Source organism: Schistocerca cancellata, chromosome 1, assembly GCF_023864275.1.
Source record: "Schistocerca cancellata isolate TAMUIC-IGC-003103 chromosome 1, iqSchCanc2.1, whole genome shotgun sequence".
NCBI classification, from domain to species: domain Eukaryota; kingdom Metazoa; phylum Arthropoda; class Insecta; order Orthoptera; family Acrididae; genus Schistocerca; species Schistocerca cancellata.
The window spans coordinates 1168786928-1169063417 of NC_064626.1; the positions used below are offsets into that span (position 1 = coordinate 1168786928).

Sequence of the window (276490 nt, forward strand, 5' to 3'; positions counted from 1 at the left end):
AGAAGAAGGTAGGACATGTTCTGAGGCATCAAGGGATCACCAATTTAGTATTGGAGGGCAGCGTGGAGGGTAAAAATCGTAGAGGGAGACCAAGAGATGAATACACTAAGCAGGTTCAGAAGGTTGTAGGCTGCAGTACGTACTGGGAGACGAAGCAGCTTGCACAGGATAGAGTAGCATGGAGAGCTGCATCAAACCAATCTCTGGACTGAAGACCACAACAACAACAAACTGACCATGTGGTTTATTGTAACCTAATAGAACACAATACCAGTTAATTTATGATCCATAGAAATTCTGAAGGAGCATTCCAACTGGCTATCAACAACAGCTCACAGTTCGTCTAGTGCATTGGACACCGTACATTCACACCCATTCAGTGTTACACTCTACACCAGGGTCAGCCACAGTGTGCCAAACTTCATGTGTGCAAGCTGCAGGTGGACCAAGGTCCAGCCAGTCACTTGGCTTTGCTCGGTCCTTCTCTGAGGTCTCAAACAGCACGACATATCATTTAGCATTGCAGTGTGGCACTTTGTGGTTGGCACAACTCTCTGAGTTTGGCAAAATCTTGGTGTCAGCAATGTTTACCTTTCGCTATTTGTTTGTAGTTTGAAGGATGTTCACAAGTGCAGTGGCTGTTGGCACATAAAGAGGCAGTCTAGCAATCTGTTATCACAGTGCTTTAAAAAGCATGGGAATGACAAAAGAGAGGGATGAGAATTCCCAATTTGCATAAGCGACGGGTATTGCTTATTGGCTGTGAAAAGACATTATATTACCACGCAGAAAGAATTTAGACTTTAAGATGATACTGAAAGAGCAAAAACTTACAACGATTGACATATGGGATTCATTGTTCTGTACACCAAGAAGCACTCTGTGCTAAATTTCCAGGCCTGGAGCTCTTGAAGAAACTGGTAGTACAAACAGTAAAATTTCTGAAGTCACAGAAATTATTCCATTTTCAGTTGCAACAGTTTTCCATGAGTAAGGAGACTTCATATATTACTGCAAAGTATGTTGGTTAAATCAAAGGGCATGCCTGGAACAATTTTTTGATTTAAATCTTGCTATTGTTGAAATTATGAAGTAACAAGGACTGCAGGAGCGAAAATTAGAACATCCAGAATGGATTGCAGAATTCACATTTTAAGTGGACTTGACTGCATACTGACAACAGGAAGTCATTGCAAGGTAATTTAAAAAGAAAACTGTCTCGTAGAAGGGACACATTCTGACAGACAATCCAGGTCCCTAAGCTGACTGTCATTATAGAAAAGTGCAAGGTCTGAAGGATTCATTGTGGCCTTACAAGAATTACAATGATAGTATTATAAAGGTTTTGAGGACACTGTCAATCTTACATCTATTTTGAGCTGCTTTCAAGACCATTTGCAGTTTCAGTTGAAAGCACCCCTGTGCATGTGCAAATGTTACTGTCTAACCTGCATGGTAATTACAGTTTTAATTACAAATCTTTTTATGTCAAAACTGTCCAGGATGTCTTCATCTCAGGTAGATAATGAGGTTGCAAAATTGCTACAATATTTTGATTGATGTATTTGTGTGAAAGATCTTTCTTCAATTATGAAAGTAAATTAGTCATGATTATGTGGCAACTTGGGTGTAAAACTTCATGACATTGTCTGTTTCTGCCTGTATACTGACAGTTTGTACCAGATAAAAATTCTATTGAGTGTTCAGCGCACCAAAAATAATTAATTAATACTGAAAACTAGTTTTTTTGTGATCTACATTGTTGAGAAACGTGAAATACAAAACCAAGTCTTCCGCAGTCTGACTGTGCTGCCTTTTAAATGCTGTGCATTCACTGTTTTCCTTCTTCCCCTCCTTGTACTCAGACAGCGCAGCATGGCGATGGGGAAAATGTGAAGCAAGGTTGAGTGCTTTGGCACGCGAGCCCATGAGCTGAAATCTTGGCGACCCCTGCTCTACACCACACACCCAGCAACTGCACTTATCTCCATTGGCTTCTGTGTGCCTCAAATACATACAATGCTTCTTGCTTTTGGATCTGTTATAAATGAGAACCTGTGCCTTTGCTGATACACACTGAGCTGACAAAAGGTTGTGGAATACCTCCTAATGTCATGTCAGACCTCCTTTTGCCTGGTCTAGATTAGCAACTCCATGTGGCATGGACTCAACAGGTCGTTGGAAGTCCTCTGCAGAAATACTGAGCCACACTGCCTCTATAGCCATCCATAGTTGCAAAACTGTTGCTGGTGCAGGATTTTATGCATGAACTGACCTCTCAATTATGTCCTGTAAATGTTTGATGGGATTCATGTTGGGCGATCTGGGTGGCCAAATAATTCATTCAAATTGTCCAGAATGTTCTTCAAGCCAACCGCTAACAACTGTGGACCAATGACATGCTGCATTGGCAGCCTCAAAAATTCCATCATTGTTTAGGAACGTGAAGTCCATGAATGACTGCAAATGGTCAATGATCAGTTCAGTTGGACCGGGATACCCAGTCAGTTCCATGTAAGCACAACTCACACAGTCATGAAGTCACCACGAACTTGCACAGTATGTTGTTTCCCACACCTTTATGAAGTCACCACCAGCTTGCACAGTACGTTGTTTAAAAGTTGGGTCCAGGTCTTCACGGGGTCTGCACCACACCCAAAACCTATCATCAGCACTTACCAACTGAAATCAGGACTCATACGACCAGCCACAGTTTTCCAATTGTTCAGGTCCAACCTATATGTTCACACACCCAGTGGGGGTGCTTCAGGTGATGTGCTGTTATCAAAGGCACTCACATTGGTTGTCTGCTGCCATATCCCATTAATGCCAAATTTCGCAACATTGTCATAACTCAAAACAGATACATTTCTAATATGTCCCACAATGACTTCTGCAGTTATTTCATGTAGTGTTGCTTGTCTCGTAGCACTGAAAGCTGTGCACAAATTCCACTGCTCGTGGTTGTTAAGTGAAGGCCATCGGCCACAGCCTGAAATTTGACATTCTCAGCACACTCTTGACACTGTGGATCTCAGAATATTGAATTCCTTAATGATTTTCAAAATGGAATGTCCCATGCGTCTAGCTCCAATGAACATTCTGCATTCATAGCATGTTAATTCCTGTTGTGCAGCCATAATCACATTAGAAACCATTTCACATGAATCACCTAAGTACAAATGACAACTCCACTAATGCAATGCCCTTTTATATCTTCTGTAGATGATACTAGAACTGTCTGTATATGTGCATATGACTATCCCAGGACTTTTGTCACCTCAGTCTATATGTCATTTGCATTTAATTTCTGGGCATGTTCTTAATTCTTGTTCACGTATGTGTGTTCTGAATATTATGTGTGTGCTTTACTATAATAGAATGTTTCTTGTGTGTTACTTCAAACCGTGATCATTTTACTGAATATTAAAGAAAAGAAAAAAAAGCACGATATGTGCTCAGGCTACCTAGTCCACCCTGTACTGTGCTAAAAATTATCAAACAAAAAATAACTAATAACTAATTTCAGCAATCTACTTGAAGCTGGAACTATGACATTAAATTCATTTCTGCTTACAGAAAAACTGCAAGAAAGAGAGAACTATAATACATGGCAGTCTGTAAAGAAAACATATCTTTAACATGAGAGGCTATGGGAATGAATCTCGGTTGAAGTAAAGGACAAATCGAAAGAGTGTGATTCTTCAAAAGCATATGATGCTAGAGAAAAAATAATATTGTCAGTTAATCCAGCAATTTATGTACCTCTACAGAAAACAACAACCACAAAAGAAGTCTCGGAGAAATTAAAGCAGGTATCAGGATTTTATATAAGAATTGGGTAGCTGACTACACTCTTTCCAACTTGACTGGAGAAATATATATCAACATAAGACTTTGTATCCAAATAATTCTCACTTCTACTAAGTTAAATGCTTCAAATTTTGAAGTGAAAGATGAGTGAGTAGAGTGCATTTTATTGGTAGGGTTACAAGATAACTACAAACCAATGATTACAAGCCTAGAGAATTCCAGTATTTCAATAACAGAAGACTCTATTAAAGATAAGTTATTGCAGGAAGTGAAAGATGTGAAGCATTGACACTCTATAAACAGCAATGCAACTCTTCAAGTGAACATTAAACATAACAGAAGCTTTGCACAAAATTCCTCCAAGGGACTGAGTTGCTATAATTGTAATAAGTCTGTTCATATTGCAAGAAGCTGTTTCATCAAAACCAAAGTAAGTAGCAAGTCATCAGGGAAGACACAAATTACAAGACACTCTTCACTACAGGAGGTATAGTCATCATTAAGACTCATATACTGACTCCCATGTGACATGAACTCATGTACACTCCTGGAAATTGAAATAAGAACACCGTGAATTCATTGTCACAGGAAGGGGAAACTTTATTGACACATTCCTGGGGTCAGATAAATCACATGATCACACTGACAGAACCACAGGCACAAAGACACAGGCAACAGAGCATGCACAATGTCGGCACTAGTACAGTGTATATCCACCTTTCGCAGCAATGCAGGCTGCTATTCGCCCATGGAGACGATCGTAGAGATGCTGCATGTAGTCCTGTGGAACGGCTTGCCATGCCATTTCCACCTGGCGCCTCAGTTGGACGAGCGCTCGTGCTGGACGTGCAGACCGCGTGAGACGACGCTTCATCCAGTCCCAAACATGCTCAATGGGGGACAGATCCGGAGATCTTGCTGGCCAGGGTAGTTGACTTACACCTTCTAGAGCACGTTGGGTGGCACAGGATACATGCGGACGTGCATTGTCCTGTTGGAACAGCAAGTTCCCTTGCCGGTCTAGGAATGGTAGAACGATGGGTTCGATGACGGTTTGGATGTACCGTGCACTATTCAGTGTCCCCTCGACGATCACCAGTGGTGTACAGCCAGTGTAGGAGATCGCTCCCCACACCATGATGCCGGGTGTTGGCCCTGTGTGCCTCGGTCGTATGCAGTCCTGATTGTGGCGCTCACCTGCACGGCGCCAAACACGCATACGACCATCATTGGCACCAAGGCAGAAGCGACTCTCATCGCTGAAGACGACACGTCTCCATTCGTCCCTCCATTCACGCCTGTCGCGACACCACTGGAGGCGGGCTGCACGATGTTGGGGCGTGAGCGGAAGACGGCCTAACGGTGTGCGGGACCGTAGCCCAGCATCATGGAGACGGTTGCGAATGGTCCTCGCCGATACCTCAGGAGCAACAGTGTCCCTAATTTGCTGGGAAGTGGCGGTGCGGCGTAGGATCCTACGGTCTTGGCGTGCACCCGTGCGTCGCTGCGGTCCGGTCCCAGGTCGACGGGCATGTGCACCTTCCGCCGACCACTGGCGACAACATCGATGTACTGTGGAGACCTCACGCCCCACGTGTTGAGCAATTCGGCGGTACGTCCACCCGGCCTCCCGCATGCCCACTATACGCCCTCGCTCAAAGTCCGTCAACTGCACATATGGTTCACGTCCACGCTGTCGCGGCATGCTACCAGTGTTAAAGACTGCGATGGATCTCCGTATGCCACGGCAAACTGGCTGACACTGACGGCGGCGGTGCACAAATGCTGCGCAGCTAGCGCCATTCGACGGCCAACCCCGTGTTTCCTGGTGTGTCCGCTGTGCCGTGCGTGTGATCATTGCTTGTACAGCCCTCTCGCAGTGTCCGGAGCAAGTATGGTGGGTCTGACACACCGGTGTCAATGCGTTCTTTTTTCCATTTCCAGGAGTGTAGATCAATGAACTTCACAAGAGGTAGTGGCATATCCACTGAAGGAAATGACAGCACACACATTGAAGCTGATAGAAAAAAGACAAAGGTTAAAGTAATAGATATTCTTTAAGTGCCATAGTTAAGTACAAATTTACTTTCTGTAAATAAGATAGTGAGGATGGGACATTTCATCACCTTTGATAAATGTGGATGTCGCATTTATAATAAGGAATGAATCTATTTGCAATGCTTGATAATGGCATGAACAAACTAGATAACTAGAATGAAATTTTCACTCTAAAGCGGAGTGTGCACTGATATGAAACTTCCTGGCAGATTAAAACTGTGTGCCCGACCGAGACTCGAACTCGGGACCTTTGCCTTTCGGGGGCAAGTGCTCTACCGACTGAGCCACCCAAGCACAACTCACGCCCTGTCCTCACAGCTCTAATTCCGCCAGTACCCTGTCTCCTACCTTCCAAAAGTACTGGCGAGGTACTGGCGGAATTAGAGCTGTGATGACGGGGCGTGAGTTGTGCTTGGGTAGCTCAGTCGGTAGAGCACTTGCCCGCGAAAGGCAAAGGTCCCGAGCTCGAGTCTCGGTCCGGCACACAGTTTTAATCTGCCAGGAAGTTTCAAACTAGATAACTGTTTAAAGCCAAACACATATCACCCTTAAATGACATGAGCTTGTGGAATGAAAAATTAGAACATTTAAGCCCTGGCAGAATGGAAGCTCTGCAGACAGGTATGGCCAATAGAGCATTAATTATATAGTAACTATCAATTTTTCATGTTGCTTAAAAGGTATATGGACAAGATTACCTTACCAACATTTTGAGTCAAGAACAAAAGGTGTCCATGATTAACACATTCCGACTTGTGTGGACTGATGGAAACAATTAATTGGAGGTTCCAGATATTTCGTAACTGTAATAGATGATTAGTCAAGGAAGATATTTTTATATCCACTAAGTGACAAAAATCAAGTATGGAAACTGTTAGAAATTCCAAGAAGCTAGTGGAAAAACACACTGGTAGTAAAATTCGCGTCTTGTGCACAGACAATGGGAAGGAATTAGTGAACTGAGAACTAGCAAAGTTCTTAAGAGATGAAGGAATGCTTCAATAAACAAGAGTACTCCACACACTCAGAACAAATGGAGTAGCAGAAAGGCACAATACTCATAGAACATCAGTATAAAAAGGTAGTTGCTTATTATTTAATGCAGGTTTACGAAAAGCATATGGGGGGGGGGGGGGGGGGGAGGGGGGAGCAGTCTTTACAAATGCTTGTCTACAAAATCTTTAAAAAGGCTTGACACCAGAAGCATTTAGAATTTAACAGAAGAATGTTTGACAGCAAGGCCTTTGTTCAGCTACCTAAAGCAAGCAAGCTTAAACGGGATAAAAAGAACAATGAATACATACAGGTAGAATATTGCACACAGAGCAAGGTACAAGGGTAAGTCAATTATTGTCCACAATTTAGTTATATTTTTGTTTATTTTGGTAGTACTGTTGTTTTACGTTGATGATGCATGCTTTGTTTATTTGTTGTTATCTCTTTGCAAGTTTTAAGCGGCTAGGTTTGTTGCGTTATCGCTTCCGTGCCTTTAATTGTGGCTGCTCCGTTGTCCATTTGCACCAAAGAAGAGCAACATTCAGTGATCCATTTTTTGTGGTCATAAGGTGTATCAGGGGCCGAAATTCATTGAAGACTTTCAGTACAGAACGGGAACAGTGCTTTGCCACAACAGAATGTCTATGAATGGATTGAAAAATTCCGAAATGGTCACACAAGTGTTACGTACAATGAAGGAGTCGGACGACTGTTTACCACCACAAATGAAGAAACCATTGAGCGTTCACGTGAAATTATTCTCTTAGACAGATGGTTAACTATTGACGAAGTGGCACATTGTCTGCAAATAAGTCATGGTTCTGCCTACAAAATCATCCACAACAGACTTCTGTTTCATAAAGGTTGTGCAAGATGGGTCCCAAAACAACTAACACAGTTGCATAAACAAATGCACTTGGACATCTGCAAAAAACATTTGGATTGCTATGGTAATGAAGGGGACAAATTCTTAGACAGGATCATTACTGGCGATGAAACATGAATCCATCATTACAGGCCAGAGAGTAAACAGCAGAGTACGGAATGGAAACATCCAAAAAAAGGTCAAGACCCAACCATCTGCAGGAAAACTGATGCTTAAGGTTTTTAGGGGCGCACAAGGTCCAGTACTGGAACATTGTGGAGAAAAAGGCACAACAATAAACAGTGTACATTACAGTGAGATGCTTACTGCCAGGCTGAAGCCTGCAATTCAAAGCAAACCCTGAGGATTGCTGTCAAAAGGTGTTGTGTTGTTGCATGACAATGAATGTCTGCATACTGCTGCCCACATTGCTGAAACACTCCAGAAACTCTGGTTTGAAGTACTGGATCATCCTCCATATAGTCCTGATCTTGCCCCTTCTGACTATCACTTGTTTGGTCCACTCAAACAGGCATTAAGAGGCCGTCGATTTGTCTCAGATGAAGCAGTGAAAGAAGTGGTGCATTCCTGGCTTGCAGCTCAACTGAGAACCTTCTTTTATGAGGGCATCAGAAAGCTTGTACAATGATGGACCAAGTGCATTGAAATGCAAGGAGACTATGTCGAAAAATGATGGTCTTGTAAGTTTCCTATTTGATTACAATAAAATTTTATAACTATTTTGCGGATAATAATTGACTTACCCTTGCATATTGGCTACTTGAACCTAACCAATGAAAATTAATAAAGATGAGAGATGGGATATTTAAAGAAAATACTGTTTAGAAGAATGATGATATCACAGTGCCTAAAAAGTCTCAGGAGCCAGGAATAATTCCCAATATTAAGCAATGTGAACAAGAAAATAATGGAATCTGAGGCTATTTCTGATCAGAATAAAAACACCCCAAGATGAATTACCACAAAAAATAAAAATTCTGCATCATCAAAGCATAGTCAAATGCTGAGAAGATCATCAAGGACGCCAAAACCAACAACGCTGAAGGATTATGTTACCTATTACTCTACGAAAACAGAGAATTCAGATTAATCTTCATTATAAGAAACCTCACAAAGTAAAGAATTACACAACTGGCTTCAGGAAATCAAAGAAGAATTGCAATCACCTGCTGGAAATAACTTAACAGGAAAAAGAAATTTTACTCTCAGATACCAAACAGACACCAGACAGACACCAACAGTGCATTGAAACGCAAGGAGACTATGTCGAAAAATGATGGTCTTGTAAGTTTCCTATTTGATTACAATAAAATTTTGTAACTATTTTGCGGATAATAATTGACTTACCCTTGTATAACAGACACCAAACAGATTTTCAAAATTATAATGAAGCCAAGGATACATTCTTTGATACAAAGCATGCCTTTTAGTTAAAGGATGTGCACAAAGGGAAGAATGTATGGCCCTTTCATTTGCTGTAATTCATGAAGGTATTTGTTTGGTTTAGCTGCTAAATATAACCCCGACATAGAGGTTATTCAAGAGGAGGTATTGATTTGAACACTAGAATTGTTAAGAACAAACGTATCATGAGGCTCAAAAGAGGAGGTTATGGTTTAAAACAAGGTAGTTGCAACTGGTACATTAAGCTAAATGACACGCTCTTAAACTTGAACTTTATAAGATGTACATGGGGAAAAAAAAAGAGAAGCGTCAAATTGCTTGGACATCAGAATAACAAGAGATCATAAAATGGGACTATTATGAATGAATAAATCTCATCATATAGAACAAATGAGGAGCGTTTCTTCAAAAGTTGGTAAGTGCTCAATGTTTCAAAACTCAGATTTTTGTGGTTACAAAATAAGCTTGTCACCATGAATGACCTACTAAAATGATTTGGTCAAAATCCGATATTTGCTGTTGTTACAAAGTGTTGAAAACTACGAGTTTTGCAAAACTTGGTATTTGCTTTGAACCAATTAAAGCAGAAGTGGATAAACACAAACTCTGCTTTGCTCCTGAGAGACCTAAAAGGAGAATAACAATGTAGGATGTCACTGTTAAGAATATCAGGAAATAAAAAATTAATAGTGCGTGAGTACACATTTTTTATAAAGTACTTTTAATGACATTTTTTGTGAAAATTCTATAAAATATATGTATATGTACTATCTTTTTGTGACTAGCAATTATATGTAACAGATAGACTATAAATGCAATCATACATAAATTGATAAATATCACTGTACTTTCTGCTATGTATATGCGAGATTTATGTAAACATGAAGTGTCCAATATCGTTGTAAGAAATGATCCACGGGCAAATAAAGAATGTGGAAGAGTTTTCTGGGGGACAAAAACTGTAGACAAACACTTACTGCCAGGCCTAACAATAGACAGGAGCAGGGAATAACATGCGGGTGCACTGGCAGAGGGTGGAGATGATAGGACAGAGTGGATGAAAACTGTTGGGTGGAGGGTGTGGGAGACAATCTGTTACTGTAGGTTGAGACCGGGATAATTATGGGAGAGGAGAATGTGTTGTAAGGATTACTCCCACTGGCACAGTTCACAAAAGCTGGTGGTGGAAAGGAGGATCCAGATGGCTCACGTAGTGAAGGTCATTGAAATCAATTATGTTTTATGTTCAGCTGCATGTTATGCAACAGACAGTCTACATTGCTCTTGGCCACAGTTTGGCGGTGGCCATCCACCCTTGTGGACAGCTGGTTGGTAGTCATACCAATATAAGAAGCTGTGCAATGACCGCAGCAGAGCTGATAAATGATGTGGCTGCTTTCACAGGTGGCCGTGTCCCTGATGAGGTAGGATAAACTTGTGACAGGACTGGAATAGGAAGTGCTGTGTGGTTGGACTGGGCAAGCTTTGCACCTGGGTCTTCCACATGGATATGATTCTTGTGGCTAGGAGTTGGGATTGGGAGTGGCATAGGGAAGGACTAAGATGTTGTGTGTGTGACAGAACACCACTTCAGGAGGGGTGGGAAGGATCTCAGGAAGGATGTGTCTCATTTCATGACATCATGATAGGTAATCAAAGCCCTGGTGAAGGATGTGGTTCAGTTGTTCCAGTCCGGGGTGGTACTGGGTGACAAAGGCGGCATTCCTTTGTGGTTGGTTCTTGGGGTGGTAGTGGGAGGATTGGGTGTATAAGGGGAAATGGCACAGGAGATCTGTCTGCAGAATAGGTCTCGTGGATAGTGTCTGTCTGTGAAGGCCTTGGTGTGACCCTCAGCACACTGAGCAAGGGAGTTGTTCTCATTGCAGATATGCTGTCCCTGGGTGGTCAGGCTGTACAGGAGGGATGGTTTTGGTGTGAAAGGGATGACAGCTGTCAAACTGCAGGTGCTGTTGGTGGCATGTGGGTTTAAAGTGGGCAGAAGTGTGGATGGAGCCATCAGAGAGCAAGAGGTCACCGCCTAGGAAGGTAAATCTCATGTGATTAGGGCCTCCCCTCGGGTAGACCATTCGCCGGGTGCAAGTCTTTCGATTTGACACCACTTTGATGACTTGCACGTTGATGAGGATGAAATGATGATGATTAGGACAACACAACACCCAGTCCCTGAGCAGAGAACATCTCCGACCACCCCAGGAATCGAACCTGGGCCATTTGGATTGACATTCTATCACATTGACCACTCAGCTACCGGAGGCAGTGGATGGGAGAGATGTTGAGATTGTGAAGGAAAGAAGATAAGAGTGTCTTAGCCCTGAGTCCCAGTCACGAAGATATCATCAATGAATCTTAACCACACTAGAGGTTTGGCATCTTGGAAGGGTAGGAAGGTCTCTAGATGGCCCATTAACAGGTAGGCATAGGAGGGTACCACGCTGTTGCCCACAACTGTGTGAAGATATTTTCGTATACCTTCTCTTCAAAGTAGAACTAGTTGTGGGTTAGGATAAAGTTAGTAAGGTGCATGAGGAATGAGGTAATGGGTTTGGAATCTGAAGGACGTTGGGAAAGGTGGTGTTCAGTAGTGATAAGACCATGAGCATGAGGGATGTTGACATATAGGGAGGTGGCATCAACAGTGATGAGTAGGGATCCAGGAGGTAAAGTGGCGTAGATGGTGGAGAGTCAGTGTCTCCAATGTGGGAGTATAGATTAGGGTAATTGATTAGAGGTGTCGGTCAGTGGCAGCCAAAATTCTTTCAGTGGGGGCACAATAACCAGTCATAGTGGGATGTCCAGGATTGTGGTGTTTGGGGATTTTGTGTGGTATAATAGGGACTGACACTCATTGATAAATTGGAGTCATATGATTTGTGAAATGTTCAGTTTCAAATTTCTGGCCATTTAATTCAAGTTGAATTACCTCGAAGGAAACGGTCTATTGACACATAGTCAACATGGGTTTAGAAAACATCGTTCCTGTGAAACACAACTAGCTCTTTATTCACATGAAGTGCTGAGTGCTATTGACAAGGGATTTCAGATAGATTCCGTATTCCTGGATTTCCGGAAGGCTTTTGACATTGTACCACAAAAGCGGCTCATAGTAAAATTGCGTGCTTATGGAATATAGTCTCAGTTATGTGACTGGATTTACGATTTCCTGTCAGAGAGGTCACAGTTCATAGTAATTGACGGAAAGTCATCGAGTAAAACAGAAGTGATTTCAGGTGTTCCCCAAGGTAGTGTTATAGGCCCTTTGCTGTTCCTTATCTATATAAACAATTTGGGAGACAACCTGAGCAGCCGTCTCCAGTTGTTTGCAGATGACGCTGTTGTTTATCGACTAATAAAGTCATCAGAAGATCAAAACAAACTGCAAAACGATTTAGAAAAAATATCTGAATGGTGCGAAAAGTGGCAGTTGACCCTAAATAACGAAAAGTGTGAGGACATCCACATGAGTACTAAAAGGAACTTGTTAAACTTTGGTTACAAGATAAATCAGTCTAATCTAAAAGCTGTAAATTCAACTAAATGCCTAGGTATTACAATTATGAACAACTTAAATTGGAAAGAACATATTGAAAATGTTGTGGGGAAGGCTAACCAAAGGCTGCGTTTTATTGGCAGGACACGTAGAAAATGTAACAGACCTACTAAGGAGACTGCCTACACTAAGCTTGTCTGTCCTTTTTTAGAATACTGCTGCACGGTGCAGGATCCTTACCAAATAGGACTGACGGAGTACATCAGAAATGTTTAAAGAAAGGCAGCATGTTTTGTATTATCGCGAAATATGGGGGGGGGGGGGGGGGAGGAGTCACAGAAATGATACACGATTTGGGCTGGAAATCATTAAAAGAAAGGCGTTTTTCGTTGCAACGGAATCTTCTCACGAAATTACAATCACCAACTTTCTCCTCCGAATGCGAAAATATTTTGATGACACGACCTACATACGGCGGAACGATCACCACGATAAAATAAGGGTAATCAGAGCTTGTACGGAAAGATACAGGTGTTCATTCTTTCCGCTCGCTATACGAGATTGGAATAATAGAGAATTGTGAAGGTGGTTTGATGAACCCTCAGCCAAGCACTTAAATGTGATTTGCAGAGTATCAATGTAGATGTCGCATATCTTAGTGCCATTTTGAGATCTTATCAACATCAGCCTAACATTGGCGCAAAGAAGGTGTCTGGATGATATCTTGTGCTGAAAAGCAACTCGCTGTTACCAGTAAAAGTTCTGCAGTGAACCCTTGCATATTTTTCATAGTTTATGGACAATGTATGTATGTATTAAACACACATAAAAATGCATAGACCTGACCATTATTTAATACGATTTTAGTGACTTTACCTTGTGAATTCTTAAAATATGCCAAAGTGTGTTAAATGTGACTTCTAACGTAGACAACAGGTTGTACTACAGATCATACTGTTACCACAATCTTTATTTCACACTCACAGTCATTGGCTTCCCCAACACAACCATACTGACATCCCAATGTAACCTAGACCTCAGGCTCTGCTACAAATCAGTCTGTCACCACAACCATGATTTTGTTGGAAGGTGGGAGATACTATTTCACTCTACCCATCACTGGAACAAATAGCAGTTATATGCTACATTTATTATGGAAACAAACTGGAAACTTTTCTAACACCAGTTTCTCACAGAGAGGCTGTTGCAGTTAATAGGAAATGTCAGAGTGTAGTGTGTTTTAACTATAAATGTATGTAACAAATCAATGTTTTCCAGAATTATGGAATATATTTTGTACTCAAGTCAGGAGGACAGTCCTGAAATGGGAGGATTTTTTTTTTCAGAATTTGGTAAAGAATATAAAAACAAGTCATGTAAAACCCCCTTCCATACAGACAGCTCGAAATACCAGGAGCCAGAGAAATCTGTTTCACTATAATTCCAAAACAATGAAGGTCAAGTATGATAATTTACAGTAGCAAAAATCACCATGTCACTGGTAAGTGCACTGAGGATTCTGGCTCAAGTTTCATTATGTGGCTTCCTGAAAATTCCTTAAAAATAAGTTGCAAAACAGAGTTCTAGTTTCAAAATACTATCATCACTTTACTCATTTTAACAGGCAATACAAACAGAAAGAAATTACACATTTAAAACAAATTACAAGGTAAAGATACGAAAAGTTGAACACCATCTGACATAGTCACAAGAGATTATTTACTATTCCCTAGACAGCTTTCCGAAAATACTTTGACACATATCTTTAATTTCGTCGTTGTCCGTATATTCTGCTGCTAAAATAGCGTTACCAACGGCAACAGTTTCCTTCACTGTGGATGCTTTGACCCATATTCTTCCATTCATTCCAACAGCTATCTCGTGTGGTATACTGGTCCCTAGGATACGCAGCAATGGACAGTTTTTGCGGAGTATTTTCCGTATAAGATTTAAACTACAGCTGAATACGAATCCACCTTCTGGTACAGGGCCAAGCTTGCCCTTCTTTCCATGGGAATCAACACAAACCAGTTCTGGTTCCATATCCTTACTTGGCAATATCAATTTGGCAAATACGATGTCTCCAACTTGAACATTTGGTCGGTTCTTCTTCGTCGCCCCCTCGAAGGCAAGATAGGACAGAGAAGCTTGTTCGCTGGCACCGATGTCAACTTTGAATATGTCACCAGACTTATTAGTTATTGTTCCAACAACGGTTTCTCCCTTGGCTGGTATGTAGCGTTTCTGATGATAACCATCGACAAAATATGTGTTGGCACCTTTTTGCCTGATTATTCCACACCGTGACACAATCACTTTATCAGTTTCTAACCTAAGCCCTGGTCCTATTACAGATTGAGTTTTACCCGGCGGAGATGGAAGACCTGCGAAATTGTCACCTGGAATAACAACGTCACCCACTGAAACATCCATGGTCCATGTAAGCTATAAAGTCTCGACTAAACCACGCTGTCATATACACAACAGGGAATTGAAATGTGCTTTAACTTGCTGCCAGCGTTAAAACTATTTAGTCTGAAGGTTTCATGGAATAGTATACGTTGCACAGATAAAATAATTGTTGCCTGTCTACCTACTTCTAAACATTAACTGCTAACTGCTTTCATCAAACATCGCACCCAAAAACGCTAGCTCCAAAATTCGTAAACAAAACTTGTAATCAAAACAAAAGACTGTCGCACACTGTGTGCTACCAACCTCCACTCTCACATTATGCTAGGAATTGTGGTGGACATTTAATCTAGGAGGAAAACAAAACAGTTCTGTATTAAAATATATAATAGATCATTAGCGAGAATCTAAAGATTTTCTAGAAGTCCCTGAAAATCACTCTCCGCGTCTATTATTTTCCGTAGTCTACGATGATACATTTTTACCTGAACCATTAATTTACTGAGAAAGACACTCAAAGAATAATTTCCTTCTCGTTAAAGTGCAAGAAACAATAAAGAGCAGAAACTTAGTTTTCAACTTACTATACACAACATCCCTGGTTAAATTGTAAACATTCAAAACCCAAATATTTTAAAAAATACATAATATCCTTGAATTGCCTTTGTTATGACAGAGTGGGACTCGAATTTGACTGGTAGGGTTGTGGTGCCTGGCTCCAGGTCGTAGAACATGACACTTAGGAGGAGGGTAAATTTCACGAATGTGATAGCCTTGATTTATTTATCTGTCACGCGTTGTATAGTGAAACTTTAAACCCACTGTGTAAAATAATATGTCAGTGTGCAGATGCTGAGACGTAAATATTTTGACAAATACCCTTGAATAAAGGTTTGGTGAGTGTGCGTTTGCGTTCTTCTTGTGTATTTTATAATTACATCATAACTATGTACAAAAAGTTTTTAATTATCAGTCTGATGTATGTGTACTATCTCTCAACAGCGTGGTCACTAGTATCATGTTAACCGTAGATATAATCTAGCGGGGAAGACCAAATCTCGTAACAGATTAGTGAAATGGCGTATAAAACAGTAATTAGTATGTTGTACGTTATAATTGACACATAAATGGAGCGAAATATAAGAGCGGTATGAAATCGCGGATAAATTTCACTTCAGTGTCCCATTTGACATATGACAACCTATTTGCGATATTTGTTGGAACAACCTTATCTCTATGCGAGCTCTGAATGTGCACAAGCTTTAGAAATATGTTAATTACCTCTGACAACACTATCGTTCTTATCCAAAACCATGTGTTCAAAAGTCATGCTGGTTGTTATGCAGTAAGCTGTAGTCGTGTAAGTAGTTGGCGAGTCATTGTTTCATTAATCTCTCAATTACTTTAGAGAATGCCTAGAAGAGTGAAGTGGATTAGTAATTTTCACCTTTATGGCTATTTACACACTTGAATAAAGGTATCACTTTTGATATTTTTAATCTTTTGGGGAACACACCCTCAGTGAATGATAAATTAACAACGTGAGCCAAGGGCTCTGCATTTTGTGAAGCAGAACGGATTATACGTGACACTGGAACATAATCTACGCCAGCTGACATTTTGCATTTGAGGTTTTTAATCACATTTACTACTTAGTGTTCTTTGCTAGGAGCTAACCTAATGCTATATGCTAGTGCACAAAATGTAAGTTTATCTTGATTGATGAGATTTAAGCAAAGTTTTTAGGAAGCATTTATAAAGTAATCATTTATGTAATTTGGTTGGTATTTTTTGCCAATATTGATCTCATCAGCCTGCTTAATTTTTTACAATATCCCACAGAAATTTTGATTTGTTTCCCAGCTTCTTATTATGTTACCATTTATGAGCAGCTTTGCCCTTGCAATTACCTGTTCATATATTTTCCTATAAGTCTTTTTGTATTGTTGTGGATGGTAAAGTCGTATTTAACAGATCAGAATAACATCAGATGTAGTAAAAAGAAAGATATTTAAACATTCTTAAATTCCAAGTTCAGTTGTTTGATCTACTTTTGAACAAAAATTACTTTTTTTGGATGTTTAGAAATTTTTGTACAGAATGAAAACAGTGCTTTCTGAGGAATGCCTCTTTTCCTTAAAAACTGACTGGAGCAATATTTATTTCTTCTGCTGTGGTATTTAATGTGATGCAGTAGATACTTTTCTGGTAGGTTGATAATCTAGACACTGTGTGGTGGTCAAAGGAAAAATCCCTAATTCCCCCCCCCCCCCCCCCCCCCCCCACCACACACACACACACACACACACACACACACACACACACACACACACACACACACACACACACACACACACACACTCACTTTCCACTCCACATTTGCAATTCGCGTGGAATTACCGTGAAAGTCTTGACATTGTTTTCTTTTGTTAACTGAAAACATGTTATGTTGTGTGCAGATAGTAAGAACATCGCAACAATTAGATTCTCTAGTGATCAGCACATAGAGGATATGTGTTTGTGAACTAATGCTACAGTTACCATCTAGTTGGAACTGTATATAGATACTCACTGGGAAATCTTGAACTGTTCAAGACTTTTGGATTCCTTATTCTGACAGCAGCAAGCAGTTAAGTCTGTGGTGGTGTCATTGCAGATTTTCTAAAGGATTCTTATAAGAAAAAAAATGATCTGGTAACCTTATTTAGATACCATAATTTGATCTCAGTAATTAACATTACAAGACTGGTGGGTGAAGACAATAGGAATCTAATTGATAGTTTTTTTTTTAAGGAACTACTTTTAAATGATCAGTATGTAGGCATTTGTGATGCAAATATAAAATGATTCATTCCATGTCATTATGATTTATTATTCAAATGATCCATGGAACATGAAACTAATTAGTATCATCAACAAGTAGAACAGATATGTGGGGGTTCATATGTTAAACAAGGTCATCCATAAAAATAGTCTTTTCATGCTACCTCCAAAATTTGTGTCACAGTGAAAAACTCTAGGCACATTGTATCTTATCTTCCACATATTTATGTGGATGAAGCTCCATTTAGCGGTGTCCTTAATAAAGGTGTCCTGTTATCATGTTGGTAATGAGCACAGCTATCACAAATGTGACCTGTGTATGCAAATTGAGAAAAATGCAGTCATTTGGCAGGTTTTGTCACTGTGCCAGCATACACCATAATAAAAACAAATTAGTTTCACATTTCAAATAAAACTACATACGACGTGTCAGCCTCTCTGTAAATCTACAGGCTATTGACCAGACATCGACAGATGGCTGTAGGAGCTATGAACCGTGAGTTGCAGGACTGTCTTCTCCTTTTCTGTTCCTACCCTCATTGAGAATAAGAACTTGCAAAATTACCAGCACTCTAAAGAAGTTAAGAAGAAAAAGAAATCATCCCAGTAGAAGGCTATGCTGGTGACACCAGAGGTGCCAGATGCCCCCACAAGCTTAGTTTGCTGAAGCTGTTCTATCCCCTCTGGTTGCAGATGGTAACCTGTGCTCTTGGTTCCTATACATATAACTAGGATGAACTTTACCTGATAACTCAATGAAACTGCAATGAATATTACGATTACATGCCAAAACTGTGGCAACAAATGTCCTCCTGTTCTGCAGTCTGTGTTTGCTCTCCAAGAAACAAATTTCACTGATGACCCTTTTCCAACTCTTCCTGGTTACTTCACCATCTGTTGGAATTGAACTAGCATCAGGAGTGGTCAGTATATTAGTTCGCACAGAGGTCGTCACTGAGTGGATTCCCCTCCATACAACATTGGAAGCAATAGCAGTGAGAGAGTGAATGACTCAATCAGTCACCATTTGTGGCATCTATTTACCTGCAGACAGGGAAATTAAGTACCTCAATCTGACAACTGCTTTTTCTCCCTCTGTTTGCTACTTGGGGATTTAAACATACAAATGCCTCCCCATGGGGAAGTACCATGTCATCTTGTAGGGCTGTCTGGTTGACAACTTGTTCAGATACTCATCTGTCTCTTCTCAAAGACAGTACTCGCTTTAGTGCCACCCACTGCACCTTTTGCCTTTGTATCTTATGATCTCTTCCACCAATCTCATAGTTTCCCTACAGTGGTTGTTGCTATGCAATGATAATTGTGATATGACCACTTTTTTGTGATCTGTCACTCCTTATGACCACCTGAGGGACCAATTTCCACATTGGGCTCCCCAAAGCACTAACCTCATCTGCGTCCCCTCTGTCAGGTTGTATGGATGAGGTTGTTTAACACATTTCTGCTATGATCACGTGCAGTGCTGGACATTCTGTCTCCTCTTCTATGGTTGGTACAATAGTGGAACAAAGACAATGCAACAGCTATTTGGGACTATCGAAGGTCCCTGTAACATCTCAAGTTGTGCCTTCACAGACCACACCAACATTTTTATGTGGCTCTGTGCAAAGACACACATGAAATTAAACAGAGTAAGAAGGCATGCTGATAGGGATACCTCTCCTCCTGAATGTATACCACTTCGTTTCTGCTGTGGAACGAGCTCCACAGTGTACTGGGCCACTAAGATAAATTGTTCTTGGTCCCCTCATTTATTGTATTTCTACCAGTGCTTAATGCTGTCGGCCTAGTTGCAGTGTCTTTGAACAGTAATCAAAACATCCTTAGTCTTGGGTTTGGACCTAGCCTCTGCTTAATGGTCAGAAATGGTGGCCAAAAACTTCAGGCACAAGAAGACACCCTCATTCTGCCAATGGCCTTTTCAAAAAGGGTGGAGGACTGGACAGTGGTTCACTTTCCGTGGGATGGGAAAGGCAGAAGAATCAGCAATGATTAACAGTATGGGGATGTAGAAAGCAATGGAAACCACTGCATTAAAGACACACAAGGTGTATCCATAGGACATGTGGCCTGCAATTGAAAAAAATTGTCATGATACCCAGAATCTCTTGCCAACGGAGAGATAAAAACCACCCATTCATATCTCCAGGAGGGGAGTGTCAAGCAGAAATTGACCATGAGAAATAAATAGCCAATGAAATGCTAACATTCTAAGAGTTGGTGCATCAAATGTCAGAAGTTTGAATGTGCTAGGAAAACTAGAAAAAGGGAAATGCTAAGGCTGAATCTAGATACAAAGGGGTCAGTAAAGTGAAGTGGAAAGAAGATAAGGATTTCTGGTCACATTAAAGTAGGATAATATCAAAAGCAGCAGATGATGGCATAACAGGAGTAGGATTCATAATGAATAGGAAGGTAGGGCAAAGAGGAAGTTATTGTGAGCACTTCAGTGATAAGGTTGTTGCCATCAGAATCAACAGCAAACCAATGCCAGCAACAACAATAGCAGTAGTTCAGGTATATACGCCAATTTTACAAGCAGATGAAGGAGATATTAAGAAAGTACAGACTGCGACAGTGAGTTGGGCAGTTTGGCAACATTGCTTGTGTTGGTTTTGCAGGAGTGAGGAAAACAATGCTATCACCACCTGGTAGAAAACCGTAAAACATTGTTAATTACAATGGAGCAGTGGACCAGAACACAATGTCTTTATGCTGTAAAGATATTTTATAAAACGGCAACAGTTACGTGATTGCTCAATGTGAATTTTGAAGAGTTCATGGTTCTTCATAATAGGTCATAAAGACCTGGTTGAACAGTAAATGAGAGAGGTGGGAGAAGTGGTAGTGGAAAAACAATGTGTATGTCTGAGAATATAGTGGCAGTGAGGGAGGCCATTGAACAGAGTCTTTGCTGCTCTGTGTGTCCTCATTTTCTGGCACTCAGGCTTTCAAACAGCAGCATTCAATGGATCTTACAGAAAGACCTCCATTTCCATGTCTACAGGATTCAAATTGTTCGTGCACTACAGGAGCAAGATTATGGAAACAGACTTCAGTTTTGCCAGACATTTCTGCAGTGGAGAAATGGAAAACGGAACCTTGTTAACAACATCCTGATAAGTGAAGAAGCCCATTTCCATTTGTCAGGATATGTTAACAAGTAAAATTTCCATTACTGGTCTAACACAGACCTGCAAGAAATCCATGAGAAACAGTTACTGTGTGGTGTGCGATGACATCTTTTGCAATTATTGGCCTGTACTACTCTGAAGATGAGAGGGAAAGGACTGTAACTTTGACACAGGAACACTGTGTTCACATTTTGAAGGACTTCTTAGCAAGTGCAATTGCTCATCTGACATGTGAATAAACACATGTTCTTGTGTGGGGCTACCGATCACACCACATTAAATTCCATCTAAGAAATCTGTTTCCCTGTCATTATCTCCATACATGGGGATATTGGATGGCTAGGCAGATCCCCTGACCTTTCGGTTTGTGATTTTTCCTCTCTCTCTCTCTCTCTCTCTCTCTCTCTCTCTCTCTCTCTCTCTCTCTCTCTCTTTGGGGCTACTTTAAATCACAAGTGTTTAGTTTGGAAGCACCACACGGAATTCAGGTGTTGGAATGTGGAACTCAGTAGAAATCCCATAAATTCCTGTGGAAATGTTGCAACAGTATGTAAAGGGAGATGGAAAATCCAGTCATCGTCGACACTGGAATGTGGTTATGGGGATAGGAGTAGGACAAAAGGCTACAGGAGAATATGTGCTTGGTAGCTGTAATAAGAAAGGATAAAGACTAATTGAATTCTGCAATAAATTTGAGATGGTAATAGCAAATATTCTGATAAAGAATCACAAGAGGAGGAGCTACATGGGAATATTCCAGCTGGAATACATTATAGTCAGGCAGATTCCAAAAGCAAATATTGGATTTTAAGGCATACAGAGCAGATGTAGACTCAGGGAAAAATATAGAATCAGATCACAATTTAATAATTAAGAACAGTAGACTGAAGTTCAAGAGAATCATATGGAAGAACCAGTGTGGTATAAAGTAAAAGACTGAAGCACTGAGGAATATTTGATTGAAGTTCACTAAAGATGTGGCTTCTGGGATAAGGAATACCTCAACTGGCAGTTCAGTTAGAGAGGAGAGCACTTCTCTAAAAAGTTGCAACATTACCTAACATTAATGCTGCTGAGTTGGTCTTCTAAACAGCATCCTATACAAGCAAGCCAGTTGCGTCTTTAACTATGGTTACTCTTGCTTTAGGTACTAGCTATGTATGACTCTGTTTAAGGGGGGTAGGGTGTTAAACGGGCCGACTTGGAGCAGGAGAGGCACCACAGGACATTTTAATTTCCATTGTCTATACTTTTACAAGTAAATTCAATTAAAGCATGTGGTCATAATTTTGTGGCTCCTTAGTGTATATGTAACATTCTTTTGAGAAGTCTACATAGGTGGTAAGTACCGGGTGATTAAAAAGTCAGTATAAACTTGAAAACTTAATAAACCACAGAATAATGTAGATAGAGAGGTAAAAATTGGCACACATGCTTGGAATGACATGGGGTTTTATTAGAACAAAAAATAGAGTCCACAAAATGTTCAACAGATGGTGCTGGACAGCAAAACGTCAGTGACTGTGCATGAAAGTAGTGTATAAAAGGAGCTGTAATGAGAGAGAGAATCAGAAACACCTGCTGGAACGTACAATGTTTATGCAGGATGGCGCTCCACCCCATATTGCTAGACGCATGAAAGATCTCTTGCGTGTGTCGTTTGGTGATGATTGTGCGCTCAGCTGCCACTTTGGTCATGCTTGGCCTCCCAGGTCCCCAGATCTCAGTCTGTGCGATTATTGGCTTTGGGGTTACCTGAAGTCGCAAGTGTATAGTGATCAACCGACATCTGTAGGGATGCTGAAAGACAACATCTGACGCCAATGCCTCACCATAACTCCGGACATGCTTTATAGTGTTGTTCACAACATTATTCCTGGACTACAGCTATTGTTGAGGAATCTTGGTGGACATATTGAGCGTTTCCTGTAAAGATCATCATCTTTGCTTTGTCTTGCTCTGTTATGCTAATTATTGCTATTCTGATCAGATGAAGCACCATCTGTCAGTCATTTTTTGAACTTTTGTATTTTTTTGGTTCTAATAATACCCCAAGTCATTCCAAGCATGTGTGTCAATTTGTACCTCTCTATCTACATTATTCCGTGATTTATTCAGTTTTGAAATTTATACTGACTTTTTGATCACCTGGTATTTTCTCTAGTTTGGCCCAGATGGAGTGGGATCATCAAGAACAGTTCTGTATGTCTTGGTATCTGACAAAGCCCTTTGCCATATACTCCCCACGGTAAAGTACTACCATAATGGAGCCTTTGTCTGCAGGAAGGATGCTAGAGTGGTCTATCCTCAGGTAACAGATTTCTTGGGACTCAGTTTGAGTAAGATTTGAGTAATGTTTGCAGTTTTGGAAATATTTTTCCAGAACATTTGGAAGGTGACGCAGAAATTGAGGAGTTTGTGGAATGCCAGGATAAGGTAATTTTGGAGAAGAGAAAAATCCTTTGGGGTTTGGGTTGGAACTATTGTAGGTAAGCTTTGATGCTCATTCTTTTGATTTTAGTAAGAATTTAATGCTGAGGTTACAGGTGAGTGAGAGTAGGGCTCTGATTAATTCAGTGTGATTGAATTTGTGTGTGTGACCGAATGTTAGATCTGTGGAAAGAATATCTCAGGATCAGAAAGGGATCTGGTTGCTAGGTTAGGTCTGAATGGGGTAAGGATTGTGGTGTGTTAATGGGTATATTTGGGCTAAGGCGAGAAATGTGCTGCTATTGATTGGTTGAGTAAGTAGAGCAGCAGGCTGAGCTTGTTGGCTTGGAGGAGGGGGGGGAGGGAGTTGGTTGGGTTCTTGTGTACTGTTGTTGCGGAGACAGAGATATGGGCACCACTGTAAAGCTATTTGATGAAAATAGTGTGTAATTTGTTTGGGGTGGGAAGGGAGTGAGACATTTTGTCCAAGTTTAATGCTGGCTTAAAGGACAGTTTTCCCCCTGCGGGTCCGGGGTAAGAATAGGCCCGAGGTATTCCTGCCTGTCGTACGAGGTGACTAAAAGGAGTTTCAACCGTTTCGGCCTTCCATGTGATGGTCCCCCTTGGGGTTTGACCTCCACTTTTCTAAATTTCTACAGAAGTATGAGCCTTTTGGGGAAGGACACCTTACGTGGTGTACCACTGGTCCTAAGTGCACTCAGACCTTGGCACTCAGCATTGCACCGGCGTTGTAACCATACCCACTATTACTCAAATTGGGCCTAAACGCCTTTTGGGTTGTCCAAGTTACGCCCATAGTGCGTCTCCATCTGCACCAGCGATCATGATGGACTTTCCATGGCACCAGAAATCCAGCACGGTAGCCAGCCCGTTGTGGTGGGGTCGTCATGTACCCTCTAGGTTGTAGCCCCCTGACAACACAGGGATCGTACTGCCGATACCCGAGCTGCACCCTCCCCACGTCGGCCAAGGAGTAGATGCCCGTCTCCTTGGGGCATCAGGACTCCCGGCAATGGTCATCCTGCCAGGTGGCCCTTGCTGCGGCTGGGTGGCGCCCGTGGGGAGAGCCCCTGGTCGGAGTGGGTGGTATCGGGGCGGACGTTTCGCAGATGAAACGTCACCACGTATCGGGTCGCTCTGCGGCCGAGTCTTTCAAAAGAAAAGGTACCGTTTCTAGTTCTGGTTCTCCTGCCCCTTCCCCCTTGGCCACTCCATGGGAGGAGGGACAGGCCCACCGGCTTGGAGCGAAGTACTTCCCCCGCTATTTGGTCTGTTCTCGAACCGATGGGGGGACATTCGCCACCTCCAAGCCCATGTTCTTTGTTCAGCACATTGAGGACATCTTCGGGGAAATCGAGGCTCTCAGCAAGATGCGTTCAGGGTCCGTTCTTATCAAGACCACCTCCGCCACACAGTCGGCGGCGCTCCAGGCGTGCGACCGCCTAGGGGACATCCCAGTCTCCATTGACCCACATCTGGCACTCAATAGGATGCAGGGGGTTATTTTTCATCGTGACCTCCTGCTACAATCTGATGAGGAGCTCAGGGCCAACCTGGAGCGCCGAGGCGTGCATTTCGTCTGGCGAGTCCAGCGCGGCCCCAAAGACCGTCGCATCGACACCGGGGCCTTTATCCTCGCCTTCGAGGGGGACGTTCTCCCGGAGAAGGTAAAGGTAATGTGCTACCGGTGTGACGTGCGACCCTACGTTCCGCCTCCTATGCGCTGTTTTAGGTGTTTGCGCTTTGGGCACATGTCGTCACGGTGTGAGGCTGAGCCCCTCTGTGGCGATTGTGGACGTCCTCTTCGTGAGGAACATACATGCACCCCACCACCTCGGTGCGTTAATTGTCCTGGCGTCCACTCGCCTAGATCCTCAGACTGCCCCGCATATCAGAAGGAGAAGAAGATACAAGAAATCAAAACTTTGGATCGGCTGTCTTATTCTGAGGCCAGGAAGAAGTACGACCGCCTCCATCCCGTGCCATTGACCACTTCGTTTGCCTCAGTTGTGTCCACTCCTTCCGCGGTATCCTCACCCCTCTCCTGTCCCCCCTCCGCCTCCTCCGCCCATCAGGGGGCTCTGCCTCCGCCTCCCAAATCCCTCCCTTCCAAATCCTCCTCCCCCGTGTCCCCCACCCCCTCTGCCCCAGGGGCCACCCTTCCTCCTCCTTCTCCCCACACGCCACCTGAGAAGCGATCCTCTTCTCAGGCGTCCATCGGGGAAACGTTCCGGACCCCAGCTTCCGAGGTCCGGCGTTCCAAAACGGACCCCGCGCGTGAGGACCTTCTTCGGGTCCAGCCCACCATCCCTGTGCCTCCTCGGCCTTCCAAGAAGGCCTCCAAGAAGAAGTCTCTATCCCCCTCTCCACCCCGGCACGTTTCGACTGACGCTCCATCCGTGAGTCGCTGCTCCCGGCCGTGCTCAGTTTCGCCGGGACGCTCTGCTGCCAGGCGCTCAGCTGGCCTTTCGTCGGCAAATGATGCTGCCCCTCCTACACAACCAGGGACAGCGGCCGCAGCTGGCGACCAGTCGATGGAACCGGATCCGCCTCCCGTCTGTTGTAGCGTTGTTCCCTCGCAACCTGGCCCTCCGCGGCCGTCGAGGTGACCAGCTCTTCCTCCGTCTCGTCCCCCCGACTTTTTGACTCGCGATGGCGTTGTTTCATTGGAACATAAGAGGTATTCGATCTCATCGGGAGGAATTACAACTGCTCCTCCGCCTGCACTGTCCGCTCGTCCTTGGACTCCAGGAAACCAAGTTGCGCCCGACTGACCGTATTGCATTTACCCACTATACCTCGGAGCGGTATGACCTCACCCCTGTGGACGGTGTCCCAGCTCATGGTGGGGTCATGTTGCTCATTCGGGACGACGTCTATTACCATCCCATCCCATTGACCACCCCACTCCAAGCAATAGCTGTCCGCATTACTCTTTCTGCTTTTACTTTTTCAGTTTGTACCATCTACACTCCACCGTCGTCTGCTGTTAGTCGGGCTGACATGATGCACCTGATCGTTCAGCTTCCCCCGCCGTTTTTATTGTTTGGCGACTTCAATGCCCATCATCCCCTTTGGGGCTCTCCTGCATCCTGTCCAAGAGGCTCACTCTTGGCAGATGTCTTCAACCATCTCAATCTTGTCTGCCTCAATACCGGCGCCCCGACTTTCCTCTCGGACTCCACTCATACCTACTCCCACTTGGACCTCTCCATCTGTTCTACCACTCTTGCCCGTCGGTTCGAGTGGTATGTCCTTTCTGACACCTAGTCGAGCGACCACTTCCCCTGTGTCGTTCGTCTCCTGCACCACACCCCATCCCCACGTCCCCCCCTGCGGGTCCGGGGTAAGAATAGGCCCGAGGTATTCCTGCCTGTCGTACGAGGCGACTAAAAGGAGTTCAACCGTTTCGGCCTTCCATGTGATGGTCCCCCTTGGGGTTTGACCTCCATTTTTCTAAATTTCTACAGAAGTACGAGCCTTTTGGGGAAGGACACCTTACGTGGTGTACCACTGGTCCTAAGTGCACTCAGACCTTGGCACTCAGCATTGCACCGGCGTTGTAACCATACCCACTATTGCTCAAATTGGGCCTAAACGCCTTTTGGGTTGTCCCAGTTACGCCCATAGTGCGTCTCCATCTGCACCAGCGATCATGATGGACTTTCCATGGCACCAGAAATCCAGCACGGTAGCCAGCCCGTTGTGGTGGGGTCGTCATGTACCCTCTAGGTTGTAGCCCCCTGACAACACAGGGATCGTACTGCCGATACCTGAGCTGCACCCTCCCCACGTCGGCCAAGGAGTAGATGCCCGTCTCCTTGGGGCATCAGGACTCCCGGCAATGGTCATCCTGCCAGGTGGCCCTTGCTGCGGCTGGGTGGCGCCCGTGGGGAGAGCCCCTGGTCGGAGTGGGTGGTATCGGGGCGGACGTTTCGCACATGAAACGTCACCACGTATCGGGTCGCTCTGCGGCCGAGTCTTTTAAAAGAAAAAGTACCGTTTCTGGTTCTGGTTCTCCTGCCCCTTCCCCCTTGGCCACTCCATGGGAGGAGGGACAGGCCCGCCGGCTTGGAGCGAAGTACTTCCCCCGCTATTTAGTCTGTTCTCGGACCGATGGGGGGACATTCGCCACCTCCAAGCCCATGTTCTTTGTTCAGCACATTGAGGACATCTTCGGGGAAATCGAGGCTCTCAGCAAGATGCGTTCGGGGTCCGTACTTATCAAGACCACGTCCGCCACACAGTCGGCGGCGCTCCAGGCGTGCGACCGCCTAGGGGACATCCCGGTCTCCATTGTCCCACATCTGGCACTCAATAGGACGCAGGGGGTTATTTTTCATCGTGACCTCCTGCTACAATCTGATGAGGAGCTCAGGGCCAACCTGGAGCGCCGAGGCGTGCATTTCGTCCGGCGAGTCCAGCGCGGCCCCAAAGACCGTCGCATCGACACTGGGGCCTTTATCCTCGCCTTCGAGGGGGACGTTCTCCCAGAGAAGGTAAAGGTAATGTGCTACCGGTGTGACGTGCGACCCTACGTTCCGCCTCCTATGCGCTGTTTTCGGTGTTTGCGCTTTGGGCACATGTCGTCACGGTGTGAGGCTGAGCCCCTCTGTGGCGATTGTGGCCGTCCTCTTCGTGAGGAACATACATGCACCCCACCACCTCGGTGCGTTAATTGTCCTGGCGTCCACTCGCCTAGATCCTCAGACTGCCCCGCATATCAGAAGGAGAAGAAAATACAAGAAATCAAAACTTTGGATCGGCTGTCTTATTCTGAGGCCAGGAAGAAGTACGACCGCCTCCATCCCGTGCCATTGACCACTTCATTTGCCTCAGTTGTGTCCACTCCTTCCGCGGTATCCTCACCCCTCTCCTATCCCCCCTCCGCCTCCTCCGCCCATCAGGGGGCTCTGCCTCCGCCTCCCAAATCCCTCCCTTCCAAATCCTCCTCCCCCGTGGCCCCCACCCCCTCTGCCCCAGGGGCCATCCTTCCTCCTCCTTCCCCCCGCACGCCACCTGAGAAGCGATCCTCTTCTCAGGCGTCCATCGGGGAAACGTTCCGGACCCCGGCTTCCGAGGTCCGGCGTTCCAAAACGGACCCCGCGAGTGAGGACCTTCTTCGGGTCCAGCCCACCGTCCCTGTGCCTCCTCGGCCTTCCAAGAAGGCCTCCAAGAAGAAATCTTTATCCCCCTCTCCACCCCGGCGCGTTTCGACTGACGCTCCATCCGTGAGTCGCCGCTCCCGGCCGTCCTCAGTTTCGCCGGGACGCTCTGCTGCCAGGCGCTCAGCTGGCCTTTCGTCGGCAAATGATGCTGCCCCTCCTACACAACCAGGGACAGCGGCCGCAGCTGGCGACCAGTCGATGGAACCGGATCCGCCTCCCGTCGGTTGTAGCGTTGTTCCCTCGCAACCTGGCCCTCCGCGGCCGTCGAGGTGACCAGCTCTTCCCCCGTCTCGTTCCCACAACTTTTTGACTAGCGATGGCGTTGTTTCATTGGAACATAAGAGGTATTCGATCTCATCGGGAGGAATTACAACTGCTCCTCCGCCTGCACTGTCCGCTCGTCCTTGGACTCCAGGAAACCAAGTTACGCCCGACTGACCGTATTGACTTTACCCACTATACCTCGGAGCGGTATGACCTTACCCCTGTGGACGGTGTCCCAGCTCATGGTGGGGTCATGTTGCTCATTCGGGACGACGTCTATTACCATCCCATCCCATTGACCACCCCACTCCAAGCAATAGCTGTCCGCCTTACTCTTTCTGCTTTTACTTTTTCCGTTTGTACCATCTACACTCCACCGTCGTCTGCCGTTAGTCGGGCTGACATGATGCACCTGATCGTTCAGCTTCCCCCGCCGTTTTTATTGTTTGGCGACTTCAATGCCCATCATCCCCTTTGGGGCTCTCCTGCATCCTGTCCAAGAGGCTCACTCTTGGCAGATGTCTTCAACCATCTCAATCTTGTCTGCCTCAATACCGGCGCCCCGACTTTCCTCTCGGACTCCACTCATACCTTCTCCCACTTGGACCTCTCAATATGTTCTACCACTCTTGCCCGTCGGTTCGAGTGGTATGTCCTTTCTGACACCTATTCGAGCGACCACTTCCCCTGTGTCGTTCGTCTCCTGCACCACACCCCATCCCCACGTCCTTCGAGCTGGAACATACTGAAAGCTGACTGGGGACTTTACTCATCCCTGGCAACCTTTCCGGACCACGATTTTCCCAGTTGTGACAGTCAGGTCGAATACCTCTCGGCTGTTATCATCCATGCTGCCGAACGTTCCATTCCTCGTACAACTTCTTCACGTCGCGTTTCCGTCCCCTGGTGGAACGAGGCTTGTAGGGACGCTATCCGTGCTCGACGACGTGCTTTACGCACCTTTCGCCGCCATCCTACGTTGGCGAATTGTATTGAATACAAACGACTCCGAGCGCAATGCCGTAGAGTCATCACAGACAGCAAAAAAGCTTGTTGGGCCTCTTTCACCGGCTCCTTTAACAGTTTTACTCCTTCTTCCGTCGTTTGGGGTAGCCTGCGCCGGCTGTCGGGCATTAAGGCCCACTCCTCGGTACCTGGCCTGACCTCAGGTAATGCGGTCCTTGTTGATCCGGTGGCTGTCGCCAACGCCTTTGGCCGCTTTTTCGAGGAGGTTTCAAGCTCCGCCCATTACCATCCTGCCTTCCTTCCCAGGAAAGAGGCAGAAGAGGCTCGGCGACCTTCCTTCCACTCGCTGAATCTGGAAACCTATAATGCCCCCTTTACTATGCGGGAACTCGAACGTGCGCTTGTACTGTCCCGGTCCTCTGCTCCGGGGCCGGATGCCATTCACGTTCAGATGCTGGCACACCTTTCTCCGGCGGGCAAAAGCTTCCTTCTCCGTACCTACAATCGCGTCTGGACCGAAGGTCAAGTCCCCATGCGTTGGCGTGACGCCGTTGTTGTTCCTATACCCAAACCCGGGAAGGATAGACACCTTCCTTCTAGTTACCGCCCCATTTCTCTTACAAGCTGTGTCTGTAAGGTGATGGAGCGCATGGTTAATGCTCAGTTAGTCTGGATTCTTGAATCTCGACGGCTCCTTACTAATGTCCAATGTGGCTTTCGTCGCCGCCGCTCCGCTGTTGACCACCTCGTGACCTTGTCGACATTCATCATGAACAACTTTTTGCGAAGGCGCCAAACGGTAGCCGTGTTCTTCGACTTGGAGAAGGCTTATGACACCTGTTGGAGAGGAGGTATCCTCCGCACTATGCACAGGTGGGGCCTACGCGGTCGCCTGCCCCTTTTTATTGATTCCTTTTTAACGGAACGAAAGTTTAGGGTACGTGTGGGCTCCGTATTGTCCGACGTCTTCCTCCAGGAGAACGGAGTGCCTCAGGGCTCCGTCTTGAGCGTAGCCCTTTTTGCCATCGCGATCAATCCCATTATGGATTGCATTCCACCCAATGTCTCAGGCTCTCTCTTTGTCGATGACTTCGCGATCTACTGCAGTGCCCAGAGAACATGCCTCCTGGAGCGCTGCCTTCAGCGTTGTCTAGACAGCCTCTACTCATGGAGCGTGGCAAATGGCTTCCGGTTCTCCGAAGAAAAGACGGTTTGTATCAACTTTTGGCGATATAAAGCGTTCCTTCCGCCATCCTTACATCTCGGTCCCGTTGATCTCCGATTCGTGGACACAACTAAGTTTCTAGGGCTCACGTTGGACAGGAAACTGTGTTGGTCTCCACACGTCTCTTATTTGGCGGCCCGTTGTACACGTTCCCTTAATGTCCTCAGAGTTCTTAGCGGTTCATCTTGGGGAGCGGATCGCACTGTCCTGCTTCGCTTGTATCGGTCCATAGTCCGATCGAAGCTGGATTATGGGAGCTTCGTCTACTCGTCCGCTCGGCCGTCCCTCTTACGCCGGCTCAACTCCATCCACCATCGGGGGTTACGTCTTGCGACCGGAGCCTTCTACACTAGTCCTGTCGAGAGTCTTTATGCTGAAGCTGCCGAGTTACCGTTGACCTACCGGCGCGACGTACTGCTGTGTCGGTATGCCTGCCGGCTGTCGTCTATGCCCGACCACCCCTCTTACAAGTCCTTCTTCGCCGATTCTCTCGACCGTCAGTACGGGTTGTATGTGTCTGCCCTGCTGCCCCCCGGAGTCCGCTTCCGTCGCCTGCTTCGACAATTGGATTTTGCCCTCCCTACCACCTTCAGAGAGGGTGAGAGCCCGACACCACCTTGGCTCCAGGCTCCGGTTCATATTTATCTCGACCTCAGCTCACTCCCGAAGGATGGTACTCCGGCTGCAATGTATTGCTCACGGTTTGCCGAACTTCGTGCTCGACTTGCCGGTCACACCTTTATTTACACCGATGGCTCCAAAACTGACGATGGTGTCGGCTGTGCCTTTGTCGTCGGGGCCGCCACATTTAAATACAGGCTCCTCGACCAGTGTTCCAGCTTTACGGCCGAGCTTTTTGCTCTCCATCAGGCCGTTCAGTATGCCCGCCGCCACCACCATTCATCATATGTACTGTGCTCTGACTCACTCAGTGCTCTTCAGAGCCTTGGAGCTCCCTATCCGGTCCATCCCTTGATACAACGGATACAGCAGTCCCTCCATTCTTTGGCTGATAATGGTGGTTCTGTCAGCTTTCTGTGGGTTCCCGGACATGTGGGAGTGCCTGGGAATGAGGCTGCGGATGCTGCAGCCAAGGCTGCAGTCCTCCTGCCTCGGCCAGCCTCCCATTGTGTCCCGTCATCCGACGTTCGTGGGGATGTATGTAAGAGGCTTGTGTCGTTGTGGTGGGATGCTTGGTCATCCCTCCAAGGAAACAAGCTCCGGGCAGTAAAACCGCTACCAACTGCTTGGACAACATCCTCCCGACCATCTCGGCGCGAGGAGGTCCTTCTGACCAGGTTGCGGATTGGGCATTGCCGGTTTAGCCACCGCTACCTGCTCTCCGGTGACCCAGCCCCGCAGTGCCCTTGTGGTCAGGCATTAACAGTGCGCCATGTTTTATTGTCGTGTCCCCGTTTTAGTCAATTTCGTGTTGTCCTGTCCCTGCCATCTACTTTACCGGATGTTTTAGCTGATGACGCTCGAGCAGCTGCTCGTATTCTGCGTTTTATAACTTTAACTGGCTTGTCCAAGGACATTTAATCTTTTTACTTATTTTGTCTGCATCTTTGTCGGGTCCTTCTGGTGTCCCCTCCATCCCCTTGAGTTTTACCAGATTCCATGTGCTCAAACAACAGTGACTGGGCGCTAATGACCTCAGCAGTTGAGCGCCCTTAAACCCAACCAAAAAAAAAAAAAAAAACATCCCCACGTCCTTCGAGCTGGAACATACTGAAAGCTGACTGGGGACTTTACTCATCCCTGGCGACCTTTCCGGACCACGATTTTCCCAGTTGTGACAGTCAGGTCGAATACCTCACGGCTGTTATCATCCATGCTGCCGAACGTTCCATTCCTCGTACTACTTCTTCACGTCGCGTTTCCGTCCCCTGGTGGAACGAGGCTTGTAGGGACGCTATCCGTGCTCGACGACGTGCTTTACGCACCTTTCGCCGCCATCCTACATTGGCGAATTGTATTGAATACAAACGACTCCGAGCGCAATGCCGTAGAGTCATCAAAGACAGCAAAAAAGTTTGTTGGGCCTCTTTCACCGGCTCCTTTAACAGTTTTACTCCCTCTTCCGTCGTTTGGGGTAGCCTGCGCCGGCTGTCGGGCATTAAGGCCCACTCCTCGGTACCTGGCCTGACCTCAGGTAATGCGGTCCTTGTTGATCCTGTGGCTGTCTCCAACGCCTTTGGCCGCTTTTTCGAGGAGGTTTCAAGCTCCGCCCATTACCATCCTGCCTTCCTTCCCAGGAAAGAGGCAGAAGAGGCTCGGCGACCTTCCTTCCACTCGCTGAATCTGGAAACCTATAATGCCCCCTTTACTATGCGGGAACTCGAACGTGCGCTTGCACTGTCCCGGTCCTCTGCTCCGGGGCCGGATGCCATTCACGTTCAGATGCTGGCACGCCTTTCTCCGGCGGGCAAAAGCTTCCTTCTCCGTACCTACAATCGCGTCTGGACCGAAGGTCAAGTCCCCATGCGTTGGCGTGACGCCGTTGTTGTTCCTATACCCAAACCCGGGAAGGATAGACACCTTCCTTCTAGTTACCGCCCCATTTCTCTTACAAGCTGTGTCTGTAAGGTGATGGAGCGCATGGTTAATGCTCGGTTAGTCTGGATTCTTGAATCTCGACGGCTACTTACTAATGTCCAATGCGGCTTTCGTCGCCGCCGCTCCGCTGTTGACCACCTCGTGACCTTGTCGACATTCATCATGAACAACTTTTTGCGAAGGCGCCAAACGGTAGCCGTGTTCTTCGACTTGGAGAAGGCTTATGACACCTGTTGGAGAGGAGGTATCCTCCGCACTATGCACAGGTGGGGCCTACGCGGTCGCCTGCCCCTTTTTATTGCTTCCTTTTTAACGGATCGAAAGTTTAGGGTACGTGTGGGCTCCGTATTGTCAGACGTCTTCCTCCAGGAGAACGGAGTGCCTCAGGGCTCCGTCTTGAGCGTAGCCCTTTTTGCCATCGCGATCAATCCAATTATGGATTGCATTCCACCTAATGTCTCAGGCTCTCTCTTTGTCGATGACTTCGCGATCTACTGCAGTGCCCAGAGAACATGCCTCCTGGAGCGCTGCCTTCAGCGTTGTCTAGACAGCCTCTACTCATGGAGCGTGGCAAATGGCTTCCGGTTCTCTGAAGAAAAGACGGTTTGTATCAACTTTTGGCGATATAAAGCGTTCCTTCCGCCATCCTTACATCTCGGTCCCGTTGTTCTCCCATTCGTGGACACAACGAAGTTTCTAGGGCTCACGTTGGACAGGAAACTGTGTTGGTCTCCACATGTCTCTTATTTGGCGGCCCGTTGTACACGTTCCCTTAATGTCCTCAGAGTTCTTAGCGGTTCATCTTGGGGAGCGGATCGCACTGTCCTGATTCGCTTGTATCGGTCCATAGTCCGATCGAAGCTGGATTATGGGAGCTTCGTCTACTCGTCCGCTCGGCCGTCCCTCTTACGCCGGCTCAACTCCATCCACCATCGGGGGATATGTCTTGCGACCGGAGCCTTCTACACTAGTCCTGTCGAGAGTCTTTATGCTGAAGCTGCCGAGTTACCGTTGACCTACCGGCGCGACATACTGCTGTGTCGGTATGCCTGCCGGCTGTCGTCTATGCCCGACCACCCGTCTTACAAGTCCTTCTTCGCCGATTCTCTCGACCGTCAGTACGGGTTGTATGTGTCTGCCCTGCTGCCCCCCGGAGTCCGCTTCCGTCGCCTGCTTTGACAATTGGATTTTGCCCTCCCTACCACCTTCAGAGAGGGTGAGAGCCCGACACCACCTTGGCTCCAGGCTCCGGTTCATATTTATCTCGACCTCAGCTCACTCCCGAAGGAGGGTACTCCGGCTGCAGTGTATTGCTCACGGTTTGCCGAACTTCGTGCTCGACTTGCCGGTCACACCTTTATTTACACCGATGGCTCCAAAACTGACGATGGTGTCGGCTGTGCCTTTGTCGTCGGGGCCGCCACATTTAAATACCGGCTCCTCGACCAATGTTCCAGCTTTACGGCCGAGCTTTTTGCTCTCCATCAGGCCGTTCAGTATGCCCGCCGCCACCACCATTCATCATATGTACTCTGCTCTGACTCACTCAGTGCTCTTCAGAGCCTTGGAGCTCCCTATCCGGTCCATCCCTTGATTCAACGGATACAGCAGTCCCTCCATTCTTTCGCTGATAACGGTGGTTCTGTCAGCTTTCTGTGGGTTCCCGGACATGTAGGAGTGCCTGGGAATGAGGCTGCGGATGCTGCAGCCAGGGCTGCAGTCCTCCTGCCTCGGCCAGCCTCCCATTGTGTCCCGTCATCCGACGTTCGTGGGGATGTATGTAAGAGGCTTTTGTCGTTGGGGTGGGATGCTTGGTCATCCCTCCAAGGAAACAAGCTCTGGGCAGTAAAACCGCTACCAACTGCTTGGACAACATCCTCCCGACCATCTCGGCGCGAGGAGGTCCTTCTGACCAGGTTGCGGATTGGGCATTGCCGGTTTAGCCACCGCTACCTGCTCTCCGGTGACCCAGCCCCGCAGTGCCCTTGTGGTCAGGCATTAACAGTGCGCCATGTTTTATTGTCGTGTCCCCGTTTTAGTCAATTTCGTGTTGTCCTGTCCCTGCCATCTACTTTACCGGATGTTTTAGCTGATGACGCTCGAGCAGCTGCTCGTATTCTGCGTTTTATAACTTTAACTGGCTTGTCCAAAGACATTTAATCTTTTTACTTATTTTGCATCTTTGTCAGGTCCTTCTGGTGTCCCCTCCATCCCCTTGAGTTTTACCAGATTCCATGTGCTCTAACAACAGTGACTGGGCGCTAATGACCTCAGCAGTTGAGCGCCCTTAAACCCAACCAAAAAAAAAAAAAATTAAAGGACAGTTTACGCTGTGTGTGTCTGCAGATCCAAAGGCTGAAAGGTGGAGGTTTTCCAATAAAACACCAGCTGTTGAGAATGGTGATTGGCGGAGGCAATGTATAAATGAAGAACAAGATGGACAGTGGCTTGGGATTGATCAGTCTGGAATGTAAAGAGGGGTTGGTAGAAAGATGGATTGCAGCCAGAGATGGGAACTTGAATGTGAGATCTCGAGAAGCAGACCAAAGGTTAAGTAGGACTGGAGGAAAATTAGAAAACTTTTGTTTTGGCTATGGTGCCAGTGCACTTGGGAAGTATATTTACTCAGGTGTTGAATTAAGGATAATAATAAGATGAGTGAAAAAAAGATATAAAGACTTACTGATGGAAGTAACAGTGTGAAAGAAAAACCTGGAACTCTGTCACTATCAGTGTGACCTCACTCTATGCAAGCATTTAGCATAAACACTGCCTCTAAGCCCTAGAACAGTACCTCCCCAAATGGCCATCTGAAAATATCTCAGAGACAATATACAATGTCACCCTAGCCAACTTCACCTGCAGCTGAAACTACTTCACATTAATGGACAGACCTACAAACAAATTAGGTGGTTTGCTGTGGGAACAAGGATGGCAACCTTTTCACAGTCCACATGAAAGAGGCGTTCTTCAAGACCAAGAAGCTGCCCTATGGCTTGGTATAGAGTATCTATTATATCTATCTTTGTGGCCTGGGCTTGTGTTCTACTACTACTACTACTACTACTACTACTACTGTTTCTTTCGACAGCTTAACTCCTTTTCTCAACTCATATTCACCTGGTTCTTTATCAAATCCAAACTGCCTCCCTTTATGTTGACTTCCGGTGCTTACAATTTGGTTATATGTTTCCCATTGCAAGGCGAACCCAAAATGCAGTAACTGCGGTCAACCACTCCAGGAAGGTAGTCCTTGTGAATGATCACCTTTGGGTGTCAATTGCACGTAACACCATCTCCTTGAGGCTCCCCCCCCCCCCCCCCCCCCCTGCCTTCATTCAGGAGGCTCATGACTCTTTCAAGCTTTTAGAGCACCTACTTCAGTTCCTGTGCTGCAGTCTCTCATTTCTGATGACCCTTCCACCTTTTGCATGACGTAATTTTTGGTCCCCTTCTGTTTGACCATCAGTTTCCAAATTTTTTCTGTAGTGTATACTGACTGAGGAAGTGCAGTACCTGTGTAGGATCTTACATGCACTTCAAAGTCAATGTGGTAACCAATCTATCATGGTGGGGTCATTACATACCCTTCTGGTTGAGCCCCCTGACAATACAGGAGTCACATTGCTGATGCCTGAGTTGTTAGCTTTCCCACCCCCAACCATTCCTGCATACCAAGGAGTAGATGCCCATCTTTCTGGGGTACCAGGACTCCCAGAAATGGCTATCATGACAGATGGTGCAGCCGGGTGGCATTTGTGTGGAGAGCCCTTGATTAGAGTTTGCAACAACAGGGTGAACATTTTGCGGATAAAACATACTAAATTATACCAAAACAGTGGTCATTCTGATCCAGCCGTATCTTCACACATACAGAAATTTCAGTGCAGACAGTTATAACCATGCTGCTTTCCCCAGCGTGGCTACCCAGTGGGAAGGCAGGCTAGCCGGAGGTCTATGAGAGAAACAATTTATGCAAGACTTAGTATGTACCCAAACAAATGAGGATAATTTAATTTGACAAAGCCTTTGGTTTTAATTAAAAATTTTGAAGATGAATTTGGAGAAGTTGAGTCATTGGGGAAAATGTGCAATGGGTCACTATTGACTAAAGCCTCATCTGTTGCACAGTCTACAGCTCTTCAGGAATATGAATGTCAGGGTGTCATACTACTGACCACTGCCCCAAACAAAACTGAGAATGGTCAAAGAAATCATATGGTTTGTGGAATCATCTTCTGCATAGACCTTACACTCCACACAGATGAGCTAAGAGCTGTCATACACATCCAACACAGATACAGGTGCCTTTGTCTTAGACTTTGAAGGGAATGTCCTCCAGAAAAAGTTAGTCATGATTTAGAGGGGTGATGTGAAACATTACTTCCCACTACCTGTGAGGTGCTACCGATGTTTATGCTTTGGTCATACGTCTCCTACTGCAAGGGGGACCCAAAATGCAGTAACTGCGGTCAATCATTCCATGAAGGTAGTCCTTGTGAACGACCACTTTGGGGTGTCAGTTGCACATAACATCATCCTCCACAGTCACCAGTTTGGTCAGTCTTCAAGAAAGGAAGGAAGGAAGGAAGGAAAATACAAGAATAAAAATCATATTGGAAAAAAAAAAATATGAATGCCTCATCCTGTTGCTACGACCAGTTGTGTAAAAGTCACAGCCATCGTCTCTCTTACATCAGTTTTTTCCAAACCAGTTCTTCCACCACTTTCCTTCTTATGACTGCTGTGGCACCACCTTCGGGAACAACTTGTCCCACCCAGCCAGAGGAGCAGCTCCTTCTCTGGTGTCTACTGGTGACAGGGCTTCCTCTTGGCACCCCTCTCTCCGAAAACCTACATACATATCAGAGGGCTGATGCCAGTCATTGGCTGAAGGAATCCTGGCCTGTGAGCTCCAGGACTGCGTGCTCTTCTTCTATCCCCACACTTATCACAGGTAGGTTCTCACAAGACTCTTGTCCACTAAAGGCTGCAGAGAAGGAGAAGATGAAGAATTGTGATGAGGCTGCTCCAGTGATCCATGTGGTGACAGATTCCCCCATGCCATCAGATTCTGACCCAACGCTTATTGGTGTGGTATTGTTCTTATTGTGACACTGTGATCCTGGGGTATGACCAGTCCTCCTGGCCCCTGTAATTCAGTGGAACTGTAACAAATATTTGTCTCACCTGGTGGAACTACAATACCTTATTTCAGATACTTGTCTCACCTGGTGGAACTACAATACCTTATTTCAGTTATTTGTCTCACCTGGTGGAACTACAATACCTTATTTCAGATATTGTCACACTTGGTGGAACTACAATACCTTATTTCAGATATTTGTCTCACCTGGTGGAACTACAATACCTTATTTCTTCATCTTGTACAATTTGTGTTGTTGTCCAGGAAAAACAGTTCACTGATGACTGTTACCCACTGCTCTGTGGTTATAGACCGAAACCATTCTGGCCCCCGATAGGGCATCTGGAGGGGTCTGTACAATGGTTTGCACAGATGTCATCAGGAAGTAGATTCCTCTTCGTACACAATGACTTTGCTACTTTGGTCATTACATGATGATGACCATGACAGTTGCCACTTTCCAGTGATCCTAACACTTCCTTGATACTACCAAACAGACCAGTTGCCACGGTAGTTGCTTCAAAAAGCCAACTGGCCATTGTATTCCTCGTCCTTTTGCATTGCATTTCCGAGGCTGTGCGGGACATCGCCGACACGATCACCCACACTTCTGGAACTGTTGTGCCTGTTCCATTGCTGGCCCATGACATGGTGGACCAAAGATGTTGCATTAGCGGTTCAGGATCATTAAAGAGCCCTGCTTGCAAAAATTGAGTTGGCATCCTAGGCAGATCAACCTTACCACTTTTAAGTGACTTTGTGCTGAGTTCTCTAATTAAACACAGTAAGAAGGAATGCTGGTAATGTTTTGTCTCCTCCCTGGGAATGTGTGACTCATTCCAGGTGTGGGCCAAGTTTCATAGCCAGCTAGGCTATCCAAGATCCACAACTGTACCTGGTCTCTTCCTTCAGTACGTCTCTTTACTGATGTGGCACTTCTTGATGAACATCTTGCTGCCCACTTTGTGATGGCACCAGTGTCCTCGTCTTGTGCGGCTGCCTCCTGGACCTGTAAGCAACGAGTTGTAGACGTCTCTCGTCCGTTCATTCCTCGGCATGCCGAGTTAAATAATCAACCTTTCACTGACTTGCAATTGCTTCAGGCTCTTGCCTCATTTCACAGTACTGCTCTGGGCCTTCATTTTATTCAGTCATATGATCCAACATCTGATTTACTCAACAGCCTCATCTTCTCAAGCATCTCCATCTCCTTCAGTCATATTTGGCTCAACGGAGTATTTCTTTCAAAGTGTTGGCAAGATAGTGTCATCACTCCAGTCCTTAAGCTGGACGAAAACCCAACATCCATTAACAGTTTCCGGATGATTAGCCTCATCAACATATTGTGCAAACTGCTTGAAAGGATGTACATCTTCAGATTTTTGCGGCACAAAGACTGTTCCATAAAATTTTGGGTGTGCAGCCTTATAAATTTGACCTTCTTCTTCTTCTTCTTCTTCTTCTTCTTCTTCTTCTACTACCATATCATCTGTATACTGTCCAGCAATCTTTAGAGTGAGCAGAGGTGACTGGTGCTACAGCACTTGCTCCATCCTTTTAACCCGTGGACCGCACCGTTGCACATGGGGCAACAGATACACAAGGTGCCAGAGACATTGATCGGCAGCAAAGAGGTATGACATATGGAGGGAATTGAATCTAAGGTTGCGCAGTCAGTCCACACGGTGATATCGATGTATCAATGTGAGCTGCACCATCGTGATGTCTTTGCGAATTTACTATAGAAAGTGCCGGATTCCATGATATGTCCAAGTTGAAGCCGATATCTCTGTTACTTAAATTCATCACCAACTGAATTTCAATTCAATTAAAGATGATTTAGTGCTTTGGAAGCCTGTGAGTGTGGCTGTTCACTCATTGGACAGATAACACATACAGTCCAGGAGAGATGCAGAGAGCACTGCAGATACACCTGCCTCTTAGCAACCCAATAAATCTGTGGTGGCAGAGCGCTGTATTAATGCTGGACACTCTGTGGTGTATGACAACGTCAAAATTTTAGCCTCAACTTCATATTTCTGGGACTCAGTATTGAAAGAAGCAATTGAAATTCTATTGTAATTAATAGACAGCAGCTTCAGCTTGGTCAAATCATGGACTCTGACACTTTCTGTAATGAACTCACTAAGGCGTTGTGATGGTGCAGCTCGCAGTGATACATCGATATCACCTTGTAGATAGACTGCGCAGCCATAGATCTAATGCCATACCTATGCCACACCACTTTGCCACCCTCCAGGGGGTCCACAACTCTTTTGTGGATACGTTCGTAGCGAGCACGGGACCCCGAGCTAATGTGGCCTTCCTTCCTTTCCGGGCTGCATACCTTCCCTTTCTGCATCCTTCCCCATCCCCCATCTTCGCCCCTCCTCTCCTCACCTCTGGCTCTTTCCTTCCCTTTCTCCCCATCTGGGAGTGTGGTTTGTGCCTACGTCCGGAGACAGACGCTCGTAAATGTAACGCATTCTTCGCCTTCTTTGCTTGTATGTCTTCTTTCTTCCTTTGTGCTTCTCTTTTCCTTACCTCTTCTCTTTACCCTTTTCTCCACTGCGGCGTTTGAGACCTTTCTCTTTCTTCCTCCCTGTGCGTGTCTGAAGGCCGACCCACGCATATTTGTGTGTAGCCGGTGACGGGGTAACGTGTAATTCCCTGCCCCGGGTAGACAGGTAGGACACGTACGTACCCCCTGGTAACGGCCAGGCCCAGGGAGGGGTGATTACCTGAGCTGATACCTTCCGAAAGTGCTGATTGGTCCCTCCGTCCGTTTGTCGGGAGGTGTGACCTGAGGTGTGAACAATCACCTAAGGCTGGAGTGCCCTCAGAGAGGGCCCCCACAAGGGAGGAGCGCGCCATCGGAGACGCCGGTAATCATGGGGGATTCTTCCGCAATGGTTTCCTCACCTTCCACTATGTCTGCTCACAAGCGTAAGTATACTGAGTCTCAGCCATAGATGGTTCTTCCATCGTTGCCACAGTTCCTTGTTGTTTCTCGGTCTGATGAAGGTCACGACTTCTCCACAGTCAACCCTTTCATTATTCAGAAAGGTGTCGACGCAATTGCAGGTCCAGTAAAGTCTTGTTCCAGATTACAGAATGGCACCTTGTTGTTAGAAACAGTCAGTGCCCTCCAGGCACAAAAATTGCTGCATACTTCACTGCTCCACACCTTCCCTGTCCGATGGATTGTCTGAAGAAATTCAGCACTACCTGTCTTACCAGGGCGTAACGGCTGTTCATAGAGTTATGAAAAGGGTTGACACGAACATCATTCCAACCCGCACTGTCTTCTTGACATTTGACAAAGTTCAATTCCCATCGACAATCAAAGCAGGCTATGAGATAATTTCCGTTCTCCCTTACGTCCCAAACCCTACGCGTTGCTATCAGTGTCAGCGGTTCAATCACACCAGCCAGTCCTGTTCCAATCCGGCCAAATGTGTTACGTGTGGCAAGGATGCCCATGAGGATGCTTGTCCACCTCCATCCCCTCGCTGCATCAACTGTATGGGTGACCACCCTGCTTCCTCTCGAGATTGCCCCGTTTTTAAGGACGAAAAGCTCATCCAGGAAATCAGAGTGAAGGAAAAGGTGTTGACCTTTGCTGCTCGAAAATTATTCGCCAGTCGACAACCCACCGTGCCTCAGACAGGAAAATACACCACTGTCCTTGCTTCTCCTCGGCCATCAAAGGAGGCGGCCACGCAGACTTGCGACCTCACCTTTAGTGCCACGATCGTCAGATCGGCCAGCGCAAAGATCGCCCGTTCAACCTCACCACTTTCGCCTGCCCACTCTATGGTTCACCCTTCATCGGGTTCTGCTAAATCTCGAGCCCAAAAGTCAGACACCAAGACTTCGAAAAAAGAGCATACTCGTGAAGATTTTTTATGTATCCCAACTTCACAACCATCGGTTCCTCCTTCATCTAAACATCATATTTCCAAGAAGGCTACAAAGAAACCCAGTTCATCTCCTTCTCCGCCAAGGCATGTCCCATCTACAGCACCACCTGGCGGAAATCGCCCTCGGCCGTCTTCTGTGTCGCCGAGGCGCAATGCTGGCGGCCGATCAACCGGCCGATCTGCTGGTGGCAGGAGCTGCTCCTGAACAACCTATGGATCAGGATCTTCTGCCTTCGGCTGAATGCCATTCCATGCTGTCGGTCGCAAGCTCTGAGCAGTCGTTGAGTTGACGGCACCCTTGGTCACATTCCTCCATTTTCTGTTCACCCTATGTCTATTGTCCCCTGGAATATCCGTGGCATTCGAGCCAATCGGGATGATTTGTCTATCCTCTTATGATCCTACTCGCCGGTCATCTTCTGTCTTCAGGAAACAAAGCTGCGTCCCCATGACCGCTTTGTTCTCCCTCATTTTCAGTCCGTCCGATATGATCTCCCCTCTGTTGAAGGCACTCCAGCCCATGGAGGACTCACGATTCTTCTCCATGATACTCTCCATTATCACCCAATCCACTTAAACGCTTCCTTCCAAGCTGTCGCCGTCCGTCTTTCCCTTTCTGGATACATGTTCTCTCTTTGTACTGTATACATTCCATCGTCCACACCAATGGCACGAGCTGATCTCCTTCAGCTTCTTGGTCAGCTTCCACCCCCCTATTTGCTGGTTGGGGACTTCAATGCCCACCACCCGCTTTGGGGATCTCCACATCCTTGTCCACGTGGCTCACTATTGCTAGACGTCTTCCACCAAGCAGATCTAGTTTGCCTCAACACTGGGGTCCCTACATTTTTGTCTGCCTCCACGACAAATTTATCTCATTTGGACCTTGCAGTCGGTACTGTTCCGCTAGCTCTGCGCTTCGAATGGTTCGCCCTTGATGATACACACTCAAGTGACCACTTTCCATGTGTCCTTAGACTGCAGCCTCAACTGTCATATATGTGCCTGCAATGCTGGAAGTTTGCCCAAGCCGATTGGACACTTTTTTCGTCTCTAGCGACATTCGATGACAGTCACTTTCCTAGTGTTGATGATGAGGTCACTCATATTACAGACGTTATTCTTACAGCTGCGGAACGTTCAATACCACGCACCTCCGAATTGCCCCGGCGCCCCCCAGTTCCTTGGTGGAACGAGACATGCCGTGACGCAATACGTGAGCGGCGATGTGCTCTTTGCGTTTTCCGCCACCATCCTACTTTGGCCAACTGTATCCGCTATAAGCAGTTCCGTGCGCGATGCCGTCATGTCATCCGCGATAGCAAGAAGGCAAGCTGGAAATTCTTCATTAGCTCATTTAACACCTTCACTCCCTCCTCGGAAGTTTGGAGTCGGCTTCGACGGTTCTCAGGCGCGCCTAGTTTCTCCCCGGTCTCTGGGCTCACTGTCGCGCATGATACATTAGTGGACCCCGTCGCAATTTCTAACTCATTGGGTCAGCACTTTGCTGAGATTTCGAGCTCTTCAAATTACCCGCCAGCGTTTCTCCCGAAGAAACATGCAGCGGAAGTGCGACGTCTTGCTTTCTCCTCTCAAAATCGCGAAAGCTACAATACTGTTTTCTCCATGCGGGAACTCCAACATGCACTCTCTTCTTCTTGCTCCTCCGCCCCAGGACTGGATGGTATCCACGTCCAAATGTTGCTGCATTTATCAACACATAGTCTGCGTTACCTCCTTCGCCTTTATAATCGAATTTGGACCGACAGTGCTTTTCCCAGACGATGGAGGGAAGCTATCGTCGTTCCTGTTCCGAAACCTGGAAAGGACAAACATCTCCCCTCTAGCTATCGCCCCATTTCTCTCACGAGTAGTGTCTGTAAGGTTTTGGAGTGTATGGTGAATTACCATTTAGCTTGGTGGCTGGAATCCCGCAGTCTTTTAGCACCTGCCCAATGCGGATTCCGAAAGCATCGTTCTGCAGTTGACCATCTTGTTGCTCTCTCCACTTACATCATGAACAATTTTCTCCGGAAACGCCAAACAGTAGCAATATTTTTTGACCTGGAGAGAGCATACGATACCTGTTGGAGGACAGGCATCCTCCGCACACTATTCTCTTGGGGCTTTTGAGGTCGGCTGCCCCTTTTTCTTCGTGAATTTATGGTAGAGCGCATATTTAGGGTGCGGGTGAACACTACTCTCTCCCGTACTTTCTCCCAAGAAAACGGGGTACCCCAGGGCTCCGTGCTGAGTGTTCTACTGTTTGCCATTGCCATAAATCCAATTATGGATTGTCTCCTTCCTGATGTCTCGGGCTCCCTCTTTGTGGACGATTTTGCGATCTACTACAGCTCTCAACGGACCAGCCTTCTTGAACGATGTCTTCAAGGATGTCTCGATCACCTCCACTCTTGGAGCATCGAAACCGGCGTCCGTTTTTCTCCCAGTAAGATCGTTTGTGTTAATTTTTGGCGACATAAGGAGTTTCTTCCACCCTCCTTACATCTAGGACCTGTCAACCTTCCGTTGTCGGAAGTTGCTAAATTCTTGGGTCTTATGTTTGACAGAAAACTGTGCTGGTCCTCCCACGTTTCCTATCTTTCGGCTCGCTGTCTGCGATCCCTCAACACCCTCCGTGTCCTGAATGGTACCTCCTGGGGAGCAGACCGAGTGGTCCTTCTCCGCCTCTATCACGCCTTAGTGCGCTCGAAATTGGACTGTGGAAGCGTAGTCTACTCCTCTGCTCGGCCGTCTATTCTTCGGCGTCTTGACTCTATCCACCACCGTGGATTACGTTTAGTGTCTGGAGCTTTTTACACCAGCCCTGTGGAAATCCTTTATGCTGAGACTGCTGAACATCCGCTGTCCAATCGGCGAGCAGTTCTTCTGAGTCGTTATGCTAGCCATCTGTCTTCCATGCCTGCTAATCCAGCCCATGACATTTTTTTCGACGCCTCCTTTGATGTAGGGTATGCAGGCCGCCCCTCCTCCCTACTACCACCGGGAGTCCGCTTCCGTCAACTGCTCCATTCTCTTTCCTTGCGCTTTCCTAAAGCCTTCTTGACAACTTGGGGTACAGCACCGCCTTGGCTCCGTCCCCGGATCTGCCTGCTCCGTGATCTTTGTTGATTTCCCAAGGATGTTACCCCTTCACTTGTTTATCGTCAGGCATTTGCTGCTCTATGTGCACAAATGAAGGAAGCCACATTTATTTACACCGATGGCTCGAAAACATCGTTAGGTGTAGGGAGTGCCTATGTTGTTGGCGACACCCCAAATCACTTTCGGCTTCCCGAACAGTGTTCGGTTTATACTGCGGAGCTTTACGCTGTTCTCCAGGCTGTCCACTACATCCGCCGCCATCAGCGGATACAGTACGTTATCTGCTCAGATTCTCTCAGCTCTCTCCTCAGTCTCCAAGCTCTTTACCCTGTGCACCCTCTGGTCCACCAGATTCAGGACTGTCTGCGCTTGCTCCATCTGGGGGGCGCCTCGGTGGTGTTCCTCTGGCTCCAGGGACACGTTGGTATCTGTTGAAATGAGGCGGCCTATATAGCAGCCAAGGCTGCAGTCTCTCTTCTTCGGCCAGCTATTCAATTAATTCCCTTCGCCGATCTACGGAGCATTTTTTGTCGTCGTGTTGTTCTTTTATGGCACGCACATTGGTTGACCTTCCCCATAATAAATTGCGGGACATGAAAGCTCTTCCTTGTGCTTGGACCTCTTCCTCCCGAACGCGTCGTCGGGAGGAGGTAATTTTAACTAAACTCCGGATAGGGCACTGTCTTTTTAGGCATCGACATCTTTTAAGTGGCGATCCTCCCCCACTCTGTCCCCACTGCTCTCAGCTGTGGACGGTAAGACACCTTTTAATTGAGTGCCCCTATTTTAATCCGTTACGCTCCCGTCTACAGCTGTCGCCTGATATATCGTTGATTTTAGCAGATGACACACGCTCAGCCGATCACGTTCTCGAGTTTATTAGTGCCAGTGAATCTGTAGAGGATTTTTAAGCCTTCCTTCTGTTTTTAGTTTCTCCAATTTTATGACTTTCGTTCCCATTGCTGCTGGTTTCCATTTTCGGTTTTTTACTGTTTCTTAAGTCCTAGACCGGGCGCTCATGACCATAGCAGTTTTGCGCCCTAAAAAAAAAACACACACACACACCACACACCACACTTTGCCACCGATCCACGTCTCTAACACCTCGTATATCTGTGGCTGCATACGCAGTGGTGCAGTCCATGGGTTTAAAAGGACAGAGCAATTGCTGGAGTGTCAGTCACCTTGGCTCATACTGAAGATAGCTGGACAGTATACAGCCAAAATGTTAGAAAAAGTAGTAGAATTTATTTTATTGAACCGCTTGAAAGGACGATGGCCTGCCGATTACGCTGGATTCTCGAATCTTGGGGCCTTTTGTCTCCCTGTTGGTGTGGTTTCTGGGAGGGATGATCTGTAACTAACAATGTGGTTAGGTTGGAAGGAGCAATCAGAAAGGGTTTTTCTAAACGTCAACACCTCGTTGTAGAGCACTGTAAAGCATGTCCGGAGTTATGGTAAGGCATTGGCGTCGGATGTTGTCTTTCAGCATCCCTAGAGATGTCAGTCGATCACGATACACTTGCGACTTCAGGTAACCCCAAAGCCAGTAATCGCTCGGACTGAGGTCTGGGGACCTGGGAGGCCAAGCATGACGAAAGTGGCAGCTGAGCACACGATCATCACTAAACGACGCGCACAAGAGATCTTTCACGCGTCTAGCAATATGGGATGGAGCGCCATCCTGCATAAACATCGTACATTCCAGCAGGTGTTTATCAGCCAGGCTGGGGATGATGTGATTCTGTAACATATTGGCGTACCTCTCACCCGCCACGGTAGCAGTTACAAAACCAGAATCCCACATTTCCTCAAAAAAAAAGGCCCGATAACGGTAGATGTGGTAAATCCAACCCATACCGTGACTTTCTCGTCATGAAATGGAGTTTCCACGACAGTTCTAAGATTTTCGGTACTCCAAATTCTGCAGTTGTGTGCATTGACAGACGCTCGGAGCGTGAAATGAGCTTCATCGGTCCACAACAAGTTCTCAACCAATCGTCATCTTCTGCCATCTTTTGAAACGCCCACACCTCAACCTCAAATGCCCTCCGCTTGACTAAATTGCCAGGAAACAGTTCATGATGCCAATGGATTTTGTACAGATAGCATTGGAGGGGACACCCAAGTGCCAACCAAACAGTAGTGTATGGAATGCCGGTGCGACGTGCGACTGCACGAGCAATGACTTCCCCATGCATAGACGAACCCACTACAGTCTCCATTTCTTCCTGAACTGTCTCAGCTAAATTACGCCTTGTGCTCGGTCGGCCACTACGGGGTCTATCGTCTAAACAACCCGTGGCTTCGAACTTCAAAATCATTCTCGCCACAACTGCATTTGTCAACGGACCTTTACCCATTCGAATCCCCTTCCAATGGTGATAGGATCGTAATGCTAAACTAGCCCATTCCCAATTCTGATAATACAGCTTCACTAAAAGCGTCTTTTCAGGTAACATCAACATGCTGCGACTGCTGATTCTCTCTCTCATTACAGCTTCTTTTGTATATGATTGTCATGCACAGTCACTGATGTTTTGCTGTGCAGTGCCATCTGTCAGACATTTTGTGAACTTTTTTTTTTTTTTTTAGAAAACCCCATGTCATTCCAAGCATGTGTGTCAATTTTTACCTCTCTATCCACAATATTCCGTTGTTTATTAAGTTTTCAAATTTATATTGACTTTTGATCACCCGGTATGTTTTTGACCTGGATATGGGATATGACACCACTTGGCACCATCACATTTTACATATCCTCCATGACCAGTTCTTTTGAGGCTCCCAATCAGTTTTTATTTATTGGTTTTTATCTCACCAGTTGTTCAGTGTTTGTGTTGATACCTCACTCACCTCTCCTCAAACCCAAGACAGCAAAGTCCCACAGAGCTTCGTGCTAAGTGTCACACTCTTCCTCATCATCAATGGACTAGTGACCTATGTTGGGCCACCAGTCACCCCCACATTGTATGTTGACAACATCTGCATAATTGGTACAGTCCCACTCTGTAGCCTTAGCTGAATGTCTGCTCCATTGTGCCATTTAATGAGCCTCATCTTGGACACTTTCCAGTGGTTTCCATTTCTCTCCTGCAAGATTATAGGGCATGCATTTTTTTCATCATGCCATGATCCATCCTGATCCACACTCTGCTAGGGTACTCAGTGATTGGACATTATTTGTTACCCCACAACTAAAGATTAGCTGCTTGTGAAAGCTTAACACTGTCAGCTTCCTAGTCCATCTCTGGGTGCTCAGATTATGCTACTTTTCTTCGTATTTACCAGGCTCTGGTCCATGGTTGCCAGGTGTCCCCCCCCCCTCCCTTTCAGTAATGCTTTTGGCTTTTAAATTGTTAGATTTAGTACATCATCATGGATTCCAACTGGCCTTTCAGACTACCAGCCTCACAATCCTTTGCCAGGACCTCTGCATAACCTCCATAGAATTTACTCGCCAATTTTTTCAGCTCTGGCATCAGCATTGCCTTCAGTGTCACACTTTTACCAGTCCTACAAACTTTCCTCATCAGAATAAATTACTGGCAAATGTCACATGTCATGACCTCCAGATGACCTCACTGTTTAATCTCTTACCCCCAGACAACCACCCAGCCTTGCAGCTCACATCCAAACCTTAATCCATATGAAACTGACCAATAAGCTACAATACTCCACTTTTACAGGTGCCATCCCTTCCATCAAATGCTCTCTTCCTTACAACCTATGCATCTATGCCAAATGTATCTGCTTTGTCATCAGATCCCTTAACACCTACACCAACCACTATTCCTCTCCCACATGTACTCCACAGATCTTGTCCACAAATCAAACTCTTGGGCAGGATCCTCCCCATGCTCTGTGATAAATACATGTACCACTTTAAAAAATTCAGTATCCCCCATTTGTTATCCACAATACATTATTATGCCAATACCACCTGAAGTCAGTCCCAGAAATGAGATCACATATCCTTGATATCCTCCCAGTAGCACCTACTGTCCCCTTCTGTCACCAAAAACTTCTATACCACCCTTCAAACAATGATGCTTTCAGGCCATTATCCCTACTCCAAGGTTACTACTGTAAAATTTGCCCCATGCAGCCTTCCACTATCACTTACCACTGGTGTATCCTAAAACATCGAAGGCAGAGCAACATGCAGAACCATGTGTTTTGTTTATATGTTAGTGATATTAGTGGGTAGTCACTGCCCAGCACTTATGAAGAGATGACCACCACTAAACAGTCTGGCCACGTGAATGGACATAGAACTACTGTCTGTCTTGGACCCCAATGCCCAGTTGCTGAGTCTGCTCAACAGCAAGAATCAAAGACCTTAGTGCCTGTTACTACACACAATATATTTGGATTCTCCCACTCTATACTAGCTTCCATGACCTCTGAAAATGGAACTTGCTTTCCAGTACATTCCCATGTCCCACTTTCTCCTAAACTTAACTTCTGTTAACATACAATCCTTTTTCCTTTCCTCGTAGTTTTTATTTTATTTAAAGTTTATTCTTTGTTTGTTGTACTTGGTTGTCAGTTATTTACTTTATTGCTTTTTACTTTATTACCTCCAACCCCTTCCCCTTCCCAATCACCACCACCAAAATCTCTCTCTCTCTCTGTGTGTGTGTGTGTGTGTGTGTGTGTGTGTGTGTGTGTGTGTGTGTGTGTGTTTCTTTTTCTTCTTTTTTTTTTCCAACTCCTTTCATCTTTCTCCCTCATCTTCAAAACAGCAGTCTCACACACGAGGTGGCAAGGGTTCCTTCCCTAATCCAGTGGAATGATGTCCCCGCTGTTTGGTCCCTCGCCACAATCAACCAACCAATCAACCTGAGGTCTGCTCATTTCTAACTTCAACCAACTGCTTTCTTCCTGAAGGAAGTAGAGATAGTTCCTAAAGCTAAGATAGCTTTTAAACAATGGAAAGTGCAGGATGGAATAAAAACGTGGAAAGAATAGACTGCTACTCACCACATAGAGGTGGTGTTGAGCCACAGACAGACGCAGTAAAAAGTGAACATGAGAAATATTTTCAGCTTTTAAACAAAAACCTTCTTCAGAAACAGAATTCTCACACATTTACAGAACAGCTCACACACTCACGGCCACCGTCTCCAGCAGGTCTTGGCACCTGGAGACAGTAACACTCTCTCTCTCTCTCTCTCTCTCTCTCTCTCTCTCTCTCTCTCTCTCTCTCTCTCTCTCTCTCTCTCTGTGTGTGTGTGTGTGTGTGTGTGTGTGTGTGTGTGTGTGTGTGTGTGTGTGGTGTTGCTGCTGCTGTTGTTGTTGTTTGAAAAGTTCCACTTCTGAAGGAGGACTTTATCTGGAAGCTGAAAGTATTCCTTGTTCTTTTTCATTTTGCCTGTCTGCGATTCAGAATCACTTCTATGTGGTGAGTAGCAGTCTGTCCTTTTCATATTGTTGTTCAAATAGCCCTTAGATTTTTTGTAGTTCTTTATATGCAGTTAGCAGTAGTCAGAATTGGGCTTCCTAAAGCCAAGTACAGACTTGCCAGTCTGTCTACTTGTAATTTGATAGTTTCCACACGTGAATTCTAAAGTGGGTTACATTTTGGTAGAGGATGTCTGACAAGTGTCAAACCAAATTTAAAATGCAGTCTGACATCATTTCTTCTGGTCAACTCCTATTCCACAGAGAATATTTAATCATTAGTAGCATGGTCAATGTAGTAGAATAGTGTTTACTTTGTTGTTGAATAAATGTTTTACTTCTAACATTAGTTTCGCTTGTGTATCTTATTGCCATCGTAAAATATGCTAATAAGAGTACTGTTTCATTCCCTGATCACTAAGTGGTGGTGGTGTAAAATATGTAATGTGGAGATTTTGATGTCTGACAGGTTATAGTGCAAGCACAATGATTGCGGCTGCAACAGCAAGTGGTTTGGAGCACCACCAAGCAGCAGAGCGCCAGGCACTCATGTCCGAACTGCTGGAAGCTGTCAAGAGATGCCAGGTGAGATTTGGTGGACGTGCTGAGCTGGCCACTGAATCTGATCCTTGTGTAGCTCTTCTCTGCCACAGGATGGAGGCAGCTCTTTCTCATGGTTTACGGTCCCGTGCCATTTCTAAAACAAGCTCTGCTTTTAGGTATGTTGTGTCGGTCATCAGACTGTTTTTCTATTTTAAGTGCATGTGATAAACAACTATATGTTCTTAGATTTTGTTCCTTGTGACAGTTCATATCTACTTAGAATTTTTGAGCTATATACCATAGTTATTTTTATTCCAAAATAATAAAATGGCAAATCTTGGTCACAACAGTTGTAAGCAAATAAAGCAGTTATTTCAAAATTAAAAGTTTGAGGGATGAAGTTATGTTATATTTATCAGTGTCACATTTTTAGAATATGGTTTCAAATAAAATTATCCTAAATTTTCTACCAGTTGTTTCAATGACCCTTTTTTTTTCTCTCCAGGCACATGACTGAGATTGTATCAACTAGCCTTCACATAGGCAGAGGAGGTGCACAAGACCAATTAGGTAAGTGAATGCAGTTTCACCTTTGTTTCAAACATATCTTTGTAACCTTTACAGGACAAAAAAAAAAAAAAAAATGAAAAACTGTAGAACGTTGTAATGATATGAATTAACTTACAGAGAGAGTAAGAAAGGAGCCATATATCTGTATCACCATATTGTTTGTGGAAAATCAGGGCTAGCAAAATCAATCTTAACTTCCCTGTTGTAATGATTTGTGTTTCCTTGACCCATTCCTCTTACATGAAGGCTTTCAAAGATGTAATCTTTGGAAAACGATGTATTCATGGATGGATGGTCGGATGACATCCCACAGTGACACTATAATGCCTGTAAATATATGTAATGGGTTTTAACATGTAGCCTTAAAAGTGTAATGCTATACCACTACCTCTTAAATGTTTGTGGTTTCTGTATTATCCTAAACCTTTGTTAGAGCATAATTGGAACTGTGATATAGTGTCCTCTTCATAATAGTTTAAAAACTGTGCAATGCTAGCATTTATAATACATAATAATATTGCTTGAAGTAATGCCAAAGGCAGCTGTTGTTGAATCATTGTCAAGACAACTTCACCATCAAAAGTTGTATTTAGCATCATAATAGTACATAGTGGTGCCCTATACTGTAACTCAGTTATATAGAAATCTGTGAACCAGTTCTGACCGAAAAGCCTTCAAATTGTGAGTAGACATTTGAGGTCTATACTATCGCCAATAAATGCACATATAACTGAAATAAAGTAATTCCGTGTGAGTCAATAAGGTAACGTTCTTGGAATAAAATTTTGCCAACCTTAAGTCCCTGTTGACCCTTGTTTGAAACAGTTCTGCCCTTCTGCCATCCACGATCGTCCTCACCTTACACCCAGTCATCTCCTGATAATATTTCAGAAATTCCTCACTTCTGATCTGGTATCACTTTTCTTCCCTACATCCCTCCCTGGTGAGTCCAGCATCACTCCTACAAGCACACTGCTATCTGTAATCTGAAAAACAACCTACACCTTATCATCATTCCCTCAGGCAAAGGCTCCATGGCAGTGGTCATGAATTGTAGTGACTGTGTTGCTGAGGGCCTCTGCAAACTTTCCAGCACTTCGCATACAAATCTTACAACCATGATCCCACACCAGAAATCTGTCATGACCTGAAGCCACTCCTCAACGCCTTAGGCCCATCCCAAAATTTCACACCTCAGTCTGTCTCCCTCTCACACCAGCAGCCCCTTGCAGTCCACCTTTTAACTACTCTCCAAACTCCACAAACCCAATCCCACAGGTCTCCGCATTGGTCATCCCATTGTGGCTGGGTACAGTGCTTCCAACAAACGAACCTCGGCCTAAGTTGACCAACATCTCCAAACTACTGTCCGTAATGTCTCATCCTATGTTAAAGGCACTGCTCACTTCCTTCACTGCCTCTCTGCAGTTCCTAACCCATTGCCAACACTCACATTCCCCATGCCAACATTCCCTTGGTACAAAACCCACCACCGCTTCCCTAATCTTCCTAGCCAACCATTTCCTAACACAAAATTATTTCACTTCTGAAGGCCAAATCTACAAACAGATCTGTTGCATTGTCATGGTACTCACATGTTACCATCATATGTAAACTTACACTATGTGATTAAAAGTATCCGCACTTTTCATATTAGGTGCATTATGCTGCCAGGTGCTCCATATCAGCGACCTCAGCAGTCATTAGACATCGCGAGAGAGCAGAATGGGGTGCTCCGTGCAACTCAGGGACTTCAAGCTTGGTCAAGTGATTCGGTGTCACTTGTATCACATGTCTGTACACGAGATTGCCACACTCATAAACACCCCTTGATTCGCTGTTTCCGATGGGACAGTGAAGTGGAAACATGAAGGGACATGTACAGCACAAAAGTGTACAGGCCAACCTTGTCTGTTGACTGACAGACCGCCGACAGTTGAAGATGGTCGTAATGTGTAATAGGCAGACATCTATCCAGACCATCACACAGTAATTCCAAACTGCATCAGGATACACTGCAACTATGACAGTTAGGGAGGTGAGAAAACTTGGATTTCATGGTAGAGTGGCTGCTCATAAGCCATACATCATGCCAGTAAATGCCAAATGACACCTTGCTTGGTGTAAGGAGAGTTAAGATTGTACGACTGAACAGTGAAAAAACAACATGTGGAGTGATGAATCATGGTACACAATGTGGTGATCTGTTGGCAGGCTGTGAGTTTGGCAAATGCCCGGTGAACGCCATCTGCCAGCATGTTTAGTGCCAACAATGTAATTCGGAGGCGGTGGTGTTACGGTGTGGTCATGTTTTTCATGGAGGGGGCTTGCAGCCTTTGTTGTTTTGCATGGCACTGTCACGGCACAGGCCTACATTGATGTTTTAATCACCTTCTTGCTTCCCACTGTTGAAAAGCAATTTGGGTATGGGGATTGCATCTTTCAACATGATCGAGCACCTGTTCATAAGGCACTGCCTGTGGTGGAGTAGTTACACAACAACATCCCTGTAATGGACTGGCGTGCACAGAGTCCTGGCCTGAATCCTATAGAACACATTTGGGATGTTTTGGAACGCCAACTTCTTGCCAGGCCTCACCGATTGATATTGATACCTGTCCTCAGTGCAGGACTCCATATAGAATGGGCTACCATTCCCCAAGGAACCTTCCAGCACCTGATTGAATGTATGCCTGCGAGAGTGGAAGCTGTCGCTGTCATCAAGGCTAAGGGTGGACCAACACCATACTGAATTCCACCATTACTGGTGGGGGGGGGGGGGGGGGGGCACGAACTTGTAAGTCATTTTCGGCCAGGTCTTCAGATTCTTTTGATCATGTAGTGTATTTATGAGGCATCTGGAGGAATCCATATCCAGTCAACACGTAAAACACCTTTTCTGTTTGATTAATTGATAACACTTTCATGGTTTGGATTCAAGGCGACGACACTCTTCGATTTTTCCTACATAACCTCAACATCTATTCCCAAATCCACTTCACCTGGTCATTCCCAACTTGTCGCACCATCTTCCTAGCTGTCAGTCTCCACCTTTCAGATGGCTTCATAAATATGTCCATATCAAATGCACCAACCTCCACTGGTACCTCCACTTTGACAGCTGTCACCCATTCCATATCAAAGTCTTTTCTTTACATTCACCCAAGGATGCCACATGTGCAGTGGATAGCAGGAGTTGTCAAAATATACTGGTAATCTTACCAGAGCCGTGACTGACTGGAGTATCCCGTCCAGTTCATCTATAAACAAATCTCCCTTGCCATCTGCTCCTCTGACTCTGGTAAACATATTAACCAGCACTCTTCTGATTTCCCAGTCCCACCCTGACCTTGAAAAGATCAACCACGTGCTTCACCAGGGCTTAGATTACCTCTCGTCCTACCCTGAGTCAAAACCCTACCCACTTTCTTCAAAGTAGTATTCTGCCACCCGCAACGCGCGCACACACACACACACACACACACACACACACACACACACACACACACATGCACGACCACACCTCACGCACACACGACCACCAAATCCAGCATCTGGGGCCAGAATACATCACCACTTGGGATGCAAGCAACAATCTGGAGGGGCTGGGGAAGGGGAAGGGATAGAAGGTACTGGTGGGGAGACATATGAATGCTGTCTGGTGGAATGTGCAGGGACTAGACTGCCAACAGATCCAGTGTCATGAGGTTGTGGAGCAGGGAGGTGGGGAAGAAAGGAACGAAAAAGGAGTTGGTAAAGGGCTGCAAATAAACAGGGTGGAGATGAGGATGGGGAGGAGATGTTAGGACAGAGTGGGTAGAAACTGTTGGGTGGGGGATATGGTGACAATATTATACCATAGGTTGAGGCTGGGATAATTATGGGAGTGAAGAATGTGTTATAAGGATAACTCCCATCTGCACTGATCAGAAAAGCTGATGGTGGAGGGAAGGATCCAGGTGGTTCAGGTAGTGAAGCAGCCATTGAAATCCAGGGCGTTATGTTCAGCTCATGTTGCACCACAGGGTGATCTACATTGCTCTTGGCCGCAGTTTGGCAGTGGCTGTTCATCCTGGTGGACACCTGGTTGGCAGTTACGCAAATATAAAAAGTTGTGCAATGATTGCAGCAGAGCCAGTAAATGACATGACTGCTTTCACAGGTGGCTCGGCCGCTGATGGTGTAGCCTATACCTGCAAAAGGACTGGAACAGGAATTGCTGGGTGGGTGGATTGGGCAGGTTTTGCGCTTGGGTCTTCCACAGTGATATGATCCTTGTGGCAAGGGATTGTGTTGGGAGTGGCATAGGGATGGACTAGTATGTTGTAGACGTTTGGTGGGCAATGGAACACTACTTTAGGAGGGCATGGGTAGTATCTCGGGTAGGATGTCCCTCATTTTGGGGCACAATGCTAGGTAATCAAAGCCCTGGCAAAGGACGTGGTCCAGTCGTTCCAGTCCAGGGTGGCACTGGGTGATGAAGCGGACACTCCATTGTGGCTGGTTCTTGGGAGCAGTGGGAGAATTGATGTTGTGAGGGGAAATGGCAGAGGAGGTCTGTTTGTTGACTAGGTGTGGGGGGTAGTACCTGTCTGTGAAGGCCTTGGTGCGACCCTCAGCATACTGAGTTTTTGTCACTACAGATAGGCCGCCCCTGAATATCCAGGCTATAGGGGAGGGATTTTTGGTGTGAAAGGGATGACAACTGTCAAAATGCAGGTACGGTTGGTGGCTGGTGGGTTTAATGTGCACAGAAGAGCAGAGGGACCCATCAGAGAGGAGGTGGTCAACATCTAGGAAGGTGGCACACTGAGTTGAGGAGGACCATATGAAGCGGATGGGAGAGAAGGTGTTGAGGTTCTGAAGGAATGAAGATACGGTGTCTTGGCCCTTTCCCATAATCTAGCCTCTCACATCAAATACACCAACCATTTCCTTCACAGACTCTCCACCACACTAACCTCTTTACTTCGTGGATCATTACTCTTCACTGTTAATGCCACCTCCCTGTACACCAACATCCCTCATGCCCATGGTCTTACCACTATTGTACACTACTTATTTTATTTATTTATTTAAATGTCAAGTTCCGTAGGACCAAATTGAGGAGCAAATCTCCAAGGTCATGGAATGTGTCAGTACATGAACTTACAACATAAAAAGTAATAACAGATAAAAATAAATGTTCATGAACCTGAAAGAAAATCAGTCCATAAGTTTAAGCAAACGCTATCAGCAATACAATGAGAATCATCTTAATTTTTCAAGGAACTCCTCGACAGAATGGAAGGAGTGACCCTTGAGGAAACTCTTCAGTTTCGATTTGAAAGCGCGTGGATTACTGCTAAGATTTTTGAATTCAAGTGGCAGCTTATTGAAAATGGATGCAGCAGTATACTGCACACCTTTTTGCACAAGAGTTAAGGAAGTCCAATCCAAATGGAGGTTTGATTTCTGCCGAGTATTAACCGAGTGAAAGCTGCTTATTCTTGGAAATAAACTAATATTGGTAACAAGAAACGACAATAAGGAATATACATATTGAGAGGCCAATGTCAAAATACCCAGACTCGTGAAAAGAGGTCGACAAGAGGTTCATGAACTCGCACAACTTATTGCCCGAACCGCCCATTTCTGAGCCAAAAATATCCTTCTAGAATGGGAAGAGTTACCCCAAAACATAATACCATAAGACATAAGTGAATGAAAATAAGCAAAGTAGACTAATTTACGTGTCGAAATATCACTCACTTTCGATACCGGTCGAATAATATAGATGATAAATACAATGCTTTCCATAACACATTTCTCATGCTCTTTGAGAGTTGCTTTCCATTAGAACATTCTAAACGGGGTACTAGCAGTAATGGACAGCCCGGTTGGCTGACTAGTGGGATAAGGATATCATGTAAAACAAAGCGGGAATTTCCAATATCTCAAAGAGCATGAGAAATGTGTTATGGAAAGCATTGTATTTATCATCTATATTATCGGCACTATAAACATCTTGCCACTCTTGTTCCTTGACAAGTTTTGAAAAACTCTCTATTGCTGATGGATTAACTTTCCTACGTAGTTTGTAATTAAATATGACATTGGTTAGAGTACAAAAACCTTTTAGTGTTAAAATTTGTGCATCATGGTCAGAAAGGCCATTCACCCTTTTACTAACAGAATGCCCATCTAGTAATAAAGAATGAATAAAAATATTGTCTATGACTGTGCTACTGTTCCCCTGCACCCTAGTTTGAAAAAACACAGTTTGCATCAGATCATATGAATTTAGATCTACCAACATCCTTTTTCTTGCTTGATCATGTACAAAATTAATATTGAAGTCACCACATAGAACTACTTTCTGGTACTTCCTACAACGTGAATCAAGAGCCCTCTCTAGCTTAAGCAAAAATTCTCTGAAGTCGGAGTTAGGGGACCTATAAACAACAGCAATTAGAAGTTTAGTTTCACTAAATTCAACTAATGCTGCACAACTTTCAAATATCTGTTCAGTGCAGTGTCGTGATACGTCTATGGTCTCAAATGAAATACTTTTTTTACGTAGAGAGCCACTCCCCCACCCCGCAAGGAACTCCTTGAGAAACAGCCAGCTAATCTGTAGCTTGGTAAAGGAAGCCTCTGAATTATCAAATTATTTAAGTGGTACTCAGATATACCAATAATTTCAGAGTTAGCATCTATTAGCAGTTCACTAACTTTATCTCTAATACCTCTTATATTTTGATGAAATATGCTACCTTTACCAATGTCCTTCAGTCTCCAAACCCACTGCCTCATTCACCTTACTAACTTTATTCTAACCCACAACTAATTCTCATTTGAAGGGGAGGTATATAAACAAATCCGTGGCACAGCCATGGGCATCTGCATGGGACCCTCCTATACCAACCTTTTTTATATGCCATCTAGAGGAGACCTTTCTAGCCTCCAAAAACACCAAACCCTTAGTGAGGTTCAGGTGAACTGATGATATCTTCATGATCTGGACCCTATCTTTGTTCCTTCACAACCTCAGTATCTTCTCTCTCATCTGCTTCACATGGTCCTCCTCAACCCATCGTGCCACTTTCCTACATGTTGACCTTTGCCTCTGTTGGCTCCATCCCCACCTCTGTCCACATTAAATTCACCAGCAGTACCTGCATTTTGACAGTTGTCATCCCTTTCAAACAAAAAATCCCTCCCATATAGCCTGGCTATCTGGGGACAGCATATGTGCAGTGACAAAAAGCTCTTGTACTCAGTACGCTGAGTGTCTTACCAAAGCCTTCACAGACAGGTACTATCCCCCAGACCTAGTTAGCAAACAGACCTCTCCTGCCATTTCCCCCTCACCACCTCAACCCTCCCACCATCCCCAAAAACCAGCCACAAAGGAGTGCCCCCTTCATCACCCAATACCACCCTGGACTAGAACATCTGAACCATATCCTTTGCCAGGTCTTTGCCTATCATTCCCTGAAATGAGGGATGTCCTACCCCCAAGATTCTTCCCATCCCTCCTAAAGCAGTGTTCTGTTGCCCACTCAACCTCCACAACATCCTAGTCCATCCCTATGCCACTCCCAACCCAACCCCTTGCCACAAGGATCGTATCCCTGTGGAAGACCTAGGTGCAAAAGCTGCCCAATCCACTCAACCAGCAATTCCTGTTCCAATCTTGTCCAGGTTTATCCTACCCCATCAGGGGCTGAGCCACCTGTGAAAGCAGTCATGTCATTTACCAGCTCTGCTGCAATCATTGCAAAACTTTTTGTACTGATATGACTACCAACCAGCTGTCCAACAGGATAACGGCCACTGCCAAACTGTGGTCAAGAGCAAAGTAGATCACCCTGTGGTGCCACATGAGCTGAACATAACACACTGGATTTCAATGGCTGCTTACTGCCCGAGCCATCTGGATCCATCCCTTCACCGTCAGCTTTTCTGAGCAGCACAGATGGGAGTTATCCTTACAACACTTTCTCTGCTCCCATAATCATCCCGACCTCAATCTATGGTAACATACTGTCACCACACTCTCCACCCAACAGTTTCCACCCACTCTGTCCTATCATCTCCTCCCCACCCTCGTCTCCACCCTGTTTACTTGCCTCTCATTTCCCCGCTCCTCTCCTTTTTGTTCCTTTTTTCCCCACACTACCCTGACCAACAAACCTCCTGATGCTGTACCTGTTGGCAGTTTAGTCCCTGCACAGACTACCAGACAGCATTCATCCCACCCATACACCACTATTCCTTCCCCTTCCCCACCCCGTCCAGAATGGTGCTTGCATCCCACATGATGTTCCTAACTGGCCTGAGATGCTGGAGTCATGTGTGCTGAGGTGTGTGTGTGTGTGTGTGTGTGTGTGTGTGTGTGTGTGTGTGTGTGCTAGAAAAAGAGCTAGTGCTAAAAAACTACAGTAGTGTGAATTCTGTTTTTTATTGTGTGTTTCTGTGCTTCCAACTTGGTATAGATGAATGGTTGCCTTGCCCTTGTTTTTCATGTATTGCACCATCCATAATTTCCATTGTTATGCATTTCTGAAAAATATATAGCATCCTTAAATCACATGATACAAATATAGTTTTTTGTGGAAACATTTTAATACAAAACTAACATTGTACTGTTATACTTTTGTTAAATTTCTTTACAAACCATAAGTGTAGTTAAACGTTGTGTAGGTAACACTATGTTGATGCCAATTACAGCCAGTGAACTTAACTTTCTTCAGCCAAACTTCATGCATTGTGCACAGACAGGTGGGAAGTTTGCACAGCTGTTTGCTGTGTCAGTGATGTGGCTAACACTTGTAAAAGGGTTCTGTAATAAACAAAAAAGTCAGACAGAAACTTATTTTATTGAAAACATAACTTTGAAAAAAAGTGGGGGTATTTGACTTAAGTCCTGTTTTACTGAGACTTCGTTTAAATACTTTAAGCAAGGCAGTAACTTAGCCCTACCTCACTGCACTCTCTCTCCCCTCTTGGTCTTTCTTTGTCTACCTGTCTGTCAGGTAAATATGGTATTTTAATTGTTGCACTGTCTCTCTCTCTCTCTCTCTCTCTCTCTCTCGCTCTCTCTGGGAAACATTCCACGTGGGAAAAATATACCTAAAAACAAAGATGATGGATGATGTAATTTACCAAACAAAAGCATTGGTATGTTGACACACACACACACACACACACACACACACACACAGACTGCAGTCTCAGTCTCAGGCAACTGAAACCACACTGCGAGCAGCAGCACCAGTGCATGGTGGGAATGGCGATTAGTTGGGGGGGGGGGAGGCGGCTGGGGTGGGGAGGGGGAGGGATAGTATGGTGGGGATGGTGGACAGTGAAGTGCTGCAGGTTGGGTGCTGGATAGGGGAGAGGTGGGGCGGGGGGGGGGGGGGAGTTGCAGAAAAGAGAGAGAGAGGAGAGAGAGAGAGAGAGAGAGAGAGAGAGAGAGAGAGAGAGAGAGAGGAAAAAAGAAATATTTTTTTGTTGGGCCTATCTGCGTCTCAACATCTCCACTATATGGTGAGTAGCAACTGTACTTCTCGTAATACTGTTACATTACATCCCGGATTTTCTGTTGTTTAATTGTAATGACATGTCATTTTGTTCCATTAACATTGACTATCAAACAGTGTCTACATTTTTCAGGACCCCTCAGTGTATCTTTTCCACCTTTCAGTTTTCCTTTATTTGCTTGTTACTGGCATGCCATTTGAGCTCTTGATATTTGTGTAGCTGTTTCCCTTTTCTCCAAAGGTCTCTTTAATTTTCCTGTGGGTGGTATCTATCCTTTCCCTAGTTATACACATTCTTATCCAAAGTATCTGGACACCACTGTGTAGTGTGGAATTGACCACTAGAAATCACGAGAAATGGACTTGCCAATAGAAAAGAAACAGGGTGTATTGTGTTGTCAGTAGCAAATTTGCAACAGTAGAATGGGTTGATCAGGAGAACTTGGTGACTAGAGAACATTACCTGCCGTCATATGTACTGCCAACAGTAAAGTGAGGAGGAGGTGGAGTGACAGCATGGGCATGTTTATCATGGTTAGGGTGCGCTTAAGGAAACACTAAATGTGGAAGAATATGGACACATTTTACAACCTTGTATACTACACACAGCAGAGGAACAGATCAGAGACAATTAGTGTTAGTACCATCAGGTCAATGCATCCCATCATTAAGCAGCATCTGCAAGGCAATTGTTTCTGGGCAATAACATTCCTGAAATGGACTGGCTTGCCCAGAGTCAGTACCTGAACCCATGGGAACACCTCTGAGATGAGTTAGAACGTGGACTTTGCTCCAGACTGTAGTGTCAAACATGAATCACTGCTTTTTCTGGTTTCATCTCTTGAGGACGAATGGACTGCTATTCCTCCATGGACATTTAGACACCTCAGTGGAAGAGTCCCGAGCAGAGTCAAAGGTCTCATAAAGGTGAAGGGTATAGACACCACACAATAATGTCCACTGATAGGGGTCTGAGTGCTTTCATTCAGATACTGTACATGCTGCTGCAGCTTTGTATTTCATGTCTTGCCATTCCTGCTTTGCCATTTTGCCCTTCCTATCAGCTTCATTTTTTAGATGTCTCTACTCCTCTTTGGACACTTTATTCACTGAATTTGTTATTTTTCTCCTTTCATCAATTAAATTCAGTATCTCCTGCGTTGTACAAGAATTTCCGCTGGGCTTTGTATTTTTACCTATTTGAACTTAAGCTGACTTAACTATTTCATCTTTTGAAGCTCCCATTTGTCTCCTATTGTATTTGTTTCCTCTATTTCATTAAAGCATTGCATCATTCTCCCTCTGAAACACTCAATCTCTGGTTCTTTCAGTTGATTGAGGTCCCATCTGCTTCATTTCAATTTTTTGAGTTTTATCTTGCAGGTCATTACCAATAAATTATGGCCAAGAGTCGACCTCTGCCCCTGGAAATATTTTACAGTTTAAAACCTGTTTTGAAATATCTCTCCAACATTATGTAATCAATCTGAAACTTTCAATTTTTCTCCAGGTCTCTCCATGTATGCAACCTTCTGTCAGTATTCTTAAACGTAGTGTTAACAATGACTGAATTATGCTGTGTGCAAAATTCTGACAGATGACTTCCTCTTTCACTCCCTTCCCACAGTCCATATTCTCTTACTATTTTCCTTCTCTTCCCTTTTCTACTATAGAATTCCTGTCCTCCATCACAATTAAATTTTTCTCTCCCTTAACTGTGTGAATTTCTTTTATGTAATCAAACATTTTTTGTCTCTTCGTGTGCAGAGCTACTTGGTATGTAAACTCATACTACTGTAGTGGCTACTGACTTCATGTCTGTGTTGGGTTGAAAAGTCTCCCCTGACTTGGGGGTTCTGGGTGACTTCTCCGAATGCTACCACTTTTCCGAAATCTCTCCAGTTCCTTTCTCTTCACCCTTCATCCTTCCCCTTCAACCCTTCAGCTGGAAGGAGCCACTAGTTCCGAAAGCTCGCATAAGTAAAACCTTCTTTTTTAAATGTGTGTTCTGCCACTCCTTGGTGAGTACATCTTTTATCTATCCATTTACAATATATTGGGTATGATAGTGGTCACTATGCTATTCCAATAGGCTTACCCACATTCCTATTTTCTTATTAGTTATTAAATCTTCTCCTGCAGTCACCTCTATTTGATTTTATATGTGTAACTACAGACCGGTTTGTATGCATTTGCATGTTGCATGTTTGGCTCCTTTTCACCGGTTGTTGCATATTTTAAATAAAAATTAGTGACGACGAATATTTTTCCTCTATGTTTACAATATTTTAAAAATTTAGACGGGTTTTCTCTAGCTCACTCTAGTTTTGATGTCTCCCAGAGTGACTGCAACCTAAAACTGCGTGCAATCGCTAACCGAGAGGCCACTGCCTAGCGAAATCATTACAGAAGAGGATCAGGAACAGGCAGACAGTCGATGCTCCTGCACCCATGCCCCCATTTAATCCCCTCTGTTGTCATACCATACACCTTGCAACAATTAAATTAAACTACTTATGCTTTTAGTCACACATCCATTGTTTCAGTTTAGCTTTCTATTTACTGGTACACAATTGAATGTGTTTATGGTGTGTAGTGTGTAACATGTTGTGCAACATGCCGCCCAAAAAACGAAACGCCATAACATGAATAGCTGACCATTCTGGAACATTTACACATGGCAGAATTGTTTTATATTGTCGAGTTTGCGAGAAAAACGTTTCATGCAAAAAAGTTTCAAATAGACCAGAACGTCAAGACAAGTCTTCATATCGTAGGAATGCAGAAGAAAGGACGACGACAACAACAACTTCTGACAACAGCAAGTTGCAGTATCAGGGATTTGTCCAAAGGTAATTGAAAAAGATGGTTTAACGTGGATCTATGTGAAGCATTCATTGCAAGCAATATTCCTCTTCACTAACTTACAAACCCTATCCTCAAAAAACCCTATCCTCAAAAAACCCTATCCTCAAAAAACCCTATCCTCAGAGGCTTCGTGCACAAATATTGTTTAAATCAAAATATACCAGATGAATCAACATTGTGTAAAATTTAAATACCAATAATTTATTTAAATATTCTGGAAGAAAAACGCAATGAACTCACGGACAGCATTATCTGGATTTCAGTTGATGAAACTACAGACACTTGTGGCAGTTACATTGCAAATTTAATTGTTGGTGTTTTAAAAGAAGAGCCTCCTCCTTCCTATTTAGCGGCCTGCAAAGAGCTTGGCAAAGTAAATCATTCTTCAATTGCCAGATTTGTGAATGAGGGTATTGGAAAAATATTTCCAGAATCTTCTGCAGATGAAAGGGTTTTTGTTTTTACTTCAGATGCTGCTTCCTATACGATCGAAGGAGGAAAAGCCCTCGGAGCATTTTATCCCAATTTGATTCATGTGACGTGCTTTGCTCATGGAGTACATCGCCTTGCTGAAGAAGTATGTTCCATGTTGGTGAACATAAATAAACTGATTTCCTCCAGAAAGAAAGTATTTCTAAAGGCCTCTGCTCGCATCAAGACCTACAAAGAAAAACTACCAAATGTGCCTCTACCTCCCAAACCATTGATAATTATTGGGGTACGTGGGTCAAAGCTATGTTGTTATACAATGAACATTTTGAGGCCATTAGAAGGTAGTTTGCGACTTCAATAGTGCAAAGGCTTTGGCAGTTTGCCAGTGCAAGGAACCTTTTCATGATTCCAGTAAGAAAAGAAAAAAACACATTGCTCTGATTAGAACTCTTTTTCCCATATACCTGCAACTATTAAAAAGCTTGAAACTCAAGGTTTGGTGTTAAATGAATCTATTCAGTTAATTAATAAAATTATTCTAGTGAACTCCTCATTGCTAGAGGTATTTCCAAGAAAACTTACAGAAAAGTTTGAAAACATTTTAAACAATAATCCAGGCTTTGAACCCTTGTGCCAAATTGATAGTTTCATTAATGAGATGGGTGAACATTTACCAGAAACAATAAGTGCCAACATATCACCCAAATTCAAATACTCCCCAGTTACTTCAGTTGATGTAGAACAGTCCTCCTCTGCTTATAAAATGTTTTTGAGTTGTAGAAGACACAACCTTACTACCGAACATTTGGAACAGTACTTGTTCATTTATGTTTACAATAGTAGAAAAAAGTAAAATAAACTGTAAATGATGCTTTGGTCCAATAGTTTTAATTAAAAGTTAATGATATTTAAAAAAATCATGATTGTATGTTTTTTTTTAAATAAAATATTATGGAGTTTTTGAGCGTACCCCTCAGCGTGCGATATATCTCGAAGTTGGTCCTGTTCATATTGATTGTTTCACTGCGACTCACTTGCATTGAATCTGATTGTTACCGACAACAATAGCAAAGAAGGAACAATTCTTGAAACACGGTATGTGTCCCGATTTTGCAGATTTTGGGAAAATAATCCAAGAAACTCCCTCCCCCCCCCCCCCCCCCCCCCCCCCGCCTTACTAATCTCTACCAGAAAGTATTTGGAAAATATCAGTGTTCTAAACGTTTTCGTGTGGCCAGTGCTCTTCCTTGTAATTGATATTCACATGTTCAACTTTTAGATATAAAGCACACAGTAACTACCATGTTCTTTTATTATTTGATCTTGGATATTTTGAAACTTTTTATGCCTTTTTTAAGCATGTTTCGTGCATATTTTAAGGTCTTTATGGTACATATAATCTGTCTCTATTTATAACCCTGCATTCACCTGACCAAAAGTTCTGTTCTTCCTGCCACAGTACATTACTGATTCCCACGATTATTATCTTCAACATGTATCTTTCCCTTTTCGTATTCTCTAGCCTACCTATCTGATCAAGGGTTCTAAGATTTCACACTCACACCAATGGAATATCAGTTTCTTTTTTCCTGTAAACGAGATCCTCTGGAGTAGTTCATACCCAGAGATCAGATTTGGGGACTATTTTATCTATGAAATATCTTACCCCAGAGGATGCCACCATCATTTAACCATAAAGAAAAGCTGCATGTCCTCGGGAAAAAAATGGCTGCCTTATCGCTGTACTTTCAGCCATTTGCTGTACCAGTAACACGAATGCCATATTGGCTGACGTTAAGAGGCCAGAGCAGTCAGTTATCCATACTGTTCTCCCTGGAGAGTAAAAATTGTAAATGATGAGTATGTAGCCATATTTACAGGTGGATGTGTAATGTGAATGTAACAAGACAGTTCCACATCCTTAAGATTAATTTATTAATGAACCCGGTAACACAAAACTACCAGAAAGGGCTGCAGTCCCTCTTCAGGAACTACATGGTTGTCTGTCCTCTCCACAGACATCCCCTCCATTGTGGTTGCACCTACTGTACAATTACATATATCATTGACAATATTATGCAAAGGATAGTTGCTACTCACCATACAGTGGAGATGCTGGTTGGGTCCGTAGTTTGGCTTCGGCTGCCAGAGTCTGTGGTCTCGTGTGTGTGTGTGTGTGTGTGTGTGTGTGTGTGTGTGTGTGTGTGTGCGTGTGTGTGTGTATTTTTGGCAAAGGCATTGTTGGCTGAAAGCTTGTTGTATGACAGTCTTTTTGTTGTGCTTATCTGCGACTCACCATCTCCACTATATGGTGAGTAGCAACTATCCTTTCCATAATATTTAACGTTCCATTCTGGGTTATCTGTATCATCGAGGTACACGAGCCTTTCTACCATAGCAAAATACGTGCTTCGTGGGGATTTTGTATGTTGGTCTCATCAGTATAGTTAATTTAAGTAATGTTTTTCAACAATGCTTTACCCTTTCTAAATTTTTTATGTAGGTGCTACATAGGTGTAGAATTATTGAAAAATATTGCATAAATGAACTATGCCCTTTTGAAAGTCAACATTAGTAGAATTTAATTTCATTCATAATAATTGACACTTTGGAAAGCCTGCAACTGTGTCACTCAGTTTTTAAACAATCAAAAACTATCTGTTACTTGTTTTTTCATACTTGGCACATTGTTTTTCAAGAATTTCTCATTTGTAAGCGCATTTATTTACGTAAATATTTTCTGTGAAGTTTGCATGCGTGATTTTCAGCCTCTCTTGCACTCTAGTTATCTTTTTGGGGTTATACTGCAGCTGGAAAAGCAGACAAAATAAATCTTGAAATGTTTTTTATATGCTAATACACACACACACACACACACACACACACACAGATCATTGTTCATTTTTATAATTAAAGCATGCTACAGAAGTATTACGACAGTTTGGTTTCACAAATAGTTTGTATAGAGTCAGAGTTGTTACATTTCTTGGGGACTGCAGTATATGCATAAAGTTTTCAGTTATAAAATTTATTTTACATTTATTGATGATTGAATTATTGATTGTAGAGCAGATTTTTTATTTCTTTGTTATTTGTAGGGCAGAGTGTGTCAGCAGAAACTTGGGAGCTGCAAAAGTACTGGCTGGAGGGGCTAGGCTAGTAAACAGCATATCCCCCCTGGTGGTGGTTTTTTGCCCCCCACCTAGTGTTCTTGACCATATGAAATATCAACAAGAGCTCCCTTTTTGAACATGAGTGACCTGTGTAGACCAAACCAGTATTGTCACATGAACTATGTTATCAATAGACATCTGATTGATATTACTTATTTCTTTATGATGCTACATAGAAGAGGTAACACTGCAGACATTGTAGAGATGAGAGTAGCTTGTGTGTAGTCGCGTGTCATGTGAAAACATTATTTTCATAGGCAGAAAATAAGATTACTAGAGGAGAGAGTTCATGTACCTCTCCTAGTTAGTTTGTTGCAGTATTCTTTAAGTTTTGTTACTTTTTGCCCCACTCTGTGCCTGCTCCTTCGGGGCGGGGTGTTGGAAGGGGGGGTGGGTCAAGGGGTCAGCTATTTTGCCACTCCTTCAATATAGCTCTGTATGTCTGGTATCACAATATTTGTCTGCTATCCTAAGATGGTTCCTTTGAATCCTTAGAGTGGTAAGTACATATGGACAATCTGGCTGTGTCCCTTTTCAAAGCTTTTGTGTTTGACTATCATATTTAAAGTAAAACAAAACTTATTTCAGATGATTGCACAAGATTTTTACACAAATTGTGCCATTTATTAAAGAGTATAACAGAATACAATTAAGGCTCAATACAGAAGAACCACAGGTCTCTCAATTGTTTCAGTTTTGTGGCACTACATACGTGAACACCTGACTCGCCACGAGTACGAGAGGTACACAGCACTACACAATGTGACTACCGATGTGGGGCGAGGTCGAGCTTGGCTGCGGGCAGCCTTGAATGAACGCTCCCTGGAGCGCTACCTACACATTCTGCTATCTAGTCCCCAGCTGCTCCAAGCATTCTACGAGGACTGGGCATTACTGTTGGATCAAGAAATGAGCAGCACTCTGCCCACTATGGCAGCAGGTAACGAAGTCAAGGATCTTATATATTAGTTGTCAACTGAAAGAGCCCTAAAACTTCAATTGGCATATGTTATACTTTTTGTATCTCCTGTCAGCTCCCCCCCCCCCCCCCCCCCCCCCCCCCCCCCCCCCATCTGCCGCAATGAATAATGAATCATGGACCTTGCCATTGGTGGGGTGGCTTGCATGCCTCAGTGATATGGGTAGCTATACCACTGCACTGTTGCAACCACAACAGAGGGGGGGGGGGGGGTTACCTTTTGGGAGGCCAGACAAATGTATGGTTCCTGAAGAAGGGCAACAGCCTATTCAGCAGTTGCAGGGGCAACAGGCTGGAGGATTGACTGATCTGGCCTTTCAACATCAACCAAAATGGCCTTACTGTGCTGGGACTGTACATGACTGAAAGCAAGGGGAAATTACAGCTGTAATTTTTCTCGAGGGCATGCAGCTGTACTGCATGGTTAAATGATGATGGCGTCCTCTTGGGCAAAATATTTCAGAGGTAAAATAGTCCCCCATTCATATCTCCAAGGGGAGGGGGGGAGGGGACTATTCAGGTGGTTATCTTCGGCAGAGAAACAAAACTTGACGTTCTACTACACGTCGGAACATGGAATGTTAGATTCCTTAGTTGAGCAGGTAGGTTGGAAAATATAATAGGGGAAATGGATAGGTGGAAGTTAGATACAGTGGGAGTTAGTGAAGTTAGGTGGCAAGATTAAAAAGACTTCTGTTCAGATAGATACAGGGTTATAAATACAAAATCAAATAGGGGTATGCAGTTGTTGGTTTAGTAATGAATAAGAAAATAGGAGTGTGGTCAAGCTATTATGAACAGATAGTGAATGCATCATCATAACCAAGATACACAAAGCCAACACCCACCAACTAGCTCCGAAGATGAAGAAACCGAGCGGGGTGGCGCAGTGGTTAGACACTGGACTCGCATTCGGGAGGACGACGGTTCAATCCCGCGTCCGGCCCTCCTGATTTAGGTTTTCCGTGATTTCCCTAAATCACACCAGGCAAATGCCGGGATGGTTCCTCCGAAAGGGCACGGCCGACTTCCTTCCCATTCCTTCCCTAATCCGATGAGACCGATGACCACGCTGTCTGGTCTCCTTCCCCAAACCAACCAACCGAAGATGAAGAATAGAGTGAATAAAAGTAGGATGAGATGAAAGAAATTATTCAGGTAGTGAGGTGTTTTTCTTGTTATGGGTTGATTTTTAAGTGATCTTTCCCGATTTTCCTGGTCATCGTCTTATTTTCTCTTGATGATGTAGTCTGCTGTGCAGTGCTACGTATTTGACCATTGACTTCTTTTCCAGTTGCAGAGGGGTGGGGGCTATAAGAGAGCTCCTACAGTCACACTTCTCACTACAAAATTAAGTTCTCAGCTCTCAACAACAGATATTAACAAAGCTTTTCAAAAAAAAAATGTTCATACATGAAGCTTCAGTGGTTGATTAAAACCATAAGTTTGTAGTTAACACAAGATACCATAGCATAGAGTCTATACAATAACATTCATTTTTCTTTAGTGCTTGACCATTGCCTTCAGGCTCCTTTCTTCCTTGGAGTCCAAACTGCTCCCCCCCCCCCCCTCCCCCCCCTCTCTCCCAGAAGCACAACTGCAAAGAACAAGTGACCTTTCGCTGGCCAGTTCCAATTACACACACATCACCGCTTCCTGCATTGTGCCCACATTTTTTTCTTCTCATATATGCACATAAATTCCAACAAACTTGGGCACAGTAGATGCTCTTTATGCTAATACTTTTTAAAATCACTTTTTTCGCACACACATTTTTCATCGGTCTAATAAAAGAAAAGTGAGACTTACTGTGCTTTATAGCAACATTTACCGCTATAGTAGTTGAAGAAGACAAAAGAAATGAAAGAGGAAGCTGCCTAGTAGAATTTTGCACAGAGCATAATTTAATCATTGCTAACACTAGGTTTAAGAATGATCAAAGAAAGCTGTATACTGAAAGAGACCTGGAGACTCGGGAAGGTTTCAGATTGATTATATAATGGTAAGACAGACATTTTGGAGCCATATTTTAAATTGCAAGACATTTTCAGGGGCAGATGTGGACTTGGACCACAATTTATTGGTTATGAACTATAAATTGAAACTGAAGATATTGCAAAAAAGGTTGGAAATTAAGGAGATGGGACCTGGATAAGTTTACAGAACCAGAGGTTGTTGAGAGATTCAGTGGGTGTATTAGGCAATGATTCACTAGAACCGGCGAAAGAAGTACAATCAGACAAATAAGCAGCTTTGAGGGAGGAAATAGTAAAGGCAGCAGAGGCTCAAATAGATGAAAAGACAATGCCTAGTGGAAATCTTTGGATAACACAGGAGATATTGAATTTAATTGATGAAAGGGAAAAAATATAAAAATGCAGCAAATGAAGCAGATGAAAGAGAATACAAGCGTCTAAAAAAGGTGACTGCCAGGAAGTAGAAAATAGCTAAGCAGGAATGGCTGGGGGAGAGATCTAAAGATTTAGAAGCAAATGTCATCACTGGGGAAATATAGGCACTGGCTATGGAAAAATTAAAGAGGCCTTATGGAGAAAAGAGGGGCAGCTGTGTGAATATAAAGAGCCCAGATGGAAAACCAGTTCTAAGCAAAGAAGGGAAATCTGAAAGGTGGAAGGAGTAGGTAGAGGGTATATACAAGAGAGATGGACTTGAAGACAATATTATAGAAATGGAGGAGGACATAGATGAAGATGAGGTGGGAGATATGATATTGCAAGAAGAATTTGACAGAACACTGAAATACCCAAGTCAAAACAAGGCCCTGGGGGTAACTCTTCCATCTGGCTTGCAAGATGTATGAGACAGGTGAAATACCCTCAGGCTTCAACAAGAATGTAAGAATTCCAATTCCAAACAAAGTAGGCACTGATAGGTGTGAATATTAATGAACTCTTAATTTAATAAGTCATGGTTACAAATACTAACACACATTCTTTACAGAAGAATGGAAAAACTGGTAGAAGCCTTGGGAAGATCAGTTTGTATTCCAGAGAAATGTAGGAACTCATGAGGCAATACTGACCTTACAACTTCTTAGAAAATGGGTTGTGGAAAGGCAAACCTAAGTTTATAGCATTTGCAGACTTAGAGAAAGCTTTTGGCAACATTAAGTGGAATACTCTCTTTGAAATTCTGAAGATAGCAGTGGTAAGAACAGGGAATGGAAGGCTATTTACAACTTGTACAATAATGAGACAACATGTCCATTATAATTATCCGGGCTGTTATGCCGTGGTCGGTTGATGAATTCTGTGTCGATTCCCAACGTTTCGTCTCCGACTGCGGGAGACATCTTAAAGGGGGTCCGTAGCTCAATGGAGCTCGCTACTGACTGCATTTTACTAACGAGGCAACAGTTACAGAGGCATGGAAGGGAAACAGTGGTTGAGAAGGGAGTGAGATAGGGTTGTAGCCCATCGTCAGTGTTGTTCAATCTGTACAGTGATCAAGCAGTAAAGGAAACCAAACAAAAACTTGTAATAGGAATTGAAGTTCAGTGGGACAGAAATAAAAACTCTGAGGTTTGCCAGTGACATTGTAATTCTTTCAGAGAAATGATTAATATTGTTCGCACTGTTAGTGTTCTAAAATTCTTAAGTTTATAGGACAAGTAATTCATAGTGTGTCTATCATGGAGACTAATGTTTCCTCCACTTAGACAATTTCTGTGGCAGGAAAGTGTGGCTGTGTTATTTGCTGTGCATCACCCAGTGTTTATCTTTTTGTACTGCTCATTTCTTTTTTATGTCTGGGTGTAAATTTTTCGTAGATTAGGAAATAAGGGAGTATACAACAACCTCCTATGTCTCATTCCTGTAGGGATTGCAAAGACAAGATTGATTACAGTGCACACAGAACCATTTAAACAGTCATCCCATAAACTGTATGCGAATGGAGTGGTAAGGAACTTTAATAAATGTTTTGAATTGACATACCCACTGCCATGCACTCCACAATGGTTTGCCAAGTTTAGATACAAATGTTCCTGAAAATTGTGGATACACTGCAGTGTGTGTCTGTCTTAGTGTCTCCCTGTTATTTGTCAGACCCAGTTTCTTTATATCATTTTTTATCTCCAGCAGGCAGATGGTGTGGACTGTCGTGCTTTGGCAGTAGGTGAACATATGGTTTTTGAGTGAATTAAGAGATAATCTTTGCACATGATCAAAAGAGCTATCCACCTTTCCCAGCACAGGGTTTCTATATCCCCAGTATTCCTGAACTTCCAATATTGGGCGCAATATGGCATACAAGGCTTCAGAGAAGGTGGCTGTTGTGTAATGTTTCAGCTTCACATGATGATGATATAATCCTTTGTTGTTATGTTTCTTGAATCCATTGGTAGGCTAGTTCCATTTTATTATTATTGCAGGCAGGGCTGCGTCCTCTGACAAGTTCAGTTCAGTCCACTCATAGAGCGCTCTAAATTTTTGTATTATATACCTTACTTGAAGTTGGCACATTATCTCAAGTGTGAAATCTTTGTTTGACTGCTTGCCTTATCAGGCAGTAGACATGCATTGCAACCATTTGCAATACACGTCTCTCAAGTATGCAATTGAAGATGAGTGATCAAAACAGAAACACGTCATCTGATCTGACATCTGATTTAATCTCAGAACTGTCAGAGTTCTCTATAAAATTTTACTTTGGAGAATGGTGTTATCCACACTCTGTAGAATAAGTTCGAGTGTTTTATTCTATAACCGTAATTCCTGAAATATTCTTTCAAAAAACTGAGTCTGCACCTAACTGAGATCAACAAGAGTGATTATTACAGTGCAGTTTGTGATTTCAGTACTAGGCTTGTATTATTTAGAGATTAAAGATGTGTTCAGCACTGCATCAGCTCTTCCTGAAAGATCCATGTTATTGGTACAGTTGAATGTATAATTATCTGTCCATGTTCAGTAAACCTGGGATAGAATCTTTTGCATAACTGTGAGAAGACAGATCGTTCAATAATTATTCACATAAATTACATCATTTCTTGTGAATGTAATGGATTAAAGTGGAGATCCAGTCAGATAGCAAATTGTGTTTTGCAGATATTCTGTACAATTTCAGTAAGGTCATTTACTGTGCTGTTACCAGAACATCTCTAGAGTTCAGCAACTGTCTTCTCAGTTTCCTCATTCTTAAGTACTATGGCAATTTGGAAGGACTTTTCCCACTGGAGGCCCTAGTGATTCTAGGCTTAACATTTCTCTTTGGTAATCAGACTCTTGGACGAAGGATTGAGGATTTTTTTTTAAATACTCAGCTGAAATATTTCAGCTATCATTGTTAATGTGTGTGTGTTTGTGTTTCGAATCTCAGAAATGGTGACTTAGAGGAGCATCTGTTTGAACTCTTTGTAAAGGTCTGTAGACTTGTTTCTCAGAAAACTTTCTTCGATTATAGTTGTTTACATGAGAGATATCATTAAACTCACTACAATATTTTCATTGTAAGCTTATAAGTATTTTAACAAATTTTCCTCAGTTTATAGAAACTCTACATTTGCCATCTGACTGCATTTGGACTGTTGTGTGGTGAGTCTTCAATATGCTGTATGTGTTGCCTTTGTTGGTGAGAGAGAATAGTCAAGTGGCTGTATAAAATAGAGCCTCGTTCACCTTGGTGTCGTTTCATAAGTTATCCACAGTTGAAGTTCTGACTTTGTTTATTCTTAAGTTGTCCTGTGTCAAACTCAATTATGTTAAGGGCATTGTGTGTTGTTTGTCTGGGTAGAATCTAAATTTAGTTTTGGAGAACTACTGACCAGAATTCAAATGAGCACTTCTCAACTTTCATATTCCATTTTTCCTTTTTAGAATTTTCTAGAATGGCCACATGATGTATTTGTAATACTTCCAGTTCAGATTGTATGGTGGATGCATCTTCAGTTTCTTCCGAAGGTGCTTAGAAGCTGTGGACTTGATGACTAAGCTAAAATTTCCATTGCAGTTTTTTGCATGTGTGTTGGATAGCTGGTAACTACATTACAGTATATTCCCTTTACCCAAATATGCCTTGAAATATCCTGTAAGTATAATAGTATGTCTCCTTGGAATCTTTGGGAGAATATCATTTATATCTTCCCAAAATATGATTTAGTAATACTTTTCCCACTTTCCTGAGGGATAAGTTTTTTTGAACTGTGCAGTCCTAGATGGAATAAAAATAGTGGTCAGAGTAAATGTAATAATGTACTTGAGGGTTAAGCAGTCGGCAGGCATGTAAAGTAGATTGAAAAGATTGTGCTTTGCATCGAGCTTTCGTATTCATTCTTTATTAACCATTGGCCACTTACGTCTTGATAGTTTTAGTCATTAGGTATATAATTGATAGCAAAGGTATTTTTACAGAAACAATTCTTAAAATTTAGTGCTACATTATCGATATTGTAAAAAAAAAAAATAAAAAAAAAAATAGATCAATTATCTTGTAGATGGATGTTTCAGTAGCCAGTCATAAAGCTTAAATTTAGAAATATTGTAGGGCAAGAATTTTTGTGGAGTTTAAGAAAATTTAAACATGTTACTTCATGGGAGTTTCTTGTCTTTGCCAGTGTATCTCAGGACAGTAAACTCTAGTTTGCTTCTGGTGTTGCGATGGTGTTAGTTGTCTCTGGTGTTACTCATTTAAGTCGCATGTAATAAGAAGTAATGATACAGCAGCTGATGACTGTCAGTATCTTCAGTTTGATAAAGGGGAGTCACTGTATTCCTTAAGATTCACTTTGCTCATTATTCTGATAACTTTTTTTATTTTAGAACTTTATTTTAGAAAACAGGAATGTCCCCATATCAGTAAGCTGTAAGAGTTGTGTGATAGGTTAAGACAAAAATATATCATCTCCAGATGCTCATTAGTAACTGCACCTGTCGGTTTCCACTTGAAGAAGCACACTAAAAATTATTCTCTTCCAGACATGATCAGTTTTCATCTCTCAGTTTAATTTTGACTCGGTATGAAAGCCTAACAGTTTTACTGATGTATTTTGTGCATATTTAGTTAATCCCAGAATGTGTTCCTGTGTGTTAAGTCACAAAGTACTTCATGAGAAGAAAACCATTTCATTGCTAATTATATATTTCCCAAAGTTCCTGATGCGGTTCTATAGTGTTGTAGTGTGTATTAAGCAGTGTTGTGTCCTCTGTGTATAATATATTTCTAAATTAGTTCCTACATAAGAGACTAAATCATTTATGCAGTTATGAAATAAATGGACTGAGGACTGAGCCCTGGAGCACAACAGTGCAAACTGCAGTGGAGAACATCTGTTTATAACTGATCCAAACTCCCCTGTGTTCCATAATAGGGCTTGATCATAGCAAAAAATGGGCTGTGTGTTTCATAAAATTCTAGTTTTGCTAATAGGATATCCTTGTTGAAGATCGCTACAATTTTACAGACTTGGAGTCCACTGGGGAAAACTCCAGTTTCTAAATATTTATTGAAAATGATAGTACTTGGATGACCAATAAGCTGTATAGTTTCTTTAATTTCAGAATAAATAGCAGTCCATAATTCTGGAGTCAGAACATTTGACACAGCATTAACATACTTGTAAGTGCCAAAATTCCAATGGAAAGCATTCTCACAAGTGGCTTCGCACCAACCAGGTCTAATAGAGATGTACTCTTTGGTTTGATTTATTCTTCCAGTTCACTTACTCTGGTTATTCTGGATCCATAGGTACATGTAGGGTGTTGGTTTCGGAATTTTCGTTTTGCTAACATCCCTTTCTGCTTTGCTGTTTCTGACAGCACTTCCTATGATCTGTTCACAAGTAAGTGTTTTGGCCTGGGTCAGCATATGTTTGTTTGTATGTACATCTTTTTCAGCAACTATTACATATATATTATTAAAATAACTTTTCTGATGCCTTGACCACACTTTTTATTATTTCCAAAATCATCTTATGTGTTTCGATATTGTCATTTTCAAGCATATAAAATACAACACAAAACTGGTATCAGAAAAAGATATGAAAATATTTCCATTTCACCATTGATTAGAGACATAGTATAATGAGTAGCATATGGCTTTCTAGCTTACCAGTCTTATGTTAATCATATAAAATTGTTGAGTCACAGGCAGGCATAATGGAAACACACACACACTCACTTTTTGTTGTGTGTGTCTTTCTGTGACCCAGCTCCTCTGCTGTATGGTGAGTAGCAATCTGTTCTTTTCGTAATATTGTTATTAATCTATCCTGGATTTTCTGTTGTTTAATATAAAATTGTTCATTAGATATATTGTATCATGTCAGAACTTGCAATAACAAGACAAGTGCAAATTGATACCAAGGTAAAAATTGGAAGCCACATGGACTAAACTGCTAGTCGGTGGTACACACTGTATTTGTTTGTGTACAACTACATTTTCATTGTTACATCATATAAAACAATTTCAACAGTAAACAATTGGAGGAAATCGCGTTACAAAGTTTTAGAAAAAGGTATTTCTTTACAAACAATATGTAACAGATCTTTTGAGTGGTTGAAGATAATGCATTGGAAGAGCACGCTGATTGGTGTTAGGGTACATGAGGCCAACTGATATAATTTAACTGGAGTGATAAAAAAATCTGCTCACCATGAGCCTGTGGCTGTGAAAGCTTACGAATTACAACCCTCTTTTGTGTGTGTGTTCTGCCACCGCTTGGTGAGTAGATTTTTTTAATCTATCCAGTTAAATTATTTTGTCAATAATTGATTGTTTTCATTTTTATATACTGATGAAATTGTTTTATACAATGTAACGATGAAAATTTAGTGTAAACAAACAAATGCAGAGTGTAACATGTATCCAGAACTGCCTCGCGGTTTAGTCCTCTTAGCTTTCAATTTGTCCCATGTTAGCAATTTGCACTTATCTTGCTATTGAGAATGTTGACAAGATATGATGTTCCTCATAAACAATTTGATATGGTTGACATAACACTGTGCAAGATGGAAAGCCATATTGTACTCATTATACTATGTCTGAAATCAGTGGTGAAATGTAACCTATTTTCCTATATTCCGATAGTAGTTTTGGTTGCATTTTATAGCCTTTTAGATGTGTGTGATTTAAATGTAGAGGCATTATATTTTCCATATGTCAAGAATTACCACAGAAGATACTTTATAAATAAAAGCAAAATGTCTTTGGAGAAAAAATATGCTTTAATTGCCGTAAGCTCAAGGAGGAGAAACCAGAAATAATTGATACTTCTTGTATATTCTCTAGAATTCGCAAACATGAGTCATGGGTCAGTTTTCTATTTGTGTTGGCCACATCATAGTAACAACAGTTCCACTACTTTGTTTTACTTTCTTTGCAGGTCTCGGGTCAATACTATTTGCAATCAGTATAGATAATAGTGATCTGAATGGTGGTACTGCTACAATGGAGACGGAGTCAGTAGGAACACCTTTGAGTCGCAGTGAACCAGTTATCCCACCTGTAACTATCTGTGGTAAGTTAAAGTTGTCAAATACTGGTACATTTTCTGTTTGTTTTAATGTTATGACTTTTGTTTGAAATATACATTTCCATCAAACTTCACGTCTCACACTGCTAATTCAGCGTTCACAAATTCCTTGGTTTCTGCCATGTGTGAACATAGTGATAAATTTATTTTAGTTCCATTTATCAGATGGTATCTTGACCAATATCTTACCTTTAGGCCACCCATTCTTATTTTTAATCCATTTTTTATTGTGTGTGATTTCGTCATCATGAAAGTGAACTAGGAACTGAATCATTCACTTAATTAAATCTGGAAACTTCATAGCATTTTCAACATTCCACATTTATAATACACTGAACAGCCAAAGAAACTAGTACCCTGCCTCATATCATGCAGGGTCCCCGCGAGCACACAGAAGTGTCTCAACACGACATTGCATGGACTCAACTAATGTCTGAAGTACTGCTGGAGGTAACTGACACCATGAATCCTTTAGGGCTGTCCATAAATTCTCAGGAGTACAAGGGGGTGGAGATGTCTTCTGAACAGCACGTTGCAAGGCATCACAGATATAGAAAGTGCTCGTGGAGCCACTCTGTAACAATTCTGGATGTGTGGGGTGTTGCATTGTCCTGCTGGAATTGCCCAAGTATGTCGGAATGCACCATGGACACAAACGGATGCAGGTGGTCAGACAGGATGCTTACGTACGTGTCAACTGTCACAGTCATATCTAAATGTATCATGGGTCTCATATCACTCCAGCTGCACACGCCCCACCCCTTACAGAGCCTCTACCAGTTTGGACAGTCCCCTGCTGACATGCAGGGTACATGGATTCATTAGGTTATCTCCATACCCATACACGTCCATCCACTCAATACAATTAGAAACAAGACACATATGACCAGGTAACAATTTTCCAGTTATCAACACTCTAGTATCGGTGTTCACTGGCCCAGGTGAGGTGTAAAGCTTTGTGTTGTGCAGTCAAGGGCACACGAGTGGGCCTTCAGGTCCAAAAGCCCATATCAATGATGTTTTGTTGAATGATTCACACGCTGACACTTGTTGATGGCCCAACATTGAAATCTGCAGCAATTTGTGGAAGGGTTGCATCTCTGTCATGCCATCGTTGGTCCTTTTCATGCAGGATTTTTTTTTCGGTTGCAGCGATGTTGAAGATTTGATGTTTTACTGATTCCTGATATTCACAATACACTCTTGGAATGGTTGATGGGAAAAAGGCATTGCCAACCACAGTGCTTTAGTCTGCTGTGTTACATATATCTGTGTTTGAATATGCATGCGTATACCAGTTTCTTTGGCGCTTCAGTGTATATTCCATTCTCACCCAGTGTGTCACCCTCCCCTCTCCCCAATCACCCATACCACTGTTTGGTGAGTTTGTCATTGGCTACCAGCCTTTGGAGCACATCTTCCCTTTCTGTGCTGCAAGTCTATCCTCCTGCTGTTCTTTTTATCCTCTCTTAGGGAATATTTTTTGGGTTTCTGATGGGAATGCATTCTGAAGTTTCGGTACCCCGGCATTAGAATAGTCCCTCATTTGGCCTCCCCCCCCACCCCCCCTCTCCCTCCACCTTTTCCCCTTCCTCGACATCGGTGTTTAAGATCCTTCTTAGTTTCGTCTTCCTCCATGTGTGCTCCTGAAGACACATAACATGTGACCGGGTAACTTGTAATTCCCAACCCTGGGTTGACAGGTATTGTTCACACTTATCCCCTGGTACAGGCCAGGCCCTGGGGAAGGGAGGGGGAGGGGGGCGATTGCCTGAATTCTTACCTTCCCAATTGCCAATTTGTCTTAATGTCTGGAGTTTGGGAAGTGTCAACAATCACCTAAGGTGGGTGAGCCCCCCTGTGAGGGAGGGGGGTGGGGGAAGTCAGAAGGAGCGCACCAGAGATGCTTCCAATCATGGTGGATTATTTTGCAATGATCCAACCTTCATCATCTCAGTCTACGCCTGCTAAACATAAACGAAATGAGGCTAAAGATTCAACAATTCCCCCTGGTGCACCTCAGTTCCTCGTGGTGTCACATACCAAAGGAGGTCAATCTTTTGCTACAGTTAATCTGTTTATTATTCAGGAAGGTTTTGATGCAATTGCAGGCTTGAGAAATCCTGCTCTCATTTATTTAATGGGACTTTGCTTCTGAAGACCAATTGTGACTTTAAAGTCCAACAACTGCTTACATGTCTGCTCCTCCATGGCTATCCACTTCGTGTCAAGGCCCATCGTAGGATGACTCCTTCGTGTAGTGTTGTTTACACTCACCCGCTTGATGGTCTGAGCAAGGGGGAAATCAAGCCAAGCATTTACTCTCTGATCAGGGCATCACTGCAGTTCATTGTGAGTAATGAAAAAGGTTGTTACAAACTTGGTGCCTACAAGCACTTTTTCTCTCACATGTGATCAACTATTGCTTCCAGTTTTGTTCACATGTGATCAACTATTGCTTCCAGCGAAGATTAAGACAGACTGTGTAGTCACCATGGTCTGACCATACATTACAAACTCAATGCATTGTTACCAGTGTCAATGTTGTGACCACTCTTGCATGTCCTGTCAAAACATGGCCAAATGTGTTACTTGGGGTAGGGATGCTCATTAGGGCGATTATCTGCCTCCTTCTCCCTGCTGTATCAATTGTAATGGCAACCATGCCGCCTCATCCCATGAGTGTCCCACGTCCCTCGATGAGTAGACTGTCCAAGAGATCCGGGTGAAGGAAATAGTACCCTACCCTGTTGCTTGCAAGTTGTTGGCTAGTCGAAAGCCCTGCATTTTATCATGTGGCAGTTATAGCACTGTTCTTGCTATGCCTCGCTCCATGAAGAACATGGGCACTCAGATGTGTGACCTCCAGTTCAGTACTGCAGTTACGAAATTGCCCAATTGTCTTCTCCTACAGCTGCGCAACAAGCCAACAAATCTTCGCCTGTGGCAGTGGAATCACCTGCTACACAACTGGCAGGCTGGAAAGCACAAAGGAACACTCCTGCAAGGACTTCCGATGTCCCTCTTATTATTATTACTGTTATTATTATTTATTTTATGGCCTTCATTGGACCACTCTAGTCAAAAATGCAAAGTTGTAAACAAGTTGTTACACAGGGATACAATTTGGTTCAACAATAACTTAATGTGATATTTAGGTAATATAATTATTTGAGTCTATTCTTATATGAAAGGTGATTTGCTCTTCTGTCTGCCCAATATTTCTTCATTCTTTCAGATATTTTCTTTCTTTCTTCATCTGAGACCACTCTTCCTGTACTCCTTTTATTGATTTTCAATTGTAGTCTGGTTTGTGGGTCTTGCAGTATTCGGGTTTTCTCTGTCTTGTTTTTTAGGTCATCTACTGTAATTTGAAGTTCTTTTATATCTTCCTTAATTTCTGTGATCCATTTAATGTCGCTCTTGCTATTCTACAATTTTTGTATTATTTTTTTACTAATTCTGTTTTCTGGAGTTCTCATCAGATGTCCAAAGAATGAGATGCGTTTCTTCCTGATTGTGCTCATGACTGGTTCTATTTTCTTATATACTGTTTCATTTGATGCTATTCTCCAATGTCCATTTATTTTATACTGTTTATTTATACATGTCCTAATTATTCTTCTTTCTATTTTTAGTATTCTGTCAATTTCTGCTGTATTAGTTGTTTTGAAGATAATTTCAGCTGCATATGTTATTTCTGGTTGTGTAACTGTTTTATAGTGTTTTAATTTTGCATCTATAGATAGGCTTTTTTTGTTGTATGTAGTTTTGGTAATGTAATTTGTGTAGTTCAGTTTTTTTAATTCTATTCTTCCATGATGGCTTCTCATTTAGATTGTATGTTATTTTTTTGCCTAAATATTTAAATTTATCAACAATTTTGATTTCCTGTTCTCCTATTGTAATTTTGTTTGCAAGTGGTGGATCAGTTAGCATAATCTCCGTTTTTTCAATTGATATTCTAAGGCCTACTTTCTCTGCTATTTCTTCTAGTGATTTCACTTGTTGCCTGGCTTCTTGAATGGTGTTGGCTAGGAGAGCAAGATCATCAGTGAATCCCAAGCAGTTTAAGCTAATATCATCTTTTGTACTTCCAATTCTTATCATCTTTGGATTGTCCTTGTACCATTCTCTCATTATGTATTCCAGTGCACAGTTGAACAGTAATGGTGATAGGCAGTCACCTTGTTTTAAGCCTGTTTTTATGAGGAATGGTTCCGAAATTTCTCCTCTAAACTTCACTTTTGATTTGGTGTTGGTTAGAGTGAGTTGTATTACTTTAATTAGTTTTGGATAGAGTCCTAGATTTCTTAAAATTTTTAATACTGAAGGTCTGTGGAGACAGTCATATGTCCTCTTAAAATCTACAAATGTTATTGCCAGAGGTTTGTTCCATTTCTTGTAGTATGCCTTAATCAGTTTTAAACTAATTATCTGCTCTGCACAGCTTCTCCGTGGTCTGAAACCTCCCTGATATTCCCCTAACTCCTGTTTTAATTGCTCCTTGATTCTTTGATATAGGATCTTGGATAGAATTTTGTATGTGCAATGTAGGAGAGAGAATCCTCTGTAGTTGTCTGGGTTGTTCTTATCTCCCTTTTTGTGTAGTGGGTGGATAATAGCTGTGGTCCAATGTTCAGGAAATTGTTCTGTTACCCAAATTTTTGTTAGAGCCATGTGTAAGGAGGTCTTGACTGTGTCACTTGCATATTTCCACATTTCAACAAAAACCTGATCTTCTCCACATGCTTTATAATTTTTTTGTTCTTTAAGAATTTTTTCTACTTCTTGGAAAGTTGGAGGGTCTAGTTTGTTAGGTTTGGTTTTTATTGGGGTATTTATGTTGATTTGTAAGGGTTCTTTGCGTTCCTCGCAATTCAGAAGTTTGTTAAATGCTTTTGCCATGATTTCTGCATTTTCCTTGTTACTGTGTGTCATTCTTCCATCTTCATGTTTCAGTATTAGTGTAGGGGCCTCATATTGTTGTAGTTGTTTCCCTCTGTCCAAGAAATGTCCAATTCTTCATCTTTCAACCATACAGGCTCTACGAAATCGAATAAAGGCAAAGGATCTTCTCCTTCCCCAACTCAGAAATCCTCTTCAGCAGTGTCGCTACATGATACTCGGCTGACCGCCATTTCAGTGGTGTGCACTGTCTACCATTTTTCTGAACTAGAGCCTGCGAGCCAACCCAGGGAGTATGCTGATGTGTCTGTAGATTTCGTGGAACAAGATCGCCCATTATCTGGGCCCTGTAGCAGTGAGTCTTCAAAGGCTGGCATTTGGCAGCCGCCAAGGTGACTGTCCTTCATTTGTTCCCACCTCCCCATTACCTGTTATGACTTTTCTCCAATGGAACTTTCATGGCATTAGATCAAACAAGAGGGAATTATGGCTGCTCTTGGAATCACAGTGTCTGGTTGTTTTCTGCCTCCAAGAATCGAAATTGCATCCTCGCAAGCACGTTGACCTCTTGCATTTCCTTCTGGTCCACTTTGGACCCCCTCCCCAAGGACGGCATTCCATTTCATGGGGAGCCGCACTGCTTATTCAGGATGTGCCCATAGCCAAGCCATCTCATTTAACATCCACCTGCAAGCTCTTGCAGTCCACATTTTCCTTCCTCGTTTCACCTTTTCTCTGTGTAACATTTACATCACTCTGTCATTTGCTGTCACCGGGGCAGACTTCCTCCAGCTTATTGGTCAGCTGCCTCACCCCTTTTTGCTGTTTGGTGACTTTATGCCCACCATCCCTTTTGGGGCTCTTAAAAAATCCTATCAGAGAGGTTCACTCTTGGCTGACCTTCTCAGTCAACTCAATCTCACTTGTCTTAACACTGGAACATTCACATTGCTTTCAGACTCCGTGCACACCTACTCCCATTTGGCCTCTCGTTGTGCACTGCCCATTGTCCGTGTGGTTCATTCTCTCTGACACGTACTAAGAATGACCATTTCCTGTGCACTCAGGAGGACGACGGTTCAATCCCTCGTCCGGCCATCCTGATTTAGGTTTTCCGTGATTTCCCTAAATCGCTCCAGGCAAATGCTGGGATAGTTCCTTTGAAAGGGCATGGCCAACTTCCTTCCCCATCCTTCCCTAATCCGATGAGACCGATGACCTTGCTGCTAGTTGGATATTTCCTTTACAAGTTCTTTTAACAATTTCACTCCATCTTCTGTCATGGGGGACAACCTCTGTCAGCTCTCTGGGACTAAGGTTCATTCTCTGATTTTTGGTATGACTGCAGCAGATGATCTCCAATAACTTGGGCCACTATTTTCTGAGATTTGGAGCACCACCCACTATCATCCCGCCTCCCTCCCTTGGAAATGAGTCAGGGAGGCTAAGTAATACACTTCTCCTCTCAGAGGCTACAAGATGCCTTCACTATGAGGGAGCCTGACTGTGATCTCAACTAATCCTGATTTTCCACCCCAGTGCCAGACATTGTTCACATTCAGATGTTTCATTGTTCACATTCAAATGTTCAGCACTTTTCTCTTGCGGGTAAGCACTCACTCCTTCATACATACAATCTCATTTGGACAGATGACACATTTCCCAGGTGGTGGTGTAAAGCCATTTTCGTACCCATACCGAAGCCCAGTAAGGACAAACACCATACTTCTAGCTACAACCCCATTTCTCTCATCAGTTGTTTTCAAGATGATGGAATGTGTGATTCATGGCTGGCAGGTATGGTGGCTCGAGTCTCGGAATTAACTAACCACTGCGCGATGTGGATTCTGTGTGTGCCGTTCTGCAATTGATCATCTCATCTCTTTGTCAATCAATGTCATGAACGGTTTTCTGCAAAAATAACAGACTGCGGCTGTGTTTTGATTTAGAGAAAGCATATGACACCTGCTGGAGTACTGGTATCCCCCACACTCTGTACATTTGCAGCTTCCGAGGCTGCCTGTCCCATTTCCTTCAGGAATTTTTAAAAGATAGTTTTCAAGGTACATATGGGTTTGGTCTTGTCTGACACCTTTATTCTTTTTACAGTAGTTCTTGTCTTGCGACTCATCAGTATCTCTTTATGACAAAATAATACACAGTTGAACAGCTATTTCTCACTATCAAAAGGGATAATAGTTTGGCTTTCACTGTATCAAACACAAGTAGGAACACATTCACCTACCAGACGTCAAAGGGGAACACAACATTTAGACTGTTTGTGCAATGTTTTATTTATATTAAAATGTGAGCAGTGCTTTTTTATTGTGTTAATGCATATTTACTGTAAATATATGGTGTGTAATATTTTCTGATGAGTGTAACTTTGATCTGAGGTATAATTATACCCTCCTCCATCTTAAAAACCATTATTAATTTCATTTTGAGCATAACATTTGCTGAACACTAATTGCATCTTTGGGGATGGGAAGGACTGAAATACATTAGATCTTTATAATGTAGTTTATGCCCAACAAAAGTTTCATTTTTTGCTTTGCTCCGTAAAAACAGTTACAGATGCTGAAAGTAAAAAGAAAAAAGATCAACGAAGACGAAAAAGGGTTCCAGCACAGATTGTAAACTTTGATGATGATCCATCAGAAAGTGAAACTGCTGGATCTCCAGCAGACTCTGAATGCTCTACTGCACCGAAGGAATCTATTGAATCTGCTGAAACTGAAGAAAGACACCAAGTAAGCATAACACCTTTTACATATGTAGTACTAAACCTAATGAATATTTTTCCTTATGCTGATATCTGAGATGGCTGTTAAACCCAAGTGGTTTTGAGGCTGGTGATAACTTTTTGTGTCTTAGAAAAGCATAATATTGATTGATAAATTTGTCTATTTTCAGAATTTCTCTAGAGTTGAGCAGGCGGCTGAGGAAGTTGGCGTGGATGCTGCTGCAGCCAGCCTGACGGCGTGTAGCAGACCATATGATCTGACACTGCCCTCCTCTGCTGGGAGAAGGTACCACTCATATGGGCAAACTGTCCGCATTGTGTGTGAACAGAGGATTTACTGTAGATAGCTGAGAGATAATCCTGCAGCTGCAATCCCTTTGAAGACAATATATCCCTCTGGAGTTCTCTGAAGCAACACCACTGTCATTGTGGTAATCTATCTCATAGCTACCTGTTCCATGTGCTGTCTCAGCAGCATATTCAGGTACTGAGTTATCCCAAGTAAATCCTGATCTTGCTGATAGATAGCTAATTCCAGTCTTGTGTGATTGGGCAGGGTAGTATGTGAAACACAGTGATCATCCTTGCCATTGCCAATGGAAGCAATATACACAAACACACATCAAAAAAAGTTTTGCACCACCTCGGTTCCCATAACTCCTGAAGGTAGACGTTGACTGTGGATATTATATCACAGACACAGTCCCTTTGAATGTTCAGAGATGTCATTAAACCCACTCAAAGATGTAAACAACCATGCTTGAACAGCACAGGACAGAGCGCGTCCAACAGTCAATCCCACAGTTTGATCGCGTCCACATTGTTACTTTGTGCCAGGAAGGGCTCCCAACAAGGGAACTGTCCAGGCATCTTGGAGTGAACCAAAGTGATGTTGTTCGGACCTGGAGGAGATACAGAGAGACAGAAACTGTCAATGAGATGCCTTGCTCAGGCCGCCCAGGGGCCACTACTGCAGTGGATGACCGCTACCTACGGCTTATGGCTCGGAGGCCTGACAGCAACGCCACCATGTTGATTAATGCTTTTCGTGCAGCCACAGGATGTCTTGTTATGGCTCAAACTGTGCGCAGTAGGCTGCATGATGCGAAACGTCACTCCCGACGTCCATGGCGAGGTCCATCTTTGCAACCATGACACCATGCAGTGCGGTACAGATGGGCCCAGCAATGTGCCAAATGGACCACACAGGATTGGCATCACGTTCTCTTCAACAATCGTCAGAGACATGTTTGGAGGCAACCCAGTTTGTCTGAACGCCTTAGACACACTGTCCAGCGAGTGCAGCAAGGTGGAGGTGGCTTTATATGGGGCTGACATATGCCACTGGTGGTCATGGAAGGCGCTGTAACGGGTAACGGCTGTACGATATGTGAAAGCCATCCTCCGACCAATAGTGCAACCATATCGGAAGCATATTGGCGAGGCATTCGTCTTCATGGACGACAATTCGTGTCCTGTATTGTTTATGTCTTACGATGACTTCCTTCAGGACAATGACATCGCTTGACTAGAGTTGCCAGCATGTTCTCCAGACATGAACCTATCGACAATGTCTGGGATAGATTGAAAAGGGCTATTTATGGACGATGTGACTCACCATCTGCTCTGAGCGATCTACGCTGAATCGCCGTTAAGGAGTGCGACAATGTGGGCCAACAGTGCCTTGATGAACTTGGGGATAGTATGCTACAACGAATCCAGACATGCATCAATGCAAGAGGATGTTCTACTGGATATTAGAGGTACCAGTGTGTACAGCAGTCTGGACCACCACCTCTGAAGGTCTTGCTGTATCGTGGTACAACATGCAATGTAATTTTCATGAGCAGTAAAAAGGACAAAAATGATGATTATGTTGATCTCTATTCGAATTTTCTGTACAGGTTCTGGAACTCTCGGAACCGAGGTGATGCGAAACTTTTTTTGATGTATGTGAATTTCATCACAGAACACACTATAATAAAAGTATTGATGACAGTTATTGAATTTTTCCCTCGGAGCTTGGTAGAGCATAGTTACGAAAAGAAGGTAAAAACCACCTTTGTAAATGTTTCACAACATTTTTGATGACAAATTTGTATTTGGTTTATTAGTCATGCTTCACCCAACAGCAAAATCTGGGAAATCACTATGTAATTAATTTGCACACGTTCCCCCAAAAATGGTAAAAATATCCAAAAGCTTGTTTCTAACCAGATGAGAATTGTTTTACGGCATCAGTAAGTCTCTCTCCTTTTTGCCAGCAACAGTGCTCAAGAGGCTCGTATAGTCCTCAAAGTTCTGCTGAAGTGGTTCTCTTTAACTAAACTTGGTGTTAAAAATGTATATAAAGTCAGATAAACAAAAGTGAAGAAAGGCAGTGATTCACTTGTAGCTGATTAATGTGTAGTCCAAAGGCAAGCAGAACAGTAGGGAGACTTCTCTAGCTTTCAAGCTACTGCTCTGTTTCCAGTTTAAGTACTGTGATCGGCTGCAAGTGGGTGCCTGCCATTATTCACTTTTATGTGAATCCAACCTGGAATTTCCATTATTGTAGTACACTAATAAGTTGGTAGATTTTGTAAGATATCTCATGCTCCTTGTGCACATCTTGGATAATAATCTTGGCAAAAGTCTGCTTTTGCGTATACAGGGTGGTCCATTGATAGTGACCGGGCAAAATGTTCCACGAAATAAGCAGCAAACGAAAATACTACAAGGAACTAAACTCGTCTAGCTTGAAGGGGGAAACCAGATGGCGCTATGGTCGGCCAGCTAGATAACGCTGCCATAGGTCAAACGGATATCAACTGCGTTTTTTAAAAATAGGAACCCCATTTTTTATTACATATTCGTGTAGTACGTAAAGAAATATGAATGTTTTAGTTGGACCACTTTTTTCGCTTTGTGATAGATGGCGCTGTAATAGTCACAAACGTATAAGTAGGTGGTATCACGTAACATTCCGCCAGTGCGGACGGTATTTGCTTTGTGATGAATTATCCGTGTTAAATGGACCATTTACCAATTGCAGAAAAGGTCAATATCGTGTTGATGTGTGGCTATTGTGATCAAAATGCCCAACGGGCGTGTGCTATGTATGCATGCTGCTCGGTATCCTGGACGACATCATCCAAGTGTCCGGACCGTTCGCTGGATAGTTAAGTTATTTAAGGAAAAAGGAAGTGTTCAGCTACATGTGAAACATCAACCATGACCTGCAACAAATGATGATGCCCAAGCAGGTGTTTTAGCTGCTGTCGCGGCTAATCCGCACATCAGTAGCAGACAAGTTGCGCAAGAATTAGGAATCTCAAAAACGTCAGTGTTGAGAATGCTACATCAACATCGATGACACCCGTAGCATATTTCTATGCACCAGGAATTCCATGGCGATGACTTCGAATGTCGCGTACTGTTCTGCCACTGGGCACAAGAGAAATTATGGGACAATGACAGATTTTTTTGCACGTGTTCTATTTAGCGACGAAGCGTGATTCACCAACAGCGGTAACGTAAACTGGCACTATTGGGCAACGGAAAATCCACGATGGCCGCGAGAAGTGGAACATCAGTGACCTTGGTGGGTTAATGTATGGTGTGGCATTATGGAAGGAAGGATAATTGGCCCACATTTTATCGATCGCAATCTAAATGGCGCAATGTGTGCTGATTTCCTACGTAATGCTCTACCGATATTACTACAAGATGTTTCACTGCATGACAGAATGGCGATGTACTTCCAACATGATGGATGTCCGGCACATAGCTCACGTTCGGTTGAAGTGGTATTGAATAACATGTTTCACGATAGGTGGATTGGTCGTCAAAGCACCATACCATGGCCCGCACGTTCACCGGATCTGACGTCCCTGCATTTTTTCTGTGGGGAAAGTTGAAGGATATTCGCTATCGTGATCCACTGACAATGCCTGACAACATGCGTCAACGCATTGTCAATACATGTGCGAACATTACGGAAGGCGAACTACTAGCTGTTGAGAGGAATGTCGTTACAGGTATTGCCAAATGCATTGAGGTTGGCGGACATCATTTTGAGCATTTATTGCATTGATGTGGTATTTACAGGTAATCATGCTGTAACAGCATGTGTTCCCAGAAATGATAAGTTCACAAAGGTACATGATTCACATTGGAACAACTGAAATAAAATGTTCAAACATACCTACGTTCTGTATTTTAATTTTAAAAAACCTACCTGTCACCAACTGTACGCCTAAAATTGTGAGCCATGTGTTTGTGACTATTACAGCGCCATCTGTCACAAAGCGAAAAAAGTGGTCCAACTAAAACATTCATATTTCTTTATGTACTACACGAATATATAATAAAAATGGGACTTCCTATTTAAAAACCTGCAGTTGATATCAGTTTGACCTACGGCAGCACCATCTAGCGGGCCAACTAAAGCGTCATCTGGTTTCCCCCTTCAAGCTAGACAAGTTTTTTCTTTGTAGTTTCTCGTTTGACGCTTATGTTATGAGATATTTGGCCCGGTCACGATCAATGGACCACCCTGTACATGTGACAAGCTTAATTTGCCCTTGTTTAGAAATATGTGACAAGCTTTCTGATTGCATTTTATTAAGTATTTTATATCATTGTTTCTAGTTTTCAGTTCTCTTTTGTATTTACTTAATGCCTTCTTGCCAATAACTTCATTATGTGTTTTTATCAAAAGTTTTTTAATATTATTCCTTTGGAGTTTAACACTTTTGCTATTGAGAACTGTTAGTGGGTATTTACTCTCTTTCTTGTAATATAATTATACTTTCTTGTAGCAATAAATAAACTTTATACCTCATGTTCCTTGTTTTCATAGTGTTGTCTTGTATTTTCCATATCATTGTCAAAACTTTAAATCTTTAAGCTGCAATATAATGGTGACTATCAGTGTCAAGGTGCCTCTGAAATAGAAGTATTAATTGCTGTATTACATAAACAGTCAGTGAACCAAGGGCCCATGATCATGAGATAGTTAATTTAGGATTTTCTTCCTTCTTATTGGTAATGTGTTTTAGCAGTGTGAAAACAAGATTCCCTAGACATATACAATTGATTTTTGTCCTGAAGTTCATAACCAAATGAAGAGTGGGAAATGGACAACGGGGTATCAAATTGATCAGTGTGAAGATTAGTTTAGGGGAGACAGACAGACAGACAGACAGAGAGAGAGAGAGAGAGAGAGAGAGAGAGAGAGAGAGAGAGATTTAGAAAATCGGGCAACTGTCTTGTGAAACTATTGGTCTAAAAGTTAGAAATAAAATAGACTAGATGAACATTTTACAAGCGTTTGGTTGATGCTCAATGTCATGTACAGCAAATGAGGTGCTGACTGAAAATTCTAACTTAAACATTGCACCTTTAAATCCTTAATCAGCTCTTCATTTGCTGTACACAATTTCAAGCATCATTCAGAAGCTTGTCAGATGTTTCTCTAATCTGTTTCATTTTGTACTTTCAGATACTTTATTTTAAAAAATTTGATTTTTTTCTAAAAAATTGTTTTGTTTCCTTTTAATGAAGTGTTTATTAGTAAAGCTCTCAATCTTAAAACGTGGCTTCCCCCCCCTCCCCCCCCCCCCCCCCCCTCTCTCTCTCTCTCTCTCTCTCTCTCTCTCTCTCTCTCTCTCTCTCTCTCTCTCTCTCTCTCTCACACACACACACACACACACACACACACACACACACACACACACAAGCTCAGCTTGTGCCCACGTGAACACTGTGTGTAGCTGCCAAGGGTGGACTGCGAGCAACTGCACATCTTGGGAAAATTAGTCTGAGTGTTGGGGGCAAGGAGGAAGCTGGGAGGGAAGGGGAAAGGATAGCAGGGTAGGGGTGAGGAATGCTCAAGTGCTACTTGAGGGAGCATACAGGGATGTGGTGAGAACAAGATAGAGTGGCTTATTGGGGGTGAAGTGTGTGCGGGAGTGGGGCAGGGGGAGTGGAAAAGGAGAGAAGTAAAAATATTGTTGGTGTTTGGTGGAGTAAAATGCCGTGTAGTACTGGGGTGGGAGCAGGGAAGAAGATAGTGGGAGAAAGACAGTGACTAATGAAGGTTGAGGCTTGGGGGCGGACACATTGCAATTGAGAAAAGCTGATGTTGGTAGGAAGGATCCAGAATCACTGCTTCACAGCTTATGCCATCTAGACCCTTCGTACAAACACCAGCTTTTCTTAACTGTGCAGATGAGACCTCTCCCTGCAACCTTCATTAGTCACTGTCCTCCACCCCTGTATCCCCTTCCTTGCCCCCACCCCACCCCACCCCACCCCACCCCACCCCACCCCACCCCACCCCAGCACTGCACAGCCTTCTATTCCATCCATGCACCCATCGTCTTTTTACTTTTTTCCACTCCCCCCCCCCTCCCCAATGCATCTGCCCCACTTCATAACTGCACTTTCAGCCTTTGCATATGGATCTTTCTATGAGTGAGCAGTTGCATATGAGTGCTAGGTATGGAGCTATTGATCAGCGTACTCTAAAAGGAACTTCACTGGTATACAATCTTGACTGGAGGCCTTGTCATTATTGATTTAAGATGCTGTGGTATACTGAGAGTATCTACTTCTAACAATGAAGGGAAAGATAGATTGCTACTTACTGTAAAGAAGACACACAAGGTTGAAGACAGGCACAATTAAGACATTCACATGTAGCTTTAGGCCACAGCCTTAAATCAGTAAAGAGAGACACATGCACACGAAGGCTGTGGCCCAAAGCAACATGTGAATAGCTTTTAATAGTGTCTGTCTGCAACTTGACATCTCTTCTTTACGGTAAGTAGCAATCTATCTCTTCCTACGTTGTTGATATTTCTACATGGAGTTTCCATTGTTTGATTGTATCTACTTCTATGTTACTCATGTTGGCAGTTGTTCATGATTTGAATTGTGGAATATTTACTTCTGTCTTCTTTTGTGAACAAATTTTGGAAAAGATGTTAGTAGCTCTGCTGTGGTGTTACTGTCATTACTAGCATCACTGTTTTTGCGCACTGAAGATATTGATTGTATCTTGCCACTGGTGTAATACACATATGACCAGAAGCTCTTTGGTTTCTCTGCCAAATTTCGATAAAATTTTGAAACATTATAAGCATCTCGCATTGGAGTTCATGCTAAATCCTGAGCTTCTGTAAAGCATTGCCAATCTTGGGGATTTTGTGTTCTTATAATTTGGCCCACTTTTTTCCATTGATTGTGCAGCAATGTTCTGACCTCTTTTGTGTGTCTTGGGGGATCAGTACCATCTTGATATGTATCTCTCAATTGCCATTGATACTCTTTCTTTTAATTCACATGAAATCTGGTCTATGCTTACATAATCAGATTGGAAGGAATGGAGACCATCTCATAGGAAGGTGTGAGACAAATTTTTACTTTTACATTGTGTGAATCTACAGAGGATATTAAATGTATCTGTGGTATTAAGCTGTGTGGCATGATCTTTGGCCCCAAAACATGATGTATTTGATGCATTGAGCAATGCAAATCCCATTGTGCTTCATACTTTCAAAGTATTCAAAGACAATTAATTACAGGAAAGAAATACAAACATGTCATTTTCAGATGCCTCTCATTGTAACCCCCACCTGTAGCAGTAGTAGAGAGTACCTTACACCCACAGTATTTTTATGCAAATAATGAGTCATTATATACCAAATTTAGAGTAGCTTCAGATATTCCTGTGTTGTGCTTTTGTCATGCCTTTTTCATACCAAATACTCAGCCATATGGATGCTTGGTATGTCTTGCTGCCACAGCAAATCCTTCCAGACAGCTAGTGATATGTGTGCGGAAGAAATTCTTTCATATGTAACAGAAAGATTCTGATATGTCACTGTCTTTGCACTACCCCTCTCGTCTCTAGGGGTGAAATATCACCAGGACTTGTCAGCAGTAAGTCTAGCCACCCCAGAAAATCTGGATTTGATATTAACATAGTTTGTTGTTGAATATTTTTACACACAGAGTCGTCTTACCCATCACCTGGGTGGGTGGTAGTGGGTCTCTGCCTCCACAGAAACCTTCATGGGCGTGAGCACAGCAGCTCAGTTTCGTCATAATCAGATGACTGGTATAGAAGATAGAAAAGTAAATATTCATTTTTTATATATTACACGTTAAATTGTTTATGCAATTGTTCATAGAACATGAGTCTTCCTGTCAGGCATTTTCTTGTACAGGGTGGAGCACGATAAACTGCTGATTCGGGAATGAAATTAAAAAATAGTAAACACTTAGAAACTTCTTTTTTATTTTTCTCATATTGGACAATAATGGAAGTTTCTAATTACATGGTTTAAACAGTATATCTGGCAAATGTTTATCTTCATGATCCACACACTGCCGCAGTCGTTTTCTGAAATTCCCATGCACTGTTTCAAGCTGTCTTCAGGTATTCTTGCAATTTCAGCCTCAGTTTTTGTTCTGTAGGTCTTCCAGGGTGTTGGGACAGTTGTAATACACCTTTGACTTCAGGTAACTCCAAAGAAAAAAATTGCATGGGTCTAAGTCCGGTGATCATGCGGGCCAGTTGAGATCCCCCATCCAAGAGATAAGCCTTCCAGGAAGTGTATGCCTCAAAAAAATTCATGGCAATGCCCATTGTGTGTGTGCAGTGGCCCTGTCTTGTTGAAACCAGGTATCCTGTACTTACATTGCCTCTAAAGCTCTGTCCCCTTGTCCGGGTGTGTAACAAACCATCAAACTCTCACCTCATGGGGCGAAGTCACCAGCTACACAAATGGCAGGCTGGAAAGGACAGAAGGAATACTCGTGTGAAGACTTCCTACGTCCTTTCAGCTAACCAACACCTTGAGTCTGCCTCTGCTTACTGGAAAGGCTCAAAGAAGTCCATCAAAGGCAAATGGTCTTCTCCTTCGCTGACTGTAAGATCCTCTTCGAAGGTGTCGCCACTTGGTGCCTTCGCCCGGCCAGCCTCTGTGTTGTCTGTGCACACCACCAACTGTTTTCCTGTGTTGTACGCCATAGGCCAACAGCACAAGAAAGCTGATGCTTCTGTAGACCTCATGGAGCAGGAGCCTCCTGCTTCTGAGCCCCGTAGCGGCTAGTCTTCGCAGGCTGGCACTCAGCAGCAGCCGAGGTGACATCCCTTCATTGTTCCCTCATCATGACTCTCCTCCAATGTAACGTTCGCAGCCTTTGATCCAACAAAGAGGATTTATGGCAGCTTTTAGAATCGCAGTGTCCACTTGTATTCTGCCTTCAGAAAACAAAATTTTCCTCATGACTGCTTTGAGCTTTCGCATTTCTTCCCGATCCATTCTGGCCTTCACCCCAAGGCTGGCGTTCCAACTCATGGGGGAGTCATGCTGCTCATAAGGGATAACGTTCATAGTCAACCCATCTCCCCGACTACCCGCCATCAAGCTGTTGCAGTTCTCCTTTTCCTTCCTCACTTGACCTTTTCCCTTTGTTGCATTTGTATCCCTCCATCATTCAATGTCACCAGGGCAGACTTCCTCCAGCTTATTGGGTAGCTACCTCACCCATTCCTGCTGCTCGGTGACTGACTTTAATGTGCACCATCCTGTTTGGGGTTCTCCCAGAACCTGTCAGAGGTGCCCTCTTGGTTGATCTTCGTAATCAACTTAAACTCTTCTGCCTTAATGCAGGAGCACCCACATTCCTTTCTGAATCCTCACATAGCTATTCCCATTTGGACCTATCCTTCTGCAATGCCCAGCTTGCCCATCGTCTTGAGTGGTTTATTCTTTCTGACACCTACTCAAGCGACCATTTTCCATGTGCTACCCATTTACCAACTCCTATCCCACCTACGTTCATGCCCAAATGGCAGCTTACTAAGGCAGACTGGTGGTTTTACTGCTCTGTGGCAACCTTCAGTGAACAAGATTTCACCAGTTGTGATCACTAGCTGGAATATCTTATGAAAGTTATTCTTACCACTGCAGAACGCTCCATTTCTCGCACTTCATCTTTATCACACTGTGTTCTGGCCCTTGTTGGACTGAGGTGTGCCGCAACACAATTTGCACGAGGAGACATGCTCTCCGTATTTTTAACAGTCATCTTAAGATGTCAAACTGCATTCATTATAAACAGATGCATTCACTGTGTCGTCGTGTTCTTTGGGATAGCATAAAAGCTAGCTGGATTTCATTCCCTAGTTCTTTTAACAGTTCCACTCCCTCCTCTGACCTGTGAGCCAGCCTCCGAAGGCTCTCTGGGACTTAGCTCTACTCCCCAATTTCTGGCCTATTGCTATTCTCCAACACGTTAGGCCACCGTTTTGCAGAAATTTTGAGCTCTTACCACCATCACCCAGCCTTCCTCCACTGGAAACGTGTGGAGGAGGCTGGAGCAATACCCTTCTCTTCTCAGAAATGTGTGTGTATACAATGCTGTCTTTACTGTGAAGGAGCTAGATCATGCTCTCACTTCCTCTCAATCCTCTGCTCCAGGGCCAGATGCTATTCACAATTGGATGTTGCAGCACCTTTCTCTTGCAGGCAAGCACTTTCTGCTTAGTATGTACATCATCATATTGGCAGAGGGCATGTTTCCCAGATGCTGGTGTGAAGCCACTGTCATACCCATACCCATACCTAAGCCTAGTAAGGACAAACATATCCCTTTTAGGTACTGCCCCATCTCTCTCACCATCTGTGTTTGCAGAGTGGTGGAAAGTATGATTCATGCCTGGCTGGTATGGTGGCTTGAGTCTCACAATTTACCAACCACTGCACAGAGTTGATTTCGGCCACGCTGCTCTGCAGTTGACCGTCTAATCACTTTATCCACCCAAGTCATGAATGTTTCCTGTGAAAATACCTGACCGTGGCTGCGTTTTCGATTTGGAGAAAGCCTACGACACCTGTTGCAGGTCTGGTATCCCTTGTACTCTCTACACTTGGGGCTTCCATGGCCACCTGCCCCATTTCCTTGAGGACTTTTTAAAAGATCAAATTTTCAAGGTCTGTGTGGGTTTTGCCTTGTCGGACACCTATATCCAGGAAGGTGGTTTTTGCTATCGCCATTATCCCTATAATGGCCTGTCTCCTGCCGGGCACCTCTGGCTCCCTTTTTGTTGGTCACTTTGCCATCTATTGCAGCTGTCCACGGACCTGTCTCATTGAGCGGAGTCTTCAGCAATGTCTCGATTGTCTTTACTCTCATGGAGCATTGACAATGGCTTTCGTTTTTCCACTGACAAAACCGTTTGTATGAATTTCTGGTGGCGCAATTGGTTTCTCGCACCATCTTTAGATCTTGGGCCTGTTGCGCTTCTGTTCATTGAAACTACAAAATTCCTGGGGCTCAAGCTCAATACAGAACTCTCTAGGTCCTACCACATGTCTTACCTGGCACCCTGCTGTATGCAGTCCCTCAAGTCCTTCATGTCCTCTGTTACTTCCGGGGGTGCAGATAAAACCACCTCAGTTTGTACCAGTGCCTTATCCACTCGAAACTAGACTATGGGTGCTTTGTTTATGCATCTGCATTGCTGTCCCTCTTATGCTGTCTCAATACTATCGACCATTGTGTCATCCATTTGGCCACTGGTACCTTTTACACTAGCCCAGTTGAGAGTCTGCATGCAGAAGCTGTTGAACTACTGCTGTCCTACTGCCATGACTTTCTGCTCAGCAGGAGTGCGTGCTGTTTGTCCACCATGCATGGCCACCCATCTGATGCCTCCTCCTTCGATGACTCCTTTGATTGCCAGTATGGGGCACGTCACTCTTCTCTGTTAGCTCCTGGAGTTTGCTTTCGGCTCTTGCTCCAGCAGCGTAACTTCATGCTACCTGCAACTTTCCCAGTGGGTGTGAACCCTTCACCACCTTGGTTTCATGCGGCAGCCCAAGTTCACCTTGGCCCTCATTCGCTTCCTAGGAACACTACTCCAGCCTCGCTCTATCGCCTTCAGTTTGACAACCTTCACATGGAACTACACGATAATACCTTAGTGTACACTGAAGGCTCTCAGACTGACCTTGGAGTCAAGTGTGCCTTTGTTATTGGCGCCAACGTTTTTCGGTATCTGCTTCCAGCACACTGCTCAGTATTTACAGCAGAGCTCTTTGCCCTGTATCAGGCCGCAGAGACATCCGATTACGCAGGCTTTTCAATTGTGCCATCTGCTCCGACTCGGTGACCTTCAAAGCCTCTGTGCGCTTTACATCGCCTATCCCTTAGTGCAACGGCTCCAGGAAAACGTCACTTCCTCACTCTTGATGGAGCCACTGTGATGTTTATGTGGGTTCCTGGTTATGTTGGCCTGAAGGAAACGAGGCCGCTGACACTGCTGCCAAGGCTACAGTCCTTGTACCTCAGCCCACTAGTTCTTATGTCCCCTCCAATGATCTCTGTGTTGCTGTCTGTCAAGAGATCATGTCACTTTGGCATTGCCACTGGTTCTCCCTTCATGGGAATGAGCCCCAGGTTATTAAGCCTCTCTCAGTGGCTTGGGCGACCTCCTCTCAGCCCTCCTGCCACGAGGAGGCCATTATAAGTACACTCCTGCTCATAAATTAAGGATAATGCTGAAACACGGTGAAACAACGCTCTGGTGGGCAGTCTGCGGGTTTAAATCACCTTGGGGTTTGACCATGCGGTGCATTTGACCTGTGGTCATCGCAAGGTCAGCAGTCCACATATGCAGAGGTGTGTTGGTGCATGTAAGAGTACGGTGCAGCGAATAAGTGTGCAGATGTTTTCAGATGTGCTAATGGTGACTGTGTTGAAAATGGCTCAAAGAACACATATTGATGATGTTACGAGGGGTAGAATACTAGGGCGACTGGAGGCTGGTCAGACACGCAGGCCATAGCACAGGCCCTCTGTGTGTTACAAAGTGTGATCTCAAGATTGTGGCAATGATTCCAGCAGACAGGAAAAATGTGTCCAGGCACTACAGAATGGGACGTCCACAGTGTACACCACCACAAGACCACCTATATCTCACCATCAGTGCCTGCAGACGGCCACGGAGTACTGCAGGTAGCCTTGCCCGAGACGTTATCGCAACCACTGGAACAGTTGTCTCCAGACACACAGTCTACAGACGACTGAACAGACATGGTTTATTCGTTCAGAGACCTGCAAGGTGCATTCCATTGACCCCAGGTCACAGGAGAGCCCATAAAGCCCGGTGTCAAGAACACCGTGCATGATCATTGGAAGAGTGGTCCCAGGTTATGCTCACAGACGAGTCCAGGTATAGTGTGAACAGTGATTCTTGCCAGGTTTTCATCTGGTGTGAACTAGGATGAACTAGGAACCAGATACCAACCCCTTAATGTCCTTGAAAGGGACCTGTGTGGAGGTCGTGGTTTTGATGGTGTGGGGTGGGATTATGATTGGTGCATGTACACCCCTGCATGTCTTTGACAGAGGAACTGTAACAGGTCAGTTGTATTGGGACGTCATTTTGCACCAGCATGTCTGCCTTTTCATGGGTGTAGTGGGTCCCACCTTCCTCCTGATGGATGATAACGCACGGCCCCACCGAGTTGCCATCGTGGAGGAGTACCTTGAAACAGAAGATATCAGGCGAATGGAGTAGCCTGCCTGTTCTCCAGACCTAAACCCCATCCAGCATGTCAGGGATGCTCTCGGTCGACGTATCGCTGCACGTCTTCAAACCCCTATGACACTTCAGGCACTGGTGCAAGAATAGAAGGCTATACCCCAGCAGCTGCTCGACCACCTGATCCAGAGTATGCCAACCCGTTGTGCGTCCTGTGTACGTGTGCATGGTGATCATATCCCATATTGATGTTGGGGTATATGCACAGGAAACAATGGCGTTTTGTAGCGCATGTGTTTCGGGACAGTTTTCTCAACTATCACCAATACCGTGGACTTACAGATCTGTGTTGTATGTGCTTCCTATGTGCCTATGCTATTAGTGCCAGTTTTGTGTAGTGCCACGTTGTGTGGCACCACATTCTGCAATTGTCCTTAATTTATGAGCTTGAGTGTAAGTTGCATATTGGGCACTGCCTTTTTAGCCATCACAGTTTGTGAAGTGACACTCCCCCACCACTCTGTGCACATTGTGTCCAACTTTTAACTGTCCACCAAGCGCGGGCTGTCGACCGCGTTTTACTTTTTATGTGTCATAGCAATATGACAAAGACCACTTAATTTTTAGTTCTTGACCTCCATTTCTCTATGGTGTATTTTATAGACTATTCTCTTTGTCCCTGTTTTTAGCTTTTCTTTGGGATGACAAATAGTTGTTTTTAACTCCTCTCTTTGTCTTCGTGTTTCACAGTTTTGACATGGGTGCGTATGACCCTATTTGTTTTTGCACCCTAAAACAAAACAAACAAATGTTGTTGGAGATCCCAAAGTTCAGTGAAAAGCACCAAGAATGACAGGGTGAATGATTGTTTCTGCTTTGTTTGTGACACTTGTTGGACTTTTCAGCTCTTATTATGTAAATGAATGAGGCTGTAACAATTATTTTTTTTTATGTACTTAATGTATGAATAAGGTATAATTTAGTAACATAATTGATCCTCAGATATTGCCCAGTGGAGTATGGCAGATATTTAAAGTCCTGTTCCCATAGTAGTTTTGAGTGATATACAAACTGTGGAGGCTTTTTCTGTAAATTTTAGCATTTAACTAGTGAAAAAGTCAAATAAGGATGGAACAGTTTTTGTATTTAAGGACCACAAATTAATATAATTTGTGTATTTTGTAGTAATTTAATCTCTCCAACCACACAATCTCATCTCAGTAATATTAACACTATTTAAATGTTATGTGTAACCATAGGAGTGGTAGCCCACCCAGGAGACATGCCCCTCAGACTTTGACTCCTGTGAACAATGTGAATGTCGGAGAACTCATCCCAGTGTCCCAAGGTGTTGCTAGTGAAGAACCACATTCTGAGGATGACTCTCTGTCTGTGCCCAGTTATTCTGAGGTTAGTATGTGTGTTTTTAACATGATTTTGTATTACTGCTGGCTGAACAGAAGCTCTATACAAGTTAAATTTTGCAGAATGTTATGGTCCGAATAAGAGGCCCTTGCTGATTTTAAGGGACAGTAGCTTTTTCTCAGGCTGCTGGAGTTGTAATATTCGATAGTGTTTGAGGTTTGCCTAGTGTATTTCATACTCTGTATCCTGTTCTAGTGACGAATGTAAGAAACTGTGTTGATGAAAGTGAAGAGTGTGGCTCCCATCTACTGCATAGAGTGAATGGTTTTCTCTAACATAAATGGCACCGTCTGTGACATATATCACACAAGTGATAAATATTTGGTGAAGGGGTTACAGGGGAGGTGGTAAGGATGTGTCACATAGTTTGAGAGTTGGTAAGTAGATGAGACATCAGGGTACACCAGCAGCGTCAAAAATTCAATGGAATAAATAGTAGCATACATTATTAAACAGTATCATACAGGAGAGAGAATCTTGCTCTTTTTTGATAATGAGTGTAATGTTTCCATGGACTGGTTGAATCACAAAGAAACAAGTCTGGCTTGAATATTGTAAAGTGACTAGATTGATTTCTGGTAAGAAGTCAAAATTTTTCAATCTGCCTTTATGCTAACCTACACTTCGGTGATGTGAAGACATGCCAAGAACACACACGGATCTGATTTCATTATAAACTGTAGATCTCCTTCCCCAAGCAGGATTACTGGGGTAGGTTAATAACACACAAGTTGCCAACGTGGTGTCAAATTGAAAGGGGGGAGGGGGGGGGGGGCTTTCAAATAGGTGGCAGAACATCCTTCTTCAGGGATTTGCAATCAGTCATGCCGTATGAATTTACTTGTGCGTGTGCGCGCCATTCTTGTTTGCAAAATTAAAAAAAATTCATGCATACTAAGATATTTCTTCTGCTACTATCTCAATTGTTTTTGTACCCTAAATCATTTGCTTTGTTATTGGATTACTATAACATGATGTTGTTGTCATTTGAAACGGAGAAGACAACAAGGTTAATTGTAGTGCTTTTCGCTGTTCAGGAACATGATACTGCAGAAAAACTCATGTTAAAGACCTTTTGACCATTCCAGTCCATTTCGAAATGTATCATGTGGAACATAATAAACTACAGGAGAAACGTGATGATTGTGACAAACGTCTTCTACAGATAGGAAGGATGAGCAGAGTGACTAAAGTGTTTCATCTTTTTCCTTGTTGATTGATTTGTTGTAAGAACAAAAGAGTAGAGCATGGATCTAATGTTATGTGGAAAGTCTTTCAGTTTTATAAGACGTCTGTCTCAGGTTTATTGGCTGACACTTGTTGGATGATTTTTTTGGATGTTTCACCAGCACAAGTGGCTGGTGTTGTCAAAGCTTCACCCTCCATCACTTGTAGTGGACTGGAGTCAAGCTGACGGCCACTGATTATACATACCAGTCGCGCCAAGACCTTTTCCATGGTCAATTCTGGTGCAGTTGCACTCTTGGTACATGCAACCATCATTTGCTGGAGTATGGGAACTCAGAACCCATTCAATTTGAGGCTTTCTTGTTTCTTGTTGAAACTATTCTCATGTTTGTATGTTTCTATAGCTTCTTTGAACAAGCGGGTGTGATAGCTCTTCTCTCCAGCCAGAACTTCCATGTCAGCCAAGTGAAAGGGTCCTGGATTTGCGTGCTGTAGTGAGCGACCATTGAAGGTAGCAAGAGGAGAACCGCACCAAAAATTACCACAGAAAAGCCTTTGGACGTCGACGTGCCAGGTACACATAGTGTGCGGCTGCAACCCCTTCTCCGGTGCACCACCAGCAATGAAGCTCTGACAATGCCAGCCACTCATGCTGCAAAACACTAGAAAAATCATCAAACAAATGTCAGCTGAAGAACCAGAGGCAGAAGTCAACAGACAGCTTGTCAAAGATTTAATTATTATACATGGACATTACACTACTAAATGGAAACCTGATACATTCTGAACACTGGCATTATCATCTGTCGAAACTCTGTGTTAGTTTGCATTCTCTCCCATAGTACCACACAGACCATTTTAATTGCATGAATTTCTTAAGCATGGATTTTATCTTTGTTGGTTTGAGGAACAGCTTACAGTTAATTTTGTAATATGCATTTAATGAGGCAATGGACTGAAACAACTGGACTGTTAGCTCACCATGTTAGTTAGCTAAAATCAAAGCTCGAAGTTAGCTTCTGAATATGAGGACACTTCCACCCAGTTACATTACATCCAGAGGTCATTGTTCACTCTTGGGCATCTGAAAACTAAATTTTGATGACCTGTCTATTAAATAGCTTTACTAGTGAAGTGTTAGGGGAATGTACGGTCTAATGATTTTTAATTTAAAGCACACTGTTAGTGTTCATGTAGATCTCAAAATGTGTAACATTCTGTGACCTTTGTATCTTTTCTCTGTGACTGGGACAACCAGAGATTTAATTTACTAAACGAAACATACAGTGTTGCAAGAAAAACTTTTTAATGTCAAATGGATGTATATCAATTTTATGATTTTTCATCCATTGCAGACTGGTGTATGCAAAACTGTACTATTGTACACAGTTTGCCCATTATGTGTTTAGCAAGAGTAATAGAAGGCAGATTTCAGACTACCTAACAGATCAAAAAGAAAATTTCTGTTCCGACACTTACAATGTTGAGTGTTCATGGAAAAAGTTCAAGGCAATCGTAAAATGCGTTTTAGACAGGTACGTGCCGAGTAAAACTGTGAGGGATGGGGAAAACCCACCGTGGTCCAACAACAAAGTTAGGAAACTACTGCGAAAGCAAAGAGACTTAACTGCAAGTTTAAACATAGCCAAAGCCTCTCGGACAAACAGAAGCTAAACAATGTCAATGTTAGCATAAGGAGGGCTATGCGTGAAGCGTTCAGTGAATTCGAAAGTAAAATTTTATGTACCGCCTTGACAGAAAATCCTAGGAAGTTCTGATTTTACGTTAAATCAGCAAGTGGCTCGAAACAGCATATCCAGACACTCTGGGATGATGATGGCATTGAAACAGAGGATGACACGCATAAAGCTGAAATACTAAACACCTTTTTCCAAAGCTGTTTCACAGAGGAAGACCGCACTGCAGTTCCTTCTCTAAATCCTCGCACAAACGAAAAAAATGGCTGACATCGAAATAAGTGTCAAAGGAATAGAAAAGCAACTGAAATCACTCAACAGAGGAAAGTACACTGGACCTGATGGGATACCAATTCGATTCTACACAAAGTACGCGAAAGAACTTGCCCCCCTTCTGACAGCCGTGTACTGAAAGTCTCTAGAGGAACGGGAGGTTCCAAATGATTGGAAAAGAGCACAGGTAGTCCCAGTTTTCGAGAAAGGTCATCGAGCAGATGCGCAAAACTATAGACCTATATCTCTGACATCGATCTGTTCTAGAATTTTAAAACATGTTTTTTGCTCGCATATCATGTCATTTCTGGAAATCCAGAATCTACTCTGTAGGAATCAACATGGATTCCGGAAACAGCGATCGTGTGAGACCCAACTCACTTTATTTGTTCATATGAGATACAGGCTCCCAGGTAGATGCCATTGTCCTTGACTTCCAGAAGGCGTTCAATACAGTTCTGCACTGTTGCCTGATAAACAAAGTAAGATCCTACTGAATATCAGACCATCTATGTGGCTGGATTGAAGAGTTTTTAGCAAACAGAACACAGCATGTTGTTCTCAATGGATAGACGTCTACAGACGTTAGAGAGTAACCTCTGACGTGCCACAGGGGAGTGTTATGGGACCATTGCTTTTCACAATATATATAAATGACCTAGTAGATAGTGTCGGAAGTTCCATGTGGCTTTTCCCGGATGATGCTGTAGTATACAGAGAAGTTGCAGCATTAGAAAAATGCAGCGAAATGCAGGAAGATCTGCAGCAGATAGGCACTTGGCACAGGGAGTGGCAACTGACCCTTAACATAGACAAATGTAATGTATTGCGAATACATAGAAAGAAGGATCCTTTATTGTATGATTATATGATAGCGGAACAAGCACTGGTAGCAGTTACTTCTGTAAAATATCTGGGAGTATGCATGCGGAACAATTTGAAGTGGAATGATCATATAAAATTAATTGTTGGTAATGCGGGTGCCAGGTTGAGATTCATTGGGAGAGTCCTTAGAAAATGTAGTCCATCAACAAAGGAGGTGGCTTACAAAACACTCGTTTGACCTACACTTGAGTATTGCTCATTAGTGTAGGATCCGTACCAGGTCGGGTTGACAGAGGAGATAGAGAAGATCCAAAGAAGAGTGGCGCGTTTTGTCACAGGGTTATTTGGTAAACGTGATAGCATTACGGAGATGTTTAGCAAACTCAAGTGGCAGACTCTGCAAGAGAGGCGCTCTGCATTGCGGTGTAGCTTGCTGTCCAGGTTTCGAGAGGGTGTGTTTCCGGATGAGGTATTGAATATATTGCTTCCCCCTACTTATACCTCCTGAGGAGATCATAAATGTAAAATTAGAGAGATTTGAGCGTGCATGGAAGCTTTCCGGCAGTCATTCTTCCTGCGAACCATATGCGACTGGAACAGGAAAGGGAGGTAATGACAGTGACACGTAAAGTGCCCTCTGCCACACACCGTTTAATGGCTTGCAGAGTATAAATGTAGATGTAGATATACTAAATTAATCAGTATTACTGAATTAAAAAGTTATTTAATTATATGTTTGTAGAAAAAACAGGATACAAACACTTCCCTAATTTAGTGCTATTGTAATGCACTTTTTAAAATTTGTAACAACATGACTAATGAGGTCATTAAGTGCGCATGCTGGTTTATATAGAGTCATATTTTGTGGCAGCTCTTGCTTTATGCTTCCCAATAAATGGATGGAGTGTGCACTGATTGGAAAATTCCGGGCATATTAAAACTGTGTGCCGGACCGGCACATTTTTAATCTGCTGGACTGATGCCACTCCAGCAAATGGTTGTCGGTGTCCTTTTTCCTTTGAGCTGGTTGACTGCAGCAAGTGGGCCCAGCCTGTATGACTGTATTACTTGTATAAGCAGCCTGCAACAGCCTATCTGCAGCATCAATGCCTTTCACATTGACAGTTTGCAGGATTCATGGTGACGATGACATTGTGTTGAATTGTGACTGCTGCTGCTGCTGCTGCTGCTGCTGCTGCTGCTGCTGACAGTCAAAACATGTCAAGCCTCCTGGGTCCATAGATTGCAGAAGCAAGTGGGAAGGTCACTGCAATACAGTATTGAGCTAACAGTAGCTGAGCATAATTCATTCCAGAATGTTACTCGTAGTGCAAAACAGTCGTTAAGTGAAACACTTTATCCCGTATAAATTGCTGTAAAAATATGATAATACATTCCATGCAGAAATAGTACTAAAAGTTTTATCTTATCCAAGCCATTTATTCAAAGAAAATTATAAATACAGTATTACGTACTTTATTATTTACAATATGTAACTAATTCCTTTTTATTATGATGCTATCTATACACATTTGTTTCTGCCGAAGCTTCAACATTTGGCAAAAATGCGCCACACCATTATCGTCAAATAAATTTGTAGCATGTGTAGCCACTGCTTTAGCGGGGTGATGATTTTCAATGTATGATGCAACCTATTCTATGGTTTCAGCATTCCTCTTATTGCTCCAGAAGATTGCTGCTTTGCTGTTAATGGAATGTAGTCTACTCCTGGAGCATTGTTTCAACTTAGATCTCTTTCAGTGTTGTCAAACTCTACACACATTATCATATCTCCCATTTCATCTTCATCTACGTCTTCCATTTCAATAATATTGCCCTCAAGTACATCACCCTTGTATAGGCCCTCTATATACTCCTTCCACCTTTCTGCTTTCCCTCTTTTGCTTAGAACTGGGTTTCCACCTGAGCTCTTGATATTCATACAAGTGGTTCTCTTTTCTCCAAAGGTCTCTTTAATTTTCCTGTAGGCAGTATCTATCTTACCCCTAGTGAGATAAGGCTCTACATCCTTACATTTGTCCTCTAGCCATCCCTGCTTAGCCATTTTGCACTGTCGATCTCATTTTTGAGACATTTGTATTCCTTTTTGCTTGATTCATTTACTGCATTTTTATATTTTCTCCTTTCATCAATTAAATTCAATCTCTCTTCTGTTATCCAAGGATATCTACTAGCCCTCGTCTCTTTACCTACTTGATTCTCTGCTGCCGTCACTCCTTCATCCTTCAGAGCTACCCATTCTTCTTCTACTGTATTTCTTTCCCCCATTCCTGTCAATTGTTCCCTTATGCTCTCCCTGAAACTCTGTACAACCTCTGGTTTAGTCAGTTTATCCAGGTTCCATCTCCTTAAATTTCCACCTTTTTGCAGTTTCTTCAGTTTTAATCTACGGTTCATAACCAATAAATTGTGGTCAGAGTCCACATCTGCCCCTGGAAATGTCTTAAAATTTAAAACCTGGTTCCTAAATCTCTGTCTTATATGATCTATCTGATACCTTCCAGTATCTGCAGGCTTCTTCCATGTATACAACCTTCTTTCATGATTATTGAACCAAGTGTTAGCTATGTGCAAAATTCTACCAGGCGGCTTCCTTTTTCATTTCTTAGCCCCAGTCCATATTCACCTACTAAGTTTCCTTCTCTCCCTTTTTCGCTATTGAATTCCAGTCACCAATGGCTATTAAATTTTCATCTCCCTTCACTACCCAAATAATTTATTTTATCTCGTCATACATTTCATCCATCTCTTCATCTGCGGAGCTAGTTGGCATATAAATTTGTACTACTGTGGTAGGTGTGGGCTTCGTGTCTATCTTGGCCACAATAATGCGTTCACTATGCTGTTTGTTGTAGCTTACCTGCACTCCTATTTTTTTGTTCAGTATTAAACCCACTCCTGCATTACCCCTAGTTGATTTTGTATTTATAACCCTGTATTCACCTGACCAAAAGTCTTGTTCCTCCTGCCACCGAACTTCACTAATTTTCACTATATCTAACTTTAACCTATCCAATTCCCTTTTTAAATTTTCTAACCTACCTGCCCGATTAAGGGATCTGACATTCCATGCTCTGATCCTTAGAATGCCAGTTTTCTTTCCCCTGATAACTACATCGTCCTGAGTAGTACCCGCCCGGAGATCCGAATGGGGGACTATTTTACCTCCAGAATATTTTACCCAAGAGGTCACCATAATCATTTAACCATACAGTAAAGCTGCATGCCTTCGGGGAAAAATTACGGCTGTAGTTTCCCCTTGCTTTCAGCCATTCACAGTACCAGCACAGCAAGACCATTTTGGTTAGTGTTACAAGGCCAGATCAGTCAGTCATACAGACTGTTGCCCCTGCAACTACTGAAAAGGCTGCTGCCCCTCTTCAGGAACCACATGTTTGTCTGCTCTCGACAGATATCCCTCCGTTGTGGCTATCTGTGTCACTGAGGTACGCAAGCCTACCCACCAACAGCAAGGTCCATGGTTCATGGGGATGTTCATATTGTTGAACATTTCCCCTGCAGTGCGCAAACAGCTGGTGACCTCACACTAAATCATCGTCACTCGTTACACAAAACATCGCTAGTTACGCGAGTTTGGGAGGTGCTCATTAAGCGAGGTTCCACAGTACTGGTTTTTAATGCTAGCAGTGTTACCTTAAAAATATGAAACATATAAACTTCAGAGAATTGTTGTATCTTGAAGGCATAGTAACAGAAAGCATCAAACTTGTTACTTTTCAGATTGGAGGAGAAATAGAAATTTTATTCTGTCATGGTCAAAGCTCAAAAACAAACAGATGAAATGAATTAGGGAACACAATAAAAGTAGTAAAGAATTCTATTTGATTGAATTGTGAAGAAGTCAAATAAAAGAAAGATATCATGGTGTTCTTGCAGTGAAATAAATCAATGTAAGAGTTGATGCCACTGAGTGTGAATTTTGAAGTAAAGGAGTTGTTGGATGGAAAGTTTGACTGTTGTATTTGAGCTGAAATTTTACATGATTTTCTGAAATTATCATCCAAAAGCTTCAGAGTAGTGCATAATACTGTTAGTGCTAGAATATCTTTTGCAGGACACTGACCGAGCTGCTGCAGCTCTTCTGGCGACACAGAAGCTATTGCAGTCAAATCTAGTGGACATGTCCCCACATGAATTGACGTCCTCTAGAAGTACGCAAGACAGCCATGGTCACTACCAAGTTAATGGTGAGTACACTATCTCCTACAGGTAATTTTTGAAGTTACTGTTAATACTGTACTTGTAGTGTTGGATACAATTCAGCTTACTAAGTTGACAGTTTATAATTGAGAGTCCATCTGATAAGATATTGTTTGACTCATTGTATCTTAAATCCTGCTTATTTTGTTATGCAAATTGTTTAAGACACTGGGAAGAGTGGTGTTTAAATCTTTATCCAGCCCTATGGATTTATATTTTGCAGCAGTTACCTTGCTCACTTCATGCAAATACCAAAACGATTCCTTTAAATACACCACAGTAAATTTCGTGTCACTCTGTGTTCAACTAAGCTCATTTCTTATTTTAAGATCCCTATGTTCACAGAACATTATCATCTTCTAACCTTGATTTATCCTCACATTACAGTGTTCATTGTCAGTAACATCATAATAAATGCACGTGAATTCTGAGTTGTATCATCCATTTACATTTTTATCGACCTAACATATATGACAATTCATAGTTGAACATAAGATGTGCATAACAAAATGGGAGTGGCTAAAAGGGAAGTAATGAGGAACACAAATTTCTTAAAGACATTGGCATTTAAATTATCAAGTAGTAGCAGATATAGTAACACAAGTGACAAGAATGCTAGTTTTCAGAATCAGGGGGCTTCCTGTACAGTATCCACTAGCTGGGAGATGACTCATGGCCTCATATTCTCATTCATCAAGAGAGGACAGATTGGAAGAAACTAGACCATTTAAGAATTAATCTGAAAATCTGCAGTGGCAGAAGGCCAAGGAGTAGAGATCATAAAAGGATGAGAGTAAAATTAGCTTCCTTTGGTTCAAAAAATTAAAATATTTTATAAGAGATCTAAAAGTTAGTGATGAAAGATATAGTTTCTGAGAAGAAACTCGGAGGCCAAGAAAAATTAACACAGATTAAGACCAGGTGGATGGTGAGAATTTTGACATGCTGTAAAGCCAGTTCTCACCTGCAGAGTTCTCAGAGGCTAGTGTCTGTAAGAATAATCCAGATGGCATGCATAATGAAACAAGCACTGAGGTCGCAACTTTCATGTTGTACAGCATGCTTTACAACAGGATATTGTGTGTTGCCAATGTACACCCACTGTGTCTGTCCATTCATCCTGACTGATAACTTAGCGGTAGTCATGCCAATGTAAAAGACCGAACATTGTTTAAATAACAGCTGGTACACGACCTGTGTCATTTCACAGGTAGCTCTCCCTTTGATAGTACACGTTTTACTAGTTACAGGATTGGTATAAGTAGTGGTCCGTGCATAGGGCAAGTCTTACAGTATGGACAGTCACAGGCATAGGAGCTATAGGGTAGGGAAATGGGTGCAAGAGGAGGATAGGGTATGACCAGGATATTGCACTGAAGACCAGTATAGTACTGAGTGACAAGAGGTGTACTCCTAAGCTGTTTTGTGGAGGGATCAGCAGTAATAGCATTGGATGTGATGACTCAGGAAATCTGCTTTTCTACTATGCTGGTGGGTTAGTTACATACAGTGCAGGCTGAGATGAGAAAGTTGGTGTGTTGCTGTAAAGCAGGGCCAGCCATGGCATGCCAAATTTAACACGCCTTGAGTGTGAAGGCCACATGTGGGCGAGACTCGCCTGTATCAGCTTTCACATTCGTTCCCAGAAGTACTAGGTACAGCGCAACATTTCATTTACTACTGCAGCGTAGTATTTTTCAGTTGGCACAACTCTCTTCAGCTCGACAGATTCGGACTCAAAGCTATCGGAGGTGGCGGTCATTTGTGTGTGAAGTGAGCTAGCTTGTGTGAATGAATGTTTATGTTTCCATTTCTGAAAAAGGCTTTGGCTGAAAGCTAGATATGTAACAGTCTATCTGTTTTGCCTGTCTGCAACTTAGCTTGTCGTCTTCATGGTGAGTAGGAATATATCTTTTCCTTATATTGTTGTTATTCCACTGTCAGTTACAACAGTTTTTGATGGAACAAAGAATGTGGAGAATTTATATATAGACAAAGTATGTTATTAAGCCAAGGGGCATACATGGAACAATTTTTTGATTTAAAACTCACTATTGTTAAAGTTATGAAGGAAAAAGGAGTGAAGGATTGAAAATCAGGACATCCAGAATGGATTGCAGACCTAGCATTTTAAGTGGACTTGACTGCACCCTGGCCACTGTAAGGCATTGCAAGGTGAGAAAAAACTTCTTTCTGATTTGAGAGGGTTTCATTTAAAAAGAAAATTACATTATTGAAAGGACAAACTCTGATGAACACAGTACAGTTCTCTAAGCTCACTGCCATTAAAGAAAAGAGGTTTGAAGAAATCATTGCGGCCTTTAAAGAATTAAAAGGATAATTAAAAGGATAATTGCTTGCCTTTTCAGTTGAAAGAGCCCTTGTGCAAGTGCAGATATAACTGATTGAACTTGAGGTAATTCCCATTTTAATGACAAATCCTTTTACGTCAAAACTTTCCAGGACTTCTGCATTACTTTCCTCAAGTAGAGTTTTCATGTCCTCATAATGAGGTTGCAAAATTGCTACAAATTTTGATTGATATTTTTATAAGAAAGACATTTTTATTATGAAACTAAATAAATCACAGTTTCGTGGCGTCCCAAGTGCGAAAATCTGAGGAATTGTCTGTATCTTTCCATACACCGACAGTACATACCAGATAAGAATTATGCCTTCATTATGGCAAAAATAATTTGCATGGCTACTTAAATGTGGCACGTTCGCAGTAACCTCTTTTTCCCCTCCTAGTGCTAAGATATCTTGCCGTGACAGTAAGGGAAATGTGTGGAGAGGCCAAGTGCTATGGCACTTGTGCCATGTCATGGCTCATAAGCCTGGTCCTTGGCCATCCCTGCTGTAAAGTCTGCATCTGAACAAATTCCACGGCTGTATGGGAAGTTTTGTCATGGAAAGGACGACAACTGTGAAAACATTAGTGCTGTTTGTTAGTGGATTTAATGTGAACAGAAGTGTGTTGCTGACCTTCAGTGAGGATGAGGTAAACATCGAGGCAAGTGGCATGGGATTTTGAGCAGGACCCTGTGAAGTTTATTTGGCAGATCTGATGTACGAGGGTCATTCAGTAATTAGAGAGACAAATTGGTCTGGAGAAAAAGCATTTATTTTTACAAAACAATACTTTTTCTACTTTTCAACATAATCCCCTTCAACATTTATGCACTTGTTTCAAAGCTTTTTTATTCCAACTGCAAATAACTCTTTATCTCTATGTTTGAACCAACTTCCCACAAACTTTTCATATCCTCGTTGTCCTGGAACCTTATCCCACATAATGCCTCCTTCAGTGCACCAAACAAATGGAAATCACTAGGTGCTAAATCAGAACTGTAAGGGGAATGAGGCAGTACTTTGCAGCCCCTTTTGTCGATGGTTTCATGGGTTAGTTGAGCAATATGAGGACGTGCGTTGTCTTGCTGGAGAATCACACCTCTCCTCTGAGATCCACATCATCTTGTGATGAAACAAGCTGGGATTTCTTTACTTCCTCTCTTGTTTTGCCATCTGCCTCCTTAAATTCATTTTTTCATTTTTGACTCATTACCATTAACATACAAGAGTATAATCTATAATTTCATAAAAGAGAAAGGTTGGCCCTCAGTCTTAATGAATATAGCACCAGATTTAATTTTGTGCTTAGTTTGTGTATGTAATCAGTTTCCTAATTTATTTCGACTATTCCTCATTAATATATTTTGTTATAGGGTGAAATCAGTAATTGTTTCATGACCTAAAGTCTATTGTTGAATTACAAACAAATATAAATTCTGCACTAATTATAAACATTTGGAAGAACCACCACTAGGATTCTTTAAGTATTTATTTGGCTCTATTCGAAAACATATTTGCAAAGCCAGCCCTTAATTAATTCCAACATTTTACCAGGTTTGTCAAAAGCATTGTTTGCGTGATTGTCTTTTAATTTTGTTATTTAAACAAATAATTCAGCCTAATGTTTATGGTAAAAGAAACAGTTAAAAAAAGTAATTTTTAAATGGATTCAGTTAATTGAATGAGTTATGTTTTAATAGTAATTCCTGTAAATTAAACATCGAACAATTTATAGGTTCAGTATCTGTTGTTGTGAGGATATATAAAGGCTTGACTTTTGGTCCTGAGATAGTCAGTCCATGGCCAATTTTCAGACGAGAAACGTGTATTCGTTGGATCAACAACAATACATCAACAGAACCGTGAAATAAATATAACACAAATAGGCCGTGTGTTAAAATAATGACAGTGTCTATTCAATAGCGTCACATGTACCGTATTATTCTGAAAGAACTGTGTGGTTAGGTTTGATTGCTCATAGATGTTCAATGGTAAATTGTTGTAGCAGTACGCTGATGTTTTCGTGTAAACTATTAATGAGCCTTATCGAAAGTTAACCAATAGTGAACTGGCCATATTAACTGTGTAATATGGTGGGGGGGGGGGGGGGGGAGGGGGAGGGAGAGGGGGGGGTTGTGGGCAGTGGAAGTAAAGAACTGTGAAACGTAACTATGCAACTGTCGGCTATGTCGATTACAGTAGTCAGTTTGGAACTTCCACCCTCCATTTTTCAGTGAGTATAGCAATGCATTACATAGACACCGAAGACTATCAACAAAGAAATTAAAGCAGGCGAATGTCAGTTTCTCTCTCATGGTTGGCTTCACCTTGTTTAAAAGCAAATCAAAGTAGTATTGGATGTTCATTGTACAAAACTGGACCTTCAGCATCCCAAAACACCATTAGCATTACTTTTTTGTGCTGATGCTTGGGTTTTGAAATTTTTTCTAGACAGGTGGGTTGGTGTGCTTCCACTCCCTGCTTTGTCTTTTTGATTCTAGCTCATAATAGTGAACCCAAGTTTCATCAAAAGTTAAAATTTTGTTGAAGTGCTTACCTTCTCTATCGTAATGTTCCTTTAGCTCTGTGCACACTCTCAACCTTGCTTTCTTGTGTAGCAACATCAACTCCTTTGGGACCCATCTTGTACATGTTTCGCGGTACTTCAGCTTGTTACAGATAATGTTATGAACTGTACCAGTACTAATCTCAACCTTATCAACTATCACACGGCGGTAGGCATGAATAATGTCATCAGTTCAACTTTCAAGTGAGATAGTTGAAACTGAAATTACAATGAAATGAACACCCTTAGCTGCTTACAGGCGTTGACATACGTCAACGGGGACAGATGAAAATGTGTGCCTCGACCGGAACTCGAACCCGGGATCTCCTGCTTACATGGCAGACGCTATATCCATCTGAGCCACCGAGGACACAGAGGATAGAGCGACTGCAGGGATTTATCTGTGGCACGCCTCCCGCGAAACCCACATTCTCAGCGTATTGTCCCGCACTACATTCGTAGTGCCCCCACCCATTATACTCATTACTCGCGGCGTGTTGCTGATTCCTGTAAGAGTTTGGGCACTGTTTGTGCATTCGCGGGAGGCGTGCCAGAGATAAATCCCTGCAGTTGCGCTATCCTTTGTGTCCTCGGTGGCTCAGATGGATGGAGCGTCTGCCATCTAAGCAGGAGATCCCGGATTCGAGTCCCAGTCGGGGCACACATTTTCATCTGCAGCTAAGGGTGTTCATTTCATTGTAACGAGCTGCTTGGTCACCGATGGTATCTGTTCTTTTGGACATGTTCGAAAGAATAGATAACATCTTAGTAAATATATATAGTTGAAACTGCAACTGGTCGGCCAGAACGGTGTTAGTCAGTCACTGAATTGATCTACCCACTTATAAAAATTTGCATGATTCATACAACCTTCACCATAAACTTCAGACATTCTACAGTATATATTCACTGGTTTCTCGCCTTCAGCAAGTAAAAAACTAATAACAGAACGTTATTCAAGTAACGCGGACATTTGAAGCGGACTCGCCATCTTAAAAATGTATTTTTGAGGTTATAAACAAAATAATGTTGATACATCAGCTGATCAGGGCTCATCCCAGTGATGCCAACTTAAGGCCATAAAAGTACCAAACTTTGCCCTACTAACAGTTTTTTCCCCAGACCAATTTCTCTCTTTAATTATTAAATGACCCTCGTAAATATGGTAATGGAAAGTGTTTGTAGAATGTAGATAATTTAGAAGCAAAGGTAATGAGTCACTAAATAGTAGAGGTGTTGCATCATAGACAAGCACTGGCTGAGTAAATTGTGCCAGGCTGCAGTTCTGCAAGTTGATTCTTATGAGTGAGTGGTTGTCAGATGGAATTGATGAGGGGAGAACAGAGGCGGGGAGTGGGAGGCAGGGCAGCTGACAGTCGGAGGAAGGCAGCAAGTGTGGGATAGGAATATGACATGTATACTGGCAGTGGTGAGTTTGTACATCAAACGGTGGTGGTGGTGGTGGTGGTGGTGGTGTCCAAACAGAGGACGGAGAGTGTGCAGGGTTGTCAGATCTGCACTTGGCCAAAGTTTGGTAGTGGCCTTTCATTCAGATCCACAGCTGGTTGGTGGTCATGCCCTCATAAAAAGCCATGCAGAAATTGCAGCAGAGCTACTTTCCAAGACATGACTTCTTTCACAAGTGGTTCTGCCCCTGATGGGATAGGATAAGTCTGTAACAGGAATGAAATAGGATGTGCTGGGTGAACATATCTTAGCAGATCTTGCACCTGAGTCTTCCAAAGGGATATGACTCATGGCGAGGAGTTGGGAATGGTTGTAGCTTAAGGATTGGTCAGTATGTTGCTTGGACTGAACGGCAGCAACAAGTTACAACTTGAGGGAGGGGGGATTGTGGGTAGGATGTTCTTAATTCCTCTTGACAACAGACAGTTGAAGCCAAAGGAATTGGCTTAGTTGTTCCAGTTCAGGATGGTACTGGATGATTTGTAGTTACAACTGCCTGTCGAGGACAACTTACGGGGATGTGAGGAAATAGTGTACAAAATATGCCTAAAGACTAACTTTTGGAGGGAAAATAGCACCAGTTGGCTAATGCCTAATTGGGGGGGGGGGGGGGGGGGGATATATATTGGTAGTTGGTGAAGGCCTTACTGAGAACTGCAGCATACTGGGCAAGAGAATTCTCATCATTGCAGATGTACCATCCACAGCTCACCAGTGCTGGAGTTCCTACCACATTCATGTCTCGTGCACCTGCCTGCCTCCCTCAAATTATCTGCCATTCTTCCTCAACCCTCCCTTCCACTCCCCACCTCCTTCCTTCCCCTTACCCACTGCACCCTACACAACCTCTTGCCCTAGTCAATATCCAGAACTGCAGTCCCAGAACAGTGCACTCACACACTGGTACAGCAACGTTGTACCAGGTGTGTGTGTGTGTGTGTGTGTGTGTGTGTGTGTGTGTGTGTGTGTGTGTCCTTTGCCTAAATAAAAGAATGCATCTAAAAGCCATCAAAGTATTAATATGTAAATTAGTAATATGCTGATGTTATTTCATATTGGATATATCGTGACTTGAGACCTCAGTTCCTTTTGTACTTAGTTCTGAAATTGTCTTTTTTGGGATGTGTACAGTTGCCTGATGGCTAGAAGTCCCTCTTCATTTGTTTAAAGCTTGATTTGAGTCGTCGTTCACTGTACTGTATTTTGTATGTGACAGGTGAAGTTCGTGAGGCACTGTTCACTGTGCTAGCCTTGAAAGAAGAGTTGCAGGCAGAGTCGAGATCACTGAAGAAGCTGGTGGAGCAGATGCAAGAAACAAATACACATCTGCAAGCTGAAATGTCGGAGAAACAAAGGCAGCACACTGAAAAGACGGAGAGACTGGAGGCTCGCATACAAGCTCTTGCTAGGTGTGTAATCTGAGTGATACATCAAATTCATTCGTGCAAATTATATTGTAGCCAGAAACTGGAGGAAATACAGATAATATTTATGATTTAACCACAGAAGTCGTAACATTTTAAGAAGAGAACTGTTGAAAGGAAGAAAATTTGACCTGTAATACTTCGTAGAAAGAAAAGATAACAGTAATAATTAATGGTAAAATGTCTTTCCTACAAAGTTCCCCTTATTTCCTCCCCTTCGTTGTACCCACACAGCTTTCATGTTAGCCTTACATTGTCAATAAAGCTGTGCCCTAGAGAAAGTCCTCATAAGTCAGTCATTATTGATGAACTATCCAAATATAAAGGAAGTGGTGGTTATGAAATTGAGTCACTAAAAATGAACATTATCAAAGTTATCTGATACTATTTCATAGTTCATTACTTTTATACAGATAGAAAGGTAATCTCTAATAAAAATTAAAGAATATTTTACAGTGTCTTATGACAAATATGTGAGCAAGATGGAGAGGCCTGGGGAGGACGCATCATGCTTCAGTAGCAGATAGAAAATTGCTATGAATGCAAAGAGTGCTCTATTGCACAGTTGAACTAAACCAAAATAATTGTAATGAGAGCAGCATAAGAAACACAGAATGAATTCAAATTTAAAACTTTGTATACCAATCAGTCAATAAAACCTAAGAAACATTGGTGTTACTCAGCCAGTACCTGAATCAAAATCATCAATACAGTCACTCAGTCAGAAGAACTTCAAATACTGGTGGAGTAATGCATTCAGACTTCACAGTATAACTTCTTGCCTACTAGCAATACAAAAATGTTTAATAAAATTTAATCCCTTTCTTATTTTCAGTATATGTTTGTCCTGAAAACAATGGCTTATGTCAGTAGTTAAACCTGTATTATTGCCAAACATACTAGAAAGAAGATGAATATTTTTGGTAGAAAATGGACATCAAAAACACCAATTTGGTAAAATTGTAGTCACATGTATGACAAATTCTTTAATTCAATTGAATATAACAGTGGTGTTTAGTTTGTAGAGCATATGTAGTTTAGAGTTAGAATAGCAGAGATGCAGAGTTCAGTTCCAGGTTTAGTTGTAATTTTTAGGCTGTTTGATATCTCTAGCTTGTTGAACATAATGCAACAATTGCATCAGGTCTTATACAGAACACATGCAATTAGTTAATGTTGTTGTTGTGGTCTTCAGTATAGAGACTGATTTTATGCAACTCTCCATGTACCCTATCCTGTGCAGGCTTCTTCATCTCCAAGTAATTACTGCAACCTACATCCTTTTGAATGTGCTTCGTTGATTCATCTCTTTGTCTCCCTCTACAATTTTTACCTTCCACGCTGCCCTCCAATACTAGATTGGTGATTACTTGATGCCTCAAAACATGTCCTACCAACCAATTCCTTCTTCTAGTCAAGTTGTGCCTCAAATTCCTCTTCTCCCCAATTCTGTTAAGTACAACCTCATTAGTTGCATGATCAACCCATCTAATCTTCAGCATTCTACTGTAGCACCACATTTCGAAAGCTTCTATTCTCTTCTTGTCTAAACTATGTATCATCCATACATGGCTATGCTCCATACCAATACTTTCAGAAAAAAATTCCTGACACTTAAATCTATACTCAATGTTAACAAATTTCTCTTCTTCAGAGATGCTTTCATTGCCATTGCCAGTCTACATTTTATATCGTCCCTACTTCGACCGTCATCAGTTATTTCTTCCCAAATAGCAAAACTCGTTTCCTAATCTAATTCCCGCAGCATCACCTGATTTAATTTGATTAATTTCATTATTGTTGTTTTGCATTTGTTGATGTTCATCTTATATCCTCCTTGCAAGACACTGTCCATTCTGTTCAGCTGCCCTTCCAGGTCCTTTGCTGTCTGACAGAATTACAATGTTGTTGGGAAACCTCAAAGTTTTTATTTCTTCTCCATGGATTTTAATTCCTACTCCAAATTTTTCTTTTGCTATCAGTAGTTCTAATGGAATGTTGTTTACTCTTTCAGTACTCAGTCAAACTCATCACCACCCCTGCGGGTCCGGGGATTAGAATAGGCCCGAGGTATTCCTGCCTGTCGTAAGAAGCGACTAAACGGAGTCCCTCCCCCTCAAGATGGTAGTTTGCGCCTGCGTTCGGAGACGGACGGTTCCACGACTTATGTTTGTGGTCATTTTGGTTTTTCGCTTATTCTGGTTTCTTCCTTCCTTTGTTTGGTTCCCTTCTTTGTCCTTCTCCCTCTCACGTCTTCCTTCCTTTTTACTTTGCCTCCTCCTCCTCCTCCTCCTTGCCTCCTCCTCCTCCTTGCCTCCTCCTCCTCCTTGCCTCCTCCTCCTCCTTGCCTCCTCCTCCTCCTTGCCTCCTCCTCCTCCTTGCCTCCTCCTCCTCCTTGCCTCCTCCTCCTCCTTGCCTCCTCCTCCTCCTTGCCTCCTCCTCCTCCTTGCCTCCTCCTCCTCCTTGCCGCCGCCTCCTCCTCCTCCTCCTCCTCCTCCTTGCCGCCGCCTCCTCCTCCTCCTCCTCCTCCTCCTTGCCGCCGCCTCCTCCTTCTCCTTGCCGCCTCCTTCTCCTCCTCCTTCTCCTTGCCGCCTCCTTCTCCTCCTCCTTCTCCTTGCCGCCTCCTTCTCCTTGCCGCCTCCTTCTCCTCCTCCTTCTCCTTGCCGCCTCCTCCTCCTCCTCCTCCTCCTTGCCACCTCCTCCTCCTCCTCCTCCTTGCCACCTCCTCCTCCTTGCCACCTCCTCCTCCTCCTCCTCCTCCTCCTCCTCCTCCTTCCCGCCGCCTCCTCCTCCTCATCCTCCTCCTCCTCCTCGCCTCCTACTCCTCCTCGCCTCGCCGTTTGAGACAGTTTGTCCTTTCTCTCCCTTTTTTTCCTATTCTTCTTTCCTCCTTGTGCTTGCCTGAAGGCCGACCCACGCGTTCGCACGCTTAGCCGCTGACGGGGTAACGCGTAATTCCCCACCCTAGGTAGACAAGTAAGGCACGCACATACCCCCGGTAAAGGCCAGGCTCAGGGAGGGGTGATTGCCTGAGCTGACACCTTCCGACCATGCCAGTTGGTCCCTCCATCCGTTTCTCAGGAGGTGTGACCTGAGGTGTAAACATTCACTTAAGGCGGGAGTGCCCTCTGAGAGGGTCCCCACAAGGAAGGAGCGCGCCATCGGAGACGCTGGCAATCATGGTAGATTCCTCCGCAATGGATTTCTCGTCTTCTTCTCTCTCGACTTCTGCCCAAAAACGGAAACTTGACCAACCACCAGTGATAAAAGTACTACTGCCTGTCCCAAAGTTCCTCATAGTTTCTAGATCTGAGGACGGAAAGGATTTTTCATCTGTCAACCCTTTCGTTATTCAGAATGGCGTAGATGCCATAGCCAGATCTGTCAAGTCTTGTACCAGGATGCGTAACGGTACCTTGTTGTTAGAAACTGAGAGCGCCTTTCAGGCACAAAAACTGCTTTGGGCCACACTCCTGTACACGTTCCCTGTCTGGGTGGAGGCTCACTGCACTTTGAATTCATCGCGTGGTGTGGTCTATACTAGATCCCTCGATGGATTGACTGACGAGGAGATTCAGTCTTTCCTCACTGAGCAGGGCATGACGGCTGTCCATAGGGTCATGAAAAAGGTAAACAATGACCTTGCACCGACCCGGACACTTTTCTTTGACCTTTGATAGTGTTTAGCTGCCGTCACGCATCAAAGCGGGCTATGAGGTTATTACTGTTCGCCCCTATGTCCCAACACCTATGCGCTGCTACCAGTGTCACCGTTTTAATCACACTCGCCAGTCTTGTTCTAATTCGGCTAAATGCGTCACTTGTGGCAGGGACGCCCATGAGGGTGACTGTCCACCTCCGTCTCCTCGTTGCATGAACTGTCAGGGTGACCATGCAGCATCCTCCCGCGACTGTCCCATCTACAAGGATGAACACTGTATACAGGAAATTCGGGTCAAAGAGAAAGTGTCCACCTTGGCTGCTCGCAAGCTATTTGCTAGTAGGAAGCCCACACTGCTCCCAGCGGGGAAATACAATACTGTCCTCGCCTCGCCTCGCCTCGCCTCTCCTCTGACTACCAGGGAGGTGTCGACGCAGACATGCAACCTGACTTTTAGCACTAAGGTCGTCCGTTCGGCCAGTGCTAATATTGCCTGGGCAACATCTCCTCTTCCTCCCATCACCCCTAAAACACAAGCACCTTCATCAGCTTCTGCCAAGACTAAGACTCAGAATCAGATGCACGGGCCTTCAAGAAGGAACCGTACCTCAAACTCCCAGCCATCGACCAGTACTTAAACGACCTTCCAAGAAGGCTCATAGGAAACAGTTTTCCTTCTCCGCCACGGCGCGTTTCTTCTCCTGCGCCACCCAGCGGTTGCTGCCCCAGGCCATCATCTGTTTCACCTGGCCGCACCGCTGGTAGCCGAACATCTGGCCGTTCACCAGCGGAGGAAGCTCCCCCTCCCGACCATCTTAACATGATGGCCGATGAACCTATTGAACAAATGGCAGTGCTCGCTTGAAGCCAGGCCCTCAGTGGCCTTCGAGGTGATCTCTTCTTGCTTCTCTTTTTTCTTTTTCTTCTCACGATGGCACTTCTTCATTGGAATATTCGCGGCATTCACTCCAACCGAGAGGACTTAAAGTTGCTGCTACGCTTGCACTGTCCACTCGTCGTAGCTCTCCGGGAAACGAAGCTACGCCCATGCGATCACATTGACTTGGCACATTGTGCCTCTGTGTGTTTTGACCTACCCCCTGTGGCAGGTATTCCGGCTCATGGAGGGGTTATGTTGCTGGTCCGGGATGATATTTACTACGATCCCATCACATTGCACACCGACCTGCAGGTAGTTGCCGTCCGAATTACTCTCCCCACTTTTACATTTTCCATTTGTACCATTTACACTTCGTTGTCTGCCGTTACCAGGGCAGAGATGATGCAAATTATTGCGCAGCTACCTGCACCATTTTTGTTGACTGGAGACTTCAATGCCCACCATCCCCCTTGTGGCTCTCCAGCATCCTGCCCGAGAGGCTCCCTGTTAGCAGACCTTTTCAACCACCTCAATCTTGTCTGATTGCGAACGGCTGAAAGCAAGGGGAAACTACAGCCGTAATTTTTCCCGAGGACATGCAGCTCTACTGTATGATTAAATGGTGATGGCGTCCTCTTGGGTAAAATATTCCGGAGGTAAAATAGTCCCCCATTCGGATCTCCGGGCGGGGACTACTCAGGAGGACGTCGTTATCAGGAGAAAAAAAAACTGGCATTCTACGAATCGGAGCGTGGAATGTCAGATCCCTTAATCGGGCAGGTAGGTTAGAAAATTTAAAAAGGGAAATGGATAGGTTAAAGTTAGATACAGTGGGAATTAGTGAAGTTCGGTGGCAGGAGGAACAAGACTTCTGGTCAGGTGATTACAGGGTTATAAATACAAAATCAAATAGGGGTAATGCAGGAGTAGGTTTAATAATGAATAAAAAAATAGGAGTGCGGGTTAGCTACTACAAACAGCATAGTGAACGCATTATTGTGGCCAAGATAGACACAAAGCCCATGCCTACTACAGTAGTACAAGTTTATATGCCAACTACCTCTGCAGATGATGAAGAAATAGATGAAATGTATGACGAGATAAAAGAAATTATTCAGGTGGTGAAGGGAGACGAAAATTTAATAGTCATGGGTGACTGGAATTCGTCAGTAGGAAAAGGGAGAGAAGGAAACATAGTAGGTGAATATGGATTGGGGGGAAGGAATGAAAGAGGAAGCCGCCTTGTAGAATTTTGCACAGAGCATAACTTAATCATAGCCAACACTTGGTTCAAGAATCATAAAAGAAGGTTGTATACCTGGAAGAATCCTGGAGATACTAAAAGGTATCAGATAGATTATATAATGGTAAGACAGAGATTTAGGAACCAGGTTTTAAATTGTAAGACATTTCCTGGGGCAGATGTGGATTCTGACCACAATCGATTGGTTATGAACTGCAGATTGAAACTGAAGAAACTGCAAAAAGGTGGGAATTTAAGGAGATGGGACCTGGATAAACTGAAAGAACCAGAGGTTGTAGAGAGTTTCAGGGAGAGCATAAGGGAACAATTGACAGGAATGGGGGAAAGAAATACAGTAGAAGAAGAATGGGTAGCTCTGAGGGATGAAGTAGTGAAGGCAGCAGAGGATCAAGTAGGTAAAAAGACGAGGGCTAATAGAAATCCTTGGGTAACAGAAGAAATATTGAATTTAATTGATGAAAGGAGAAAATATAAAAATGCAGTAAATGAAGCAGGCAAAAAGGAATACAAACGTCTCAGAAATGACATCGACAGGAAGTGCAAAATGGCTAAGCAGGGATGGATAGAGGACAAATGTAAGGATGTAGAGGCTTGTCTCACCAAGGGTAAGATAGATACTGCCTACAGGAAAATTAAAGAGACCTTTGGAGAGAAGAGAACCACTTGTATGAATATCAAGAGCTCAGATGGCAACCCAGTTCTAAGCAAAGAAGGGAAGGCAGAAAGGTGGAAGGAGTATATAGAGGGTTTATACAAGGGCGATGTACTTGAGGACAATATTATGGAAATGGAAGAGGATGTAGATGAAGACGAAATGGGAGATACGATACTGCGTGAAGAGTTTGACAGAGCACTGAAATACCTGAGTCGAAACAAGGCCCCGGGAGTAGACAACATTCCATTTGAACTACTGATGGCCTCAGGAGAGCCAGTCATGACAAAACTCTACCATCTGGTGAGCACGATGTATGAGACAGGCGAAATACCCTCAGACTTAAAGAAGAATATAATAATTCCAATCCCAAAGAAAGCAGGTGTTGACAGATGTGAAAATTACCGAACTATCAGTTTAATAAGTCACAGCTGCAAAATACTAACGCGAATTCTTTACAGACGAATAGAAAAACTGGTAGAAGCCGACCTCGGGGAAGATCAGTTTGGATTCCGTAGAAATGTTGGAACACGTGAGGCAATACTGACCTTACAACTTATCTTAGAAGAAAGATTAAGAAAAGGCAAACCTACGTTTCTAGCATTTGTAGACTTAGAGAAAGCTTTTGACAATGTTAACTGGAATACTCTCTTTCAAATTCTGAAGGTGGCAGGGGTAAAATACAGGGAGCGAAAGGCTATTTACAGTTTGTACAGAAACCAGATGGCAGTTATAAGAGTCGAGGGGCATGAAAGGGAAGCAGTGGTTGGGAAAGGAGTAAGACAGGGTTGTAGCCTCTCCCCGATGTTATTCAATCTGTATATTGAGCAAGCAGTAAAGGAAACAAAAGAAAAATTTGGTGTAGGTATTAAAATTCAAGGAGAAGAAGTAAAAACTTTGAGATTCACCGATGACATTGTAATTCTGTCAGAGACAGCAAAGGACTTGGAAGAGCAGTTGAACGGAATGGACAGTGTCTTGAAAGGAGGATATAAGATGAACATCAACAAAAGCAAAACGAGGATAATGGAATGTAGTCAAATTAAGTCAGGTGATGCTGAGGGAGTTGGATTAGGAAATGAGACACTTAAAGTAGTAAAGGAGTTTTGCTATTTAGGGAGTAAAATAACCGATGATGGTCGAAGTAGAGGGGATATAAAATGTAGACTGGCAATGGCAAGGAAAGCGTTTCTCAAGAAGAGGAATTTGTTAACATCGAGTATAGATTTAAGTGTCAGGAAGTCGTTTCTGAAAGTATTTGTATGGGGTGTAGCCATGTATGGAAGTGAAACATGGACGATAACTAGTTTGGACAAGAAGAGAATAGAAGCTTTCGAATTGTGGTGCTACAGAAGAATGCTGAAGATAAGGTGGTAGATCACGTAACTAATGAGGAGGTATTGAATAGGATTGGGGAGAAGAGAAGTTTGTGGCACAACTTGACTGGAAGAAGGGATCGGTTGGTAGGACATGTTTTGAGGCATCAAGGAATCACAAATATAGCATTGGAGGGCAGTGTGGAGGGTAAAAATCGTAGAGGGAGACCAAGAGATGAATACACTAAGCAGATTCAGAAGGATGTAGGTTGCAGTAGATACTGGGAGATGAAGAAGCTTGCACAGGATAGAGTAGCATGGAGAGCTGCATCAAACCAGTCTCAGGACTGAAGACCACAACAACAACAACAATCTTGTCTGCCTCAATACTGGTGCCCCTACTTTTCTTTCCGACACAACTCACACCTATTCCCATTTAGACCTCTCTATATGTACTACCCAACTTGCACGCCGGTTTGAGTGGTACGCACTTTCTGATACGTATTCGAGCGACCACTTCCCTTGTGTTATCCATCTTCTGCATCATAGCCCCTCTCCATGCTCAAATAGTTGGAACATCTCCAAAGCAGACTGGGGGCTCTTCTCTTCCAGGGCGACCTTTCAGGATCAAACCTTCGCAAGCTCCGTTAGTCAGGTTGCACACCTCACAGAAGTTATTCTCACTGCTGCTGAAAATTCCATCCCTCACACTACTTCTTCTCCACGTCGCGTACCGGTCCCCTGGTGGACCACGCTTTACGTGCTCGTCGACGTGCTTTACACACCTTTAAACGCCACCCTACGATGGCGAATTGTATCAATTATAAATGATTGCGTGCACAGTGTCGTCGTGTTATTAAAGAAAGCCAGCTGGGCTGCTTTCACAAACACCTTCAAAAGTTTTACTCCTTCTTCTGTTGTCTGGGGTAGCCTGGCCGGCTATCTGGCGCTAAGGTACACTCACCAGTTTCTGGCTTGATGGTCGCGAATGACGTCCTTGTGGCCCTTGAGGATGTCTCCAATGCCTTCGGCCACTTTTTCGCAGAGGTTTCGAAATCTGCTCATTACCACCCTGCTTCCTCCCCCGAAAACAGGCAGAGGAGGCAAGGCCACCTAACTTGCGCTCCTCGAATCATTAACCATGCGGGAACTCGAAAATGCACTTGCCCGGTCACGGTCCTCCACTCCAGGGCCTGATTCTATTCATATTCAGATGCTGAAGAACCTTTCTCCTGCGGGTAAAGGTACTTACAATTGCATCTGGATTGAGGGTCATGTTCCCACATGCTGGCGTGAATCTATTGTTGTCCCGATTCCTAAGCCGGGAAAGAACAAGCACTTGCCTTCCAGTTATTGACTGATTTCCCTTACCAGCTGTGTCTGTAAGGTGATGGAATGAATTGTTAACTCGCGCTTGGTTTGGCTGCTTGAATCTCGACGCCTACTTACCAATGTACAATGTGAATTTCGTAGGCGCTGCTCTGCTGTTGACCATCTGGTTACCTTGTCGACCTTCATTATGAATAACTTCTTGCCGAAGCGCCCGACCGTGGCTGTGTTCTTTGATTTGGAGAAGGCTTACGACACGTGTTGGAGGGTGGGCATTCTCCCCACCATGCATGCATGGGGACTTTGCCGGTCACCTCCCTCTTTTTCTTCGTGCTTTTTTAATGGATCGACAGTTCAGGGTACGTGTGGGTTCTTCCCTGTCAGACGCCTTTCGCCAGGAGAATGGGGTGCCACAGGGCTCAGTTTTGAGTGTCGCTCTCTTCGCCATAACCATCAATCCAATAATGGATTGCCTCCCAGCTGATGTATCAGGCTCCCTTTTCTTGGATGATTTTACCATCTATTGCAGTGCGCAGCGTACATGTTTCCTGGAGCGCTGTCTTCAGCATTGTCTTAACCGTCTTTACTCCTGGAGTGTCGCCAATGGCTTCCGTTTTTCTGCCGAGAAGACGGTCTGTATTAACTTCTGGCGCTGCAAAGAGTTTCTCCCACCGTCCTTACATCTTGGTCCCGTTGCTCTCCCATTCGTGGAGACAAAAAAATTTTTAGGTCTTACATTTGACAGGAAACTTAGCTGGTCTCCACATGTCATATTTGGCTGCCCATTGTACCCATTCTCTAAATGTCCTCCATGTTCTCAGCAGTACCCAGTGGGGTGCGGATCAAACCGTCCTACTTCGCCTATATCGGTCGATCATCCGCTCAAAGCTGGATTATGGGAGCCTCGTATACTCCTCTGCACTGCAGTCCATCTTACGCCGGTGACGGGGTAACGCGTAATTCCCCGCCCCGGGTAGACAGGTAGGACACGTACGTACCCCCTGGTAACGGCCAGGCCCAGGGAGGGGTGATTACCCGAGCTGATACCTTCCGAAAGTGCCGATTGGTCCCTCCATCCGTTTGTCAGGAGGTGTGACCTGAGGTGTGAACAATCACCTAAGGCGGGAGTGCCCTCAGAGAGGGCCCCCACAAGGGAGGAGCGCGCCATCAGAGACGCCGGTAATCATGGGGGATTCTTCCGCAATGGTTTCCTCATCTTCCACTATGTCTGCTCACAAACGTAAGTATACTGAGTCTCAGCCACAGACGATTCTTCCATCGTTGCCACAGTTCCTTGTTGTTTCTCGGTCTGACGAAGGTCACAACTTCTCCACGGTCAACCCTTTCATTATTCAGAAAGGTGTCGACGCAATTGCAGGTCCTGTAAAGTCTTGTTCCAGATTACGGAATAGCACCCTGTTGTTAGAAACACACAGTGCCCTCCAGGCACAAAAATTGCTGCGTACTTCTCTGCTCCACACCTTCCCTGTCCGGGTGGAACCGCACCGTACCTTAAATTCCTCGCGTGGAGTCGTTTATACACGCTCGCTCGATGGATTGTCTGACGAAGAAATTCAGCACTACCTGTCTGACCAGGGCGTAACAGCTGTTCATAGAGTTATGAAAAGGGTTGACACGAACATCATTCCAACCCGCACTGTCTTCTTGACGTTTGACAAAGTTCAACTCCCATCGAAAATCAAAGCAGGCTATGAGATAATTTCCGTTCGCCCTTATGTCCCAAACCCTACGCGTTGCTATCGATGTCAGCGGTTCAATCACACCAGCCAGTCCTGTTCCAATCCGGCCAAATGTGTTACGTGTGGCAAGGATGCCCATGAGGGTGCTTGTCCACCTCCATCCCCTCGCTGCATCAACTGTATGGGTGACCACCCTGCTTCCTCTCGAGATTGCCCCGTTTTTAAGGACGAAAAGCTCATCCAGGAAATAAGAGTGAAGGAAAAGGTGTCGACCTTTGCTGCTCGAAAATTATTCGCCAGTCGACAGCCCACCGTGCCTCAGACAGGAAAATACAGCACTGTCCTTGCTTCTCCTCGGCCAACAAAGGAGGCGGCCACACAGACTTGCGACCTCACCTTTAGTACCACGGTTGTCAGATCGGCCAGCGCAAAGATCGCCCGTTCCACCTCCCCACTTTTGCCTGCCCACTCTATGGCTCACCCTTCGTCGGGTTCTGCTAAATCTCGAGCCCAAAAGTCCGACGCCAAGTCTTCGAAAAAAGAGCATACTCGTGAAGAGTTTTTACGTACCGCAACTTCACAACCATCGGTTCCTCCTTCATCTAAACATCATACTTCCAAGAAGGCTACAAAGAAACCCAGTTCCTCTCCTTCTCCGCCAAGGCGTGTCCCATCTACAGCACCACCTGGCGGAAATCGCCCTCGGCCGTCTTCTGTGTCGCCGAGGCGCACTGCTGGTGGCCGGTCAACCGGCCGATCGCTGGTGGCAGGGGCTGCTCCTGACCAACCTATGGATCAGGATCTTCTGCCTTCGGCTGAATGCCATTCCATGCTGTCGGTCGCAAGCTCTGAGCAGTCGTTGAGTTGACAGCACCCTTGGTCACATTCCTCCATTTTCTGTTCACCCTATGTCCATTATCCACTGAAATATCCGTGGCATTCGAGCCAATCGGGATGAATTGTCGGTCCTCTTATGATCCTACTCGCCGGTCATCTTCTGTCTTCAGGAAACAAAGCTGCGTCCCCATGACTGCTTTGTTCTCCCTCATTTTCAGTCCGTCCGATGTGACCTCCCCTCTGTTGAAGGCACTCCAGCCCATGGAGGACTCATGATTCTTCTCCATGATACTCTCCATTATCACCCAATCCCCTTAAACAGTTCCTTCCAAGCTGTCGCCGTCCGTCTTTCCCTTTCTGGATACACGTTCTCTCTTTGTACTGTATACATTCCATCATCCACACCAATGGCACGAGCTGATCTCCTTCAGCTTCTTGGTCAGCTTCCACCCCCCTATTTGCTGGTTCGGGACTTCAATGCCCACCACCCGCTTTGGGGATCTCCACATCCTTGTCCACGTGGCACTCTACTGCTAGACGTCTTTCACCAAGCGGATCTAGTTTGCCTCAACACTGGGGTCCCCACATTTTTGTCCGCCTCCACGACCAATTTATCTCATTTGGAACTTGCGGTCGGTACTGTTCCGCTAGCTCGGCGCTTCGAATGGTTCGCCCTTGATGATACACACTCGAGTGACCACTTTCCATGTGTCCTTAGACTGCAGCCTCCACTGCCATATATGCGCTCGCGACGCTGGAAATTTGCCCAAGCCGATTGGACACTTTTTTCCTCTCTAGCAACATTCGATGACCGTCGCTTTCCCAGCGTCGACGATGAGGTCACACATATTACCGACGTAATTCTTACAGCTGCGGAACGTTCAATACCACGCACCTCCGAATTGCCCCGGCGCCCCCCAGTTCCTTGGTGGAACGAGGCATGCCGTGACGCAATACGTGAGCGGCGACGTGCTCTTCGCATTTTCCGTCACCATCCTACTTTGGCCAACTGTATCCGCTATAAGCAGCTCGGTGCGCGATGCCGTCGCGTCATCCGCGATAGCAAGAAGGCAAGCTGGAAATTCTTCATTAGCTCATTTAACACTTTCACTCCCTCCTCGGAAGTTTGGAGTCGGCTCCGACGGTTCTCAGGCGCGCCTAGTTTCTCCCCGGTCTCAGGGCTCACTGTCGCGCATGATACCTTAGTGGACCCCGTCGCAATTTCTAACTCGTTGGGTCAGCACTTTGCTGAGATTTCGAGCTCTTCAAATTACCCGCCAGCGTTTCTCCCGAAGAAACATGCAGCGGAAGTGCGACATCTTGCTTTCTCCTCTCAAAATCATGAAAGCTACAATACTGTTTTCTCCATGCGGGAACTCCAACATGCCCTCTCTTCTTCTCGCTCCTCCGCCCCAGGACCGGATGGTATCCATGTCCAAATGTTGCTGCATTTATCAACCCATAGTCTGCGTTACCTCCTTCGCCTTTATAATCGAATTTGGACCGACAGTACCTTTCCCAGACGGTGGCGGGAAGCTGTTGTCATTCCTGTTCCGAAACCTGGAAAGGACAAACATCTCCCCTCTAGCTATCGCCCCATTTCTCTCACGAGTAGTGTCTGTAAGGTTTTGGAGCGTATGGTGAATTACCGTTTAGCTTGGTGGCTGGAATCCCGCAGTCTTTTAACACCAGCCCAATGCGGATTTCGGAAGCATCGTTCTGCAGTTGACCATCTTGTTGCTCTCTCCACTTATATCATGAACAATTTTCTCCGGAAACGCCAAACGGTAGCAATATTTTTTGATCTGGAGAGAGCATACGATACCTGTTGGAGGACAGGCATCCTCCGCACATTGTTCTCTTGGGGCTTTCGAGGCCGGCTGCCCCTTTTTCTTCGCGAATTTATGGCAGAGTGCACTTTTAGGGTGCGGGTGAACACTACTCTCTCCCGTACTTTTTCCCAAGAAAACGGGGTACCCCAGGGATCCGTGCTGAGTGTTGTACTGTTTGCCATCGCCATCAATCCAATTATGGATTGTCTCCTTCCTGATGTCTCGGGCTCCCTCTTTGTGGACGATTTTGCGATCTACTACAGCTCTCAACGGACCAGCCTTCTTGAACGGCGTCTTCAAGGATGTCTCGATCGCCTCCACTCGTGGAGCATCGAAACCGGCTTCCGTTTCTCACCCAGTAAGACAGTTTGTGTCAATTTTTGGCGACGTAAGGAGTTTCTTCCGCCCTCCTTACATCTAGGTCCTGTCAACCTTCCGTTTTCAGACGTCGCTAAATTCTTGGGTCTTATGTTTGACAGAAAACTGTGCTGGTCCTCCCACGTTTCCTATCTTTCGGCTCGCTGTCTGCGATCGCTTAACACTCTCCGTGTCCTGAATGGTACCTCCTGGGGAGCGGACCGAGTGGTCCTTCTCCGCCTCTATCGCGCCTTAGTGCGCTCTAAATTGGATTATGGAAGCATAGTCTACTCCTCTGCTCGGCCGTCTATTCTTCGGCATCTCGACTCTATCCACCACCGTGGATTACGTTTAGTGTCTGGAGCTTTTTACACTAGCCCTGTGGAAAGCCTTTATGCTGAGACTGCCGAACCTCCGCTGTCCAATCGGCGAGCAGTCCTTCTGAGTCGTTATGCTAGCTATCTGTCTTCCATGCCTGCTAACCCAGCCCATGACCTTTTTTTCGACGCCTCCCTTGATGTAGGGTATGCAGCCCGCTCCTCCTCCCTACTACCCCCGGGAGTCTGCTTCCGTCAACTGCTCGATTCTCTTTCCTTCCGCTTTCCTAAAACCTTCTTGACAACTTGGGGTACAGCACGCCTTGGCTCCGTCCCCGGATCTGCCTGCTCCGTGACCTTTGTCAATTTCCCAAGGATGGTACCCCTACACTTGTTTATCGTCGGGCATTTGCTGCTCTATGTGCACAAATGATGGACGCCACATTTATTTACACCGACGGCTCGAAAACATCGTTAGGTGTAGGGAGTGCCTATGTTGTTGGCGACACCCCAAATCGCTTTCGGCTTCCCGACCAGTGTTCGGTTTATACTGCGGAGCTTTACGCTGTTCTCCAGGCTGTCCACTACATCCGCCGCCATCAGCGGATACAGTACGTTATCTGCTCAGATTCTCTCAGCTCTCTCCTCAGTCTCCAAGCTCTTTACCCTGTGCACCCTCTGGTCCACCGGATTCAGGACTGTCTGTGCTTGCTCCACCTGGGGGGCGTCTCGGTGGCGTTCCTCTGGCTCCCGGGACACGCTGGTATCTGTGGGAATGAGGCGGCCGATATAGTGGCCATGGCTGCAGTCTCTCTTCCTCGGCCTGCTATTCAGTCGCTTCCCTTCACCGATCTACGGAGCGGTTTATGTCGCAAAGTTGCTCATTTATGGCATGCGCATTGGTCGGCACTTCCCCGTAATAAATTGCGGGAAGTGAAAGCCCTTCCTTGCGCTTGGACCTCTTCCTCCCGAACGCGTCATCGGGAGGAGGTAATTTTAGCTAGACTCCGGATAGGGCACTGTCTTTTTAGCCATAGACATCTTTTAAGCAGCGATCCTCCCCCACTCTGTCCCCACTGCTCTCAGCTGTGGACGGTAAGACACCTTTTAATTGAATGTCCCTATTTTAATCCGTTACGCTCCCGTCTACAGCTATCGCCTGATCTATCATCGATTTTAGCAGATGACACGCGCTCAGCCGACCGCGTTCTCCAGTTTATTAGTGACAGTGAAATGACGTCAGTCATTTGAAGCTGTTTTTGGGGACAACCACCCCCTTTCTGTAGTGGATTTTTAAGTATTCCTTCTATTTTTCATTTCTCCAATTTTATGACTTTGTTCCCATTGCTGCTGGTTTTCAATTTCGGTTTTTTACTGTCTTAAGTAATGGGCTGGGTGCTAATGACCATAGAAGTTTTGCGCCCTAAAACCAAAAACAAAAAAAACAAAAAAGTTTCAAATACTGGCTCCATGGCCATTGTTCGATCTTCACAGCTGAGCTATTTGCCCTCTACCAGGCTGTTCTTTACATCTGCCGCCACCGACATTCTGCTTATGTCATCTGCTCTGATTCCCTGAGCGCCATCCAGAGCCTCAGTGATCCGCATCTGGTTCACCCTTTTGTGCACCAGATCCAACGCTCTCTTCAGCAGCTGGCAGACGACGGTTCTCCTGTTACCTTTATGTGGGTTCTTGGCCATGTCAGTATCCCTGGGAACGAATCTGCAGATGCCATGGCGAAGGCTGCGGTCCTCCAGCCTCGGACAGCTTCTTGTTGTGTGCCTTCATCTGATTTTAGCAGGGTCATTTGTCAGCGCATTTTATCGCTGTGGCATGCCGATTGGGCTACACTTACGGACAACAAGCCTTGAAACCTCTCCCCACGGCTTGGACGACCTCTTCACGCCCTTCTCGGCGGGAGGAGGTCGTTTTGGCCCGGTTAGGAGTTGGACACTGCCGGTTCAGCCATCGCCATCTGCTGACGGCTGCGCTGGCGCCATTCTGCCCATGTGGACAATTGCTGATGATTTTAATGTGCTGTCCACATTTTAATACACTGTGCGTTGATCTTGGCCTGCCATGTACTCTGGATGCCATTTTAGCGGATGACCCAAGAGCAGCTGCTCACATTCTTCATTTTATCCACTTGACAAACCTGTCTAAGGACATTTGATTATGCTGTTTTCTTTTAATCCCTTGCCTGTTAATGTCTTTTATAGTGTTGTCCCTTTCAGTTGCTGTTTTAACCTTGTGCCTCGCAGTGCATTCCTAACTTAGTCTGGGCGCTAATGACCATTGTAGTTGTGCGCCCTAAAAACACAAAAAAAACCTCATCACGCAGTATCATGTCTCCCATTTCATCTTCATCTACGTCCTCTTCCATTTCAATAATATTACCCTCAAGTATATCACACTTGTATAGATCCTTTATATACCCCTTCCACCTTTCTGCTTTCCTCTCTTTGCTTAGAACTAGTTTTCCATCTAAGCTCTTGATATTCATAGAAGTGGTTCTCTTTTCTCCAAAGGTCTCTTTAATTGTCCTGTAGGCAGTATCTATGTTACCCCTAGTGATATATGCCTCTACATTCTTACATTTGTCCTCTAGCCATCCCTGCTTAGCCATTTTGCGCTTCCTGTCAATCTCATTTTTGAGACATTTGTATTCCTTTTTGCCTGCTTCATTTACTGCATTTTTATATTTTCTCCTTTCATCAATTAAATTCAATAGCTCTTCTGTTACCCAAGGATATCTACTATCCCTCGTCTTTAGTCAATACTAACACACAAATGAGAGTGCAGTCATTTTATTATTCGACTCTTAAAGGTGCATTTTTCCCTGTAAACGTTAGATCTGATTTCTTACTAGGCACTACACCCCTCCACCCATCCATACGTCCTGGCCCATTCTCTCTACTGCTCCCCCCTTCTTCAGTTATCACCACCTGCCACCACCCAGTAAAACTCCATCCTCTTTTCTGGCCCATCTTTACTTCTTATCCGCCATTACTGAATTCATACTTCTAGATAGTTCTTCTTTAAGCGTGCAAACCGCATAACCACATCACTGTTTTATTTTCACCTTCATCTACTACCTTCAGTGGCACTGGTTAGTGCCTACTGTTATGTTTTTAATTTCGTTAAAACATTACGGCTCCAATATAGGGCTAGCAGCCCATTCCACTGATAACCAAACAGATAATAAAGCTTTTTTTTAAATATTTTTTGACGTAATCATGTTTTATGTTTTTTATGCGATAGTCATAGCTGGATGTGGCCTAGTCATAGCTGGTTTTGGCCACAGTGGACATCTTCAAATATATTAAAACCTTTATGCAAGTAACAATATTTCTTCAAGCTTTGCTTATGAACTAAGTAAAGTGCTATTAAAATACGTGTGGATTGTAAACAAGTGAAAAAATGAGGGGGCACCTACCGCAAAGTTGTATAATTTTACCAGCACAGTTTTCTGATAGTGTGGATGATGATTTAGGATCACATCCATCAGGGTCTAGTTTTAGTTAAAAGGGGACATCAAAATAAATTTAAAAAATTTAAATTCTAACAGGAACAGGCAGCAAAAAAGTAAAGAGCATGAAGTCCACAAATATTTTAAACCTGTTGAAAATTTATCTACTACAATGTTAAACAGTGGCAAAGGACGCGTTTTTAAACAAAGGTTTACAAGTCAATAAAATTCTTCTGGGTTTGACACCGCATTGTCAACTATAAAATTCTGACGTATCGGCGACTATCACAAGACGCCTTTCTCAGGGTGTGTTACTAATAGTTAGTTAGCAATACACTTGAGGAAGGCAGCTTGCAATAGTCACCAAAATGTTAAGAATTTCATTGACTGAAGCCTATGTTTACGAAAGGTTTACAGTTAAAAATATGGTAGCTGAGGTTAAAATGGCAGGTGAGGTAGTAAATTTGAGTAGATGTGAACAGTTCACAACAGTGGCCAAAAGCAAAAAGTTCTTAGAAAGGCCGCTAAATGTTTTACAAAAAGAAGTCACTGAGGATAAAGTTATTCCAAAACTAAATATAATCGTGAAGTTCTTGTTATTAGGGCAGGCAAGGGGAACATAGCTGTGTTAGTTCACTATAATGATTACAAATTCATTAAGAAGAATAACATTATAGAAGAAAAAAAGGAAGCGACCAAGAGATTCCAGAAAAAGCTAAAGCAGAAGATAGAGAATTTGATTTTTCTGTTTTCAGATAAGTTATGTGAAGATTGTGAATGCCTGTACATCTGTCCTGAGGGAAATTAAACTGTGTAAAGAGATTAATCACGCCAGTTGTTAATACCAAAGACTGCCTTACATATAACATTAATAGGGAGCCCAACAAAGTATTGAAAGTGTAATTTGTTCATGAACAATACTGTGATATTAAAAACTGTGTGGTCTTAGTCCAGGAAATAAGATACTGAGATACCAGATTGTGCTTCTTTCACATCATCGTATATTGAGAAATCTTATACAATTGTTCCTATTGTCAAAGCCTTAGATGTTATAGAAATAAATCTGCTTTGTAGTAAATACCTAGGCCAAGCAGCAGTTGTAGAACTGATAGAAATATTAAAGTTTGTTCTGCCGAATGACAATTTTCTGTTTAACAGTAAATGTTACACACAAGTTGATGGAGTTGCTATGGGAAATGGCAAAGGTGACACATCAGTTTGCAGACAGGGCACAATGAAAAGACTGTTGACTGATTGTTTGGCCAAAGACTTCTTCAGAAAAGAAAGGAAAAGACACACATTCACACAAGGTGGCACACCTCATGCACACGTGACCACTATCTCAGGCCGTTCTGGCCAGAGCGGTCGGAGATAGTGGTTCTGTGTGTGTGTGTGTGTGTGTGTGTGTGTGTGTTTCTTCTCTTTCGTGTCTGAAGGAGGATTTGCCCAAAAGCTCAATGTGTAATAGCCTTTTCATGGCAACTCAGTGTGCCATCTTTATGGTGAGCAGCAATCTGTCCTTTTCATAATATTGTTGACATGTGTTTCAGATGTTTAGGAAACTAACATGTACAGACATAATTAGCAATGCCCATTCCAATCATCCACTATGTCAGAAACAAGCATACTTTTACTCTGATTCATAGAATAATATGGCTTCCATTGCATGCAGCATAAGAGAAAAAAGAATATGGAATATTAAGACAGGTCCCCATTGCAAATGAATATGACCTGAAAATATAACCATACACAACAATATTAAAAAGAATGGAAAGAAGATAAATGAACTACATGTATGAACATTATCTGTCAAGTTCAAGTGCGCTCTGTGAAATCGTAGGAAAAACATCAGATAGAATTGGCACTTATTCAGGAGAAATGGAGTTTAAAATCATATTCACATCAAATAATACAAAAATGTGAATCATCATAACTTGCCACATAACAGTAATAAATAGGGCAGGCTCGTCCAAACTGTGCCCCTGGGGCGCCAGCGCCCGCGATCACCCGCGGCCAGCTCCCTGGGCGAATTCGTTTGTGTCGCAGTGGCCAAGCCGTGTCGCTTATCTGGCCATGCGGACCGCCCGCCGAGCCTCGCCATGCCGCTGTACACGCGCTTCATATGTAATTGTCTTCTTTGACAATGTTTATTGTAAGAATTAAAGAGCTTTATAACCTTAATTCTATTTTTTAATAAGTATTCCAACTTGGTCGGTTAAAATTATTGTGTACAAAACAGCAAACTAAGGATCTGATCTCTAAACTCTGAAAAGGGATACAAAAAGATGTAGCCCGAAGTGAAACAAAAAAATATTTACTTGTAACTGCTAACAGTAAGAATGAGACTCTATATCCCTTACATAAAATTATTTCTAAAATAGAATATTTATGACTCTGGTTCATTTAAAAAACTGATATATTTTTCAGAAGACGCCTATTGTACAGAATGACGAGTGTGCATGTGCAGTACTAATAGAATGAACCTGTGGGGTCAGAAAACAACTAAGATCTTCTACGATTCTTGTTTTGGATATTGTTTCCTAAAGCTTTGCCTAGTGATTCTGCCACACGAACACTAGTTGTTACCTAAGCAGTAAATGGTTTGCTTGTTTTACCGTTCATCGACCTCTTTTACAGAGGTGCGCTTCCTATTACTTTGTTTATGTTGGATCTGACTGCGGGACAGTCCAGGGCAGCGCAGTGTTGTGCGGTATCACTCGCTCTGCAGCTCCTATGGCGACACTAGCGACACATGGTCGCGGATGGGGTGCTGAACTACGCTGCTGGGCACAATTCTTGGATGAGCCTGAAATAGGGGGAATCTGGGGTCTACAAAATACCATGCTATGACTGAAAAAGGCTATATCAGCTAGCCACACAGGTTCTTTGACTTGATCTGTAAAGAGCACACTTACGTTAGCAGTTAGCACACTTATGTTAGCAGTAAGAAGGCATTAGGCTTGTATTTGTGAAGGGAGGGACATATTATTGGTAACATTGATGAGCAACTACGAATTTTACATAGAGTTGGGGGGGGGGGGGGGGGAAGTTAGACGTTTTAGAAGCACTGAAGATTTACATTACAAAACAGAAGAAACCAGACAAATTCCTCAATGGGCAGAATGAGTTTGCAACAGATGCATATTTTAATATTTACAGTGCAGTTATTAAGTTTTGGGAGTCATTGCATCTTATAAATATGCTTCAGCTGATGCTGAGGCTGCCCTGCGACTGACTGCTCTGCTTACTGTCCAGGATATCCCAGCACTTGCTAGCATCTTCCAAGAAAATATAAACACACCTCACAGTTGGAGAAAGAGCACCAGCAAGCTACAGTAGAATGCAACCCTTGTCGTCCATTCCGTTGTCATCTCTTCTAAACTTACGGGCAGTGATGTAAACATCTAGAAGCCAGGAATGCAATGCCAACAGCTGTTGAAAGTGTGTACTATAAGGATTGCTCCTTTGTCTCTCTCATAATAAAAACCTTACTCTGTTCTTAAATTTGGTGTTATTGATTTAACGACTTTTACTCAAATTTTAAATTTTACAAATAACCAATTGAAATATAATTGTTAGTCCTTTCGTATTTTATGGTTTTCAAAAGTAAATATTGTCTTATAGTGGATGCATGCATCTGGCACAAAGAGTTGAGAGAGAAACGTGCACTTAGTTTCATGTGTATAACTCCGCAATTTTTTGTTTTATGTGCAGTGTGACAATGCCTGAACATGGTACTTTCAGGTATGATCCACATGTATTTTAAGCTCACAAGCAGACATAGGGCAGTCACTGTCTCCGTAAATGAAATCTTTGTTTTCAAAGATTGTAAATATAATATGACTGACAGGGTCTTTCAGCATTCAGTCCGATAAGCAAATACCTTTTAGTATACATCTCATTTTATTTTATTATTGTTATTATTTATTACATTCATGGAAAACTTCAAACCTTGTCTGTTACCACTAGGGAACTGGGGTCCTGCCCACTCGTCTCTTATAGGGTGCCTAAAGGATACTCGTTCTCGGAATGCTATAGAACAATTCAAGCAATTTGCTGTAAACAAGGTCCATGTAAGCACATGATATGGCTCACAGGTCACTGCTATTGTACTGCTCTCCATTAGGCTGGGTCTAGTACTGGGCTGGTCTGCGAGTCCCAGTCTGGTACTGTCCAGCCGAGGCTGGCAGGAGCGCTCTTATGTTCTCTTCAGCTAGAGGGTGCTCCTGTTGTGGTGCAGTCCTTGTCAGAGAGCTATTGGCTGATGTCTTGTCACCACTTTCGTTGCTCTTGGGGTCTTCATCTTCATGCTGGCTCTTGTCGATATGCTGGAACACAAACAGCATGATTGAGCCTTTCATGAATGTCAGTGTTGAGTTGGCAGAACAAAGGCCAAAGACAGTTATGAATCACACCCTCCACCAATGAGTTGTTGATATCCCTCTTACGAATATTAATTATTCAATGTGATTCTGTTTCTCCGGAAGTGTCTTGAAAATGTTTGCATGACAAGGAGTGAACCAATACTTAAAGTTCACTTTAGAAAATAAGTGGATATCTGTAAATACTCCCTTTGTCAGATAAGTTCTAAGACAGGTTTCTTTAAAAATAGACTAGCTCCTTTTGAAATAGTCCTCTTGGCTATCTATACACAGTTGACAACGTTTCTGGAGATTGTGGAAGCACGCAGGGAAATTTTCAACTGCGATGCTTGTAAGCTCATTTGTAACAACCTGTTGGATGTCTACAATGCTTGATGAAGCTTACCTTTCAGTCACCTTTTAACTCGTAGAAACAAGAAAATATTGCAAGGCAGGAGGTCGGGCGAATGTAACAGTTGTGGGATGGCAATAGCAGAATGTCCAGCCAGATACTTGGTAACAGATAAAGTGCACTATGGGGTCTTGAATTATTCAGTAAGAACAAGTCCTGAAAATGTCACAAATCAGGGTGCCAACATCGAATTGCTTGTCACAGATGTTTCAAGACTTCAAGGTAAAGAGTCTGGTTCACTGTTTGACCTGGAAGAACATCCTCATGGCGAACTAATCCTGTACTATTGAAGAATGCGATGAACCTTTCACCACAAGGGGGAATAAGGAGCTAAAACCTTATGTAAACTTCACCAAATGTGCATCTTGACGTGAACAGTTGTCTGAAGACAAACTTGCGTGGTTTGAAACTGGTTGAGGCACTATTTGTGTAAATAAATAGCAGTCTCAATAGGGCCTGGTTCTGTTTTCTTCTATGAAAGGATTGACTTTACATTTTGAATAAAGCCACAGTTGCAAAATGACAGTTTTCGACAAAATAACGATTGCAGTAATGTTTTTTACATTTTAATTTCATAGCATAAAAATTCTGTTCCAACACAATATGTTGTGTATTCAAATTTTTAGTACAGAGAGAGCAATTCCTATTTTTTTTTTCCTTCCAGGGAGAATGAACTCCTAAAACACCAGCTCCGTAAATATGTTGGTGCAGTGCAAATGCTGAAACGGGATGGCATGCAAGCATATGAAGCACTTGCAAGTCTTGAAGGGCAGCAGTCTCGGCCTGTTGACCCAGCTGACTACCATCACGAAGCTCAGGAGTATGAGAAGAAACTTATACAGGTGCATTATTATTGCAAGTGTTATACCATATATCTCTCAATAAAATGTAATTAGAATTTGCAGCAAATTTAGAAGGTGAAAAATCCAGTGGCAGTAGGTTAAAATAAATGTTACAGCGATAACTTGGTGAACAAGACAAGGTCCCAATCAAGATCAGCAGTGACAGTAATCTTTTTCACAAATAAGTCACACTTATCTCTTGCATATTATGTTTTGTCAGGTGTAACTTAGTTTGTTAAAATTTGACTGCTTTAAAGACATATATTTAAGAGTAGAATTCTCTGGTCATGAATTACGTGAATTCCAAACTTGAGGAAAACCACTGACTGTGAAATCCCTAAGCGCAACATGGCATAGAACAAGGAAAGCACAGAAGGGCAACCCCAGAATAGCAGTGTCATTCATTGTTTGATTGCTTAGATTTATTAAAGCACCACATCACAGCATGAATAAATTGATAAAATAACAATAAATAATGATGGGTGACACAGTAAAGTTAATTAGTTACTTACACCAGTAATATGCTTTAACAAGCCACAAAACTCAGTGCCAGAAAAAATATTAAACTGTAAAAAAAATTTGGTTTAACTTCTTTCCTTATAAAACAGAAAGTGCTCAAAGTGTAACAGCAAAAACAAAACATAAGATAATTTAAGAAACGGTGACGAAGCCTTCAAAGGATTTTCGGGAAACTAATTGACAATTTTTTTAAATCAAACAGGCCCTTAACGCACAGGGGTGCAAATACACTGCTATAAATCAGCATAAAACCTACTGAAAATTTTATAAAGTACCAAAACAGCACAAATGGATTAAGGTTATCCACCTAAGAGACAAATTAATGTTAAGTTAGGCTAAAATATTAATTATGATTAAATGATTTGGAAAGATTAGCACAACTTGGTAATGGCGATGAGGGCAGTGCTTTATTTAAGAAAAACTTAGCTACCCAGAAGTAACATAATGTACAAAACAAGCATATTCCGAATGGAATTTAGAACTGTCTTCAGTCCTTAGATTGGTTTGATGCAGCTCTCCATGTTACTCTATCCTGTGCAAGCTGCTTTATCTCCCAGTACATACTGCAACCTACATCCTTCTGAATCTATTTAGTGTATTCATCTCTTGGTCTCCCTCTATGATTTTTACCCTCCACGCTGCCCTCCAATACTAAATTGGTGATCCCTTGATGCCTCGGAACATGTCCTACCAACCGATCCCTCCTTGTCAAGTTGTGCCACAAACCCCTCTTCTCCCTAATTCTATTCAATACCTCCTCATTAGTTATGTGATCTACACACCTAATATTCAACATTCTTCTGTAGCACCACATTTCAAAAGCTTGTATTTTCTTCTTGTACAAACTATTTATCGTCCACGTTTCACTTCCATGCATGGTCACACTCCATACAAATACTTTCAAAAACGACTTCCTGACACTTAAATCTGTACTCAATGTTAACAAATTTCTCTTCTTCAGAAACACTTTCCTTGCCATTGCCAGTCTGCATATTTTATTCTCTCTACTTCGACCATCATAAGTTATTTTGCTCATTAAATAGCAAAACTTATTTACTACTTTAAGTGTCTCATTTCCTTATCCAGTTCCCTCAGCATCACCAGACATGATTCGACTACATTCCATTATCCTCATTTTGCTTTTGTTGATGTTCATCTTATATCCTCCTTTCAAGACACTGTCCATTCCTTTCACCTGCTCTTCCAAGTCCTTTGCTGTCTCTGATAGAATTACATTGTCATCGGCAAACCTCGAAGTTTTTATTTCTTCTCCGTGGATTTTAATTCCTACTCCGAATTTTTCTTTTGTTTCCTTTACTGCTTGCTCAATATACAGATTGAATAACATCGGGGATAGGCTACACCCCTGTCTCACTCCCTTCCCAACCACTACTTTCCTTTCATGTCCCTCAACCCTTATAACTGCCATCCGGTTTCTGTACAAATTGTAAATAGCCTTTCGCTCCCTGTATTTTACCCCTGCCACCTACAGAATTTGAAAGAGAGTATTCCAGTCAACATTGTCAAAAGCTTTCTCTAAGTTTACAAATGCTAGAAACGTAGGTTTGCCTTTCCTTAATCTCTCTACAAGACGTAGGGTCAGTATTGCCTCATGTGTTCCAGTATTTCTACAGAATCCAAACTGATCTTCCCCGAGGTCAGCTTCTATCAGTTTTTCCATTCGTCTGTAAAGAATTTGCGTTAGTATTTTGCAGCCGCGACTTATTAAACTGATAGTTCCATAATTTTCACATGTCAGCACCTGCTTTCTTTGGGATCGGAATTATTATATTCTTCTTGAAGTCTGAAGGTATTTCGCCTGTCTCATACATTTGTCACCAGATGGTAGTTCCGTCAGGACTGGCTCTCCCAAGGCTGTCAGTAGTTCTAATGGAATGTTGTCTACTCCCGGGGCCTTGTTTCGACTTAGGTCTTTCAGTGCTCTGTCAAACTCAACACACAGTATCATACCTCCAATTTCATCTTCATCGTCTTCCATTTCCATAATATTGTCCTGAAGAACATCGCCCTTGTATAGACCCTCTATATACTCCTTCCATCTTCCTGCTTTCTCTTCTTTGCTTAGAACTGGGTTTCCATCTGAGCTCTTGATATTCATGCAAGTGGTTCTCTTTTCTCCAAAGGTCTCTTTAATTTTGCTGGAGGCAGTATCTATCTTACCCCTAGTGAGATAAGCCTCTACATCCTTACATTTATCCTCTAGCCACACCTGCTTAGTCATTTTGCACTTCCTGTCGATCTCATTCTTGAGACGTTTGTATTCCTTTTTGCCTGCTTCATTTACTGCATTTTTATATTTTCTCCTTTCATCAATTAAATTAATTAATTTTTCTGTTATCCAAGGATTTCTACTAGCCCTCGTCTTTTTACCAACTAGGTCCTCTGCTGCCTTCACTACTTCATCTCTCAAAGCTACCCATTCTTCTTCTACTGTATTTCTTTCCCCCATTCTTGTCAATTGTTCTCTTATGCTCTCCCTGAAACTCTGTACAACGTCTGTTTCCGTCAGAGGTTCCATCTCCTCAAATTCCCACCTTTTTGCAGTTTCTTCAGTTTTAATCCACAGTTCATAACCAGAGTCCACATGTGCCCCTGGAAATGTCATACAATTTAAAACTTGGTTCCTAAATCTCTGGCTTACCATTATGTAATCTATCCGATACCTTATAGGATCTCCAGGCTTCTTCCATGTATACAACCTTCTTTCATGATTCTTGAACCAAGTGTTAGCTATGATTAAGTTATACTCTGTGCAAAATTCTACCAGGCGGCTTCCTCTTTCATTTCTTACCCCCAATCCATATTCACCTACTACGTTTCCTTCTCTTCCTTTTCCTACTATAGAATTCCAGTCGCCCATGGCTATTAAATTTTCATCTCCCTTCACTATCCGAATAATTTCTTTTATCTCATCATACATTTCTTCAATTTCTTCTTCATCTGCAGAGCTAGTTGGCATGTGAACTTTTATTACTGTAGTAGGCATAGGCTCAGTGTCTGTCTTGGTCACAATAATGCATTCACTATGCTGTTTGTAGTAGCTTACCCGCACTACTATTTTTTAATTCATAATTAAACCTACTCCTGCATTACCCCTATTTGATTTTGTATTTATAGACCTGTATTCACTTGACCAAAAGTCTTGTTCCTCTTGCCATCGAACTTTGCTAATTCCCACTATATCTAACTTTAACCTATCCATTTCCCTTTATAAATTTTCTATCCTACCTGCCCGATTAAGGGATCGGACAGTCTACGTTCCAATCCATAGAATGCCAGTTTGCTTTCTCCTGATAACGACGTCCTCTTGATTAGTCCTCCGCCTGGAGATCCGAATGGGGGACTATTTTACCTCTGGAATGTTTTACAGTCACTACTTAACTTAAAATCTTTTAACAAGGAATGTGAACCAGCAGGATAAGCAGATCAAGGACATACCTCAAAGGCAGCTGATAATGCGGCCACAAACTGCTGAAAACCCAGCCACGAGACTAAGAATACTACGTAGAGTTGTTAACAAACACAACTTAAGGGAAACATAGGCCAAACAAAGAAGTTAGACAACTATTAATGGCCACCATCTTGAGAAACGATCAGCATAAGGGCTCTGAATCCGCCACAAAATTTCAAAATCAAACACTGGAATCTCCAGGAAGGAATGTAGACAAAATTTCAAAATTTATCCTGAACTAAATTTTCATACTATCAAGAAGCATAGTAGTTGCAAAGGTACTGTCTCTCAAAGCATTTAGCAGAATAAATTTGATGCAGGAAAACCTGATAAATGATCGGAATAAGATCTGACAGCAATTTAGGCAAACCACACAGCATGGAACTTTACACAATGCAAACAGTTCCGTAAGGAAAATCACAAGCTTACCCCTTCTAGGTGGTACATTTAGATCTTACAAGCAGTGTCTCATTTCGTGGTGTTTAGACATGTGAATCTAAAACACAATTTTAATACTTACATTAAATACAGAAAAATTTCTGTTAAAGCAAACAAATATAAAATAAAAGATTAAATGAAAAACGTCTGCATCTACATAGATATTCCGCTAGCCACCATACGGAGATGAAGGCATAGCTCACCATCTGCAGCATCATACTTGACTTGCGCCATAGGGTGGTGGGGCTTCGGGTTCCACTAAATATGTCAGGTGTCCACTACACACAGGAGGTGGCTACACTGGTAGCAGGGGCTGTGTGGCATGGACTGGGCAGTTTTTTAGGTTATACTGTCTTGGGAAAGATTAAAAAGGGCTCCAGTCTCAAAGGGTAAAAGGCAAAGAAATGACGAGAGTCGACTAAGCAACAGTCGGTATTGTAGTTGTAAATTGTTGTAACTGTGTTGGAAAAGTACCAGAGCTTCAAGCGCTGATAGAAAGCACTGAAGCTGAAATCGTTATAGGAACAAAAAGCTGGCTAAAGCCGGAGATAAATTTTGCCGAAATTTTTACACAGGGCGCAAACCGTGTTCAGAAATGATAGATTAAATAAAGTAAGTGGTGGTGTGTTTGTGTCTGTTAGTAGTAGTTTATCTTGTAGTGAAGTTGAAATAGATAGTTCCTGCAAATTACTATGGGTAGAGGTTATACTCAACAGCCGTACCAAAATAATAATTGAATGCTCCTTCTACTGCCCCCCGACTCAGATGATATAATAGCTGAACGCTTCAAAGAAAACTTGAATCTCATCACAAATAAGTACCTCACTCAAACCGTTATAATTGGTGGAGACTTCAGTCTGCCCTCGATTTGTTGGCGAAAATACATGTTCAAAGCCGGTGGTAGACAGAAATCATCTTCCGAAATTGCACTAAATGCTTTCTCTGAAAATTACTTTGAACAATTATTTCATGAGCCCACATGAATTGTAAATGGTTGCGAAAACAGACTTGACCTCTTAGCCACAAATAATCCTGATGTAATAGAGAGCATCATGACGGATACAGGGAGTAGTGAACACAAAGTCATTGTAGCGAGGCTCAAAACAATATCAATCAAAACCACTGAAAATAAATGCAGAATATATCTATTTAAAACAGCAGATAAAAATTCATTTGATGCCTAAGAGTGAGTCTCCATTCCTTCCAAGCTAATTATGTAAGTGTAGACCAGATATGGCTCAAATTTAAAGATACGGTATGGACAGCAATAGAGATTCATACCGCATAAGTTAATAAGAGACAGGATTGATCCATGGTACACAAAACATGTCAGAACACTGATGATGGTGCCACTAAAGCGGAGTTACTAAATACAGTTTCCTGTAATTCCTTCACGAAAGATCATGAAGTAAATAGCTGTTACCATGAGTGACATAAAAGTAGATATCTTAGGTGATTTGAGTTGCTTCGCAACACCTAAGAAAGGCAAGTCTTCTGGTCCAGATGGTATACCAGTCAGGTTCCTCTCAGAGTATGCAGACACGATAGCTCCTTTCTTAGCAATCATATACAACCGCTCACTTGATGAAAGGTCTGTTCCTAAAGACTGGAAAGTAGCACAGGTCACACCAGTATTCAAGAAGGGAAATAGGAGTAACCCATTGAATTACAGACCCTTATCACAGACCTCAATTTGCAGTAGGATTTTGGAGCATATACTGTACTTGAATATTATGAATCACCTTGAAGAAAATGACTTCTTGATACATAACCAACACAGATTCAGAAAATATTGTTCTTGTGCAACTCAGCTAGCTCTTTATTCCCATGAAGAAATGAGTGCTGTGGCTTTTGATACCGTTCCTCACAAGCATCTGTTAATCAAATTGTGTGCATATGGAGTATCATCTCAGTTGTGTGACTGGATTAATGTTTTCCTCTCGGAGAGGTCATGGTTCATAGTGATAGACGGTAAATCATCGAGTAGAACAGAAGTGATATCTGGCATTCCGCAAGGTAGTGTAATAGGCCCTCTGCTGTTCCTGATTTATATAAATGATCTAGGTGATAATCTGAGCAGCCCCCTTAGATTGTTTGCAGATTTACTGTCTAGTAAAATCATCAGACGATAAATTCCATTTACAAAATGATCTATAGAGAATTACTGTATGGTGAGAAAAGTGGCAATTAGCACTAAACAAAGAAAAGTGCAAGGTCATCCACATGGGTACTAAAAGAATTCCGATAAATTTTGGGTATACAATAAATTGCACAAATCTAAGGTCTGTCAATTCGACTAAATACCTAGGAATTAAGACTACGAGCAACTTAAATTGGAAAGACCACATAGATAATATTGTGGGGAAGGTGAAACAAAGACTGCGCTTTGTTGGCAGAATATTTAGAAGATGCGACAGACCCACTAAAGAGACAGCCTACATTACACTTGTCTGTCCTCTGCTGGAATATTGCTGCACAGTACGGGTTCCTTACCAGGTAGGATTGATGGAAGACATGAAAAAAGTGCAAAGGAGGGCAGCTCATTTCGTGTTATCGTGCAATAGGGGTTAGAGTGTCACTGATATGATATGCAAGTTGGGGTGGCAGTCAACAACTTCAGCTTTCTCTTCCGAATGCGTAAATATTTTGTTGACACCCACCTATGCAGGGAGAAATGATCATCATAATAAAATAAGCGAAAGCAGAACTCGAATGGAAAGATTTAGGTGTTCCCTTTTCCCATGTGCCATTCGAGAATGGAATGGTAGAGAAATAGAATGAAAATGGTTCGATGAACCCTCTGCCAGGCACTTAAGTGTGAATTGCAGAGTAACCTTGTAGATGTAGGTGTAAAGGGTACCCTGTACCACTACTAGTCATTTCCTTTCCTGTTTGACTCTCAAATTGAGCGAGGGAAAAATGACTGTCTATATACCTCCATATGAGCCCTAATGGCGTGTATTTTATCTTCGTGGTCCTTATGTGCAGTGTATGTTGGCAGCAAAAGAATTGTTCAGAAATCAGCTTCAGTTCCCAGTTCTTTGAATTTTCTCAATCCCTCCAGGGATTCTCATTAGAGTTTCCAAAGCAGCTTTATAACATTTACGTGTTGTTCGTACCTCCCAGTAACAAATTCCTTCAATGTCTTCCTTCATTTCGACCAGATGTGAGTCCCAAACACTCGAGCAGTACTCAAGAATAGGTTGCACCATTATCCTTTATGCGGTGGCCTTTACATGTGAACCATTCTTTCCCAAAATTCTCTCAGTAAACGGAAGACGACCGTTCGTCTTCCCTATTACAGTTCTAACATATTCGTTCCACCTCATATCGCCTTACAATGTTACACCTAGATATTTAAATGACTTGACTGTTTCAAGCAAGATACTAGTAATACTGTATCTGAACATTACATGTTTGGTCTTCCTACTCATCCACTTTAACTGTAATTTTTCCACATTTAGGGCTAGCTGCCATTCATCGGACCTATTGGAAATTTTGTCTAAGTCATTCTTGTATCTTCCTATAGTCAGTCAACTTTGACACCTTACTATACACCACAGCATTGTCAACAAACAAATTCAGATTGCTGCCCACCCTGTCTTAAGAAGTCTTTGAGCCACTCTCATATCTGTGAAGTTATTCAATATGCTCGTACTTTTGTTAACAACCTGCATTGGGGTACTGTGTCAAATGCTTTCCGAAAAACTAGAAATATGGAATTGACTGTTGCTCATCATCCATTGTTTGCAGTATATCCTGTGAGAAAAGGGCAAACAAAGTTTTGCACGAGTCAAGGTTTCTAAATCTATGCTGATTTGTTGACATAAGCTTCTCAGTCTCAGGGTATTTTATTATATTCAATCTGAAAATATGTTCAAGAATTTTGCAGCAAACAGAAGTTGGAAATATTGGTCGGTAATTTTGTGGGTCGTGCTTTTACAGTTCTTATATGCTGGAGTCACCTGCCCATTTTTCCAGTCGCTTGGGAATTTATGCTGGTCAAGAGATTCACGATAAATGCAAGCTAGGTAAGCGGCCAGTGCCACTGAGTACTCTTTGTAAAATGGAACTGTGATTCTAGCCGAACCTGGTGATTTATTTGCTTTCAAGTCTTTCAGTTGTTTCTCCATGCCAGATATGCTTATTATACAGGGTGGTCCAAAAGTCCGGAAACACCCTCATAAAATTCAAATGGAGTAGCGAACAAGGAAACAGAGTTCCTACACACGAGGAAGGGGAAGGGGGAAACTTTATAGGCTATGCCACCAACATGGCGGCCATCTTGAAAGCTGCCATCTTTGATTCAACACCAAAATTTCAAATGGGAATGTGGTAATGTGACACATCAAACAGATAGAGAATTTCGCCAGAAAAACAATGCCATTGTTATTTTAAACATAACTTTATTTATTCTTGGGTTATAGCCAGTTACATGTGGCAGCGGTAGGACGCTCGGCAGCATGTGTGTTATGTGTCGAAGAGACATTACGCTGATGTTACACAGTCCCGAGAGACCATCAACAGTCATAGGAATGGCTCGATGTGTTGTCCATTATGTTGGATTGTTAATGCTATCCTCCGAACCCAGTCCTGATGAACTTTGACCAACATATCTGGCTGAATTTGACCACAAGCATCAACAATGCGCTGGTGCAAATCCCATATTTTCACAGAATAAACCAGTGCTTTCACATGATCCCAAAGATAAAAATCCAAAGGAGTCAAATCTGGTGAACATGGTGGCCACTCCACAGCACCCCTACCACCAATCCACTTTTGAGGGAACTGCACATCCAGGTATGCTCGCACATTGTGCCCATAATGTGGTGGGGCTCCATCATGCTGGAAGAATTCTGGAAATGTCCCATCCTCCATTAGCAATGAGAGAAACACTTCTTCATCCAGTAACCTCAGATAACCGTTGGCTGTTAACGTACCATCAATAAAAAAAGGTCCAACGACTTTGGTACCCCACACACCACACCAGACAATCACTTTTTGTGAGTTGACTTGGAAGCATGAATCCAGTGCGAATTTGTGTCGGACCAGTTTCTTGAAATTCTGCATGTTCACTTCACCATTGATAAAGAAATTGGCTTCATCACTGAACAGCACCTGATAGGGAAAACGTGGGTTTATCTGCAGCTGCTGTGTCACCCATTCTGCGAACTATTCCCGACGGTCTGGGTCATCCTCGTTTAGGTGTTGGATCAGCTGAATTTTGTACGGGTGCCATTTGCTCTACGATAAAATTCGCATTATGGAGGTACGACTAACCCCACATTCTTGTGACAGGCGACGAGTACTCCATTGCCGACTCTTGCTAAATGATGCCAACATGCTCACTGTTGTTGCTTCATCGGTGGCAGATTTTGGTCTGCCAGCCTTAGGTTTATCTGTGACAGAACCTGTTGCTCGGAATTTGACCAAATGCTTGGCAACTGCACTATGAGTGATGGGCTGTTTGGTTGGGTGACGACTGTTGAAATCCTCAGCAATGACCCGTGTGCTTTTTCCTCCTGATATCAAGATGATTTCAATGTGTTCTTCATGTGTTAAGGACATTTTGTAACCCGTAAGTAAGGAAGCAATGATTAAAACGTTAACATGAGTAAATGATACCTAACAGTTAAACACTTGTAACGTATCAGGCATGGGATAGTCACTTTGCACAGTTTCAGACTCCATTTTATGACTTCTCAGTATGTAATACTCACGCTGCCAAGCGTCCCACTGCTGCTGCAAGTAATTGGCTATAACCCGAGAATGAATAAAGCTATGTTTAAAATAACAACAGCATTGTTTTTTCTGGTGAAATTCTCTATCTGTTTGATATGTCACGTGACCACATTCCCATTTGAAATTTTGGAGTTGAATCCAAGATGGCGGCTTTGAAGATGGCCGCCATGTTGGTGGCATAGCCTATAAAGTTTTCCCCTTCCTCATGTGTAGGGACTCTGTTCCCTTGTTTGCTACTCCATTTGGATTTTATCAGGTTCTTTCCGGACTTTTGGACCACCCTGTATATCATCCATATGGTAATCTGTCACATGGTCAAATGACGATATATTTGTATGATTCTCCTGTGTGAACAAGTTCTTGGATGTGAAATTTAAAACTCGGTTTTCGTTTTGCTATCTTCAAATGCAACACCAGACTGATCAGCAAGAGACTGAATGGAGACCTTAGACCTGCATAGTGAGACCAAAATTTCTCAGGCTCTCCGCCAGATCTTTTGCTAAAGTGTGATGGTGGCACAATTATATATACAGCCAAATTTGACTGATCAGAAGTATGAATAATCTGAAACAACAGCTCCTTGGCCTAAATAATTACACTTGAACAAATATTTTAGCAAGTCACCAAGTGCAGGCGGTAGATGTGGGTGTCATAGTATAAGGAATACTGACCATGAACACACGATGTGGCAGATATTTGATAATCCTGGAAATGCTCAGTGTGGCTGCCAGCTCCTAGTCCCACACAGCATGGAGTATCAAAGCCATCCCACACAGCATGGAATATCAAAGCCAGACCAATCTGTGGTTGCGGACAGGACGATGATGTGCTGAGCTTGATGTCGTAGCTCTGGCTTGATCAGTTACACCAAGTCTTGACATAAACGGAGCTAATGGCCGACTGACCCACTCCCCTAATATCTGCTATGACTTGCTGCCTGGTTCTTCCTGCCTTCCCAACGCTGTTCAAGGTGTACTTTAGGGACTTGTTGTGCCAGAGATAATCAGCAGTAGCAGGGAAAGGGGGGGGGGGAAGAGAGAGAGGAAAAAAAAAACAAAAAACACAGTGGGCACACGCACACGCACACACGCGCGCGCCCACACACACACCCGCGCCCGCCCGCCCGCGCGCGCGCCCACACACACACACACACACACACACACACACACACACACACACACACACACAGAGAGAGAGAGAGAGAGAGAGAGAGAGAGAGAGAGAGAGAGAGAGAGAGAGAAGGTAGGTTTAGTGAAACAACATTGTAGTTCAGGTGAGCAGAATGTCCTATTTCACTTTAAAAGTTCTTAAAGAAATTAACATAACTTCTTAACTACTAACCTAAGAGCAGAAAAGGTTTATTTTCAACAAGTCACATATGCAGGCCTAGAACCCTACGACTCTAGTTTTAATGAAAATTGCTTACATTCTTGTTTGTGATTAAAAAAACACTTACTGGTTAGAGAAACTGGACAAACATGTGTTGTACTAAACATTTGCAGGTGGCAGAGATGCATGGTGAGCTGATGGAATTCAACGATCGCCTGCATCGTCAGCTGCAGTCAAAGGAGGCAGCATTGCGACGTCTGAGAGAGGAGTTAGTGGATTTGCGAGGACCGCTGCCAGATGATGCACATACATCGGATGAAGATGCAGCATCTGTCACCTCGGACTATGATGTTAGCTCATTGGGTGCTGCAGCACGTGCACTTGTAAATATATGGATTCCTTCCGCATTCCTCACCGGAGGTTCTTCAGATGTCCACCATGTTTATCAGGTCAGTGGCATACTTCATACAACCTCAGTTTTGAATAGTGCCTAAATTTCAACAGATTAGGAATCGGCATTCGATATGTAAAGCTGTCATCAATAAAAATAACACACTTTGTGTTACAAAGATGGTTGTAATTTTTTTGGTTTAAAAGAAGTGTAGTCTGAAAGCTTTTGTTTGTAATTGATGTCTGTCCAACAAGTGAATTTGCAGATTTCTCTATAAACCATTTGTGTAGATAAGGAAGGACCTTTTGTTCATATTATTGAATGTGTTTAGGAATAATAATTGTTGTGCTTGTGTGAATGTGTGTTTTTTTTCTACTTTAGAAGGAGGCCTTTTGGCAGAAAGTTCAAATTTATAAGTCTTTCCATTGTGCCTGTCTGCAACTCAATGACTTCTGTTGATATTCTTATTTTCTGCCTCTGTTATCACAAATACTTAGTTAGTGCCAAAGTATCTACTGGTTGATCGATGCAGAAGCCTTTAAAATGTTGTCAGCCCAAATAATGGTTCGTGGTTTGATGCAGCGCTGTGTGCTAGTCTAGTTTGTGCAATAATATCTGTATTGTATAACATTAATATAAAAAGGAAAGTTGGTACTCACTGCATAGTGGAGATGCTGAGTCACAGATAGGCACAACAAAAAGACTATTACAAATAAAGCTTTCGGCCATAAGGACTATGTTGTCAAAAATAGATGACAGACGGTGCAGTTAGATTTGCCTAAGACTGCAGAGGTGTGTGTGTGTGTGTGTGTGTGTGTGTGTGTGTGTGTGTGTGTCATCTATTTTTGATGAAGGCCTTACGGGCTACATTCCATCCTGGATTTTCCATTGTTTCACCTCTCTGTATAACTACTGCAATTTACATTGATTTTAACCTGTCTTGGTCTCCCTTTACGCTATTACTCTCACTCACTTGCTTCTGAATCTGCCATATCAATTGACGATCTCTTCTTTTGGTAAAGCTGTGCCATAAATTTATTTTCCTCCCAGTTTAACTCAGTAAGTTTTGATTTCTTATCCAATCTAATATTCAACATTCTTCTGTTGCACCACATTCCAAAAGGTTCAATTCTGTTTTTGTATGTACTACTTATTGTTTACATTTCACCTCCACACAAGGCTACACTCAAGTTAAATACTTTCAAAAAACACTTCCTAACACCCACATTTATATTAAGTGTTAATCTGTTTCTCTTTTTCAAAACTTCCCCAAGAGTTCATTTTACATAGTCTCTACTTCAACCATAGCAAGTTATTTTGCTGCCCAAATAGCAAAACTTTTGTTCAACTTTGTCCCCCATTGCCCAATGGAATTTCCTTGGCTTTGCCTGATGTAAGTACCTATACTTCATAATGATCATTTTATTTTTATTGATATTTAGCTTGTGAAACATTTTCAAGACACTATCTGTACTGTTAAATTGCTCTTTAAAGTCCCTTGCTATCTCTGACAGAATTCAGATGTCTCCCATAAACGTTAGTTTTCATTTATCTTCTTTGAGCTTTGATCTCTCTCCCAAATTTATCTTCGGTTTCTTCTACTGCTTGCTCATTGTATTGATTGAACAACAAATTACCTTTTCAAGTCCTTGCAGTCTGGTTTCTGTACAAGTTCTAAATAATCATTTTCTTCATGTATTTTATCCCTGCTGCTTTCAGAATTCCAAAAAGTGTTTTACAATCAACATTGTCAAAAATGTTCTCTAAACCTACAATGCTTTCTCCAAACTATTTTGTAGCTGTAGGGTCAGTATTGCTGCACGAGTTTCTACATTTGTCCAGAATCCAAACTGATCTTCACTAAGGTCGGGCACTGCCTGCTTTTCCATTCTTCTGTAAGTAATTTGTGTTGGTATTTTGAAACTGACTTATTAATCTATTTGCCTAATATTTCTTGAAATAAAATGTGCCACGTGACTATGATTATTTCATTCCATATAAATACATTTTTACACACACACACACACACACACACACACACACACACACACACACACACACATACACACACTTAATAAATATGAATCAAAATAGTTGTTCTAGCAGTTATAGCACACAAATATTCACACACATTTCATGCAGTTGTCTTCTCATTCGGAGTTACATTCACTGGAAAAGTCCCCAACACCTGTGCTGTAGCTTGCTTTTTTCCTTACAGATGTAGGCAGGAAGAGTCAAATTTATAATGAGTTGCTATTTGTGTTGGGAACTTGATGGACCTCATACTCTGGGACAGTGGTTCAGTATATGGTAGATGGCACTTACATTCAGAATTATACCCAGGAGGTAGAGGCATTTAATCTTATTATTGCCTGTCAAGGTAACAGGTTGTTCTGCCCCAGTTTGGATAACAATTAAATAATCTATAAACTTGAACTTCAACAGGCATGTACAAATGTTATTGTTGTATTTGTAATTGGAGATCCTACATCAATTAATAGAGCAGTTGGTATTTGATGTGAATGTTGACACAAGACGGCCTCCAGTTACAGACGTTGCAAGGAAGAAACAGCTATTAAGGTACTCATTGATTATTCAGTCAGTGGGTTTGACCCATACCTTTATTCTCAAAACCTCTGAATGGTAGCAGTTATTTCAAAGTACTTGCTTCTTTGTATCGTCATATACCAGGCAAGACTACATATTTGAAGTGGTGTGCTCAATGCTTTAAAGGATTCCGTTTCCTGAAATTTATTTGTAGTGCTTTGAAGTCATCACAAAACACTTTGTAGGCAGATCTGACTAACGAACTTCACTCTTCTAACAACTGTTTAAGATTTTGTTCTATCACATTTTGGAAATTACTTCAGAGTAAACTCTATCATAATATATGTAATAAAATTAAGTAGAAAAATAGTAGTAGAGTGCCTGTAGGAGGTACCACATTATCTGTGAATAGATCTATGGTCTATGATAAAAACTTCGTCAAACTGCCGTTTTATTTCATGTTTTGTGTTATCATGAAAGTGCTTTCCTGTGCTATAAACTGCATTACATTTTCAGTTTCTCATTACAAGAAGCTGTTTGTTGTAGTGCAATGTAAAACAGTTTTCCAACTGTGTATGTTATTACAGGTATTTGTTCGTATCAGAGACGATGAATGGAATATATACAGGCGATATGCCCAGTTCTACAGTCTCCATAAGCAGTTGAAGAAACAAGATGCTGTCTTCACTACTTTGATTTTCCTCCCAAGAAGACTCTTGGAAACAAAGTAAGTTTTTTCTCCCTTCCAGTACCTCATTTACCTTGTTGAGGTTGATATCTCCATATTGGTATATCTTTCTTTATGAAGAGAGGACGGGGGGGTAGGGGGTGGGGGGGGGGGTGGGATTATAAGATCCTGGAAATAATTTAAGAGTAAAAGTAACAACTCATTGGATAGTTATTCGCTTTTCCAGATATGAATATGACTCTGTTTCAAAGTGACTTGCAATTGCTACCTTAACTGTGTTACATGCAGTTAGAAATTTACAGTTCAGATCATGATAATTCTGTCTTCTTCTAATGGCATTGTTGTGATAGCAGTAACTGAGAGTTCAGTAAGGAAATAGCATCTGTTTTGTGACTTATGGATTTAGAAATGTTTTGTCTGTCATGTAACTTCCCTCTTCTGTGGGTGTCAAAGAAAGAGGAACACACAGAAATGTATTTGTGCTGTAAGAGTGTTAATACTTTGATAAATCCATGAATTCATCTTAGTTTTTTTTTTTACCTTTGATTAACAAGAATTGTCACAGAAATGGTTAAGATTAAGTTTTAAGCAACCAAAATTATTTAGTGCTCATGTGTTTGTCAAAAATGCATTGCATTTAACATAGGTCACTTTGAGGAACTGAAAATTGTAGCATCTACTTCTGGCAAAATTTGCGCCTGCTTTTGGCAAAATTCTTGTCTGTTTCTATCAAAAATTCACAATTTTTTTTTGTATGTAATTATAAATGAGTAGACGTACAAATTTAATAGATTGTAATGCTACATGATTGAAGGACAAAGAAAGCCTCAGTTCTTTGAAATTGACTGTTAAAAAAATGTGCTAACTGGAACTTTTTCACTAGAATGTTTGCTTTTGCAAAAACTTCAGCACGTTGTTGTTTTTGGGGAAGGAGACCAGACAGAGAGGTCAGCGGGCTCATCGGATTAGGGAAGGATGGGGAAGGAAGTCGGCTGTGCCCTTTCAGAGGAACCATCCTGGCATTTGTGCCTGGAGTGACTTTGGGAAATCACAGAAAACCTAAATCAGGATGGCTGGATGCGGGATTGAACTGTCGTCCTCCCGAATGAGACTCCAGTGTCTAACCACTGCACCATCTCGCCCGATACTTCAGCACAGTTTTCTTCTGAAATGACCTATGTTTTCTCTGTTTGGCTGTACTGAAGCTTTCAAAAATGATTATTCTGTTGAAAAGTAGCCAGTGTTTTCCCACCAGTGAACTGAATGCGTCTTTGGTTTAAGATGTTTCTGCACATATTTGTCTTCTGTCTCCCAAGTTCAATGATTACAAATTCTGCAAACAATAATTTTCAACCTTTCGTGGGAATTGTCATGTGGTCTATGCTTGACAAAGCTAGGCCTACAGGTAGAACTGACAAGGCACTTAGCATAGAATTAGAACTGAACATAAAGTAACTGTTTAAATGTTAGGGGAAGAATTTCGGTGCAGTCAAAAAAACGTTGCAGATTTTGTTTTCCAATCTGTATAGCACAGAGTGCGGGCACTATAGGATATAGTAGCAGATGGCTGCGATCGTAAACAAACTAGAATTTTCACTGCCAGAGGGGAGAGAAGTGGTTCTGAGAAACAAACTCCCCCCCGCTCCTTTCCCACAGTTTCCATTTCACATGGCAGCAGTCTACAGCAGAACTGACACATCGTCATGGGGATCACAGATCTCATCTGGTGTTTTAAGGGTCACAATCGAAATTTGTGATGAACCAGGATTAGTCACTTCACTTATTTCAAATAAGAAAATTAATCAAAACAGCAGCCAATGCACAACACAAAGCATCCAGAGGTGGCTGCCGCACAATTGCTTTTTTGAGGTTGGCAGAGTATTGTTAACGAAATAGTTCACTGACCCCTAGCTGTGTTCAAAACATATGCCACCTAATTTGCTACATTAAAAGTGTCTGCCTTATACCATATTTTGAGCTTGCACATGTGTCTTTGTCATAAAATGCTATGTACCATGGCTGAGTACTACATATACTTAAGTAGACCATTCAACTGCCCACAATTGGCATGGCACTAGATCATTGGGCACATTGATACACTATGGATCGAAAGTATCCGGACACCTGGCTGAAAATGACATAAATGTTTGTGGTGCTCTCTATCAGTAATGCTATAATTCAATATGGTGTTCGCTCGCCCTTAGCCTTGATGACAATATCCACTCTCGCAGGCATATGTTCAATCAGGTGCTGGAAGGTTTCTTGGGGAATGGCAGCACATTCTTCACGGAGTCCTGCACTGAGGAGAGGACCCTCAGGGGGCTGAGCATTTAGTTGCTGGGTGCGGGCTTGGCGACCCCGGGGTCCCTGAGCTGGGGACTGGAAGCGCCACCAGTCCTCAATACTGTAAGCTCTGAGCTTGCTTCAACGACCACAGTAAGGCGCGACAGTGGAACGTTGTACGGTACAGAGCCCGGGAATCTTGGCTTAACTGCCTGGATCGCAAGGGTGGTAAAAAAACCCTCAATCTCAAGGTGTGCTGCGCGCCGGGGGAGACACTTGGCTGTTGAGGTAGAACAGTTGCTAGTGGGCGACCTCTGGGGAACCTGCCGCCCCCCGGTTGTATTAGGCTTACCCAGGCAAGCTCTGTCTGGGTGGACATTGCTTTCCCTAGCTGCTCGTGGGACCACCATGAAAAGAAATACGAATAGTGCGCAAGCACGAGTCTCTAAGCAAGGAAAGTTCAGTGCTTTAAAGTATGACCCCCAATCGTTCCCTTCCCTGCCTACACCAGGGGAGGAACGGCAGTCTAAATTACCTAGTGACACGTATTCTCCTGGATTTCTAGTTTGCAGCCGCACAGATGGGGACTCATTTCTGACCACAAAGCCTCAGTTTTGTGTGGAAAATTTGGAGGACAAGTTAGGAGAAGTTGAGGGCATGTCTAAAATGAGGTCTGGAGCAATCCTCATACAGACAGCATCCCCAGCACAGTCACGGGCATTACTTGCTTGTGACAAGCTCAGTGATGTTGCAGTCTCCATTACACCTCATAAGAGCCTCAATATGGTTCAGGGGCTTATTTTTCATCGTGACCTGTTGTTGCAGTCTGACGACAAGCTCCGTGCAAATCTGAAACGCCGCAGTGTCCACTTTGTACAACATGTCTTCAGGGGACCTAAAGATAGTAGGGTCGCCACCGGTGCCTTCATCTTGGCTTTCGAAGGTGACACCCTGCCCGAGAAGATCAAGGCGATGATATATCAATGTGATGTTAAGCCTTACGTCCCTCCTCCCATGCGCTGCTTTAAGTGCTGGAGGGTTTGGGCATATGTCATCGAGATGTGACGCCAACCCTATCTGTCGGGATTGCGGATCCCACCCCAATGTCCCATGTTCGCCGCCACGTTTGTGTCAACTGCGGACAGAAACATTCACCTTGCTCGTCAGACTGCGCGGTTTATCAAAAAGAATGGAAGATTATGCAATATAAGACCTTAGACAGGCTCACTTACACAGATGCTAAATGCAAGTATGATTGACTTCACCCTGTGCGCATTTCATCGCCGTATGCTGCAGCAGCTTCGATGTCGCCATCCCTGGTGATGAGCCCCAAGCTCAGCCGCTTTTTGTGGGCCCTCCAGCTCGGCCGTCTATTCCTGCCCCCTGGTAGTTCGGGAACACCCTCTTCCATTGCTCCCCTGTTTTCAACATTGGGAGTAACAACCCCTCCTTCTTTGGGGACTTCAGTCCCCACCTCTGCGCCAGAAAAGTGCCCGCCGCCTCTGGCTCCCTTCACGCGGAAGGGATCGCTTGGTGCCCTCCCTTCCATGGCTACTGCCTCTCCAGATGTCAGCCAGTGGCTGAAAAAGCCACCGCCTGAGGGCCATAGGGCTTCCAGGTCTTCCTCGGTCCATGAGACTGGGTCGGAAAAGCCCACCCAGCCTGATAAACCGAGGAACAAACAGGACCCTACCAAAAAGAAGAAAAAGCAAAAGGAGAAGTACATAGAGACAGAAAAGGAGTTCACCACTGCACCTGAAGATTATGTGGAGCATGTAGCGTCCACTCAGGAGCTAGATGTTGCTCGACCCGCGGCTCCCATGGAAGTTGATCAGGCTACTTTGCATTTGGTGGCGGGGAGCGCTTCTAAGGCGTGACCTATCTCCCCCTCCCCCCCCCCCCCCCCTCCAAGTTTTTCATGTCCTCACAATCAGATGTCATTATCCTTCAATGGAATTGCCGTGGTTTTTTCCACCACCTTGCTGAGTTGAAACAGCTTTTCTGCCGCTTCCCTGCCACTTGTGTGGCCCTACAGGAAACTTGGTTTCCTGTTCAGCGGACCCCCCTCCCTCTGTGGCTACCGGGTTTACTATAAGAACACACAGAATACAACAGGGTGGCTGTGTTTATGTTCTTGCCAATGTTCCTAGTGCCCCAGTGCCACTTCACACGGCTCTCGAGGCTGTGGCTTTTAGAATCCAGGCAGGATTGGAGCTTACCATCTGTTCCCTCTACCTTCCCCCAGATCAGGTTGTCCTTCTTCCTGACCTAGCTGCCTTGGTTCACCCAGCTCTCCCCGCCATTCCTCCTTTTGGGTGACTTTAATGCCCACCACCCTTTATGGGGTGGGGCCCAGATCTCGGGCCATTGTAGGAACGTTGAGGCTCTCTTGGCACAGCAGGACATTTATCTCCTTAACTCTGGTGCTCCCACATATTTTAGCTTGACTCATGGCACATATTCGGCCATTGACCTCTCTCTTAGTAGCCCCGGTCTTCTTCCATACCTCAGTTGGAGGGTCCACGACGACGTCTGTGGTAGCGACCACTTTTCTATCCTGGTTTCTCTTCTTCAATCCCAACCCCCTGACCAGCTGCCACAATGGTCTCTTTGTGGAGCTGAATGGGCAGCCTACACCTCAGCTACTACGGCCATTGCTCCGCTCCTGGTGACATTGATTTGGCAGTGAACGAGGTCGCTGTGGCCATTGTTTCTGCTGCCGAGGCAACTGTCCCCTGCTCTTCAAGTACCCTAAGGGGTACGTCAGTCCCTTGGTGGACACCAGAGATTGCAGAAGCTATCCGGAACCGCCAGCGAGCCCTGCAATGACACCAGTGTCATCCTGCCCTAGAGAATCTGGTTGCCTTTAAATGGCTGCGGGCCCAGGCTCGGCGGTTAATCTGGCGGAGCAAAGAGGCCTGCTGGGAACGATTTGTTGCCGCCATAGGTTCTCGCACCTCCCCATCTCAGGTGTGGTCGGGGGTTCGGCGCATTTTCGGCTTTCGCCCTCATGCTTTTGTCTCTTGCCTTTCTCTTTGGGGTACACTTTGTTCTGACCCAATCGCCATCGCCGAACATCTGGCAGAGTACTTCGCTCGTAGTTCTGCGGCAGTAGGCTACAGCGCAGATTAAAGAACAGGCTGAGCGTACACAGTTGTCGTTTCGCACGCAACTTGTTGGCAGGATAGCGTTACCATCCCGGTGCTGAAAACTGGTGCAGATCCGCTGGTGGTTGATAGCTATCACCCTATCAGCCTTACCAACGTTATGTGCAAACTCCTGGAACGGATGGTGAGTAGGCGACTCATGTGGATCCTCGAAGCTCGAGGCCTCCTGGCCCAGCAACGAGGGCTTCCATCAGGGCCGCTCAGCGATCGACAATTTAGTCTCACTAGATTGGCTATTCGTACAGCTTTTACTCACTGAGGACATCTAGTTGCTGTTTTCTTTGATCTTCGGAAGGGGTACGATACCACCTGGCACCATCATATCGTTGCTACGCTGCACGAATGGGGCTTACGGGGCCCACTTACAATTTTTCTACAGAATTTTCTCTCCGATCGCTCCTTTCAGGTTAGAGTTGGCCTTTATTTTAGCTCTGCTCATATTCAGGAGAACAGTGTCCCGCAGGACTCGTTTCTGTGTTCCCCTCTTTTTGGTGGTGATTAATGGTCTTGCGGCTGCGGTGGACTCATCGGTCTGTTCCTCTCTATATGCCGATGACTTTTGTCTTTATTACAGTTCCCCAAGCATCAGTGTCGCTGAACGGCGGCTGCAGGGAGCTATTCGTAAGGCTCATTTTTGGGCACCCAACCATGGTTTTTAGTTCTCAGCCTCTAAGACCCGAGTGATGCATTTCTGTTGTCGTCGAACATGAAATATGGCATCCCGGCTACAGTCCCCAGTTGAAATATGGTATCCTGGACGAGACACAAGTTGAAAATATGCTCACTATTTTTTATTTACTTAAATTTGCCATATTTTGTGACAGTAGCTTTTCTGTTAGACGTTTACAAGGTGATATTAGTCTTGGCTTCAGTTGTCCAAGTATGATTCCACAATGCATCTTTGTTGGTTGCAGAATTGACGTGGTTCAACGTGTTCCCTCATTTTGGTGTTTCAAATACCAATTCTTCAAATGTAGTTTCTTTTTATAGTTTACACAAAAAAAGTAACATAACTCAAAATTATTTTTGGCGGCGACCTTCACATTCTTCTTCCGTCAACACACACCAAGAGTTGACTGCCGACTGAGTACAGTCAAAGACGACTCCAGCGCCAAAGATGTTTTACACAACACACAAGCTTCCACTTGTAATCAGTCTCTTTGCTATTCTTCGATACATTTACTAATAGTAATCAATATGCTTTTACTCTAAAAAAATATAAGTAAATTAACGTATAATAAGGCAAATTATAATAAATTCTGACAAAAAATATAAGAAAACATTTACAATTTGGTATCAACGAATACGATAAAAAAAAAATAACATATCTCCCAGATCCATTACAACTGCTCCCCAGGGCTTTTGTTGTTATGGACATATACAACAAAATCCCGACCACACTCAGTAATGGATCTGTATTACACAATTAGTACATTAATGATGCAGTCTGATAACCTCTTCCAAATTTGGACTCTTTGAATCTGTGGACTTGTTACTGGCTGTTGTTGCAATGATCCTTCCCCATCAATCTCATACACAAAAAAAATTCAAGTAAAGAAATTATTTGACATGACAAATATACATGGTATAAAACAAACATGAGAAATATTCTAACATACAGCATACAGATTGAAAATAATAGAAAGGTAAAACTCATTTCCTAGAATAAGATTTAATTTTTTTTAATGCTCACAATTTATTTTGTATTTTTTTTTGCTTATGATTTTCTCTTTTAAATTTTTTTTACTCTTTCTTTTTTTTTTCTTTTAGTACAGCTAAAGTTACATCAGTATTATCTAATTCTTTTGCAATTATTTATGTACACTTGCCTCTCTACTACAATATTACTACAAGTCACATTCTTGTGAAGAGTACTTTCGCTCCCTACAATATCAGTATAAACAACAATAAATTGCTCATATATCATGAGGCTTTATCTAAAATTGGTTTTGAAACTTATACCTTTGCATGCATGTCCTCACATGCATGTCCTCACATGCATGCCTTCACCCACAGGGAAGACTTAGCTTCCAAAAATTAGAAAAATTCAGAAATGCTCACTATGGAGACTTTTTTTTTTTTGTAAAAAAGTAAAAATAAATCTTTCTCTCATTCTTCGTTACAACAGTGTTTTTTCATCAGTTTCAATTAACATGTGACTTCAATTTATTAATTTATACATGCAAATATACATACTTGGTTGTACAGGTAGTTTTGTTCTAACAAGCATATTCCAGTGGAGGACTTTTGTTTTAGATGATAGTAGGTTATTTAAATTTTGAAATTATGATTTCTATTTATATAGTTTCACTCCACTTTTTTTTTTTTTTTTTTTTTTTTTTTTTCCTCGAAACCACTACTAGAGGATTATTATATGCACTGATACCCCTTTCTATTATATTACATCCTTCCATCTTTTTCAGCTCTTTCTCAACAGCAGGTCTTTTTGATATTGCAATACTGTATGGTTTTATGAAAAATGGTTCATGAGGTTTTACCTGAAGCTCACACTGATAACCCTTTACCCTACCAGGTATGTCACTGAAAACATCACTGTATTCCCACAGCAGATTTTCTAACTGTTGTTTTTGCTCCCCAGATAAATTTTGTGTTTCTGAAATTTTCAAATTTACTAAATTCCCAAATTCAACTTCATCAGTATCAAATCTATGAGTTTCAATATTATCCAATCTATTTTCTTTTAGTAAACTGATACTGTCAAAATTTCCATTACTCTGATCACCAAGTGTGTTCACAAAATTTGTCTGAATGTATTCCCTTTCACTAGTTTCTATCAAAAGTTTTCTTCCAACCCAATCAAATGCTGTATTTACTTTTACTATCCAATTCAACCCAAAAGAAAATCCTCATTAAATTCCTGAATTACAAAACATCCATGTGTGAACAACTTGCCTTCAATTAAAAATGTCACTAAAGCCTGGCTTTTTACCAATTTACTGCTCTTCCCAGTAGCACCTTTTATCTTTACCCCAACAACTGGCATTTCAACAAAATCTTTCCCCACTTTCAATTTCTTGCTTAACCTTTCAGATATTCCCGAGACCTCACTTCCTGTATCAATTAAACATTTACCAATCCATGACCCAATTTGAACTTTTATATAAGGATTGCAAAATTGATCACTTTTCTCAGAACCTGTATCCTCAAGTAATAAATCACTTTCAATTTCCCCAGACCTATACTTATCAGAATCATATGGTATACCATTACATGTATTATTTGTCACACTTATAAAATTTGCACAAGATACAAAATTGTCATTAGCACTCTTTATTATCTCAAATAGCCAAGAATTTTCATCCAAATCACATTGTATACTATTGAAGTACTTATCCTTCAGCTTTTCAAAAATAAAATATCTCATCTTTTTCCACCACTCAGGACATACAGTTTCACATAGATTAATAAGCATCCTTCTAAAGTTCTTGTCAAAAGAAATAGTTTCACTGTTCAGCCATAGATTCATAAGAAATGTGTGTGTATCATTAGTATCTGTAAAAGTTTCACTTAGGCTAGAAGTTATACATGTGTCGTCATTATTTGTGTAGTCAGATTCTTTACCAACAACATCAAAATTCACAGTTTCACCTACACCCAGCTTGTGAGCCTTATTCATCCTGGTAACATCCCTGGGAATTTCTATAATATTCTCACTATTTAATCCATTTTCAACCATGTGTATACCCAACTCCCTATTTAAACTAATGAAACACCTTTCCTCAACATCATCATCAATACCATTACCATCATTATTAACTTTATCATCAACATCATTATCATTATACATATTCGAGTCATACACATTCAAATTATTCCCCAAAATATTATTTCCCCTTTCTAAAGTTAACAGATCCCTTTCACCAATATTTTCATTCTCACAGCATGTATTCTCTCTTTCATTCACACACATCTCTGAACTACTACAAATTACATCATCTGACAAGGTGTTGTTCTTTTCTGCCCAAGTGTAAAACTCTGTTAAATTAAATGAATCAGATTTACTTTTATCTACTGTATGTTCTTGTGTACTGAAAATTTTATCTTTATCAATATCATTATTTTCCTCTTGAAATTTTTTCAATAAGTAACAACTAATGACCTCATGTGATAGCTTAGGTTTGGAACTGTCATGTTTGGGTTTATGATAGTGACATCCATTGGTCCTTTCATCATTCTCACCTTCTGCCTCAACCTTGCGGACCTTCAAGGGGGCATCTACTCGTTTTTTATTTCCGGTTCCTGTTTGAACTACTGATTGTGGTTCTGCCAATGTCTCTGATCAACATTTCTGTTGCCATTCCTATGCCAAACATTACCTGTTTGTCGGTAGTTTCTATTGTACTGATCTCTATCAAAATTTCTGTGATTTTGATCCCTAAAGTGTTCTCTATTTTGTTGATTATTTCCGCGAAAATGTTGTTCTTGTTTTGGATAAAAATTATAGTCCTTCTTTTGAAAATTGTTATATCCCCCTGAATTTTGACCGACACCATGATAATTGTTTTGTTCCCTTTTTTGAAAGTTATCATTTCCCCAATTTTGACCATTACCTTTCTGAGTAAACCCACTGTGTGTTCTTGTTGTTACCCTATCCAACTTTTCAATATAATTGAGAAACTGCTCTACATTACTATCAGGACAATGAACTAAACTCAACTGCATTGCTGATGGCACTCTTCTCTTTAAGGTATCAATTTTGATCAAGTCATCCAAAGGTTTTGTTAAATGAATAAGTTTTTGAAGTTCACTTTTGCAAAATTGTTTCATGCTCCCATCTGATTCTCTATAGTTTCTCCCATTCAAAAATTCACTTTTGATTCTATTTTGTTTAAGATCATCCCAAAATTTTTCCAGAAATTTTGATTCAAATTCTGAAAAGGTCATCCCCAAAGTTACAATCTGGTTTGCCCAAGTCAAAGCTTCCCCTTCCAAGAATTTTTTCACAAATTTAATTTTTATATCATCTGGTGAATGAGGTAAAAAACAATCCTTACAATACTGTATAAAATCAACGGGATGTAAGGGTCCATCTACCAAAAAGTGCTTCACTGGAATATTAGATACAACATTGCATGTGTTGACATTGTAATTTTTTCTTTGAAATTCAGTGTCAAAACTTTCAATTTTTTCGCCAAGTTCTTTGACAGATTTTTTTGTTTTCTAAATCATTGCACTCAACTTTTCTTTCTAAAGTAACCAAACGATTGTCAGTTTCTTGTTGTACATTTTTTACTAAAACTTTCGTGTTCTCATCCAAATTTTTAATTTCCCCTTTAATGTCATTAAAATCAATTAAATTTCTTTCCCTATCTGCCAGTAACTCATTTTTTACAGTATTAATTTCACCGCTCAATTTAGTATAAATTTCATTTACTTTTGCTTCCAAAGATGCAATTTTTTCCTCAACACTGCCAACTCTGTTCGAAAGATCACCCACTTGGGTATTGACTGCTTGGACTTGCAACAAAATGTTATCAATTTTTTCATCCCAGTAAGTCTTATTGTCATCTACTGTTTGTTTAATTTCTTTCGTGAAATTTACAAGAAAACTTCTTAATTCAAATTGATCGGTTCTTTCTGTTTCATTTGACCTGTCCTGATTTTCCAAGTCTATTAAATTACTACTTTCTACTTTAGGCACAATACTCTCGAAAATCTCGTAAGTCATTGTGAAGAACAAAAATTTATACACAACAATACAAAACAAGATAACAAGATTGTTTTCACAAAATACGAGGGTTTCGTGACTTATCTGGAACACTCTGCCACTGTTGCAATTCCACGTTTTCCATCCATATGATTGTTGACCAAAATTCTTGAAGTACTTTCTGCTGTCGAAAATTATATTTTTCGCCGAAACGTTTCTTCTCCAAAACTTTTACTTCCCGATGAACACAAATACTGTAACACACATTCTGAAGAAACTGGTATTAACACACACAAATTTTCTTCCTCGTAGCACTGTTGAAGATCTCGTGAACATAATATCCCGGCTACAGTCCCCAGTTGAAATATGGCATCCCGGCTACAGTCCCCAGTTGAAATATGGTATCCTGGCTAAGACACAAGTTGAAAATATGCTCACTATTTTTTATTTACTTAAATTTGCCATATTTCGTGACAGTACCTTTTCCGTTAGACGTTTAGAAGGCGATATTAGTCTTGGCTTCAGTTGTCTAAGTATGATTCCACAATGCATCTTTGTCGGTTGCAGAATTGACGTGGTTCAACGTGTTTCCCTCATTTTGGTGTTTCAAATACCAATTCTTCAAATGTAGTTTCTTCTTATAGTTAATACAAAAAAAAGACAGTAACATAATTCAAAATTCTTTATGACGGCGACCTTCACATTGTTCTACCGTCAACACACACCAAGAGTTAATTGCCGACTGACTACTGTCAAAGACGACTCCAGCATCAAAGATATTTTACACAACACACAAGCTTCCACTTTGCTATTCTTAGACACATTTACTAAAAGTAATCAATATGCTTTCACTCTCAAAAATATAAGTAAATTAACATATACTAAGGCAAATTATAATAAATTCTGACAAAAAATATAAGAAAACATTCACAATTTGGTATCGATAAATACAGTAAAAAAAATAACATCTCCCAGATCCATTACAAACGGTCCACCTCCATCCAGAGCTCTACCTTGCCAATGAACTCCTCCATAATGAGGAGACGCATCGCTTTCTTGGCATGCTTTTTGATGCTCAGCTCACTTGGACACGTCATCTTCGTGAGCTTGTAATTTTTCCTCCTATCTACGTAATTCTGTAGCTCTCAATTTGTTCGAGCAATCAATCATTCATGATAGGAAACACAGTCATAGCTCAGTCACTCAAAATGATTCTGAAATTTTACTTGTTAGAATGAAATCAGGCGATGATTCTTCTTCTCTGCAGGCTCGTGCTTTGCGGCAGTCTGCTAATCTATACAAATAAAATGCCTCGTAATTTTGGGAGCATTGTATAATCAGTCGGGAAACCTCAGATCAAGCGGATATTTGGCTTTGATGAAGTTTAACCTTCCGAAGAAGTAATGGAGCTCTTGGATTATTAAATGCAGGTTCGTATCCAGTCTTTCGGAAGTCCCTTCTGATTAACAACTACGCAATATATCGATAAATATCATTAATTCTCAAATTTCATATACACACCTTTTATTTGAAGGAGCCATCTATATATATTTCCTTTTAATCGTACAGTTCGTATCAGTTATCTTCTGTGATAAATCTCAATAATCAGATTACAGTTCTTCCAAACCAAGCTCAGGCTAATCGGCACGAAGACAATCTCGGACCCCCTTCTTTTTTTTCTAACAACCACCAGAGAGAGTACTACAAAGAATACTTATGCGCTCATGGCATAGCTATTGTATGAAACTATTTTGTGCATGGATTCTGCGAGTATGAAGATAGAAAATTTATAAACGTCATTCAAGGGTAGAATTGTATCAGAATAATTCATCGAATATAAAGAGATATTACAAGCTTAAACAGCGGTGCTGGCGGCACCTCAACATCCTTCGCTGCCTCAGCCACACCATGTGGGGGGCTGCACGAACAACCCTCCTACAGCTCTATAAGGCCTTAGTCCAGTCCTGTCTCGACTACGGGAGCATGGTGTACGACTCAGCTGCACCTTCAACGTTGCAGATCTTCGACCCGATTCTCCATTGTGGCATCAGACTGGCAACAGGTGCCTTCCGCACTAGTCTGGTGACTAGCCTTCCTGTAGAAGCTGGAATCCCTCCCCTAAGATTCTGCCGACAACAGTTGCTTGCGTTGTACATCACCCGCGACCATGCCTCGCCCGACCACCCAAACCGCAGACTCCTTTTCCCATCTTCTGCACTCCCCTCCCCATGACGGCGGCCTGGGTAGGGTCTCCCGATCTCGGTCCGCATTCGTTCCCTTCTCTTGTCACAGGAGTCCTTTCCCCTTCCTCCATCGTTCCGGCCCTCTTCTTCTACCCCTCCTTCATCCCTTCCTTGCTCGCGGCTTTGCTTGGATTTGGCGATGCAGATGTAGTCTACACTGATGGTTCTGTGGTCGATGGATGCACTGGGTTTGCTTTCATCCATGGCGACTATGTTGAGCAGCATTCCCTGCCTTGTGGGAGCAGTGTTTTCACTGCGGAGCTGGTTGCTCTTTATCGTGCACTTGCTCACCTTTCCTCCTGCCCTGGGGAGTCATTTGTCATATGCAGTGACTCCCTGATTGGATTGCAAGCACTTGACCAGTGTTTTTCTTGGGACCCTTTGGTGCGCAGTATTCAAGATGCTGTTTTTGCTCTCGCCGAGTGTGGTTGTTCAGTGACGTTTGTGTGGACCCCGGGCCACATCAGCATTCCAGGAAACGAACATATCAATTGGTTGGCCAAGCAGGCCACCACTTCGCCACCCCTGGAGCTAGGTCTCGTGGAACAAGACCTCTGGTCAGCCCTACATCGCAAGGTCCACAATGTCTGGAGCTCTGAATGGTCTGTCTTGAACACGCCAAATAAGCTCCGCATGGTGAAGTCGTCGTCGGCAGTACGGAACTCATCCTTGAGGAGCATGCGTAGGGACTCAGTTGTTCTCTGCCGTCTCCGAATTGGACATATACGGTTGACCCACTGCTATCTCCTTCACCGTGAGAACCCGCCCAAGTGACGCTGTGATGCAAGGCTGACAGTGGTCCATCTTCTGATGGACTGCCCCCTTTTAGCCCCCTGGCGGCAGTCCTTTAATTTACCAGCTGCACTTCCTTTAATTCTAGGTGACGATGCCTCTATAGCTGACTCAGTTTTATGTTTTATCCATGCAGCTGGGTTTTATCACTCACTCTAGTGTGGGTGCTCTCGCATGATTTCTCAGGCTACACCCACTCCAGTGTCTTTCAATTGTGACATGGATACCAAAATAGTGTCTTCTATGGTAACAAGTTGTGTTGGTACCTCCATCTATGCTTTCCAGCTGGAGGTTCTTCATTTTTAGTTGAGTGGTTGACCTTTTACCTGATCCATCAACCACTGAAGTCTGTTTTACTCTAGTCAACTATTTGCTCTGCTCCTTTTAAGTGTCCTCTATTTTGTGTTATTGCGGTGTTCATTTTAGCTCTGTACCCCTTGGTGTTCCCTCCCTCTGGGTGCAAAGGTTACGCTTTTACTGTGTAGGCCTATTACAAGTAGGTCTGTTTGGAACAGGGGACTGATGACCCTGATGTTTAGCCCCCGTCAAACCCCAAAACCAACCAACCAACCCAACTGAGGAGAGGTATCGATGTCAATCAGTGAGGTCTTGCACAAAGTTGGCATTCCAAAGGAGTTCTGTAGGATTCAGGTCAGGGCTCTGTGGATCCCATTACAGGGATGTTATTGTTGCGTAACCTCTTCGCCACAGGCCATGTACTATGAACAGGTGCTCAATTGTGTTAAAAGGTGCAATAGCCATCCCTGAATTGCTCTTCAACAGTGGGAAGCAAGAAGGTGCTTAAAACATCAATGTAGGCCTGTGCTGTGATAGTGCAACACAAAACAACAAGGGATGCAAGCCCCCTCCGTGAAACACATGACCACACTGTGTAGAGTGATTTGTCACTCCACACTAAGTTTTTCCACTGTTCAGTCGTCCAGTGTTTACGTCCTTACATCAAGCGAGACATCGGATGGCATTTACCGGCGTGATGTGTGACTTATGAGCAGCAGCTCGACCATGAAACCCAAGTTTTCTCATCCCACATAACTGTCATAGTAATTGCAGTTGATCCTGATGCAGTTTGGAATTCCTGTGTGATAGTCTGGATAGATGTCTGCCTATTACACATTACGACCCTTTTCAACTGTGGGTGGTCTGTCAGTCAACAGACCTGTCAACCTGTACGCTTTTGTGCTGCATGTGTCCCTTCACGTTTCCACTTGACTATCACATCGGAAACAGCGGAACTAGGGATGTTTAGGAGTGTGGAAATCTCGCGTACAGATGTATGACACAAGTGACACTCAATCATGTGACCATGCTCGAAGTTCGTGAGTTCTGCAGAGTGCCTCATTCTGCTCTCCCACAATGTCTAATGACTACTGAGGTTGCTGATATGGGGAACCTGGCAGTAGGTGGCAGCAAATTGAACCTAATATGAAAAAAGTATGTTTTTAGGGTGTCTGGATACTTTGATCACATAGTGTATGTCGTTGCTTTTGTATAATTTTTATTTTGCAAACAGGTTCTTACACAAATTATCTTTCCAAATTTGGCTTTGCAGATGATGTACAATACCAATAATTGATAATTGGTTACATTTTCGATATTTATATGCAGAAAAGAAATCTTTTTCAAACTATCTCTGATAAAACAGTTCATCTGGATAATTAGCTGTGAAATAGGATCTATTAAGTAATTGCATTTTGTTATTTTGAGCAGAATTTGCATCTATTACACACTTATCGGAAAATAAAAATTTTTCCAGTTTCTAATCATTTGTAATGTGAGAGCAATGTGTTTTTGTGAATGTGGTTTTGTGAACAAATTCATTTTTAGACCGGCTACAATTTTCAAAGGATATAAGTTTGTAAACTGACAAAAGAAATTCAGTTGCAGGAAGGAACCAGTAGACATATTTGTTAAACCATGAGTCATTGATCATTCACATTCAGAATGTTGCATCACTGCTTTGCTGCAGGATTCCAGATTTGTTGAAGAGAGACGAAGACGTTTGCAGCACTATCTGCGTTGTGTGGTTAATCACCTTGTGCAGACCAACAATGAAATGGCTACATCTCCAGACAAGGATCTTCTTGTGTCCCTTGTCCCCTTCTTTGGGTAAGACATTTCAGTTACCTGTTTGTTACTTTAAAAAAAGATAATCTTTTGGATGTGATTCATGTAGTGTGTGTGTGTGTGTGTGTGTGTGTGTGTGTGTGTGTGTGTGTGTGTGTGTGTGTTGGTGTTGATACACACAATCAGTAGACAGATAAAGGATTCTACTGCAAAGTAAAGTGCAGCAGATTTACTACAACGACTTTAAGGTTAGGTCAGTAGAAAGTCAAGTACAAAGAAGAGCTCTGCTGCTGTGTAGCAGTGTAGGCCAAATAGTACAGGAAAAGATAAGTGTAGAATACCAGGTCACAAGTATTGCAAAACCTAGTGCCTAGCTTACCTAGGTGACAGAATGTATGGACTTTGTGCAGACATTTTGAGGAAAAGGATTAAGTTCTTACAAAGGCTGTATACGCAGCCAAAGAAGGGAGGTTCCTGGAGTTCCTGGTTAAAAATAGATTTCCTTCTGGTAAATGTGAAAGCTTTTATGCACCAGTTTAGAACTACCCAGCATGAAATGGCATGTTTTGGAAAGATCAGTGATGCACGGCAACATGTGCATTGCACATTTTCAAATTACAAAAGTATAAATATGAATTCCACCAAATAAAACACAGTAGTTTCTGAAGGACTGAAATGAAGACCGTTATGTCATGTGATCTCACCAGCCAATGACAGCGGATATTCAAAGCATAGGACACGATGATGATGATGTCGCCCATAGCAGCATCACTGTTAAGTAGTGCAAACACATAAATAGGAAAAGTTAATGGTTTAAATTATATATGTACAGTACAGCTACGAGAAAAGCTAAGTTTTCATATATAATATTGGTCTTTCTTAAAGTGGGTTACTCTTTAAGATATATCCAACACAATTGGCCGGTAAAATTTTGAATAATGGCATAAATGACTGTCCTTCTGGGCCTGAAATGTTTCTAAATGGCTGATCCTCAAAGTGTTAGGTTTAGAATGTATCGATAATTTAAGAAATTCATTTCACATTCTCACATGTAACATGAGCCACCTTGAAAAAGAAAATTTACTTTGAAAGTAACGTTTCTCAAACCACCATTTGCAGTATTTTCCAGTGATTTGTTAGGAATGTGAACAGTTGTGATGCCAAGCTCATAAGAAGCAGTTTGTTATGAAGTATTGCATAGTCTTCGTCTTTGACACATTTTGCTGTTGACTCAGCTTATGTGTGCACTGTGTTTTGTTATCAATTGAAGACATTTGAAAATGAGTTCATGATCATATTTTGGTACTTAATTTTACAGGTCCGTCGCGATCACACCTTTTTTTTTTTTTCCATTTCACGATTACTGGTTTTGGCTACTGCCATCTTCAGATCATAAAATATTTTGACGTTGATACAACAACAGAATATTTTATGATTTGAAGATGTCAGTAGCCAAAACCAGTAATAGTGAAGTGAAAAAAAGTATGATCAAGACAGACCTCTAAAATAATATGCTGTGTTTTGTTGTTCTAAATGGCACATTTTCTTTTCAACTAAAGTTTTATTTAGGTGTTATTCTCTTGTTTGTTTTGTTGTGTTAGAGTATCAGTTCTTCTCAGTCAGAATTATAAAAATGTAACTAAAAACTAAAAAATGAAAAATTTCCAGAATATGAAAAAAAAAACACTTGTGTTTTCTCATATTTTTTCCAGATGAAAAAATTCCTACATTTTTCCTTGATTTCCCAGTTGTCCCGGGGCATATACACCCTGTTAAAGTAGGACGACCGAGTAACAGCCTGGCCAGCAACTTAGGAGTACAGTATTAAAGGTCACATGGAGGAGACAGGTGCAGAAACAGTACACACACTCATGGGGTTTGTAGAGGTTTTACAGCACCATGATGAGCCCCGTGTTAACACAGCTGTCAGCCATGTTAACAAAGAGCCGAGTGATTTGCTTTTGACAGCACGATAGCAATGCTAATTTTACCAGTGACAGAGCTGTTAAAGTGCTGTTATTAAATATGGTTTTCAAAAATTCCTTCACCAAAGAAGACAATGTGAATATTTAAAAAAATTGAATCCAGAACTGCTGCCAACATGAGTAGGTTAAAAGTAGATATACTTGGTGTAGCAAACCGGCTTAAATCACTCAATAAAGACTAGTCTGCTGGTCCAGATAGTATACCAATTAAATTGCTTTGAGTATGCAGATATAATAGCTCCGTACTTAACCATCATATAGAAGCGCTCACTTGATGAAAGATCTGTACTAGACATGGTCAACTCGTTCATCCTTGGGAACTAGTTCACTGGTGATCACTCTTTTCTGGGAACCATTCATTTTTACTCGTTCACCATTCATTTGTGCTTCATATACAGTTCTTATGAAAAATTGAAAATTAGTATCATAGGTGACTGAAGATGCAAGGCACTAAGAGGGGGCACTAGCCTCCGCCCTGGAGTATGGAGTTGTTATTCATAACAGAATTCTCACACACTTGTAATTTTCGTGATTTCTGCAAAACCTCTCGTTTAGCCAACTATAGTGTTACGTGGCTTGTGTTATGTGGCTGATTGTTGTGAAATAATATAAGGTGGCGCATAAAAAAAACTGGCCCCGAGTGCAGACTGCTCACCAGTTACTCAGGATTTGTTGACCACTACGAACAGAATTGATAAACATGTAATAATTAGGTAATGAAAAAATAACAAATAAGCTCTTGTAAACAACTACTTTGAAACAATAGATGACAATTAGTGACAATGAACAGTCTAGTAATCGGGGCCAGTTTTTCGTGCACCACTGAAATATTATTGTAGAAGTTGTCATATTCTCTTTACAAAATTTAACACCAAACACTCGATTATGGAACGCGGACTTCATTCGGTTGTAAGTCGGTCTGCCTTCCATAACAATGAACATGCTTTTTTACCTTGGATCAAAAAAAAGATGGAAAATGGCCACTCGTGTGTGCCGTGCCGACTGGCTTTGCGTGTGTAATAAAAAAATCTTGTGTTTTTACAAGTATTTCTTCTACTGTTTATTGAAATAGTGAAGTAAGCTGATATGCCTTTTTTTTTTACATGAAAAGATGTGTATGTCTTACATGCCATGTATTTTTATGTAATTTACATAATTATAAAATACATTTTAATTACCGTCATGGATGCTGAATAGCATATGAAAAGAACCAGAAGTTCAGAGTTCAAAAAAGGTATGGAACGGATCTACAGTGGGCTCACGTAGCAAACAAAACGAACAACTCTATACTGAACTAACTATGAGCAGTCGGAAGTGGAACTGCGAGTACAGCCAAGCGAGACAGACAGATGGGAACGAGACTGAGGCTGGAATGAGACCGGCCGACGTGCCATTGCGGGAACAAGACTGACCATTTCCCGTTCCCGAGAAAGCTGCGACTGAAGTGAACTATGAAAGACCATTCCTTAGAATGCGTTCATTGCCCGTTCTGTTCATCTTGATGAACCGTTCCTTTGGACCCGTTTGTTTGCGAACGAGCCATCTCTAATCCGTACCTAAAGCCTGAAAAGTTGCATAGGTCACATCAATACTCAAAAAAGGAAATAGGAGTAATCCACCAAATTACAGACCCATATCACCGATTTCGATTTCCAGTAGGATTGTGGAACATATACTGTGTCAAACCTTAAGAGTTACCTCGAAGGAAAAAATCTCTTGACACTGTCAGCACAGGTTCCAAAAATACTTTTCTTATGAAACACAACTAGCTCTTTATTCTTATGAAGTAATGAGTGCTATTAGCAGGAGACCTCAAATTGATTATTTCAGATTTCCAGAAGGCTCTTGATGTCGTTCCTCACAAATCACTTCTAATCGAATTACATGCCTACGGAGTATCATCTCAGTTGTGCAACTGTATTCATGATTTCCTTTGAAAAAGGTCACAGTTTGTAGTAACTGAAGGAAAGTCACTGAGCAAAACAGAAGTGATGTCTGGTATTCCCCAATGAAGTGCTATAGGGCCTCTGCTGTTGCTACTCTATATAAATGATTTAGAAGACAATTTGAGTAGCCCTCTTAGATTGTTTGAAGATAATACTGTCATTTCCCATGTACTAAAGTCATCAGAAGATCAAAACTTTAAGGGTTTCTGTTCAAAATGTCATTATGTTGATATCTGTTCAGTGTTCGGTTCTTGTGCAATAAATAACTAAAAGTGTTCCCGGACTTTATGTAGATCCTATAATGAAAAGTGTGAAGTCATCCACGTGAGTAAGAAAAGGAATCTGTTAAATTCCAGTTACCTGATAAATCACAAAAATCTAAAGGCTGTCAATTTGACAAAGTGCCTAGAAATAACAGTTACAAAGGACTTAAATTGGAACACTCTCACAAATACTGGGTGGGGAAGGCGAATTAAAAGCTGCACTTTATTCATAAATCACTTAGAAGATGCAACAGGTTTACTAATGAGACTGCCTACATTACATCCTCTGCTAGACTGTTGCCCTGTGGTATGAGATCTTTACCAGATAGGACTGATAAAGACCATTGAAAAAGATCAAAGAAAAGCAGCTCATTTTGTATTATCATGAAGTAGGGGACATTATGTCATGAATAATGATATGCGAGTTCAGGTGGCATACATTAAAATAGACTTGTTCATTGCAGTGACACCTTTTCAAGAAATGTCGATATCAGACTTTCTCCTCCAAATGTGGAAATATTTTGTTGATGCCAACCTACATAGGCAGAAATGACCATTTTAATAAAATAAGAGAAATATGAGCTCGTTAGAGTAGAACATTAGAGAAATGGAATGAAAGTGGTTTGATGTAACCCTCTGTGAGACATTTAAGTGTGAATTGCAGAGTAGTCGTGCAGCTGTAGAAACAGTCTCATATCTGTACCGATGCACAAATCATGGCTTGCAACTGAATAGGAGGGGGAGGGGACAGATTAGCTCAGAGTCTATAGGCAGACAATTTGGAAAGAAGTTGTAACATAACAGTACTGTAATATATGTGATTGTTTCCAGAAAAGTAAAATTAATTTGTTTGATCAGCACATTAGGAGGCTGAAAAATGAGATAGAAGAGTTTCTTGTATATCTGGAAGATGTGGAAAATTCTTAAGCTATTGATGTTTTGTGACAACTTTCTGAACATTGTGTAAGCACAGGGATGGAGAAGTTAAATAACAGGGATTATAGAGTAGCATCCTTTTTATGGAGAGTTAAAAAGGAAAAAGAAGGAACGGCATCATTTGTAAAAGTTGGACACGGTTAAATATAGTCGAACACAGCTTTTGTGCAGATCACAACTTAGAAGCATGTGAGGGAAGAACATTCACAGCTATGGAACAAAACATGCTTTGGGACAGCATGTATCCAAAAGTGGCCATTCTATGGAGAACATAGAGAATAGTATGCGTATTCTCCACAGGGTGGAGAAAGACCGTGCACTTAACTTGTTAGAAGAGCTTGAAATTTATAAAGTGGAAAAACAAGAGCCAACATAAATGCTTAATTGCCAGAGTGATTTTGTGCCAATGCCTACTTTGCTTTGTTGGACAGTGTTCTACTTTAATCATTGAATACCTCTCTTTTATATATCTTGCTGATAGTTTCACCTAGTTTAGAGTGCTTTACATATTTACTTCATTTTCTTACGTTGTGTGCATAACTCAAGAGTTTTCTTGTTCCTCCTCTCTTTCATTAACTAGAATCATGCTTTTCTTGGAACAATGTTCCACAGGGCACGAGGGGTCCTCGGGTGGTCACATTCTGCTAACCCCTACTCGCTTATGCGGTGTTCTTGCGTTAGCACCAACAGAGGGCACTGATTATGTGTGGCAGTCTGTTTGCATTCATTGGACTTCTTTAGCTATTTGTTTTTGTGATTTTCATATTATTCTGTGTACTCGGAAAGCTGTTTATTAGTTACGACATTATCTAAAATATCGCCACTTGAGTGTGTCAGTTATTTGCTCTTAACTTTTTCCTTTTTAACAATTAACTTATATTCTTGTTTTATTTCATTCCTTTAATGCATTTTACAACTTACAAGCCCACTACAGATTTTACTGATTGTATCTCCTTTTTTATTTTAAATCATACAATTATCACTGAATAATGTGTGTATATCTACAGTAGCAACATCTGGTGAACATGCAACACACACATTTTGTAGCTACTGTATGGCAGTTTGTTTTGAACAGTAGTGCTGCTGATAAGATGACAGTTGCACATACTATTATTTATATATTTTTGACAATGCCGTCGCTGATTTTGTGTTTAGTATTTGACGATGCCACTATGGCTCCAGTATGTTAGGACGTGTTTTTATAAAACAGGTATATGCCTCACCATATTTAATGTGCACAAATGCACATATGTGTCTGTAACACTTTTCATCATGGTCTGTTTTATTGTTTTAAGCTGTAGACAATCTGCTAGTTATATTTGCGTTTTTCCAGTATTTTGCTGCAGAGCTGAAGATCGTTGCTGACTGATATCTGTAGTCCAAGGATTTTTTATTTGTGACCATAGACATGAGGTAAAGGAAATTTATTCTATTTTTGGGTCACTGTTCAATTTGCGACCAAGTCACAGCTTGTGATCATAGCTCATTACCAGAAATACACAGGAAGATATGAATCTTGAGATAAGATTGCAAAAAAAAAAAAAAAAAACAGCAACAACGCTCCTGACATCTGCAACCTAATAACAGCAGCTCAGCTGAACAAATTATGAAATGAAATGAAATGTCAACGCAGTGGTTGGTTTGAACACCACAGTGCTTTACAAGGCATGAACATATTAGGATAGTGTGTCTTTGCAGTCTTCAGACCTTTCAGCTCATTTACCTAGCAACTTAAAGCAGAACCGGCAATTACACGTGCACTCCAAACCACTGCGCAACTCAGCATTTTCGTATTAACATGTCATTGTCCGAGTTGGAAGAAGTGATAAGTGACTGAAAAACATTGGAGAATTGTCTAGGGGTTGAACTCCCAAACCTTTGAATTTGTAATCTGACTAAGCAGTAAGCTCAAGTATTATTATTATTATTATTATTATTATTATTATTATTATTCTTTCTTTTCTCAGACATTATGTCTGGTCAAAAATGGAAAGTGACGCAGACCTTGATCAAGCGTGACTTCCTTTTAACTGTACGGTATATGTTACATTGCATTTAGGAACTTTCGGGTAATTGAACATGTATCAATAATTACAGATTTCTGTAGTTGTATATATAAGTTTGGATGTATCTGTATTGCGTTGATGTACTGGTGGATATTGTGTGGTATGACTCCTGTAGTTGATAGTATACTTGGTATAATGTCAACTTTATCCTGATGCCACATGTCCTTGACTTCCTCAGCCAGTTGGATGTATTTTTCAATTTTTTTCTCCTGTTTTCTTCTGTATATTTGTTGTATTGGGTTTGGATATTTCGATTAGTTGTGTTAATTTCTTCTTTTTATTGGTGAGTATGATGTCAGGTTTGTTATGTGGTGGTGTTTTATGTTATAATGGTTCTGTTCCAGTATAATTTGTATTCATCATTCTCCAGTACATTTTGTGGTGCATACTTGTATGTGGGAACGTGTTGTTTTATAAGTTTATGTTGTAAGGCAAGCTGTTGATGTATTATTTTTTGCTACATTGTCATGTCTTCTGGGGTATTGTGTATTTGCTAGTATTGTACATCCACTTGTGATGTGATCTACTGTTTCTATTTGTTGTTTGCAAAGTCTGCATTTATCTGTTGTGGTATTGGGATCTTTAATATTATGCTTGCTGTAATATCTGGTGTTTATTGTTTGATCCTGTATCGCAATCATGAATCCTTTTGTCTCACTGTATATATTGCCTTTTCTTAGCCATGTGTTGGATGCGTCTTGATCGGTGTGTGGCTGTGTTAGGTACTTGCCATGTCTTTTTCCAATTTACTTTCTTCATATCTGTTGATGTTATGTGATCTAAAGGGTCGTAGAAGTGGTTATGAAATTGCAGTGGTGTAGCCGATGTATTTATATGAGTGATTGCTTTGTGTATTTTGCTAGTTTCTGCTCGTTCTAGGAAGAATTTTCTTAAATTGTCTACCTGTGCATAATGTAGGTTTTTTATGACAATAAATCCCCTTCCTCCTTCCTTTCTGCTTAATGTGAATTTTTCTGTTCCTGAATGTATGTGATGTTTTCTATATTTGTGGCATTGTGATCGTGTAAGTGTATTAAGTGCTTCTAGGTCTGTGTTACTCCATTTCACTACTCCAAATGAGTAGATCAATTGGTATAGAAGTATTTATAGCTTTTGTCTTGTTTCTTGCTGTCAATTCTGTTTTCAGTATTTTTGATAGTCTTTGTCTATATTTTTCTTTTAGTTCTTCTTTAATATTTGTATTATCTATTCCTATTTTTTGTCTGTATCCTAGATATTTATAGGCATCTGTTTTTTTCCATCGCTTCTATGCACTCGCTGTGGTTATCCAATATGTAATCTTCTTGTTTAGTGTGTTTTCCCTTGACTGCTGTTTTTCTTACATTTGTCTGTTCCAAAAGCGATACTTATATCATTGTTCAATACTTCTGTTATCTTTAGTAATTGGTTGAGTTGTTGATTAGTTGCTGCCAGTAGTTTTAGATCATCCATGTATAGCAAATGTGTGATTTTGTGTTGGTATGTTCCAGTAATATTGTATCCATAATTTGTATTATTTAGCATGTTGGGTAGTGGGTTCAGAGCAAGGCAGAACCAGAAAGGACTTAATGAGTCTCCTTGGTTTATTCCACGCTTAATCTGTATTGGCTGTGATGTGATATTATTTGAACTTGTTTGGATATTAAGTGTGGTTTTCCAATTTTTCATTACTATGTTTAGGAACTGTATCAGTTTAGGATCTACTTTGTATATTTCCAATATTTGTAGTAACCATGAGTGGGGTACACTATCAAAAGCTTTTTGGTAATCATTGTACGCATAGTGTAGTGACCTTTGTTTAGTTTTAGCTTGATATGTCACCTCTGCATCTATTATCAGTTGCTCTTTACATCCTCGTGCTCCCTTACAACTGCCTTTTTGTTCTTCATTTATAATTTTGTTCTGTGTTGTATGTGTCATTAATTTCTGTGTAATGACTGAAGTTAATATTTTGTATATTGTTGGTAGGCATGTTATGGGGCGATATTTTGCTGGATTTGCTGTGTCTGCTTGATCTTTAGGTTTCAGATTAGTTATTCCATGTGTAAATGTATCAGGGAATGTGTATGGGTCTGCAATGTAACTGTTAAATAATTTAGTTAAATGTGAATGTGTTGAGGTGAACTACTTTAGCCAGAAATTTGCTATTTTATATTTTCTAGGGGCTTTCCAATTGTGAGTAGAATTAATTGCTTGGGTGACTTCATGTTGCAAAATTATCACTTCAGGCATTTGAGGTATCATCTTGTATGCGTCTGTTTCTGCTTGTATCCACCGTGCATGCCTGTTATGCTGTACGGGGTTTGACCATATGTTGCTCCAGAAGTGTTCCATGTCTTATGTTTGGTGGGTTGTCTATTTTAATGTGTGTGTTATCTATTGTCTGATAAATTTTCTTTTGGTTTGTGTTGAATGTTTAGTTTTGTTTCCTTCTATTTTCACTTTTTTTGTATCTTTTAAGTCGTTTGGCCAATGCTTGTAATTTCTGCTCCTTTTCATCTAATTGCTCTATCACTTCTTGTTGTGAGATTTTACCTAACCTTTTTCGTTTTTTGTCTGATATTTCATTTCTTATAAACTGTGTTACCTGTCCGATGTCTTTTCTCAGTTTTTCTATTCTGATCTGTAGCCTGTGTTGCCATGCTGGTTTTGTGGGTTTCTTCTGTGTGTTGGTTTGTTCTGATCTCTGCCTAGTGTGTATATTTAGTGTAGTGAGTGTAGTTGTAACTCTTCCATAGTTGTATTTTCATTTATTTTGTTGTGTATGATTGTGTTGATAGTTGTTATTGTTGTTTCGACTTGTGGGTTATTTGGTGGTCTATGCAACAATGGTCTAATGTTTGTATTTGTGTCTTTGTATTCTATATAAGTTAGCTGAAATTTTCTTCTATATCTAACATGTGTGTCACTTCATGTTCTATTTGTGCTTGTTCTGGTGGCTGTCTTAAGATTTCGTTTTCCTCTGATTGTTTAATTGGTGCGTGGTGTTCTTTGTTTGTTTGTTCTGGGATGTTTGAGTCAATTACTGTATTTTCTTCTTCTTCTGATTGCACATTATTTTGTTCCAGTATTTGTTGTACTTGTTGTTTGTTGTTTTCTAATTCTTATTTATTTTTATTAAATTATATCAGTTGATTAATGTACATGGATTACAAATACATTTTCAATTTTCCCTGTCTTGAGTCTTATAACTGGTAAATAGTCTTCACAATCAGTGTAATTTTTCAGAGATTCATTTGCGGCTCCAGACGACAGAAGCAACTCTCACAAGAAGGGCACAAGTTCTTGCTCTCGCAGCTTGTTTTCACGTTTGGGGCGAAGTGCAGAAAATCGTGCAGCTGAGAACACTCCCCAGTACACTGGTCTTTAACTATGGACTTTGTGAGCCAAACTATATTTGTGAGGTGCAATGTTTGGTGCCAAAAATTGTTTACTCAGGTATTAACAGACACTGTACAGCTGTGACTTATTTCCAAGAAATGTTATGGTTTTCATATTGCATATTCCTCAGGGAAAAAGAATCCTTTATCTTAAGTGATTTGTGTGTGTAAATATTGTATAACAAAATTATACCAGGCAACACTATTCATGAGGCAGCTGACGTGTGTTCGTTATTTGATATGATTCAATATAAAATATTTTTTTTACATGCAATGGAAATAGTGTTTTGTATCAATATCAGCTTGGTTCATAATGGGTTTACCTTTTTATATTTTAAAACTGTAGCCCAGAGCAGCATATACTATGCCATGAATGTTTAAAGACCTGTGCAGCTCATAAATATTTATGATCTTAAAAGTGCAAATTATAGATGTACAACATAGTGGCATATTCCTTTAGTCTAAGGAATAATTGAAATAGTGTGTTGATTTTACTTCGAGTTTCTGATAAGAAACATTAACACATTCCATGAGTATCACTGTTACTATAAAGTTTTATTACCTAGTCTTTCTCCTTCACCACACAAAAATGTGTAGTAAAACAGGAATCTTTGTTCTTGATTACTTTGTGGCAATTTCATGGGTAAACTCTTAATTATGTTTGTACTAGCAGACAACAATTGTACTGTGTTCCTTGAATGATAAAAATGTCTAATGTTGTCTGGTGGTGTAATTGAGAGGCAGTGAAATGTCTAGAATGGCTTTAAGCAACCTGTGATAGTAAACACTATATATTTCTTTTTTCCTTTGTTGATGTATTTTATTTAAAATTTTATCAGTTCTTCTTTGGAAGGACTTAAGGAGTAATACGCAGAGCAGTTATAACTAATCATGAAGCACATTTATTTATATTTCTCTAAATATGTAGCTTATTGATTAGCTATACCTAATACTGTGCACTTTTGTGTGTATATATTGTTAAGTTGTTTAATTAGATCTGAATTATGATTGGAAAATATTTTCCTTGATGAAAAAATAACTTTTTTCATAGAAACACTCTATATGTTCCTTTATTGAGGAATGGATCACTGTCATATTCTGATAGAACTTGAGACAAATATAGGACAATATATTATACCAAATTTGTGGAAGCGCATTACAGTTGTTACAGTATTATTTTTATAATTATTAATTCTTGCTGTAACTATAAAATTTACCTGGCTATCAGTGTTCTTTGTCAGTATTTCAATGCTCCAAATGACATGTAATAAACAAGATCTGGAGAAAAGACAGAAAAAGATTTTCTCAAATTAAAAACAAACTGGAAATTATGGTGTTATATCATAAAAATGACAGCTTGTGAAGTTTCATTCCTTTAAGCACTTCCATTTCCTGTATCCAGGGCAAATTTAACTGTTAGTGCATGCCAACAGTGCAACTGGAGGATTAAGCCACATATCGACCAAGGTCCTTAGCAGACCACTTAAGCAAAAACCACGGTATTTTTTGAAAAGGAGGCCACCCTGCCACTCCATCACTGGCACAATTCTCAGCAACCACATGAATCTGGTTGACAGTGGCCAATGCAGCTTCCAGCTGTTAGGAAATGGCAGCCTACTCCTTCATCACAATCTCACAACAGCCACAATTACTAGTTATCTATATTTGAACTTATTTCTTTAAAGGAAAAATGGAGAAATTAGTGCAAGACTAGATTGTGCTTAACAATAAACAAGAAGCAATGCACAAACTTATGGTGGTGGTGGTGGTGGTGGTGCTGCTGCTGCCAGTCACTGCTGGCATTGGTAGTTTCATTAATCTAGCAATTTATGCTGGCTATTTCACAGAAAATGTGCTACCTATTTTTGGATGTGATGGTACAGAGAATTTTGATTTACAAACATTTGTGTGCTTTCCAACTCCTTGCTTAATTTAAGTAACATGCAAATTAATATGCCAGGACAAGGCTTCAACTAAAAGCACATATTGCCATAGTAAATCTTTATTAATGGAAGATGAAAGTTTTGTCTACTTACAGTTGCCAGAACAACATGCCTCATTCATATGAATGCAAAATAAGATTTGACCCTTTGTCAGTGATGGGAGCACAGTGTGGCCTCACACAGTGTAGAATCATCTGCATGAGAAGGCTCTGCAAGCGGATTTGTGACACGAGACTAGATGCAACAAAATAAAGAACATTTCCCATTCTTTTTGATCTGGGCTTTCAATTGGCACTGGCAAAGTTAAAAAATACATACTTTTTGATTATAATAAATTACAGATTATTGCATATTATTTCACATGGAATATACAGGGTGTCGCTCAAAATGTCACACATTGGAAATTGTTTATAAAAATTTTAATAAACAGAACATCTCATTTTTTTTTGTTTTTACATTATTCATCAGAATGTTGATGCTCAGTGAGCATGCAGTACTTGTTCAATATGTCCACCTTGTTGACGTACCATCTCTTAGAGACAAACTATGTTTCCAACCAGCCTAGACCCAAGTCTACTGTGACTTACTGAAAAACTGTTGATAGCCACTCACAGTTGGATTAGATTTAATGGTTTTTGTGCCTGCCTTTAAATGTCCCCATAAGAAATAATCAGAGATTAAGATCTCGGCCCTGTGGCAACCATATTGAACCACTCTGAAAACATTATGGATATCAATGGGTCGTGACACAGTGCCCAAAACGTTCATGCAGGAAATCCAGAATGTTTGCTTTCTGAGGATGAGCTCCATCTTGAATGAACCATTGTGTTTCAGTTGGTAACACTATTGCCTAAAGTTGCAGAAGAAAATTGTTCTGCAACAAATCCATGTAGTGGGCATTGTTAATTGTGCTGTTGGAAAAGACTGGTCCAAATGATTCCACAGCTGCAAATGGTGTCCCATACACTCACTTTTTCTGTTTTACTGCACAACCTAGGTTTCGGGTTATAAGCCCATTTTCAAGTACAAGTATATAGTGGGCTTAAAACACGAAACCTAGGTTGTGTAGTAACATTTATAATAATATTGTGAAACAAGGCCAAAGAACAGTGTTTGTTTAGTTAATTTACAATGTTTCACCAAGAACTCAGTTGATTCAATGAAAATAAAATACTTATTAGACAACATCAATGTAAGACATTTCATCTGCCACCCCCGAATATAAATTTTACACAAGAAGAGGAGCGCACATTACTATTTCTCCTTTCTGAAAAGAAATATCCAGCTATGCTCAGCAACAACAATAATAAAATGCTTTTCTGTATCACGTGAGAAGTGGCTGAGTCACTTATAAGACAAGGTTTTTTCGCAAATCTGCCATTTGAAAAATGTGGAGTCATCTTATATTCGCAGATTAAACTACTGCAGCTGAGATCAATGTTTTTACATTTTTTAATAGATTAAGAAATAGCGCGTCTAACATTATAGATGAAGCTTTGGCTGTTGAGGTTTCATACATACAGGCCGAAGCGCTCGATACAGTGTCGACCTTGACTCCCGGCACCAGTGAAGGGGATATGCGAGAGACTATCAACTAGCCACCACAACAGTCTAATGCTCTGTTTACAAACTGACAAGTTTTTGAAACACAGGAGGAAATAACATTAAATTCTAACAACTTACAAATGTTTGTTGTATTTGAATAGGTCTGCAATAAAAGTTCTCATACATGTATGGATACCGTACATAAACATTTATGCTACTTTTTTAAGTAAAGGTCAAATTCAGAGAAGGAAATGAGAGAGTGGCGGGCAGAAATTATGTTTGTAAGCAAATAATATTGTAATGTTCCCACATCAGATGAAATCATCTGTGTGTGCAAAAAAAAAAAGTGGTGTTCTTGGGTCCAACAGTAACCACTACCTCAGAAATTGCAACATATTTGGAAGAAACAGCCAAACATGAAGGTATAAGATTCACAGCTGTCCTGTTAGGATGATGACAGTGATGATTAAAAGTGATACCACAGACAACAGGATAACGAAACAAAAAAAGACAGTGAAGATAAAAATTAATGTAAACAATTTCCTTTTAAATTTTATTTATTCTTGTATTATCAAAATTTAGACAATAAATGGCATAAATTTAGAGTAGATGTAATGTTAACTTTTTGGCAGACCTCTTACGTGAACAAAAGTTTGTAATTTTGATTTGTCAGAATATGTGACAAAATAAATTTTCTCGAGGAGCTTCTTAGGAAGGGGGGTCTTACATTTAGGGTCGCCTTATGCACGGGTAAATAAGGTAGTACTGGTATTCAGTTTTATTTTATATTTCAGTATGATGCTGTGATGTCTATTCTAGGTATCATTTAATTAGCAATTGTCACTCTAGAGATAAAGGAACATTAATAGAAATATCAACTGAACTGATCATGTCAATAAATATATGTATGTATTGTTTCACTCAAAACACGTTGTTAGAAAATTGTGTAGTGGTTCACTGGATATGACCACTATGAAGGTTCAGGGCGGTCAGCTGGAGAGGTGGTGGTGCGGTCCCATGTCGTGCCCAATGTCTCATTGAGACAGCATTAATTTAACATCCATTTATTGCTGAGACGTTTACAGTGATTCCGTCAAAGGAGCACAGGGTGATAGCAGCCGTGCTGAATTCGCTTCACACGAATGCACTCAGTGGTGTGTCGGTGCCCACCTTGGAATCTGCGGTCATAGCCCCTTCTTTTCCCATGGTCAATTCTGCAGCCTAGTGCAGGGCGGAGCAGCAATCAGTGAATCCCCACAGCCTAGAGTGATTGTGGATATCCACTGAAGTGTAGGGTCTCTTGTTGAGCATAGTTACTCTTAGGCTTGCCCCCAAAAATCAGCATACCCCTGATGATGGGTGTCATGATGGCAAGTAAGGCAGAAGTACCATCATTGGCACAGTGGACAACCCAAGGGACAGTCTTGGTGTACAGCCGGTATGGTCAAGCGCACGCTGCCAAGGAGCGGCTGCACCAGCTGCCCTGCTCCCAAGTCAAACAGCCTGCAGTTGGACAGATTAGTTCTTCATCCACAAAAGATTTGCCAAGCCATTATCTTCAGTCAGTGACAGTTGTGACTTGCAAGAAGGGCAGCTCACAGAGGAGGAGGCCCCCCTATCCCCCAATACCTGGATGACTGTGGACTTGTAGAAGTAGACTCCAAACTGGCAGCAGCTGGCGACATTTCATAGTCACTGTCATCTTCATCAGGCTGATAATTATTCAGAAATACCACACCTTGTATTTTCAAGCATGATACTTGGGTAGGTTGAGGTGATGTGATTCTTCATAAGGAACAAAAAGCTTTGCCTGACAAAGTTGGGACAAATCCTCACTATCACTTTTACTAAGTATGTTGTGACATTACAGCCTTTATCACTGCGATTTTTAACATGTAAAAGTTTTTTTTCTGTATTCGCGTCAGTATGTGCGAACTTTTAACATATACCAATGAATGTTGTAACCAGATATCTTTGCCGCGCTCCTGAAAAGCGCAGAATATCACGATAGCTATAAACTGTTATACGCTGCTATCGATCAGTAAAAAAAACGATGCACCTATGTTTCAAAATAACAATTGCCAATTTTTACTTCTGCAGGGAGCCGCACCGCTCTCTAGCTGTTCTTCTGTGAATGTGTTGCGAGTCGGACGCAAAAGTATTGTGCTCCATACCGATATAATCATTTTATTGTAAATTTAAGAGTTTAAGTGATTAAAAATACATGTAGCCACAAACAAGCGAGAATGTGTATCACGAAAATTTGCTCCACCGCCACAATGGGTGGCCATGTTAATGTAAGTTTCCGTTTCATGATATAATACTTGAAGCCTTGAAGTTTATTTAATTTCAAAGAAAATCTCTCGACCTTATTTTCATTAATTATACTTGTGATAATCTTTTCTGTTTAAAAGATTTATGCAGCTTATGATCCAGCGTGTGTTCTGTCGGAACAGGAGGCTGTCGTGACGACATCGTTATAGTATTTATACCAAGTTCTTTCAGTTCCGTTTATATGTTCGTACAAATCCAATTAGTTGGTCCCTTAGGTTTGTTTCATGTAACTTCTGTCTGTTTTCTCCGCGCGATCTTCCTCCGAAAAAAAAAATAAATAAATAAATAAATAAATAAAAAATAAATCTGTTCATTTTTTAGTAATTTTCGATATCGCGAATGAGAAAAGACAGCCGCCTCCTGCTCCGAACGGAACACCATGACTTTTCTAACGTCGGAGAGTACCGCACGAATTTTCCGCTAAAAGGTAATAGAATTTCTTAAAGCTGGATCAATTACACATGTTGCTGGTGTTCTCCGACAAGTCTGGTGTGATTATTCTGTCATGACAAAAAGAACCAATTTTATTTTTACCAAAGCAACAAAGCTTTCAATTCAATTACTAAAAAAAAAAATCATACCAGAATGTCCAACTACTCCTGCTTGGGGATAAGAGATCATTCCGCAATTCCAGACAGACCATGTGGTCTGTTTACAAAGAAGTGCTACTGGTGGCTCTAATATCACAGATCTCATAGTGAGAGCAAACTTCCATTCATCCATCATTTGAATGAGCCTCACAGTGAAGGCATGTTCTCACTGGTCCATCATGTATTGGGTCTTGTGCATAACAGGTTGATTGCCACGAGGCTGCCCGAGCAGACTGTTCCATTTGGTGTAGTAAAGTATAACTTTGGATGGTGTGTTAAGTTCCAAAAAACAAAGTTCAAGATGTTGAGAAAGCTGCTGTAGTCAATTCCCTGTACATTGTTGTCAACTCAACTAAGAAAAACAAATTAATGCACAGTATTGCAGTGTATACTGTAATGAATATCCTGGAGTGTGCAGCATCCAGTGGACACATGGCATCAGGTATGAACTTCTGCTGTGTCCACCAGTGCCTCGTGGCAGTCAACATGTTAAAAGGTTGTCAAGGAATACGAGTTAAACATATGCAAACTGTCCAAATGAGACAAGACGTCTACTGAAGGTTATAATCAGGATAGTACATTTTTCTTGTAAGAGATGTTCTTTATGTCTTAAGAGCAATTGCTCATCCTATTTGTCATATATAATAGGCTGGACATGTGCCACAGCTAATTTTATAGACTCTCGAGTTTTGTAAGGGAAAATGCACTGGTTTCGAATTATGAATAAGATTATTTTTAAGCTATTATTAGACAGAAAAGATACTTTACAGTAATATTGTTTTGGAGGAGATGTTTAATCCTGTAAGATAGAGGTCCTAAAAATAGTATAGGGAAAAAAAAATTTTGTTTTCATTATGTTCGTTATTAGGAGAGTGGTGATTCTATTATAGATTTTGTTTTTGAAAGTATTATCCACTGTGGTTGGTTTGTATCGAATACTGACTGCAATGGCTTTAATCAAATTAATTTCAATATCAAGATTTTCATAAGATAACGGAGTAGTAACAGCTTTATGTATGGAAGAGTGAAAAGAGGCTTTTTTTGTGAAACTGATGGTGTATTGAACAGGACGGCACTGTGTGATCAGTACAGGCTACTTTGCAAAAAATTATTGGAAGAAATTTTATTATAAATTATTGTTAATGTCAGATGCAAATAATTTAACTGACAGAACTTGTTTTCAAGCTCACATGCGAAAGTAATTTTTTCGTGAAGTTCATTAAAGGTTTTGAAGTGGCGATCAATGCCATTATTAGACCCTCTGTAAATAATCAAAATGTTGTCTACAAAGCTGGAGAATGAAAGAACACCTAAAATAGTGGCTGAAAGGTGAATTCTTCTCAGGACTTTCTTTCATACTCCACCGTGGAACATGGAAAAAAAAAAAAGAAAAAAAAATAATAATAATTCTGTACCATTTTTAGGACATGTATCTCACAGGAGTCAGCATCTCCTCCAAAACAATATTACTGTAAAGTAGCATTTTCCAGCAAACAATAGGTTCAAAAAATAATCTTACTCGTAATTTGAAACTGGTGCATTTTCTCTTTAAAAAAATTCAAACATCTACAAAATTAGCTGTGACACATGTCCATCCTATTCTACATCTACATTTATACTCCCCAGACCACCGTGAGGTGCATGGAAGAGGGTACTTTCCATTGTACCAGTTTTAGAGTTTCTTCCTGTTCCATTCATGTATGGAGTGTGGGAAGAATGATTGATTGAATGCCTCTATGCATGCAATAATTATCCTAATCTTATCCTCATGATCCCTATGTGGGCGATACATAGAGGGTTATAGTATACTCCCTAGAATAATCATTTAAAGACAGTTCTTGAAACTTTCTCGAGATAGTTTAAGTCAGTCTTCAGTTCCTTTACTATCTCTGTGACACTCTTTCAAACAAACCTATGACCATTATGCTGCCCTTCTCTGTATACATTTAGTATCCTCTGTTAGTCCTATTTGCCCCCCATGAACCATAGACCTTGCTGTTGGTGAGGCGGCTTGCATGCCTCAGTGATACAGATAGCCATACCGTAGGTGCAACCACAACTGAGGGGTATCTGTTGAGAGGCCAGACCAATGTGTGGTTCCTGAAGAGGGGCAGCAGCTTTTTCAGTAGTTGCATGGGCAACAGTCTGGATGATTGACTGACCTGGACTTGTAACACTAACCAAAACAGTCTTGCTGTGCTGGTAATGCGAACGGCTGAGAGCAAGGGAAAACTACAACGTAATTTTTTCCGAGGGCATGCAGCTTTACTGTATGGTTAAATGATGATGGCGTCCTCTTCGGAACTACTCAAGAGGACGTCGTTATCAGGAGAAAGAAAACTGGCATTCTACGGATTGGAGCGTGGAATGTCAGATCCCTTAATCGGGCAGGTACGTTAGTAAATTTAGAAAGGGGAAAGGATAGGTTAAAGTTAGATATAGTGGGAATTAGTGAAGTTCGGTGGCAGGAGGAACAAGACTTTTGGTCAGGTGAATACAGGGTTATAAATACACAATCAAATAGGGGTAGAGCAGGAGTAGGTTTAATAATGAATAAAAAAATAGGAGTGCGGGTAAGCTACTGCAACCAGCATAGTGAACGCATTATTGTGGCCAAGATAGACACGACGACCACGCCTACTACATTGGTACAAGTTTAAATGCCAACTAGCTCTGCAGATGACGAAGTTATTGATGAAATGTATGATGAGATAAAAGAAATTATTCAGATAGTGAAGGGAGATGAAAATATAGTCATGGGTGACTGGAATTCAATAGTAGGAAAAGTGAGAGAAAGAAACATAGTAGTGAATATGGATTGGGGGTAAGAAATGAAAGAGGAAACTGCCTGGTAGAATTTTGCACAGAGACTTGAGCATAGCTAACACTTGGTTCAAGAATCATGAAAGAAGATTATATACATGGAAGAAGTCTGGAGATACTAGAAGATATCAGATAGATTATATAATGGTAAGACACAGATTTAAGAACCAGGTTTTAAATTGTAAGACATTTCCAGGGGCAGATGTGGACTCTGACCACAATCTATTGGTTATGAACTGTAGATTAAAACTGAAGAAACTGCAAAAAGGTGGGAATTTAAGGAGATAGGACCTGGATAAACTGACTAAACCAGAGGTTATACAGAGTTTCAGGGAGAGCATTAGGGACTGATTGAGGAATGGGGGAAAGAAATACAGTAGAAGAAGAATGGGTAGCTTTGAGGGATGAAGTAGTGAAGGCAGCAGAGGATCAAGTAGGTAAAAGGACGAGGGCTAATAGAAATCCTTGGGTAACAGGAGATATATTGAATTTAATTGATGAAAGAAGAAAATATAAAAATGCAGTAAATGAAGCAGGCAAAAAGGAATACAAACGTCTCAAGAATGAGATCGACAGGAAGTGCAAAATGGCTAAGCAGGGATGGTTAGAGGACAAATGTAAGGATGTAGAGGCTTATCTCACTAGGAGTAAGATAGATACTGCCTCCAGCAAAATTAAAAAGACTTTTGGAGAAAAGAGAACCACTTGTATGAATATCAAGGGCTCAGATGGAAACCCAGTTTTAAGCAAAGAAGGGAAAGCAGAAAAGTGGAAGGAGTATACAGAGGGTCTAAACAAGGGCGATGTACTTGAGGACAATATTATGGAAATGGAAGAGGATGTAGATGAAGATGAAATGGGAGATACGATACTGCGTGAAGAGTTTGACAGAGCACTGAAAGACCTGAGTCGAAACAAGGCCCCAGGAGTAGACAACATTCCATTGTGACTACTGACGGCCTTGGGAGAGCCAGCCCTGACAAAACTCTACCATCTGGTGAGCAAGATGTATGAGACAGGCGAAATACCCTCAGGCTTCAAGAAGAATATAATAATTCCAATCCCAAAGAAAGCAGGTGTTAACAGATCTGAAAATTACTGAACTATCAGTTTAATAAGTCACAGCTGCAAAATACTAATGCAAATTCTGTACAGACAAATGGAAAAACTGGTAGAAGCTGACCTCGGGGAAGATCAGTTTGGATTCAATAGAAATACTGGAACACGTGACGCAATACTGACCCTACGACTTGTAGAGAGATTAAGGAAAGGCAAACCTACGTTTCTAGCATTTGTAGACTTAGAGAAAGCTTTTGACAATGTTGACTGGAATACTCTCTTTCAAATTCTGAAGGTGACAGGGGTAACATACAGGGAGCGAAAGGCTATTTACAATTTGTACAGAAACCAGATGGCAGTTATAAGAGTCCTGGGACATGGAAGGGAAGCAGTGATTGGGAAGGGAGTGAGACAAGGCTGTAGCCTCTCCCCGATGTTATTCAATCTCCATATTGAGCAAGCAGTAAAAGAAACAAAAGAAAAATTTGGAGTAGGTATTAAAATCCATGGAGAAGAAATTAAAACTTTGAGGTTTGCCGATGACATTGTAATTCTGTCAGAGACAGCAAAGGACTTGGAAGAGCAGTTGAACGGAATGGACAGTGTCTTGAAAGGAAGATATAAGATGAACATCAACAAAAGCAAAACGAGGATAATGGAATGTAGTCGAATTATGTCTGGTGATGCTGAGGGAATTAGATTAGGAAGTGAGACACTTAAAGTAGTAAAGGAGTTTTGCTATTTGGGGAGCAAAGTAACTGATGATGGTCAAAGTAGAGAGGATATAAAATGTAGACTGGCAATGGCAAGGAAAGTGTTTCTGAAGAAGAGAAATTTGTTAACAATGAGTATAGATTTAAGTGTCAGGAAGTCGTTTCTGAAAGTATTTGTATGGAGTGTAGCCATGAATGGAAGTGAAAAATGGACGATAACTAGTTTGGACAAGAAGAGAATAGAAGCTTTCGAAATGTGGTGCTACAAAAGAATGCTGAAGATTAGATGGGTAGATCACATAACTAATGAGGAGGTACTGAATAGAATTAGGGAAAAGAGGATTTTGTGGCACAACCTGACTAGAAGAAGGGATCGGTTGGTAGGACATGTTCTGAGGCATCAAGAGATCACCAATTTAGTATTGGGGGGGCAGCGTGGAGGGTAAAAATCGTAGAGGGAGATCAACAGATGAATACACTAAGCAGATTCAGAAGGATGTAGGTTGCAGTAGCTCCTGGGAGATGAAAAAGCTTGCACAGGATAGAGTACCATGGAGAGCTGCATCAAACCAGTCTCGGGACTGAAGACCACAACAACAACAGTCCTATTTGGTGTGGGTCCCACATACTTGAGCAATATTCTAGAATGGGTCACACAAGTGATATTTAAGCAGTCTCTTATGTAAACTGATTGCACTTCCCCAGCATTTTACCAATTAACTGAAGTCTACCACCTCCTTTACCCACAACTGACCTAAGTGATCATTCCCTTTCATATCCGTACTGTGTTGCACCCAGGTATTTATATGAGTTGGCTGATTCCAACAGTGTCTCATTGATATTATAAGGTCCTATGTGAATAAAGCAGGTGCTGATAGGTGTGAATATTACAAACTATTAGTTTAATAAGTCATAGTTGCAAAATACGAGGGCAGTTCAATAAGTAATGCAACACATTTTTTTTCTGAAACACACCAGATTATTCCCCAATCTTTTAGCTACACAACACTATTTTTCAACGTAATCTCCATTCAATGCTACGGCCTTACGCCACCTTGAAATGAGGGCCTGTATGCCTGCACGGTACCATTCCACTGGTCGATGTCTTCATCATCCGCGTAGTGCCTCCCACGGATTGCGTCCTTCATTGGGCCAAACATATGGAAATCCGACGGTGCGAGATCGGGGCTGTAGGGTGCATGAGGAAGAACAGTCCACTGAAGTTTTGTGAGCTCCTCTCGGGTGCGAAGACTTGTGTGAGGTCTTGCGTTGTCATGAAGAAGGAGAAGTTCGTTCAGATTTTTGTGCCTACAAACACGCTGAAGTCGTTTCTTCAATTTCTGAAGAGTAGCACAATACACTTCAGAGTTGATCGTTTGACCATGGGGAAGGACATCGAACAGAATAACCCCTTCAGCGTCCCAGAAGACTGTAACCATGACTTTACCGGCTGAGGGTATGGCTTTAAACTTTTTCTTGGTAGAGGAGTGGGTGTGGCGCCACTCCATTGATTGCCGCTTTGTTTCAGGTTCGAAGTGATGAACCCATGTTTCATCGCCTGTAACAATCTTTGACAAGAAATTGTCACCCTCAGCCACATGACGAGCAAGCAATTCCGCACAGATGGTTCTCCTTTGCTCTTTATGGTGTTCGGTTAGACAATGAGGGACCCAGCGGGAACAAACCTTTGAATATCCCAACTGGTGAACAATTGTGACAGCACTACCAACAGAGATGTCAAGTTGAGCACTGAGTTGTTTGATGGTGATCCGTCGATCATCTCGAACGAGTGTGTTCGCATGCTCCGCCATTGCAGGAGTCACAGCTGTGCACGACCGGCCCGCACGCGGGAGATCAGACAGTCTTGCTTGACCTTGCGGCGATGATGACACACGCTTTGCCCAACGACTCAACGTGCTTTTTTCCACTGCCAGATCACCGTAGACATTCTACAAGCGCCTATGAATATCTGAGATGCCCTGGTTTTCCGCCAAAAGAAACTCGATCACTGCCCGTTGTTTGCAACGCACATCCGTTACAGACGCCATTTTAACAGCTCCGTACAGCGCTGCCACCTGTCGGAAGTCAATGAAACTATACGAGACGAAGCGGGAATGTTTGAAAATATTCCACAAGAAATTTCCGGTTTTTTCAACCAAAATTGGCCGAGAAAAAAAATGTGTTGCATTACTTATTGAACTGCCCTCGTACTATGTACAGAAGAATGGAAAAACTGGTAGAAGTCGACCTCAGGGAAGATCAGTTTGAATTCCAGACAAATGTAGCTACATGCAAAGTAATACTGACCCTTTGACTTCTCACACAAGATAGGTTAAGTAAAGGCAAACCTATGTTTATAGCATTTGTAGATTTAGATAAAGATTTTGACATTGTAGATGGGAATAATATTCTCTTTCAAATTCTAAAGCTGGCAGTGGTACAATACAGGGAGCAAAAGGTTATTTACAACTTGTACAATAACCAGACAGCAGCTACAGAGGCATGGAAGGGAAGTTGTGGTTGAGAAGAGAGTGAGACAGGGTTGTAGCCTATCATCAGTTTATTCAATCTGTACAGTGATCAAGCAGTAAAGAAAACCAAACAAAAACTTGTAGTAGGAATTAAAGTTCAGGGGGAAAGAAATAAAAACTTTGAGGTTTGCCGATGACATTGTAATTCTGTCAGAGACAGCAAAGGAGCAGTTGAGCAGAATGGACAGCATCTTGGAAAGAGAATATAAGATGAACATCAACAAAAACAAAACAAGGATAATGGAATGTAGTCGATTTAAGTCAGGTGATTCTGAGGAAATTAGTTTGGAAATGAGACACTTAAAGTAGTAGATGAGTTTTGCTATTTGGGAAGCAAAATAACTGATGATGGTCAAAGTAGGGAGAATATAAAATGTAGACTGGCAATGGAAAGAAAAGCGTTTCTGAAGAAGAGAAACTTGTTAACATCGAGTATAGATTTAAGTGTCAGGATGTCCTTTCTTAAAGTATTTGTATGGAATGGAGCCATGGATGGAAGTGAACATGGACAATAATCAGTTTATAAAAGAAAAGAATAGAAGCTTTTGAAACGTGGTGCTACAGAAGAAAGCCAAAGATTAGATGGGTAGATCACATAACTAATGAGGAGGTACTGAACAGAATGGGGGAGAAGAGGAGTTTCTGGCACAACTTGACTAGAAGAAGGGATCGGTTGGTAGGGCATGTTCTGAGGCATCAAGGGATCACCAATTTACTATTGGAGGGCAGTGTGGAGAGTAAAAATCGTAGAGGGAGATCAAGAGATGAATACAGTAAGCAGATTCAGAAGGGTGTAGGTTGCAGTAGGTCCTGGGAGATGAAGAAGCTTGCACAGGATAGAGTAGCATGGAGAGCTGCGTCACACCAGTCTCAGGACCGAAGACCACAACAACAGGGCACATTCTGAAGCATCATAGGGTCACCGATTTAGTACTGGAGGGAAGCATGGGGAAGAGGGGGGGGGGGGGAATCATAGAGGAAGACCAAGAGATGAACACAGTAAGCAAATTCAGAAGGATGTAGATTGCAGTAGTTACTTGGAGATGAAGAGGCTTGCACAGGATAGAGTAGCATGCATAGCTGCATCAAACCAGTCTTTGGACTGTAGACCACAACAATAGGATACTACGTTTTTTCGTTTTGTGAAGTGCAAAATTCTACATCTATGAACATTTAGAGCAACTTTCCAATCTCTCCACCATGTTGAGAGCTGTGTAGTGCTGGAATGGGAACAGGGAAGGCACTAGATGGGTGAGGACAATGACTAACGAAGGTTGAGGACAATGACTAACGAAGTTTGAGGACAGGAGGATTACAGGAACGTAGGATATATTGCAGCGAGAATTGCCACCTGTGCAATTCAGAAAAGTTGGTGATGGTGGGAAGGATCCATATGGCGTAGGCTTTGAACCACCCGTTGAAATGAAGAATCTCGTGTTAGACGACGTGCTCAGCAACAGGGTGGTTAAGATGTTTCTCGGCTGCAGTTTGTCGGTGGCCATTCATGTGGACAGACAGATTGTTAATTGTCATGTCCACATACAGTGCAGCACAGTGGTTGCAGCTTAGCTTGTAGATCGGAAGACTGGTTTCATAGGTGGCCCTGCCTTTGTTGAGATAGGTGGTGTTTGCAACCAGACTGGAGAAGATGGTGGTGAGATGATGTATGGGACAGGTCTTACATCTAGGTCTATTACAGGGAGCAGGGGTTGTGTAGGGAGCAGGGGTTGTGTAGGGACAGACGAGTATATTGTGTAGGTTTGGTGGACGGTAGAATACCACTGTGGGAAGGCTGGGAAGGATGGTGGGTAGGACATTTCTCATTTCAGGGCATGACGAGAGGTAGTCGAAACCATGGCAGAGAATGTAATTCAGTTGCTCCAGTCCTGGGTGGTACAGAATTATGAAGGGAATGCTCCTCTGTAGCCTGACGGTGAGATTTTTGGAGGTGGTGGGTGACAGGAAAGATAAGGCATGGCAGATTTGTTTTTGTGCAAGGTTGTTAGGATAATTTTGGTCTGCAAAGGCCTCAGTGAGACTCTTGGCATATTTAGAGAGGGAATGCTCACCACTGCTGATGTGACCAGCACGAGTGTCTGGGTTATATAGAAGGGATTTCTTGGTACGGAATGGCTGGCAGCTGTCAAAATGGAGGTATTCTGGTGCTTATTAGATTTGGTATGGACAGGGGTACTGATGTATCCGTGAGAGAGGTTTTTGCAGAGGTTGGGTTGGGTTGTTTGGGGAAGGAGACCAGACAGCGAGGTCATCGGTCTTATCCGATTAGGGAAGGACGAGGAAGGAAGTCGGCCGTGCCCTTTGAAAGGAACCATCCCGGCATTTGCCTGGAGCGATTTAGGGAAATCACGGAAAACCTAAATCAGGATGGCCGGACGCGGGATTGAACCGCCGTCCTCCCGAATGTTGCAGAGGTGGTGGAAAGGAGCATTCCAAGTGGTATTCCCCCACATCCCCACACGGCCGACAATTCCTGTCTCACAGACCTACTACATTTATCCCACCCTCTAAAATGCACTCCCACCAAAACACAGAATCCAGAACCTAACTTAACAGCCTTAGCCCTACAGAAATATCAGTCCTTTCCAAAGGACTCACCATTTGCCCCACTTCCAAATTTAATCATGCAGGACTTGCTAAAGACCTTCTTCCTTCTCCCAGTCCCTACAGTGAAAAACTTTTTCGCCACCAACCCTGTCCATCGGACTCACCCAAAGGCCAATTTTGAATCCTGCCAGAATCATTCACCCCTCCATTCAACCATGATCCACCCCCATTGTCCCCAAATCACCCCTTGTTATCCTTCCAGAATTTCTTAACCTCAAACCATGCCTCCCCATCATTTCCCAAATCCCTCAACATGCAAACTAACCTTACATGTGCTGAAAGAACTGAAGTCCATCAACTAAAATCCGATCCCAAACTTACGAGGGTGAGTCAAATGTAAACCTTAAATATTTTTTAAAATATTATTTATTGTGCAGAAGTGGTACAAAGCTGTATCACTTTTCAACATAATCTCCCCCACGCTCAATGCAAGTCCTCCAGTGCTTACAAAGTGCATGAATTCCTCTAGAAAAAAATTCTTTTGGTAGTCTGCGCAACCACTCATGCACCGCGTGGCATACCTCTTCATCAGAATGGAACTTCTTTCCTCCCATTGCGTCTTTGAGTGGTCCAAACATAAGGAAATCACTTGGGGCAAGGTCTGGTGAGTATGGTGGATGAAGAAGACACTCAAAATGCAGGTCTATAATTGTTGCAACTGTTGTACAGGCAGTGTGGGGCCTTGCATTGTTATGTTGCAAAAGGACACTTGCTGATAGCAATCCACATCGCTTTGATTTGATTGCAGGTCGCAGATGATTTTTTAGGAGATCTGTGTATGATGCACTGGTGACAGTGGTCCCTCTAGGCATGTAATGCTCCAAAATGATGCCTTTTTCATCCCAAAAGAGAGTCAGCATAACCTTCCTTGCTGATGGTTCTATTAGAAACTTCTTTGGTTTTGGTGATGAGGAATGGCGCCATTCCTTGCTCGCTCTCTTCGTTTCCGGTTGGTGGAAGTGAACCCAGGTTTCGTCCCCAGTAACGATTGTTGCAAGGAAGCCATCACCTTCTCGTTCAAAGTGCCGAACAAGTTCTTCACATGCATCAACATGTTCTCTCATTTCAGAGTCAGCTGCTGTGGCACCCATCTTGCAGGAACTTTGTGAAATTGGAGCACATCATGCACAATGTGGTGTGCCGACCCATGACTAATCTGTAAACATGCTGCAATGTCATTCAGTGTCACTTGGCAGTTTTTCTTCACTATGGCTTCAACTGCTGCACTGTTCTGTGGAATCACTTCTCATTGTGCCTGACCTGGACGAGGAGCATCTTCCACTGAAGTCACACCATTTGCGAACCTCCTACTCCATTCGTACAGTTGCTGCTGTGACAAACATGCATCACCATACTGAACCTTTATTCGTTGATGAATTTCAATAGGTTTCACACCTTCACTATGCACAAACTGAATAACAGAACGCTGTTCTTCCCTGGTGCAAGCCGCAAGTGGGGCGGCCATCTTTATACTGATACTGCGACGGTATGTGTGCATCTGCACTATTCTGCCACCTACAGGCCATTCTGCACGCTGTTTGTAGCATGCTTACAAACTTACAGGATAACGGCGCAAAATTTCGATTTGTTATTACAAATTTAAGGTTTTCATCTGACTCACCCTTGTATAATTGTGCTTGTGGACAAAGGCTCCACCACTGTTGTTTTTAACCACCAAGATTACCTGGCAGGACTGCGCCATCTGTCAAATACATCCACCTACAAACCTTGCCACAGTGACCCCATTCCAGTAATCCAGCAGGATCTCCAGTCTATCCTCAAATCCTTAGGCCCATCCCAGAACCTCTCCATCTCTCTCCTCACCCCTACGACTCCCTGTACTCCTACCTTCTACATGCCTCCTAGTCCATAAACCCAACCACCCAGGATGCCCCACTGTGCCCGGTTACTGTGCCCCCACTGAGAGAATCTCTGCTCTCGTAGACCAACACTTTCAGCCTATTACCCTGAACCCATCCTCCTACATGAAAGACACCAACCATTTCCTCCACTGACTCTCCACAGTGCCTATCCCTTTACCACACAGTGCCCTGTTCGTCACTATTGATACAACCTCCCTTTACACTAACATCCCTAATGCCCATGGCCTTACTGCTACTGAACACTACCTTTCCCGACATCTGACAGATTGCAAACCAACAAGCACCTTCCTAGTTGCCATGACTAACTATATCCTCACCCGCGATTACTTCTCCTTTGAAGGTGATACCTACAAACAAATCTGGGGTATGGCTATGGGCACCTGCATGGCACCATCCTGTGCCAACTTATTCATGGGCCATCTAGAGGAATCCTTCCTAAACACTCAGAATCCTAAACCCTTCACCTGGTTTAGATTCACTGATGGCATCTTTGCGATCTGAATCGAGGGTGAGAACAACCTATCCACATTTATCTGGAACTTCAACAGCTTCTCCCCCATTCGGTTCACCTGGTGCTACTCAAACCAACAAGCCACCTTTGTAGATGTTGACCTCCACCTCAAAGATGACTACATCACTACATTTGTCCACATCAAACCTACTAACCACTAGCAAACTTCCACTTTCACAGCTGCCACCCGTTCCACAGCAAGAAATCCCTTCCATGCACCCTAGCCACGCATGGTTGTTGCATCTGCAGTGACAAGCACCGTATTTACTCGAATCTAAGCTGCACCTAAAAAATGAGACTTGAAATCAAGGAAAAAAAAATTTCCCGAATCTAAGCCGCACCTGAAATTTGAGACTCGAAATTCAAGGGGAGAGAAAAGTTTTAGGCCGCACCTCCAAATCGAAACAATGTTGGTCCATTGCAATACGAGACACAATTTAGGTCGAATGAATGACGATACAGCTACAGTTGTATGCTTCGAGTCGTAAGCTTAGCAGTTAAGCTTTACCAGGTAGCCATTGCTATGTGTCACGCGCTCCGTCCGTATTTATACGGGTACCCTTCCTTTTTCGCGTGCTTCGTCTGGTTTGAACTGATTGTATATTTTTCTTTGATCTGATAAGCGCCGTTCTCTTTGTTATAGGTGTTTACGTCACTCTAAGCTGAAAATGCGTTACAGTACTGTGTCATGCATTCTGATAATGAGTGTTTACGGCCTGTCGTCGCTTGCGGCATGGCTTGCTTTTGTGCACGCTACCGCCGCTTACAATTGGGAGAAAAAATAATAAAAAAAAAGAGAGAGAGAGAGAGAGGAATCGTCTCATTGGCGAAATAATGGCAAGAGACTGCTATTTGTTGTTACTTACACTGCTGCTTTCTTTGATAATGATCAACAAGAACCAAATAATATACTGCGTATGATAGAAGTTCTGAACGAGAGTTTGGCGAAAATTTTTCTCCGTTTGAAAATCTTTGCAGACGCCTCTTTAGTACATAACATTCTGCACAGAAATTAGAGTCATCTTAGATTTAAAAATCTAGTCAATTGCCGTGTTTCATTTCTGACTGTATCACTATTAGGCATAAGAATAATACGAATATAAACATGACATACGTATATTCTTCCGCGTTTGCTGTTGTCTCACTCTAGTTTCGTAGTGTATTAGGCAGACAGGATTTAAATGAGATACCAGCAAACACGAAACAATACATGGCAAAATGTTTATATTTGTATTATTCTTATGGTGAAGAGAATACTGCATGTGATTCACAGTTCATAAAAGTTCCTATTAGCAACCATCTCTTCTCACAGGTAGGAAAAAATTCAGAACGTAGAGTTGGCCATATTGACAAACATCCCAAACAGTCTTGCCAGTCGGATTTTCATAGTACATTGAAATGCTGCTACATTCGAAGATGAACAATAAGGAATTCGTATTCACTTCGTTGGATAATGTATAAAAATGCAGTGATCGAAACTCGGGGCGGAGTAAAAAGCTCGTCTTCCACCTTTATTTAAAATTTATTTACTGACGCAGAGGTTTTGGTGCCAGTATTTATCTTTGTGCCTGCAAAGCATGCCTGTGTAGCGCTACATACATTCGACGGCAGAAGTTAGTTGTGGCGGCACCTACCAACATTTTTCAGAACTTCCGCTTACTTTGCACTTGATTCTAAGCCGCAGGCGGTTTTTTGGATTACAAAAAACCGGAAAAAAGTGCGGCTTAGATTCGAGTAAATACGGTAATCCCTCTCTAAATACACTGAAAGTGTCCCTGAGATCTTTACAGACCATAATTATTGTACCGATCTTGTACAAAAACAAATCTCCCGTGCCTTATCTTTCCTGTCACCCACCACCTCCCAAAATCTTACCATCCTGCCACAGAGGAGCATTCTCCGCTGCAGTTTCGACCACCTCTCATGATGCCCTGAAATGAGAAATGTCCTGCCCATCAACCTTCGCAGCTCTCCCACAGTGATATTCCACCATCCAATATACTCATCCATCCCTACACAACCCCTGCTCCAAACCCCTTACCTCTTAGCTCATATCCCTGTAATAGACCTAGATGCAAGACCTGTCCCATACATCGTCTCACCACCATCTACTCCAGTCCGGTCACAAACATCACCTATCCCAGCAAAGGCAGGGCTACCTGAGAAGCCAGTCATGTGATCTACAAGCTAGGCTGCAACCAATGTGCTGCACTCTATGTAGGCAACACAACCAACAAGCTGTCTGTCCACATGAAAGGCCACTGACAAACTGCAGCCAAAAGAAAACTTGACCACCCTGTTGCTGAGCATGCCATCAAACATGACATTCTTCATTTCAATGATTGCTTCACAGCCTGTGCCATATGGATCCTTCCCACCAACACAAACTTTTCTGAATTGCACATTCCCGTAATTCTCCTGGCCTCAACCTTTATTAGTCATTGTCCTCACCCATTTAGCACCTTTCCTGTTCCTGTTCCAGTACTACGCACCCCTCTATTCCACCAACGCACACAGTCTTTTTACTTCTCTCCTTTTCCGCTACCCCCCGGCCCCTCTCCTGCTAATGTCATGACTGCAACCAGCTGCCCTGTCTCCTCTTTCCACCTCATCCCTGCACACCGCCCAGCAGCACTCCAGCATCCACCACTCCTACCTTGCTATCCCTCCCTCACATGGCCCAGTCTCCACCTAACCCCCAACCAGTTGCCTCCCCCATCCTGCACTGCTGTACTACTCCTGCTCCTAGTGTGGCTTCAGCTGCCAGAGACTGTGGTCGGGTGGGTGTGAGTTGCATTTGTGTGTGTGTGTCATTCATCTGTTTTGACAAAGGCCTTGTTGGCCGATAGCATTCATCTTTTTCCTCAGAGTAGACCCTAATAAACCATTTTCCTCCCTCCTTTTTATTTATTACATTATAATCATTTCATACAAAATGTACAGAATTATTGCTATTGCGCTGTCCTGTAAAAATTTCAGTTTGCGTAACACTGACTATTGATTAGTGAGATGAATACTTATAGGCTATTTGAAATACTTTCATAGTTTAAGCAGCTGATTATTTCGGTTTCTAGTAGATGGCAAGACTTGTTTTGTGTCCAAATTGTGGCAACTTCGGCCTGGTAGCGTCTTAGTCTGATGCCACCTCCAGTGAATCTTTCCTCTTACAGCCCTTAGAGGTGTACAGTGTACTACATCGCGTAGTTATAATTTTACTGACACTTAACAGCTTTATGTCAGTTCCAAAGTCTGAAATTTTATATCGTTCAAATGTGGTTTTATATGACGAGAGCATTTTGCTCTTAAATCTGTTACTACATGTGAGTACAGTCTCCTCATGAATCTCTTTGGTATAATAACCATCTATTCTTGGTTTTTCTCATTGTTAATTGATTTGTAATCTTTGCAGCCACATTTAAAATTGTAAGATTTTGTATTTGCTTTCATGCAGTTATCTCTTTTCATTTTAAGGCAGTGACTTAGGTTGTATGAGATTTTTTTCTGTGTTCTTTTTCACAGTTTTTCTACTTCAAATGTTCAACCTCTGCTGATAGAATGATTCTGATTGGTGGAGCTGCCTCATTTGCAACTCTGTTTTTAAAGATCCATTTGCAAAAGCATTTGTTTGTGTTTAAATCCCATGACAGTGTCTGAATATGCTTCATTTTCCATTGCACTTCTTCGTGAGTGCTGTTGCAAAAAATGTTTTACTTGTATATGACTTTTTTGCCTTCGGAAGTTGTATGCACTTAGTTAAATTCATTTTCTTGATTACTGTCTCCGACATGGAGGATTGTGAGGTACCGAAACAGCCTTAAATTATGATTTTGACTTTTCTACCTCATTTGTCTTTACAAGGTACATCACGCTCTTAGACCTTCCAAATTGTTTCTGAGGCTGTCTAGTTGGAGAAAGAAACATGTGCTTGAGCGTCAAGAATAAGGGCACCATTTGCTTATGTGTGAACAAGGGGTCAGCATGGTCCAGCTCACAAGGTAATTGTAACAGTTTTTAGTCAGCAGTGCACTTTCCATATTCAAAATGGTGACAATTAGTCCACAAGAGCAGAATGTAACAATATGTTCAAATGCGTGAATTCTTAGGGGACCAAACTGCTGAGGTCATTGGTCCCTATATTTACACACTACTTAAACGAACTTAAAGTAACTTATGCTAAGAACAACACATCGATGCCTGCGGGAGGGGCCATGCAATCCGTGACATGGCACCCTAGGCTGCATGGTCACTCCACGCGGCAGAATGTAACGTATGCTTCTCTCATTTGTGAAGTTTGAAAACTGTTAGGACATTCAAAAAAATAATACATGCAGTGATTGTGTAGTGGGTGTTAAAAATGCCTGTGCTTTTGTTTAAAGAAGACCAAATATTGTGTCAAAGTAAACCACAGCAGCACATTTTACACTACTAGCAATGTTCTACAGCACAATCTCTCAGTGCACTTGAGGGTTCTTTGATGTTTAAGTGTGTGTGTGCGCTTTTTAAATGACTTCATATTCACTGTCCACTGTACTGTTTATTACAATTTCCAGAATTAAAGTTTTGAGTTTAGGTCATTTTCAAGTGGTTGCATGTGCTAGAAACACAAAAGTAGTTACTTGTTTTATTAATGTTAACAACTGTTGTGTTTTCAGCATCTGTGAACACTTGAAAAGACCTACTGCCAAAATTGCAATTACCGTATTTACTCGAATCTAAGCCGCACTTTTTTTCCGGTTTTTGTAATCCAAAAAACCGCCTGCGGCTTAGAATCGAGTGCAAAGCGAGCGGAAGTTCTGAAAAATGTTGGTAGGTGCCGCCACAACTAACTTCTGCCTTCGAATATATGTAGCGCTACACAGACATGCTCTGTAGGAACAAAGATAAATACTGGCGCCAAAACCTATGCGTCAGTAAATAAATTAAAAAAAAAAGGTGGAAGACGAGCTTTTTTTTCTCCGCCCCGAGTTTCGACCACTGCATTTTCATACATTATCCAACGAAGTAAATACAAATTCCGTATTGTTCATCTTCGAATGTATTAGAATTTCAATGTACTACGAAAATCCGACTGGCAAGACTGTTTGGGATGTTTTTCAATATGGCCAACTCTACGTTCTGAATTTTTTCCTACCTGTGAGAAGAGATGGTTGCTAATAGTAACCTGATGAAATGTGAATCACAAGAAGTATTCTCTTCACCATTCACCATAAGAATAATACGAATATAAACATTTTGCCATGTGTTCTTCCGTGTTTGTTGCTATCTCATTTAAATCCTGTCTGCCTAATAAACTACGAAACTAGAGTGAGACAACAGCAAACGCGGAAGAATACACTTATCGTGTCATGTTTATATTCGTATTATTCTTAGCCTAATAGTGATACAGTCAGAAATGAACCACGGCAACTGACTAGATTTTTAAATCTAAGATGACTAATTTCTGTGCAGAATTTGATGTATTAAAGAAGCGGCCGTAAAGATTTTAAAACGGAGAAAAATTTTCGCCTAACTCTCGTTCAGAACATGTTCTATCATACGCAGCCTATTATTTGGATCTTGTTGATCATTCTCAAAGAAAGCAGCAGTGTAAGTAAACAACAAATAGCAGTCTCTTGACATTGCTTCGCTAATGAGACGATTCGTCTCTTTTTAGCTGTAAGCGGCGGTAGCGCGCACAAAAGCAAGCCATGCCGCGAACGGCGACAGGCCGTAAACACGCACTATCAGAATGCGACAAACAATGCATGACACAGTACAGTGATGCATTTTCAGCTTAGAGTGACGTAAACACCTATAACAGAGAAAACGGCACTTATCAGATCAAACAAAATAAGCAATCGATTCAAACCAGACGAAGCACGTGAAAAAGGAAGGGTACCCGTATAAATACGGACGGAGCGCCTGACGCATAGCAATGGCTACCTGGTAAAGCTTACGACTCGAACCAAACTACTGTAGCTGTATCGTCATTCATTCGACCTAAATTGTGTCTCATATTACAATGGACCAACTTTGTTTCGATTTGGAGGTGTGGCCTAAAACTGTTCTCTCCCCTTGAATTTCGAGTCTCAAATTTCAGGTGCGGCTTAGATTCGGGAAATCTTTTTTTCCTTTGTTTCGAGTCTCATTTTTCAGGTGCGGCTTAGATTCGAGTGCGGCTTAGATTCGCGTAAATACGGTACATAAATTGTAATACATAGTGCAGTTGATGGTAAATATGATGTTATTTAAAAACATATGGTCTAGTTTGAGTTCAGGCTCATTCGAAGAAAATAACTGTAAACATTTCCATCAGCTCCTCTTTTCACTGGAAATAACCATTTGCAAATGTACATTCTGCATGTTATGATGTGTGACACATAGTGTATATATACATGTCGAGGGTGATTTCGTGACAACGTTATAAAATTTCAGGGCTGATGGAGAAGATAAAAATATCAAGGGACCCCGGTCCAGAAACAGCTGAGTTGAAAGCTCTTTGCTTTCCATATTTTAAGAGGAAGTAGTATAGCAAAAAAAGAAAAAGTTGCCTGGTAAAAATGGGCTCTAAAATGCATATCTTATGAGCTATGAACACTTGTTCAGTAGAAGGATTCTGTTTCACAGCATCAAAGATGAACAAATGCTCATAGCTCTTGAGGTGTGCACTTTTTTTGTTTCGATCCTTAATAACATCTCTCCAAATATGGGAAGCAAAGAGCTCACAGTAGAACAGGTCTATAACATCTCTCAAAATATGGGAAGCAAAGAGCTCACAGTAGAACAGGTCTATGTTGGAGGTATCAGAAGGATTTTCCCTCATAATTTTCGACTTGCTCATTTCCGGACCAGACTCCTTACCTCAAATTGATAAATTTACCTTTCTCCATTACCCATGCAAGTTTGTAACACCATCACAGAAGCACCCTATATAGCTTATAGACACTTGACATCAACACATCTTCAATAAAATAGTTCTGCAGTTGGGTTTATTAGGCCAGACGTACTCTGTACCATACTAGGACTTTTTCACCACAAAAAAGTGTTATTACTAGGAAACAACCTTGGGACTTAATGTGTCATCAAGGAACAATAATGAAAATTATAACAGTGGAGGCAGTCTAATTACCTCACCCCACTCTGTGTACATCTTTTCCTAAATTCTGCATTATTTTTTCTACTGGGGAATGAATTGCTCTTTTCAGATGGCACTGATCCATGATTTTTTGTATTAATCTTGTCTTCACTGTCTCTGGGCCAATAATAGATAAGTAGACACTGTTGCTAAAATCATAACAAACATTTATGTCATCAACTCTAGCAATTCAGAATATACGCACAACAGATAGTTATTTACTTATGTCTCCCACAACTTCACACTTTAAAGTTTCATTATGTATTCTGTCCTCACTGTTAATGTTTCCATTCAGACAAACTTTCTGTTACATCCCAAGTGATAGTTCCATAAAAATGAAAGTTCTCTTGGTCATTTTATGGTACCTGTGTTTTGCAGTTTCTATATTATGGGTTTTATTGTCTGTCAAGATAAAGAGGAAAGACTCGAAAAATTTCATTTGTGTAAGTACATCAAGCTTCAGGTTAAACATGAATTGTATATGGCAGGGGCATGAAAATTTAATTAAAATACAATGTAAAAAAAGTAATTTTTTGTATATTTTGTAAATAAATTCATTGTGATTATGTTGCCTAATATTGGCTTTATGCTTGAAGTAATATAACAATCATTGTCTCTCATAATTTATTGCAGACTGTACAGAGCATGCACCATAAGAAACGTTAAACCTAACCACACTGAGAGTGCAAATCGAAAATAGTTTGGCATTGTCATTTCTGGGCCAAAAGATTTCATCTACAAAATACACCCATTTGACCAATGATGGAATTTTACTGCATTCTGCTTGCAGTTATTTGATCAGTATGACGCATTAAGGTAAATTTATACTCGACAGATGCGAATCGGACAAACCCTCAGTGTCAAACACTTTCCCCGGTAGTTTTGATAGTGGCATCCGAACTCATTGTTGACATAATGTCGGCATTAATACTAGCACTTGCCTAACCTTCCAGCTCACTCTAGATTTACTTTCAGTCACAAAAACTACATATGTTTCGTTATATAGGATGATTCTAAAGTCACTATACATTTCAGTGATATAGTAATGGAATATTTTTGTCTTGCAGATACTACAACAGAATGCTAACCAAAGAAGAACGAATCTCACTGTTGTTTCTGCTTGTCTTCGTGGAATGACGTATGAACAGGTGCGGACAGACTTCGCCCGTCGATTACGGAAAACAGGCCCCACCAGGCTTGCTATGAAGACCCTAGTCAATAAATTCCAGCGTACTGGTAGTGTTGCAGATGAGAAAGGTCCAGGGAGGCCGGCCATAACGCCAGACACCGTGCAAAGTGTGCAGGGTGCGATCACAAGTAGCCCTTCCCCATCCACCAGGAGACTTAGTAGGGAGCTTGGTATTCCTCAAACCACTGTATGGAGAGTTCTTCATTACAAGCTGCACAAAAGTGCGTACTATATCCAGGTCGTACATAAGCTTGAAGCGGAAGACTACACAGTCAGACAAGCTATGTGTCATGACCTGCTACAAGCTGTGGAAAATGATAATTTGATGCAAAATGTCTTGTTGTGATGAAGCTACATTTCGTACCTGTGGACATGTGAACAGACACAACTGTAGGATCTGGACAGACGAACAACCAAGTGTGCTGCAGGAATGGCAACAGGACAAAGCCAAAGTGAACATGTGGTTAGGAATAAAGAGGTCAACAGTGTACGGGCCCTTCTTCTTCACAGAACAAACCGTTACTGGAACCACATACCTAGATATGTTGGAATAGTTTTTGGAGTCCCAGTTGATATCTGATGCGATTATGGGTACTGTTGTTTTTCAACAGGGTGGTGCAGCACCCCATTTTGCCCTCGTTGTTCGGGACTATCTGAATCAAGCATTTTCTGGCAGATGGGTTGGTTGTGCCTCTCCACAGATGTGGGCACCCCGCTCTCCTGATTTGACACCCTTAGACTTTTTTGCATGGGGGTTTATCAAGTCTAAGGTATACCAGGTGGAAATCCACAGCACTGAACATTTAACACAGCGGATTTGAGTCGCAGCTGCTGAGATTACACCAGGTATGCTTGGGCAGGTTTTTCGGTCTACAGTGGAGCACTGGGGGGTGTGCCTAGACGTGCAAGGTGGTCACACAGAAATGTACTGAAATTATGTCCTATTGTCACATAAGTTGCAGTGCCATTATATATTGGTTAATAAAATTTGTTTATGTACAAAATGTATAGTGACTTTAGAATCACCTTGTATATATTGTCGTTAGGATATAATTTAATGGAGCTTAACTTCACTACTTTTTTGTTGTTGTTAGATGTTATTTCATTCCTTATTATTGCTTCTTGTCACTTGTGTTTCATGACAGCTAGGTAATAGTAGTTGGTTGCAGAGAAAATTAGTCTTCCGTGATCAGTTTTCAGGGATAACTGAATCAAAGATTAAACAATTATTTTTATTACTATATTTACATTCTCCTTAAAAACATTGGGGAACTGACAGAAGTGACCCACAAAACTACCATCCAATATCCTTGACATCCATCTGTTGTAGAATCTTAGAAGACGTTCTGAGCTCAAACATAATTAAGTACCTCTGACAGAATGACCTCTTCCATGCCAATCAATATGGATTTTGAAAACAGATCATGTGAAACTCCACTCATAACTCTCTCACAGGGCATCCTGAAAACATGGATCAAGTTAGTCAGGAAGATACTGTATTTCTCAGTTTCCAAAAAGTATTTGATGCTTATTATCAAAAGTACGACTGTACAGGGTATCAGGTGAAATTTATGACTTAATTGAGGATTTCTTGGTAGGGAGGATGCAGCATGTTATCTTGGATGGATAGTCATCAACAGATGTAGAAGTAACTTCGGGTGTACCCTAGGGACATGTGTTGGGTTCCTTGCTGTTTATGTTGTACATTAAAGATCTTTCAGATGATATTAATAGTAATCTCAGAATTTTTGCGGATAATGCACTTGTCTACAATGAAGCACAGCCTGAACAAAGCTACACAAATAATCAGGCAGACCTTGATAAGATTTCAGGTGCAAAAGATTGGCAACTTCCTTTAAATGTTCAGAAGTGCAACACTGTGCCCTTCAAAAAATGAAAAAAACAAAGCAACTTATGAATATAATATCAATGAGTCATCACTTGTATCAGTAAACTTATATATATACCTAGGTGTAACATTTTGTAGGGACATGAAATGGAACGATCATGTAGGCTCAGTCATGGGTAAAGCAGGTAACAGACTTCAGTTTGTCGGTAGAATGCTTACATCCACGACCCTATGTAAACAAAATACAGAGCAATGCTCTCATTGTTTAATACTGGGTACAGAGAATTGCAGGTTCACTGAAGATGATGATTTGTTCTCGTACAACTATGCTGTATTGTTGTAGCTTTTGTTATATGGTTGGTAAAGAAAAGAAGTGTTCAGAATCAAACAAAACAAATCAAGGAAGACAATCTCAATTTTACACTGCTCCATCCCGCTGATTTTTCTTAACCCTGGTTCCAGGTGATTTTCCTGTGTAATCAACATAAAAGTCTTACTTCTGTTAATACTTTGCACTCTCCCATTTTCTGGATGCATGAACCCAGGTTTCTATAGCTGCGAGTCTGTCACCCTCGTAACACCAGTTCAATCTGCACTTAGTTGCGGAATATAAGATAATGCAAGGGCACAAGTTATACATGTTATTCACTTGACGGAAGGTAACAAAAAATACATTAACACAATTAGCTTTTATTAGAATTGCGTATGGAAACTTTCATGTATGTTCTTATTAGTACATGCCTGGCATCCGAGAGGGTGTGCCCAAGAGCTAGAATCCGACTCCTCTGAACAAAAGTCCTGTGCACAGCCTCACTTGGTGTTTATACGTCAAGAGGAAAACCAATGAACTCCAGTGCTTTTGGCCTCTTCTGCAGTAAGGTCACTAAAGCTCACTGCAATAATTTTCAGATCCAATCATGTTTAGTTGTGGTTATAGTTTGTCATTTGTTAGACTACTACTATATGACTGCTGGCTGACAGCAGTCTACTCTATATTCTCTATTTGAATCAAGGTCTTCTCCAAAGTCGGCTTCAGTCTGAATCACACGAGTATCTTCCATTTTATGGCACCAGAAGACCAATTCAGCATTACAAACAGTATCTATATTTTTCACAAATCTACATTACAATACTTGATACAATCTCATTAAATTTAAATAAAACTTCTGCCACGCACATCAGAGATGATAAGAAATGTTTCATAAGAATGCTTGTTGCACTGAATACCCTGGGGAAATGATGAAGGACTAGCAAACAGGATTAAACTGAATTTTACAACAAAAGCAGTTTTGTCTATTTTTCCTCTTTATGTATAAATACTTTACAATCATTCTTGTGTTCTTTGGTTAAATACAAGACATTCCAAATGTTCTAGCAAGATTGATTTGCCTGTCTCATGCACACTTGCTCACACTCACACTTCCATTAATTCAAATTTTCAAACACTTCTATTTAATCATAAAATGCAATTGGGAATGTATACAATAGTTAAATCACACAGTTCTCAAAGTCTGTCTTTTAATATCCAACAAATTCAGTGGTGCTCTAGATTCCACATTTTAAAGATGTGCTCACATGCTTTTACCTATGAAATGCTTTTTCCTTTCCTGTGCTTGAGGAAGATCGTTGACAGGACATACGCAGTGGCTGTCCAAGTAACAGTTAATGTAACAATTACCACAATGGCTCGCAGATCAGAGTTTCCAACTGGTATGCGTATATTCATTGTTACTGAATTCTGAAACAAAAAATAAATAAAAATGAGACTATGTTTTGCTTAGCCAAGAATGAAGAACATGTGGAAAGTTATTTGGAAAGTATGGTATGGTAATTTAGATGTCATATACGACATGTAACATGTTGTCATATACATTGTGTGAACTTAGTAAGCGATGGTGTCCCAAAATATTAACATCCTAAACTTTTAATAAAAAGGGGTTGTGAACATTTGCAAAGGGCTACACGAATGATAACAGGTTTGTTTGACTCACGGGACAGTTCTCAGAAATGCTGAACTGGCAGATGCTTGATGACAGAATCCAATACTCTGTGAAAGCTTACTTCACAAAGTTTCAAGAACACATATTAAGGGAGGAATCTCGCAGTATAGGGACTGCGAAAACAAATTAGACTGATTACTGTTTACAAAAGTCATTTAAGTTGTCATTCTTCCTATGCTCCATACATGAATGGAATGAGAAGAAACCCTAACCCATGGTACAATCACAAGTATCCTCTGCCATGCACTTCACAATGTTTTGCACAGTATGGATGTAAATGAGTTATTTGCTACTTAAGTCATTGGACTTAATCCTGTAGAACAAACCTAAAAAAAAGAAAAAGAAAAAATAATGTGGAGATGGCATGCATACCTTGGACTTCACTCTAACCAATGTATGAATTATGGGCAGATGTTGTGTGGTCACAAGTCAGTGATGCTACCAAATATTTTCAATGTTTTGTGGAACAAAGGAGGATTATAGCTTAATGTCCTAATGATGGCAAGATCACTGGAGCAGAGTAAAATCTCTGGTACAATATTACAAGAAGTTGTACAAAGATACAGTGCTCAATGTGTTTGTTGGTATTATCCATTGCTGAAGATCACGGAAATTAAGATGGTGAAATAACAGCTGTTTTTGAGTAGCCAATGATGCAATAATAAGATCATTTTCTACTTGTTTTTTAACATCACAGGTATCTCAAAACAGTAGCCCTAAGAGCAGGCAAATTATATTTTCAGCGGAAAAAAAAGCCATTTTATGGGTCAAATAGACAGAAACCCTAATGCTATCATCTTCTACCCTAATGTAGACTTAGGCTATATTAGCAAGATTTATTATTCATATTCATCATTTCAAAACTGAACCATTGCCTTCCAAACAGGAGTAAAGGTAACCACTCCCTGTATACATGAGATGTTGAGTAGGCAGCAGACACATTAACACGACGGAATGTCCTTTACTGAATCTACTTAATTTCCCCCCCTCCTTCCATGAGATCGACACACACACACACACACACACACACACACACACACACACACAGAGAGAGAGAGAGAGAGAGAGAGAGAGAGAGAGAGACTACCAGAACAGCAGAGAAATGCGAGGTAGCAAGTCAGCAATATACGTGACTAAAGCAACCAAGCAAATCATCTGTTGCCAATTACTGCATCAAAATATAATCAAGAAATGAAATACGATGAGACCATTATTGCAGTACAACTACCAAGTTTCCATGACAGCACATTTATAGAGTATATTGAAATAAAAACATCAGAAAACCAACTAAACAAGGGCAAAAGATTCATTTTAAACAAGGCTTGGGGTTCGATGCACAGTTGAGTAAGAGCTTGCTCAGCATCACATCCACCATAGCAGGGAAAGCCTAAGAGAATGTGCATTTCACAGAATACTAAAGTGGGCTCTGACCATGGGCATAGTGGGCACTGGGAATTGAACTCAGGAATAAATAGTGGCACAAGAGCAACAGTAGTTCACAGTCTGGTTAGAATCAAAGCAGTGGGTATATGTAAGAGCAAAATTTAAAAAAAAAACATGATTCACAGGCCATCATAACGGGTTCATTAATAAGTTCCATGTGTCTTTCTGTATAGGGGACTCTAAAGCAAACTTTGATCAAAGGCAGGGCTATCTGTGAAACCAGCGACCTACAAGCTAAGCTGCAACCACTGTGCTGCATTCTACGTGGGCATGACAACCAAAAAGCTGTCTGTCCACATGAATAGTCACTGAAAAACTGTGGCCAAGATACAACTGGACTGCCCTGTTGCTAAACAACCACCAAAAATGATGTTCTTCATTTCAATGACTGCTTCACAGGCTGTGCCATATAGATCCTTCCGCCCAACACCAGCTTTTCTGAAATGAATGTAGGTTAATTCTTACAAAGAAGAAAACAGCAACCAGCCACTATTTATACTGCTATTTATTTAGGTAAATAGTGCCGTTACCGGTTTCGAACTGGCAAGTTCATCATCAGACGGCTGTTCACATGATTTTCAAGATACACTTTACATTATCGTCCATTTTCAATTTTTATTATTCCACTGTGGCAAAGTATTTTTGATGTGTTGTTGCCCTATGGTAGAAAAACAGTGTTAGAAGCGCCCTATGTGAAAATAACTAACCTCCAAATGATGAAATACAGCGTAAATAAATATGTGAGGTTAAGTGGTTATGGTACTTACGTCGAAAATTCCAAGCGATTTGGGTGCGAAGTTGCATCCAGCACTTACGTAATTTGTACATCACCATTTTGTGCAAAGCACCACACACACACACACACACACACACACACCAAAAAGAACTTGCCACATGTGAAGTTATCACAGAGATTGCAGATTTACACACACAACAGTGTCAGAGACATTACAATATACAGGTTGCTTTGATTTCACAGAATGACTGTTTTTAAAGAATAACATAACTTACTGAAAATTAAAACACAAAGATAAACTTTACATTATGAGCGTATAATATTACAAATGAAGTTGACAGATGTAGTAACCAGCTTGTGTGATGCTACTTATATGGTATTATGTAAATACTGTGCAATGTACAAGGAGTAACGAAATGTGCAGGTGGGAACTCTCCCTGCAATGTCACTGTCCTAGCCCCTTCCCTGTTCCCATTCCAGCACTACACAGCCCTCTTTTCCACCAACGCACCCAATCTTTTCAATTCTCTCCTTTTCCGCTAACCCCCCCCCCCCCCCCCCTCCCTCGCCCAGTCTGGCTTCCCGACTGCACCTAGCTGCCCTGCCCTCTCTCCACCTCGTCCTTGCACACTCTCTAGCAACATTTTACTGCTCCATCATGTGCTGCTGCTCGTAGTCTGGCTTCAGCTGCTAGAGACTGTAATCATGTGTGTGTGTGTGTGTGTGTTTTCTCTATTTTTGACAAAGGCCTTGTGGCCGAAAGCTTATTTTGTGACAGTCTTTTTGTTGTGCCTGTCTCTGACTCAGCATCTCCACTGTATTGTGGGTAGCAACTATCCTTTGCACATACTTACATCAGCACTGGAATATAAAAGTTAAATCCCTTTGGGCACGATTTCCTGTAGTAAAAAATGAGTAAGACTCTGGTTGTCTTTCGCATACCAACAAACACATGTGATCAAACAAACTATCCATGGCCCTCCACGTTCAACTGCTGGTGTATCTCAACACTGTAACGAGGCAGCTCCAAGGGCAAGAGTGTTCACTGTTGTCTTGATATGCAAATGTTCCAGGTTTCACATCTTTCAGGAATGGATGACAACAACAAGCATTGATATTTTGCTGTAAAAATTTTACCACTGCCATATAAACTGTAGCACTGTATATGGTATGGGCCTACACCAACAAAATCTGCCACTTCCTTTAGAATGTGTACCTCAAAAGGCAAGAACCGACTCTTTGCCATTCTATTACATCGGCCTTGCACTCCTCATTGCATGTGGCAAACAAAACAGGTATTACACAGTATTAACTTCGTGGGCATTAGGGATACAACTGTATACTTTTATTTTGTTTATTCACCCACAGATCATTTCACAATGATACAGGATTTGTCACGGTAATACAATGAAAATAAAAAGCACAAAATATACAAAGACACAAAATATATAACATGATTTTATGAAGATAGGGCATGTGGTTGACTGTGGCCTTGATAAAAGAACCATCATGGCATTTGCCTGAAATAATTTACAAGAACCATGGAAAATCTACATCAGCATGGCCGGACAGAGCAAACTCCGTCCTCCTGAACATGAAGTCAGTGTCCTAACAACTGCACTACCTTATTCGGTTACTTCCAATTGCACAATGTTCTTTGATTTACTCACAAATTCTCAATAAATACTTTTCATTGCCACACACGTTAAGGATGCCTGCAGGTGACTCCTGGACCATGAACATGCTGCTATTGCCACGCACTCTCTCCATTCTGTTCGGAACACTATCTCCATTCCCAAAAACAATCCTCTAAGCAATCTTTCAACTGTGTTGCTTGCATTACTAATGAAGAATGTTTTATCTGCCTTTTTAAACAAGTCTATTTTATGAGGTTGGTGAATAATTTCATAGTGTTCTCGTTTCACACGTTGGTATTCCGGTTGCTATGGGTTTATTTATCAATTATTTTTTATGTAGTTCACTGCTGCTATATGGGTTTACATACTGTCATTCTATCATGTGGAGATAGTATGTGGAGCTGTGGATGCTAGAAATTGGAATACAAAGTGGAGAAATAGGAACATTTCCAACATATTCTTCTGTTTGTGTTCAGTAGAGGTGTGACAACTGTGAAGGCATCCAGAAACATTTGAGCCTTGTATGGGGATAATACCATTGGACAGTGCATGAAAGAAAATGATTTTCTCATTTTAAGGATGATTGTTTTGACATTAGCGACTTCTCATGTTTGGGACGACCCTTGGGGTTTGATGTAGATTGTGTAACGCATTAATCTACAATGATCCACGTCAGTGGCAAATGTGATCATTTCATCATGTGACATTTGCATGCAATGTGGAAGGTTCAAAAATCGGGTCTATGCGTACCACAAGCTCTAAGCCAATACCACAAAAATCAGCAGGTGACCATATGTGCATCCCTGCTTGCTCGTCATCAACTGGCCCACTGAACAACACTGACCATTCCTATCCTATATCACTACTGGTGACAAGAAATTGTCTTTATGCTAATATAAGGTAAAATAAGGAATGGTTGTTATGTGCCTGGTGGAACATTGATGGTCTGGTGTACTACAAATTGCTTCCACAATGTGTAATCATCACTGCTGACATTTACTGTCAACAACTGAGACATCTTGCAGACACAACACAAAAACAATGACCAGGAAGACTGCATGAAGTGGTGCCACTCTACAATAATGCCCACCTGAATTCTGCCAGACTGACAAAAAACTTCCAGGAGATAGCTGAAAAGTCATTCCACACTCACCCTATTCACTTGATCTTGCACCCTCGGATTTTCATCTTTTCTGCTCTCTACCAAATGATCCTCAAGGAACTTCCTTTCAGGATTCTACACTTGTGGAGTCAAAAAGTTATCCCAACACTGGCAGACTGTTGCAAATAGCAAAGGAAAATGTATTACTGATGGCTTAAGTCTCTGTTATGTATATCTGTTTGGTTTATTAAATATACGTAAAAATGCTATGAACTTGTGCACCAACTCAATATTAAACTTTTTCATTTCCTTGGACAATTAATTACACAATTTTAATCTCTTATAGAAAATATAGTTTTGAACTTTTTGCTTGTTCTCTTGCTAAATGTATGTCCAAATTGACTCGTGTTTCACGATTCTGGATAGAAGTACTAGTTAAGTACTCAGTTAGGTTTTAGCTGATGTGCACACCAATCGACAGATGTTCTCACTTGGTTCAGTAAGGATACCTGCTTTCTTAAACAGTCCTGTACAATGAGCCTAACTACTATTTCTAATTATTATTCTTATGGCCCTTTTCTACAGCTTAAAAACTGTGTTCACGTTTTGTGCCTTCGATCCACAGAAAAAAAAAACATAAATAAGAAACTTCCCACATCACCTTCTTTCACATCTTATAACTTTGACAAACAAGATGGTTAATGAGCTTATACTAAAATAAAATCACATCTATATACTTACTGTCTCATAAGGTAGAGAAAACCATGAACAGTTTTTCCCAGTAAACTCCACGCAAGGTTGACAAGAGAAGTTGGCAGTTTCCTGCGCATTTGCTCTTAGGCAGGTATCCTCTAAGCAGTGGAGAAACAGGCGTGGAGAATTCAAGTGTCCCTCAACATGGCCACCACCTGGAATTGGTGCACGGTACCGTGCATGCGCAGGTAATGAAAGCTTTGCTGAAAGGAGGTTCTGAGTACATTGCAATGGACTATACGCAATGACGGTGTGTTCTGTTGCTATGGCTTCTGGCAACTCGATGTTCACCGCTCCCATTACTGCTGCACAAGATGACAACTGCACACACACAAAAAACAAAAATAAAAATAATAAAAAAATGACAATGACAATGTAAGCCAAATGTCTCTTCTCTATTTTTAACTTCTTGAGAGCCAAAACCAAAACATCAGATATTACTTGTTGTTACATTAAGTCAAGAAAGGTTGCCTTAAATTGCCACCACATCAGCTTTCATATTTATTTACTATTTTTTGGATATGAAGCTACTGTTTATTGACTGATCTGTAGTGTAGCCTCAGGTCTGAGTTAAACTGGAAGGTGCTACTTGGTTTTAATTGCAGAAGTCAGTGAATATGGCAACATAATAATAATTAAAAAAAACCTAGTCCAAGGAACGAAGGTTATCATAAGAGATTGATTGGCATAGTAGTTGAGGTTTGGTTAGGTTGTGACTTGTTGAAGCCAGCAAATTTAATATCATGAGGGGATGCCACTGTTACTGATCAGTTCAAGTAGTAATTAAAAAACAGCCTGTGATCAGAGACTATGCATGGCCCACACACTAGTATGAATTGTTAGCAAAATTATTTTTGTTCTTATGAAGATTATACTGTGAAGCAATGATACTATGACTTCTATTTTTTTTTTCTTTCTTTCTTCTACAAACTGTTACATGTTGGGAATTATGGGGAGGGGGTGACGTATTTGGAACCAGCTCAAGATGCATTCCCATCACATGAGTGCCACCTGTATCGCTCAGCAACTTTTGTAGGTAACTGCAGAGTGTATAACATACCTGTTTGAACCGCTGTAATTCCTGCAGTTGGTCTGGATTTACATACAATGCTGCTGGGATCTTCTCCTCCAGTATCACTGAGCAATTGATCCAAAGGTCGGCATGATCCACAACTATCTCCACAAGTGAATGCAGGTCTCTAACGCAACATAAACAAGACAACAAATACATATTTGCAATTCACGGTACCGGAAAATAAGGCAACATTTTATAATACAACTGCATAATAAAATACTTTTAGCCGTCATTACCAGTACTACCTCCTATTTTAACAACCTGATACTTTTGGTTAGATTACTGTACTTCATTTACTGACAAATATAGTGACAGTTTTTCTTGATATTTCTTCTCCTTAGCTCAGAAATCAAAAGTTAAGAGGTTAAGTGTCCCTAGTGTTTCTTCTCCAATCACTGCCAACTTCAGTGACCAAACCACACTGCAGAGCAGTACAACTGCAATACGTACTGATGACTTGCATTTCATATAACACTGCTGTGACCAGCATGTTTGCACTAGGATGAGTGATACAGCAGTTCCTCACCCAACAAGGCTGTTTCCTCCATGTATCCATTTTACCTCATAGCCATTCAATAGAAATCACGAAGTATATATTGCAGCTGCAGTGCATAAAGAAAGCGCAGGTTTATCCCTCTGAACTACTTCTCTAACCAGAGGAATGTGCAAAGCACAGCACTTTCCAACATTAAAATAGTTTTTATCATTATTACGTTCCTGGTGTTGCAAAAGTTATCCAATTCCACTCTGTCCTTCTAACTCAGTACTGAAAACAACTTAAGAATATTTCATACTCAGTTACTCTTTCTTGTAAAAACAAAAGAAGTTCAAATACCACTACTAAAATAATCCCTACCAGGTTACAAAGTTGAGAAATGAAAACATTTATGGTTCGTCATAACTTTATGATAGCTCAATATGCAGCTTGATCACAATAATCTTAGTCATAAAATAAAAAGTGAAGTTTTCACATGGTTTTAAAAGTTGTTAAATTTGGAAGACATGCACACATATCTCTAACACTAACTTTCCAATTTTTTTTATCAGTAAAGACTGCCCTTCTCTATAAAAATTAAAACAAAGAAATAAAAGTATAAGAGAGCGAGGGTTTCAACCTCATTGATTTTTGTGCTTCTACAAATGTTAATTCTTTCTAAAATTGTTTGGTATAAGACCTAATAGACATTTTTAAGGGGCCATATTTTTATACAGTAGGATTCAAGTCCATGAGTTTACAATGGGTATCTTTGGTGTGTTTGGCGATAAAGAACAAAACATTGTTTTATATTACCAGTTATCTGAAATAAATTGTGTTTAAATCGAGGCATATGGTCCAAATGAATGAGGTAGTGCTGCTGTTAAGACACTGGCTGAATATTTGGGAGGATGGGTTGCTCTGTCCAGCCATCCTGGTTTGGGTTTTCCTAAATCACTAAGGCCAATGCCAAGCTGGTTTCTCCAACAACGCCATGGCTGACCACTTGTCCTTTAGTCATGTATCACTTCACATATTCTGTGAGAAGTTATTTTGAGGTATTAATTTGTATGGTAGTAACTTGGCAATTCCTATACCATTGAATGGTGTTCGTTAGATGAATTAAAGATGATGATAATAATAATAAATTTTCATACTCAGAGCTGGAAGCTAATGCTGCACGGTTATCCTAAGTGTAAGACAGAGTCTATGATATGCCAAATATCCAGTCAGGCGACTACACTACACTTTCGTTTATGGATGCACTGCCGTAAAGTTTACAAGACCTCCATGGTTCTATTTCGTCACCCTTGACCGAAGAAAAACAGATTCATTGGCTTCCTACCCGACAACTATTCAAAAACGTCCCGTAAAGTGTACACTCGTTTACCGCTAATTACGAATAATACTAATACTACTATTAGAAATAATAACAATAATAATAAACCCATTTTTTTACTTTAGGAACATGGGAATATGACATATGATGCTTATGAATACAACTGTCAATCATATATTAGTGGAAATCATTATTCCACCAACCGATGAAAGCCGTCGTTTTCAATTCGTCTTGTGATGGTAGCATGTACGTCACAGTCCTCTACGCAGTATAAACATTTAAACTGCAACAACAAAATGACGGCCACGAATCCGAAACGTTCCATTTGTTCACTCAACTTTCGAGTTATATCACATCGCGCTTGATTACAATGTTTACAATCTTGCTTTTGACAACAATCAGTGTGGTCAACAATACAAGACCAAAATATAAGTAACCGGGAATATCGATATATATAGGCTACGCCTTCGTCCCCGATATATCGATATCGAAACGACAATATCGACTGCCGATATTTTTATTTTATGTTATATTGTTCTCGCAATTTTCAGTAAATATTTGAAACTGTTCTTTTGTGTAGTAACAGAACATAATTTTACTTTCACAGTGTGAAAGAGTATTCTACTTTTAGAGCTTCCATCACGTCCAGTCTTTCTATTTGACACTGTGAACCAAGTATAGGTGGCACAAAATAGAAGTCCAGTTTCACCTGGATGTGAATGGAATAAGAAGATTTACGATGTGAAGAAATTGCATACCAGTTGCATTTTTGCTGAAAATGATGAACAAAAACCTAAATGACAAGACTGGTCTTTACATCGGATGGAGACATGTGAGAGGAAATGCTGACGTAGTCGGCGCTACAAACAGAAATTGTAACCTTTTACTTTACCATGCAATTTCGACACTACAACTGATAGGTCGCTAGCGTTTGCTGAAATGAAAAAACAGGGAAGCTGACAAGATGTGTTCTGGTCAAATCTGATATGTGACGAAACAGAATGACGGACTCATCAGACACCTTTTAGTGAGCCACTTACATGCAGTTACCATAATCAGAAGCTTCTTACTCTAAGGGGGATGAGTAGACTGTCAGCTTGTTGATGTATAGAATATCTAATAATAAATCAATACTTAAATATACAGCTCTATAACGGGCAGTATATTTGCAATCTGCAGACGATATTTCGATAATTTTTTCGATATATCGATGGCCGATAATGATACTTTTTTAAAAAAATATTGATGTATCGGATTCCGATATTTTTAAAAATGCCAACAGTTCTAGTACCTGTCCTGCCTAGTACAAGCCTCTGCCGACAGCAAAATGAGTCAAACACTTTGATGGGGTTCACACACGCAACTAATTTGGCGCCACAGCTCGTAGCTTTCTGTAGTGGCACCGTTCACACAGGACGCCGCAAATTCTACTTACTGTTTGGCCACGATTTCGCTAGTGCTGCCGGAAGTGGAGGGAATCGGCACTGCTTGAAGGATATTCATTTGTATCTGAGCGCTGCCAACGTCAAGCTGCCGCTGGAGGCTAAGTACTACAAAATGCTTGCGTCCACTACCAAGTATCTTATGTAGAACTTGCTGACATGTTTACAACAGAACAAAAACTTACTCGTGTTTACTTCTTAGAGTTACTGGAGGAACTTTTTTCCAGGATCTCGCTGCAAGTCCTTGTTACAGAAGTATACTTATTCTTACAAACCAGATCTCCTCCTTCGAAAACGACAGATTGGAGAGCCTGGGCTACCCTCAGGGTGGAAGCCCAGTCTTTGAAGCTTGTTGCTGTTGCTGCTGCTGTTGCTGTCTGTCTGTCTGTCTGCCTGTCTGTCCGTCCACCTGTCTGCCAGAGCTCCTCCCCAGTGCTCGCTGCTGGTCCTTGCCTCTCCCAACCTTCTTGGGCGCATCACTGCAGATGTCCTTGACCTCATTGGCAGTGACCATGCTCCCGTTCTCCTCACTATCTCTAATGGTCGCCATCCCCGACCCGCTCCTCACCCTGACATCCCTACTAAACTTGTCCATGATTACTGCCGTTCCAACTGGGATGCCTACCAGGACTCCATTCATACCCAAGTCGAAGGCCACGACCTTCACCTCCAATCTCCTGATGACATCTTCCACACTGATGCCTTTCTGCACCAGACCTTGTCTGACGCCGTCGCCACCCATAGCCCCACCAAAACCATCCACCCTCACCACCCAGCCCTGCCCCCACAGGCCGTCTTTCTCCTTCGAGAATCCCACCGCCTCTACTGCTCTTTTCTCTGCACTCGTGAGCGGTACACACTTACCTGCCACTAGCAATTACAACGATACATCCACATCCCGCTTACTGAAAAAAAACACCGCACATGGCGCCAGACATGTACACAACTCAACACCACGCTCCCAATAAACTCTTCCAAGTATTGGTCTGATTTACACCGCCTTACTGGAAACCGCCCCACCCCCTAGTACCCCCTCTGCCTTGATGACCATCCCTTTCCTGATAATCTCAGTAACGCCAACCACTTTGCCTCTCACCTATCCGATGTTTTTTCCATTTCAGACGATCCCTAATTTGATTATTCCCACTTCCCTGACGTCATCGACTGTACGAATACCTTTGCTCCTCCCGTTGCTCCTAGCTTCCAGTACTTGGGCCACACACCACCATCTGAACTTGACACTCCCGTCACCACACAGGACATCAGCCTCACACTCCGCACTAAACGCAACACTGCTCCCGCCATTGACTACATTACCTGCTGCACATCAAACACTGCCCTCCCTACTTCCTTCCAGTCTTTGCCACACTCTACAACAGGGCTTCCCAACCTTTTCAGCTGGTGGACCCCTTCTTCAGTCGAAAATCCATGGCGGACCCCTAGTCAGTCAAGAGCAGAGTAACTTTAAATTTCAGGGCGAAACCCATGGGAACTGAAAGCTTCTTAATGCAAGTACCATGTTCTCTATGATTCCCCCCCCCCTCCCCGAAGTATCAACAGTCTTTGGTATAGAGATGAATGAAAACAACTTGAAATTAACGATCCAATTTGAATTCCCACTGTATCCAGACACTTACTAGTGGATTTACTCCCTTTGTTCAACACACTATAGCCTGATTAAAATCACTTGGTAATTGACATTTCACACGTTGGAGCTGCCTTCCTCCAAGAGCAATCATCGTCACGTCCAAACTGTTCGCTGTTGACAAGATGCCACTTGTGGTCTGTTCGCTTCCATTGTTTGGCTACTGTTGTGTAAGGGGCATGCTAATTTCGTAACAGTCGTGTGTGTGTGTGGTTTTTCGTGAAATCCGAAGAAAAATTTTCAAATGTATGTATGGGACTTAACTGATGAGTTCATCAGTCCCGAGTCTTACACACTAGTAATCTCAGTCCGCCGCTCGTGGTCTCGCGGTAGCGTTCTCGCTTCCCGAGCACGGGGTCCCGGGTTCGATTCCCGGCGGGGTCAGGGATTTTCACCTGCCTCGAGATGACTGGGTGTTTGTGTTGTCCTCATCATTTCATCATCATCCAGGAAGGTGGCGAAATTGGACTGAGCAAAGGTTGGGAAATTGTACGGGCGCTGATAACCACGCAGTTGAGCGCCCCACAAAAAAAAAAAAAAAAAAAAAAAAAAAAAAAAAAAAAAAAAAAAAAAAAAAAACACTAGTAATCTAAATTTAACTACCGCTAAGGACAACACATACACATGCACACACACACACACACACACACACACACACACACACACATTCCAGAGGGAGGACTCGAACCTCCGGCGGGAGCGGCCGCGCAATCTACGACGACATGGCGCCATAGACTGCGCGGCCATTCCGCGCGGCTGTGAAGAAAAGAGGCAGACCCATGATTCAGGATACAAACACATCACGAAAGAAAAGAGGCCAAGGAATTGCCTTTAAAGGACTATTGTGACATCTGTTGTGCAATGTGTGGGAATACATTCACCCAGTTTAGATGCGTTTCCAAAACTTGATTTCGTAAGCTCATTTCCCAGTTCCGCTTTTGGTTGGTCAGGTAAACACTTCAAAATCGATTCTGGAAATCTACTTTTTTAAAGCCGTTTCCCAGTTCCACAATCGATTTTCGTGACCATGTAAACAGCTCGGAAAGTCTAGTTATTTTTAAGTTTTTGCGTATCTACTGAACAGCAGCTGCCAGTCCATAGCCGGCAGCTAGCAGGCGGCGTTGCAAGTGTACTGTCAGTTGGTAGCTGGCCACTGGCAGGCGGCGTGGCAACAGTTTAGCCACAGCTGACAACTTCAACTACTACTTGGACACTATATCGTGGCAGTCAGCCTCGACTGTAAGCAAATTAGGAAAACAAACAGACACTCTTATTTCTATATAAGAAGACAAAGCATCTCACAGAACGTGAGACTTTTTTTCTCAAAGGAAACAATTCTGGCAGAGGAGGTTTACCTTTTACAGGGTGGCACATGAAAAGTCCTCATTTGTTTACACTCACAGCCAGTTGCCACAATATAGTGGCAGAGTAATAGCAAGTAATTGTAACTGAAGTATAGGCAGGCCATATTTTTAACTGAGAGGACAGAATATATTATAAAGAAAAAAAATTAGCTTTAGAGATCATTTTAATTTTCGTAACAAAAATATCAATGCAAACAGAATTCAATTAACAATTATTTTGTAAATGATAGAAGACAGAAACAAAATTCCTACAGAGTTATAGTTCAGGTATGTTCACTGAGCATCTACGAAGAAAAATGCTTTCTTCTTTACTATAGTTGAGTATGTAGGAATAATAATGGAATCCTAATGTTATGTGGTTGACACAATTTTGAAAAGTTGGGTTCAATTCTTGACAACTGGAGACAGATGTCTGGTTCCGCATCTAGACAGCTTCGGTACTTAGTTTTGTGGGCAGCATAGATCAAGAATCCAGATTCACACATGTATGTTGTGGCAAATGGAAGAAGTACACGTTTTGCCTTTTCAATAAGGGGGTAGTATTTCTTGTTATCCAAACGGATCCAAAAGTGTGAGTAACCATCATTGTCAAAACTTGATTTAAAGGTAGGGTCTTTGGCAATTTCTATCAACAACTCATATTCATTTGATGATAGAATGTTCGGCTTTTTGGATACAGTGAATGGGTTGACCACCCATTCGTATTTCTGCAGTTTCTCACCTTCAGCTGCTGGGAAATAATGCTCCAACCATGACATCAAGCTTCGGAGATGTTCCAGGATTTGATTAAACAAATTCTTCCCAAGCGCCAATGTTTTGTTTTTCAAAAACTCCTTGACAAGAGGAAAACACTCGACTTCCCCCTCCTCGACACTCTCTGCCCAAAAATTGATTTTCCTCTTGAATGCTCGAACATTGTCGATAGCAGTGACCTTTGTTTCACTTTACCCTTGGAGTGAAATATTCGTTTCGTCCGTTTTGGAGAAAATATCTGACAAATAGGCAAGAATACACTGCCAATTTTCGTCATTAATAAAGTCTCCTAATTTGGTGTTATGCTCCAAAAGGAAAGCTAAGACTTCCAACCTTAATTCGTACAACAGAGAGAGTGCATTCCCACATGAGAGCCACCTCACTTCTGTGTGGAGAAGCAGGGAACGATGGAGGATTCCCATATCTTCACACAGTAATGTGAAAAGTCTTGACTTCAACGGCCTTGATTTTGTGTAGTTAATGATTTGAATGGATTTGTCTAAAACTTTCTTGAATGAAATAGGCATTTGTTTTGTAGCTAAAGCGTACATGTGGACAGCACAATGACTACTGCTGCGATTCTTGGCGTTTTCTTTTATTTTCGATATTGCTCCGACTGTAGGACCCGTCATAGCTTTTGCACCATCTGTGCACACATCTATGCAATTAGACCATGAAACTTCGTTAGTCCTAAAAAATCATCCAATAGACGGAATATTTCAGCACCTGTTGTGTTGGCAGGTAGTGGTCTGCACAATAAGAGGTCCTCCTCAAAACATCTAGAATATTCATAACAGATAAAAGCTATCAAAATCGCTAATCCTGCAACATCAGTGGATTCATCTATCTGCAGAGAAAATGAATTATGGTGGATGCGAGAAACAAGAGTGCCTTTCACATCATTTGACATATCAACAATACGCCTCTTGACAGTTTTGTTTGATAATGGCACCAAAGATACAAGCTTTACTATCTTTTCATCTAGCATGCAAGAAGCAATATCATTAACACACGGCTTTATGAGATTTTCTGCAATGGTATGAGCTTTGCCTGTTTTTGCCACTCGATAACTAACCAAGAAAGAAGCTTATAATGAGTTTTCATTAATTGTTTTTGCGTGGGTTTTCATGCAATGCTGAGAAGCAGCAAGTTTAGCACTCTTCCTTTTGAAAAAAATCGATGTCTTTAGCCTGGAAATCCGGGTCAATACCTTCAAAATGACGGCGCAATTTAATTGGAACCATTGAATTGTTCGGAAGAACTCGCGCACAAATTACACACCGAGCTTTACCCTCCTTTGTCTCCATAAATCCAATTTCTAAATAGTTTTCGTTGTACTTACGCTTCTTGGTTATTCCACTTCTACAGGATATTGCAACCAATGGAGTACTTGCAGCGTTTTCACATAATAAATCCGGCTGTGGAGCTTCTTGTGACTGTTCTTCCTTTGGTCATTCTCCCTCCTCATTCATTTCAACTGGAAACTTCCCTTGTTGTGAAGGCGATGGAGAAACTGCACCCTTCTTCAATGATCGTGACTTCAGCCACTGATCTTTGTTAGAAGTAATAAACTGGTCAAAAACCGACTTATGAAATAGGTAGTGCACTGACAAAGCAAGTTTAACATTTAATGATGCCCGGGGCCATATACATGCCAGCAAGCGGTGTGATTGGTCGACATAGGTTTCAGCGCATCTAGCGCCGTGAGCCAGTGCACAAACGACCCCCAGTAGATCAGAGAAGCCGCATTCTCCGGCACTAAACTGTGTATGCGTTCTCGCTTAGGAACTGCAAAGGCTGTTTGGGAATACGACCTGAAGTAAAGGTACACGTTTTTCACACGAAAAAAAAGTTATGAATTTGATTTTCACATTTTTATTCAATAATTTTACTCATTATTTTACACGATTTGGTGAAAGGTGGCCGCGGACCCCCTAGAAAGAGCCGGCGGACCCCTAAGGTATCTGCGGACCACACGTTGGGAATCCCTGCTCTACAACATCATCCTTGCCACCGGCTTCTACCCCGACCTGTGGAAAACCTCCCGTATCCTGATGTTCAAATCCAACAAGCCTCCATCTGATGTCTCTTCCTATCGTCCTATATGTCTCACCTCAGTGTTCAGCAAGATCTTGGAATCCATCCTTACCCGGTGCATCCATCACCAACTCCCCCGAAACCACCTCCTCCCCAACACCCAATGTGGCTTTCGACCTTCCTTCTCTGCGGAGGACTCCTACGCCTCACTCATCTCCTCTCCCTCCAGCTCAACTCCCGTCGCTCCTCCATTTTTGTCTCCCTCGACCTCGAAAAGGCCTACGACCATGTCTGGCATCACGGTCTCCTGTTTAAACTCCAAACCTACGCCCTTCCTGTCAACTACATCCATCTGATTGCCTCCTTCCTCTCCCACCGCCCCTCCTATGTTACCATCCATAACGCCGATTCCCACACCTTCTACCCCTCTGCAGGTGTGCCCCAGGGCTCTGTCCTCTCCCCTCTCCTCTACCTCTTGTAAACGGCAGATATGCTCCAACCCCCCCCCCCTCCAGTACACCTCCTGCAGTATGCCGATGACACCGCATTCCTTGCCCTCGCTCATACCTTCCAACGGTCCCAACGCCTTCTCCAGAATCACCTTGACCTTTTTGCTTCGTGGTGTAACCAGTGGCTCCTGAAAATCAATCCTTCCAAGACCCAGGCTCTCATCACAGGTCATACCACTTGCTTCCCTTTACCATCTGCGCCCATCCTGTCCACCTCTCCCCCACCCTCACCTACCTTGGCCTCACCATTGACTGTCACCTCACCTGGATCCCTCATCTCTGCTCCATCCAATCCAAAGCCCACAACCGCCTCCGACTCCTCTCTGGCCGGACATGGGGGTTGAACCTTTCTACCATCCTCCACACCTACAAATCCTTAATCCATCCCATCCTCTGTTATGCCAGTCCAACCTGGATATCTACCTCCTCCACCCAAATTCTATAAATCCCTCCAGATCCTTGAGCGCCATGCACTCCGCCATGCCTTCCGTATATACCTCCCATTGCCCACACGGATCCTCTACAACCAGATTCCTTTCCCCCATGTGCTCCTATTCCTCGAACATATCCGCATACTCTACACCTCCCGCCGCCTTGATCCCCCTCATTCCCTGGTTTCTCCTGTCCTCCCCAACCCCCACCCTCTGCCGCACCTTCACTGTCGTGTCCCCCCTATCCTCCATCTCTACACCCTTCATCTCCTTTCCCCAGGTGGCTTCTGTCAACTCCCCCTCCTCGATGATGCCCTCTTTCCATCCATTTATCCCTCCTATCAACTCTGATCCTCATCTCGCCCTCTTTTCCTCTGTCCTTTCTCCAGGCTCCCTCTTCCCCCCCTTCCATCCTGTTTTTTCCTTGCCTAACCTCTCTCTGCCTCGCTTCTCCCCCCCCCCCCCCCCGAGTCCTTTTGCAGTACCCTCCTCTGTCATTCCCCACTCCCTGTCACGTCTGCCCAGCCCCCCTCTTATGGGTCCTTGTCCTCCATTGGCTCCTTCCCCCCTCCCCCACTTCGTTTTTCCTCTCCTTCCCCCTTTTCTTTCCCATCATCTGTCCAGGTTCCCCCTGTCTGCCCTTGGCTGTGGTATGTCATATTTGTGCCAACTTTTTAGTGCAGTGTTCAAGTGAGTGTTCAGTGTTGTGCATCTTTCCAAAGTGTTGCAAACAGAAATCATGCTGTCGCTGGGTGTAAATTTTATATCTCTTGCGAACAGACACCAGACTGTCGCTGTGTTTTTTAATTGTCTTTCTGTTATTTTAACTTTCTGCTTCCTGTGTATTTTGTTAGCACCATCAACACTTTGTTTCATGTTTTAAGTTCCACCATTTTCCGCCATTTTACCATTTAAGTCAACGATTTTATCGCCTGCTTTTATTATTTATTATCTTCATATGTTTAAAACAAATCCTTTAGGCTGAAGAGCGGCGTACTAAGCTGCTGCCAGCCCACCCTCTTTGGGGGGAATCAAAACTCAATAAAGTGAAAAAAAAGCAGTCGCCACTGTTGTTGCATTATTGTTAATGAATATAAATCCTCATGAAACGCAAAAAAGTTAGAGGGTACATATTGATGTTACCAAGAAACACTATTCAGTTAACTAAAATTAAAGCCTTTCACTTAGATTAAAATCTTTGAGGATGTTGTATGCAAATTCCTAACATCTCTTGTCTATTGCATAATCAAGTCTTCGATAACAGGAAACAGAAATGCGGCGCAGTTTCTCACCAAGAGACTGCCTTTTAAGTACTCTTCGATTTTTGCAAGCAGTATTTACTACTTTTATCACAAATGTAATGCATTTATGTTTACAGTAACATTAAAAAATCAGCTAAAGTTTAAAGACGTCTATACCGCCATTCTACTTTCCCTTTGGGTGAAACTTATTTCGTTGGTAAACTCATTTCGTAGTTTCTTGATTGGTGGTGCTAATTATGTGTGTTTAGGGATTCCAACGGTACATTTGTTTCAGCCCATCTGTCTTTGTGCCATTCGCCTTTTTGACAATGATATTTCGCACCAGTAGTGAACACACAACTTCTGTAAATTTGAGAAGAACTTCCACGAAAAGACAAAGTCGCCAAGATGCAAGAAACTAGAAAAAATTTTCACTCTTTACCGGAGTGTGCTCTGATTGCAAATTTCCTGACAAGACTGTGGGTCGATCGAGGAAGGCTGAACTGTTACTATAATATAGGAAAACAAACCTACCATAAAAGTGTGTGTCGTGGATAAAATGGCTGACAGCACAGGCCACAAAGTAGTACATTTACTGCCCTACAACTGCGATCTAAATCCTATGGAATTGGCATAACCCAAAATAAAACACAATTTCAGGGAGACCGGTGTTACTGGTAACATGTCAAAGGAAAAATTGCAGAATTTTCTTAATGTTGCTTTCCTTTCAGTTATGTCACCAGACCATACTTCAGGAATGTGCAGCAGCTGGAGCAATAGTATTGGACACGAGATGGAACAATGGAAATTTCCATTGGTGAAGTTATCATCAATATCACGCTCTCAAGCGATGATCTCGAATCAGACACAAATGACCGCGATCTTTAATGAACATCATTTTGACAGTTCTTCCAGGCACAATTAATTACACAACATTACTGCTGTGATGTGTCTAATAAATGTAATACTCAAACAGATTCCAAAGATCAGTTTTTGGCTTTCGTAAGTTGTACATTTATCTACTTTCATTCTTCATGGTTTTCGATGAACGAGTAAACGGTCGAGCATGAATATGTCAAGCAAATTAGGTGATTTCTGATCCGATCGATGTGCCACTTTAGCAGACAAAGATTCCGCCAGTGCCGCCTTCGATTTCATGTTAAGCGCAGAATATTGGTAGTGATGACAGTACTGCAGCAAGCAGCCTATGCTGCCTCCCCTCACCACTCCTCTCCCTGTGGCAGCCATAATGCGTGGACATGGTCGTTCCCTACAGCCACCTCGACAATCGTCAACTTGTCGTGGACAAACAGTAGTCGCACAGCTTTCAATTTGGCGTCAATTGAAATATCATATGGGTGGGTATGAGTGCAATTTATGTCATTAGAGTTGTGCACGAGTTAAATCCAAGGAAGCCAAAACCCAACTGTTGGATCTGGAGATTTTGCACAGGGATAAGTCAGAGGGCACAAACACGTTTATAAAAGAAATAACACTCAGAGATAAAAATGTTCTCTGCAGTGGCAATAACCAACAGCTACCATGTCAATATTCTCTGCAGACATGTCACTCTTCGAAAAGTTTAGAATGTTATTGTATTCATTGATATGGGCGTTTTGATAATTAACTTATAGTTTAACAGCTGCCATGTCACACTAGGGAGCTATTTCCTGCATACAGTCCACAATTTATAGAGTGCTTGGTCTAGCACAACGACTCGCTTTTTTGTTATATATATTAAGTTTATTAATCAATTCATTAAAAAATCTTTTAAGATTGTGGGATATGTCATTGATTTGCAATGTTGCTCTCCCTCTCTCTTCTTCGCTCACAGTTACTGTGGACTAATTGATGCTGTAATCCATTTGACTTCAGTGTGTTTTCATTTTATTATTGAAAAAAATGGAAACAGTGGTCGGTAGGCACACTTTCTCAGCTTCTGGAACTACAAGGACAGCAATCTATGTTCGATCTTCTGCAGCAGCGTGTCTGTGTGTCTGTATCTCTCTCTCTCTCTCTCTCTCTCTCTCTCTTTCTGTGTGTGTGTGTGTGTGTGTGTGTGTGTGTGTGTGTGTGTGTGTGTGTGTGAGAGAGAGAGAGAGAGAGAGAGAGAGAGATACACACACAGACAAGCTGCTGCAGAAGATCGAACATAAATTGCTGTCCTTGTTGTTCCAGAAGCTGAGAAAGTGTGCCTACCGACCACTGTTTCCATTTTTTTCAATAATAAAATGAAAACACACTGAAGTCGAATGGATTACAGCATCAATAAGTCCACAGTAACTGTGACAGAATACTCATGTTTCGAAATGAGCCACCAGGGAGTAGTGGTGGAAGGAAAGTTATGCAACAAAATACAACCTCAATAGGAAAGGGAAGGGTAAACTGGCAGGGTTGTTAGCGAAATCCGTAAGGGGGGACACTAGTACTCAGGGATGTACCTCTTTTGTTAGACTAATATCAGTGTCCAATGAGAAGTTCAGGCAGGCAGGTGCTAATGAGGTCCAAAACTCCCAAAAATCTCACAACAGGAAAGTAAATAATAATGTTACCATATTTAACCAAAATATTGGTTGATTAAAGAAAAAAGTAGTTTCTCACAAAAGTAAAATAAAAAATAATGTTACCATTTTTCACCAAAATATTCTGGGATTGAAGAATAAAGTAGATGAGCTCCTGATTTGTTTACATGACATTGAATCTGATAGTGTAATAGATATACTATGCCTGTCTGAGCATCACATTGTGTCTGATATGGAAAAGGTAAATATCAGTGGTTATAAACTAGATGCACATATGAGTAGAGAGAATAAGGTGGGAGGAGGAGTTGCCATATATGTCAAAAAGTTATCACTGTATAGAAAGCTTAGATACAAAAAAGTTTTGTCTAGAGCAACATATAGAAGCATGTGCTTGTCAACTTAAACTGAAGGAGGGCTCTTTTATAATTGTAACAGTATATAGGTCCCCTTCAGGAAACTTTCATTTATTCCTGGAAAACTTGGATGCCTTGTTGTGCCCCTGACAGGGGAAAGCAAATTATTATTTGTGGGGACTTCAATGTTGATTCACTGAAAGAGTGTAATAGGAAGAATGACCTGGAATTCTTGCTCGGTTTTTTCAATTTGACATCTGTCATTAATTTTCCTACTTGGGTAGTAAAGGACAGCAGCACATTGATAGATAACACTTTTATAGACCAAGACAGGTTTAAAAACATAGATTCTTGTTTGTTGAGAATGGGCTTTCTGATCATGATGCTCAGCCAGTTACAGTGTATGACATAGCTTCATTCAGTAATTCAAAACTACCCTCCAAAGTTGTGCGTTCAGTTAATGACTCAAGAATTAGAAATTTTAGAGAAAATCTTCAGCAGTTAGACTGGGATGAGGTGTACAAGGAACCCGATGCTAATTTAAAATATAACTTATTTCATGGTACACTTGTAAGAGAATTTGAAAACTATTTCCCCAAGAAAGTAGTTAAATCAAATTATAAGAAACCTTGGCTTACTAAAGGAATAAAAATATCTTGTAACCACAAAAGGGAACTGTATCTAACAACAAGAAAGAGTAAAGACCCAGAAACAGCCAAATATTATAAAAAACTACTGTGCTCAATTAAGAAAGGTTATTAAAAAATCCTGAAGCATGTGCATCATGTCTGAGATTAATACCTTTGATAACAAAATCAAAACAAGTTGGAATACTATTACAAGGGAGACAGGGCAACCAAGAGTACAGGATGATGGCATCACCATCAAAGCGAATGGAAACTTGATAAACAACAAGCTGGAAGTTGAAAACATTTTGAATAATCATTTTTTAAATGTTATAGAGAAAATAGGATCTAAATGTTCATTAGAAGAAGCAAGGCAGTTAATGGAAGAGGCCTTACCAACACCATTTGATACAATTGAAATTCCACTCACATTTCCTGCTGAAATTAGGAAGATAATAAACTCTCTTAAGAATAAAAGCTCACAGGGAATTGATGGTATTTCCAGCAGGACAATAAAAGCTTGTTCCAAAGAAATAAGTGGGATTCTTAGCCACATATGTAGTAGCTCTCTGTTCTCAGATAGACTGAAGTATGCCACTGTTAAACCACTGCATAAAAAAGGGGATACATCTGATGTCAACAACTACAGCCAATATCTCTTCTGACTGCCTTATCCAAAATTTTTGAAAAAGTAATGTATTGCAGAGTAGCTTCACACCTTTGTAAAAATAAAGTTTTAACACAATGTCAGTTTGGTTTCCAAAAGGGTTTTTCAACGGAAAATGCTATATATACTTTCACAAATGAAATATTAAATGCTCTGAGTAACCGGAAGTCACCCACTGGGATTTTTTTGGTGATATATCAAAGGCTTTTGATTGTGTAAATCATGGATTACTTGTAGATAAGCTCAAGTACTGTGGTATGAATGGGACAGTGCTCCAATGGTTTAAATCATACCTAACTGGAAGAGTGCAAAAAGTTGAAATAAGCAGTTCACATAATGTGCAAAACACTTTTGTTGCATGTGTGAACCCAGCTTAAGTAGCGCCAGAACTGTGCTACAAAACACAGAGAACGACAGTATCGCTCCTAGTAGCCTGCCAATGAACATTGAATGCGAGAAAAATGGCGCGAAAATCCGTATTTCTATTTGGAAATACGATATTTGGATGACAATATTTTATTTATACTTTACGGTAGGTCTCATAGCCTAGTAACATGCCTGGAAACAGAAAGGTTTTTGTGACTTTGCAAAGTAATATATACCAAAATTCTCAGTCAAAAACTAAGATTAACTTCTCATAGCTGGGGTTCACAGTCATGTAAAATGTTTTGACTGTAAGGGTATTTATTCGTAAATCGCAATGTTTCAATTTCGACCAAGTGAGCATTATCAAATAGAAATAATAGACCCTTAGCACAAGTCAAAAGTTAAAAATCATCCGACATGACAAGTCACAGAAGCTGGTTTTATCGGATTGTGTCCCCATAGAAGAGATATATACACTCTGTGTGAGTTCCTGATCACGACTTCTTGGGTTTATTGCACTCTTGGAATTTCATTGTTTTATTTTTGCTTGCATTTGTAATAATTTATAGCTATCCTGCATGTTGATCATCTTAGAGGGCAAACTAAAAGACGTTTTTGGGGTGCCACTAAGTATTTTATCAACATGCAACTTATGAGCTTACGAATACTGTCAAACGACAAAAGGACAAAGAGAAATCTATAACTCAAAAGAGTAAATGGAGGGCCAACTGAGTCTGTTCCAACGAACACAAAAGTATGTTGTGCAGTTTACACTGCCAGTGGCGATACCCTCTCACAGCCGCCCCACCCCATTTTGTGAAAGGGCGGAGCTTTGGGAGTGTATGGGCATAATACACTAATGCACAAATATTTCGGTAACAGGTACAGACAGTGCTGGCCATAACCAAAAGATTAAACCACTTATGCCACTACTGAGCGAATAGTTCAATGAGAACAATCTCATTATAAATGTTTAAAAAACAATTCACATTAGTTTCAACCGCTCATCTCACAAGTGAGAAACACCCAGCATACTCCTAAACAACCAAGTGCTATCCAGTATGAGATCTGTGGACTTTCTCGGTATATGACTTGAAGAAGAACTTACATGTAACACTCATGTCAATTATGTCTCAAATAAGCTACCAACTGTGTTATTTTCCATGGATACTCAGCAAATCAGTCACCAAATTACTTCTTACACAAGTATTTATTCATACTTTGAGTCCATATTACATTTTGGAATCATATTTTGGGGAATGCATCCTGCACCAGAGATATCTTCAAAGTGCCCTCAAAGGCAATATGTATAATATATAGTTTGAGATACAACGAGTCATGCAGATAACATTTCAAGAGGCTTGGCACTTCAAAACTGCTCAGTGTTTACATTTATAGTATATTATTTGTTAAGACTTACTTATTATATAAAATGTTAATTAGTTAGTTACAGGCCAGCAGGAGTGGCCGAGCAGTTCTAGGCGCTACAGTCTGGAACCATGTGACTGCTACAGTCGCAGGTTCAAATCCTGCCTCAGGCATGGATGTGTGTGATGTCCTTAGGCTAGTTAGGTTTAAGTAGTTCTAAGTTCTAGGGGACTGATGACCTCAGACGTTAAGTCCCATAGTGCTCAGAGCCATTTAAACCATTTTTGAGTTAGTTACATGTTCCATGGATCATTCTTCACAATAGATCGTAATGATGTGGAATGAATAATTTTACATTCACATTGCAAATTAATATGTACACATGGTTACATCCTGAATATTTCTAAGCTTTTTCTTTTCTTTCCTTTTTCTTTTTATGAAAAGAAAAAATATATGTGGATGCAAGTTATTAATTCCAACACACCCACTGCCTTTTACGCAGTATAGTAAAAGAAATTCTTCTGTGCAACAGAAAGATTTGTCAGAGCAAATACATCTCAGATTTTTTTCAAATTTTAAGTTACTATCTGTCAGACATTTTATATCACTAGGTAAGTGAACAATTTTTTTCAACATTATGCACTTTTTTGTGTGCTAAAGACAATCTATATGTGAATTACTGAATCTCATTTTCCTTGCTCATATTGTAATTATGTACATCATTGTTCCTTTTGAACTGTAGTGGATTATTTAAAACAAACTTCACAAGGGAAAAAATACATAGCGAAGCAGTAGTCAGGATATCCCACTCCTTAAACAGATGTCTACAAAATGATCATGGATGACCACCACATGTTATTATAGCACGTTTCGTCACAATGAAGACTTTCTTTTTTAAAGAAGAATTACCTAAGAGCATTCCTACATGTGACATTACTGAATGAAAATATGCAAAATATCTCAACTTAATCATTTGTCTTTCCCCAAGATTTGCAATTATTCTAAGTGCAAATGTGGCTGAACTAAGCTGTTTTAGGAGTTACAAAATGTACTTAATGTACTTTTTTCAATTTAAACTCTCATCAATATGCACACCTAAGAATTTTGAAGTTCCCACACTATTTATTATTTTCCCACTATGTATTACACTTATCATTGGTGTTGTAATCATAGACGTGCAGATCTGAATATGTTGTGCCTTTTTAAAATTGAGGGAGAGTCTTTTTGAAAAAAAAAAAACAGTCAGTGATACTTTTAAGAACTTTGTTTACCATTTCTTCCGATTATTTATGTATGTTTGGATTGATTACAATACTAATGTCATCTGAAAAAAGAGCTAACATTAAATGAACATATTCGTGACTATGAAAGAAGGTAGCAGTTTGAGCTACATATGATTCAGTCCAGAACAACTGGTAACCAGAAAGGAGTCCTACATGTTGGAATATGGATGCATAATAATTTACCAGATGGAATTAAAAGAACAGAAATGCCAAGAGGATTCACATATAAATAAAAAAAAATTTTGGAGGAAAACTTTTACACAGCAAATGAGTTTCTGAAAAGGTTATAAACATTAACTAATTTCTTAATAAAAGATCTCTTATGCCTGATAATTATGTATAGGACATGTTTCCTTGAAGTATGTAATTCACCGATCTGTATTTCTTCCTGTTTTGGCCTCAACATGTTCCATTGCATTTGATTATATTGTAAAAAGAAGTTACATCTCACCTGACAAGTAATCTGTTACCTTCTTGTAATACTGCACAGATTTTCATCTAACAAATTAAAATTCTAACAAATAAATTGTAAAAATTATTTGTAAAAATGTGTACTTGACTTGAACAAATTATACAATACAGTGATTTCTTGGATCAATAAGATACTATACAGTGTGTTTGAAAAAGAACTCCCTAGTTTTAATGTGTACTAGAATCTGTACAAAGTTACATACACTATTCTAGTTTGTGGTGTTCGATTCATAAACACTCCAAGTTTGGCTCCCCAGCAGTTGGCAGATCTGCTTGACCTTGAGACGGCACCAGTGCTGTTTTTTTTCCTCTGTTCCCTCAGTTCAGTCCAGGCATGTGTGCACTGCAGTGCAGAGCAATTCGGTAACAGTGTGTACTCTGCAACAGAAAGCGCAGTGTGTTATCTGGTTTGTGAAAACTGAGTCAGTTGTAACAGTGCAACACAATTTTAGATATCAGTACGGTGGCGAACCACCTCAGGCAAAAACTGTCACTGGCTACAGTCTTTCAAGGAAACTGGTAGTGTTTTAAAAGCAAAATCACCAGGTAGACTGAGAACTTCTGAAGATGAGAAACTAGCATGCCCTCTTGTTAGCTATATTTTTAGGGAGCTTGTTATAGCTACACCCTCCATTTACTGGATCATAGACATGTGTGTGGATGTCCAGGTATAGAATTCTGCTGAGTGCTTTAGCTGACCCTCTCACTTCCATCTCAGAAAAACAGCCCAATATAGCACTCAAGGTGGATTTACGAAGCCACTCGACAATTGATGTGCTCTTCGTTATCACGCCATTTTTCGTTTCTTCAACACCAGACTCAACTTTTTCTGGGGGGGGGGGGGTGAGTGCGATAATTCAATGCAAAGCACCGCACTGCATTTAATGGTGGGATACCGTGGATCATTCACTACCTTGAGGATCTCTGTTTCCGTGACAGGAAGGCACGCACTTAGAAATCCAACAGGGTTGCGGTACCCTCCTGCCGGATTGTTGATCCTGCTGACCCAGATTTGCTCCTCAAACGTACCGGCAATAGCCGAGTACTCTAACTGAGGTATTGTAGCACTGACCTTATGTCCTTCACTAAAAGAATGGGGGAGGGAATTAGCACTAGCCACAGGATCTTCTCTATTACTAATACTACAACTAGAACTATTCAATAGAGTTGGCATGGTTGATAGGGGTGCACACTGCACCTCACATGATGGCACAGGAGGAGACGCTGCTGAATCGGGTCACTGCGAGACGGCGGCCCATGGACTCCAGAATGATTATGTGGCAGCTGTAGGAGCAGGTATGGGGCCTAGGGCAGGGCCAGGTCTGGGGGCGGCGGCCGTGGCCGCTGCGGTGTGCACTTCCGGCGCGGCGACTAGCGGCGCTCTTACAGGCGAGGCGTGCCTTTCCGGACGTCTCTTCGATGATGAGAATGGTATAGCCGCCACTGGTATGCTTACCACACCGTGTTGAGGCGCGGCCTCTGTAGAAGACCAAGTAGAGATAAAATAGATAATAGATAAGTGCATTGTTTATTGCTGCTGACGTGGTGATGGAATGAATTCTCACTATCACATGGTTATAAGCAGAGTGAGTAATTACCTTTTTCGCTCTGGCTCCAGGACATAAACAATCCATTGGGTGACTCCACTGCACCCTCAAAATATTGTCATAATTGTCGTGAAGGAGAGTGGGATATAATCGATTTTGTCGGTCCTCGCCTAGAACAACAACAACAAACAAGATGTACAAACCGATTTGTTAGAGAAAAAAACTTTCTATACTAATACTACTACTAGCACTACTATTAGAGATATGCAATCTTTTTTTTTAAGTTACAAGTATGCTGCTTGGCCATCTCATTATTTGCTGGAGGCTGTTCCTGCATCCACTGATGAACAGCCTCCAGCTGCCTGTCCAGCAAATCCAGGTCATGTAGAGCTGTTCCTGTAACAGGATGAGACAATTTTATATATTTTGGATGCTGAGTTACACTGGCAAAATTTAAACATAATTTAAAAGAATTTTGGGTGGCCACCTCATTGAAAGAAATATTTCGACTCTCTGTTTACTCAACGGACTATGACTATAAATAAAAGTTTTTGAGTTCTAGCTAATTCAATTATGCTTAGAAAAACATAGTAATTATTCTTGATAATAATAAAAATAATGATGTCTCTATCATAAGCAGCACTAATGCAGTTCAGAGGCGACCTCAACGGTAAGTTCCAATTAAATGGTCTTTCGCCCTGACTTGTACTAATCAGAGTTAGTTGCTTGCCACAAAAGTGGAAAATAATAGCACCACCTGCCACGCGGTTTTGTTAACATTATGGGCAATGCACACAAACAGTTACTTCCGTGAAATCTAAGCGATCCAGGACGGTGTACAGTCCTCGCCAGTTCACTTCCTATTTGAACCGAAAACATGCGTTTAGCAGCAGCGTAGCTGTGACGTCATTCAAGGCAGCGCGTATGTAGGTGTTTGAGTGACGCAGAGTGATAGCTAGGTGCGAAGTGTGTCCTTTTTAGAAATTTAAACGATCGAGGTCGGTGTATAGTCCTCTCTATTTCACTTTCTACTATTATGGAGCACAAATTTAGTTGCTGCCTGCCTGTGACGTCACCCGAGGCAGCGAATTACCCAGCGTTTGACTGACGCGGACAGAGTTTTAGCTCGTGGCCCAATGAAGTATCACTGCCTCTCAGACCGTGTTTCTATACGGATCTACCGGACGGCAGAAAGGAACTTTGCCATCTTCTACTGTACGCCCAGATAGCAGCATTTAAATAGCCGCTTTCTCAGACACATATATTTTAATAACTCCATCGTGAATCAATTTATTATTTAACGGGTTTAATCAAGGGCTATAATCAGAGTCTTCTGTCAACAATATAAATGGTACTTAATCTATTACAAGTAAGAATGTTTTTGTTTCAAATTTAGTTTTCAGTAAATTACTTGAAAACCATTAGAGGTAGCTTAATGGGGTCACATACTTAAGATATTTGTATCATCTGACACTTCACATCAATTTTCATCTTTTTAAGTCTAATATTTTGCGCCTTCAAATTTTCGTAAAAACACCGATTTTGACCAAAATATTGCTCCAATCAAGTTGACACTTCTAACAGTTAATTTTGACATACATTTCCACATTCTGAACAAGTTTTGGCTTCATATCTTTATTATTTAGTGCCACTTACTTTTTTCGTAAAGCGATGTACAAGGGTTGGAACATAATAGTGAAAACTATTTATTCACAGCCGATACAAAAGAGTTACATGTTTGCACCTGTTACTGTCCTTCAAAGTAGTAGGCGTGGGAAATGCGGAAGTGGGTCAGACTCATCAGTGGTTCTGTAGGATATGCAGTAGAGATAGGAAAATAGTGGAACAGGAGGGGAAAATTGCTGCCCTTCAGGCACAAATAGAGCAGGCTAGGAAAGATCTAAACAGGTTAAGGAGGGAGAAGGGTAAAGAGAGGTGGGAACAAATAACAGGAGGAACAGACCTAGAACTTTGTCAGACAGCTTTGTGGTGAATGTGAAGAATTAGTTTGACCTGTTACTTCAGTTAGAAACTGATGAGCCTCAGCCAGAGGTAGGTGTAGAGGGGGTACTACAAACTTTCAGTAGAAAATTGAATAAGAATGTAGGGGAGTCAGCAAAGAGAAAAAAGTTTTGTTGTTAGGTAGTTCACATGCCAGAGGTGTAGGCCAATTCTTTCAGGACCAGTTAGGATCAGAATACCAGGTCACAATTTTTTTTAAGCCTAGTGCTGGTCTGGGTCAGGTGACAGAGGATTTAGGTTCACTCTGTAAAGATTCTACCAAGGAAGACACCGTGGGTGGGCTGGGCAATAGTATTGACAGAGATCTTGGGTACAATATAGAGTGTGACCTGGCAAAGATTGCATCAGCAACAAGACATACCAGTGTTGAGTTTGTGTCTGTTCTGAGATGCCATGACCAACCTCATTTAAACTCTTCTGCCGGGTTGAGATAATTTGGAGCTGGAACAGCTACTTGGGTCAGGTGTGGGGTCACATATTGGTTTGGTTCCTGTTGATTCTCTCAGTAGGTGGGATTACATTAGACATTGCCTACACCTTAATAGGAAAGGAAAGGGTAAACTGGCTGGGCTAATAGCAGGAAATATAAGGGGGGAGGCACTGGCATGAGTGGTAATTACCAATGGTCATAGGTGTTGGAGCAGCACCTTTTTTAGAATAGGTAGGACAGAATGAAGTCAAGTTCTGAGAGAAGTAAAGATTGAAACAAACCTTCAGTTTGAGAAAGAAATCAAACAGCATAATTGTGGCACATTGGATCAGCAAACACAGCTGTTGGTTAAAAATTTACAGCAATCAGCAGAAATTTTATTTCCACCCGATTTCATCTCAGTAAATGTGAAATGCCAACTATTCAGTTGATGTAATCTGCCTTTCTGAACATCATGTGACCACTGGTATAGATATCTTAAACCTTACAGAATTTAAGTTAGCCTCTTACTTCTGCAGACAAAATATGGAGAAAGGAGGAGTTGCCACATTTGTTAAAAACAGTTTAAATTTAAGAATATTGACATTAATAAATTTTGCTTAGAACATCACTTAGAAGCATGTGCAACAGAGATAGAATTTTATAATAGGTCCTTTATAATAGTAGTCATATACAGAGCACCTTCAGGAAATTTCAACCTGTTACAAACGGTCTTGAAGATTTATTATCTCATCTAAAATTAAAAAACAAAAAACTAATAGTTGTTGCTGATTTTAGTATAGATGTCCTGAAAGACACTGTCAGTGAACAGTTACTGAAATCAGTTACATTGTCATTCAGTTTAATTTCTACTGTAAATTTCCCAACTAGGGTATACATTAATAATATCTTTGTAGACAATTCTAGGCAACTAAGCCACATTACAAAACCAGTAGCAAATGGACTTTCTGACCATGACATGCAACACCTAACATTAAATTATGAAAACTGTCAGGGTGAAACATCTATCAGAACTGAGTACAGAAGGCCAATAAAATAGTCAAAAACTGAGAAATTTAGGAGATTGTTCAAAGAAATTAATTGGATGGATGCTTACAGCATCCAAGACACAAATGGAAAATACAAAAAATTCATTAATAAAGTTAGTACCTTATTTTAAAACTGTTTTCCCCTGAAGTTAACTCTAATTAAGCAGAAGTGTAATAAGAAACCATGGATCACACAAGGGATAAAGATATCATATGAGACAAAAAGAAAACTCTGTCTGATATGTAGGGACACCTTTGATACTGGCATTATAGCTCATTACAAAAATTACTGTAAAATATTGAAGAAGATTCTCCAGAAATCTAAACGCCTGCCTTATGAGAAGAAAATAAATACATCCAGCAATAAAATAGAAACAATATGGGATATAGTTAAGTCAGAGACAGGTAGGACCAGAAATGAAGAGGAACAAATAGCTGTAAAAATAAATGAAAACCTGATAACAAATGCATGTTGTGTTGCAAACCATTTAAACAAGTATTTTGTTTGTGTTAGTGATAGCATAGGGTTGTCAGGATCAGTAAATAATGTGATGGAATATCTGAGACCAGTGCACACAAGGAATCACAGTAAAATGGAATTGACACTTACTTCGCCCAAAGAAATAGAATCCATAATAAAGTACTTGAAATCAAAGCATTCTAGAGGTTATGATAACATACGAACAAAGTTAATAAAAGAGTGTTCATGTGAGCTTAGTCATATCTTAAATTATTTGTGTAATCAATCACTTATCACAGGAACATTCCTGGACTGGCTTAAATACGCTTAAGTTATACCTCTCCACAAGAAAGAGGACAAGGAAATGCTGTCAAATTACTGACCAATCTCACTTTTGCCAGATTTTCCTATTGTAATTTGCACAGCTGAATAAGTATTAAGGAGAAAAAAGGACATCTTACTAATAACTATATTTGCACATTCAAGAACAAATAAAATTTACAGCGAACACAACAGAATAATTAGTGCACACAAAGAGTGTTAGACAATGCCAAAGAGGTCTATTTTACACAGTGCACAATGCGCTGTCACACACGAAACATATTGTTCACACAATTCCAACACCCCTCCTTGAACTTATATTTTGTGTGTTGCTTCCACAACATAAACTAAATAGTCCCACAATCTTCTCGAACTTCTCCCTTTCCAAGGGTTTGGTCAGAAGGTCAGCTAACATGTCTTCTGTACGCAGATAGTCCACGGCAATGTTCTGTCGCTCTACGTGGTCCCGAATGAAATGGTGCCGTATATCAAAATGCTTTGTCCTAGCACTAGTAACATCATTTTTAGCTAGGTTTATGGCTCCCTTATTGTCACAGAAGATGGTTGTAGGTTCCTCAATTAAATTGGGTTCTATTTCACTTATTAATGTTCGTAGCCATAATGCTTCCTGTGTGGTGTAAGATAGTGCCATATACTCGGCCTCTACGGTGCTCAATGCAACAGTTTTTTGCTTTTGACAGGACCATGATGTGAGGCCCCCCATTAATTTAAAACAGCAGCCAGTGGTGGAGTATCTGTCTCCCAATTCACTCCCCCAGTCCGCATCGCTATATCCCTCTAGTTTCGCGTTACCATCTCTATGGTATTTTAACTCATAGTTTGAGGTTCCTCTTAGGTATCAGAATATCCTCTTTACAGCTTTCCAGTGCTTTTCCTTTGGGTCTCTGCAATATCTGCTCACTGCATTGGTGGCAAAAGCAATGTCAGGTCGTGATGTTTGAGACAAATATAACAGACTCCCTACTGCTTCTAAATAAGGAACATTCTTGTCACATTCCACATCAGTCTCATTTACACTTAACTTCACTCCTACTTCCATTAGAGTGCTTATGGGTTTGCAATCACTCATGCCAAATTTATTTAATATTTTTTCCGTGTATGATGATTGACTTATGTTCAATTCTTGTTTTTCTTCATCCTTAGTAGTCTTCATACCTAAATAACATTTGACTTCTCCCAAATCATGGACCTTAAACTTGGTTTGCAGCTGTTTCTTGAAAATTCTCATTTGGCCTTCACTTTCAGTCAGGATAAAGAAATCGCCCACCCATATCGCCATTATTATTATTTCTTCTTTTCTCCCTTTATAGTAAATGCTGGGATCTGCCTTGGATTGCTTCATACTCATATTTATTAGAGTTTCATGTAGACATCGATTCCAGCAACGTCCACTTTGTTTAAGTCCATAAATACTTTTTCTCGAACGCCAAATCTTTTTACTTTCTGATCTGGTTTTTATGGCTTCCCTTGGTGGAATGACATACATCTCCTCCTCCAATTTCCCATTTAATATGCCGTTTTAACATCCGTATGATGAATTATTAAATTTCGTTTTACTGCCAAGGCTAAAAGATATCTCAATGATGCATACTTGACTACAGGTGAAAAAGTTTCTTCGTAATCTACCCCTTGTTTTTGTGAATATTCTTTTACCACAAGTCTTGCTTTGTATTTTGGTGATGAGCTTTCAGGGTTCTTTAAATTGAATACCCATCTTGCCTGCACTGGTTTCTTATTTCCTGGCATATCTACCCATTCAAAGGTTTCGTTCTGATATAAAGATTCTAACTCTCTCTTCATCGCTTCTTTCCATTCTTGAGAGTTTGGGCCACTCATTGCTCCTTCTGCTGTTCTTGGCTCATCATTAAAAGACTGTGCTGTATACATCTCAAAATCCGGATATTCCTTCGGTTTTTGTACACGAGAAGAACGCCTTACATTGTTTTCTTCATTTTTTTCATCCTCTAACTCATTGTCATCATAAATTGAGTCCATTTGTCCTTGGCTGTCGTCTTCCTCTTCTTCACATTCTATTTCCTCACACAAGGTTTCACCTTCTGAACTAGGTGCAGTTGACTTAGTGGTTTTGCTCTCTTTTGAGTACTTTCTATTTTCAAAGAATATTACATCTCTACTTGTGACAATCTTTTTAGTCAATGGATCCATTAATCGTTAGCCCTTTGAATTTTCACAATAGCCTACAAAAATATACTTTTTAGCTTTCGGATCCCATTTTCCTCTTAGCTGTTTTGCAATAAGTGCCATTGCATCACACCCAAAAACCCTTATATTGCTTAGATCAGGTTTCTTTCCTATCCATATCTCATAAGGGGTTCTATTCTTTAATGCTTTTGTAGGTGATCTATTGTTCAAATATACAGCTGTTGACACTGCCTTTGCCCAAAAATCTTTGGATAATTCAGCGTCAGTCATCATGCTCCTTGCTTTCTCAACAATGGTCCTATTAGCCCTCTCAGCAACCCATTTTGAGATGGGCTGTACCTTATGGTAATTTGATGCCTGCTTCCCTTTTCTGCCAGAAGTTTCTTCAATTTATGGTTAATATATTCTCTCCCATTATCAGACCTGATGATTTTGATCTTCTTTCCTGTCCACCATTCAACCATATTGCAATATTCCTCAAAGATATCTCTCGCTTGGTCTTTAGAACTAAGAAAATAAACATGAGTATATCGTGAGTAATCATCAATAAATGTAAGAAAATAATTACTCCCACCTATGGGTTCACACTCCATCGGGCCACATACATCTGTGTGGATTAACTGTAAGACTTCTGTGGATTTACTCTGACTAGTCTTGAAGGGTAACCTTGCTTGTTTTCCCTTTATACATGTCTCACAAGGATCCTTGGACACACTAAAATTCTGTATTCCCTTTACCATATCCTTTATTATAGACATACTCTTTCTATTTAGATGCCCAAGCCTCCGGTGCCATAAAAAACCTTCTGCTGAATATACTGAATCACTAACATTTTTATGTTTACTGTCAATGGTATCCAATTTAAAAAATACCCCTTTCGTTACTTGCTGTAGCTATAACTTCACCACTTTCACTGATTCCTCTTGCATCCTGCATGTCAAAAGTGACTGTATTTCCTTTCTTGACAATTTCCCCTACAGACAGCAGATTAGTTGCCACATTTTTCACATAATGAACATTGTGTGCTGTAACCATATCTGATTAACCATTTACACTTACATGTAGATCTAGTTTCCCAGCCAGGTGATACTGGAGCGTGTTGCCATCAACAGTAGATATTCCCATATGAGTCTTATCTTTGATGTCATAAAGATGTGATTTATCTTTAACAATATGCACAGATGCACCTGAGTCTAAAATCCATTCCATATCACGATTACTCACCCCACCAAAAGAATAAAAACATGAGAGTGCCTTACCTTTGTTATTGGTCCTTCTCTCTGGGCTATAAGTAACATACCTCTTTTGCTGAGTGTCTGATCTTGGGCTTACTTTTTCTTTGCACTGAGACGCAATATGTCCCATCTTCTGACATTTATAGCACCTCACCGATTTCTTCTTTTTGTTTTTTGAGTAGAGAGCAGGCGCACCTTCCTTCTCCAATGTACAACAGCTTGGAGCACTCTTTACATCCTGCAGGATTTTCACCTTAACACTGTCGCCTGTGATTGGTATACCCGAGCTTTCAAGTCCCATAATCATAGGTGCATACCTTTCGGGCAGTCCTGCCAACAGCAATGTTCATATCGATTCGTCAGCGATCTCGAATCTGATGTTTCTCAGTCGGTTCGACGTGGTTATTATTTTGTTAATGTATTCGATTACACTCTTACATTTGTCCAGACCAGTGGTAATTAACTCGCGTAATAATCTTACTTTTCTCGTAAGACCTTCATCCTCGAATGCACTTTGTAAATTGTCCCAGACTTCTTTCGCTGTAACAGCTTTGTCAACGTGAACATAATTCACTGAATCAATCAGTAATATCAATTTTGATTTTGCTTTCCTATCCTTATTTGAATAATTCTGATCTGTGGATTTCATTGTCCCATCTACCACGTCCCATAGGTCGTCTAAACGTAAATACGCTTCTACTGCGAACTTCCAGGTTGCATAGTTTTCGCGACCTATAAGTTTTTCAATCTGTGGAATTTGTGCCGCACTCATTCTTAACGGTAACTTGCTTTTCATTGCCGTAAAAAACACCGAAAAATAATGCAGAAGAAAATTGCGATCGTCTTGTAAGGATAACTCGCACTTCACGTAAATTGGAACTTATCCAATACTTTCTCCCTACTATTTTATTGATATACTTATTCCAAATGCAGCCTGGGCCCATAACCTATTGGAATTTGCGCAGCTGAATAAGTATTAAGGAGAAAAAAGGACATTTTACTAATAACTATATTTGCACATTCAAGAACAAATAAAATTTACAGCGAACACAACAGAATAATTGGCGCACACAAAGAGTGTTAGACAATGCCAAAGAGGTCTATTTTACACGGTGCACTTTGCGCTGTCACACACGAAATATATTGTTCACACAATTCAAACATTTCCAAAAATCTTTGAAAAGGTGTTCAAGCGTCTGCTTAAGCACTGTAGAGAAAATAACATACTGTCAAAATCACAGTTTGGGTTTCTTAAGGGTTCTGATATTGTGAAGGCTATTTACACTTACAGTGAAAAGTCCTTAATTCATTAGACAACAAATTAGAGGCAACTGGCATATTCTGTGACCTGTCAAAGGCTTTTGACTGTGTGAATCACAGCATTCTTTTAAGTAAATTAAAATATTATGGGAACCCTGGTAGTGCTGCAAAGTGGTTTCAGCCAAATCTTATTAACAGAAAATAAAGGGTATCATTATGTAACACTTCAGCAGTAGGCAATCAGATATCATCTGACTGGGAAGAAATTACATGTGGTATTCCCCAAGGTTCCATACTAGGTCCACTACTTTTTCTTGTTTATATTAATGACCTGCCATCTGTTAATTACCAGATGCCAAGTTTGTCTTATTTGCAGATGATGTAAACATTGCAATAAATAGTAAACCAAATATAAATTCAGAATGGGCAGCTAATCAAATTTTTACTGACGTTAGTAAGTGGTTCATAGCCAATTCACTGTCATTAAACTTTGAAAAGACCCACTATGCGCAATTCAGAACTTCCAAGAGATTTCCTTCTAGTGTGTGTACAAAATATGATGACGTGGAAATAGGAGAAGTTGAGAGTGTAAAATTCTTGGGATTACAACTTGTTAATAAATTCAATTGGGAGCGACATACTAACAAGCTACTAAAGTACCTAAACTAGTCTGTGTTTGCAATGTGAATGATGTCAGACATAGGAGTTACAAATATTAAAAAAATGGCATAATTTGCTTATTTTCACTCCATTATGTCATATGGTATCATATTTTGGGGTAACTCCACAAACCAAGAAAAAATGTTTATAGTACAGAAGTGTATAATAAGATTAACGTGTAGTGTAAATCCAAGAACATCATGTCGAAACCTATTCAAAGAATTGGGCATACCATCCATAGCTTCTCAGTATATTTATTCCTTAATGAAGTTTATTGTAAATAATACATCTCTTTTTCCAACTAACTGCTTAATACATGGTATCAATACTAGGAATAAGAACAATATACATAAAGATTTAAAATCACTAACTCTTGCCCAGTAAGGAGTCCAGTATTCAGCAACGCATATTTTCAATAAGTTACCAGAAACCATTAAGAGTTTATTTTCAGACAAGGTACAATTGAAACATAATTTAAAAGAATTTTGGGTGTCCAACTCCTTCTATTCCATCCATGAATTTCTCAACAAGTGCAGTAGACCATTTTCATTAAAATTTATTATACTTTCATTTTTGACAATACTTTGATGGATTTAATGAAAGCAGATGTAAGTATTAAACCTGCTTATATTGGAAGTCTAATTTTAATTTATGTACATAATTTTACTGTTTATTGACTGAAGATCATTAAAATTAATGAAACTCAAGTTTTTATAATTACATTTTTGTATTGTGTTTATCTGACATGTTCCACACCCAGGAAGATCTCCTCTTTTGTGGGTCTATGGAATGAATAATTAATCTAATCTAATCTAACCAACATCATGTAGAACCTGTTGCCAGCGATGTGGAAGGCGTAGTATACCATTAGCAGAGCCTGTTCTGTTGATGGTGCAAATGGAGTGGTATACTACCTGTCGAATCTCTGGAACAGTTCTGAAGCAAATGCCACAAAGGGGTTCCTTCATCTTCGGAATAAAATCAAAGTCACAAGGTCTTAAGTCTGGGGAGTATGGTGGATGGTGCAGTACTGTAAGATGGCAAGAACTATGCCCCTTACATGAAGTCATTAAAGATCACCGAACTCACGTTGAGTGAACAATAGGGCTGAACAAAAACGACTGACAAGACACAATGCATCTTGTAGAGGGTATAGTATGGACGTATTGGAATAATTAATGTTGGGTGATGGTTTTAAAGTAATTCACGCAACATGAAAACTTTGTGGAAATGCGTCCATTTACTGGAGGCTAGTTTATCCCAGGGAAGTATTCAGAGTTTACCACGGCCAGGGGCGTGCGCGGCTGGGGAGTGGCATAGGGAAGTGACAATAGGCAGCTTAGGGTGGCTCAAACTCTGAGAAAGTGGTAATGGGGAGCGGCCTCCAGCTGCCTTAAGATGAGTGACAGTGAGAGGGTGGTTGACCCCATGCTGGTGTACCGGGAAGCAGACGGAGAACTTGTACGCCTGTTGATAAATGTCCGTAATCCCGTTTTCAGTGAAACATGCGATAAAGCCGCGCAAAGCTACGACGGAGCGGTCAACAGAGGCCGAAATATACGTGTTCGTGACTACAGGAACTTCACGCTGAATTCACGGTCTGCAGAGTCTGAAGGAAATCAGGTGATGAGTGACAGAAAGAAATACGCCAGCCTCTGATGGGAACGTAGAACCAAGGAATCTGAAGTACTCTCCTGGGAGTCAGAATTTCGGAAAAAATGGTGTTTTATGCAGATTCTAACCTTTATGTGTGGCCTGGGAGGAGCTAAATAGCAGAAGTTGAGAGGAAGGGAAACTTTGTGGGAATTTGTTCACTTCCCACAGCAGGCATGGTCGGCGCTGGGAGGTGACGCATAATTTACGCGACTTGCACTGCAATTGGTGTAAGTGATTTTGCTGGAGGGGAAACCGAGGCGAAGAGCGGACTGCACGAAGTCTACGTAGAGGTCTTTCGTTCCCAGCTTGCCTAGAATGCAGATGTGGCGTTCTTTACTCAGCTTGCCTGAGAGAGAGTGAGCATCTCTGCAGTTTATGACTTAGCAAACGGAACGATTGAGCTTGGATACAGAAAGTTTTCGTTCAGCTATGTACTGGGCAAGATAGCTAGGAGTGAATTGACGAGAGCAGCCTTGCAGAACCACGAGGCTGGCCGACGTCCGCACAACGACGCCACCCTGCCACCCTGAATTCGGTAATATTGCGCCCGCTCCGGCTTGAGTTAGGCCACTGATTAATTTGTTGGATCACGCCGGCAAAGCTTCCAGGAGGGTTTCATGGGCTGTATATTGTAGAATTCTTCTCGCACTTCACATTACGCCTAGGTCAGTCGATAGGAATTAATTTTGATTCATCGCGTTTTACTCCACGTTAGCGCAATTTATTCCCACTGCCTGTTAGGAGAGTCATGTACTGTGATGATTGAAGGTCATGAGTTAAAATAAATTTGTGCTAATCGACTGCATCTGTTCTGAATCAAGTAGTTGAAATCCCAAATCACTTTCTTAATTAATTTTACGTTCAACATTTGCATCTGGTGTTCACTAGCTGAATATAACATCAATGTGCACCCCTTTTTAATTAAAAATGGATCAGTTCTGAATCAATTAATGTCAACACTGCCACCGCAGTTCAATCAGGAGTCACCAGGGCCTTATTACTTCCTTTGCGTTATCCGATATTGCGGCAGTTTTGCACTCTCTGTTGATCTGTTAGTCAATTAGTTGGGGTGAACACACGCCAAAACCAGATAAGTGATGGGTGGGGTGTTACAGTACTTCCCAGTCCCATCGACTGAACAGAGCAGCCACAGCTTGCGCTGTATGCGCCCGCGCATTGTCGTGCGAAATGATGGGTGGGTTGCACAGTAAGGGTCGCCGCTTCTTTCGCAAAGCTGGTAGCAGGTGATGCTCCAAAAACGAACAGTAATACTGTGCACTGACAGTCTGCCATGGAGGAACGTAATGCGTTAGGATAACACCATCACAGTCACATATGAGAATCACCATAACTTTCACCATACTGGGGCTCTAACACACTTTCGACTTTCGTGGCGACCCATAATGACTCCATTCGTTGGATTGGCCTTTCAGTTGTGGGTCGTACAATGTGGCCCATGTCTCATCCAGTGTTACGATATGGCGTAAGAAAGCTTCTCCTTCGCTCTCATAGCGCTCCAAGTGGGTCTGAGCAGCATCGTAACGAATCCATTTCTGCATGTCCGTCAAGTCGTGTGGAACCCATAGTGATGTAATTTTTCGCATGCCCAGGCGCTCCTTCAGGATGCGAGGCACAGTCGTATGCGGTAATCCGGATTTGTGGGCGAGATCACGAATCGTATGGAGTCGATCACTGTCCACTAACGCGGCAACAGCATGCACTTCTTCTTCAGAGAGGCTAGGACGACCTGCCCAATGCATGTTTGCCACAGTTTGCTGACCTTAGTTGAAAACTTTTACCCAACGTGCCACTGTTCTACACGGCAATGCCGATTCCCCACACGCCTCTTGAAGACCGTGATGACACTGTCGTGCTGTACGACCTCTGTCACATTCAATCTTGACCCAACTCCGTTGTTCCTGTTTCGAAAACGTAGGACACCGCTACGTTACACCGCTCGCTCACAAGTGACTGTGTTTCCCTCGATTCTGCGCACGCCAGTGACGTGGGATGGTCGAGTCCACTTGCTCAGAGGTAAGGTAAGTATCTCAACAACGTGTGCTATCAGGAACAATAGTAGATTCCATTGCATAGTGTCTCCACAGCAGTGTTGCCACTATTTAAGTTGCAACCTACGTACTAAGGAAACATATTCATCTGATCACTTTGAGATTTAACATTTTAAACACTAATACATCGAAGGATGTGTTGACAAAGTTTGGCAAAGCTACTTTAATCATCCTTAGATTATGGCGAAATACTTTGTATGCTATGCACAGGCGCTTTGTGGTGACATGGCGCAAGTAGCAGTGAACTGGGGAAGTCCCTGCACACTCCCTCACCTCTGCATTTCTTAAATGATACAGCCCTTGTTTCGTCACATCTATTTACATGTGTTGGCAGTAACATGAGAACATCTGTTTTGCCATAGTTGTATGAGCCCACGATTATTGCTCGTATATTAATAGGAAGAAGTAACCCATTCTAGTTCTGATCTTCTATGCCATCACAGGACCAGTCTCTTACAACAATGCTCTTCTGACAAGCATGCCTCACCTACTGTACTATAGTACTGACTTCATCAGGCATTGGCATACAACAGATTTTTATAATAAAAAAAAGCTTGTATTAATAATATTTGTAACCACCACAGTACATCAGCAACTAGCACCTTACCATCTGAGCTACAATGTCTACACATCTGTACATTATAATGAGAAGCCTATGAAGTAAGAAAAACAAAAGATTTATGATAATATATTATTTATTGATTTACATTCCAGCAATGATACATTAGAAAAATCCGCTCGTCCATTTTTCACAGCAGTACAGAATTTTTTGAATAACTATTTCTCACATTCACTAAATTCTGCTCATTTTTCCCTCAAACTGATAGGAGCATCACAAAATTTGGGTGTTACACCTGTAAATTTAACATGGATGGACTACATGCCTACCGGAGCAATAGTAGCTGACTTTGTCACTGCATTGACACATGAACTGAAGCACTGTTCCAAATAATTCATATGTATATTGTACAAGCAATGGTAATTCACAATGTCATTGTACACAGCTTGTATACATGATGGCCAGCAGTCTAGTCTCTTGGACACAAGTGATAGCACCATCCTTAGCCCAAATAAGTTGTTAACAATAGAGAGCGGCAAATAAACAGATAGGTCCCCAGATTTCAGGCTGAGTCCTGCATCACCATACATTGATGTGATACATAGTGTCAGACCAGCATATTAAATGTCCAGGGGAGAAAGAGAAGGGTTATACTCTGTAGTCATCTGAACATTTATGTATGACATCGCACGATGTATCTCCTCCCATTCTGACTGAGTAAAGCACACTTTAACTCATCACTACATAGCTTTGGATATCTGCAAAGCGCAATTAAACGTAATTTTCTCTGGTGTCTTTGCTAGTTTAACGTTGAAGTCTCCTTTACACAAGTGCAATGTTGTGTATCTAAAAGTGTGTGCAAAAATTTGCCACTTGTCGGCGCCACTGTCGACTTACACGATTTACATTCGACATGTACTCAGAAACTTCAGTTTGGCATGAAGTGCCATATTTTAAGAGTCTGTACACGTGGTGAAAACGAAAATTACACACCCACACACACACACACACACACACACACACATATATATATATATATAATTTTCGTTTTCACCATGTGACACACACACACACACACATATATATATATATATATATATATATATATATATATATATATATATATATACACACATGTATATTATTATTGGTGTTTTGCCCTTAAAGAGCGCATTCGGACTAAACTACATGGCCAGTTCCTTTTGCTGCCTTCCTTGCTGCCCAAACTTCCCTCATTCGCTCACTGTGTTTCTGTTTCCGGTCCTCTGTCCATGCTTCTTGTCGGCTTTGTGTCTTCGGCTTCATCTTGATTGCCTTTTTGGTTGCCCATATTTCTTTCATCTTCTGGCTGTGATCTTGCTTGCGTTCATCGGTCCATTTTATGCCTGTTCGTTTGTCACATTGTATCTCATGTAGTTTACTTTTCTTAATGATGTTTCTGAACTTCATTCTTTCGTTTATTGTGTCTGCTGTTATGTTGAGTTGGTTCAGGTCGTTTTCTACCTCTGCCACCCATTTGTTATTTCTATGGTTACCCAGTCAAAGATCTGTTTGGTCAGCCTGTGTGATGGCATTCTGTATAGGTGTCCATAGAATTGTAGTCTGCGTTTTCTAATCTTTTCTGTGAATGTCTCCGTATGTTTGTACAGTTCCTCTGTAGGTTTCGTGATCGATATTCCATTGTTGATAGTTGCGCCAAATATTTTCCTAAGTATTTTCCGTTCTACTTTTTCTAATTGTCTGATACGTGTATGCCCTAGGATTAGTGTGGTCTCTGCTGCATATAGTGTCTCAGGGAGCACCACCGTGTCGTAATGGCGTAATTTGGCTTTTTGTGAGATAGACTTCTTGTTGTAATGATTCCACACTACTTTGTATGCCTTGTCCAGTTTAGTCTTTCTTTCTTCTTTTGAGTCTCTGTTATGTCCAATCATTTGTAGTGTTTCACCGAGGTATTTGAAGTTTGTCGTTTTGTAAATCGTGCCATACTTTGTGTTCAGAGATGAGAGTTTCTTTGTGCTCATAAACTGTGTCTTTTCGTAAGAGATCTGTAGTCCAGTTTTGGAAGCGATTTCGTGCAGTTTTTCAATAGAGTCTATTGCTTCCTTTATACCTTTCGTGACAATCGCCAAATCGTCTGCAAAAGCCAGGCATTTAATCTGTAGGTTTCCTAAGGTTATCCCCTGTTGTGATGTTTCCCATTCTTTTATGACCTTATCTAACACCAGATTGAAAAGGAGAGGTGAGAGGTCATCGCCTTGTCGGACACCTGTGCGAATTTCAAAGGGCTCTGATAGTTCCCCACAGAACTTTACTTTGGAGGTCGTGTTGGTTAAAGTTTGCTCTATGATAGCCCGTGTTTTGTTGTCTACTTTGTATTCTGCTAGAATTTTGAAGAGAGTTTTCCGGATGATAGAGTCGTACGCCTTTTTGAAGTCAACAAAGGTAATGATCAGGTTTTGTTTGTGTTGTAAAATCATTTTCAGGTTCCAAATTTGTTCCGCACAAGACCTCCCTTTATGGAAGCCTGCTTGGTATTCCCCAATCAAGTGGTCGGTCTGGCATTCTAGTCTGTTCAGTAAAGCTTTAGAGAGGATCTTGTATGTGACCGGTAGTAGGGATATTCCCCTGTAGTTGTTCGGGTCAGTCTTGTCACCTTTTTTGTGTAGTGGGTGTATCAGGGCAGTTTTCCAGTCGTCAGGAATTTTCATGGTCTTCCAGATGTCTTCCAAGATCCTGTGCATGTCTTTGGTGAGTTCTGGGTCTTGTAACTTCCAGATTTCCGCGATGATGCCATCTTCTCCTGGTGCTCTACGATTCTTGAGTGACTTTATTATTTCTTTAACTTCTTCTAGAGTTGGAGGTTCACTATCTGGATTGTATGTGCTCGTTTCTGTCATCATTTCGTCCATGGGGGGGTCCATGTTGAGCAGTTTTTCAAAGTACTTTGCCAGAATGTCACAATTGTTTTTGGTATTGGTTTCTAGGGTTCCATCCGGTCTTCTGAAGCACAAGTTGGGTGGTCGATATCCAGTCATATTTTCTCTGAACGTTCTGTAGAAGTTTCTTGTATTGTTCTTCATGAAGTCCGACTCAATCTCTGTCAGTCGCCGTTTGTCATACTGTCGTTTTTCACTGCAAATGATTTTGCTTGATTGCTTCTGTGTTTTCAAGAAGTTCATCCAATTCTCTTGGGATTTATGGCTACTAAATTTTTTCCATGCACTGATTCGTTGGTCAATAGCTTGGTCACATGTGTGGTTCCACCAACGGTGTTTCCGTGTGCGTGGTGCTTGTGCTAGTTTCATGGCCTCTCGGATTCTTCGTGAAAGTTGTGTCCATCTGTCGTTTTCTCCATTTTAATTTTGTGTAATATTTGTGTCTGGTTTAAAGTAACGTATTCTGGATCTGGTCTAACAATTTTGTTCTTCTGGTTCTTGGGCAAAAGACGAATCCTGATCTGTAGTAGGTGGTGGTCTGAGTCGGAGTAGCCTTTACGGGTGTCTATGTTCAAAATTTCTTTTTGTGAGTCTTTCTGCACCATTACGTGGTCGATTTATAGTTCTTGCTTTCCGCTGGGGAATTTCCATGTGGTAAGTTTTCGTGTTGGTTTCTTGAATTTTGTTGACATAATGGCGAGGTCGTGGCTTTTGCAAAAGTCTATCAGATGTTTTCCGTTTTTGTTGGTGTCCTTGTGTGGAGTATGTTTTCCTGTGATATGTCTGTATATCTTTTCTTTCCCAGTATTATTTTGACTCTATGTGCAGGAATTTTTCTGATAGTTTCTTCCATTATCGTCCAGAAGTCATCAATTTCGTCCAGGTTTTTCCTGTTATATATATATATATATAATTTTCGTTTTCACCATGTGATATATATATATATATATATATATATATATATATATATATATATATTCGTTATTCAATAACAGTGGTGAACATGTCTTCGCATTCATGCATATTTCTGCTAATTAACAAGTAAGTAAAAAGTAATATTATTCTGTCTGTACATCTGCAAAAGTGCATGATATGGTTGTAACGCTGTTTTCAGCTCGTACATTATAAAAATTCCGACTACAATTTTTTTTCAGTTTCCTGTACACTTTTTGAGAAAACAGTACTGTGATGGATTCCATTGTGTATTGGGATAATGGAAAACATAAGGTTTTGACATCAGATAAACTGATGGCGGTAGTGCGCCCTTCAGAAAGTGAAGATGGGCTGGAATTCGACGATTCTGATGAAGATCCAATAATAAAGGTCCAGGACCTTTAGCCTGCAGATAGTGATCCTGGAACTGATATCCAAACAGAACCAATTTCAAATATGTCCAATACAGCTAAAGGAAATATCCAAGGAAAGTCTCCTTCTCTTCCAGAAAATTCGAACTAAAATTCTTATTGCCAATAGAAGAAGTGTTAAAGAAAACATGAGGTTTTATGGTAAAAGCAAAGTTTTCTTTCCTCTCCTGACAAGTTTCCATTAGCAGGAAAGGACAAATTAGAGCAATCAGTTCTAGGGCTATCTACACCATACAAATTTTTTAAAATATTTCCTCGCTGATAAAGTTATATAAAAAATTGTGAGTGAAACAAATTTACATACTATTCAAGAAAATCCAAACAAGACAATTTATTGTAAAATTATGATATTTATAAATTTTTTGGCATATGCATCATCAATACTTTGGCCCCACCAGCCAATCTCCATAGTCTATGGAATGATGTATTTGGAGTTGAGTTGGTAAAGGAGAATATATCAGAGAAGTACTTCAAGAGATTGCATAGTACTTTGAATTTCAGTAGCAACCTGAATCAACCAGACTCCTGAGGTTCTGAAAGTGAGAAACTATACAGGCCAATACTAGACTACTTGAACCAAAGATGTCTTCGAGCACCAATGGGTGAACGTTTCTCAGCTGATGAACAGATGTGTGCTACCAAGGCAAGACACCTTATGCAAATGTATATGAAAGATAAACCACACAAATGGGATTACAAACTCTTTGTGCTTTGTGGTGACTTTGGGGGTTGAGCCACAAATTCGAAATTTACAGTGGGCAGGAAAAGATCCTAAATTTCGGACTGATGAGGAACCTGATATCGAAGTTAGTGGAAATGTTGTTATTCATCTGTCAAGAGAAGTGCGAAGACACTAGAATTACAAGTTACATTTTGACAGATATTACACTTGTCTGGATTTAGCGGTGTATTTGTTTAAGAAAGGAATTCAGGCATCGTAAAATTCAACGCAATAAAATTCCTAACTGCAAGTTCAGTGAAGAAAAATATCTCAAGAAGGAATCACACAGTTATTCATAGGAATTCAAAACAAACTTTGAGTCAGTTGACATTTCTATTGTTTTGTACAAGAACAACAGCAATGTCAGTTTCCTCTCCATTATTGTTGGAGAACTACCAAAATAAAAAATGAGAAGATCTGATAAGAAGAAAAAGGAGCATGTAATGGTGCCTTGTCCAGCAGTTGTCTCAATAAACAATTCTCATATGGGAATTTGTTGATTTGCTTGACAGCAATATAGGAAGACACCACATCAAGATAAGATCGAAGAGACGGAATCTTGGTCTATATTTTCACCTGATTGATACAATGGTAATAAATTCATGCATACTGTACTGAGAATGCTTCTTGAAACAGGATCAACAGACACACACATGAACCAAGAGGTTTAGGACAGAGTTAGTCCAAATTCTATGCCATGTAGGCCAGGAGCCAAGAAAGAGTGGAATAGCAAGTATCTTGGACCCAATAGAGAAGAAGAGAACAAAAGTCAAGGGATTTTTGCTATTACCAAAAGATGTATGATTAAATCCAGTAAACTACTGGCCATTTTGAAATGAGAAAAGAACAACGCACAAAAACCCAGAGTGAAAAGGCTACACGTTTGTCTCATGTGAAAAATGTAAAGTACATTTCTGCTTGAATAAGACAAATAACTATTTCACCTCATTTCACAAAAAATGAAATCGCTTATACATATTTTGATTACAACACATTTAAGTTTTTTTCTCTATTGTAATTTTGATAGTTTTAATTCAATATTTCATTTTATAAGAAAAATAGGAAATAAATATTTGTTTGAAAAAGGAAAACAATTGTTTCACCCCATTTCATGGGTGTAAAGTCACTTAGTTGCATGCAAATATACTCTAACTGAAGATCACATTTCAGTTGTTTTCATTGTTTTTGTTAATTCTATAGTTTTGAAACGTTTCAGCTTTTTGCTGTTGAGTTTACTTTATCACTTAGTTCTGTTATAAATGCGCTGCTTTGAAGTAGTATAAATTGTCAAAGAATAAAATTAATTACTTAATTCGATTATATATGTGCAGCTTTGCATATGTGCAAAGTGTAAAAAAATCAACATTTGTCAAAAACTGTAATCGGAAGATTTTTAAAATATTTTTCCAATGCTCTGTAAACCATCCTAAACGTATATCAAATTATAGTTACTGAGAAAAAAATCGCATAATGAAGGGTTAACACCCTTCATCACATTCTCAGTCTCCACCACAATATGCCAGTCACTGTCTGTTTTCACACCTATATTCAAATGCTTTGACATCCTAATAATTAAATGGCATGTAGAAAAGAATAGCAATAGTGCACTGGAAGTAACTGGTATCTTCTCATCTACTACATCCACTCTCTGTCCTTGCAATATCACTGTAATGTTCCACAGTTCACTGGATGGTGCATATGTTGGAGTCCAATACTAGTCTGTGCCATGCTGTTTGACACCCCCCCCCCCCCCCCCAGTGCACTTCTGCAGGTCATGGACTGATATATCCATGCTCTGTTGCTGCTACTCTTGGGCACCTTCATCACACAAACTCATGAGAGGCACAGGCAATAGTAGATCTTTGTCCTGCTCCAACATGCTGACTAGTACCACTACAAGATCCCACATCCTGAAGGCCTCTGTCACTGCTGCAGGTCTTGACAAGCTGGAGTTCACTGCTGCAAGTCTCTACAAGCTGGAGGTCGAAGCCGCTACACATCCTGGTTATGCTGCTGAGCAAAGAAGAAGAACTGCTATATGTGATCTAACAGCAACTAGAGACATAGATGTGACAGGATACTTAATCTTCCGCTTCTTCCCATTCTGCTGGGAGGGTCTGGATGGTTTTGGCTGCTGCTACTGACACTTAATGATGCTTCCACTGCCTGACTGCTGCTGCGCTCGTCTTATACCCCTGTCATCACAATCACATGACTCGATGCAATGTTGCCAGGCATAATTTAGTCTGATAGGTAGCAATCGCCTCTGAGACAGATAGACTAGCCATTACAAAAAAGAAAGACAGTTCCAGCACAAGCTGCTGCCTGTATCAGTTGCAAAATACATTTTCGAGCCATCCCACTGCATCACCATTATTTGCCAAAAAATACTTTTATTCTTATACTCCTCCATTATCGTTTCTTTCCGATACTCATGTCTAAATCTGTCGACACAGTCCTTGGTTGCATGCTTACATGTAATACTGTTATTTAACTCCTCTGTCTGACAGCAGCCTCTCATCAACTGAATACATTGTACACACCACTGAGGCTGATGAGTGACTGAAATTTTCCTGGAGCACGCACTGGTGGTCGTATTGTAGTTCGAATTTGCCACTAAAATTTGAATTTAACATTAGTTTCAGTTATTATTATTGTTATTAGTATTATTATTATATCCATTTTAATGTAACTGATATTTGAGTTATCACGAAAATTTGCATTTCCTGCCAGAATTTAAATTTCCCCTCTAAAGGTGGTGGTGGCTCTGAGCACTATGGGCTGTGGTCATCAATCCCCCAGAACTTAGAACTACTTAAACCTAACTAACCTAAGGACATCACACACATCCATGCCCGAGGCAGGATTCGAACCTGCAACCGTAGTGGTCCCGCAGTTCCAGACTGAAGTGCCTAGAAACAGTCGGCCACCAGCAACTGGCTCCCTTCCAAAGGATGGAGAAGAGGGGAAGGGAAGGGTGGGGAGGGTTGGGGGAGGAGAAGGGGAGGAGGCAAAAATCCATGAAATCATCCAGTGATGTCATCAGTGTGGTGTTACCACGTTTATTGAAGTCATCTTGGATCCACCATCTTGAATAAATTTGGCAACACTGCAGACTATGTCAGTAGGCACTTTGCCCCACAACTGACTCAGACACAATTTAGCAACAATCAAGAGTAGGCTGAAGTTTGTGAGTCTAGTTAGGAAGAATCAAGGCAGAAATAAATAATGAGGAGAACTGTTAGAAGTTCTCTGAGGCTATAGATACTGCAACAATAAATAGCTTAGTAGGCAGTTCTCTTGAAGAGGGATGGATACCTCTAAAAGCACAACAACAGGAGTTGCAGGGAAAAATTTAGCTACAAGGAAGATAACTGAGAAGAAACCATGGGTAACTGAAGAACTACTTCATTTTTTCGATGAATGAAAGAGCTACAAAAATGTTCAGAAAAATTCAGTATTACAGAAATACAAATAATTTAGGAATGACATAAACAGAAGTGCAGGGAAGCTAAGGCGAAATGGGTGCATGAAAAATGTCGGAAACACTGACTCAGTATATAGAAAAGTCAAAACAACCTTCAGTGAAATTAAAAGCAAGGGCTGTAACATTAAGAGAGCAATGAGAAATCCATTGTTAAATGCAGAATAGAGAGGGGTTAGGAGGAAGAGTACATTGGTGGTCTCTATGAGGGGGCAACGTGTCATATGATGTGACAGAAGAAACAGGAATCGGCAAGAGATAGATGATCCAGCATTAGAGTCTGAATTTAAAAGAGCTTTGGACGAGTTAAGATGAAATAGGACAGATGGGGTAGGTGACATACCATCATATATTTTTTAAAATAATTGGGAGGAGTGGCACCAAAATGACTATTCATGATGGTGAGTAGAATGTATGAGACTGTCAACGTACCATCAGATTTTCAGAAAAAAGTAGTCCACCCAACTCCAAAGATTGCAAGAGCCGAGAACTGCGAGGTTTATCGTACAATCACCTTAACAACTTGTGCATCCCAGTTGCTGACAAGAATAGTACACAGAAGAACGAAAACGAAAATTGAGGATCAGTTATATGATGGTCAGTTTGGCTTTAGTAAAGGTAAATGCACGAGAGAGGCAGTTCTGATGCTGTGGTGTGATAAGACTGAAGAACAATAAAGACAGTTTCAAAGGATTCTTCGACCTGCAAAAAGTGTTCGACAGTGTAAAATGGCGCACGATGTTCGAAATTCTGAGAATAATAGGGGTAAGCTATAGGGAAATGTGGGTAATAGACAATATGAACAAGAATGAAGAGGGAATAATGAAGCTGGAAGACCAAGAATGAAGTGCTCGGTTTAAAAAGTGTGTAAGACCGGTATGTAGTCTTTAGCCCTACTGTTCAGTCCATACATCGAAGAAACAATGACTGAAATAAAATGAAGGTTAAAGAGTGGGATTAAAATTCAAAGTTAAGGATATCAGCAATAAGATTCACTGATAACATTGCTATACTCAATAAAAGTGAAGAAGAATTACAGGAATACAGGATCAGCTGAATGGAATGAACAGGCTAATGAGTAAAAAATATGGATTGGGAGTAAATCTAAGACAGACGAAAGTAACGAAAAGTAGCAGAAATTGGAACAGAGAAGAATTTAACATTATATTTTAGGATCAAAAGGAAAACGAAGCTCAGGAATTCTGCTGGTGAGGTACCAAAATAAACCAAGACGGACGGAGTAAAGATAACATAAAAAAACAGCACTGGCAAAAGCGTGAGTGTAAAACCATATAGGAAGACAGAAAGTGGAATACATCCAGCAAATAATTAAGGTTGTAGATTGCAAGAGCTACACTGAGAGGAACAGGTTCGCGCAGGAGAGAAATTTTTGGCAGGACGTATCAAACTAGTCAGAACTCTGATAAATTATAAAAAAAGGTCAGGCATACATCATCTGTCCTCAGCATTACATGCGAGCACATACTCAGATCTCTGTGCATGGGAAAGGCATGTTACCCATACTGTGACAGACACTGATGATGGACGCAGCTTGGATGTTTTGTTTGGCACTTGTCGCAGCAAGTATGGCAGATTGGTCACTTTTGGTTCTGGCTACGTCGAAAAATATTCTGACGATAGGTGTAAGGTCTCCCCGTATACCATCTCTGCTGTTGAAGCTCCTTGCCTTGTTTGTATGTGGTGCGAAGGGCGGTCACTCTCTGAAACTCTACTGTGTATTTATTTTCCAAAGTCTGAATATTAGTGTCTGTTTTTGTTTTTTGATCGGAGATTTCATCATGCAATTCAGTGTTCAACTGTTTGACAGTATTGATTTTGTCTGATACTGTAGCAGTGTTGGTGTCTACATATGTTTTTGCTTTCGTAAATAACTTATGCTTGTCTTTCTGTCTCTGTGTACAGTGTGTAAACTTTTAGATGGCAGACCTCTCCCTAGTCCTGAATCGGTAGAAGTCGGTAAACGTCGGGAGGCTTCGGTAGACACGCAGTTTCGACTGCTGCCAACATTATGTAGCTGACTGTGTTGTACAAGGTAGGCATTGTCGTCTGCTTTATTATTGTTTTGCGCTGTACTGTTCTGCGTGTTTTTATTGTGCAGTTGTGCTAAACATTATCAAAATGAGTGAAGAGGCAGTTGCTAGCCCATCTCGGGAGTCGCCAACAACCCCTACCGGTAGGCCTACGGTTAGTTTCATCAAAGTTTCATTGCAATCGGATGAATAGTTTGTGAGCGCATAGTAGACAAACATACATACATTCATTTTTATATATGGAGATTTTAATGTACATGACGATTTCAGTTTCGTTTACGAGCAACATTTAAAGCGAGGTTTACTTCCAAGCCTTTCGTCTGCTTTCGTGTAAACATGACGCGCAATTTGTAGTGCCAGCACTGCAACTGGTAGGCGTGCCTTGTCCCCCCCCCCCCTCCCAACGGCTACTCTCACCGCGCCAGCCAATGCTTGCTCTCCCCGCATTCTCCCTCACAACGCTGCCGTCTTACAGTTAACACACTGTAGTAATTGTTTCACTGTTTTGTAGACGGTGATTAAAACGTTTTTCACTTTGGTTGTTCTGTTGTTCAAATTTCTTCTTCTTTCGCATCCAGAGTGCGTGAAAGTTCTGCTGGGATTAATTTAAACACGTTGCGTACCTGTTTTGCGTTTTCTGAACATTGTTTAGAGACTGCACTGATTTCATCTCTAAGTAATTTTATTGTGGCTGGATGTGTATCGCGTATCTCTTAACTACTATTCCTGGCACAGGCCTTAATTGCCTCACGTAATTGTTTTTTAGTTTAATTACATTGCTCAGCAACGGCTGTAATCTGTTCAGTAAGCTGTTCAATAGAGGTGTCAAGTTTTTAATTAATTTGTTTAAAGTTCTCATTAGTTTGTTTTTTCATTCGACTGTTTAAAACTTAAATTAAGTTGTTTGTTCGATTCACTAAGGACGTCGTGTTTTTCATTAAGTTGTTTGAAACTGTTGTCATGTTTTTTATTAAGTTGTAGCAATAATGCCACAACTTGATCCATGCCAAAATTAGCGGCTCTATTCTCTGTGCTGTGTGATGGTGTACCTGCATTTGTCACGTTTTTTGTAACCATTTGGTCACTGTCTGATTCATGAAAAGGCTTGCTAACTGGATGTGCACTGTTGGTCACTACATCAGAATCAAATAAATCTGACGTATTTTGAGTACATTGTTCATCTTCATTAGAAACATTTATCTGTTCACTGTGTAAATTTTGCAAATCTGTCGTATCAGACTGGGCAGCGTTCATTGTAGCGGAACGTGCCGCGTCAACAATTGTTGTTAAATTTACAGTGGACATAATTGAATTTGTTTGCTCATCATTTAGATTAGAATCATTACTGGTGGTCGGCACGCACTGATTATCAGTAATTGGAGGATTATCGTATGACACTGAGTGTCGCTAGTAATATCAGTCAAATTATTCAAGTCGGATTTTTCACCCATTATGCATCGCAATGTACTGTTGGCAGTTTTTCGCGGCATTTTCACAAGTCAAACGTAGGCACAAAATCAAAGACAAAGCAAAAATGGAACAAACACAATAACAACAAAGAGCAATAAATTGCCGATGATCTGTAAAAGATGGAGTGACAAATTAGTAAATGCGTTGCCCCAGATGCAAACTACATTTAACGTTACGTAAATAAGAGCAGATATATGACTGACTACTCAGAAATTCACAAAAATATACGATCCTGGCCGGCTGTCGACAAGTGTAATCTCCAACTGTTTATTTCCGTAACCTCGCAATAAAAATCTGACTAACCTCCCAGTGAAAATGTGACTCATATATGTAACCTTTCAATAGTTAACTGACTGTGAATCTAAACTGGAAAATCTAGACGTCAGCAATGCTGCGTCATGGCCCTGAAAAGTCAGTCTGAATAAACTCAAGATTCTTACCTCAATGAAGTCGCCGGATGACGCGTATATATCTGCTACTATAAGAAATTTTTCTGGCACAGCCCAGTGCAATGCTGGCCACTAGATTTTGTTATGTATAAAAAAGCAACTGATTTTTCTTTACGATAATTGGTATGACTATGGATAGGAGAAATTAGTAAAAACTTTAAATTCAGATGAATGACTGTCAAAAGTTATCATTATAAGAAAGATTGTTATTGAAAAATTATTGAAAATTACTTACATGTGACTTTGCTATAAGCATAGTGTTGTGGGTTGGCAGGAGAGCCAACACCGTGTTACTAGAGGAAGCCGAAAGGCACGCGTTTTAGCTCACACAGACTGGCGTGAGGTCTGGAAAAGGACAAGGAAATTAGAATTTAGAAAAAAACGGACGTAGCTGGTGGAATACTTAACTTTAATCCATGAATGGTGAACGTCGCTCTTGACTGTACATGATTCAGTATCAATAGTAACTGGTAATGGCGCCTTGCTAGGTCGTAGCAAATGACGTAGATGAAGGCTATGCTAACTATCGTCTCGGCAAATGAGAGCGTATTTTGTCAGTGAACCATCGCTAGCAAAGTCGGTTGTACAACTGGGCGAGTGCTAGGAAGTCTCTCTAGACCTGCCGTGTGGCGGCGCTCGGTCTGCAATCACTGATAGTGGCGACACGCAGGTCCGACGTATACTAACGGACCGCGGCCGATTTAAAGGCTACCACCTAGCAAGTGTGGTGTCTGGCGGTGACACCACACATAGTACAAAATGAGTTGTTGCAAATTACATCTGCGTGCGGCAATAAATAAGAATAATTTTTGCTTTTTTACCTTATACTCAGGCACCGCCATCGTTCTCCACGACCAGCCTAGGTAATTCCATACAGGACTCAAGTGCTCTCCGTGAGCTATACAATTAGACAACTGCTCTCTAAGAGTGACCTGACCCAACCGCCCGACTGCGAGCTACTACCACTACTGTTGCCGACACGGATCTCTGGTCTGCGATTCTATTGTAGTTTACATATCGCAGGCAGCACTTGAGCAATCCATCGAAGTTACATCTGCTCGAGTGCGCTAGCAATAAATTCCTTAGTCATGGACCTCTTACACATTTCTTTCCCACTCTGTGAAATTCCTTGGGTTCCTTTCTAAAGAACTATGACATAAGGCAAATGTTGTTGAAGATATAATGCAATGCTTCCTTTGTTTATCGTTGCCATTGCTCTGCTTTGTATCAACACCGCTAGCGCTGTAGCACTGTTGTGAATTAGTTGTCGACTAAGCAGTTCGGCTACGTTCCGTAGTCTCATGCTGTGCTCACCATAGGATACCTCCGGTTCCACTCCCTGTCACCATTGGTAGCCAATACTATGGTAGCATGGTAGACAAAGTGTAGGGATTGGAATTCTGTAAATATTATTAGCCATTTGCCACCTTGCACTCAATGGATTCCTTGTGTTACACGCTGGCTGGAAAGGATGATGTAATCCTTCGGTCCAAGGGCTCTTTGACTCTGTTGTACAATTCCTTGAAAAAAAAAGGTCAGGAATTTTCTTCAGTGGAAACGGTAACCGCCGCTGTACTTGAAACTACTGTTTTGCTCTCACGGCAGCTTCAGGCTGTTTCATTAGATCTTAACCTTTGCTATCATATGGTAGACAGTGTAGTAAGAACCATGAAAGGTTCAGAGAATCTAAACTTTAAGAAATTTTCCAAGATGCGTGTAGTACTTTAGTACCTTTGGACATCCAGGTCGCCAAACGTTCAACTCATCGGGCAAATATAGAAGCACCTGATGCTAAGTTATACCACAAGTAAACTGAACCTTCAATGCATACAAACGCTTTTTGCTTGGTTTAGCATTTCTTTCTTTTCTGCTATGTTCATTCGAGATCCAGAATAAAGTAATGTCGTGTTTTGTTCCAGTTTTAATGTATTCCTGCCTTTCATCGATTCTGTATTGGGACAGTTGAGGAGCTGGTTTTCGAGTGTAGAACACTCTTCAGTTTTCAACCAGTTCACCCATATATCAAGTGCCACTGTAAAAACAAGAGAATTTCAACTCGATAGTGGGTGCTGCTCGTGTTTACAGAAACGACTTGGTTCATCCTCTCTCGTTATCTGGAGAAACAACTCTTTGCAAGGAGGTTCAGATAGATGGGAAACATCTGCCCCAAACAGCTAAAGAGGCGCATTAAGAGACAAATGACTCTTTTCCAAATATAAAAGTTCCTTTATAAATCCTCACTACAATATCAGGACCGACTTGTACTGTGGAGCACAGCTTCTCTTCGCTTAAACTGATAAAACCGAGATATATCTGGTAGCACGTGTCGAAGTCATTGAAGAAATTGCAAAAAGTTATCCGATGAGACTCGCCATGCGTTAAATGAGCTGAAGCGTAGCTGCTGTTTTGCTTCATTTGTTATTTATTAAATGATGAGTTGGTATTTTTAATACGGATACCACCTTCCACTTCTGTTATTGACGTACGATGCCTGGTGACTGAAAAGGTGGACTCTTTTGTGTTTGATTTGTGCGTCACAATGCTTTTCCATCCCTCCATTTCCATCCTGGGGTGGCTGAGTACATGGGAGTGTGTATGGATTAAATATAGCGAGATCAGGGCTAACCACGGATGGTGGCAGTAGAGTATGTTTGTACCAACTTAACCATGTGATCAAATTCAGCAAAGGGAAGCCTACACCAAAAATAAACCAAATTAGCAGAATAAAGGTTATTGGCTTAGTCACTGCTGAGGATGGCCTACTCTCTCCACTAAGGCTGAGTCGAGGGAGGCTGTCCCTGCAGTTCGGCCATGTTCGGCAATCTGGGGCCCGTTGGCGAACGATATGGACTTAGCTGTGTGGAGCTCCTCATGTCATGGTAAAAAAGAAGGTATTAGAATGTATCATTTTGCCGTGGAGAACGCTAATAGCGTCTCTTTTGCAATCTGTTTAGACAGAGTATGCTGTTTTAATTTTATTATTTTGCGGTAAACGTAGCGGACTTAATCGAGAGGCCATGTGTAGTATGGCAGAGTAACTTTCGATGCTCTTTTAAGTACAGGGTGTACATAAAGTTCGGGAACACTTTCAATTATTTATTGCACAAGAACTAAACATTGTACAGATGTCACACATATTGCGTTTTGAAGAGAAACTCTGAAAGTTTCTTTTCAAACATTAGATATGCGAACCATAAGTGACCCGGCAGACGTCAATATGGTAATCGAATTCTTGCCATACCCGTCCCAGCATGGCGTCGTCAACTGCGGCAGTCGCTTCCCATATTCTCTCCCGGAGCCCTGCTACATCACGTGGTAGAGGCGGTACATACACCAGATCTTCAATGTGTCCCACAGAGAAAAGTCACACAGAGTGAGATCTGGTGATTGGAGAGGCCATTTCAAGAAACAGCTGTCGCCTTCTATAGCACGGCTGATCCATCGATGCAGCAGCTCCATGTTCAGTTACCCACGAACTTTATGATGAAAATGGGGCGTAGCCCCATCCTGCTGAAAGATGAACAGAGAGTCCGATTGCATTTGAGGCATTAGCCGTTGCTGCAACATGTCCAAGTAGGAATATCCAGTGACGGTACTCTCGGCGAAGAAGTAACAAGGAACAAAAAACATTTTCCTTTGGGGAATCACACTCAAATTCAATGCATTTGTGTGGATGCTTTGTACCCTAGATTCGACAATTATGCCTGTTCACTTTCCCATTAGTGCGAAAAGTGGCTTCGTCGCTACAAATTAAGAGATCAACAATGCCATCCCCATCCTCATTCAATTGTTGCAACTGCAAACAAAACTCAAAATGTTTGTCTTTGTCGTCGTCATTGCGCTTCTGCACTAACTGCAATCTGAATGGTTTCATAGACAGCTTCTCTTGGAGGACTTCCCACACCATCTTTGGAGCCAATTCGAGTTCATAGGATGCACGACGCACCGATTTCTTTGGACTCCTTATGAATGTCTCTCGTACGTGCTCCACATTCACTTCACTCACAATGGGATGTCCGCCTCTCTTTGCCAGGCACACCGTCGTAACGAATTTGTTGTGCCAGTGGTAAATGGACTTCCTTGTTAGTGGCTTCTTACCTTACTTGGTTCTAAACATCCGTTAAACAGCTGTAGCACACTTGTTTTTGTCGAACTCCAACATACAGAAAGCTCGTTCCGCACTTGAACTCGCCATGTTTGCGACTAGCTCTGATATCTGCAAATTACCAATCTAGGCTGTGGCGGTAGACATGAAAAAAAATTTCAGGGTTTTTCCTCAAAATGACATATGTAGACCTATGATATCTGCACAATGCTTAATTGTTGTGCAATAAATAATTGAAAGTTTTCTCGGACTTAATGTGCACCATGTTTTCTTATTTTGCGGAATTAGGTGATAAACGTAGTGGACTTAATCGTGAGGCCATGTGTAGTACGAATCATCATTTCGCTCTCTCATTTCAGTTGTAGAGCCGTTTCTCAATGTTTCAGTCAGTGTAAAATCTCACTCTGTTGCCGGAACGGTATAAATGTTAACTAATTCAGACTTTTCATTGTATCCAGTACTCGGTGACAGGTTAACGCCATTTTTCGCGAACCAGCTTGGTTATGCTCAGATCTCAATCTAGTGTGCTTTTAATTGTGTGAATAGGATTCCAACCGTAGCAATTGTGTGGGGTAATTTTATTGGATTCTTGGTGTTTCTTTGTGACTTGTATGTGACCACATGTTCGGGCCATGCATCTTGAGCCAGCTTAGGTTTGGAAATCATATCATTACGGTAGAAGCTCATTCAGTTTGATATCTTCAGCTAACAACCGATTTGTGCGGAAATTTTACATAATTTGTGCTATTTCCTTTGTGAATTGCAACCAGCCATGTGGTTACGCCAGTGGCTATCTGGTAGATTAGACCTGTGTAATTACTGTCCCCACTCCTCCCCATGATGTTTTACGTAATGCAGAATTAAGTAAAAGAATGTGAGTAAGTTCAATGACCTTTTGTGTGAGGATTTTATTTAATACCATTGTGTTTCATTAAGGATGGTGTCTGACCACATGGTCATACTTTCAGTGATACCTTAGATTAATTCCCCTCCACCCCCTACCCCGCTATGGCATTTTGTTATGATCTGTTTCCTCTTCAGGTTTATTAAGAAAGATGTGATTGTACTGATATAAGTGCTGCGGGGAATGTTTGTTTTCTTTAACTGTTTTTTTTTCTATTTAGTGTCCACAGTGTGTGCATGTTTGCAAAATTAAAGGACCCTAGTGATCTAGTGTCATGATTTTGTTCAGGTCACGAGATTAATCCAGTGTTAACCATCCTTGTTGTATTATTTCGTGTAGGAAAGTAAATAATTTTTGGTGTGATTTCATTGTGAGTTCAGTTGACCAAGGGTTCCTGCCACTAGTGTCCACTCAGTATTTAGTAGTGATCATGGAACCATCATTAATACTGTTATACTCTATCTAAATTCCAGTAAACTCAAAGCTTAAAGTGTATTGTAATCCCCATGATAAATTTTGTTTCTTGTTACGATCATAGAACCTCCTCCCCTCTGTTGTAGCAGTATCACATGTGCATCCATTTGAATAAGCTTCGTTGTGTGCCTTAGTGACGCTATTAAATTTACGGAGAGAATATTACGCAGACTTACGGAAATCCAGAAACCAGTTCCAAATTGTCCCACCAGTACTTTCATATAAGGCTGTGACCAGCCAGGAATTAAATAATATACCTGGTTACTGGCCATGGATAGCTGAGTTCGAAACTGTGATTTAATTTCTCACTGCTGTGCATAGTATGTGGTACACACCCTATATTGCATTAACTGCATATGTGTGAATGTGAAGTGGCATGCTTGTTGTATTAATGAGTGTAATGTTCATATTTCACCTCCTCCCGCACCAGTAAATCATTTGTGATGATACATAGGTTTGTAAAGAAACCAAATGTAAATATTGTTGCTTGTACTGCCACCTTCTGTGGACTCAAATGTTGAGACAAATTGTTAATTTATGTTTTCTTGATGGGTTTAAAATATATCTGAAGTAATACTTTTTCCATTCCTGCTCCCCTCAGCCATTCTAAAGAAAATAATTTCACTCAATAATTACCATTCTTGCCATTATTATGAAGTTTTATGCAAAATAAATAATCAAGTTAGCATCCGATGAAATGCAGTCTACGACAAGTTTAAAAGAAAATGTTTCTGGCTCCCATACTGTATCTATTGCTCAGTGATCATTCGCCATTCTAGCGTTATTTGTTGTGTTTCTAACTAATTTCTATGAAAATTTTATAGATGGTTTACATTGATCCATACATTAAACAGATTTCCAGAATGAGATTTTCACTCTGCAGCGGAGTGTGCGCTGATATGAAACTTCCTGGCAGATTAAAAGTGTGTGCCGGACCGAGACTCGAACTCTGGACCTTTGCCTTTCGCGGGCAAGTGCTCTACCAACTGAGCCACCCAAGCACGACTCAGGGCCCATCCTCACAACTTTACTTCTGCCAGTACGAAAGGCAAAGGTCCTGAGTTCGAGTCTCGATCCGGCACACATTTTTAATCTGCCAGGAAGTTTCATTAAACAGATTATCAGCCTATTCAATAAAATAATTAAGGTCGAGTTGACAACTACGGCACATAACGTGGAGTAATATCAGGAGCATGCCTGTCAAAGAGCAAACATTCAGTTTTCTTAAAATGAAGGAACAGATAGTATTCTTTTAGAGCAAAATACAATTTTGTGTGGTTTTTTAGTGTTTACCTTGACAAAGGCTTAAACTCAGCTTGGTCAAGCTCTTTCCAAACCAAGGTCCTGGATCTGACACTCACCTGTCATACCACACCCAGCTGGAGGGGTATAAATACTCTCAGCTCAGATGGGAGCATTATTCCTTCGGCTTCGTGCGTTCGAGAGACGCTGAGTTACTCAAGTCTCAGAGGGCCACTTCACAAACTGCGCGAGGCCACTGATGTATTAGCCGTCAGCTAGCCCTGACGACTGCGAGATTCGAACTGGATCCGCCGAGGTGGATAAAGTTTTCTAAACGTAAGGTCACAGTTCAAGATTGAAAAACAGGCACGAATAAAGTCACCACGATAAACAGTTCGTCTGTAAGGCGAGCATTCTCGTTTCACTTGTCATTCTTCGTATTTTAAGGTGGAATCAGGGAACTGAAAATTATTACCAGTGTTGACTACTAATACATTTTTTAAAATCTGAAATTTCATAGGCGTAAAAGAATCTGGGGTGTGTGTGTATGATCAATCAGTTTGTCAGACTGACTGAAAGAGCTAACGGATCAATTTCAAGTTAATATAGCAGGCAAAGTTACATCTGGTTTTATTAGAAATTGTTTTTCCAAGAGCCAAACGTTACATCTGGTTTTAACTAAGGACTGTATTCCCACTTAACCGGTGATTCTGAATCAATTACAGTACATACAAACACTATTTGGAGTTCCTAGTTTACTCATGCTGTATCAAAAACTGTGTAAACAGCACCCAAGATTAATATTTGTATCGGTTTCCTGAAGCTATATGGGATGTCGCCTAATAAACAGACTTTACTCGTTGGAATCAATCGTCGATATTTTTAATCAGAAAACAACCTGATATGATGTTTATTTTGGGGAGAAGTATTAATGAGGTGAGTTGCAAAGGTATTCTAATTCTACATTACTTTCCTTTAAGAATCCCTGTGGAACATGTTGGTTATTTCGTTTAGAAAATAAGGATGTCACAAATTTTTTCCATTCCACATTTTCAGCCCTTTCATTCAGCTAAATGTTCTTTCTAGCAGGAATTAATGTAATTGAACATTATTAAATATCGCATCCGAATTTAATATGGTACCTTAGGTCGCCATCCAAATCACCATAAAATGTTAGACCTAAGTATAAAAGCCTCAGAATATTTCCTGTGAAACTAACTCATGAGACAGGTGTTTCCTTTAGATGAAAAGTGGCCAACAAAGTATGCAATATAGAATTTAAGCACCAATGAAGAAATGTGGGCGCTCATGGGATGCAGCGCAATGTATCTACAGTACTGATGTAGAAACGTGATGGAATATTTAAGGTGTAAAAGATACCAGAGAAAACAAAAATTCGAAAAAAGTTATCGTTGGGGGCTTTGGATTCCTGTTCTACAGGAAGGCAATCAGACTTCAGTAGGAATTAATTTAAGTTTTACCTCTTGTCAGTTGTCATTGCTTTCTTCTTGGCAGGAAGTTTTCTTTCAGCCACTGCTCTTTACTGGTGCTAAAACTTTCGGACTACAGAATATCATTTAAGTCGTGATCAATAAATAAAATTTTTATACAAGCAACTTGTTTATTTGATGGACGATAAGTGCTTCATCACAATAATAATGCGTCGCCTAGCCCTAGAACACACAGATGCGTCCATCTATCACAACCAGAATGCCAAAGGGCGATACATTAGTCTGTAAGAGTCTTCATTTCTTCATGAAAGCTAACCGAGATACTTTTATTCACCGTTGAGAATTATTAATATCGCAGGTGAGAGCTGCTCAACTAATGTCTTTGCGTTACTATCAGCGTAAATTGGGTAAGTTCGATGCCTCAGGATGTTACAGGATGAAGCCCAGTGCTGGTACAGAGCCCACCCTTCTCAAATAGCATCAAGGGGGCCTCCAAGCTTAACGCCCGATTCCAGCACATGGATCACTATCAACAGTGTCACGCCCTCACTTTACTGGACATGGCAGAGACATTTCGAATTGATGACAGGACACTGGTGCAAAGTCTGATGACTTGGAACTCTACATTAACACTCGCCTGTTCTTGCCAGTGTAAGGATTTTGACAATTTCTTCCGCCACCTGGATTCGAGCGTGCTACTTCCGAGTCTAACGTCCGTGCACAGTGGTGCGTTAGAGACCTCAGCTATGGTGGCGGATTTGTGTGCCGGAGACATGTACTGCTGCAGAGGGATAAGCTGAGGAATAAGACTCTGAAACCAGTACACAAGTTTTTATATTTGGGCAGATGTAAATAGGATATAAAAAGCGCTCCATAATCACTACAAGGTGTATTACATTTTTACTGCATGATTTGTTAGATTTCTTCCGACTGAATTCACAGTTGGAATGTGGGAACAATTATTACCATGGTTAATATGTGCAGAGGCAATGACCTTGCCACCGTTGATACACCAGTTCCCATCAGCTCACAGAAATTAAGCGCTGTCGGGTGTGGCCGGCACTTGGATGGGTGACCATTTGGGCCACCATGCGCTGTTGCCGTTTTTCGGGGTGCACTCAGCCTCGTGATGCCAATTGAGGAGCTACTCGACTGAATAGAAAACCATCATAACGACTGGGACAGTGGTGTGCTGACCACACTCCCCTCCTATTCACTTTCTCATCTGAGGATGACACGGTGGTCGGATGGTCTCGATGGGCCACTTGTGGCCTGAAGACGGAGTGCTAATATGTACAGAGGAATTAATATCTTCACTGAGTTCCATAATCACATTTTGATTCCTTTGAGATAATAATTAAAAGATGATGCCTAACCATC

General features: G+C 41.7%; 3 protein-coding genes and 1 non-coding gene across 4 annotated transcripts; 1 reads left to right on the forward strand and 3 right to left on the reverse strand.

Annotated features, from left to right (window-relative positions):
• Positions 1-6092: 6092 nt before the first annotated feature.
• On the reverse strand, positions 6093-6165 carry Trnas-cga (transfer RNA serine (anticodon CGA)). The gene has a single exon. It is a non-coding gene; the product is annotated as a tRNA-Ser (tRNA).
• Positions 6166-14237: 8072 nt separating this feature from the next.
• LOC126163306 (exosome complex component RRP40) lies at positions 14238-15346 on the reverse strand. The gene has a single exon (XM_049920167.1). The coding sequence runs from the start codon at positions 15096-15098 to the stop codon at positions 14388-14390; it is 711 nt and encodes a 236-aa protein (XP_049776124.1). The 5' UTR covers positions 15099-15346; the 3' UTR covers positions 14238-14387.
• Positions 15347-15766: 420 nt separating this feature from the next.
• Positions 15767-182819, forward strand: LOC126093903 (sorting nexin-29). The gene is given in 16 exon segments (XM_049908756.1): positions 15767-15973; positions 51738-51987; positions 52317-52381; positions 69076-69321; positions 78701-78835; positions 86330-86511; positions 86675-86790; positions 101310-101460; positions 109555-109687; positions 117302-117494; positions 140561-140738; positions 152412-152687; positions 155764-155860; positions 155863-155903; positions 172005-172144; positions 182527-182819. Coding segments are annotated over 15 exon segments (2328 nt in total). The 5' UTR covers positions 15767-15973; positions 51738-51754; the 3' UTR covers positions 182669-182819.
• A 29838-nt stretch (positions 182820-212657) lies between these two features.
• Positions 212658-222371, reverse strand: LOC126093919 (phosphatidylinositol-glycan biosynthesis class X protein-like). The gene is made up of 4 exons (XM_049908757.1): positions 222151-222371; positions 220119-220257; positions 219047-219379; positions 212658-213125 (listed from the first exon to the last, which is right to left on the reverse strand). Exons 1-4 carry the CDS (start codon positions 222270-222272, stop codon positions 212973-212975), a joined length of 747 nt encoding a protein of 248 aa, XP_049764714.1. The 5' UTR covers positions 222273-222371; the 3' UTR covers positions 212658-212972.
• Positions 222372-276490: the final 54119 nt, after the last annotated feature.

What these genes read in the sequence shown, in the direction of transcription:
- LOC126163306 (XM_049920167.1), bottom strand. Translation starts at nt 15,098, where the DNA reads ATGGATGTTTCAGTGGGTGACGTTGTTATTCCAGGTGACAATTTCGCA.
- LOC126093919 (XM_049908757.1), bottom strand. Translation starts at nt 222,272, where the DNA reads ATGGAACGTTTCGGATTCGTGGCCGTCATTTTGTTGTTGCAGTTTAAA. An exon ending in GAAAACGACGGCTTTCATCG is followed by an intron (nt 220,258 to 222,150) that starts GTTGGTGGAATA and finishes ATGTTGCGTTAG; the next exon opens with AGACCTGCATTCACTTGTGG. An exon ending in AATTACAGCGGTTCAAACAG is followed by an intron (nt 219,380 to 220,118) that starts GTATGTTATACA and finishes GTGTGTGTGCAG; the next exon opens with TTGTCATCTTGTGCAGCAGT.